Source organism: Caretta caretta, chromosome 10 (assembly GCF_965140235.1).
Source record: "Caretta caretta isolate rCarCar2 chromosome 10, rCarCar1.hap1, whole genome shotgun sequence".
Classification (NCBI taxonomy): Eukaryota; Metazoa; Chordata; order Testudines; family Cheloniidae; genus Caretta; species Caretta caretta.
In genome coordinates, this window is record NC_134215.1 from 1,947,273 (window position 1) to 2,228,935 (window position 281,663).

At 49.1% G+C, this 281,663-nt stretch overlaps 10 protein-coding genes across 32 annotated transcripts in view; 5 read left to right on the forward strand and 5 right to left on the reverse strand.

Moving 5' to 3' along the window:
- Positions 1-16,272: 16,272 nt before the first annotated feature.
- SCNN1B (sodium channel epithelial 1 subunit beta) lies at positions 16,273-75,895 on the forward strand. Of its 4 annotated transcripts, XM_048865847.2 has the most exons (14): positions 16,273-16,414; positions 33,380-33,451; positions 35,588-35,906; positions 37,021-37,342; positions 39,520-39,713; positions 45,887-45,990; positions 46,655-46,818; positions 48,075-48,182; positions 53,066-53,183; positions 53,984-54,059; positions 54,246-54,303; positions 57,008-57,069; positions 60,277-60,352; positions 60,928-61,849. In XM_048865847.2, the coding sequence occupies exons 3-14, from the start codon at positions 35,596-35,598 to the stop codon at positions 61,306-61,308; spliced, it is 1,974 nt and encodes a 657-aa protein (XP_048721804.2). In that variant the 5' UTR covers positions 16,273-16,414; positions 33,380-33,451; positions 35,588-35,595; the 3' UTR covers positions 61,309-61,849. The 4 variants fall into 4 exon arrangements, with proteins under 4 accessions (XP_048721804.2, XP_048721805.2, XP_074989448.1 ...); XM_048865848.2 differs by lacking the exon at positions 33,380-33,451; XM_075133347.1 differs by lacking the exons at positions 16,273-16,414; positions 33,380-33,451 and adding an exon at positions 75,631-75,895 and having other exon boundaries at positions 35,578-35,906; positions 60,928-61,700.
- On the reverse strand, positions 75,802-107,645 carry COG7 (component of oligomeric golgi complex 7). 3 transcript variants are annotated; one of them, XM_048865844.2, is made up of 18 exons: positions 107,489-107,645; positions 106,574-106,787; positions 102,103-102,251; positions 100,502-100,618; positions 100,143-100,311; positions 97,859-97,941; positions 96,965-97,087; positions 95,001-95,199; positions 93,006-93,133; positions 91,020-91,174; positions 89,822-89,938; positions 87,795-87,860; positions 85,992-86,178; positions 84,566-84,706; positions 84,014-84,097; positions 81,921-82,035; positions 77,984-78,127; positions 75,802-77,222 (listed from the first exon to the last, which is right to left on the reverse strand). In XM_048865844.2, the coding sequence occupies exons 2-18, from the start codon at positions 106,740-106,742 to the stop codon at positions 77,056-77,058; spliced, it is 2,313 nt and encodes a 770-aa protein (XP_048721801.2). In that variant the 5' UTR covers positions 106,743-106,787; positions 107,489-107,645; the 3' UTR covers positions 75,802-77,055. The 3 variants fall into 3 exon arrangements, with proteins under 3 accessions (XP_048721801.2, XP_048721802.2, XP_074989446.1); XM_048865845.2 differs by lacking the exons at positions 106,574-106,787; positions 107,489-107,645 and having other exon boundaries at positions 100,502-100,635; positions 102,103-102,226; XM_075133345.1 differs by lacking the exons at positions 75,802-77,222; positions 77,984-78,127; positions 81,921-82,035 and adding an exon at positions 82,422-83,110.
- A 1,229-nt stretch (positions 107,646-108,874) lies between these two features.
- Positions 108,875-154,956, forward strand: LOC142073516 (uncharacterized). 5 transcript variants are annotated; one of them, XR_012670409.1, is made up of 5 exons: positions 108,875-109,086; positions 121,263-121,535; positions 129,741-129,883; positions 131,609-133,196; positions 154,881-154,956. XR_012670409.1 is itself a non-coding variant. In XM_075133352.1 (4 exons), the coding sequence occupies exons 1-4, from the start codon at positions 109,064-109,066 to the stop codon at positions 131,839-131,841; spliced, it is 672 nt and encodes a 223-aa protein (XP_074989453.1). In that variant the 5' UTR covers positions 108,875-109,063; the 3' UTR covers positions 131,842-135,693. The 5 variants fall into 5 exon arrangements, 3 of the variants coding, with proteins under 3 accessions (XP_074989453.1, XP_074989454.1, XP_074989455.1); XR_012670410.1 differs by lacking the exon at positions 154,881-154,956 and adding an exon at positions 136,464-138,919; XM_075133352.1 differs by lacking the exon at positions 154,881-154,956 and having other exon boundaries at positions 131,609-135,693.
- On the reverse strand, positions 139,015-176,596 carry EARS2 (glutamyl-tRNA synthetase 2, mitochondrial). Of its 8 annotated transcripts, none has more exons than XM_075133349.1 (17): positions 162,674-162,773; positions 158,822-158,906; positions 157,492-157,567; positions 156,357-156,455; positions 154,273-154,396; positions 151,408-151,511; positions 150,729-150,809; positions 149,999-150,136; positions 149,034-149,115; positions 147,414-147,527; positions 145,721-145,885; positions 145,433-145,488; positions 144,579-144,736; positions 143,097-143,266; positions 142,072-142,241; positions 141,037-141,147; positions 139,015-140,333 (listed from the first exon to the last, which is right to left on the reverse strand). In XM_075133349.1, exons 1-17 carry the CDS (start codon positions 162,711-162,713, stop codon positions 140,223-140,225), a joined length of 1,884 nt encoding a protein of 627 aa, XP_074989450.1. In that variant the 5' UTR covers positions 162,714-162,773; the 3' UTR covers positions 139,015-140,222. The 8 variants fall into 8 exon arrangements, 5 of the variants coding, with proteins under 5 accessions (XP_074989450.1, XP_074989449.1, XP_074989452.1 ...); XM_075133348.1 differs by having other exon boundaries at positions 147,414-147,530; XM_075133351.1 differs by lacking the exons at positions 151,408-151,511; positions 154,273-154,396; positions 156,357-156,455; ... (1 more) ...; positions 158,822-158,906; positions 162,674-162,773 and adding an exon at positions 150,882-151,401 and having other exon boundaries at positions 147,414-147,530.
- Positions 176,597-177,037: 441 nt separating this feature from the next.
- Positions 177,038-189,920, forward strand: UBFD1 (ubiquitin family domain containing 1). Its single transcript, XM_048868126.2, has 7 exons — positions 177,038-177,121; positions 177,520-177,801; positions 177,912-178,120; positions 179,337-179,402; positions 179,603-179,708; positions 182,940-183,022; positions 184,454-189,920. The coding sequence occupies exons 1-7, from the start codon at positions 177,094-177,096 to the stop codon at positions 184,562-184,564; spliced, it is 885 nt and encodes a 294-aa protein (XP_048724083.1). The 5' UTR covers positions 177,038-177,093; the 3' UTR covers positions 184,565-189,920.
- A 3,277-nt stretch (positions 189,921-193,197) lies between these two features.
- On the forward strand, positions 193,198-215,219 carry ERN2 (endoplasmic reticulum to nucleus signaling 2). 2 transcript variants are annotated; one of them, XM_048866968.2, is made up of 22 exons: positions 193,198-193,315; positions 198,655-198,772; positions 199,179-199,212; positions 200,589-200,661; positions 200,993-201,065; positions 201,505-201,627; positions 202,071-202,172; positions 202,914-203,175; positions 203,549-203,627; positions 203,742-203,892; positions 204,710-204,831; positions 205,094-205,270; positions 205,861-206,071; positions 206,480-206,570; positions 207,337-207,526; positions 208,195-208,294; positions 208,633-208,832; positions 209,601-209,748; positions 210,591-210,718; positions 211,994-212,117; positions 212,486-212,553; positions 212,640-215,219. In XM_048866968.2, exons 1-22 carry the CDS (start codon positions 193,235-193,237, stop codon positions 212,859-212,861), a joined length of 2,877 nt encoding a protein of 958 aa, XP_048722925.2. In that variant the 5' UTR covers positions 193,198-193,234; the 3' UTR covers positions 212,862-215,219. The 2 variants fall into 2 exon arrangements, with proteins under 2 accessions (XP_048722925.2, XP_048722926.2); XM_048866969.2 differs by having other exon boundaries at positions 206,486-206,570.
- A 2,649-nt stretch (positions 215,220-217,868) lies between these two features.
- On the reverse strand, positions 217,869-228,836 carry PLK1 (polo like kinase 1). Its single transcript, XM_048867416.2, has 10 exons — positions 228,315-228,836; positions 227,207-227,375; positions 226,635-226,779; positions 225,413-225,506; positions 224,524-224,743; positions 221,284-221,442; positions 220,968-221,045; positions 219,815-219,969; positions 219,097-219,279; positions 217,869-218,576 (listed from the first exon to the last, which is right to left on the reverse strand). Exons 1-10 carry the CDS (start codon positions 228,708-228,710, stop codon positions 218,370-218,372), a joined length of 1,806 nt encoding a protein of 601 aa, XP_048723373.2. The 5' UTR covers positions 228,711-228,836; the 3' UTR covers positions 217,869-218,369.
- Positions 228,837-231,068: 2,232 nt separating this feature from the next.
- On the reverse strand, positions 231,069-233,133 carry LOC125644028 (ras-related protein Rap-2c-like). The gene has a single exon (XM_048867415.2). It carries the CDS (start codon positions 233,034-233,036, stop codon positions 232,416-232,418), a length of 621 nt encoding a protein of 206 aa, XP_048723372.1. The 5' UTR covers positions 233,037-233,133; the 3' UTR covers positions 231,069-232,415.
- Positions 233,134-260,697: 27,564 nt separating this feature from the next.
- DCTN5 (dynactin subunit 5) lies at positions 260,698-275,590 on the reverse strand. The gene is made up of 7 exons (XM_048867023.2): positions 275,502-275,590; positions 273,387-273,455; positions 271,864-271,982; positions 268,946-269,057; positions 266,181-266,283; positions 265,155-265,246; positions 260,698-261,123 (listed from the first exon to the last, which is right to left on the reverse strand). The coding sequence occupies exons 1-7, from the start codon at positions 275,547-275,549 to the stop codon at positions 261,103-261,105; spliced, it is 564 nt and encodes a 187-aa protein (XP_048722980.1). The 5' UTR covers positions 275,550-275,590; the 3' UTR covers positions 260,698-261,102.
- A 335-nt stretch (positions 275,591-275,925) lies between these two features.
- Positions 275,926-281,663, forward strand: part of PALB2 (partner and localizer of BRCA2) — a 17,241-nt gene continuing 11,503 nt past the window's right edge. For 3 of the 6 annotated variants that reach the window (XM_075133355.1, XM_075133356.1, XM_048866959.2), the window contains exons 1-4: positions 276,128-276,262; positions 279,680-279,739; positions 279,921-280,020; positions 280,840-281,663. The exon at positions 280,840-281,663 is cut by the window's right edge and continues 1,066 nt beyond it. In XM_075133355.1, the coding sequence (XP_074989456.1) occupies positions 276,212-276,262; positions 279,680-279,739; positions 279,921-280,020; positions 280,840-281,663 (1,035 nt within the window). In that variant the 5' untranslated portion in view covers positions 276,128-276,211. Of the gene's footprint in view, positions 276,263-279,679; positions 279,740-279,920; positions 280,021-280,839 lie in introns of those variants that run through there. The other 3 variants (XM_048866962.2, XM_048866961.2, XM_048866963.2) reach the window with 3 other exon arrangements.

The window sequence follows — 281,663 nt, forward strand, 5'->3', positions numbered from 1 at the left end:
ATTTTTGCAGTAAAACTACTTTTGAAGAAAAATTAATGAGCAAAACTATTTTCCAGTGAGGTCTGTTGGTTATGTAGTATTACTGTGAAAAGCTGTTGAAAAATCACACCAATAACAAATGATCTACCTGGTCTTCCGGCACTATGCTTATGGAATTTCTTTGCTGTGCAGTCTATTAGTTCTGCAGCACATCTACACATGCATCTACAGTGACACTAGTTAAGACAAAAGCTATAGTAGTCATTCATCTTCATGCTACAGCAAGGGACACTAGGCCCACCATATCTTCCCCATGCTTTGTAAATCACAGGACCATGCAGAGAAGCTTACATAGCAATGAAGAAGAACAGTGTCTCTCTGACAAGGACGAAAGCCATTTCTTCTTATTTTACTCTCCGTTGGTTGACGTAGTTAGTGCTGGCCAAATCTGCAAAGTTTTATTTCAGAAGTTTATCTTGTTATATTTGTGAAATACTTTCAACATTCCAAAGATACAGAGTTTTTCAAGATAAGAATTAAGATGGCAAAAAGTCTGTGTTCATTTGAAGGGCATGGCTGAGTTAGTGCTGTCTAGTTATTGTAAATCTTATCAGCAGTCCCCCTGGCTGTTGGTTGGTTGGTAGGGAGGGAGAAAGAGATCCATTGTAAATCTGAGTTGCCCCTTAATATCTCCAAAGGCCCTTTTCTTTGCAGAGCTGCCCGGGGGGAGGGGGGTGGGGGCAGAAGTGGGGCAATTTGCCCCAGGCCCCGGGGCAATATACTATACTATAGCATTGCAACTTTTTCTTATGGAAGGGGTCCCCGAAATTGCTTTGCCCCAGGGCCCCTGAATCCTCTGGGCGGCACTGTTTCTTTGCCAGTAGAAAAATAGGGCAACAGGAAAGTAGTCCATGACTCTTGGAGACGCTCATAAATGAGGTCACTCTTCAGCAAGATGGCTGCCATCAGCACAAGACTTGGAAAATATTAATTTGAATGCAGAATCATTGTCCTGTCCAGTTCCCCACTTGTCTGGCAGGAAAGGCTGCTCACCATGGGAACTTGCAGTAAACTGAATGCACACAGATGGGTGCCACTTTCTTTATATTCCTCGGTCATCTGTAAAACAGAAATTGTGCTCATTTTATTGATAGGCCGTAACTCTAATCAGGCAAACACAGGCTGGTAAAAGGTGTGTTATGTAGGACAAGCATTAACGATACTTGGCAGCAGGAGTGCTGAGAGCCATAGGCTCCAACTCCGTGGGTGCTCCAGGGCTGGAGCACCCACTGAAAAACATTAGTGGGTGTTTAGCACCCACCGGCAGCCTGCTCCCTCCCTTTCCCCCCAGTGCCTCCCATCCACCAGCAGCCCTGCTGATCAATTCCTCTTGCTCAGCATCTCCTACCCGCCACAATCAGCTGTTCCACAGCAAACAGGAGGTGCTGGGAGGGAGGTGAAAGAGCGGGGACGGGGCACACTCAGAGGAGGGGGCAGAAGTGGGTGGGAAGAGACAGGGCGGGGGCTTGGGGAAGGGGTGAGGGCAGGACCTGGGGAGGAGCAGCAGTGGGAAGAGGCAGGGCGGGGGTGGGAGTTTAGGGGGAGGAGGCAGGTGGGGCCGTGGGCGGAGCGGGGGGGCTGAGCACCCCTGGGACCCGGAAGAAGCTGGCACCTGTGCTGAGAGCCATTGAACCAAACTGTATATAATGGATATAATGAAATCCACTTCAAGCCAGGGGGTGCAGCAGCGCCCCCAGCACCCCTAGTTCTAGCACCTATGCTTGGCAGTCTGTCTAAATGCTCAGAGTCTTTGACTGGGATTTTATTGGTCACATCTCAAATTGCTGTATATATTATTTTGTTTAATCACAACATATGTCTGAAAATTAATCTTGATAAACCACACAATTAAAGTGGTAAAACAGGCTGGTTTAGTTCTATGGAAGAACAGGAGAAGCCTGATTTGTTTGGATAGCACACAGCGTTAGAAATTTGTCTGCTTTATTGACTGCAGCACTTCACCATAAATGCTAAGTGAGTAATATGACACAAGGCTAGCTGTTTCTTTCCTGTTACTGCTTAGCATCGGAGTTTCCTGTAGATGGAAGGGTGGCCCAGCCAAGAGGCCAACCAAGGAAATTATTTATTCCTAGCACACAGGCTTGCTGCCTCGGTTAGAGAGCAATCTAATTTGTTTAAATGTTTGAATGTTTGTGGTGTGTGCTTAAAGCTAGGGTGTTACAATATAGTATTGTTTGCAGTTCAAATAGGATGATGTTACTGAGGAAAGGCGTCTGTTGTGTAGAAAGGATAGCAGTCTTAAAATGCATCAACAGGAATCAGATAAACAATAACAATAATATACTATTCCCCTTTCATTCCAGGATCTCAAAGCACTTTACAAAGATTAATTAATTAAGCTTCATAAGCCTCCCATTGCATCAGCTTCATTAACCCCAGTTGGGGAACCCTAAATACAGGAAGGTGACATGACCGCAGGTCATACAAAGAGTCAACAACAGAGCCAGAAATAGAACCCTGAAAAATAGAACTCCCCATCCCCTGCTCTGCCCATTAGACCACACCTAGGACATAGGTAGGCTTGCACAATCACCCAGTTTCTCAGAGACCAGTGATTACACGGGTGTGATGACCGTGCTGTATGTGTACTGATGAGAGTGGAACTGGAAAGTCAGACACATAATTCTGGAAATGAGGATTATCAAGTGTCACAGCGGTGGGACTTCAAACCACACATGCTGAGGGGCAGAATTTGGCCTAAAGAAAAGAAAATACAGACTAAAAAACCAACAAAACAAGAGTCACGAGAAAACCTGGATTTGTGCTGGAAATGGCCCACCTGATGATCACTTTAGATAAGCTATTACCAGCAGGACAGTGGGGTGGGAGGAGGTATTGTTTCATATTCTCTGTGTATATATAAAGTCTGCTGCAGTTTCCACGGTATGCATCTGATGAAGTGAGCTGTAGCTCACGAAAGCTCATGCTCAAATAAATTGGTTAGTCTCTAAGGTGCCACAAGTACTCCTTTTCTTTTTGCGAATACAGACTAACACGGCTGTTACTCTGAAATTTGTCTTTGCAGAGGGCTAAAATCAGCTAATTTCACTGTGGTTTCTCTCCTTTGGATTTGTCCTTTGGTCTGTGTCAGGGAGGCTTCTTCCCCATTACACCTGTCCCTCAGCTGTCCTGCAGAGCTCTCTCCTTCTCCCCACAGAAATGCCTTTGATCTTTTACAGCCCCCTTAAGAAACCTGTTACTCAGAGAATCATGCTAGCATTATCTTGCATATTCAAGTTTAGCCTCTCTTTTCCTTCCTCTATTCAGCTACCCTATCTCAGCTGTGATGTTTTTTAACTCCTCACCAACAGCTGATATTCTCCCAGGTGACCAATTCCCATGCTAGTATGTGCCACATGGAAACCCGATGTCAGCCACAGTACCCCTTTGGATTGTGGGTGAGCTTAGGAGAGGAAAGCATATGTCACCTAGACACGCAGAAAAAGAGAAGGTGCCAGAAAGATAGCAGACATCCACACAGTCACATGCATATAGTCATGGCCTCTGTGAAAGTCAGTGAGGGTACAAGAAACACTGATCCGGGCTAACATTGCAATGTTTATGCTTCCAAGCGCAAGAACTATACTGATCTTTAGGCAAGAACCTCCTGACTCCTGGATTCTCATCTGCATTCTGGACAACCTGGAAAACGTTCACTTCCATCCCTCTTGCAGGCTTGCCAAGAATCATGAAGCAGTAATGCAGTTGAGAGTAAACATGACTACTCATTTGAGGAGTATGGAGTTTATCCAGTTCTGATGTGGGGAATATGGCATTTAGTTTGTTAGTTTACCCACTTTTTTCCCCACCATTACACCACTGTCATGAGGAAATGTGAACCTGCATCTCAGCATCCAGAGGATCCCAGAAGGAAGAGCAACCAAAGCTGGCAAAGTGGCTACATCATTGAGAGATCCTGAGCACAGCAAACCATCACCATTAAACCATCACCAAATGTGTGCTGAATATTCTGGATGGATGACAAATGGGTTCCTAGTAGAAAATCAGGAATACTAGTTAAAGGACATCATCATCATAAAAATCAGACATTGTAAATAAACAAAATGATTTACCAATGGTACTAATAAGACCTTAAATAAAAGTGAAATCATTTTGAAATCCAATCACTACTCCTTTTCCTTGTTTCCTTCTGGCATTTCTCATCTTGGACAATGACAATCAATTAAAATCCGTTTTAATTTGGTTTATAATCCACTTCACTTTCAGGTTCACTCAGTGCTGCAATGCTTGGGTTACAAACATTCTCCTGCTGTGTTTTTACAAAAACACTTTTGTTCACTGGATTTTTCAGAAAATATTGTGAAAACATGTCTATTGATCTTAGGGTTTGTAAAAGATTGTGCTTACAAAATGTAAATATTAGGTCAAACAAATTTTGTTTACATTAAAGGAAGAGTTTTATCAAGTGGGCATTTTCCTAATCATTACAGAAAAGTGTTCTCACCTATATAATGAGCCAGACAAATCCCCACGGACCCAAGCTGAGGAGCAGTTTGTGGTTTTGTTTGTGTTGAAAGGATTCAGCAAAGTTTTCACTGTCTAAAACATCATATCCCTAGAAATTGTGTGTGTTTTAAAACGGTTACTGTTCATGCACCCAGAGATTGTAGCAGGGGTATTGAATGGATGGATAAACAAAAAACCTAAATTCCAATAATATTTCTTCTTAGCACTGAATCTATCATTTGATTTGAACAATTTTTACTTCCAATCTAATCTAATACATGCACAATTTCATTAACCATTTTTCCTATTCTATTACTTCTTATTTCTCACTGTCATAAGTCTTAATATTTACACAGAAATCACCAGCATCATGCCTGGGACATGGCATGGCAAGGCAAAGACCTAGTCCTCATACTTCATAGTATCAACTTAAAATTACATTTATATGTTTTTTTTAAAACCTGCCATTGTTGTAAATAATTTTAGGATCTTCTTTATTTTTTCAGGTTTCAGAGTAACAGCTGTGTTAGTCTGTACTCGCAAAAAGAAAAGGAGTACTTGTGGCACCTTAGAGACTAACCAATTTATTTGAGCATAAGCTTTTGTGAGCTACAGCTCACTTCATCGGATGCATACTGTGGAAAATACAAAAGATGTTTGTTTTTATACACACAGACCATGAAAAAATGGGTGTTTATCACTACAAAAGGTTTTCTCTTCCCCCACCCCACTCTCCTGCTGGTAATAGCTTATCTAAAAAGAAAAGGAGTACTTGTGGCACCTTAGAGACTAACCAATTTATTTGAGCATGAGCTTTCGTGAGCCACAGCTCACTTCAGTGAGCTGTGGCTCACGAAAGCTCATGCTCAAATAAATTGGTTAGTCTCTAAGGTGCCACAAGTACTCCTTTTCTTTTTGCGAATACAGACTAACACGGCTGTTCCTCTGAAGCTTATCTAAAGTGATCACTCTCCTTACAATGTGTATGATAATCAAGTTGGGCCATTTCCAGCACAAATCCAGGTTTTCTCCCCCCCGCCACACAAACCCACTCTCCTGTTGGTAATAGCTGTATTACCAACAGGAGAGTGGGTTTGTTTGGGGGGGGGGGTAGGGCGGGGGGTGAAAACCTGGATTTGTGCTGGAAATGGCCCACCTTGATTATCATACACATTGTAAGGAGAGTGATCACTTTACATAAGCTATTACCAGGAGGAGAGTGGGGTGGGGGGAGAGAAAACCTTTTGTAGTGATAAACACCCATTTTTTCATGATTTGTGTGTATAAAAACAAACATCTTCTGTATTTTCCACTGAATGCATCCGATGAAGTGAGCTGTAGCTCACGAAAGCTCATGCTCAAATAAATTGGTTAGTCTCTAAGGTGCCACAAGTACTCCTTTTCTTTTTGAGGTCTAAAATCTGACTCTCAGCATCTTTTCCTATTGGTATCAGAGTACTGGGTATTGGTTTCTTTCATTTTATATGAACTTGAAAAATTACCATGAACATTTACTAGCCCAGACAGAAAATCTACTCACATATCTTCTACCATGATCATTTAATATAATGAACAAATTATATTTTATTTACCCACTTAAACAAATTATTTGCCCTGTATTTGTAGCAACTAGAAATTTACAAGGCGTATTCTATACCTATTGTTTCATAGTCAATAAAATCTCAGTTTAAAAAATGTTCTGGAATCATAAACCTCCCCTAGCAAGTAATGGGATTTCTTGATGAGCATGGTTAATTTTAAGGTTCTATCTACTCTGTAGAAACTACCATGCTGGTGGAATAGATTGCAATACAGTAGTTCCCCATCATGATTTAAGTAGACAGGACCAAGCCAGGCTGAACTTTACCAAGGCTGAAATACAGCTCAGGAATAGAGTTAAAACAGAAGTCATTCCCAACTACACTATAAAACCAAAGATTCTAACCCATGTTTGGTATTACCATGCTGCAATCTAGTGCTCCACTGCTGTCACTTTTGGTGGTGTAAATGTGATTAAAAGGCAAACAGAACCCGAAAATGGCAACTCCTTATACTTTCACTCCAAATAGTTGGAGTAAGCTATCTGTTCAAGCAAAACAGGCATTGTCTGGTTTCAAGGAAGATTTTTCTCTTCTGAAGCCTTGTCAGTACAAAAAGGAATGAAAATATAACAATGTTGTCTGCTTCTTTCAGACTGAGCGTCTTGTCTTATAGCCAACTAAAATGTCACTCAAATGGAACTAAAAAGTTCCTATCCTGCACCTACAAAAACAGCTGTTAAAAACCATGATCAATGTAAAACCTGTTTTATGTCCACCAGGTAAATGTAAGGACCATCTGATATTTTGGATACTCTATAGATTACAGAGATAAAATAGTCAATTTCAATGTTAATCTGTCCTGTGTATCTCATTTCTCAGCGGCATTTAACCACTGACTACAGTACACCATAGTAGCACAATGCATGCAGTTATGCGACTACTCTGCTGCGCATTACGGTATCTGCTTGTTGTGCTTGCAGGAGATTTACTGAGTATTCTTCAGCTGTATTTTTGATAGGAGGCTTTTGCTTATGGGATAAGCACCTTTTTGGTGAAGTAAGTGAAAGATACAACACAAAGGTAAAGTCAGATTCAAGGTCAATGTGTTTGGTTGGCTTCTCAACTGATTTTCCATACTAAATAAGTGTAACCTGTTCTGTTCAGATTATTAGAACTGCCAGGGTGTAGTTAATAGATATTTCAGAATAACAGCAAAGTTAGTCTGTATTCGCAAAAAGAAAAGGAGTACTTGTGGCACCTTAGAGACTAACCAGTTTATTTGAGCGTAGGCTTTCATGAGCTACAGCTCACTTCATCGGATGCAGTGAGCTGTAGCTCACGAAAGCTTATGCTCAAATAAATTGGTTAGTCTCTAAGGTGCCACAAGTACTCCTTTTCTTTCTTTAATAGATATTGTTCTCAAGGGGAGTTTATAGTAATCAGAAGGCAATTATTTTGACAGGATTTTGGTCAGAAACTGACCAAGTCCTGGTCTTCACCATCAAACCTGCTTATTCTAGCTTCATTTCAAAACATTGTTTATACACAATCCTGCATTCCTTTTCTGACACTGGGGCAGCGGGTGCATTTGTGCAATTTGAAATTAAAAAACGCCTTTGTTCCCAAACAAAATATAAGGACATCTGGGAAAGTCTGAGAAACTCTTGAATGAGAAAGGAACTTCTAGGCTTAGCTCTCACAGTGGGAAGCAAGATTTTATGCAGTGATTAGCTCTTGTGCAGGGCTTTGCATTTTCAACTTGCTTTACAAATGCTGTTAGGAGTAGTTAGGGGTGCTTAGCATTTCACAGAATCAGACTCAAAATGCTTCAAATTAATATGAGATGCTACAATTAGTTAACCTTTGTACAGCACTTCAGGGGTGCAATCCTGCAGGATGCTGACCACTCTGGCTCTAATCCAGCAAAACATTTAAGCACATGCTTGATTTTAGGCACGAGTAGTCCTAACAAAGCTAACAGGACTATGCAGGTGCCGGAATGCTTTGCTAGTTAAGGCCAGAATGCTCAGTACCCTGCAAGATCAAGCCCTAGAAATGAAAGACATGCAGAGGGGATAGGCACTATATAAAAATCTTGCCTTCCACCTGCAGTAGTAACCATAGAACGATTTTGTTCATTAAAGAGTTTTCCTCTGGCTTTCCCAGATGCCCTCATATTTTGCCGTTTGTGAATGAAAAGGTTTTGTTGCTGTTTACATTAATAGAAGCAGAGGTTATTTATCCCCTTATAAGATGAGTTCATCATCTTTCAGGCCCCATATGGCTGGCTTTAAGCCACTTGCACAGACCCCTGAGCCTTCCACTATTAAATGTCAAGATTTTCTGAAGTGTGCACTTACAAGATGTACAATATACAAAATGTTCACAGAGAAACCAAACCCAGCAGCAGTCTTGATAGTAAACACAGCTGCACAAGCAGAATTACCGATATAGCTTCAACAAAAAAAACAGACCTGTAAAACGTATTGCTGAAAACTGCCTTTAGCACAGCTCACCTGAAACTACTTCCTACGTGTTGAGACCCAATTTTAAAACACCATGTGGGTGTTGTTTGTTGAAAGATAAATCCAATTTGTCTTAAACTGGAGGGAGGGGACAGAGTTAGCAAACTAAGGGCCAATGTTCAAGCTAAATTGTTTAAATAATGAGAGGTCCCATCATTTGGAACATTTAAAATGTACGGGTGCATTTTCCAGTATGAATTACTATAGGGAGCAATGTAGAAAATGGATGGGGGTCTGTCTGTTGTGTTAATTTAGATGGAATACTGAGCCCAAGGAGTCAAAGGTGTTAACATGACCCTGAAACAGTCCAACATTAAACAGTTTTAAATAAGTTTTGGGGTTTTGTCAACAGAGACCTCAGCCTGCTTAGTACCCTGGCAAACACATTAGGAAATTCTTGCCAAAGGTTAGAAATGTATCGCCTGAAACACACACATGGAAAAGAATCAAAACGAGCCAGAGCATTGAAACTGAAATTGAGTAATTATGCAAAACAAACAATCAAAACCTATCAAAGTCCCCTTTTGGAGACAGTGAATATTAGTTTAAGTCTCTTATTCAGTCAAGCAAACCTTGTTGGTGGGGAAGAAAGGGTTAGTTCTGTTGTTCAATTCTGTGTCTGGAATGATAGTCACTTTGCGGCTTTAGATAAAACAGATAGACCCAGAAGGGAGAGAAGACATAGGATAGTAAAGATGGAGGTAATATGGCTTTAGTTGACATTCTCAGGACACAAGGCTGCTGCTCAGTCATGGATGGATGCTTTGGGCTGGCACGCAAGCCATGACAGCTGGCAGTCTGGACCCCGACTCACCTCCTGGTCAGGGACATCATCTGGTTTGTCTGGTCAGGGTCCTCTCTTTACTGGTCCTTCTCAGACTGAGCAGAGCTGAATGGGCTGTCTCAGCTCTCTGTGCTGGAGCCGTGAAGTACAGTTGATGTCAGGATCAAGTGAAAAGCCGGGAGAGAGAGGGGACAGGAGGAAGACAGTGGGGGAGAGAAAGGAGCACACAAGGGGAAGGCAGAGCAGGCTTTCACATGTATCAGCTGGGTCAACCCTGGTGCAGCAATGATGGTTAAGTGTTCCCTCTGGAGTATCAAGGTCTGGTGTTATGGCAACAATTCTTCTGCCACAGCTGTGGTGATGGTAAAAAGGTTGCCTTTCTTCCTCCTGCAGTGTCTCTTTTGAAGGGTCCCCCAAAAGGCAATGGGTGGAATGGCCCATCCTCTCATTATTTTGCCCACCAATTAGACCTAATTTCCATAGCACCGATTTTGGTCCAGTACTCTACTCCTTTTGTTCACCAGTTATAATCCTTGTGTGGTATCAGTAAACCCTTTCTGTTTACATTAATTCAGTCTTTCTGACTCCTCCTTACACCTTTTCTTAAACAATTGTATATAACAGATCATCGTGACAATTCACCAACTTTTACCTACTTTTCACCACTTAGGCTAACAATTAAAGTAGGCCTGCTAGGCCACAATTATTACAACATTATTATTGCTCCTGCTATTGAAGTAAATGATAAAACTCCCATTGACTTCAGTATGAGCAGCCTGAGTCCCTAAGATGTGACCTAAGGGTAACAGATTTTTTCCATTACCAAATACTATGATTCTGTCATTCTATTAAGAGTCTCCTTGCTTCTTCCAAAGGGGTGGCGGAGGGAAGACATGCAAGGAAGGTGTTTCATGATGGGGGCCACCTGAGCTCTAGAGGGAAGAGAACTGCAAAAACATATCTTAAAAATTCATAAATACCTGATAAGAAAAACCTTCCCCATACAATATTACAGTGGAAACAATACATTATTTTGTACAGTTTATTTCATACAAACTATTTCAAAATTCTTCACAGAATTACATAGTAGCAGCAGAGGGAGACAGATACTAAGAGGCATGAACACGAGAAACACAGATGTCTACATGGAATTTGAAATGAGATGGAGAAGAGTTAATGAAGCAGCAAAAGGCTGTTTCAGACAGCAGGAGTGACAGCGATGATGGCTCTTACACTGCTAATGGTGAGACTGTGGGAGAGGAAAGAGATGAAGCCAGGGCAAGATGGATGGAGGTGGCAGGAAGTAGAAAGAGATAAGATTTTGGAGCTCAACTAGGGCAGTTCCACGGAGGCCTGTCAGAAGAGCAATTTTAAACTGGATCCTGGAATGAACAAGAAGTCAGGAAAGGTGTTTGAGGCTGGGTATGATGTAGTGATGGTTCTTCATAAGGCAAGAACACAGCAGCATTCTGCACATGCTGGAGTCTGTTGATCTAGAGCTTGGGGGCATCAAAAAAGAGGCAACTTCTGTAGTCTAGGACAGAGGAAATGAAGCCAGAGATGGTAATTTCAGCAGAGGAGTCATCCAGGCTATGTCAGACAAAGCCAACATTATGGAGGATGAAGTAGGCAGAGTTACAGGGATTGGAGATGTGGGAGGACAAACATTTGGTTAAGAAAACATCACATCCTTGGGTATTCCATGGCTTCGGAAACATTTATTATGCTTATACATACTAGCTTCTCATCTAAAACCTTGCTCCCTTATAGTAAGACTGAACTTAACTTCTAATATGCTTCCATTATAATGAGGGTCCAGTTCAGAAACAAACCCCAATGTACAATTTTTGCAATTACAGCTGGCTGCAATACAGAATGTAGCAAATCTGTCCTTTCCTTACTGTGATACAATAACCTCCACCCTGCCCTTTTGAAAGCAGAACAGCACCTTACATCATAGATCTTAAGCAAGGTTTAAACTCAGTTTCTTTCCGTCTGAATAATCAGCCAACAGCTGATTATAAAGGGAACAGGAATGTATGGAGGAAGACCAGAACACCACACAAGCAGGCCTGATTCTGGCTAAATTGTGTTGCTTCACACACTCTGTATATTCCATTGCGCTCAGTGGAATTCCACTACGTGTGAATCAGAGCAAGAGTTGTCCTCAAACTCTAATGATATTCTACATGCCTGTTTCAGAGTAACAGCCGTGTTAGTCTGTATTCGCAAAAAGCTCATGCTCAAATAAATTGGTTAGTCTCTAAGGTGCCACAAGTCCTCCTTTTCTTTCTACATTCCTGAATTCCTCTTGCAGTTTCAAGTTAATACAGGTTTCCTCTTCATTTCCCATCTTAAACTGTTCAGTAGCGTTCCTTATTAATTAAATGTTGAGTGTAACTTGAAAGCTTGGGTTCTCCAAAACAGACTCCCTTGGTAAGAGGTTTTGGCTGCTGCTGCTGGTGATCAGGATGCACTATAGCCTCTCCTCACTTAAGATGTGGGTTTTCTTGAAGGAGGTATGGGCCAAGCCACCTCACTTTGAAAACAACTCTGGCTGCTGGACCATAAGATGGATGGCGAGGAAATCATTAATGTCTGATAGATTGGGAAGAGGGGGCTTAGAATTGGAATTAGGTGAGGATCTGAAATCTGTACATTCTCCACCTTAAAAAGAGACGCTGTCACAGTGCAATATAGAGACTGTGGCTGAGTTTTGACCCCCAGCTGTCAAGAATAATCTTGATTTGAACTCACATTATCAATCGCTCAATATCCACTCAATCATGTCCTTAAAAATCAGAAAGGTAAAATGTCCTTTGTTCATACATGGTAACCTATTCACCCAAATGTTCATAAAGGAAACAAATTGCAAATTTCAAGGCAAACAAAGCTTACCAACAAACTACTTAACTAGATTTCAGAGGAACAGCCGTGTTAGTCTGTATTCGCAAAAAGAAAAGGAGTACTTGTGGCACCTTAGAGACTAACCAATTTATTTGAGCATGAGCTTTCGTGAGCTACAGCTCACTTCATCGGATGCATACCGTGGAAACTGCAGCAGACTTTATATACACACAGAGAATATGAAACAATACCTCCTCCCACCCCACTGTCCTGCTAGTAGCAGCTTATCTAAAGTGATCATCATAAAGCCATTTCCTGCGCGGATCCAGGTTCTCTCACCCCCCTCCCAAAAACCACACACACGGACTCACTATCCTGCTGGTGGTGGCTCATCCAAAGTGACCACTCTCCCTACAACAAGTCCAGGTTCTCTCACCCCCCTCCCAAGGGCCACACACGCGGGCTCACTGTCCTGCTGGTGGTGGCTCATCCAAAGTGACCACTCTCCCTAGGAGAGTAGTCGCTTTGGATGGGCTATTGCCAGCGGGATGGTGAGTTTGTGTGTGTGGTTTTTGGGGGGGCGGTGAGAGAACCTGGATTTGTGCAGGAAATGGCCCAACTTGATTATCATGCACATTGTGTAGAGAGTTGTCACTTTGGATGGGCTATCACCAGCAGGAGAGTGAATTTGTGTGGGGGGGGTGGAGGGTGAGAAAACCTGGATTTGTGCTGGAAATGGCCCAACTTGATGATCACTTTAGATAAGCTGCTACCAGCAGGACAGTGGGGTGGGAGGAGGTATTGTTTCATATTCTCTGTGTGTATATAAAGTCTGCTGCAGTTTCCACGGTATGCATCCGATGAAGTGAGCTGTAGCTCACGAAAGCTCATGCTCAAATAAATTGGTTAGTCTCTAAGGTGCCACAAGTACTCCTTTTCTTTTTACTTAACTAGAGATGCTGCAATATGCAATGAAAAAAGTCTGAGTTATAATAGAGGCTCCTGTCAGAAAAAAAACACATTTGTCTGTTTCCAGCCAAAATCAATAACCATAAATATTTACGATCAAGAGAAATTATCAACAAAACAAACTGATTTACAATCAATACCATTAATAAGCCATTCTGCCCAGTTCTTAAAATATAAATTAGAACTTTTACACATTGGATGAAATATTTAAAATGTGATAAACACCATCTCCATAGAAAACACCTATCATTCCAGTGAAAACACCTGTCATTCCTTACCTTTCCACTGCAGTGCGGCATTGGCCTGAAGGAGTCTGCCTTGAACTGGTTATCCATCTGGGTGAGGAATATTAGTTGGGATGGGAGTCACTTTGCTGACAAACATTCGCAGCCAGTGCTGCTGGTACATCTCTCCACAGAGAAAGTTGTCATTCCACCAAACACAACTGTGGTTCCTTGTAATTCCATGAGATACGGGTCTGTCTTGCGATTAATCTGTTTTGTTTCTTTAAAAGTTTTGTAGGAGCCCATTTGTTTTCTTGTGACAGTCAAATGTGTGGGCATCCCAACAGCAGCTTAATTATCTCCCTCCCTTCAGTATAACCACCAGTGGGCATTCCTCACCTCCCACACTGTTACTACAGCTAGATATTTCCCATCTCCCATCATGTACCACTGGCAGTCTGCCTCCATCCCCCATTTCCACCTTCAGACATTGTCGTCAACGAGCACTACCAATAGATGGACCACTAATGTTAAATACTGGCAGAGAAAGATTCTTTTCTTAATACACAGCAGAGACAGCTCAGGGCCTAGACTCTGAGCATTGACTCCTGTCATAAATATAAAGGGAAGGGTAAACACCTTTAAATCCCTTCTGGCCAGAGGAAAAACCCTTTCACCTGCAAAGGGTTAAGAATCATAGAATCATAGAATATCAGGGTTGGAAGGGACCTCAGGAGGTCATCTAGTCCAACCCCCTGCTCAAAGCAGGACCAATCCCCAATTAAATCATCCCACCCAGGGCTTTGTCAAGCCTGACCTTAAAAACTTCTAAGGAAGGAGATTCCACCACCTCCCTAGGTAACGCATTCCAGCGCTTCACACCCTCCTAGTGAAAAAGTTTTTCCTAATATCCAACCTAAACCTCCCGCACTACAACTTGAGACCATTACTCTTTGTTCTGTCATCTGCTACCACTGAGAACAGACTAGAGCCATCCTCTTTGGAACCCCCTTTCAGGTAGTTGAAAGCAGCTATCAAATCCCCCCTCATTCTTCTCTTCCGCAGACTAAACAATCCCAGTTCCCTCAGCCTCTCCTCATAAGTCATGTGTTCCAGTCCCCTCATCATTTTTGTTGCCCTCCGCAGGACGTTTTCCAATTTTTCCACATCCTTCTTGTAGTGTGGGGCCCAAAACTGGACACAGTACTGCAGATGAGGCCTCACCAATGTCGAATAGAGGGGAACGATCACGTCCCTTGATCTGCTGGCAATGCCCCTACTTATACAGCCCAAAATGCCATTGGCCTTCTTGGCAACAAGGGCACACTGCTGACTCATATCCAGCTTCTCGTCCACTGTCACCCCTAGGTCCTTTTCCGCAGAACTGCTGCCGAGCCACTCGGTCCCTAGTCTGTAGCTGTGCATTGGGTTCTTCCGTCCTAAGTGCAGGACCCTGCACTTATCCTTATTGAACCTCATCAGATTTCTTTTGGCCCAATCCTCCAATTTGTCTAGGTCCCTCTGTATCCTATCCCTGCCCTCCAGCGTATCTACCTCTCCTCCCAGGTTAGTGTCATCTGCAAACAGAGCTAAGGTAACCTCGCTGGCACCTGACCAAAATGACCAATGAGGAGACAAGATACTTTCAAAGCTGGGGGGGGACAAAGGTTCTCTCGGTCTGTGTGATGCTTTTGCCAGGACCAGAGCAGGAACGCAAGTCAGAACTCCTGGAAAGAGTTAGTAAGCAATCTAGTTAGATATGCGTTAGATTCTGTTTTGTTTAAATGGCGGATAAAATAATTTGTGTTGAATGGAATGTATATTCCTGTTTTTGTGTCTTTTTGTAACTTAAGGTTTTGCCTAGAGGGATTCTCTATATTTTGAATCTGATTACCCAGTAAGGTATTTACCATCCTGATTTTACAGAGGTGATTCTTTTACTTTTTCTTCAATTAAAATTCTTCTTTTAAGAACCTGATTGCTTTTTCATTGTTCTTAAGATCCAAAGGTTTGGGTCTGTGTTCACCTATGCAAATTGGTGAGGATTTTTATCAAATTGGTGAGGACGGGGTGAGGGGGAGGAGGTTGGGGTCTCTGGTGGTACAGGCTTGGGAGGGCAAGGAAAGGAGGTTGGAGTCTCCGGGGGGGAGGGGGTGAAGGGAGGAGCTTGCGGTATTAGGGGGTGGGGTGAGAGGGGGAGGAGGTTGGGGGTCTCTGGGAGGAAGAGGGGAGGAGGTGGGGTGTGAGGGGGGTGACAGGGGGAGGAGGTTGGGGGGTGAGGGGGCGGGGTGTGAGGGGAGGAGGTTGGGGGTGAGGGGAGCGGTGAAGCAGGAAGAGGTTGGGGTGGGTGGGGGGAGGGGAGGAGTTGGGGGTGAGGGGAGGGGTGAGGCAGGAAGAGGTTGGGGTGAGAGTTGGGGGTGAGGGGCAGGAGGAGGAGGGAGGCAGGAAGAAGTTGGGGGAGGGGTGAGGGTCGGGGGAGGCGGGAAGAGGTTGGGGGGGTGGGAGGGGAGGAGTTGGGGGTGAGGGGCGGGGTGATACGGGAAGAGGTTGGGGTTGGGGGTGAGGTGGGAAGAGGTGAGGGGGAGGGGATGAGTTGGGGGTTGGGGCGGGGGGAGGCGGGAAGAGGTGGGGGGAGGGGAGGAGTTGGGGGTGAGGTGGGAAGAGGTTGGGGGGGTGGGAGGGGAGGAGTTGGGGGTGAGGGGCGGGGTGATACGGGAAGAGGTTGGGGTTGGGGGTGAGGTGGGAAGAGGTGGGGGGAGGGGAGGGGTTGGGGGGGAGGTGGGAAGAGGTTGGGGTGGGGGGAGGGGAGGAGTTGGGGGTGAGGGGCGGGGAGGCGGGAAGAGGTGGGGGGAGGGGAGGAGTTGGGGTGTGACGCGTGCGGGCGGCTCGCGCCCCGAATCCGCGTCCGGCGCGCGCTCCGGCTCGTGCCCGCGCCTGGCGGGAGCTGAGCCGCATCAGCCGCGAGAGCCGAGCCGCCCGCATCCTCCCCGCAGCCAGGTAAGCTCCGCCGGGCGGGGCGCTGGGGGCCGGGGCCGGGGCCGGGAGCGGGGCGACACTTGCCCGCGGGACCCCCCGAGCAGGGGCGCTCAGGGCGCCTGAGTTCTACGGCCGGCCCGCGGGACCTGGGGCAGTCGCTGCCGTGCCTCAGTTTCCTCGCCCTGCTCCAGCTCGCAGGGGCTGCGAGGGCGCCTCTGTCGGTGTCTGCGAAGCCGAGACCCTGCGGTGCTGGGGCCCACAGAGACCCACGGCCGGGGAACAAGCTCAGGGCCAGTCTTCAGCTCAAGATACCCCCATCCCAGCCCCATAGCCTGGGCAGGGGCCATGCTGCCCCCACCCTCCCGTGGGATCCTTCCAGCTGGGCATTTTCCGTAATGCCTCCTGGATAAAAAAAGTTGGATTAAAAGTAACCAAAAATGTTTGCAACCAGCCCTCCCCAGGCAGGGCCGTCTAGCCAGCCCGGCCTGGATTGCGAAGGTGGCAATGCCCTGCTCCCAACAATTTGCAGGCAAAAAGTGCTCGCTGAAGACATGGGTGAATAATCCCCCAAATGACAAATACATGCAAGAATTTTTTTTATCTGCTCTTGGAAAATTTGCAAAGATGAAATTTGCAGAATGAATGGTTGTTCTTTACAAGTCACTAGCTCAGCTGTAGCTGGGAGAGTGCGCACCTTCGGGAGAGCTCGGAGATAAGTCGGAAATTGAGCCGTGATTGACGTGAGCTGTCAGCACTTGAACCAGGGTTGGAGACAGTTTGCTACTGTAAACAGGACAAAACTCTTGTCAGCACTATTACAGAAAGCATGGCTTGGAGGGAATAGCCACCTTGCAGTTTGTATTCGATAAACACTGGAATTTTCTATTATTTTTCTGGCTAGGTCTGTCAGGCATGAATGATAGGGGATGGTCTCCCTATTGGGTTTTCTGGTAAAATGTGCAGCAAGCTGAACTCCTCAAACAGACTGACATAGCCCGGTGTTTCACCAGGCAATGTCTCTCTGACAGATGGTACCCTGGGTCTTCCGGGGGTGTTCTATTCCTGCATATATTGAGGCCTCTCGTGCAGAGCCTATGCAGGCGATACTGGCTCTGAAGTCTTTTCCCTAACTACTTTGTATTCAATAGGGTGAGGTCTATGACTTTGTGCCTGTACCGCACTGAGTGAATAAGAGATGCTACCCTGTCTCCAGCCCACATCTTCCAGCAGAATTCATACTCATCAAAATCCATTCTGCACAAAAATGTTACCCTGTGCATCTTACATGCTGAAGGGACAGAGAAGTGATCAGAACTTGTTTTCCTCTCTGTTTGCCTAGGGATTCATGACACTTCATCAAGACGGACCCAATCTTGTAGTCTTTACACGTTCAAAACATTTGTAGCTTCTCTCATCTCCTCCCTTTGTCTATTGTAAATTTTGGACATATGGAATAATGTTCTGTGACTCACATTAAAATGCATTCAACAGCATTTCTGAAAGAACGAAGAGGGGCTGGAATGTTTATGGGATTGTTAATGTTACTCTGAAACCTGTCATTAATGGGACAAGTTGATCCTGGGCAAAGAACCGTTCACCCTGGGCCAAGTTCAGGCAAATGGCTGCCCAGCCCACCATCACTTACACAAACAGTTACAGAACACCTTGCCTCAGATGGCCCCATGCTGTTCTGCCTGTAGAATAGAGCTGTCCTGCTTTCTCTCTAACAACAGTTTCAGCTCCCGTTAGTAGTGGCTATTGCCAACCCCAAGCATTCAAAAATCATGTCTCAGGCCCCCCAGGTCAATGAGACTGAGTTAAAAATCACAAGCTTTTTAAAAAGAAGAATGCATCTGTGGTTCTTTTTATTTACCTCCTGATGTTGGAATGTTCAGGGGTCACATTTTCAAGATTTTCTCCCCAGAAATGAGGGCTAGAAACTTACTAAAAAAAGTAGAGATTCCGAGCTGATAACTTAATTCCAGCAGCTGGGTCTTTAAGAAAAACACCAAATGTGATGAGAGTTGGCAACACGACGTTTGAGTCTCGGTCACGTTCCTAGTGGATACGTGCCCATATCACAAAACCTGCTATAGTAACAAGCTCTATTTGGGTCCCTTGCTGGCAGCCTTAGCAGAGGAATGAATGGGTCAAAGGGAGACATCAGCGAGGGGGGGAGGCTGTACCTGTTCTGGGGTGACAGAAGACAATTCAGTGTTCAGTGCTGTTAATCTGGCACCTTTCACGAGCACTAAAATTCACTTAATAAAAACAGCAACACCTTATTACCTGTATTGACACACAAGGCTGCATTAAAGGATAAGTGACAGTTATAAAATAGACTAACAGACGTATTGGAGCATAAGCTTTCGTGGGTGAATATCTTATTCACTTCGTCGGATATTCACGCACAAAGGCTCACGATCCAATACGCCTGTTAGTCTATAAGGTGCCACAGGACTCTTTGCTGCTTTTACAGTTCCAGATTAACATGGCTACTCCTCTGATACTTGAGTTATAAAATAGATATTTTCCATTATGGGTTGGAGTTTGTGCAGTGCCAGAGAAGCAGCCACCGAATTTCTATTAGTTTTAATGGGTTGCTTTGTGGTTAAAATTGTGCAGTATGCTTAAAATTCACATGGTAATATTGACTATCAATAGCCAAGAATGGATTTTACTTGTTATCCTAAAACACATACTGAGGAGGCCAATCAGAAAGCTTTGGGGATTTAAATGGTTGGTTTTAGATTGTAAGAATAGGAAATAGGTATTTCATTCTTTTAATTCATTTTTCATTTGGTGTGTTTGTGATGTCGCAGGAACCTGTCATTCCTTTCTTACAACACAGGAAATTAATTTGCACTTCAGTAAAGGCTTTAAGCTCCATGTTTTGCAAAATAGAGTATTCTGAGCAGATAGCTTTGTATAATGTGAGGCAGGAAGGAGGAGACCCTTATTGGAATGACAGGATGTATGAGATCTGTTCAGGAGCAAAGCAGGTGTGACCTCCCTAACACTGGGCAGCTGTCTAATGATTAAGCATGAGTGAGGATTTGTGTGTGTCTTGCTGAATTAAGATGAAAAACTTATTAGCTCCATGTGTAAATGAGGGCAGAGTAGGGACGTAGCATTCAGAGAGGAAACATCAAAATTCTAGGGCAAGGAACTAGTCCTAAAATTGATTGGTATTACTAGAAGAAACTCTCAGTATGGAAACTTGCCACAGGCCATGGTGAAAAACCTATATAAATAAGAGGAATACATTTTAAAAAGTCATACAAAAGGCATGAGATAGATATAATTAAATTGGCAATAGAAAACCCTCAATTTGTGCAAACATTCTGGAAATACTAATTCAAAATACAAGTTTTCAGTGCTCTACATAAGTCAATAAACCCTTAACTCAGGTGTTCACAACATCCTTAATATGTCCCTAATGGATTTTATTTTATTATAAGACAAATGAATTTCACAGGAGGAATCAAAGTTCAGGAAGCTCAGTGGACTAGTTTGAACAAATAAGATAAGTGTGTTTTGTTTCTGCCTCTGTCAGCAAATGATTTGCTTCACTAACATAACAAGGAAGAATCACTTATTTTACCTCCTTCTGTAATATGTATATGACATAAGTCAATGTTTTTGGAATGGAAACTTGTCACTCAAACATCACATAGGTTCAGTAAATGTTTTTCCTACCTGATAAGAGTATGTACACTACTGGTTCCATTTTTGTTACACTGCCTGGAACTGTGCTTTTTAGTGTTTGATCTGCTGATGGGGGCTAGAGGTCTTTCAGTTCTTTTACACTTTGGCAACACTTGTACAGGCAGTCAAGCCAGTAGAGTATACTGAATGTGTGTATAGTGCAGTCAGGTATAATGTTTCCTATTTAATTTGTATTAACTTCTCAGTTTTTTATATTTAAATCTCTGTGACTAAAGGAATGAAGTTAGAGTTTTGATTTTCCAAATATATCAGTGGCCATGTCCTTTGTTCCAGATGTCCCATGCATCCCCAAACAGCTGTCACTTGGATTTCTCATCAGAGAACTGTCCCTCTTGGGGATGTATGATGTGTTACCTGATCTATTCCTGATATAGTGTTATTGTAAAGCACTAAAAAATCCAAACTTATGAGGGAACTGCTGGTTAGAGCTCTTGCTGCACCAGTTACAAGGCTTCTCTTCTCACATGTACATTTCTGTTGATATGTATAATACATAAATGTAATTCTCAACATCATCATCCTCACTAAAAACCAACAAAGAACGTGGTTCCTTGGCTTGTTCTAAGTGACTGAAAGGCCACTGACTCTTACAGAAGAAACACAGGACTTGGAATCTATGTCAAGGAGAGGTTTCCAATATTTGAAGAAGAAAGGCCAGGGCGCTCCCCTGCCGTTTAAGGCAAGATAAGCAGGGGAATTCCTGTCTTGCCCTAGTTTGAATATTATGAGTTGGGACTTAGACAAGAGAGAGGCATCCATGTGCCGGCTTGAGGTAGCGCGTGCAGGCCCATAGGTAGAAACTTAGGTGCCTAGGGAACTTTTATGGCAAAAATGTAGGTCCTATGGCACCTACAGTGTCAGGTGGCAGCTGAGGAGGGGGTTCTGGATTGCAGTAGTGCTTAAATCTGGGCTTTAAGTGCCTAAGTCCTTGTGTGGTTCTGGCCTCAAAAGTACTGTAATTTTTCGTGTTGGAAATAGACTGTTATTTTTAAAAACGTAATCCTTTTAAAAAGTCTTCTAATGACATGTAACACACATACTCCATCCCACGCTAGCACTAAGTGTTGTGTCTAGGAGAGTAGACCCTACAGGGAGGTTGGATCTCATTCAGAATTAGCCAAGATATACACAATAATGGAAGCAAAACCTTTGCTGATTAAGTTAACATCACACAGGTTCAGTAAATGATTTTCTGACTTGATAAGAGTATGTACACTACTGGTTCCATTTTTGTTACACTGCCTGTTAGTCTGAAAACTGGTACTAAAATAAGAATATTTCTACCCCTAAATTGCAACAGTTAAATCAGAACAGAGTAAAATCCTTTCTGTAGGAAAACAAGGCGGCAGGTGATTTCTATGTACACTTTGCCCCAGTCTTTGGTTCAGGCTGTGGAAAAGGTGGCATGTGACCAAATGAAGATTGGAGAGGAATTATTGTTGTGCATTTCAGCAAGGAAACTAATAGCAGATATTATGGGCCTGTCCTAGTATCGGAAACATGTTAGCAACTGGTTATTAAACAGAGTCATGACCAACAAACTTTTTGTGTAACCTCCCTAATCAACGTGGACTGGGATTTTTTAAAAATGAGAACTATGCTCGCCAAACCCTATTACAGACTAATAGGTAGTCTATAGCATGATTTTATAACATGAAGTCTGATCCTATAGGCATCATCAGGCACAGGAGTGTCCCCTTGGATTTCAACAGGAGCAGGATTGGATTTATGGGTCTCAGGGTGTGATGGGAGTAGCCTCTCCACAATGCTGAGGCAAACCATGCTAGGACCATACACACATTTGTTGCTAGCATTATTTCAACCACTGTGTGGATAGGGCCTCCGTGAGTGTGAAGTGCATATGGCTCCTTTTGTGCTACAGAAGCCCTGCATCCAGAACTGATTTTCACGATCAGTTATTGAACATTATTTCAGATCACACAGTTATGGTAGCAGATGCCAGCAAGAGCCAAACTTTAACTGTGTCCAGACAATGGTGGAGGTATCATCTGGTGTAGACAACTGCTCCATTGTTGACTGGAGGTGTCCATTAAAGTTTGTAAAGTGCTTTGAGATCCTCAGATAACTATAAAAGGGCAGAGTATTACTACAGTATATTGTTGAAGAAAAATGCAACTAATTTCTTATTTACTTATTAGAGAAGAATCCTTACAACCCGAGTAGTGTGTAGGGGCAAAGTGAAGATCATCAGAAGAGGAAGAGACAGGTAGCTGGTAGATGCTTTACCCAGCAGTGCCCAAATCAGGGGAGGGGAAGGTAAAACAGTAAAATGAGAAGCTTCTGGAAGCAGCAATGGGGCATCATAAAGTTTCCCCCATGGCTGCAGTTATTGCTGCATGCTTCAATTTTGTAAACAGTGCGATCTAGGGGAAGCAACAAATACATACATTGCCCTGTGTTCATCTGCTACTGCAGTAGCCTGACTGTGCGGTGGAGTTCTGTCTGGCTCCTGCAACCTTCCAAGTTCTCAGCCAAGTTCTCCATTTGGATGTGGGGCAGGGGAGGGGAAGAGTGTTGTGCTGCTGTGTTCCCTGATTCAGGGTGGGATAGGGAGGGGTTAGCAATAGTGGTGGGTGGGTGGGCGGGTGAGTGCCAGTTTCTCACTTATCACCTGTGTGCTTTACACTACATGGTACATCCCAGCTAATGGAAGAGCCAGGCAGCCTGAAGGGTTCATAGAGAAGCTGTTGAAGTATCCCTTTAGAAAACATGGGCCACTTGAACTCCTCTGACATTAAGCTCAAGTGAGTACAAGGAGCTGTCTCAGGATTGCAGGTGTGGCTACAGAACCAAGCAAGAGCCAGCTGCAGGAATAAGGAAAGAGTAAGATTTCGTCTTAGAAAAAAAGATTGTAGAAATTAAGGTAAGGAAATGTTGGAAAGGTTAAAAACAAACGTAGGGTTACTTCCCTTCTGGAAAAATGACCATTTGTATGTGTGAAAGTGCAACTTTTTCTTTTCTGAACCAGCTTTGCCCTTTGAAAGCAACGCTTACTCCGGCCAGAGGGAGTGAGCTTGGCTCTTGGCCTCCTGCAACATTAGAAAATCCCTTTAAAATGGTGTTTGTTAACCAGTCTATTGTGCTACCAGCATTGGACAGAACATTGTTAAAATGTGTCAGGGTTTTTTTTAGAGACGAGGTGGGGGAGGTAATATCTTTTATTAGACCAACTTCTGGTGGTGAGAGAGACAAGCTTTCAGGCCACACTGAGCTCTTCTTCAGGGCTGGGAAAGGTAATTTTAAATCATTTTATGGTCAGTTTGCTAACCTGGCAGCCAGTTTAGTGCTCAGTCCTGTAAGATACTGACCACTTTAGCCCTGATCCAGCAAAGCTTTTAGATACACGTTTAACTTTAAATCTTTGAGCAGGGTCATTGAAATCAGTGTGCACAGGGTAAAAAGCCAGTTTGCCTCCTGTGGGATTTGGCTCTTAGAATATGAGTCCCCACTACTGTGTTATCTACTGTGTGTAAGCGATAAAGTGAAGGCAGGTTATGTTAAACTCATGCAGGTAAGGATTGACTCCCTCTGCACTGGGGATAAAACTTTTTATGAACAGTTTTAAGCACAGTTCAAAACCAGTTTGGGCTAATTGGATTTGTCTGGTCAACATGGGCAGGGGTTAACTATTTCACAATAACAGGTTTCAGAGTAACAGCCGTGTTAGTCTGTATTCGCAAAAAGAAAAGGAGTACTTGTGGCACCTTAGAGACTAACCAATTTATTTGAGCATGAGCTTTCGTGAGCTACAGCTCACTAGATGAAGTGAGCTGTAGCTCACGAAAGCTCATGCTCAAATAAATTGGTTAGTCTCTAAGGTGCCACAAGTACTCCTTTTCTTATTTCACAATAGTGTTTAAAAAGCTACTGTAGAACAGTGTTTAGGCCTAGTCATAAACCCATAAATACATAAACCACGTCCGCTTGAATGGGTGGTAAATTGTGATTCAGACTGATTTGACGATAGAAAGATCTGATGACTATATTCCTGTATAAAGTCTCTTGAAATAACAGCTGTTGTGATTATTTTGTTTTGGATATTTACATGACAAGGATTTAACCTCCTAAGTAAATAGTTTCTAAAAATTATTTGGATAAACAGTAATCTCCAGCAGCCTGGAGCCTCCACAGCATTTTTGGTGGGGTTAGAGAGGAGATTATGTCTACACTGAAACCGGAAGATGTACTTTCCTGCTCAAGTAGACATGCCAGCTTGATCAGCGTTGGTGCAGGCATGCTAAAAATAGCAGTGCAAGCGGCAGGATGATGATCTAGCTTCCCTATGATCCCATCTGAGATGGTAGCTGTGTACTTGGCCAGCTAGCCCTCCTCCAGCTGCACTTCTATTTATGGCTACTCAAGCTGGGAATTAGGACTTCCTGCTCAACAGGGCAGAGTCCTTTTACCAACATGCTATCTAAGTCAGCTCACAGCAGGTCTCGATGGTAGGAGGTTAAAATGCCTTTGGCTTGCCTCCAGTCGCTCTTCCACCATGTCTGTCACCAGTAGAGGTGTACCAGTGGTTCTGCAAAGATGGGTAGATTTTCTCAAAATTGTTATTGAAGTCACAGCAGATGTGGGCAGAGCCTAACTGCAGGCTGGAGCCAATTCAGGGCACTTCCCAGGTCCAGAACCAGGACACGTTTCCACAGATGGATTTAGAAATATCAATTGTGTTAAAATCTTTAAAGGGCCATGGTCAAGATTAGTCAGAATTAAAAATCCTCTATTAATAATGTCTCAAATTATGAATAAAGAATTCTCATTTCATTTTCACCTTTTATGCTGTTTGTTTTTTCTCTTCACGGATGATCCAACGCTGCAAAAGTTTACTCACATGAATAATTCCCTCTCAGGCAAGCACATCATTTGACATCAGTGGGACGTCTCGTGTGAATAGGAGTTGCAAGATAGCATCCTTAAGTTAAGCAATAACACAAAGCTGGTCAGATTAGCTGGTTTTGTTTATACTGGTAGTTATTTTTCCACTTCTTGTGGGGTTGTAACCAGTGTAGTATAATGGGAATGAATCCCAAAGAAAGTTTTAATTGAGTGTTTAGAAAATAATTGAAACATTAGGATAAGTAAATAAACAATTAGATGTTGTGTTTGAACTACTTGACACTGTTTTAAATTACAAGAAAACATTATAAAATAAGTAATCTGAATCTAGTTTATGATGGCTAATTCTGTGAAAACAACTAGTTGCAAGAGAATACAAAAGGGTGCTGAAAGTACTGGAAATATGAGCTACAAAGTAACTTTTAAAAGGGCCATTTGTTAGATGGATAAATGTAAATACATTAAAGATAGTGCATGTGGGTGTAATGACTGCTACAAAATTATGAACAAAGAAATATAAGTTTCATAGTGGTAGTCATGTTAGTCTGTATCAGCAAAAACAATGAGGAGTCCTTGTGGCACCTTAGAGACTAACAACTTTCTTTGGGCATAAGCTTTCGTGGGCTAAAACCCACTTCCTCAGATGCATGGAGTAAAAAATACAGTAGCAGGTATATATACACAGTACATGAAAAGAAATATAAGTAAACACTTCAGGGTTTTTAATTTTATATAGATAAAAAGATAAGGATACAATGGTGTACATATGCTGCATTATAACTGATTGTAATTGTGTAAATGAAAAGGTTTAAATATTCAGAAGACTATAGAAACGTTGTGGTTTATTCTAAAGAGAATACAATGTTTGTTATGGAAACTTCTGGGGAGCATTTGCTTGAAGAGAAACAAGAGGAAACCCTTCAATCCTGGGTAGAAGAGATATACAATTTACAGTATTGTAATATCAGAATTTATGCATGCTTTATGAATTATGAATGTTGGCTGTCTGGGCAGTAAAGTGAAAGGCTAATTAATGAATAGTGATTTTCTTGAGTCTATCTGCAATTTCAGATTACTCAGAACATTTTTGAAAAGCACCTGTAGCTCAGAAGTCTGTGCTGTGATCCTGGCTGACTAGGATAATTGGCAAAAAGGAACCAGCTGGTCACTCAGGTCACTGGTTCTTGATTGAGTCCTGTTCAGTAGCAACCAAAAATCGCGAGTGCCTTAGTGGAAGGAGGTGGGGTCTCTGACAGTTCCCAGTCAACAGATGTTGACCTAACTTTCAGAATAGAAAGAAAGTATGTGTGTGTCTGACAGACCAAGGACTCGCTGGACTTGGAGAGGGAACACCCCTCTTGCCACCAGAGGTTCTGTTTCTTGTAAAGGCTCATGGTAGATTGACATAGTAATTTGGAAGAACTTTCCACTGCTGCCATCCATCCCATCCCAGATCTTTGTCTGGAGGTCTTCCCAGAACTGCTGTTCTGGCACCTTCTCAGCACTGAATTCAGAGAGTGGAAGTGTAATGCTCATGTCGTGGCAGTTTGAGGAACCATTCAGTGGTCACCAGCTTGATTAGAAGGGAAAAACTAAGCAGTTTATCCAGTGGGAGTATTCATGACAACTTCCTGTTTTTTTTCCCCTACAGTATGTTTGACACTGTGCCCTGATGCCATAACTCCACTGTCAACACAGTCACATGTAGGAGAACATCTCCTTAACATTTACAAATCGTTTATGAAAGATGATATAATGGAAGGGAAATATAAGGAACTGAAATTCAAAGTTATCTATAGAAGCCAGTCATCCGGAGGGGATTGTTCAACTGTCAGCCTGTTACTTAGTATGGAGAAGAGCAGTTCTGGATTGCTGGTGATGATAGTAATGCTCATCATCTGGTTTTAATAATCACTGGAACCCTGTGGCAAAGGGAGTAGGAAACTGAGGGAGAGAGAATTTTGAAGTGTTATCTTTCAGAGGCTCAAAGAAATCCTCTTCTTTGAGATGCATTGGAATATATCTGAATGTCTTGGCATCACTTGACCACACCCTTTCCAAAGAAAGCTCCACAAAATCTGGTACCCAGTTTGCATCAGCTGCATGACAACTGCAAAAGCAGCACATCCCTCATAACCATGAGGGCTTAATGACTTATTAGTAGGGCCCTCCAAATTCACGGCCATGAAAAGCATTTCATGGAGCGTGAAATCTGGTCTCCTCCTGTGAAATCTGGTGCTTTTACACTATACAGATTTCACGGGGGAGACCAGTGTTTCTCAAACTGGGGGTCCTGAGCCAAAAGGGAGCTGCAGGAGGGGCGTCACAAGGTTATTTTAGGGGGTTGCAGTATTGCCTCTCTTACTTCTGTGCTGCCTGCAGAGCTGGGTGCCTGGAGAGCGGCAACTGTTGGTGTGGGCAGTGGGGGGAGGCGCTATCCTTGTCGTTTTCTGTGTGGTCGTATATATTTCCCTCTCTTAACTGGTCCCTTCAGCCTGCAGATAAACTCACTTCACACTCTATTGCCAGTAGCAAGGCAGATCTGGGTTATGTCTACACTATGCCACGATGCAGACTATGGGGGTGTGAACTGCAGAGCGCACCAAAGTTTTGCAGCCTCATTGCCCCATGTGGACGCTGCTGGCACAAACTAAAAGGTACCCAGTTCACGTTAACATAGTCCAGCATGGTGCATTCTGCGGTTCATGCCCCCGGAGTCCACACTGCAGCACAGTGCAGATGAGAGTGTTAGTCCTTCCTCTGCTGTATGTGATGAGCTAATTCAGGAAATGCTGTGATGGTGAAGGAGGCTGCAGAAAGTTCCCACTCCTGAATTGGTGGAAATCTTTGAAAGGTCACACAGCTTCTCTTCCAGATTACGGCTAGTATCTCTGTCAGGGATAGGTCCCACACAGTCAGAGCATTCTACCAGCTCCTGGGAAGCAAGTGTTGGCAACTACGGTCTATTGATTTAAAACTATGTAGGAGCCAGAAAGCACTGCCCAGTTACAATTCAGTCATATTTCAGAGGAACAGCCGTGTTAGTCTGTATTCGCAAAAAGAAAAGGAGTACTTGTGGCACCTTAGAGACTAACCAATTTATTTGAGCATGAGCTTTCGTGAGCTACAGCTCACTTCATCAGATGTATACCGTGGAAACTGCAGCAGACTTTATATACACACAGAGAATATGAAACAATACCTCCTCCCACCCCACTGTCCTGCTGGTAATAGCTTATCTAAAGTGATCAACAGGTGGGCCATTTCCAGCACAAATCCAGGTTCTCACCCTCCACCCCCCCCACACAAATTCACTCTCCTGCTGGTGCTAGCCCATCCAAAGTGACAACTCTTTACATAATCAAGTCGGGCTATTTCCTGCATAGATCCAGGTTTTCTCACATCCCCCCCACCCCCATACACACACAAACTCACTCTCCTGCTGGTAATAGCTCATCTAAACTGACCACTCTCCAAGTTTAAATCCAAGTTAAACCAGAACATCGGGGGGGGGGGGTAGGAAAAAACAAGAGGAAACAGGCTACCTTGCATAATGACTTAGCCACTCCCAGTCTCTATTTAAGCCTAAATTAATAGTATCCAATTTGCAAATGAATTCCAATTCAGCAGTTTCTCGCTGGAGTCTGGATTTGAAGTTTTTTTGTTTTAAGATAGCGACGTTCATGTCTGTGATTGCGTGACCAGAGAGATTGAAGTGTTCTCCGACTGGTTTATGAATGTTATAATTCTTGACATCTGATTTGTGTCCATTTATTCTTTTACGTAGAGACTGTCCAGTTTGACCAATGTACATGGCAGAGGGGCATTGCTGGCACATGATGGCATATATCACATTGGTGGATGTGCAGGTGAACGAGCCTCTGATAGTGTGGCTGATGGTATTGTTTCATATTCTCTGTGTGTATATAAAGTCTGCTGCAGTTTCCACGGTATACATCTGATGAAGTGAGCTGTAGCTCACGAAAGCTCATGCTCAAATAAATTGGTTAGTCTCTAAGGTGCCACAAGTACTCCTTTTTGCGAATTCAGTCATAGTTACACTCACAGTTTCAGTCAGAAAAGTACATGCTACAGCCAGAGTGAGTTGTACAAGGGAAATGGAATTGTTTTCAGAAACTGTAAACTATCCCCTCCAACCACTGCAACTGTGACGGTGGCTGGGAAACAGTGTGGCACACTGCAGTTTAACGTGATCATTAAGGCTGCCTCTGGTCTTAAATCTGTCGTAGTAAATACCTCTCTACAGACCCTCTTTCTTCAGCTGGAACAAAGCTCTAGATTGTACTTTCTGAGGGGAACATTAGCTTTCACAGACTATTTTAGTGAGTGCTTCTCCATCACTACCCATCAGCTCACCAATCTCATGTTGTTAATGGAAAGAACAAGGTGAGAACAAGTTCAAACACAAAGTGAACAACAAAACCTCCAAACCAAAGATGTGAGGGAGAATGAACAATTGAATATAGTTTGGTCAAGCCATGGGCATTTAGACCAAACTTTTAGCCACCTGATTGGGTAAATGACTCTGTGAAACCCTGAAACCGTTCCCACTTGTTGCTCAGAGCTTTCTGGTTTATATAAACTGTAATTTGCTTCCCTAATTTGAAACTTTTATTATTCCCATATCCTGCAGAGCTGTGAACACATTATCCATGTGATGGGCGATCATTGTGTGTCCAGCATGAATGGGGTAGCTCACGTTCTAGTCTAAGTGAGCTAACAAGGGGTTGAGTTGTAATTTGATCTGTTCTTAGAGACCTCTTTACCATTTATTTTCAGAGTTCAGAGCATTATTCCTTTCTAGATGGAACTGTCTGAATCATGGGTCTTAGTTTAGTGTGTCTGATTGCACCCTCCCAGGAAATACCCACAGGAGGCGTTTGGGGAGAAGAAAATCTATTGTGTGTCCTCCCAAGTTTTTCACTTGAGAAGTATGTGTTGGGGATGGGAAGATATTTGTCCCCACTTGGACCCAACACGGAAGCAGAAGGTTTAGCCCCATAGCCCCACAGAGCTGCTCTCTGGGGATACACTGGAGGCCAGAGCCATCTGCACAGAGACTCCTCCACACTAACTCCTCTTGTTCTCTCTGGTTGCATAGCTCTGCTGTAGTTGAGGTGACAGGACTCCAACCAGCTTCTTCCACGAAGACCTTAAAGAGGAAAGTTCCCTCGCACAAAAAGGACTTGCTAAAATGTTCAGCTCAGGCTGCAATAACTTTATAATAGCCTCACCGCTGGTTTGAGGGGCTATGGGGGAGGAGGGTTAGGTGAAGGGTCGTGGTACATTTTAATCAAGGCAGCAAAGGGAGTGAAAATATGTGGCCAGGAATGTACAAGTTACTTGGAACAGGGAGAATGCATTGAAAGGAATCCATGACACCTCCTACAGTAACGGCTATCTCAGTGAGCTATTCCAAATAGCATTGGTGGCCAGCAGAATGCATTTCCCATCTGTGCACGCACACGAGAAAGTAGCGGAGTTGCCATGTGGGTTTTTCTTTTTTAAAGCTTCTCAGGATAATTAGGAGCAAACTTGCAAAGCTTTGCCCTTTTTCAAAATGATTGCCAACTCCATTGTTCTTAATTAGGTGAAGCCACAAAACTGTCCTCAATTAAAATAGCCTGTGCAGGCAGCAATGAGGCTGCCCTTAGCAAAGATGGACACGACCTCCCGTTGTTTCCAATTGGACTAATGCTAGATTGGGCTTAATGAAAACGGCCCCTCCTTTGTGCTGTCAGGAGGCAGCGAGAGGGATGCTGTAAGGAGCTGGTGAACAGCAGTGGGACAAGGAGGGACAGTGGGGGAAGCAGGTCACCGGGGGGGGGGGGCAGGGAGGGTGCTGTAAAGGGCAAATGAAGGGGGCCAGCACAATCTAGAAGAGTAAGGAGGGCAGCTGTAGGAGAGAGGAATGGGGCACCAGGGAAGACTGAAGGTGGCAGAGGAACCCATGGGGGTACGATGCAATAAGGTGCAGCAAGGAATAGGGGGCAAAGAAGAATTTGAAGGGTGGGAAGTGAAGGGGGGCAGGTAGGAGACTCTGGTGGAGCACAGAGGAGAATGTGAGTTGGACAGAGATCAGGAGGGAGAAAGGACAGTGAATGTGGGGGTGGACGGAGGATAAGGGAAATCTCCCATCAAGAAGCCAGCAGGGAGGATGATTATGTGTATGCTCATTTCAGGGTAGTGTTTGAATCTCAAATTATCAAACACAATTGGAGTCGGCATCTTCCCCCTAAAGCCATAGATCACAGCTCAAAGCAAGAGGCTGGCTTGACAAGAATGAGATTTTTAAAAGCAATCCCCTGACTTAGGAGCCTGGGGCGTCATTCTGAATGCTGGGGGGGGAGGAGGGGCTACACTGAAGAGATTCTGATTGGTTGTGAATTTTGTTTTAAGAGCGTTAAAATTCAGACTTGGGAGATGTACTATTAAAATAAAGACAGGTTTCAGAGTAGCAGCCGTGTTAGTCTATATTCGCAAAAAGAAAAGGAGTACTTGTGGCACCTTAGAGACTAACCAATTTATTTGAGCATGAGCTTTCGTGAGTCTCTAAGGTGCCACAAGTACTCCTTTTTTTTATTAAAATAAGCCAACTCTTCCTTCAAGCCCTTCAAGTATATGAGCCATTGATACACATGTCTGCGTGAACTCAGGATCCCCTTCGGTGGGAGATTTTTAGAACTGAAACAAGACCAGACTTTGTACCTCTCAATTTCAAATTCTTATTTGGTCAGTGGGAAGAGTGAATAAGCAGCAGAGCGAACCCAGATCCCAGGGAATCCAGGTAGTCTGGTCTATCAAGTATGGATTGGATGAATGTACTATAAGGTGGACAGAAAGCTGGCTAGATCATCGGGCTCAGTGGGTAGTGATCAATGGCTCGATGTCTATAGTTGCCAGCCGGTATCGAGTGGAGTGCCCCAGTGATCTGTCCTGGGACTGGTTTTGTTCAACATCTTCATTAATGATCTGGATGATGGGATGGACCCTTGCACCCTCAGCAAGTTCGCGGATGACATTAAGCTGGGGGGAGAGGTAGGTATGCTGGAGGGTACAGATAGAGTCCAGAGTGACCTAGACAAATTGGAGGATAGGGCCAAAAGAAATCTGATGAGGTTCAACAAGGACAAGTGCAGAGTCCTGCACTTAGGACACAAGAATCCCATGCACCACTACAGACTAGGGACCGAATGGCTAAGCGGCAGTCCTGCAGAAAAAGACCTAGGGATTACAGTGGACGAGAAGCTGGATATGAGTCAGCAGTGTGCCCTTGTTGCCAAGAAGGCCAATGGCGTATTGGGCTGTATTAGTAGGAGCATTGCCAGCAGATGGAGGGAAGTGATTATTCCCCTCTATTCGGCACTGGTGAGGCCACACCTGGAGTATTGCATCCAGTTTTGGTTCCCCCACTACAGAAGGGATGTGGACAAATTGGAGAGAGTCCAGCGGAGGGCAATGAAAATAATTAGGGGGCTGGGGCACATGACTTATGAGGAGAGGCTGAGGGAACTGGGCTTATTTAGTCTGCATAAGAGAAGAGTGAGGGGCGATTTGATAGCACCCCTTTAATTACCAGAAGGGGGGTTCCAAAGAGGATGAAGCTCGGCTGTTCTCAGTGGTGGCAGATGACAGAACAAGAAGCAATGGTCTCAAGTTGCAGTAGGGGAAGTCTAGGATGGATATTAGGAAACACTATTTCACTAGCAGGGTGGTGAAGCACTGGAAAGCGTTACCTAGGGAGGTGGTTGAATCATCATAGAATACCAGGGTTGGAAGGGACCTCAGGAGGTCATCTACTCCAACCCCATGCTCAAAGCAGGACCAATCCCCAATTTTGCCCCAGATCCCTAAATGACCCCCTCAAGGATTGAACTCACAACCCTGGGTTTCGCAGGCCAATGCTCAAACCACTGAGCTATCTGCCCCGCGTGCCCATCCCCGTCCCCGTCCCCCGGTGATCCTTAGAGGTTTTTAAGGCCCAGTTTGACAAAGCCCTGTCTGCGATGATTTAGTTGGGGATTGGTCCTGTTTTGAGCAGGGAGTTGGACTAGATGACCTCCTGAGGTCTCTTCCAACCCTATTCTATGATCAAAGCTGGATGTTGCCCAGTGGAGTTTGGGTGTATTTTAATTTTAATCTAATCTAAATCTTTTAATGTTTTTTTTTAAAAAGAGGGAGAAATATTTACTAGTTTGCTTTTGCCAATCTCTCTGGCTTCCAGTGTATTTTGGTTATGCCAGTTTATGAAACAAGGGTTGTCCTTGAGGTTTCCTGATCTGGGATTTAGCAAGCAGATGTCTAACTGGTGACAGGACAGCTGAGGTGAAAAGACCACATGTAATAAACCTCCAGCCTTTCTTTATGCCGCAGGTTTGCTTATTCCTCTGGAATTGCCTACTCAGAGGGTATCTACTGCTTGGACCACTCCTGTCTTGCACGGTGGTGAGTTGGGATGCAGCGAAGAGCCATTGCTTCTGCAGTACCCCAGCCCCTGCAGAGAGCTTCTGCAGGGTCAGGCATCCATGACTGGAAAGTAGAAGAGATGGGCAGGAAAAGTGCATATTGCCTGCCCTCATCCCCACCACAGACCTGCACAAAAGCCAGTGGAAAGTTAATCGAACCTAAAGGCCCCCTTCATGCTGAAGAAACTCTTGCGAGCAGGGGGCTTGGAGAGTCCTTCCTTGGTATTGTGACTTCATTGGAGCAATGCTGTCAGGGAGGCGGAGGGCTGGGGGCCCCAGGTCCCCTTTGCAGGTTCCATGAAATCTGCTGGGTTTGGGGACAAAACTGCTTCCTGTTCCCAGGAGGAAGGAGTCTAAGCCCTGTCCCTGACACAACAATCCTAGGAAATCTCTGGAATGGGATAGTGCTAGGGGGCGGGGGAGTTCCTCCCCTCCAGAGCTCCTTACCATGGGTTTTGCTTAGGGAAGAGGTAATCTGGGTCTCATGACATTTGATCTTGGGTGATGAGGCTCTGTTGGGGCATGGCACAGGATCATAGGGCTGTGAGTAACTGGAGACAGATGGAGTTTGACTCCAGCTCAGCATGAAGTTGTGAGACACCACAAAGTCAGTGAATCGTTTTCAATCTTTATCAAACTCATTGCACTCGCAGTCTTGGCCAGATGTGGAAGGTGTCCTCACCCACTCCCCATAAACAGCTGAGCCTGTGTGAGTACTCAGTTACTATCCAGTTCCTCTGCTCGGATAGGTAAGGTTTCAAACTGATGCAGTCATCTCACCAAACAGGCCCAAGAGAAAAAGACCATCTAACGAAATGAAATCAGCCTACATTGTCTTCCAATTCTAGAGGAGTAAAGAGATCCTTCGAGTGTGCATGGCCTATACCCCAGCAACCTGTACAGCAACTTTCCTTTTATATTTTATCTACATGGGATTAAAGTTAGTGAGAGTAACATTGCATAAAAGCAGAATTTGTTCTTCTGAATATTGCTGATTATTGAAACGTTTCTAGTTCTACACTTTCAGTATTACTGCTCCCTCTGTGCTTAATACCATATTTAACATAGGTCCTCAATCCTGACATTCTACATTTTAAACCTCTGAAAGATTTTCAACTTAGCTAGATCTCTCTTTTGTTGTGAAATTCTGCTCCGGGATATAAAGATTTAGTAACACGCATTCTCAACTCACAATAGCAGCATAAAATGTACCATGTACTCACAATACCAATGCAAAATATGCAGCATCCCTCACATCAGCAGCACAAAATGTACTGATATTATCTCAAAACAAAGGAATCTGGAGAAAAAAAACAATCTATTGTCCTTTCTCTGGCAGGCACCCTCACCCCTTTGACATTTTTAGTCTTGAAAAAGGACACTTGTGCCCAAATCCCTCTTTCCTACTCCCCTTTCGGGAGGTGGATACATCTGATGCCCAAGGAGCTGGTAATACTTCTTCCCCAGTCATTTTAAGTCAAATCCCTTTAGGTCCCTTCTACACTGAGAGTTGAGCTGAGTTAGCCTAATTGCTGTTCTAAACCAGTTCAGAGTCATGCAGTTTAAACAGACCTAGAGCAGATAAAGATTTAAGACTAAGACTGGTCTACAGTAGTAGCATACATTAATGTTCATACAGTGCCATGAATGATGGTTCTTTGAGACAAAATAGTGGTCCCTTCTCCAAGGATCTTACACAGTTTAGGCTGTAATAGGCTCAGAATGGGTTTGCAAGTATGACTTGCCTTCCAATAACTGCATGTTTTCCGTTACCCACATCTAGGTGGGAAGGATTTTCAGTATTGCCGGAGGAAGCGCAGCTCTGGGGTGGTGGTACAGTGGGAGGTTGAGAGGTCTCCAGAACTCTTTCAACACGGGTAGTGAGACGCTGAGAATCTCATTCACATTTCCCTCGTGGCAACACAGACCACAACCATTAGGGCATAGGTGAGATCGCTACCCTGTGATCTGTGAAATCCACCTGTAGAGCTACCAGAGACAGGCTGAAGGCACCTGCTGGTTAGCCTCCCATCTGAAGGACTCCTAGAAGCAGAATATGGCAAGTAATTTAAATCCCGCTGCCTAAGACTAACCTGTTTCCCCCCCATGTTCACAGGCATTAAAATGAACTTTAAAAGGTATTTCATTAGAGTGCTGCACCGTCTCCAGAAGGGGCCGGGATACACATACAAAGAGCTGCTGGTCTGGTACTGCGATAACACCAACACGCATGGACCCAAGCGCATCATCCGAGAGGGGCCAAAGAAAAAAGTCATCTGGTTTTTCCTGACTCTGCTCTTCGCATCTCTCGTCTTCTGGCAATGGGGGATCCTCATTGGCACATACCTCTCCTACAGTGTCAGTTCATCTCTCTCTATAGGGTTTAAGACCATGAAGTTCCCAGCAGTCACAGTCTGTAATGCCAGCCCCTACAAGTGAGTTGCCTATCTGCACCAAGTGATACAGCATCAGCTGTGAAGCTGACTTTCTCAGTGACATTTCCAGAGCATAGCACTATAAATCTTTTCCATCTCAAATTGCAAAGATATGGGCTTTCTGAAAGTGGCCATTGTCATTCAGCAAGCCCTTTAAACCAGTGGTTCCCAAACTTGTTCCGCCACTTGTGCAGGGAAAGCCCCTGGCGGGCCGGGCCAGTATGTTTACCTGCCGCATCCGCAGGGTCGGCCGATCGCGGCTCCCAGTGGCCGCGGTTTGCTGCTCCAGGCCAATGGGGGCTGCGGGAAGCGGCGCGGGCTGAGGGACGTACTGGCTGCCGCTTCCAGCAGATCCCATTGGCCTGGAGCAGTGAACCGTGGCCACTGGGAGCCGCGATCGGCCGAACCTGCGGACACGGCAGGTAAACAAACCGGCCCAGCCCGCCAGGGGCTTTCCTTGCACAAGCGGCGGAACAAGTCTGGGAACCACTGCTGTAAACAAATGAAAACAAAAGAATGAATGAAAACACTTTCTGCAACCCAACCCCATTATCTGGGTGCCACAAAAGGCTAATATCTGCTCTCAGTTACTTCAATGTAAATTCAGAGTAACTCCTATGAAATCAGGCAGTCCAACAACTTCACTGGAGGTACTTTAAATTTACATCAATATGACAGAGCAGAGGTGTGGCCCAAAGTGTAAAGTACATCCCAGTCAGTAGTGTAAAGTACATCCCAAAACTTAGAGCAGATCCACAAGTAGGTTGATTTTTGTGTCTTCTCCTTCTAGAGTGGCTCCTGGGTATGTTAGCCCTCTGCTGACCCAGGAACATGAGTTATTTGAAAGATAATGACATTATTTGTGTAAACACAACAAGTCATCAGTAAAACACTGATGGTTTATTGCCTCGCTAATTTTATATCTGGTTCTTGCTCCAGGGTCTGGCCGCCAGGATACACATTCTAGCCTAGATCATACTTTGTACATGGACTGCATTCATTTTTCAGTAACTCTTTATGAAGCTACCTAAGGCCCGTGTTCCCTATAGACATTCAATCTACTGCAAGCCACTGCCACCTTCCCAGCACCTGCTAACTGCTCTTTGTCCTTCAGATACTCCAAGGTGAGGCATCTATTGAAAGAGTTGGATGCGCTCACCGAGGCAGCCCTGGAAAGGATCCTGCAGTCCAAGCATGGGGACGCAATCTCAGCTCCCCCACTAAACTCCAGTGAGACTGTTTCTCAGAGGTTAGACCTGAAGCTCTGGAACCAAATCCCCTTGGTTCTGATTGACGAGAGTGACCCAGACCATCCCGTCATTATCGATCTCTTTGAGACCGACCAAAGCGGCTCAGGAACCCGACCCAACAGTTCCTCTCCCGCCCTGTCCAACGTGACGTCAGAAGCACAGAAACACAAAGTGGCAGTGAAGCTGGTAAGTGTAGGTTTGTGGCTCCATGCAGACGTGCTCTGCACTTCGCTCGAGGACACAAATGGGAGTTACACAAACATTTGGGGAGGACAGTTAAGCCGTGGGAGTAAGGCAGATAGGGCTGTATCCATTGACACAGGATGACTATGGCCGTGAAAAAAGCTAATGCGGTCTTGGGATGCATCAGGCGATGTATTTCCAGTAGAGATAAGGAGGTGTTAGTACCGTTATACAAGGCACTGGTGAGACTTCACCTGGAATACTGTGTGCAGTTCTGGTCTCCCATGTTTAAGGATGAATTCAAACTTGAACAGGTACAGAGAAGAGGTACTAGGATGATCTGAGGAATGGAAAACCTGTCTTATGAAAGGAGACTCAAGGAGCTTGGCTTGTTTAGCCTAACCAAAAGAAGGTTGAGGGGAGATATGACTGCTCTCTATAAATATATCAGAGGGATAAATACCGGAGAGGGAGAGGAATTATTTAAGCTCAGTACCAATGTGGACACAAGAACAAATGGATATAAACTGGCCATCGGGAAATTTAGACTTGAAATTGGTCGAAGGTTTCTAACCATAAGAGGAGTGAAGTTCTGGAATAGCCTTCCAAGGGAAGCATTGGGGGCAAAAGACCTATCTGGCTTCAAGATTAAACTCAATAAGTTTATGGAGGAGATGGTATGATGGGATAACATGATTTTGGCAATTAATTTATCTGATTAATTCATGGTAAATAGGCCCAGTGGCCTGTGATGGGATGTTAGATGGGGTGGGATCTGAGTTACTACAGAGAATTCTTTCCTGGGTATTTGGCTGGTGAATCTTGCCCACATGCTCAGGGTTCAGCTGATCGCCATATTTGGGGTCTGGAAGGAATTTTCCTCCAGGGCAGATTGGAAGAGGCCCTGGGGGGTTTTTCACCTTCCTCTGTAGCATGGGGCATGGGTCACTTGCTGGAGGATTCTCTGCACCTTGAAGTCTTTAAACCATGATTTGAGGACTTCAATAGGTCAGACATAGGTGAGAGGTTTACTGCAGGAGTGGGTGGGTGAGATTCTGTGGCCTGCATTGTGAAGGAGGTCAGACTAGATGATCATAATGGTCCCTTCTGACCTTAATACCTATGAGTCTATGAGACATAGCCTCCGCTAGAACGTAAAGCACAAATGGGGCCTCTGGATTTTGTTTCTCCACCAGGTTTCTCTCTTGAAAAGCTGCATCATGTGGTCCATGCTGGCTCATAAAGGGGCCCTGGCACAGCTCTGTGCATCATTTCCAGTCATTTTCTCTCAGTTTAGAGCTGGTTGGAACTGAGCAAGGATCCCATATCAAATGATTTCCCGCAGAGTGACACACTGGGTGTATGGCTGGGGGATGCTCCATAGGCTGGTGCATCTCTGGAAGGTTGTTCCATAGGACTCGCTGGTAACACTGGCGTACTGGGGGGCTGCTAGGTTTGAGATTTTTCTAATCACACCAGCCTAGAACCAGTTTGTTTCACTTCTAATCTTTTGGGCCTGATCCTGCCCCCAGGTGACACACCCGAGACTCTGGCTGCAGTCATTCATTAGGGATTCTGAGGGCCCCCACCAGGATCAAACACTCAGGGCTTGTGTGGATGAAAAGTTAGTGCCCAGCAAGCTGGTGTGTAAATCTCTCTCATGCTAATGTACTGCACACTGACGGTCTGCATGGACTCTGCTCCCACACCTGGAAAGCTCCTTAGTACATTGCTATCCACTCCATGGGAGTAGCACACTAGGGATCTTCTAGTGCACAGTAGCAGGGTCGTCTGGTAACTGAGCTAGGTGCAACCGACAGCAGATGGGTTCCAAGGTGAAATTCACCTGTGGTATGAAGGCCCGTGTTAGATGCACCAGTCCACTGAAGCCCTGCCCGGGGGACCATGGGCAGAGCTGCACTTAGATGTCCTTGCTCTGCAGAAAGGGCATCCATGCCAGCCATGCAAATACCCATATGGGTAGTGGTGATGGAGTGGGCTGGGAGGTGGCCACAGGATTTACATTCCTGTATGCTGTGACCCCAATACCCTGTGAATGCTACAGAGGGCCACAGCCACTACTCCAGCCCGTAGGTTATCCCATCCCTCTGAACACAAGGCCAGCCGCCTGCTGGTTGTTTGTTAGTTACACATTAATATCTAACTCCATGTGTCTTCAGTGCCACCACAAGGACACCCCCCAGTGCATCTACAGGAACTTCACCAGCGCAGCCCAAGCAGTGACAGAATGGTACGTTCTACAGTCTACTAGCATCCTCTCGAAAGTCCCGCTGCAAGAGAGGATCAGGATGGGCTACCAGCCAGAGGACATGATCCTAGCATGTCTGTATGGGGCAGAGCCCTGCAGCTACAGGTATGTGGAACCCACTGAACTTCTACTTACTCTCAGTGTCACTTGAAACTATACTGGGCAAAATGAGTATGAAGCTCTTCGGAGCAGGGACCACTTTCTTCTGTGTCTGTAGAATGCTGAGCACAATGGGGTCCTGGTCCATGACAGAGGCTCCTAGATGCTTTGGAAATATGAATAATTACTACTACTATGAATTATTAAATCATGTACGAGCCAGGGCCTCACACTGATGTGTGATTCCTGCTCCTTTTATTGTCTTTCTAAATATTTTCATTGTACAGAATCAAGTCCATAAAAGGCAAAGAAAAATGTTTATCTAGAAGTCTGTATTAATTTGTAATAGAAACAGCACACAAGTCTCACTCCTTACAGCAATGAATTGCAATTTGGCTTTTATCCATCCAGTGTTGCTGGGTGCTCATTAGCCTGAATGGAGCAGGGATCTTATAACAGAATCTCAAATCAAATTATTAAATGGCCTAAACTTGAACTGGGTATTCCCATCACAGCTTCCCCATTTGGAGTGTTACTGGATGCTCGCTTCTGTTAAAGCCTCCAACCAAAATTTAAGGTAACTTCTTAAATAGTCAGTTATTTAAAAAAAGGGAAAAGACACCTCCGTTCATGCTGCAGCTCTGTCTCTGCGGTTCCAGCCAGTACAGAGCCTCCACTTGAGTCTATTTCACAGGGAGAGCGGAGTGCAGCAGGGGAAACAACCCACATAGTCAGGTTTATGGCAGAATATTTTTTAATTTTAAAAAGAAAACCTCAATTCAAAAACTTCAACCTCGAAGACCATGCGCCTGACCTGTAATTAGTGATGGACAAAGCTACTGCAATAGGCTTCAGCAGCTCCGGGGGTCGCTGCTTTTCTTAAGCTTACCTCAGTGAATCAAGAGATTTCCAATGCTCCCTAGTTAATACGAGAGCCACATATCCCACAGGATTTCTGGTTTTGATCATAGAATCATAGAATATCAGGGTTGGAAGGGACCTCAGGAGGTCATCTAGTCCAACCCCCTGCTCAAAGCAGGACCAATCCCCAATTAAATCATCCCAGCCAGGGCTTTGTCAAGCCTGACCTTAAAAACTTCTAAGGAAGGAGATTCTACCACCTCCCTAGGTAACGCATTCCAGTGTTTCACCACCCTCCTAGTGAAAAAGTTTTTCCTAATATCCAACCTAAACCTCCCCCACTGCAACTTGAGACCATTACTCCTTGTCCTGTCCTGTTCTACCACTGAGAATAGTCTAGAACTATCCTCTCTGGAACCACCTCTCAGGTAGTTGAAAGCAGCTATCAAATCCCCCCTCATTCTTCTCTTCTGCAGACTAAACAATCCCAGTTCCCTCAGCCTCTCCTCATAAGTCATGTGTTCCAGACCCCTAATCATTTTTGTTGCCCTTCGCTGGATTCTCTCCAATTTATCCACATCCTTCTTGTAGTGTGGGGCCCAAAACTGGACACAGTACTCCAGATGAGGCCTCACCAATGTCGAATAGAGAGAAACTATCACGTCCCTCGATCTGCTCGTATTGCCCCTACTTATACATCCCAAAATGCCATTGGCCTTCTTGGCAACAAGGGCACACTGCTGACTCATATCCTGCTTCTCGTCCACTGTCACCCCTAGGTCCTTTTCCGCAGAACTGCTGCCTAGCCATTTGGTCCCTAGTCTGTAGCTGTGCATTGGGTTCTTCCGTCCTAAGTGCAGGACCCTGCACTTATCCTTATTGAACCTCATCAGATTTCTTTTGGCCCAATCCTCCAATTTGTCTAGGTCCCTCTGTATCCTATCCCTGCCCTCCAGCGTATCTACCACTCCTCCCAGTTTAGTATCATCCGCAAATTTGCTGAGAGTGCAATCCACACCGTCCTCCAGATCATTTATGAAGATATTGAACAAAACTGGCCCCAGGACCGACCCTTGGGGCACTCCACTTGACACCGGCTGCCAACTAGACATGGAGCCATTGATCACTACCCGTTGAGCCCGACAATCTAGCCAACTTTCTACCCACCTTATAGTGCATTCATCCAGCCCATACTTCTTTAACTTGCTGACAAGAATACTGTGGGAGACCATGTCAAAAGCTTTGCTAAAGTCAAGAAACAATACATCCACTGCTTTCCCTTCATCCACAGAACCAGTAATCTCATCATAGAAGGCGATTAGATTAGTCAGGCATGACCTTCCCTTGGTGAATCCATGCTGACTGTTCCTGATCACTTTCCTCTCATGTAAGTGCTTCAGGATTGATTCTTTGAGGACCTGCTCCATGATTTTTCCAGGGACTGAGGTGAGGCTGACTGGCCTGTAGTTCCCAGGATCCTCCTTCTTCCCTTTTTTAAAGATTGGCACTACATTAGCCTTTTTCCAGTCATCCGGGACTTCCCCTGTTCGTCACGAGTTTTCAAAGATAATGGCCAATGGCTCTGCAATCACAGCCGCCAATTCCTTTAGCACTCTCGGATGCAACTCGTCCAGCCCCATGGACTTGTGCACATCCAGCTTTTCTAAATAGTCCCTAAGCACCTCTTTCTCCACAGAGGGCTGGCCACCTATTCCCCATGTTGTGATGCCCAGCACAGCAGTCTGGGAGCTGACCTTGTTAGTGAAGACAGAGGCAAAAAAAGCATTGAGTACATTAGCTTTTTCCACATCCTCTGTCACTAGGTTGCCTCCCTCATTCATTAAGGGGCCCACACTTTCCTTGGCTTTCTTCTTGTTGCCAACATACCTGAAGAAACCCTTCTTGTTACTCTTGACATCTCTCGCTAGCTGCAGCTCCAGGTGCGATTTGGCCCTCCTGATTTCATTCCTACATGCCCGAGCAATATTTTTATACTCTTCCCTGGTCATATGTCCAACCTTCCACTTCTTGTAAGCTTCTTTTTTGTGTTTAAGATCAGCAAGGATTTCACTGTTAAGCCAAGCTGGTCGCCTGCCATATTTACTATTCTTTCGACACATCGGGATGGTTTGTCCCTGTAACCTCAACAGGGATTCCTTGAAATACAGCCAGCTCTCCTGGACTCCTTTCCCCTTCATGTTAGTCCCCCAGGGCATCCTACCCATCCGTTCCCTGAGGGAGTCGAAGTCTGCTTTCCTGAAGTCCAGGGTCCATATCCTGCTGCTTACCTTTCTTCCCTGTGTCAGGATCCTGAACTCAACCAACTCATGGTCACTGCCTCCCAGATTTCCATCCACTTTTGCTTCCCCCACTAATTCTTCCCGGTTTGTGAGCAGCAGGTCAAGATCCCAGCTGCAGTTGACATGCAGGGGCAGAGTAAAATATTCTCAGGGTGGGGTTGGTTTGAGTTTTAGAAGCAGGTGCAGGTTGGTCTTTATTTGATCTGAGTTTGTTCACTTTCCCTGCTTATAGTATCTCATTCTTGTCCACAGGCTCCAACACACAACTTGAAAAACCCTACTGGTGAAATCTGAAAGTGTTCTTACTTTAATTACATGTACAGATTGGCATACTGAGAAGCCAACACTTAAGGCTTAGCTGGTAAAGTCTGGGTAACTGAGATCAATTTAATTCTGCATAGGAGCATTGCAAAGGAATTTGCTGGTGAATATTAATTATAATATTTACATTATGTATAATATTCATGTCAATCAATAGAAATGACCCTAAGGAGCAAAAGAGCAGACATGTCTGACATGTACATGGGCTGCAGGGTGATTATGGATTGGTTAATATCAACACTACTCCAAGCTCCCCTCCAAATCAGTGGGAATTATGTGCTCTTCACAGCTGCAGGATTAGACCCTTAATCTTTCTCATCTTCCTTCTTCCATTCGCACAGACTGAGTAATTGAAAATGCGCCTGCTGATTAACACCCTGCGGACACTGGTGGATGATTTGGAACTAACATAAGCACAGAGACTTAATTACTCTTCTATCACGGTCTTATTTGTACCAAGTGTCCCTACACAGAACAATGCCAGTGTGTCTGTGTACCAGGTGGAGAGTCTGTGCATGTTTTATTCCTGTCAGCAACAAAGCCAATTGCCCTGGGCATATTCCCAAGGTTGCTGATTACCATTTGGATATCAGTGGAGTTCCATGCATGGAGTGAGAGCCGTTACTCTGCAGGGCGCCTGGACACCCAATGTCCGCTCTGCAGTCTTCCAACACAAGTTGATGGGTTCGCTCGTTATTATGAAGGGCTGTACCCTCCACATGCTCTCAGAGTGGAACCTATATTGACAAGAGTGGGGGCTCTACCTGCTAACAGAGGAGAGACTGTGAGCCAATGCTCATAACAGATGTATTTGCCCATCTGTGTTTGAGAATGTACGAACTTCCCTTGGTGCCAGGAGACCTCAGAGAGGAGCTCTGCTCAGCTCAGCAACTGTTAATCGTCCAGTCATCCCTTCTCTCTGACCCGCTGCTGGTGGGTCTGGTGATGTGAGCACAGGACGGGGAATCAGAAGAGTCCCAATCCCAGCTCTGTCTCCGACTCCTCATGGCCACAGAAAAGGAACTAAGGCCAATCTTTAAACTTCACACCCTAAAGTCGAGTACATAAATAAGTGGCCTGATTTTCAGAGGGGACGAGCACCTTCAGAGCTCAAATGGCTCCTGTGAGAGTTTGTCTGAATAACTAACCCTAGAGCACAGCATTTGGCCCAGTGTACACTTCTTCCCTCAACATGCCTTGTGATTGACAAACCCTTTGTATCTGCAGTTCTGCAGAACTGAGCGTATGATTCCAACCTGGGCTGTAACGAGCCCTTCCCACAGTACTGCTCTGTACAGGATATTACAAGAATTATCAACAAACAAATAGTTGGGTAGTTATCTAAACTTGGCAAGTCAATTATTACAGCCCTAGGGCAAGTCAGTTATCACAGCCCTAAGCCAGGCACTTATTTGGGTGTGCCACACTTATGTCATAGAATATCAGGGTTGGAAGGGACCTCAGGAGGTCATCTAGTCCAACACCCTGCTCAAAGCAGGACCAATCCCCAATTTTTGCCCCAGATCCCTAAATGGCCCCCTCAAAGATTGAACTCACAACCCTGGGTTTAGCAGGCCAATGCTCAAACCTTGTCACACTGTAGCATTCAATAGAAAATCCCAGGCAGGCTCCTTTCTGTCACGGGACGGCACGTACCTCTGAGATGCTGGCTCTGTGGGCAAGACTGTGTCTATACCCTGCACAGGTGAGCAAGAGGGCCGAGGGGTAGGTGCTACAAGGAACCTTTTTCCCTCTCTCGGCGCAAGGTCAGGCCTGGTGCTCCCCTGAGCCAAGCAGTGCCAGTGACCTCCCCGAGGAGATGAGCCCTGGCTAGCCCCGTGCTGTGGGTATCACAATGGCTGTGCTTCTAGAGGTACTGGGCCTGCGTGAGGCATGAGGCTTTCCAGAGCAACTGTGGGGCAGGGAAGCTCTGCACCTCTCCGTTCTAGGATGCACCGTAGGCACAACTGAGGCTCAAGTCACAGAGTCTCCTGTGCACTTTGTTCCATTCCCAGAAGGAACACTTGCGTTTTAGTTCTGTGTTTAAATGTGTAACATCCCCTTCCCCCAGTCTGCCTCCACTGATACTGGAAAATACTTTATTTACAAGGTCCTTAAATACCATATTCTAAACTCTGTTTGGGTTTTTGGCTAAGTACAACGTATCGATGGCACAATTTAAGCCTCCTCCCAGTGCTTTAGGGTCCTGTAAGTGAGGAGCCCTGAAATAATTCACACCATTAAAGACACTTGTTAGCACTGCACCTGCACTGACCTGAGGCTCTGATCTAGCTCCTAGCGTATTGCTCCCCCTTTGCCAACCAGCACCATGCTTGTCTCAGAAGCAGGAAGGATTTCTATGGGACAATGAGCCCGCGACACTGTCAAATTCAATAGGAAAAAATGAAATCTTGCCACGGAAATTAATAAAAGAAAAACTTCAAACGAGTCTCTCTGAAGTCCCACAAAGAGCTGCTGCTGTTATTTTTCAGTAGAGCAATTTAGTTGAAACTACACCACTTAGGAACTGAGCATCGTCTACCAGAATAAACTGTTGTATTTGTGTGTGCAGCAAATAAACAAGCTACCTGTACATCCCAGGCACAACTACAAGATATCAAAACATAGGATCAATTAGTCCCTTTAGTTCTTTTACCACCTCAGAGGGTCACACCTTACTGTGCATGATTCTTACAGAAATTTCACCCAGATCTATCATCCTGACCATGGCAACTGCTACATCTTTAACTGGGGCATGGATGAGGAAGCCCTGATTTCTTCCAACCCAGGAGCAGAGTTTGGTAAGTACTAAACCCCCAAGGAACAAAGGAAACAGGACGGCTGGGAAATGTTTCATCTGTAGAAAGCAAGATGTTACATGTTTTGAAGAGGCCGATTTATGGTATCATATAGGGCTACGACAGGGGATAGATCATTTGACGATTGTCTATTCTGTTCATTCCCTCTGAAGCACCTGGCATTGGCCACTGTCAGCAGACAGAATACTGGACGAGATGGACCTTTTTGTCTGACCCTGTATGGCCGTTATGTTCTTTTGAATGAGTTCTTGGAGCTACAGGGAATGGATAGGGAAACGATAACTGTCTGCCAGGATTAGAAAGGGGCTAAATCCCAAAGAAGGACATGGATTATATATGGAATGGCAAAGGGTATAACACAGAATAATGGGATGACTTTAAGAAAAGTGCATCTCAGCTGAATACCTGGGAAAACACTGACAGAATCAGGTGTTACACTCAGCCAATGTGTGGGAAGGAAAGAGTCCTTTTCAAAGCATTAACAAGTGTAACAATGGTCAATCTAAGGATGAAGGGTCTGTTCTCCTCTCTTAGTGGGAGAGGGATTTCCCTGCATAGTAAGAGAGTTCCTCTAAACAGTCATGTTTATATATAAGTGCTGCACTTCATGTTGTGGGTTTTTGAATGTTGTGTTTGGTGCCCACAGGACTGAAGTTAATTCTGGACATCAGCCAACAAGACTACATTCCCTACCTCACATCTACTGCTGGGGCCAGGCTTATGCTGCATGAGCAGAAGAGTTTCCCGTTTCTTAAAGACCAGGGCATCTATGCCATGTCTGGGACAGAAACTTCTATTGGCATATTAGTGGTATGTGTGACATTTCATCAGAACAAATCATCGGAGAGTAAGACTCTCTGATGGGACAGCAGCCAAGTTTGTTTTCAATCTTAACTGAACTGGCTCAGTCCAAAACAGCCAAGTTATATTCGAGCTACGGCTTGGAACATTGTTTATGAAAGATTGAATGCAACTTATCTGGTAAACTGATTTATTGAAGCCAAAAGCCGCAGCCTAGGTAATTGTTGCCTCTTCACTCCATGTGTCAGGAGCCGCAGTGCTAAACATTTAACACTGTTACATTTAACACTGCAGCTAAAGTAACTGTTACATTTAACACTGCAGCTAAAGTAACTGGATGGAGTCTTTGGGGCAGGGCACCTCTTCCTTGCCCCCTGCTTCTCACTAAGGTGCAGTTACCTGAATGTTACACTCCCTGACTGACCTTGTCGTTAGTCTTCAGAGCATACTTGTAATTGTCATTAACATCATAATCTTCCTAGAATTCTACAGACAACAGGTGTCATGTTTCTTTCTGTACGTTCAGTGAATAAGGTACTGGGTGTTTTGCTTGGTTACTACTGGTCTTGCTGGCTGTGCCTCTGTCAGCCTTTACCATGCATTGAATGTGGCTAAGACAACCCCCTCATCATAGATCCCAGCTTCTCACTCAATCCTCCCCTTCCCTTCTATGGGCTATAATGCAGTTGTCACTGGAACGTATAACCTGGGGTTTGGGACAGGGTGGAACCCATGGATCTGCCATTAATCCTCCCCCAGAGACAATCAGATGGGGTCACAGAGCAGTGGGGTCTGAGGAGGTCCTTGCTGTGTAATCCAGGAAGCCCCATGCTCCTCCTGAGCACCAAAGAATTCCGGTTCAGCGCCATGCATTTCCCAAAGATGATGTTCCTTGAATATTGCAACCTGTGGATGTTATAGCCTCTCCAGGACTGTACATTTCAGGGAAACTGCAGGATCTGCGTGTCTGAAATGGTCTTGCACCAAACAAACGTGACAGAAAGAAAAGGAGTACTTGTGGCACCTTAGAGACTAACCAATTTATTTGAGCATGAGCTTTCATGAGCTACAGCTCACTGCATCCGATGAAGTGAGCTGTAGCTCACGAAAGCTTATGCTCAAATAAATTGGTTAGTCTCTAAGGTGCCACAAGTCCTCCTTTTCTTTTTGCGGATACAGACTAACACGGCTGCTACTCTGAAATGTGACAGAAAGGAACTATGAGTACAACATACAGATATTTGGTCGGTTTGGTTTTCTTTCAGGATGAACTTGAGCGGATGGGTTATCCCTACAGCGACTGCACTATGAATGGGTCAGATGTCCCCGTAAAAAATCTTTATAATGAATATAACACCTCCTACTCCATACAGGTAAAAAGCATTATTAATTAAAACAATTTAAAAATAAATCTTTTAAGCAATTTAAATTCTTAATTTATATGAACGATTCTAGAGAATAAGCTAAACGTAATAGATCAGAATCTCTAAAATAACCATTAAGCATGAAGCACAAGAAACAAACACAAATGAGAGCCCTAATCTTGCAAACGATTATGCATGTCCATAACTTCATACATATGAATGTTCCCATTGAGTTCAGTTGGAAAATTGGTGTGCATGTTTGCAGGATCAAAGCCTAACAATTTATCTATTCCAAGTTATATTAAGCCACTAGGAATTTTTAAATTGCTTAGACAGAGAATCCAGTTCAATGTAATTCTCTGTCTCTCAATCTTACTACACAGATTGCTGAGCAGAGTGAAGACATGGTGGAAAATAGTGCTTTTCACTCTGTCCAGTTGGAAGCTTTATTTTTTTGCTGTTCTGTAGCTTTCTGCAAAGCGGTAGCCTAGCAAGTTTCCCTTGCAACATTCCCTATGGTTGCACAGAATTCCAATAAGTGCAACTTACAAGCAAAACAGCTATTTGTAAACCGAAAAAGCAAAATGTTTTTGTTGTGCTTTTGGTCCCTGGAAGAGACTGTGGGAGCTCAGGTGACATGGATGATTATTATACACAAGTCAAAGCAGTCAGAATCTAGAATATCTGTGCATCCTCCAATATATTATACATTCTCATTGGATCCCTCCCAATTTTCCTCCCTTTTACTTACCTTCAGACAAGCATCCAAAGGCTTGCTTGTCTGTCTCTGCCAGATAAAAACTGTTAAGAAGATTGGAGAGAACAGAAAAGGAGTACAGAACGTAAATTGATTTCCAGTAGAGTGTATTTTAGAAGAACAGGCAAACTGTTGGGCGAACTTGAATGGATTAAAGGGTCAGACCATAAAGGGGAAATGACAAAAGTTCCCACATAAATTGCAGGGTGCAACAAAATGTGATGTACCAAAATAAGTGCATTAGCAGTAAAGTAATGGGAAAACTCAACAATGAATAAAGCAAAGGTGGAGCCTGCACATGGGGCCCAGAGAAATGCCAAGATGGACAAGGACACCCAGTGAGAACTTGTTGGCCAGAACAAAACCAAAATGAATGTGGTGAAAGTACCAGAGAGCTGTTTTGTTTGAAGGATGTCCTAGGGCTTTAGGAAGGCTGGGAGCCCTAAGGGACAAGTGTCCCTGCAAAACATCAGAGAACAAACTCAGGACAATAGTGCTGGTGGAGAGCAGGGTGATTTACCTCCTTGGTCCAGCTGGGCAGCACTTGTGAGCTTTGTCTGGTTTTGTTCATTGCCTCTACACTGCTGCCCAGTTTCTGTCTCGGGGCTGAGCGTCCCAGAATAGAGTTCCCTCTGAAGCCCCATGGCTGGAGGCCCCCATCCATCCTGAAATCAGAGCAAAGGCAGCAATAGGGTGACTCCAACCACAATGTTCAAAATGTCCCCTCCTGTTCCCGTCCTAAATGCTGTGTCTGCAATTCACCCATCTCTAAGGCCACTTGGGTTTCCACCGCCTGCGGCACTTAGCAGGACTCTAGCAGGGCATAACAAAAGCCGAGCAGAAATGGCCCAGAATCTCTGTAGCTATAAATTACCCCTGAAGCTACCATATGACCCTACCCAATTCACAGCTGTGAAAAACAGGTCACAGACTGTGAAATCAGACCTCTCCCATGAAATGGAGCTGTTGGCGGGGAGGAGAGGGGGAGGAATGGAGGCATCCTAGCCGGGGCTCCTACTGCCTATAGGAAAACTGATGATTCTTTCAAGGAACTGAAAGTCCTTGTGCCTTATCTACAGAGAGAGAGTGAAAGGGGCTTGTCGTCCAGTGATCCCAAAGTCAGACTTAATTAGGGGACACCCCTCCTGGCAGAGCAGTGCACAGGACAACAAACGGGTTTGCTAGAGGATGAGCTGCTGAATGACCATTCTGCCTCCTGTGTTGCAAACGTTGTCCTTGTCAGACAACAGAAAGGAGCCAACAGTAAAGACTCAGCGGGCAGGGAGCAGCTGAGGAGGATTGGGCCTGCACCTGCTTTAGCAGATTGTCTGGGGGCTATCCCTTTGGAGGCGGGGCACGGTGCGAATTGCCATGGGGTATGACTAGTGTGTTAAAGGTGACTCACAAAGGGGGAAAATGGGTGTGTGACCCTTTTTTGCTTCTTTATGAAGGATAAAGGGGGCTTGAAACACTTTTTAAAGAGAAATTATCCAGCTTGAGCACATCCCACATTCAGGTCTTCTCTGCTCTGTTCTTCTTACAAGACACTATTGACAAGCATTATGGCCCCACAGATACCCAGAAGGTATCTGCTTGAGGGGGTGAGAAGAGAATTTTTATTTGGACAGTTTGAAATTTCTACTTTTGTTGGATAACATCTGTTTCTTCCACAACTTAAGCAAGGGCTGAGAAGGCTCCCAGTCCACAGCTGGGGCCTCTCTAGAGTCCGCCAGCAGAAAAAGCGCTGACAAGCCTCTACATTCCTGATATTTCTCAGCTAAATCACCAACAGGACAATATATAGCTTGTTAATCTCACACTTTACTGACCCTTTGTCATCATAAAGCAGCAAAAGGCACAAACCAATTTTTGCCTTTGAAGGTCTCCTGTAAAGGAGCACTGTGATATTTACACAGTGTCAATAAGGAAAGAATTTCATTGTTGGTCGTGAGAGGATAATGTTTGATTTGTGTGTGTCTGATGATTGACTGCAATCCTTTTATTATAGAACAGTGAGTTAACTAGCCAATGGGCCTGGAGTTGTAATGTAATCGTTACACCTGTGCACTAGGGATGTGCTTTGGACTCAGAAGGGATTATTGAACAATCAGTGTATACTTCCCAGGCTACTTCGGTTAGAATATTGGAGGGTAAAATCAGTCTAGAATAACTACTACAGTCTTGGGTGGATTGCAACATAAACAGCTACCACAATTCTGGATAGGAAGCCATTCAAGATTATCTACTTTTCCTTCAGACTGTAATATTCAGTTATTTCGGGAAACAGCATGATTACTGCTGTTTCATAGGCATTGGGAGGTTAAAGGTATCTCTGGTCTACGTAGCTGTATAAATATTATCTTTTGACTTAGGTGTGCTACAACTTTAAACTAACAACTCTGCCTTCTGCAGAGACAGGCAGGCACAACGGCTGATGCCTGTGACAGGAACTAACCACACAAACGTGGCTCTCTCATGGAGACTTCACTTTTGTTCTTTCATTATCTTGTTTTCCTTAAAGAATTTATTTCACTTGAGACTGAAAACAGAAGTTTGGTTTTCACTAGATGGAAATGCAAATTCACCCCAGGCCTTTCTTCTTCTTCAGAATCAAAGACGGGAGAGAAACCAGATATGTTTGCTTAGCATTTATATTGCGCTTTTCATAGCGTTTGTTTCTAAACTCACAAGGCTGTAACTAGGCCTAATGGAATACAAGAGAACTGAGGGATATTTAAGCAGAACATATTTCCTAATCATGACAAATGTCAGACTGCTGTGGAACAGCAGAAGCCCTTTTGCTTGAGTCATTTACAGCTGGCTTGGAGATTAACACACCCCTCCCAAGCCTGGGGATGGGCTCTATGGAGTAGTAGGTATTTCACATATCTAACAATATACATGTTTTCATTAGACCCCTTTACATTAATTTAAAAATATTTAATGAAGCGGACCCTTGAAATGACAAAAAGAAAAGGAGTACTTGTGGCACCTTAGAGACTAGTACTTAATAAATAATACTTAGCTTAACGGTTTCTAAATTTTGCCTCAGTCCATATGTAATGCATATCTCCCAAGGGACATTTAAAGACTTGTCATCAAAATGGAACTTTTTCATTGCTCTATGACTAATTATAGTAAAATCCTTAGACATTTCCCTTCATTCAGCTGGAGGTGTTGGGTTTTTCTCTTTTCTTAGTCTCCAATTTCTTCTCTCACTCCTTCATCAAATATCCCAGTCCAATGTCTTAGGGGTATCATCCTGCTTCACAATGGCCCGAGACTGAAAGGCTAATCAAAACGTGCAGCCTCGATCATAGGGTAAGCTGCAGCCATGACTGTCTCATGGGAAGGATGTGGATGGGTGGAGAAGAAAATTCAGCTTTCGGAGAGCTGCTCTCTGTAATAAGAACTTTCCAATGTTTCACATTTTAATAGAAGTTAGAAGGATTTTGAAAAATGGAGTCCACCACCTAGTCAGGGATACTATCCATCAATGTTCATAAATCAAAGGAAAATAAAGAATATGCCATATAAGGCCAAGAAATAATGTCAAGGTCCATAGGTTTAGTTTAACTTACTTTTTATTTCAGTTTGGAAACCTCATATAACTCCCCAGCAACCCTAAATAATCAGTTTTGTGTGTGACTAGAGGTAAGCTGCTTAAGCTCTCTGAGACTCCATTATTCCATCTGTTAAATGGGGTTACTACCATTTACTCACCATGGTAAAGAGCTTTGAGATCACTAGATATCAAAGCAGTAAAAGTGCAAAGCAAAGCCAGCTGGAGTTCTAAAGCAAAGATTTAACAGCTGGGAATTGTAAACCAAACCATTCGCTACTACTGAGTTCCATAGTCTGCCAGTGCATTCTGATTTGTACATGCTTATCACTCCACCTGTAAGAACCATCAGCCTCAAGTCACACCATGCAGTTCAGCTTGTTAAACCAGCAAAACTGGCTCCCTGTGCAAAATTAGCTTTTCCTAACATAAGTCTCCAAAATCTTCCATTCATTGTGGGAGGAATAGGCCCTGGTAGGAAGGCATCTGGGAGCGGTCTCTGCACTCTTTGATGCACTGATCAGCGTGAGAGCATGTCCCAGTTCTAAATGGCTCCTTGTCCCCTTTTTGCAGGCTTGTCTGCGCTCCTGTTTCCAAGCTCAGATGTTCGAAAACTGTGGGTGTGGTCACTATCTGTTTCCTTTACCTGAAGGGGTAAATTATTGCAACAGTGAAGTTGATCCAGACTGGGGTAAGAACATGAAGTAACAAGGCCCCATAATGCATCAGGAAAGGGATCAGAAACATACAGGGCTCCGTCAGGAACATTTTAAGTAACTGAATTAAACACTTTCCTTGTATGAGTTCAGCAGTGGCGCTGTTTGCTAACCAGATGGATAGTGAGTAGCGTGGCAGAGTTCTTAGCTCTGGCATCAGATTAAGAAACCTCAAGTTCCATAGCAGTTTAGCTGAAGGCTGCTCACACAGAGATGACCAGCTAGTAACACCAACATGGTATGAGACAACAGGGATTTCTGCTATGAAGTGAACAGAAAGCACCGCACCGGCCTTGTTGCATTTCAGGTCTCTTAGCACAGAAAGGTCAGCACTTCTCCACAGGTTTGTACAGACCCCAGATGAATTTGCCCCTTCAATACAAGGTGACACAGAATAGATGTAATCCTCAGCACACAACTGTGTCTGCTCTGAATGTTTCCGAGTGCTGCAGTTCTCTTGTGACAGATATTCACAGAAAAGGGATTGTAGTAAAACAAGGTGCATTACTACATTCAATGAGTTTCTATTTCAAGTGACAGCCCATGATACCTCCTGGAGTGATGAAGATCTATCTTATGTAGTACAGTGCTGCATAATCAATCTGCTAAGCCCTTAATAATAGCTATCTGCAAAAAGTGTTACGTCGTCTAAGAGTTTAACTGTTTTTGCTTAAATGGTTTTCCAAAAAACCAGAAGGTTAAAGGGGATGCAAATTTGTGCAGCAGCAAAGTTCTCCTCTGAAAGGATTGTTTGCTTTTTGTTTTCACCAAACAGCATATTGCTATTCTTCACTGAGAGCAAGTATAGGACACAGGCAGTTTTGTATTGACTCTTGTAAGGAAACATGCAAGTAAGTAAATAAACTCTCTCTGGCAGTTCTCAAGGTGGAGGGAATCCTGCGTTTCATTCCTCACTGAACAGTGATGATCTTAAAATCTAAAATCCTTTTTGGGGTGTTTGAAATCAAACTAAAGTTCTGATAATTTAAGAAAAGTGAGAAATTCTGTGTATTAATGTTCTTGTGTCTTCTTTCCAGTGACACTCAGTACAAGATGACCATATCAATGGCAGACTGGCCGTCTGAGGCTTCCGAGGTAAAGCCAATTTCTAACTTTTAAAATGTAGATTGATAATGAGATGTTTTTACCCAAGTGACTCCCTCCATGTGTGAGGTTAACGTGTTCAGCGAGGCAACCTCCCTCTCTGCTAATTGACACTTTTGTCAGCATACAGCAGAGAACAGACTCTCCAGGCTGTGAAATACAAACAGGGAAGGAGAGCTTTATATTTAACAGAATTGGAGCCAGGAATATTGTATCTGGTTTTAAAAAGCAGATAAGGCCTCCGTTCTTTCACTTAGATGAAAATCAGGAATAGCTGATAGTTAGAACCATGTAAAATTGGTGTCAGTGAGAGCAGAATCCGGCCCTTAATTATTCATTATTTTAGATGTTCTTTAACTATAATGAGAACAATGGCCTCCTCTTTCAAATAAATACCGCACTCGCCTTTGTAACTCACTGCGCCACGGACAGCTGCCCATCCAAAGCTATACAATAGAAACATGGTACAGGACTCTCAGGCATAACAGAAGGCTACTGTGTTTGGGCTTGGCCATTTCACCATAAACTTCCTGTCTAGCTTACACACCTCACTATGATCTGCATATTTCACTTACCCAAGAACAGCTAGAGCCTGCTAGAGAAGCAACATGGAACCTGTTGGATTTCACCCTCTCTCAATAGCAGAGAACAACAAAAACCATCCACCTTTGTACTAGATGAAAGTGTTGTCTGAAGTAGAAAAGTGTGATAAGATCTCATAGAATAGCCAGTGTGAAAGTTCAACATTCCATAAATATATTCATTAAATGTTCAGGTTGCATACTTAAGCAGCCAAAGGTCAGGAAATGTCAAAATTAAGGTTGCACACAAAGCCTTAACTCTGCCTCTTTATGTATATATATAGATCTGCAAATCTGTGGACTATGTTTGCTGATCGCAGATCAGATGCGGATACAAATTTTGCATCCGTGCAGGGCTCTACATATACATGACAAGTCTTTAATTGTATGACCACATTCTATATGTTTAATACATCATCATACAATATTTTCAACAAGATTTTAGATGGGTGTCACATCCTCTAGTTTCAGAGTAGCAGCCGTGTTAGTCTGTATTCGCAAAAAGAAAAGGAGGACTTGTGGCACCTTAGAGACTAACCAATTTATCTGAGCATGAGCTTTCGTGAGCTACAGCTCACTTCATCGGACGCATTCAGTGGAAAATACAGTGGGGAGATTTATATACACAGAGAACATGAAACAATGGGTGTTATCATACACACTGTAAGGAGAGCGATCACTTAAGATGAGCTAATACCAGCAGGAGGGCGGGGCAAAAACTTTTGTAGAGATAATCAAGGTGGGCCATTTCCAGCAGTTGACAAGAACGTCTGAGGAACATGGGGGGGGGGAATAAACATGGGGAAATGTCACCTCCTCTGGTACAAACCCATGTTAACAGCTTCTGCTTATCTAAGAACAGGTTAGAACAATTATGCAAACCTGAGAGAACGACTCAGGGACTCATTCTATAGTTGGTGAATGCTTCTATAGAAGCGACACTTGTCTTGGTGTTATCACTGGTAAGAGCCACTAACTATGTCGGCTCACTCTGGATCGGCACAGTACAGAGCCGATGTTGCAACAATGAACAGTGCTCCGGGCAACCAGGGAATTACCTGGAGACTAAAAAAGCAGGAGCCAGACTGACAGCAGATCTACTAGAGCTGTGAAGATAATAGTTGTTGAATACATTATTCAACACTTTTCCCCATTTTTCTAGATAGAACATCTGGGTAATAAAAGTGATTATTCAGAACAGATACAGGTTCTATGACATCTTTCTAATCAGACATGGGAATAGTATTTATAATTACCCAGTTCTACTCTTCAGAACACCCCTGCCTCCTGTTCTCTAATTTTGCTGACTTCCAGCATACTTAAAGATTCTCCTGTTGTTTCTTCTTCCCTACTGTAGTTGGACTTTATTTTCTCTTTAAATGCTCTTCTCTAACACTGATGCAGATTATCCTCCATGTATTTTTAGAGCTCTAGTTTTATTTGCAGTTAACTTGTCACTCATCCCCACTGGGTATAAAGTTTTAGGTTGAGGGTTCTGTGAAGGGATATGCTTCCCCTGGGCTAAGTCCTCCACCTCTTCAAACTCTAGACAGGTCTCATCTACCACTCCACTTGCTAAGAAACACTGCCACTCCCTATCCCCTAATAGGCAACTCACTTCATCAAACTGGCCTTTTGGAAGGTTTCATTTACTTGAGTTCAGATCCCAAATCCTTCCAATGATGGAAATTTGACTCTGTTTCTGGTCTGATCCCATTTTCCCAAACTCTCCCAAAGTCACCTCACCACATTCTCTCATCATCAGTTGAGAACAATGAAGCTAAAATATCAGAGCCTGTAACATGGACTGATAGAAAATTGGAAGCTCTGTAAAATTACCCCTTTTACCATTTCAGCAGGAATTTTCCTGTTGATTTGCTTCTCTGGACCCTGGTTCTCTGGCCTGGAGGAAAGTCACCTGTCTGCAACTGCTATTGACTGAATCACAAATTCCTTTATGTAGTGTAATATCAATCGTTATTTAGCATAGGCAGGTGCCAGAGGTTCCAGCTTTCTTGTGGACCGTGTAGGTGGTATTTTACCTCCCCCAGAGCACACGTGGCTCAGAGAGAATATTTCCCTTTTCAGTTATGAATCAATTTTTCTTTTTCTAGGACTGGATTTTCCATATTTTGTCCTATGAAAGAGATCTGTCGACAAATGTGACTCTGGACAGGTGAGTAAAAACAGAGGTGCCTGTTGACATTAGGTTAGCTCAGACCTTGACGATCAACCCAAGCATGTGGGAGGAGAGCAAATTCTTGGACATGGTGCTTGTCTGTCCATGTAGGCAGACAATCACAGAAGAAGCACATGCAGATACCATGCTCTTCATAGCTCCAAACTAGGCAAATCAAAAACCTGCAACCAGAGTTTAAGCTAAAAAGCATATTGAACACAGCAGGTTCTTTTCAGCTCCAAATAAGTTTTAACAGAGACCAGGGCTAAAAACGCCACAGGTTTCCAAAGTTCAGCACCTGTATGTGCATGTGAGAGCACACACACACACACACACAAACACCCCCCACCCCCAACACTCGTGTGTGGGAGGCAGGGTTTCCCACCTGAAAACACTGGATTGGTGCCTGCCCCCAGAAGGAGCCAATCCAGTGCACCAGGTTGGATGGAGATGGCTGTTACTATTTGATAATCTGAACTGAGGCCTCGGACAAGTGGGAAATCTGAACTCTGCCTTTGTGGTGCAGAAATAATCTGACTCCAAACCCAAACTATAGCTTTGTTTTGAAAATTCCGGACTTTTTTGGATGCGTGCACACATGCAGCAAACAAGTCACGTGAAAGCGGAGGCTGGACATAAAGGCAGAACCCCGAATGCAGTGCTAGAGGTGGGCTTAAAAAAAATCAGATAGAAACAGGTCACATTGCAACCAAACTGTGTGAACATTAAGCTCCCTGAAATAGGACTGACACTGGTATTGTATCAGCCGTGTGTCTTGCATATCAAGCCCTAAAGCCAGGTGACACAGACCTCAATGCAACTAGTTCTACCCTCACAGGAAGGCACAAGGAAACTGGTTTTAAGTCTGTGCTCGGGAACAGTCACTTCTCCTCATGCAGAAAACCAATGCCTTGGATTTCATAGCCACACCCAGGCTACTCTGGCATCACCATTTTACCGGGGTGTAGAGCACGTGCGATGCTGACCCATGGATTTCCATGTGCCTGACACTTGTTGTCGTTGTTTCTAGTGCAGCGTTTCTCAAAGGCGGCCACCACGGCCGTATGCGGCAACCAGCAGCTTTTCTTGTGGCCACAGCCTCCTGAGTGTGATATGGGGGAGAGGGCAAAGTAGAGCCCCCTCTCCCTCCCTGTTGCTCCTGGATGCACCGCCCTGGTGTTGGTTGCTGGGGCTGCCAGCAGGGGGTTGGGCCCTGCCCCCCCTTAGAGTCACCTGGAGCACAACGCTGGTGGAGCAGGCAGCTGATGAGTTCCCCACCTTCCCAGGGCTGTGGGGCTCAGGCTCCGGCTGTGGAGCTTTGGGCTCCAGCCCTGGGCTCTGGCTGCACCGTGGCAGGCCCCAGGCTCTGGCCACACAGCTTCAGGCTTCGTCCTGGCTTCAGGCTCCAGCCCCCCACTGCCTCCCCCAACCCTCCATCTAGGGCTTAATTTGTCCCCAGGCTTGCCAGGGCTGATGAAGTCTATTGTGAAAAGTGATACTTGTATGTTTGTTAATACCACTTTTCACAACAGACTTGCTAGCTAGCAATAAATAAATTACAATAATTTGGCCGTGTCTACATGCATATTTATTTGGTTTTCCTACAGCTAATTAAGTATCTTAGGAAAAGTGTGAGAGTGGCCACCAGCAAGAGTCGTTTCAGAGTAGCAGCCGTGTTAGTCTGTATTACTCCTTTTCTTTCAGCAAGAGTTGGTGGCCGCACTCTGAGGCCACCAAAACATTTGTCCTGAGACCCTGTCCTAGGGGTAGCAGTTGCATTCCTTGTTTATACAGAATTCCAGCTCCAATTCCTAAGCAGCGTAAAGGATCCCAAACTAACAATGTTAAATAGAGAAACTGGTTCCATATTCCCATCCAGTCTGCATAATGCAGAGGATGCTGCTATGTCCAGATTACAGTGGACGTGAAATCATGTCATTGTGCAGAGTGAGACCATGTGATTAGATTCTGAGGGAGAAATTAACTAGAGGCAACCACCTGGAGCAGATCTGTGACCCTGACTCTTCCCCTGTGGAGTCAGAGTATTAGGTGCTGTTACCCTGGGGTTATTTGCAGACTTGGGTGTTTTAAACTGAGGCAGGACAGGGAGGTTTGCTGCAACTGAAGTCCATTTGCTCAAGGGATGAATACAGATAAAGTTGCAGGTCCTGTGCTGAATTAGAGAATGAATGCAAGGCTGGCCATAAAAGGTCTGGCAAAAATGGACAGAAGTAGCATAATAATAATGCTTGGCGGAACATGAAAGTAAAACCAGCTAGCTACCAGGAGGTTTGGTGATGTGCGAGAGACCAAGTTCTGTGGCAAAAAGCGGAGGAACATTAACAAGGCCTTCACTGGAGTTACCCTAATTCTATAATAATATTACAGTCATAAAATAGATTTAAGAGACTGAGGCAGAAGAAAACAGGAAGTGCCACCATGACAGAGAGTTGGCAGAAACGAGTAAGTAAAGATGGCGGCCAAAATTTTCATACTTCAATGTTAGGCACTTCTAGAAGTGGCGAGAGCCTCCATTGGCTTCAGTGGGAGAGAGGCTGCTTTGCCTCTCTGAAAAGTCAGCTCCTATTTTGGTGCTTGATTATGAATTTAGAAGCCTAACTTCACCACGTCTCTTTTTAAATGTGGTCAAATGGCTACAAAACTAAGCTCCAGCACTTTCCTCGTGAACAGCTCTAAAAACCATCAGAAAATGCTAACACAGGCAAAACCAAATGCCTCCCTAGCACACAGTTTATGCCCATCCCTTGGCTGCCTCCAGAACAGACCTCATGGGTTATTCAGATGAGTCAGTCAGATGAAAGGTTGCTAATCGGCTCCCAGAAATTTGCTCCTGGCAAGTTCCCCCAAGAGTCTCAAAGCACTTCCAATACAGTCACTAGGCTGCTCTGTGTTTTTAATGCACCTTTGACTCCTTAAGGGATTCAGTTTATAAGGTGCCTGAGAACAAGATCTCTCCCCCAGCAACCAGTCTTACCATTTCTACCTCCTCTACATCCCAGACTGTGTGGTTAACAGAAAGAATATTATAAATGTCACCCTTAGCCCTGCTTTGGGAAGCCTGATCCCAAATGCAAGCCCAGCCCCTCCCAGGGAGCAAAAGAGACGAGCAGGAACCATACCTGAGTAAATGCACAGGGTGTACAGGGCTAGAATTTAGTCTGAATTAATTCTTGTGTCCTACAGAAATGGGATCATCAAGCTAAATATTTACTTTCAAGAGTATAACTACAGAACCATCTCGGAATCTGCGGCTACAACCGTAAGTGCAGTATCAGGCTCCTGCTTCTAAACCCGTGCCAGAGCATATTTCCATAGCCTTTTCCAGAAGCCAAATACCTGCAGAGTTCCCACTGAAATGACTCTGCCAATCTCGGCCTCTGAGCAGCGTCCCTGCAGCTCCCCATAGAGATTAATCTGAAGTATTTAGAGGTGTCCCCATCCCCTGGACTGGGTGGTAAATGCACCTGCTGTTCTGCTCCGTGGGATTGAACTCCTATGGAGTTCAGACACTCCTGGTGGGTCAGAACCACTCTCTACAGGCTGGTTCACAATCCCGTCTACATTCCTGCCGCTGCCCCATTTCTTCCTTTATCCTTGGTTGGGGCGGGGGAAAGTGATGCTAAGGAGTGCTGAGAAATCTCCTTTGGGGTGAACCGCTGCCTTCACATGCCTCTGTGCCTGCGACATGAGGGACTCAGCAAAACGTTACAGGTGTGATCTAGGTGTGGATAGTCACCTAGTTAAACTTAACACACACACACCCCGAGTACACAGCTGCCCAATTGCTCCTGGGGCTGAGGGTAGGTGGGTTCTGACTTCATTTTCCTATTTCAGATTGTGTGGCTCCTGTCAAGCCTGGGAGGCCAGTTTGGGTTCTGGATGGGGGGCTCGGTGCTGTGCCTCATTGAATTTGGAGAAATCATCATTGACTTTCTGTGGATCACCATAATTAACATCATCAGCTGGGGCAAAGGCCTGAAGCAGAAACGAGCCTGGGCCCAGTACCCAGACGCACCTCCAACTGTGTCAGAGCTGGTGGAGGCTCACACCAATCTTGGGTTCCAACATGAAGACATCATCACCCACTCCCATGATGAAGTTCCTCCCCCTGGAGCACTCCCACCAGAGCCAGGCACCCCACCACCTAACTACGACTCACTGCGTGTAAACCCACTTGCTGTCATTGACTCGGACAGTGATGCAGAGGCCAGTTAAGCAGCACAGAATATCGCACTGCACTTGGCCTCTGAGGAGGGGCCTGCTCTGGCTTGACATGACCCTGTAATTCACTCTGCACCATGCTCTGCTCTTTAGGAAAGCTGCAGGGGATACTCTGCCATGTACATTGGTCAAACTGGACAGTCTCTACGTAAAAGAATAAATGGACACAAATCAGATGTCAAGAATTATAACATTCATAAACCAGTCGGAGAACACTTCAATCTCTCTGGTCACGCGATTACAGACATGAAAGTTGTGATATTACAACAGAAAAACTTCAAATCCAGACTCCAGCGAGAGACTGCTGAATTGGAATTCATTTGCAAATTGGATACAATTAACTTAGGCTTGAATAGAGACTGGGAGTGGCTAAGTCATTATGCAAGGTAACCTATTTCCCCTTGTTTTCCTAACCCCCGCCCCCTCTTCCTCAGACGTTCTTGTTAAACACTGGATTTGTGCTGGAAATGGCCCACCTTGATTATCATACACATTGTAAGGAGAGGTTTCAGAGTAACAGCCGTGTTAGTCTGTATTCGCAAAAAAGAAAAGGAGTACTAGTGGCACCTTAGAGACTAACCAATTTATTTGAGCATGAGCTTTCGTGAGCTACAGCTCACTTCATCGGATGCATTCTGTGGAAAGCACAGATGATCTTTTTATACACACAAACCATAAAAAAATGGGTGTTTATCACTACAAAAGGTTCTCTCTCCCCCCACCCCACTCTCCTGTGGGGGAGAGAAAACCTTTTGTAGTGGTAAACACCCATTTTTTCATGGTTTGTGTGTATAAAAACAAACATCTGCTGTATTTTCCACAGTATGCATCCGATGAAGTGAGCTGTAGCTCACAAAAGCTTATGCTCAAATAAATTGGTTAGTCTCTAAGGTGCCACAAGTACTCCTTTTCTTTTTGCGAATACAGACTAACACGGCTGTTACTCTGAAACCTGTCATTATATTTGCACACAGTTTCTGTGATCAGTAGCTTCTCACAGAATGATTGTGATAAACTAATCATACTACTAGGTATACAAGCATGATAGCAGAATAAAGGCTGTCACAATGACAACAGGAAATTTATTAAAATGGGAGAAAAGTCACAAAGGAAAGACTGAGGCTGGCTTGTGGTAGGGAGAGACTGGGATGTCCATGGCATGAGAATCTGATAGTGGCTTTGATAAGAAAAGGAGTACTAGTGGTACCTTAGAGACTAACCAATTTATTTGAGCATAAGCTTTTGTGAGCTACAGCTCAAGGTAGAGTTTTAGAAACTGAAAAAAAGAAACTAGAGCCTGTTCTACACACTTCTGTTCCTGTACAGCTAGCCGGCAAGTCACAGAATTGAAGTGACCCACCCTTTTTATCTTGTTCTAAGGTCTTCAACTCCCAATATTTCTGCCTCCAAATAACCAGGAGTATAAACAGTGACCTACTCCAGACAAGGTGTGTTGGCTGCTTGCTGGAGCCCTTATGCTTTTTGTTTGTGTTCCTATGCTCACTGCTCTGATTTTTGTAATTAGTTTCCTGCAGATGGGCACATTTGTTAATATATGTTAGAGGTAAACAGTTCAGATTCCAATAAAGATACAAGCACACCTACCATGGGTGGAGTGGCAGGTCACCTAACAGTATCATTCTTGGCAAAAAAAACACCAGCTATCATGGCTGAGTTTCCTGGTGGCAGAGCAGGTGAAGTTTAGTGCTTATAAAAAGAGACGCTGCTAGTCCAGGACAGGATTAGGTATGGTGCAGATTTGGGTCAAGCTTCCCTAGGCAGCCAGCTCTCCTATTGCAACAGCACTAGCCCTGCAATTCCATCTTGCAGGCTGCCTTGGGGAGCTGGGGTTGCTGTTATATAGTCAAATCTCCACCGGGCACTTGGCAAGGGAGCCTAGCACCTTGCTCTTATGGCCGACATGAACCATGTCTTTGTGAGGAGGGAGCAGCTCCGTGCCAAGGCTGCTGTCCCACTACCTCTCCACCACGCTGCAGATCTAGTTTATAGAAATAGTTTTCAGAACTTCAGGAAGAAACAAGATTGTGTGGTCAAGTCATGAGAGTGGGAACATGGAGTCCTGGGGCTTAGCCCCAGCTCAGCAGTTCCCAGCTGTGTGGCCATGGGTGAGTTATCATCTCCCAGCCCCCGACCTGTAGAATGGGGCTAATACATTCTCACACATCAAAGGGGTGGTGAGGCTCCATGCTAGTTTTTATAAATCCTCTTGAGATCCACAGCTGAAAACTGCTATCAAAGTGCAGTGCTATTAATTACACACACAATTCTCACAGCCCAGGCTGGCTGGAGTCTCTCCGTTCCTCCTTCACACAGCCACAGAAGTGATCAGCCTCACACATAGCAGCACAACTGATGTAACAAAATTCTAGCAAGACACACCCTGACAATCACACAATCACTTGCTAGCGCAGCAGGCCCTGGTGGCTGCAGTGCCCAGCACATTTGTGGGTCCCCATATTACGCCGCTGGCTCTGCAGTGGGATTTTATTGTAAGGCGGCCTTGGCTGGGAATTTTGGATACTTCCCGTGATGTTCAAAGTACCAACCCTTGCACGCTTTGACGATCGCGCTATACCACTCACACACACACAACGATAAGGAGCTGCATTCTGCACAGGCCTGTCTCCTCCCAGTCACAGGAACCCTTTTGGATAAAGTATTAGGCCATAAGCTCCACACCGTAAACCAGGACTGACAAGTCACAAAAACCACTGAATGCCTGCCATTCTGCCCCAGGCAGGGGAGCCCAGTACAGCTTTGTCATTAGCCGAGGGCACGGCTCCTGAGAGCATACACTGAATTGGTTTTCCTTTCAGTATGAAACAGGATTCAGTGTGAATTACTGTAAGTGGGATAAAGAAAAGGAGGACTTGTGGCACCTTAGAGACTAACCAATTTATCTGAGCATAAGCTTTCGTGAGCTACAGCTCACTGCATCGGATGCATACTGTGGAAAGCGTCTTCTACACTTTCCACAGTATGCATCCGATGCAGTGAGCTGTAGCTCACGAAAGCTTATGCTCAGATAAATTGGTTAGTCTCTAAGGTACCACAAGTCCTCCTTTTCTTTTTGCAAATACAGACTAACACGGTTGTTATTCTGAAACCTGTAAGTGGGATAAAGTTAGGGATAAGTGACTCATTCGCTAAAAACCCAAACCTGCCGTGAACTCCAGCTGGGCAGACCCCTGTCCCCACACGGAGCCCCAGGGGCTCAGTGCAAGCATCACGCCCTCAGAACTGATTACAGGATGGGATTCTAAGATAAAAGCGAATGGCTCTCTTTCCACAGCTGGGAAATAGGCAGCTGTGGGGTCTCTCCCCATTCGTGTTTCCTCGATGGAGCCACTTGCAGTCTACATTTTAAAAGTTTTATTTCCTGCACCTACAATGGGGAACATGGGTAAAAACCAACAACAGTTTTCAGAGAAGTAGAAACTTTCTGAGTGCGCTCACTGAGAGGGGAAGAATACAACAACATAGCCCAGAACATTGATAACACCTTTCCCTCATTAAGACATACCAGCCCTGATTTTGATTAATTCACATAATAATTTTGGGCAGATTTCTAGTTTCAAAACCACCTCCACCAAAAGCCTTTTACTGTATCCATAATCTCAATTTGTTAAATATTTGAGAATTCGCATTACGACCAAATCTCTATTACATCCCTCTATTAAACCATTACTAGAGAGCTGGATAGACAGAAATCTCTAATTTCACAGACTGCAGGGAGAAGTCTCCTAAAAATGAATGTGAGCTACACTTTATCATCCTTTCCTGGTCTTACCATTTACAGTGCCCTTTCCCTCCTTTTGTTAAAGAAAGTTATCTAAATTAGCCACACAATGTGTTTATTTAAGCAAATGCTCTAAAATATGCAGAGATTATCTATAGCAAACAAAGCAACATCATGAACTAGGTTCTTAAGAATTTGTATATCTTTTTCCCTACATAAATGAACATTTACTACAGTCCTATAGCTGCAGTTCCCAGCATCACAGAAGTGAAACCAAATTCCCTTATTTTATCAACCCATATTTTGATTTGTTCCATTTACTCCAAAGGAAGCTTTTATTTACAAGAACAACCCTTGTACCGCCCATTCATTAAATATACAGAACAAACCATCTCTGTTATCCTTCCCCATTACCACCCTTTCCTTCTATACTAGGAATACTTATGGTTTTGACATCTTCAAATAATTTTAATTATTGGTGAAAGACTGTTTCTTGGGCTACTGAGGAGGAGCGGGCTGGGGGAGTTGGGCAGATATTACTGGCAGTCCTTCGTATTGTGTTTTCATTTGTGAGCTAGGCTGATCCTATACTCTGGGCACTAGAGAGATTTCTACAAATACACGGAAACAAATAAATAACCAGTGCCACATATTACCAGCAGATCTGCAAACAATACAAAACCTGCGTGTTGCCACTAATGCCACCTAATCAATATTTTAATCTTGTTCAAAACACTGGAAGCTCACTCAGGGAGACAGCGTTCATTTTTCAGGTCTAGGAAAAAAGGGCAGGATCTAAGATGTATCCATTATAACCTTCTAACAGTTTTAAAACCGGAAGATAACTAGATTAAGTAGTAGACTCTAATTTTCCAAATACTGGTCTAGCATTCCTGTAACTTCTATTTGTGTCTCTCATCTAATCACTACATTTCAAAAGGAAGCTTCTTTAGGTCAGTAAATGGAGCCATTCTGTCAAACGTTTGCCTTGAAAACGTGGTATTTTCGCTTTCCATACACAAGGGGATGAGCACAGCTACCGACTACACTTTACTGAGGGCGTGGCTACACTTGGCAGATGTAGAGCGCTTTCAGTTAAACCCGCCTTCGGACAGCGCAGTAGGGAAAGCGCTGCAGTCTGTCCACACTGCAAGCTGCAAGCGCACTGGCATGTCCACATTTGCAGCTGCACTGGGAGCGGTGCATTGTGGGCAGCTATCCCACAGAGCACCTCTTTCCAATCTGGCGCTGTGGCTTGTGGAAAGTGGGGGGAGCACATGGGGAATTCCGGGTCCTGTCCCAATGCCCTGTGATGCATTGGTTCACATCCCAGCAATCCCTCTGCTTCTGTCCACAATTGGCACCATCTTTCAACAGTTTTTGTACTGCGCACTCTGTCTTCCCTTTCGGTCTGCAGGAATAGATCCCGAAGTGCTGAGGAATATGCAGACAATTCACGCCAGCACATTGTGTTTGGCAGTCAAGTTATTCCTTATGATCCAAAGTGACAGTGAGGACTCCGATGATGATAGATGCGAGTAACGCATACGACATGACATTGCTTGTGGCTTTCACGGACATGCTCACCACCGTGGAACGGCACTTTTGGGCTCGGGAAACAAGCACTGAGTGGTGGGATCACATCGTCATGCACGTCTGCGATGACGAGCAGTGGCTGCAGAACTTTGGGATGAGAAAAGCCACTTTCATGGGACTGTGTGAGGAGCTCGCCCCCCACCCTGCAGCACAAGATTGAGAGCTGCCCTGCTGTGGAGAAGTGGGTGGCTATTGCAATCTGGAAGCTGGCAACTCCAGACAGCTACCTATCGGTCACTAACCAGTTTGGAGAGGGGAAGTTAACCGTTGGAATCGTGTTGATGCAAGTTTGCAGAGCCATTAATCACATCCTGCTCAGAAGAACCGTGACTCTGGGTAACATGCATGACATTGTGGCTGGCTTTGCACAAATAGGTTTCCCTAACTGCAGAGGGGCGTTAGATGGCACGCACATTCCAATTCTGACACCAGCCTCCAAGTACGTTAATCGGAAGGGCTATTTCTCTATGGTTCTCCAGGCACTTGTGGATCACCGTGAGCGTTTCACTGACATTAACGCAGGCTGGCCCAGAAAGGTGCATGACATACGCATCTTTCGGAACACTGGCCTGTTCAGGAAGCTGCAAGCCAGGACTTTTTCCCTAGACCAGAAGATCACCATTGGGGAAGTCGAAATGCCCATTGTGATCCTTGGAGACCCCGCTTACCCTTTAATGCCATGGCTCATGAAACCCTACACAGGGAGCCTTGACAGTAGCAAGGAGCGGTTCAACAACAGGCTGAGCCAGTGCAGAATGACTGTGGAGTGTGCTTTTAGCCGTTTAAAGGGCCGTTGGCACTCTCTGTATGGGAAGCTGGACCTGGCTGATATCAGCATCCCCGCGGTTATATCCGCGTGCTGTACCCTCCATAACATTTGTGAAGGGAAGGATGAACGATTCACTCAGGCATGGAACTTGGAGGTTTAACACCTGGAGGCTGAATTTGAACAGCCAGAGAGCAGGGCTATTAGAGGGGCCCAGCACGGGGCTGCAAGGATTAGGGATGCCTTGAGAGAGCAACTTGAGGCTGAAAGCCACCAGTAATGTCTGGTGCCCTGCACGGGAGTGCAGTGGTTCCAATATTAGCAGGAATCTGTGTTTGCTACGTATGATATGCTGACTTGCGGTGCCTGTTGCTTTCCTGGGCTAAGGTATCTTTTACTTTATGCAATAATAAAGAATGTTTTCAAAGCAAAAATATCCATGTATTGAAAAGAAATAACTGCTTGGGAAACAGAAAGGGCAAGGGGGTGGGGTGGGGAACGGTACAATCACAGGTTTGTGTATGTCCTATTCTCATACGCAGCCTTTCTGTCTGGAGTGCTGTGCAATGAGTGCTGCACTTCAGGATGGCTATACTGCATGGTGATGGGGGTTGAGTGCGGTGTGTCAGAGTCGTAGTTTTCAGGGCTGGGTGGTGAAGCTACAGGTGTTGGAGGCAGCTGGTGGCGATAAGAACCCGGATGTTAGGGAAAGTGGGTTGGAGGTGACATGGGGGCACAAGGGAAAGAGTTTTGGGACAAGGGACAAGGGCGGGGGGGCGGGCGCAGTAGTGCTCCATCTCCATGGCTACGAGCGCCAAGCGGACTCGATCCAGGCGCTCCACAATGCTTAGCAGCAACTCTGTGCTTTGGTGCTGGTGATCCGCATTCTGCTGGCGGACCCTCCTTTCATTCTCCCACCGCTCCTGCACTTTTTGATTTTTATTAAGGGAGTGCTGCATGACTTCATTCAGCATGTCCTCTTTGCTTCTACATGGCCTCTTCCTGATTCTTTGCAGCCTCTTGGCTGGTGATAACATGGATGGCTGAGATCTCAAAGTTGCATCTGTAAAGGCAAAATGCAACACTTGACAGAGGCAGTATTGTTCACACCAGACAGAGCAATTATGTGGTTTTTATTAAGGGCAAGCATAGTCTACACAATAGCATAATTTGCCCATCCCAAAGCAAGTGCACATAACCCCCAGGAGCCCCAAAATGGTGAGTAAGCACAGGGTCAAGGGGGACTGATTCTTTCATGGCTGTACTGTCCTCTGGGTTTCTGTGCCTTGGGGAAAGCCAACAGCGGCAGGGGGCCCCTATACTGAACACTGCCCCTACATTTTCCACAGGAGTTCATCCTGAAAGATATTTCACTGTTGAGGGTGACCTGGGAAGCAACGGAGGGTCTTCTACTGCAATGTGGCTTCTGCCCTGGCCCATATGCAGCTTGCCTGTGTGCAGCAATGGTCCCCCTGCCCCTCACAGCACAGTGGCGGGGACATGTTAGCCTGACTGGGACAAGGACCACAGTGGCTCTCCCATGAAACTTGTGCGAGCGCATTGCCCAAGTGCTGGATGAGACCTTTGAAGAGATCACTGAGGCCGATTACCACGATGTGAGAGCACATCAACGCCCTATTCCACATTGAGGCATGCATGCGGCCCTAACCCTCCTCGCCCCAACAGCCTGCACCGAATAACTTCCTTCCCAAAATAAAAGCCGCTTACTGGGAACCTCCTCTGATGTTTATCCTTCCCCAAGCACCAGCCACCGTAACTGGCTACCTTCCTCCTGGCTTGAGAACAGCTCCTGGCTGCATGCATCTAGGGATGCCGGGGCATCTTCCTCCACCGGAGCACCCTTGCTCTTGCTTTGCTGCTCCTCCTCCCCCCCGCCTTGTTGCACTGGGCTCTGAAGTATCCAGGGTGGCCCCCGGAGTGGAGGTGGGGTTGCCCCCAAGTATTCTGTCCAGCTCTTTGTAGAAACGGCAGGTCGCGGGGGTAGCACCGGAGTGGCTGTTTGCCTCGCGGGCTTTGCGATAGGCATTCCGCAGCTCCTTCACTTTAACCCTGCACTGCAGTGCATCTCGGCCATGGCTCCTTTCCATCATGGCCCTTGATATCTGCCCGAAGATACTGTAATTCCTACGGCTGGAGCGCAGCTGGGACTGGTCAGTTTCCTCCCCCCTAACACTGATGAGGTCCAGCACTGCGCCATTGCTCCATACTGGGGATCGCCTGGCGCGTGGAGGCATGGTCATCTGCAAAGATTTGCTGAGAGCACTCCACGCCTGGCTGAGCAAACAGGAAGGGGATTTTCAGAATTCCCAGATGATTTAAAGGGCGGGTCTGACGGTTGGTCACCTGAGGGCAGGGCAGTAGAGTTCAAAGTGATGACCAGAGTGGCTAGCACAGGCATTGTGGGACACTTCTGGAGGCCGACCAGAGCGCTCTACGTGCCTGGCCAGCGTGGACACGTCGTGCGTTAGTGCACCCTGGGCTCCTTTACTGTGCTGTAACTCACAAGTGTAGCCAAGCCCTGAGTAAAGGAGTGAGACTACACCGCACTTCCAAGGATCAGATTCCTTATTGTGTGTTTCAGAGGAGCAGCCGTGTTAGTCTGTATCCGCAAAAAGGAGGACTTGTGGCACCTTAGAGACTAACAAATGTACTTGTGCATAAGCTGTGAGCTACAGCTCGCTGCATCTGATGAAGTGGGCTGTAGCTCACGAAAGCTTCTGCTCAAATACATTTGTTAGTCTCTAAGGTGCCACAAGTCCTCCTTTTCTTATTGTGTGTGAACACTTACTGCTGAGCCAACTCAACACCAGACAGGACCATACCCCAAAACTCTCACCATGCAGGGATGAGCTCACAGCAGTCAGTGAGGGAACACACCTACCCCAGCACTCAAGAGGGATTGAGGCACTTTAGGTCCCCAGTATCTGCAGCAGATGCTTTTAGGGTTAATAAAAGGGGAGTCTGCTGTCCTGTGCAATGAACAGACACACTTGTGAACCAGCTTCTCATTTAAGTTCTGTTGCTGTTTCCAGTTCACATGCTTCTTATTCACCAGGTTGTTTAGTGTTTGTAGAAGACAGAAGCTAACAGCAGATGGAGACCAGTCTATTCCAGACAGCCAATTATGTTATCTGCACAGATGGTGTTGTGAGGAAGAGATCGCCTGGCCCTGGGTGCATCAAAAGCAAAACCATGAACAAGTAAAAATAACCAGAATTGGTGACAGGGCAGATGAAATGCAGTTAGGAAACCTGCTCAGGACAGCAAGATCCAGTTCTTACAAGACCTATCCTAGCCCTTTACTGTTCAACTCTTCATTACCCTCCTACCCAATAAATGGGTAACTTCCTTCATAAAGCAGAGGATGACTCTATATTGCACCTGCCTTCACAAATAAAGAGAGTTTCCCTAGAGCAGGGGCGGGCAAACTTTTTGGGCTGAGGGCCACATTGGGTTTCCAAAATTGTATGGAGGGCCAGTTAGGGGAGGCTATGCCTCCCCAAACAGCCAGGCATGGCCCAGCCCCTGACAGCCCCCCCACGACTCCTGCCCCAACAGCCCCCCCAGGACTCCTGCCTCATCCACCACCCCCTGCTCCCTGTCCCCTAACTGCCCCTGGACCCTCCGCCCCTGACTGGCCCCCACCACCCCATCCAACCCCTCCTCTCATTCCTAACAGTCCCCCCCCAGGACTCCTGCCCCATCCAACCACCCCTTCTCCCTGTCCCCTGACCGCCCCCAGAACCCCTGCCCCTGACTGCCCCTTGCCGCCCCATCCAACCCCCCCTCCTTCCTGACTGCCCGCCCCAGGACCCCTGCCCCCATTCAACCCCCATTTCCCACTCTGACCACCCCGACCCCTATCCACACCCTGGCCCCAACCACCCCCTTGAACTCCCCTGCCCCCTGACTGTGCTGCCTGGAACACTGGTGGCACGGCTGCACCAGGACAGGCAGCCACGGCGCCCGGCTGGAGCCAGCCACGCACCACAGAGACCGGGTCAGCCAGGCTCTGTCGCTGCACTGCCCCAGAAGCTTGCAGCCCTCGCCCTGCCCAGAGCAAGGTGAGGCTGCGGGGCAGGGGGATCAGCGGGGGAGGGGCCAGGGGCGAGCCTCCCGGGCCAGGAGCTGAGGGGCCGGGCAGGAGGGTCCCGCGGGCTGTAGTTTGTCCACCTCTATCCTAGAGCCCTTCACTGTGCAGCCCATGTGGCCACTGCATGAGGACTGGGTAAAGGAACTAACCTCTGGTTTTGGGTCAGTGCATTCTAGCACACTGGTAGTAACACTCAGGAGCTTCTCAGCCACAGACCTCCGCAGCTGCATGCAGCAGTGGGCACGCATTGCTCTCCCCATTTCACAGAGGAGTTCGTCTAGCCACAGAGAAGCTATTTGCTCAAGGCACCGAGCAACACAACAGGGAGCTGAGAATAAATCCCGGTCTCCTGATTCCAAATCTGGTGTCCTAGCCCCTGGACAATGCCGTCTTAATCACTTGTAACATCTCCTATTTCATAAGAGCACAACAGCTGTTCCAGCCCAGAGCCAGGGCGGATTTAGAAGCATGTGTAGAAATCTCATTTGGCCTCACTATTGTCCCAAGCCCATGCTTTACACGGCAGCAAGCCAGAGTGCTTAACCCTCGGAGGCCAGCTGCAAAAAGAGGAGACAGAGTCTGTTCCCAATCCAGCCCTCACCAAAACTGTTGATGAATCGGTCCCCTCCAATATAGCATCCTCTAGCTCAACAAGGCCTGGCCCAGAAGGGGGGCCTCTGGGCACTACTACAACAGAAATAAAAGAAAATGCACCATTATGTCTAAGATCCTGCCGAGGAGTAAACATCTGCCATATTCTCAGACCTTTATTCCTAGCTGGGTACCTGCAAGGGTTATTCACTCTGTGAACTGCGACAGCAGCTACAGCCTGGAAACAAAAGGCATAAAGGAGACACCACACTCCTCAATTTTGAGTTACAAAGCAGAGAAAGGATAGGAGAGGCTCAAATCGTGAGAGTTTCAGCCCCTCACACAATCAATTGGAACAGCATGTTCTCTGGCAGCAGGTGGAAAATTTACTATTCTAGGCATTGCTGGTTTATAGAGGGTGTTTGACAAACTAATAAAATGAAAAATGTGCCTTAGGTACTTGAGTCAGGGTGTTTACTTACTTGGTTATTTCTCCCAAAGTGATCAATGAGAACGCCGAACACGTAGGTGTGACTGCCCCTTGCTAATGGGGTGCTCTGCTGGCTCAGTGAGCGGAAGAGTCTGGGCCCCATGGAAGGATATAAGCTGACAACAGACAGTCACATACTGCCAGCAGCTAGGAGGGGTGGAGGAACAAGCCTCTACCCTACCACAAAAAGCATATAGCGTGTGGAAACAAAGACATATTTACATTTTATAAAAGCAGCAGGACCTGCAGGAGATGGTGCTGGGGAGAAAGGCAGATGTGGGACTGCAGAGGAGGAGAGAGATCAGAGGGTGATTTGACAGTCACCAGCTTAGAGATAGAGACCAAAACACTGGAAACATGTACGGTCGCCAAGGAGTGCAGAGGGAAGAGAGAAAGTGGCAGAGGACAGAGCCCTGAGAGGGGAAGAAGAGGAGTCACAAAACGCAACAGTTCAGGGGCAGTAAGAAAGGAACATGAGGGAAGCCCAGGAGGCAGCGAAACCTGAGACGAGGATGGTCTGTGAGCTAAAGAGAATGGAACAATATGCTGACTTGCCTAGATATCCAGTTGTGACTAGAGAGGGCAGAAACCAGATGGAAGTGAGTTAACAATAGAACAGGAATAGAGAAGATGGAGGCAAGGGGGATGGACAACTGCCCCAAGGAGTCTGGAGGTCAAACCCTGATGTGCACATGCTACAGGTAGGAAAACCAACGTGATCCCCCAAAAGAGAATGAACCGACCAGGAGGTCATTACTAGCAGCTCAATGGCCTCAGAGAGTTTAGAACAAAAATTTGCACATCCCTGCTCTTGGGCAGGCTACGAAGAACAAACAAGTTCAAAGCTCCCCAGAGACTGGAGATTCTCCAGTGCGCTCCACAAACAGCTTCTTTCTTCCAGCTCAAAGGAGAGGCTGCACCATAAAACAAGTCCCATACACATGCCTGATGCCCAATTCCTACTGTGCAGGGAGAGCTGCTCAAGTCATCTTCACCCTTCTGCAGATGTTGCCAATCAGCAAGGCCTTCGGCCATTTACAACATACAGGCCCAGGAGCAACTATGCTTTGAGGCCTTACCCATTAGATGGGCCTTAAGTGAATAATGAAGGGCCGATCTGCCTGACGAGAACCTCAAAGTACGAGATAGGGTCAACCAAGGTTTGCAACACTAGAATTCCCTCCTCCCCCCATACACCAAAGCGCTTCAAGACTTGTTTCCCCTTGCACAGTTGTGGGAGCATGCTGAGGTTTTGTTTCTGCTCTGTGACACCCCTGAATGTGTTGCCTTATTACATAAACTAATGGGGTGTTTTTGTTGAGGTGCTCAGAGAAAGTCAGCGCCGGGTGTATAAATTACATTATTAGAGTCTCAGCAGCTGGGGGCTGCTGAAACCGAGCACTTCTGACCTAGAGCACCCTTCCCTGTGCAACTCACCTTGAGAACTGGCATCTCCTCTGGAAGGACACAGCACCCCCCCCCCCCCGAACTACAGTGACAGGAGCCACGTAGCAGCAAAAAGGAAGCAGTGTGAAATATTGTTTAGAGACCAATATCCTTGAAAGCCACTTGACTCCTTTATGTGTCTTCTGATTTCCCCCCATCTTGAGAGAGGTTTATAGGTCTGCTGCATACTCTTTACTGCTACTGAAAACTGCATGGGGAATGATTGGTGCAGAGGAACAGACACATGGCTGAAGATCAGGTCACTGCTGCATACACATAGTCCAATGGGGATTAAGCAAATGTCCTCATCTGCATGAAGGAGTTTGGCACAGAACCTCCAAAACTCAAGACAAGGAGATATCTGTGAAGATGATCCATGATCTACTACAGGACAGGCCTAACAAAGAAAATAACAGAACGCCACTAGCCGTCACCTTCAGCCCCCAACTAAAACCCCTCCAACGCATTATTAAGGATCTACAACCTATCCTAAAGGATGACCCAACACTCTCACAAGTCTTGGGAGACAGGCCAGTCCTTGCCTACAGACAGCCCCGCAACCTGAAGCAAATACTCACCAACAACCACATACCACACAACAGAACCACTAACCCAGGAACTTATCCTTGCAACAAAGCCCGTTGCCAATTGTGCCCACATATCTATTCAGGGGACACCATCACAGGGCCTAATAACATCAGCCACACTATCAGAGGCTCGTTCACCTGCACATCCACCAATGTGATATATGCCATTATGTGCCAGCAATGCCCCTCTGCCATGTACATTGGTCAAACTGGACAGTCTCTACGTAAAAGAATAAATGGACACAAATCAGATGTCAAGAATTATAACATTCATAAACCAGTCGGAGAACACTTCAATCTCTCTGGTCACGCAATCACAGACATGAAGGTCGCTATCTTAAAACAAAAAAACTTCAAATCCAGACTCCAGCGAGAAACTGCTGAATTGGAATTCATTTGCAAATTGGATACTATTAATTTAGGCTTAAATAGAGACTGGGAGTGGCTAAGTCATTATGCAAGGTAGCCTGTTTCCTCTTGTTTTTTCCTACCCCCCCCCCCCCAGATGTTCTGGTTTAACTTGGATTTAAACCTGGAGAATGGTCAGTTTAGATGAGCTATTACCAGCAGGAGAGTGAGTTTGTGTGTGTATGGGGGTGGGGGGGATGTGAGAAAACCTTGATCTATGCAGGAAATAGCCCGACTTGATTATGTAAAGAGTTGTCACTTTGGATGGGCTAGCACCAGCAGGAGAGTGAATTTGTGTGTGGGGGGGTGGAGGGTGAGAAAACCTGGATTTGTGCTGGAAATGGCCCACCTGTTGATCACTTTAGATAAGCTATTACCAGCAGGACAGTGGGGTGGGAGGAGGTATTGTTTCATGATTTCTGTGTGTATATAAAGTCTGCTGCAGTTTCCACGGTAAACATCTGATGAAGTGAGCTGTAGCTCACGAAAGCTCATGCTCAAATAAATTGGTTAGTCTCTAAGGTGCCACAAGTACTCCTTTTCTTTTTGCGAATACAGACTAACACGGCTGTTCCTCTGAAACCTGTCATGATGAATGGGTGCCTCTTTGGCAGAGCATGTCAGCAAATCCAGAGAGGATCGGCTGAGATCAGGAAAATGCCTCTGTTCTAGCTGGAAGAAGACGGAGAAAGGACAAAGTGCTGGAGCAAAAGAGAAGAAAATCAACTCTGCAGTAGAAAGGTTTTATTTTTATTTGGTTAAATGGGCTGTAACTGCACATTTCTTAAGTACACACCAGATAAAGAGTTCACTCTGCAATTCAGAGGAGGGCAGTTCACTGTCAAATAGACTATTCCATTCTGATAGGAGAGCAATAAAACCTCAGGGCTACTGCTGCCAGCAACCAAGAGAGTTGTAATCCCTTTCAGGTACAGCCTGTGCTTAGAATCAAGACACACCTGAATATTTGTGTTGGTTTGCATTCCAGATCAGGATTCCTCTCTTGCCAAAAAAACTGGTTACAGTAATGTTGCAGGTGAAGTGTCAAATTCTATAGGTAGCTTGGAAAAGCAGTTCAGACTGACACTACATGGAGCAGATGTTCCAGGGAAATTCTTCTAGTGCCCTCCCTACCCCCACCCCCAAAATCAGACATTTTAAAATTTCTAAGACTTGATTCACCCAAAAAAGGTTCCCATAAGCTGAGCCTTGCAGAATTTCCCCCAACTGCATTTGTATCAACCATGATTCCACACAGCCAAAATCCGAACAGTGGGATCAGTTTATACTTTCCCCAAGCCTATACCCTGGGAAGCGTTCCTAGATTAGAGAAGCCTTTTCGCAAAAACCCACACACCACTTCCATCCATTTCACAAGAAGACTACAACACTGCTACATCCAATTCCTTAGAAGCTTCCCAAGAGCTTCAGAAGGAAGAAAGTCTCCTGAGAGACAACCTGCTAAACTGGTTTTGTTGTCAGGGCTTCGTTTGGTCCTGCCTTTTCTGCAAATTGCTGAGACGCTACCTTCATGAGATTGTGGATAATGAACGACTTGAGCAATGGGCATTGCCTGCAGGTAGTAGAGTCCTCATTTCAGTTGATCCACGCTGCACATACCCTGTAATTTCAGTCAGCATTGGTTAGACTGCACTAAAAAAGCCAGTCATTTCATTGTCATGCGGCATGTACTCTCCAGCTAGCGTCACAGTTGTCACAAGACAGCTCTAACTCACCCAGATGGCCATAGGGAAATGTGGTCATTAAGATATTTTTCTTTTCCATTTCATAGTTCAAAACACCTGGAGAGCTCTCTCAACATTTCCAAATGAAGAAATGTATTAAATGAGTCACAAATAAATTGCTCTTTTCCCCAACGACATTCCCATCATCCTTGGAAAGTTTACTGGAGAAAAAATTCAATTTAGGAAATTTAGCCTTTAGCCAAGAGCTCCCCTGCTGGTGTTTCTCGAGGGCCTGGAGTTAATAGTCCACACTTCTCATGGTGGCGATGTTGCTTGCTAACCTGCGGGGCAAGCTTTTGGCTGTTTGCCTGTAGTCTTCTGGTTTGGTCTTCAACAATGTTACAATGTTTTGTAGTGTCTTTGAAGGCTGAAGTCCGAGGGCATCCATCACATTTATCAGATAATCTACAAGATTGAAGGACAAAATGTATTTAAACAGGCAATGGTTACTATGTCAAACACTCCCCAAAGTAGAGCCATGTAATAGAGAAGCCTCCATGGCAATTCTGCCCCCAAAGCACTACACCAGATGTCCTCTGTCCATCAGCACTAGTTCAGACTAACTCACAGCACCTGAAAAGCGGCTGGAATCTAGTTACGCTCCCATCTTACATTTTGGATCTTCGGTTACTGCTTTACGTGATCCGTAGTTTTGGTCAGAGGAATGGGGTACATTTCAATAACTGCACAAACTAACAGGAGAGGATTCAATCACTTCTTCTCTCCCTATCCCCTCAACACCTGTTGGAAAGGCCCAGCTTCTCCAAGTGTCCAGGAGACAAGTCTTGCCAAAAACAAAGCTGTCGGGTTTCAACTCTGACCACTTGGTTTATTTCTGCAGCTTTACTAGTTGACATGTCATTCAGAGAGTGACTTGGGCTGCAGTCTGGCACATGCCCTTAGTACCAACAGTGGGGAACAATGGGCTCTGAAATTGAACCACTAACCGGCCATCTCAGCTGTTAGTTGCAACATCATCAAAAGCCTTGAGATGCAAGATATCGAGCAGCTCCTTTAGGAGCTCTTATCCCCCAAGGAGCCCACTAGGAAATGACAGCAAACCGCACTGCTTGGGAGCTTACTGGCACACTGCAGGGTTGGGGTCTAGGAGAGTAAGGCCTGCTAGGGAGAAGCAGCTCACTAGACAATGTATGTTCTGCGCTCACCAATGTCTGTGGCTAGCTGCTTCGCTGAGTGAAGGGTGAGCTCTGGAATCTGCAGGATAACTTCACAGTAGGTTTGCATTGTAGCTCTGGCGACGGAACCTAGCCAGTAGTCAGCCATGTTGTCCAGCTCAGGTAACTCGTCACCTGAACAGAAAGTTCTCATTAGCCATCAGAACCCCTACTCGCCTGCGCTTACTCAGTCTGTAGCTGGGGGTGAATTCTGTGCTAGGTAAAAGAAAAAGTCAGCTTAATCTGAAAAACTTTAAGGTACTGGAACTTAGACAGAAAGCGGTTCTCAGACTGGTCTATGGAGAGTGGGGTGGTGACTGGTGCTAGCTCTTTTAGTTGTTATCAGCTGCTATCTCACATTAAAAGGTAGCTAAATACACTCTTTCTTCATGTTACTCATCCTCATTAAGTCATTTCCACAGAGATATGAGGCAACCATGCACAGCAGTGGGCTGGGTTCCGGCTAGCACTTCTTCTCTAATTCAGACATGGAGAAGCCCTCCAGTAAGCAACAAAGGTCCCTGCAGAACGGATACATGCAAGGCGTCCTCTGTTCACGGCGACGTGCGAGGTGTTTCGAAAGCTAATGAAACCCTTTTAAATATGAAAATACTTTAACGAAAGAAAATCATGCACATCACAAGCTAAACCACACATCGTATTTTTAGCAAGCTACAGGAGGAAAAAGGTAAAGAACAGAATTATCAGACAGAGATGAACATGATTTGTTGGGGAAGAGTCAACATTACTTTTGTAAAGGGACATCACGCCTCACCAATCTACTAGAATTCTTTGAGGAGGGTCAACAAACACGTGGACAAGGCGATCCAGTGGATATAGTGTAATTGGACTTTCAGGAAGACTTTAATAAGGTCCACCACCAAAGGCTCTTAAGCAAAGTGAGCAGTAATGGGATAAAGGGAAGGTCATCTCATGGATCAGTAACTAGTTAAAAAGACAGGCAATAAAGGGTAGGAATAAATGGTCACTTTTCACAGTGGAGAGAGATAAATAACTGTCCCCCAGAGATCTGTATGGGACCAGGGCTGTTCTTCGTGTACATAAATTATCGGGAAAAAGGGGTAAACAGTGAGGTGGCAAAGTTTGCAGATTATGCAAAATTACTCAAGATAGTTAAGTCTAAAGCAGATTGTGAAAAGTTACAAAGGGCTCTCACAAACTGGGTGACTGGGTAACAAAATGGCAGATGAAATTCAGTACTGATAAATGTAAAGTAATGCACATTGGAAAACATAATCCCAACTATACATACAAAATGATGGGGTCTAAATTGGTTGTTACCACTCAAGGAAGATCTTGGAGTCACAGTGGATAGTTCTCTGAAAACTCCCGCTCAATGTGCAGCGGCAGTCAAGAAAGCAAACAGAACGTTAGGAACCATTAGGAAAGGGAGAGATAACGCCACTATATAAATCCATGGTACACCAACACCCTGAATACTACATGCAGCTCTGGTTGCCCCATTTCAAAAAAGATCTATTAGAAATGGAAAAGGTCCAGAGATGGGCAACAAAACGAACAGGGGAATGGACCAGGTTCCACGTGAGGAGAGACTAAAAAGACTGGGGCTGTTCATCTTGGAAAAGAGGCGACTAAGGGGGATCTGACAGACTTTATAAAATCATGACTGTGGTGGAGACGGTGAACAGGGACGTGTCATTTACCCCTTCAGACAACCAGGGGTCACCCAATGAAATCAATAGGCAGCAGGTTTAAAACAAACAAAAGGAAGTACTTCTTCACATAATGCACAGACAAGCTGTGGAACTCATTGCCAAGACTATAACAGGGTTCAAAAAAGAATTAGATAAATCCATGAAGCATAAGTCCATCCATGGCTATTAGCCAGGATGGGCAGGGATGTAATCCCATGCGCTGGGTCCCTAAACCTCTGACTGCCAGAAACTAAGAGTGGACGACGGGAGATGGATCACTTGACGATTGCTCTGTTCTGTTCACTTCCTCTGGGGCACCTGGCATTGGCCACTGTCGGAAGACAGGATACTGGGCTAGACAGACCATGGGTCTGATCCAGTATGTCCGTTCTTATGAAGAACACAAAGCATCAAGCCATACACTGCTTCAACTGGCAGTGAAAACAAATGTCCATAAGAGATTAAACACCGCAGACCAAGCCACTTTACAATTTAACACTAAGGGGATGGAATGAGGAATTCAAGTTACAGGTGCTTTCCTTCAGCTCTCACGGAGGTCTGGGTGATCTGATCAGCAACAGCAGAAGGAAGAGCCCTTGATAATCCTTATTTACGCCAATCTGGGTAAAATGGCAGGTTGGAAACATGAACATTGTGTATAATTATTGTTCTTTATAGTATGTCTAGTAAACTGCTCAGGACCCAGCTCACCCCCACAATATTCCCTCCCCGCCACCCCGTGTATCACAGGTGGGAATGCACATATCTGCACAGGCATCCATGTCAGATGAGCAGCTATTCAGGCCAGCTTTCCATGCCATGTCAGGATACAAGCACAGAGGTAACAGAATTGAGGGACAGGTCAGTGGGGAGCATTGAAGCCAAAAGCCTCATTTGAGAGGTCTTTGAGAAACACGAAGGCGGGCCAAAATGTAGAGCTCACAGGAGCCTCACTCCTGCCAACTACAAGAGTTTGAAGAGGACTACTGATGCTGTAGTGACTGAAGTGTTTTCCTTGAAACCACCACCCACCTTCATCACACTCAGGGCAGTGCCCGTCTGCTTCAGCCAGTCACATACCAACAGCTTATGGCTGTGTGGATGCACAAAAGCCAGGGGAGCACAGGGAGTCTCAGGAACAGGAGAAGGGAGGACAGTAGGGAGAAGGGGAGCCTAGGATTTGACAGGATGCCACAAGCTTATTTAACAGTCAGCCCCAGAGCAGGGTTATGGGGCCAGAGGGCAAGAAACAGGGATGGTCTCTGCCAGGCTATGCATTGATGTTATTCAGAAGAGACTCCACCAAAGTGGTGAATTTGCTGAAGTGTGACCCTCCCTCATTTAATACTTTAATTAATCCTCAGGCTTGGCACTCGTGTAGTGCTGTTCACCCAGGCAGCTCAGAGCACTTCACAAAGCTGAGGAGGAAGTAGTGTTTTCCCCATTTTACAGATGCAGTGACTGAAACAGACAGACGTGAAGCGATTTGCCCAGGGGGTACAGTGGGTTAGCGGCTGAGCTAGGAAGGGAACACAGATCTCCCGCTTCCCCCAGCACTCTCTCTCCACTTCTGTGTCGCTTTGTGCTACCCAGGTATGGCTGGTTATAGTGCTCAGACCATGTGATCTTTTATTAGCTAGACAAATTATCCAAACAGCTTCTCTGTGGACAGTGTTTCTCTCAAACATCAGTGGTTTGGTGCCAGCCAAAGAGCAGTGCTCATGATGGACATTTCAACACTGACAGCTCAGAGGGGTTTCCAGGGCATTGTCACAAATAACGAAGATTTAGAGCTAGAAATAAGTGAACGCATCAAGTGCAGCTACAATTGTGATTCAACTCGACACCCAAAGGGAACCACACAGCATTTCCCAGGAACTCACACTGACCGTGAGACAGAGCCTAGAGAACCAAATAATGCCCTGGCGTTGGCACGTTAACCAACTCATCTCTTCACTCTCACACATAGCCCCCATGTGGGCTCATCCCCTCTTCAGGGCAACTTCCCTCAATACAGACATCAACACAGCTCGACCTAAAGCTTCTAGTTTCAGTGAAGGTGCTGAAGTTTTCCTCATTAACTAGGGTCTCATTGTGAGTATTAGGGAGGGATAACCGGAAGGCACTATATGGTTATACAGTAAGGTACCACATCAGCAGGGAAATCAACCTCATCCCCGCAACTCATATCTCTGCAATGCTAAAAATACACGCTTTCCTCCAGACACCTCAGTGAATCGGTCTTGTCCTACCTTGCTCTGGTGGATACGGCAGTTTACCAGCATGTAAAGCTAGTTCCAGAGCAGAATCTTCCTGAGTAACAAATGGCTCGAGATGAAGTGGGAGGGACATAATATATTGTCCAATCTAGGATTAAAAAAAATGAAAACCGTAAGCGTGACACTGAATTATTAAGGTTTGTGCATTAAGTGGGCACTTCACTGAATGAGACGCCAATGAGAGAGGACTCCCCACCTACAAGGTCTGAACACAGAGCGTGACAGCAGCTCACCAACCCACACTACGCCAGGAAGTGACGTCCATCTCTCGCTGACCATTAATTCCCTTTGTACAAACAAAAGTTTATTTTCAAGAGGTCAAGGCCCAGTTACAGGAGCAACCATGGCAAGAAAGACTGATACACAGATTCCCAGCTATAATTGCATTGTACTCTGGGCAGGGGCATAGCTCAGAGCACTCTGCCTTCACCCACTGGTGCTCTGGAGAGCAGATCGAGTCTCATTAACATCTCTTTTACTGAGCTCACGTTGCGCTCTCTCTTCTACATAGAAAGTCCAGTTTTGTGGATTTGAGTTTAAACGGCACTTGTAGCTTTTTGGCCATGCAGCAGCTTGGTTTTGGGGCCACCCAAGGAAAGTCTCACTTGGTCTCAATCCATAAATCACGCTCCCATCTCAATCACAGGTTAAAGAGTGGCTTGGGAAAGAAAGCAGACTTTCTACATCTGAACAAGTCCCAGAAGCCCCTCCTGGGCCCAGAAAGGCTCAAATTCCCTTTGAATCCTTACAGAACGAGACCCTAACTGATGCCATGACGTGCTTGGTTTAAAATTGCACTCAACTGCTGCCAAATGTATCCATCACTCTCACCAATCCCACCAGGGCCTCTCTCAGGCAGTCTGCATCAGCAGCTTAGTTACACGAATTTGGTGGCGGGGTGTCCCCTCTCTTTTCTTCCTGCGACACTGCCCACGAACCTTGTGTTGTAACAGAACCCTCCCAGGTGGCTGAAGTTAGAAATAAGTGGGGAAATTACCCCACAGCTCAGCAGGCGACCAACTCGTGGTATCTGCATGCGATGGGAAGAGGCAAGTTTCAGAATGCCAACACCAGAAATGAACTGACCGCATCCTACGGCCTCAGGTCCTCCCTTCAGCTGCTCAGCTGGGGCATACCCCTCAGGGTCTCTTCCTTGTGCATGTCTGAGAATGAGACATGCAGAATGAGAGCAGTGCTGCCCGGGGCACATCACAGTGAAGAGCAGACATCCTCCTGTTTGTCAAATTACACTGGGGGTGGAGTGAGCATCCAGCAGCCAGTAGGTCAGTACAATTCTCTTGAGTATCGGACTGATCTTTGCTCACTGGCACAGGCTTCAGAATTACTGCCCCTGGCCCATTTAGAGAGAGAGACGATAATGAGAAGCAGCAGGTGGAAGAAGTTCAGGAGCAGTCCTCAAGCCTCTGCTGGTGAGTAAGGATTAAACAGTATATAGCCAGCAAGACCAACCAGTGAGACTGATGGCCCCTGTTCACTCTTGGCATCCCAGCACCAGAAGATTATCGCTGCAGCAGAAAGGGAGATGGGAGAGGCTCCCATGTATTGAGGGGAAAAGAGATCAAGCTCTTTTCAAGCCAATAATGACACTAAGTCATCCCAGCAAACGGCAGGGACTCCAGCCCTATGTGCTCAGTGTGATTACTCTGCTGAGCTAGCCTCTCCAAGAGCTGCGTGACTGAAGAGATACTGAAAGACGCCACTTTTCCATAGTTACAACTAGGAAGCAGGGGGTGCCAAGGACTGCAGCAGAGTAACCCACCCCAGTACAAGTGTTAACACAACTCAATAGAGAAGTAATTTTCCACCACCTTTCCTGGGCTCTCCAGAAACCTTGGTGCTTTCCTGGCACCCTTTACAAGAGGTCCCTCTCCAACAACTGCCTAAAATCCTCAGAGAGTGGTGTTCAGAAATCCTAGGGGTAGGAACCTGGACCAACAAAACAGCAACACCTGCCCTTATACAATGAACAAAAATACTCTGACAGCCAAATTACAGAGTCCCCCGAGATTTGGCCATTTCTAGAAACTATCCCCATGTGCTCTTACGTTGCTGATGTACTCAAGAGGAGTCAGACTGAAGTTTGGCAGGTCATCTGTTAGTGTCTCCCCAATGCCACCTGAGCTCCAGCCCTAGGAAGGAGTAAAGCAGAGAACCAGTCAACATTCTCTTCAGCCAGCATGAGTAGCAGCCCCCAAGAAAGGGAGTGGGGTCATATGCTAACAAGGATCGGGATTGCCAGTGGACTCCTAAAGAAACCAAGGACTGTGGAAAAACCCCTCCTCTAAAACACTTCTCTAAAACCTTGTACATAGGTTGAAATTAATTATTTTCACAGAAATGTCAGAACGCTGGAGCCACAAATCCCAGCGGACGATGCAGTGGTGGGGGCCTGTGGGGCTCTCCTTTGAAGCAAGAGCACAGTTCCAAGAAGGGAGTTTACACCCGAGAAAACAGAAATCCTGGTAGGTGTGAGGGCATCCAATATGAGAGGCAATGAGGGTTTACTAGTCTCAAGCTCCCAAAAAGCATGGGGAGAGATCCATGCTAGGTTTTCCCACTAGCTATACTGGATCAGTGGAATCATCCAGGGAACTTACCTCCATCCTGGAAATCAGTAAGAGCTGCTGTTTGATGCGAAGAAAAACAGAGTCAAATGCCAGCTGGTGAGCTAGCTGGTTGAGGTGGGTAAGGGCAGATCGAGATGCAGACAACAGGTTGTGGTTACTCGTCCCTTTCTCCTAACACAGAAAGGAACAGTTACATACAGATGCCACTAAGCTGATCATAGGAGGCCTAGGTTAAAATATCAGAAAGCAAAGGTTTTGATTGGGCTCAGCACAAAGGATCCTCGTCCCGCAAGGGCCAGACACATTACCAATGGAGAGCACTACCTCTCCTTCCTACTCAAGGCCCCTAGGGAGCAAGGTCCCTGAAAGGAGGCAGGAAAGGGTGGCACCCTCCACCACCACATCCCCTCCACACCAGCCAGCAGACCTGGTCAGGCACAGAGGGGAGCACACCTGTAGCTGCTGAAAGGGTGGAAGTGGAAGAGATGCCACTGCAGTATGCACTCCCCACACAGCAGCACGCCCTCTCCACACCCCATCCAGTACAAACCAAGGCTTAACAGTCACAATCCAACCGAAAGATTTTCCCTGGTTCCGTATAACTCCTTTGGCCAGTTGCAGGAGGGGCTGGCAACAGCACAGAGATTTTATTGCACTCTGCCAAGCAATCACTAAAAGAAACCTTAGATAATATAATCCATTTGCTCACTAAAGCTATTATGAAGTTACAGAAATGAGGAGGAGGAATACAAACATGACCTTTAGATGACCATGGACAGAGGGCACAAGCAACTGACCTGCTGTGTGGAATCAAGGAATAGCTTTGCACAAAAAGTTGGTACAGAGAAGGCTGAATACAGAAATGTGACTATGTTATTTCTACACAAATCAAATGTGTAATATTGAGGGTACTGATGCATGAGTTATGTGTAATTTAAGTACCAAAAAATTCAGGACACCCTGGGAAAATAAGGAAGACAGAACAAATAACTTAGCTTTATTATTACAAACGATCTAAGGAAGACAAACAAACATAAATTAGATCAGTCCTGAAGATAACTAGAGTTGCTTTACCCTGTTCGCAGATGCACACATGAATGCACAGGCAGAATTACCCACAGTTCAGGATGGGTACACCAGCAGAGTATAACTTGCTGAGAAAATCTTGGAAAGACAATGACCAGACTTGGAGCTCAAGGTGGCCCTCAAATACAAACTATCCCTTGCCTCTTGCCTTGGGACATCTCATCTGAACTGCACACACCCAGAGCTCTGTACTTCAGAGAGAGGGAGTAAGCCCAGAGCCTCACAGCTCTGGACATTTCGTTCTTTTGGGACTGGGGTGTCTGGAGATTTTGGAATGCCCCTCCCAATCAACAGGCTGCTGTTATGGAGGCATGTGACCAGGGAGTGGCCCCAACTGCCAGATGTGTCCCAAGCAGCACAGCAGTCCTACCTTTAGGGTATGGAGTGTTTCCATGAGGCTGGCATACTCAGACGGAGTCTCCTTCAGGAGGGAATTGTATTCCTGCCAGGGGTTCTTAACTAAGCTCTTCTTCTCTGCAGAGCTGGCATCCTGAAAGCCAGACAGACTACAAGGGCTGTAGGAGTCCAACAGGTACTTCCCAGCAGTGGATAAAACCCTGAAACCAAGCAACACAACTAACAAAGTTACAAGCAAACTCCACTGAAGTTGGCACTGGGTTGCTCCAAGAGAATTCCTGAGTTTCTCCCACGGCCCCTGCCCCAGCCCTGCATGGAGTTTCCCCCATGGTCCTTCTGGGAGGCCCCATCTCAGCATCACCAGCTTTACTGACACACAAGGCTCCAGCTTGAGAAATAAAGCAAAGAACAGAGCTAATGTGCCCCTGCCCTCCACATGTTTTTTTAAACTTTGACAAACAAGTTAAGCAGCCTCTACCGGGCCCTGAGGTTAGTCCACTCTGCCCTATCATGTTTCACACCCTCCCTACCACAGTTGGCAGAAATGGTGCCATGTGTTGCTCTGTGGTGACCTCCACCTCACCCCAGCAGCCAATCTTGGCGCATAAGTCCCAGAGGGAGCCCTCCAGGGCCAAATGAACGTCTCTAAGGGTATGTCTTCACTACCCACCAAATTGGCGGGGATCGATTTATCGCATCTAGTCTAGACACGATAAATCGACCCCCGAGCGCTGTCCCCTCGACTCCTGTACTCCAGCGCTGCAAGTGGCGCAGGGAGAGTGGACTCACTGCGGTGGAGACATCACGGCAAGTCGATCTAAGTACGGCAACTTCAGCTACGTTATTCATGTAGCTGAAGTTGCGTAACTTAGATCGATCCCCCCCCGCATCCCCAGTGTAGACCAGGGCTAAGACATAAGGTAGCCATTCCACAGATCTATCGGCAGCAGAAACTTGCTCCCACGTGGCAATGTGAGAGCGGCACTGCAGCTTCAGATATCTGTAGGGACTCTAATAAGCTTGCAGCATGCCAGAATCTCACCCCCAAAATCAGGATGGGAGACTACCCAACCACAAAACCAGTCCTAGGTTGAAGGGGTTAAGAGTTGGGGCATCCTCTGTAAACTGTTCCCTTACCTGCTCTCCCAATCACCCCCAAAAGCCACTCTTTGTACACTGCAAATGAAGTTCCCATTAGCTGGTGATTTACAGAACCCTCAAGGGATAAGCAGAAGCCTCAGCAGCACAGGGCATGCTCCTTTTGTCTGGCCTGGTTATTTACCTAGCTCCTGAATCTCCTGGAAGTCACTAAGATGGCTCCTGATAAGAGAGATGCTGCACATGGGCTTTGTCAATAAGCTGCTCATCAGAGCTTCCCAACAGCAGCAGCAAGTGGAAACTTTACTGGCTGCATTTCCTGCCTTCCCAGGAACAGATGCGAGTACCTCAATTCCACACAGCAAAGCATCTAAACTGTTTCACTCTGCCAGTGCATGCTCTTCTCTCTATCTCTAACCATCCCTCATTAGAAAGCCCAGCTTCATTTTGTGACCCCATAATGTTTGAAGCTATTGCCTCCCTTATTCCTGCTCCCGCAATTTTATAGGCCATTGTTACACATTTGGGTCTTGACCAGGGAGACCTAGGTGGACTGGCGGTGTACACAAAGTCACTACTTTTCCACTGCCGTTAGCAAAGTTCATTGGCTCTTGCGTTCCTTCTGCAGCCTCCATACAGACGGAGCACCTTGGGGTTTGGTTCCTTTTAACTGGATAGACCCGTATATGGATTGCACGCTAACCCCAGCATTTCCTACCTGTTTGCTAGCTGCTGCTCAAAGTCCCCGCACTGCCGAAGGAGTTCACCACAGGTAGCTATTATCCTGGGAGGGAACAGAACAAAACACACCACGCTGTGAACCTGGGGGAGTCAGCACACAGGTTCCCAGACTCTCCCTCACGCCATCTAGCCTTAGTGTGCAAGTCTCTGGGAATAAAGTTCATCACTGGATGATTAGAGGGAGCTCTCCCCATGGTAGGAATCACTTTTTCAGCTTGGCAGTTAACATGATGCTCATATCCTCACTCTCTCCTGCTGATGTCACACCTTAGCCAGGTCTGCACTACACATCTCTGAAATACTTCCCACCATGGCTAACACCAGCTCAGCTCCAGTAGCTATTTTAAGTGATGTATCCTGCTCTGAGCAGAATCAGTAAACATACTGCTTAAAATGCCAACAGCCACCTAACGCTCAATCTCCACTAACACTTCCACTAATTTAGATGCCATGTAGACATAGCCCTATGTCAGGGGAGGGCAAACTTTTTGGCCTGAGGGCCACATCAGGTTTCCAAAATTGTATGGAGGGCCAGTTAGGGGAGGCTGTGCCTCCCCAAACAGCCAGATGTGGCCCGGCCCCCAACCGACCCCCCCCTGCTTCTTGCCCCCTGATCCCCCCCCGGGACTCCTATACCATCCAACCCCCCCGTTCCCTGTCCGCCCCCAGACCCCCTGCTCTGACTGCCCCCGCTGCCCCATCCAACTCCCCCCTCTCCTTCCTGAGTGCCCCCCCGGGACCCCTGCCCCATCCAACCACCCTTTCTCCCGGTCCCTTGACTGCCCCCCGCCGCCCCATCCAACCCCTCCTCTCCTTCCTGACTGCCCTCCCGGGACCCCTGCCCTCTGACCGCCCCAACCCCTATCCACACCTCCGACCCCTGACCCCCCTCCCGCCCCCCCGAACTTCTTTGCCCTCTATCCAGCCGCCCCTGCTCCCTGCCCCCTTACCACGCTGCCTGGAGTACTGGTGGCTGGCAGCACTACGGCTGGGCTGCGCAGCACAGGGCACCGAGTCAGCCGGACCGTGCGGCACAGGGCACCGGGTGGGGGGGCTCTGCCGCGGCGCTGCCCCAGGAGCCCGCAGCCCCCACCACGAGCAGTGTTCGGGGGTGCAGCACGCTGAGGCTGCAGGGGAGGGGAGACAGCGGGGGAGGGGCTGGGGGCAAGCCCCCTGGGCCAGGAGCTCAGGAGCCGGACAGGAGGGTTCTGCGGGCTGGATGTGGACCACGGGCCGTAGTTTGCCCACTTCTGCCCTATGTGAATCTGAACTAGCAGGGCCTCATCAGAGCCACATTTGTTTGATATCAAACCAACTTTAAAGTAGGTCATACTGGAGGCCTAGATTATGGAGTGTCCCTTTCTTGAGCATTCAGATGGTTATGGCCTGAGAGAGACAGGCTCCAGGGTTCCAACTGCCTTGGGGTTTGTTAGGGTTTTCAGAAATCATCGCTTCTCCATCCCACTAAGCAGATGTTTATAAAAATTACAAACAAAAATTCCTCTAGTTTTGCAGCCACTACCACCACAGAGTGTCCTGCCTTCCTCCTCTTCCCAAGCAGCCTGGCTCTGAAGCAGCAGTCAAATTAGAAACAGTTTCCCACAGTAGTGACCACACTACGACGCAGGCTTGTTCGCACGGTCAGAGAGCTTTTACTAAATTGTTGCCACAAAGAAATCCACTAGTTAATTTCACCTCTGCTCAAAACTGACAGAGTATGGGTGAGCAAAGAGACTCAGAATTAGCCAAAGGTACAAAAAGAACAAGTTCTAAAAATGGCAAATGGGAGTGGGGACTCTTCATACTTCCAGAAGGGAGTCTCAAGCAATAGAGAAAAAAGGAGCTAAAATACCCAGGCTGAAAAAAATAATAAAGACCTTTTCCCCCTTCCGTTCTCACGTAAAAACCAGCTTGACCTCAGGACCAAATACCATGTGCCATTTCTCAAGAGCCCTGTTTCCAGTGTTTGCTGCACCGGAAGCCCGGCTCATGCTATCAAGTTACCGGATAGAGTTTTGGAATGCAGTCCAGTCTTCCTGGAAGAGGGAATCCGAGGGGATATCATCCAGTTTGCACTTCTTTCTTATGGACTGCAAAGTAGTAGTGAAGTCAGACACATACCTGTGTAAAGAGACGGAGCAAAGACAGGCAACGGAATAAGACCTCAGACTACAGCAATGGCACTTGCTAGGAGCAGTTCGCTTCATCTCAGGCAAAGAGCCAGAAGCACCTGAACAAGAAGAGGAGCACAAAGGAAGTATTCCTGGCTCCAGCCCAAGCCCTGACATTTGCAGGCTAGAGGTGGTCAGCAGTGGCAGGTCCAGACCCACCCTGGAGGATGAGGGGTTTGGGTGGTGCCCAGAGCACCAGTCACAGTAGCCTGAAGGAGTATCTGAGTGACTGGAACCCACCGTAATCACGCAGGTAGGAGCAGAGCACTTCTGTTGTCACTAGCATCACTGCTCTCTCCTCGAGCAGACGAGCCAAAGTCAGAGGCTACTGCTCCTCTCACACCTCTTGTTCCCTCACCAAAGAGCAGTGCTCTGCTTCCACCTACTCACGGAACAGGCCTCTCCCCACAGAGCCAATAGTGCACTGATGCTAAGACTTCGTTTATGCAGGGTTAGCAGCTGCCTTGGCCCAGGGAAAAAAGGATAAGTAGGGGAAGTCAGTACTGGAATGCTGTCTTAAATGGGAGTATGTGATAGATTTAATAGGGGAAAAAATACATTGCCTCTGATTAGTGTCCCTCGTTATTCTACAGGGAAGCTATGCAGCAAATACTGTAAGGGGGAGGTCACTTGTGCACCGTACATGTTTCCCACTGAGGGTTACGTTCACCAGCCTACCATGCCTCTCTTCTATTAGGCCCTCTCAGAAGTGGTTCTTTCCCAGAAGTGCTTTTAGGCACTTTATCAATGAAAATTCAGGCATACTGTGACTATGAGGAGCTTTACCTCCAATCATGTTTAACTTCCACTTTTCATGAAAAGCCACAAGTTGAGGGATCTTTATTGATGAGCTGAGTGGCAGATCACAAGGGAAGGGATTATGCTAAACACTAGCTGTGTCTATAGAAACGTGACAATATCACAAACCACAATGTCCTCAGGTCTCCCCCCGCATTGCATTCAGAGCCACCTATTGGACACTTGCTCACTCGCCTGGGATAAGTGTATTAGAAAGACAGAAAATGCTTTACTTTTTGAACAGAGCTTTCAGTGCCTTGAGCAGCCCGCACACCCCCAGCCCATCGGTGAGTTTAACGCAGTTGTCAATGGCTCCAGCAGCCAGACTGAAGAGTTTGTTCACTGAGTGGTTCAGCTCCTGGACACAGTCAATTACTTCCCAATGCTCCTGGAGAACAAAAAATACACTGGTTGATCCCAACCCTCCTTCAGCAAGTGTCCCTGCAGTAACCACATTGTACCAGGTCTTTCTGTAGCTAACACTGTAGTTGCTGTAACACTCAGATGGGGAAGGAGGATGTTTAACCCAACAGGCATACCTTCCCGCCAACATCTAATTGTCTTGTGGAGTGCACTGAGGGCTAACAGTCTCCTTTGTTTTCATCCTCCTACACCAGGGGTGGGAAAACTTTTTGGCCCGAGGGCCACATCGGGGTTGCCAAACTGTATGAAGGGCCAGGTAGGGAAGACTGTGCCTCCCGAAACAGCCTGGCCCCCACCCCCATCCACCCCCTCCCACTTCCCGCACCCTGACTGCCCCCCTTAGAACCCTCAACCCATCCAACCCCCCCTGCTCCTTGTCCCCTAACCGCCCCCTCCTGGGCCCCCCACCCCTAACCACCCCTCCGAGACCCCACCCGCATCCAACCCCCCCTGCTCCCCATCCCCTGAGTGCCCCCGGACCCCTATCCACCCCCCCGCCCCCTGACAGGTCCCCCGAGACCCCATCCCCTATCCAACTCCCCTGCTCCCCATCCCCTGACAGGCCCCTCCAGAACCTCCGCCCCATCCAACCACCCCCTGCTCCCTGTCCCCTGACTGCCCTCCGGGACCCCCTGCCCCCTTACCATGCTGCTCAGAGCAGCCAGAGCCCGCAGCCCCGCCAGAGCCAGCCACGCCGCCCGCCCTGCCCGGCAGGAGCGACGGGCCAGAGTGCTGGCAGCGCAGTGGCGTCTCTGCTGGGAGAGGGGCCAGGGACTAGCCTCCCCAGCCGGGAGCTTAGGGGCCGGGCAGGATGGTCCCGTGGGCCGGATGTGGCCCACGTGCCGTAGTTTGCCCACCTCTGTCCTACACAGTGATAGCACATAAAATTCAGATTTCCCTCTCCTATCTCATCACTGCCTCTAGACAAGATACACTGACCTAACCTTCCTATAGGACAGTGTTCCTCGACCTTTTTTTTTTTTTGCTGGCGACCCCCTTTGGACTTAAAAAAAAAAAAAAAAAAAAACGCTGAGCCCCCTACTAAGCTGGAGTCCGAGCCCCACTACCCTGGGCTGAAGCACGTAACTTGGCTTTGCAGGGCCCTCTGTGGCATAGGGCTCCAGGCAACCGCCCTACTTGCCACCTCCTAACGCCGGCCCAGCACTTGCAACCCCCAGGTTGAGAAACACTGCTATAGGAGATTCTTCTACAGGAAATTCCCTCCCCCACCCACTCAGTCTATGGTAAGAAAACAACAGAGGAGGCAGGAACGCACATAGCTAGTCTATGTAACCATTTGTCATTGTTACGCCATCCTCCCTGCAGTGGTTTGGTATAGCCACTTGCAGCACAAGAATCTGGGGCAGGGACTGTCTTCTAGTCTGTACAGTGCCTAGCACAATACTCCACCTCCACTCATTCTGACTAAAGGACACATTTGCAAAAGGTTAAAAGACACAAGGCAAACTCAGAGGTTTTCTTCCTTGCTTCTAATAGTCTGCTTAAGCGTCCAAGAGGTTGTCTGCTTATCCCAAAGGTTTCCCCTACATTAGATGCATAAAGCACCAGTTACTGATTGCCCAGGAGCAGGCAAAGTTATAAAATTAATTCCAGCAACTTAAGTGAAAAAAGCAATATTTAATTAAAAAGAAAGAAATCAAAGGCAAATGGAAAATGCGAGCCAAAATCTAGGCTCCAACCACCCTGACAAAGATGCTTTAAACTACTCGTAAATACCAGCCTCCAATCACCTGCTGACTACTACTGTACAGATGGAGCAGAATACATTACATTACCAAGGGCACTGCACTGATCTGGATGAGGAGGTTTTCTTCTTCCAGGTCTCCATACCGCAGCTGGTAGGGCTTATATGGACCATACACTACTTCCACCAATTCCATCACTTTTACCAGGTTATGCTCATCTATAAGGAATCAGAATTGAGTGTACAAAGAAATAAATGAACTGCTAAAAGGTGGCCTTAAAGCAGCATGTTAGGCTCTTTCAAAGAGTTGTGCCTATTGACAGCCACTATCACGTGCGCATATACCTTGGGACTTTGCCTAGCACCTTTAAAGCTGAGCTGCAGACTTTTTAAACAAATGGGAACATCATCACTACTGGCTCCTTAATACCCAGGTATTCTATTTCAACAAGCACAGCAGGAAATTATTAAGAATATTCCTGGCTGCTCGAGAACAATCTGGGGCCACAAGTCTTCCAGCCAGCTATCTATCACCCATCCCCAGCCTGCACAATCAAAGACGAAGTAAGGAATCTGTCTGAACTGTGCCTGCCTAAAGAGAGTATAGTCTCATTTTATGTCCCATCAAAGATTCTAAAAGGAAATTACACAGTCTTCATCCATACCTAAAATAAATGATGCCAACTCATTTCATGTAGACTACTACACAGCCACAGTCACTCCCAACCTGGCCTGAAAGTGAACCAGTTGACCTAATGCCCCACTGACAATCTGCTTAGTCACCCAGCTCCCACATTCCTGGGATGCTTCTGCTTTTGCATGTTGCTTTTAGAGCACGCCACCTTGTTGCAGGGTAATATGCAAATAAAGAATGCAACTTTTATTCCCAACTGTTCAGTAACTGGTTTCCTATTCTCTCATCTTACAAACTTCGGCCTCTTCTCTCCAAGTTCCTTCTATACAGGGTCTATGGTATTTATTACCTACCCCAATTAAGCCAGACCAGTGTGTGGCAAGTGTTTGCTAAGAGTGCACGAGGACTTCCAATGAAAAGCAGAACACAAGCACAGGACAATAGCCATGCTTCCTAGAATGGCACAGTCATTAAATGTAATCTACTAAAACTGGGTTTAAATAACTGAGGGGTATGATGCAAAGCAAACACAGGCAGGAAATGCAGCGTTAAAGATAACCTATCAACCTTAACGTGTGATTTTCCTGAACGCTCTCTTACTTGAAGGGACACGGTGACAAATTAAGATAAACCTATAAAGGTTCATAAATTAAAACTGCTGAGCCTATATAATCAGATGGTCTCATTACTGTTAACTCACCTTCCTCCCTCCCTTACCTCCAACGGTTCACATCAACTGCTCATGGATTTCTGTCTAAAATTGAACTGCAAATGCTTTAGGGCAGGGAGAGGTCTTTACTTTGTTCTGAACAGCACACTTTAGGCACTAAACAAAAGCACACTTAAATAATAAAATTTGACCCACCAATTTAATTTGGTTAAAACATGGTTTTCATAAAACCTAAGACCAACAGAACGGTTTCCACAATTTTTTTTACATTCCAGTGAAAACCATTTTGGCAAACTTTCCCTTGCAATGTCTGAGAAAGCAAACTATCAGGAGAACTTGTTAAGAGAGGCGCGGTCTACATCAAGAACTCCTGAGCTTTTATTGCCATGCGATCTCAGACAAATCAAGTATCCTCTGACTCCATTTCCCCATTTATGAGACAGGAATAAAACTGATCCACCTTACAGGGATGTTGCAATTCACCCACCCAAATGTTGTAAAAGGAAAGTGCTAAGTATTCTCTACACAAGGTAGCATCAACATAGCTCTGCTTCAGTAAACACAGCCAGGACTGTGTCAATATATTTGGGATAAGTTAAACATACATTTTAGTACAAACATTATGTAAACAGCAAACACTGCGGATGAAATCCAGATCCCTTACATTGTTGTAGCAGTTTCCATGAAAAACAAAACGCAAACCACAGAACCCAAAGGCTGTACAGAGAGTTACACCAAAATACACCATAAAGTCTGGGAATATTTGAAACAACAGTCCCTACTTAAGTTAGACAGCATTGCTACTTCCAAGCCTCTTGCAAAGTGGGCTGTGGTGTCATGCAGCTCCAGCAACTTATTCAGTCTGGTTTCCTGGCTGGCCCTCTCCATTGCAGTGCTGAGGCAGACTGGGATTGAAGGCACCAAGGCACCGAGTGTTTGGATCAGCAGCACAGTCACAATTTCATGGGGGTTCTTAAAAACCTGCACGAACAAGGAAGCTGTTAGCAGGAGCATGTGAGCAGGAGCAGGCCACTGCTTCTGCGTAAACTGAGCCCCCCACTCCACCACTTTAGCAAGGGAATCAGCACAATGACCTAGTCAACAGAAGCCATATAGAAGCCCCCAGAAGCAATGCATAAAGAAGAAGAGACTAAACTGCCTCAAAGATGAAATTTAAATTATGTTCATTATGAGGCAATTGTATGCACATCGAGAACACTGTACTCGGGGAACTGCCAGATCGCTGGATCCTCTCTGGCCATGTGCAATCCCAAGTAACACGAACAGGAGCACAGCATTTGAAAACTCACAAATGTTACCAGACTAAAAGCAGGGCCAGGTAAGATTTCTGGAACCTTGCTGACTGAGCATGCAGGAAAGGCTGACTCAGGATATGAAAGCAGAGTTAATCATTGTCACTTTAAGAGCCCAGCCGAGGAGCGCACTTTATCTAAGGCAGCAGAGAATTTATGAGGTTGAGCAGAGGCTGGATCCGAAGGAGGACAGGCAAATAGTGGGCAACGGAGTAGAGTAACAAGGTAGCGAGCCTGCTGTGTCTTCAAACAGGTACCTTTGAAAGACACGAGGAAAGGGATAAAGAATCCCACGAATAAGCAGCTAGGTGATGGGGTCAGGATGGACTGAGGAGAGAGTTGGGAAGTACTACATTCTAGCGCCAACGAGAATATAACCAGCCGGCAAATGCTATCCTTAGATCAGCATCACACCAGCTTCACATTCATATCCATCACCCTCATCTTGGTTTGCAGTAGCTTTTACCATCACCACTTTTGACTGACTGGTCAGCTATTCTCTCTAGGTATTTATACAGCCCCCACCACTGCAGTACCAGAACATACACCCCCAGTATCCAACTCGCAGCAGTAAGACCATGAACAGCAAGTAGAACAGGGGGGAAAAAATGGTTTTCCTAACACAAGCAGTGCAGGAGGACTAGGGAGAAAAGCCCTGGATGACATGAGCTTTGGTCCACATGGCAAGGCCCCTCACAATAACCAGGTCCTAGAGCACATGTTAGTGAATAAGCCAGCATCTGAACTGTGATTCACAACTAATTGTTATGCAGGAAAAAAACCCAAAGCTATTATTTCAAGGTAAGGCTGGGTATCCTTGCAGAAAAGGACTCAGCCCTTGTTACAAGCTTCATACCCATGAGATAACAATCTCCCTTACCCTTCACGGGTGAAAACTCTGACAGGCTCAACAATGTCCAACACAATTTGTTAAGCTAAATGAAGAGAGGTTAACTCCTTTTGGGATCAGGTATAAGTATGGTAAGCTCTGCATTTACAAATTCAAATGCTTTTCTTGGTACTGCACAGTCCTGAGGGGTTCCAGCAGAAGTTCCCCAAGAATTCACACACAAATCAGTCAAGCAATCCCTCCAGGGCCTCCTCTAGGTCAGGCGGTAATGAAATTCAGGTATTTCAAATGTTTTACAACAGAACAAAATGCAACACTGACAAATTAGATTTCATGTATGATACAGATGAAAGAGAGAGCAGTTTGAACAGCAGCGATGCAGCGATACTGCCATTGGTCTTGAGTCAAACATTTAATCTTTCTGTGGCAGCAGATGAGCTAGATCCCTAAAGCAAGCTCCAAGACGTTAGTGAAGAGGCACAAAATGAGACCATGAGCTGATCAATTATTCTGAGCCTTATGGGAATTTGCAGTCTTTGTTCCCATGCATTGCACTGATGTTGTTAACTGACAGTAACAGTACCTGCATGACCCACTGGAGTTGCGAGTGCCATGTTCCAAGCAGAGTATCATACAGTTCAGTCAGCTGCCGATTTAAACTTAAGTCACTTTGACAAAGATCCTGCCAGACTGTCACCAGCTGCACCTGCAGGGGTAATAAAAGTCACTCATGCTACAGAATTGGGCCTTGTTAACTCAGAGACATGTCCTAGGGAAACTGCTTCTACACAAAGGCAGCACCCCTCAGATTTGAATGTACCGCCATGCAATCATTCAGCACCCAAGAGGACTCAGACTTTAAAACGTTAAGCTAAAGGCTTCTTGGCTTATACAAAGATTTAATTAACCTTGGTATTTTGCTCATAAATGAGACTGAAACCAATACCACCCCATAACAGTTGAAATATTTGGCAGGCCCCAGCTCTGAAGCTAATCCTCACAAGGCCCACTGCTAATAGGGCTTTGGAGGATCAGGTTAAGGTCAATGAACCATCCAGAATTCCAATCCCATCTGAAGAGAGTTTCCATAATTCAGCAGCAGCAAATTATAATAAAGTTTAACAACAACCAGAGATCATAAAGGAAGGAAAAAGCAACAACCGAACACCTTCTCAGGGCACAGAGGGAAACCCTTTGGGATGCACAACTACATTTTTCATTTGGCCTACTAGCTGCTGTAGGAAGGCACAGGAAGACTCCTGTGGAGAGTTATTCCCCAAACCCCCATGTGCGGAGTGATCACAGCCAGGAAAAGATTCAAGCGGATGAAATGTGGAAGAGAACAAGCGCCATCCTCAGTTTAAATTGGACAAGTGAGATGACCAGAGTGGCAGCCCCCCCCTACAGGCTAAACCAAGGAACTACTCCACATTTCTCTCCCCCAAATTAAAATGTGACCATGACAGAGACTAGATACCTTGTGACATTTGTAGTAATAAGCCAGGAGCTGGGGCATCCGATCAATTTCAGTGAAGACTTTCACAAACACTTTTGCCTGGTCTAAATACAACAACACAGAACATTAGTTAACAGGTCACCCTCCTAACTTGTGTGACAGAGGTACTGCCCTGAGCAAAACAAGTCTTCTGGACTAAGCAGGAAAATCCATCCTCTTCAGTTTGGAGAAGAGCCTGGATACAGTGTGTATGGGATGTAGAACCACAATATGTCAAGAAAGTGACAAGACCTCCCTGTGTTCCTTTCCCTTCACTTAGGAGGGCAGGTGCCTCTGAATCCATGGCCACAGAAATTCCAGAGTGGGTAGAGTAAAGTGATGATGGAAGAGTTTTTAAACTTCCCTTGGGAAAACATTTCTAACTCCAGACCCCCTGTAATAGTACTGAGTCCCCTAAAGACATGATGCTTTTTTCAGACAGAGCTAGTGCCCTCCAGACCAGAGAACGTGTCAGTAGATCCAAACTGCACTCCTCAGTTTTGTCTTCCTCACCCCCAGGTGCCAGGACCACAACCAGCTGTTTCTTCACCTTGACTAAATGACCCAGCTACCGCTTACTCACAACCTGAAAGTCTCCCTGCTCCCTTTGCATTACTGGAGCAGTGGGGAAGGCTTTGTCTACAAAACACACCTGGGTTCAGAGATGTTAGTAATGACGTATTTAGGAACTTGTTTCTGGTTTGCTGGCAGGGCACAAGTGGCTTCCTGTAAATCTGACACACAGCAAGTAACTAGGGTTGCTCTAGAGCAGTACAAGGGAGAGAACAGTGCCTCCCACCACCACCACCCCACCCCAGGGACACATTTGTTGTCCTAAAAAAAGAAAAGGAGGACTTGTGGCACCTTAGAGACTAACAAATTTATTTGAGCATAAACTTTCATGAGCTACAGCTCACTTCATCGGATGAAATGAAGGATGCATCCGATGAAGTGAGCTGTAGCTCACGAAAGCTTATGCTCAGATAAATTGGTTAGTCTCTAAGGTACCACAAGTCCTCCTTTTCTTTTTGCGAATACAGACTAACACGGCTGCTACTCTGAAGTTTGTTGTCCTGTGTTCCTATCTGCAGGGTCAGATCTAAGCAAGAACTCAGAAGAACATGTGACATACTATCAACAGAAAGAAAAAGTGTGTTTGCCAGCTGCTCCGGAGGAAATATTAAAAGGAGAATAGACTCAGGGCTGCATTTATCAAAAAGTGAGCCAGAACATCTTGAATAACTAAGCGAAGCAATGGACCCATGTCCAGTACAGAAGCGCCACCTGCTGTCAGTTTCCTACCACAGCTACATGGCATACCTAAAGAACTCATCACAGTATCCTGCAACTTCTATGAGGCTCTCTCCTGGTAGGTGGGAGAAAACATTCTCAAACATCACTGTGTCCTCTGCATCTGCCTGCAAAAGGGCCATACAGCCCAAGAGCAGCAACAAGATAGACACACATACTGAGACAGATGGTTGCAGAACCTAAGGAAGCAGAGTCAGTATGATAGACTGGAAGACCAGAAAGAGAGTGAAGGGAAATGAGAAGAGAAAAGCAAAGAGAGGAGTAAAGGAGGAAGAGTGTGAAAGAGAACACAAACATAAATCGTTCATATTAACCTTTTCCTTCCTCCCTCTGCTTGTCTCACTCACTGCATCTTGTCTTAAATTAGAAAATAAGCTCGTTGGGGCATGGACTGCCTCTAGGTGCTACTGAAATACTAATAAACTGTGTAATGGTAGGGAAAGGGAGCAAGGTCAGACCAAAAACCCAAAAATCCAGGGGTGGAAAGTAGGGTTGCAGGCTTTCGGAGCACCCAACACGTACTGGGCTGCAGGCTGCTGTCCCATCCATCTCTTTTTGTTTGGTTCTGCCAAGAAAGGGCACGTAACCCAGCCCCAGAGAGACCCAATGGATACACACCCAACCTCAGGCAGCATTTAGCTTTCTGGTGAGCAAACCCCAAAACACAAACAGAAACAGAGGGCAAAAGACAAGAAAGAAAAAAAGAACAGAGACAGAAATGAAGAAAGGACAAATTAAATAGGAGAGATGGTGGTAGGTGTACAAGGCTTGGCAGAATGGTGCTCCTGCTCCCTACCTTGCCCTACCTGCCAGTTCACTGCAAAGGCGGCTCCAACAACAGCTAGGAGGCTGAAAGCATGCTATTCAGAGCACCATGCCTCACTCTCCTGATGAAGGCAGCACCAACATATAAATACATCTACGCTGAAGACAAGGGAAACAGAGCCGTACTGACCTACGGACTGAGCATTGAAGGTGGCCACAATCTGGGGGCTGGCCATGGCCTCTAGCCGGTTCTTCAGAGCCTCTAGGTGCACACATTTCTCAGAGTAGTCCGGAGTGTCCACAAGCATCGCCAGGCTGTTCTGCATACCTGTTAACTTGGCAGAGATCACAGACACATCCTGCCACCAAAGGAAGTTAGGGGTTTGTTAACACAATATCAAAAATGCCAAGTCCTAAGCTCCACAGTGACATCTGGGAAGCACAGGCATATTTCCTTTTGAAAAGTGATCTGAAAGGACTCTTATTTAAATTTGGTTTCTTTATAATTGACAGTTTTCATGCCTTTGTCTTTTTCAAGCAGGTACCTACTTGTGTTTTAAAAGTTTCCTCAATATCTGCACTCAGTGTGGTCCACTTGTCTGCTTCCTGGAGGGACTCAGCAGCCAGCTGCATTCTGGATTTCACTCGATCAAGTTCCACCAGAACCTGAAAGAGAGATGAAACTGCTGCCCATCAGAATTGGGGACAAATGTGCAAGTTGCTTCACTTGGTGGGGAGTAAGGTGGGATGGGGAGGAGAGGGTTATTTCCGTTATATTTGCATTTAAGAAACTGGGTGATAACAATTTCAGGAGGAAGTTGGCTAAAATCAATTTTAGGGGTTTACACAGAAGTGGATAATCTCTCCAAAGAGCTGAAGAAATTTAAATCAATTTTAAAGTTGAACCAGCTGATGAGCATCATCAGTAGAAATTTGAGTACATAATGAGGAATGTTGCTTTTATTCAGGGTCAACACCCAACTCTAAACAATAATATGGCTATGTGATCCGAGGGGAAGGGGGCTGGGCTCTGATGACAGCCAAAGCTGCAGGAACAACTTGCAAAACAGTTCACCAAAGATCTGCAGTACTGTGGGTAAACCATCAACCCCTCTGCTTGAGCAGCTCACTCCTGAAATTTCACAAGAAAACAAACACACCTATAAACTGGTTTGGATTCGGGATTCAATATAATCAGCGTCTATTTTGTCTGGAAAATGCAAAGCAACTCTATAGCATGGTATTAACACAACACCACCACCAATAAGCTCACACAATCAAGGCTTTTGCATCTTGCTGCCTGTCATGAAAGCTGGATCACTCACATGAGGAGAGTTATCAGCTCTTGACAGGTCTGATCAGAGCTAGCTCTAGTCTGGGTTGTGAACATCTATGCCTTGGTGGTGAGGTGGGGGTACTGCACAAGCTTTTCACTTCTGAGCACACAATGCATGGCTGAGTTAACAAGGAAAATGCTTTTGGGGATGTCAACCTAGTCTCCCATCTGTCCACACACAAAACCACCATACAGCATCATTCTCTGCTTAAAAGAGGCTTTGGACTCTAATATCAGGGGTGCTGCAGCCCAGAACCAAGGTACAATCTGCAGGGAAGTTTGCATTGTGCCTGCTCATGCTACGTCCTGCTCTAGACACTTCTATTAGTTCTTCAATTCAATAAGTGCGATCATTCATTCACAATAAGGAAAGTCAGCATCTCCAGAACTTTTTACTTCCTCACAAAAGTACCAGAAATCTGAAGCAGCCCACAGGGTATCAAATTGCTGAACCCTAGTACAATCAGACTGTAGTTCAGAGAAGCTACCAGACTGTAGGAGTTTTCAGTGACTGTTCTGCTTGAAAAAAGCATAGAGATTCCTTGCATCTAGGATCTCATAGCCTCAGAACTTGCTGAAGTGTAACAGGATCACAGTAGCAATTTTAAAAGGACACAACATCAGAGCAGGAAATCAGGCTCCCTTACCTGTCAGCATCTACCAGAGCTTAAGCTGCTGCAGAGAGCTAACAGAGCCGCCCTGGAATTGCACAAACCGAAACAGACAATCTTCAAGTTCACTCAACATCAGTAACTTTGGCAGCTACAGCAAATCTGGAAATCAGAGTCAAATATTTAGTGATGAGAGAAGTTACCTGCATTGACTGAGCTGTGTCCTCTTCAAATTTCTTAATGTCCTCCTTAACAAGGACCATTTGTTCCTTCAGGAAAGTTGCCTCCTGTTTCAAGGCTTCCACATCCCGCAGGACTCTGGGCATGTTCTGGAGCGCCTGGTGGCTTGTTTCTGCAGAAACAAATAGCAATGGAACGACAAGGGACTCAACCCTCACACAGAAGAAGAAACTTGGCAAGGAGCATGGTGTCCAACAAGTCTTCATTGCTGCATTCAAGCTACAGCAGAACCTCAGAGTTACAAACACCTCGGGAATGGAGGCTCTTCGTAACTCTGAAATGTTCAGAACTCAGAACAAAGCGTTAGGGTTGTTCTTTCAAAAGTTTACAACTGAACATTGACTTAATACAGCTTTCAAACTTTCCTATGCAGAAGAAAAAAGCTGCTTTCCTTTTTTGTTTTTTACAAGTTTACATTTAACACAGCACTGTACTGGCTTTTGGTTGGGGGTTTTTTTGGGGGGAGATAGTGGGGGGGTGTCTCTGCTGCTGCCTGATTGCATACTTCTGGTTCCAAATGAAGTTTGTGGTGGACTGGTCAGTTCATAACTCTGAGGTTCTACTGTATATTTAATAAGATCTTCCAGATCTGAAATAGCAGGGCATGCTGCATATTAGGGACAATCCTCCAAGAGTTTGGCAAGTGCCTATCACCACATATAAATGTGAGAGAACTGGAGGTCCTGGTGATGTCAAGGAATTATGACACGATTGGAATAACAGAGACTTGGTGGGATAACTCACATGACTGGAGTACTGTCATGGATGGTTATAAACTGTTCAGGAAGGACAGGCAGGGCAGGAAAGGTGGGGGAGTAGCACTGTATGTAAGGGAGCAGTATGACTGCTTAGATCTCCAGTACGAAACTGCAGAAAAACCTGAGTGTCTCTGGATTAAGTTTAGAAGTGTGACCAACAAGAGTGATGTAGTGGTGGGAGTCTGCTATAGACCACCGGACCAGGGGGATGAGGTGGATGAGGCTTTCTTCCGGCAACTCGCAGAAGCTACTAGATCGCACGCCCTGGTTCTCATGGGTGACTTTAATTTTCCTGATATCTGCTGGGAGAGCAATACAGCAGTGCATAGACAATCCAGGAAGTTGTTGGAAAGCGTAGGGGACAATTTCCTGGTGCAAGTGCTAGAGGAGCCAACTAGGGGGGGAGCTTTTCTTGACCTGCTGCTCACAAACCAGGAAGAATTAGTGGGGGAAGCAAAAGTGGATGGGAATCTGGGAGGCAGTGACCATGAGTTGGTTGAGTTCAGGATCCTGACACAGGGAAGAAAGGTAAGCAGCAGGATACGGACCCTGCACTTCAGGAAAGCAGACTTCGACTCCCTCAGGGAACGGATGGGTAGGATCCCCTGGGGGACTAACATGAAGGGGAAAGGAGTCCAGGAGAGCTGGCTGTATTTCAAGGAATCCCTGTTGAGGTTACAGGGACAAACCATCCCGATGAGTCGAAAGAACAGTAAATATGGCAGGCGACCAGCTTGGCTTAACGGTGAAATCCTAGCGGATCTTAAACATAAAAAAGAAGCTTACAAGAAGTGGAAGGTTGGACATATGACCAGGGAAGAGTATAAAAATATTGCTCGGGCATGTAGGAATGAAATCAAGAGGGCCAAATCGCACCTGGAGCTGCAGCTAGCAAGAGATGTCAAGAGTAACAAGAAGGGTTTCTTCAGGTATGTTGGCAACAAGAAGAAAGCCAAGGAAAGTGTGGGCCCCTTAATGAATGAGGGAGGCAACCTAGTGACAGAGGATGTGGAAAAAGCTAATGTACTCAATGCTTTTTTTGCCTCTGTCTTCACTAACAAGGTCAGCTCCCAGACTGCTGTGCTGGGCATCACAACATGGGGAGTAGATGGCCAGCCCTCTGTGGAGAAAGAGGTGGTTAGGGACTATTTAGAAAAGCTGGACGTGCACAAGTCCATGGGGCTGGACGAGTTGCATCCGAGAGTGCTAAAGGAATTGGCGGCTGTGATTGCAGAGCCATTGGCCATTATCTTTGAAAACTCGTGGCGAACGGGGGAAGTCCCGGATGACTGGAAAAAGGCTAATGTCGTGCCAATCTTTAAAAAAGGGAAGAAGGAGGATCCTGGGAACTACAGCCCAGTCAGCCTGACTTCAGTCCCCGGAAAAATCATGGAGCAGGTCCTCAAAGAATCAATCCTGAAGCACTTACATGAGAGGAAAGTGATCAGGAACAGTCAGCATGGATTCACCAAGGGAAGGTCATGCCTGACTAATCTAATCGCCTTCTATGATGAGATTACTGGTTCTGTGGATGAAGGGAAAGCAGTGGACGTATTGTTTCTTGACTTTAGCAAAGCTTTTGACACGGTCTCCCACAGTATTCTTGTCAGCATGTTAAAGAAGTATGGGCTGGATGAATGCACTATAAGGTGGGTAGAAAGTTGGCTAGATTGTCGGGCTCAACGGGTAGTGATCAATGACTCCATGTCTAGTTGGCAGCCGGTGTCAAGTGGAGTGCCCCAGGGGTCAGTCCTGGGGCCGGTTTTGTTCAATATCTTCATAAATGATCTGGAGGATGGTGTGGATTGCACTCTCAGCAAATTTGCGGATGATACTAAACTAGGAGAAGTGGTAGATGCGCTGGAGGGCAGGGATAGGATACAGAGGGACCTAGACAAATTGGAGGATTGGGCCAAAAGAAATCTGATGAGGTTCAATAAGGATAAGTGCAGGGTCCTGCACTTAGGACGGAAGAACCCAATGCACAGCTACAGACTAGGGACCGAATGGCTAGGTAGCAGTTCTGCGGAAAAGGACCTTGGGGTGACAGTGGACGAGAAGCTGGATATGAGTCAGCAGTGTGCCCTTGTTGCCAAGAAGGCCAATGGCATTTTGGGATGTATAAGTAGGGGCATAACGAGCAGATCGAGGGACTTGATCGTTCCCCTCTATTCAACATTGGTGAGGCCTCATCTGGAGTACTGTGTCCAGTTTTGGGCCCCACACTACAAGAAGGATGTGGATAAATTGGAGAGAGTCCAGCGAAGGGCAACAAAAATGATTAGGGGTCTGGAACACATAACTTATGAGGAGAGGCTGAGGGAACTGGGATTGTTTAGTCTGCAGAAGAGAAGAATGAGGGGGGATTTGATAGCTGCTTTCAACTACCTGAGAGGTGGTTCCAGAGAGGATGGTTCTAGACTATTCTCAGTGGTAGAAGAGGACAGGACAAGGAGTAATGGTCTCAAGTTGTAGTGGGGGAGGTTTAGGTTGGATATTAGGAAAAACTTTTTCACTAGGAGGGTGGTGAAACACTGGAATGGGTTACCTAGGGAGGTGGTGGAATCTCCTTCCTTAGAAGTTTTTAAGGTCAGGCTTGACAAAGCCCTGGCTGGGATGATTTAATTGGGGATTGGTCCTGCTTTGAGCAGGGGGTTGGACTAGATGACCTCCTGAGGTCCCTTCCAACCCTGATATTCTATGATTCTATGAAATAATACTAAGGACAAAGCATGTAAAGCAATGCTGGTGGGGGGATTGGTAGGAGAGCAGAAGAGAGAAGAACAACTGGGCTGGAATACCAGAAGATGCTGCAGGTCAGGACAGAAATGAGTGGGAAAAAGTTCTCTCATTCTGCAAGAGTTTTCAAAACTTCAATTTTTTTTCCTTTTCCAAATCAAGCACAAAAAGTCAAAATCCTCAAACTAATAATCTAAAAAAAACCCAACACACACAAAAATGGGTCAGGTCAATCAAAACATTTCATTTCAATATTGACTTTTTTTTTTTAAGAAAAACTTCTTTTTAGTATAAATTAACATTTTAAAATGAAAAGTTGTTTCAAATTTAAAAACAAAACTTTTTGGTTTCAAAAATATCAAAATGGAATGTTTCAACAATTTCAAAAGATAATTTACAATTTTTCAAATTGGGAGATTTGTCAAAACCGACCCCGTCTCACAAGCAATTGTGGGTTCCATAAATCAATGTTTTTTGAGAGAGAAAAATGGTGGGAAAATTGCCAACCAGTTCGACTCAGCACTGGGTGCCTGCTGGCAGCGCTCCAGGAGGAAGCTTGCAAAGCAGGTGCCGGTGTACTGTATTAAACTGCTCCGCAGGAATGTGCTACTGGTAGCAGTTACTGATACGTGATGGATTGTAGGAAACTGCTGTTGTAGTAAGCTGCTACCTGATGTAGCAAATGCCTACGGGTAGCAGTTACTTGCACCACAGTATACGTGCAATTCCACGTGTAGCAATGTCAGCGCAGCGCAGAGCGGACATCCCAGCGTGATGTTCTGGTTTTTTGCACGCTCCGTACACTGCAAGTAGCACATTACCACGGAGAGCACTTTGCTGCACTACACCGGGACCAGCCCTGGCTGCAGCGAGCACCATCCCCTGCCCACACGGTCACAACATCCGCTCCCAAGCGCACGGAGACACAAGGCGGCACCTTCCACGGCATTGTTGACCTCCTGGATGAAGAGCTGTAACTTCATCACCAAGGTCGCTGCGTGGGCGTCCACTTTGCCAGGGGCATCCTGCTGCTGCACGGCCCGGAAGGCTCCGTTCACCCAGCGCTTCACCTCGAAGTCATCAGCCAGGAACTTGGAGAAATCCATCCCGGGCGCCGGGGCCGCTCCGCCACCAAGCTCAGAGCCGGGCTCCTAGCCGCGGGCGGGCGGGACGGGGGCAGCGCTCAGCGGGGTTGGTCGCAACCTCGGGGGCCCCCTCTTCTCGCCAGCCCCCGCTCCGTCCGGGGCCAGCGCCGCACAACACGCTGCCCCCCCCCCCCGCGGCCCCCTGGTCTCGCCACCCCCCACCCCTCCCCCAGCGGCCCCCCGCTCTCGCCGCCCCCCCGCTCTCACCGCCCCCCCTGCCCCGGCCCGAGCCCTGCGACCCCTGGTCTCACCGCCCCCCCTCCCCTCCCCCCGCGGCCCCCTGGTCTCGCCGCCCACCCCCCCGCCCCTCCCCCAGCGGCCCCCCGCTCTCGCCGTCCCCCCGCTCTCACCGCCCCCCCTGCCCCGGCCCGAGCCCTGCGACCCCTGGTCTCACCGCCCCCCCGCCCCTCCCCCAACGGCCCCCTGGTCTCACCGCCCCCCCGCCCCTCCCCCAGCGGCCCCCCGCTCTCGCCCCCGGCCCGAGCCCCGCGACCCCTGGTCTCGCCGGACCCCCTCCCCCAACGGCCCCCTGGTCTCGCCGCCCCCCTCCCGAGCCCCGCGCTGCCCCGCCTGGGCCGGCTAACTGGGAGGGGGCGCTGGAGTCACGGCGGCGCGGCGCGGCCCCACCCGGGACAGACGCCCCCGGCCCACGCAAGGCCCCGAGGGGCAGGAGGCCGGCTCTGGGGGAGGGGACGCCCCAGACTCACCGTCTCCCCAGGCGGCGGCGGCCATCTTGGTTGGGTCACGAACAACGCAGGGCGCAGAGGTTGCCGGGAAACGCCAGGTGCCGGTCCCCGCCGGCCACCGTACCCAGCGGCCCTGCGATCGGCCCCGCCCGGCCACCGTCGCGGCCCAGCGCCGGGGCCCGCCCCCGGCTCAGCAACCAGCGCGCGCGGCGCAGCGGGGCCGGGGCCGGGGCCGGGGGTGGCTCCAGCTCCGCCGCGCCCATTGGCCAGGGGCCAGGACCAATGGGAGCTGTAGGGGCGGAGCCAGCGGGCGCCGGGTGCGGCGCGAGGCACCTCCCTGGCGGGCCGGGCGCCGCGGGGCTGCAGGGACCTGGGGGCTGCTTCCTGGGAGCCATGGCAACCACCCCCCCACCCCCAAACTCCCCTCCCGGAGCCCCCGCCCCTGCCCCCAGCACCCCCTCCCCACCCAGAGTGCAACCCCCCCCACCCCCAAACTCCCCTCCCGGAGCCCCCGCCGTCCCCCCCACCCCCAAACTCCCCTCCTGGACCCCCGCCCCCAGCGCCCCACCCACCCCCAAACTCCCCTCCCGGAGCCCCCGCCCCTGCCCCCAGCACCCCCTCCCCACCCAGAGTGCCACCACCCCCCGCACCCCCAAACTCCCCTCCCGGAGCCCCCGCCGTCCCCCCCACCCCTAAACTCCCCTCCTGGACCCCCGCCCCCAGCGCCCCACCCACCCCCAAACTCCCCTCCCGGAGCCCCCGCCGTCCCCCCCACCCCTAAACTCCCCTCCTGGACCCCCGCCCCCAGTGCCCCACCCACCCCCAAACTCCCCTCCCGGAGCCCCCGCCCCCAGCACCCCCTCCCCACCCAGAGTGCAACCACCCCCCCCACCCCCAAACTCCCCTCCCGGATCCCCCGCCGTCCCCCCCACCCCTAAACTCCCCTCCTGGACCCCCGCCCCCAGCGCCCCACCCACCCCCAAACTCCCCTCCCGGAGCCCCCGCCCCTGCCCCCAGCACCCCCTCCCCACCCAGAGTGCCCCCGCACCCCCAAACTCCCCTCCCGGAGCCCCCGCCGTCCCCCCCACCCCCAAACTCCCCTCCTGGAGCCCCCGCCCCCAGCGCCCCACCCACCCCCAAACTCCCCTCCCGGAGCCCCCGCCCCTGCCCCCAGCACCCCCTCCCCACCCAGAGTGCAACCACCCCCCCCACCCCCAAACTCCCCTCCCGGAGCCCCCGCCGTCCCCCCCACCCCTAAACTCCCCTCCTGGACCCCAGCGCCCCACCCACCCCCAAACTCCCCTCCCGGAGCCCCCGCCCCCAGCACCCCCTCCCCACCCAGAGTGCCACCGCCCCCCGCACCCCCAAACTCCCCTCCCAGCGCCCCCTCCCCCTCCCCACCCCAGAGCCCCCTCCCCGCCCAGCCCGCCCAGCATGCCGGGGGCCTCGGGGGAGGGGCAGGAGCCGGGTGTCCGGTTCTGTGCGAGAAGGACGTTGGCCGCCCTGGTCCCAGCAAAGCGAGTCCCTCGCCCTCCTTGTCTCAGCGGGCTGCGCGCTTGGCCCGTGGTGGGCAAAGGCTTTGACTGAATCCGCCCAATGCTGGCTCGCAAAGACACCAGGTAATTCGCACTGCCAGAGACCACTGGCTGAGAAATGGGGGGGAAGCTGAATGTATTTGCTGGCACTTTGCCTCTCTGGGGGCTCATTTACCCGTGTGCCGACAAGCCAGGCTGGGGCCAGACACTTGCACTTTTACCCCGGGGGAATTCTGCACTGCTGCAGGCGCGCATAATCAATGAGCTGTGCCTATTATCACAAGTTTCTGCCAAAATGCTGCTGCAGTTCTGCCATTTTCCCACCAGACAGTGCTGTGGCACAAGACCAGCTGCGGCGCTGAGCAGAAACTAACTTCTGTAGTTCCGCCTTTTGCGCACCAGAGGGCAGCCTGGCGCTAGAACACAGCAGCAGCTCCTGGCCAGCAAGGGAAGAGAAAGAGCCTGTCAGGCCAGGTCAAGAGACACGTGCTATTGGGAGACAGACCACACGCAGTGCTGGGTGGGGTCAGACAGGGACTCATAAGGGCCAGTGGTGGAGGACGGGGCTAAATGAGAGTGGAGGCATAGGGCCACATAGTGATGGGGGAGGGGTGCAGAGCTACATAGGGACAGGGACTTGCTGGGTGAGGGCACAGAGACACATGGGGATGGGGGAGTGGGTGTCTGAGTGGGGGTGGAGGGACACATGGGGGTGCAGGAATACGTGGGAGGGGGCAGATGTGCCTGACTGAAGGGGAGTGGCTAGGAGCCAGGCTCTGCATGGGGGAAGCTCCCTAACAACCCCTCCCCAGCCCCCAAAAAACCCTGTTCCATACTTTTCCCACTCATACCCAACAATCTTCCAAGTTCACACCCGGGCTCCTTTCCAGCAATTCACTTCCCTCTCCCTCAGCTCCTCCGTTACCCCTGACTCCCCCAAACCTTTGCACTGCTTCTGAGGGGTGCAGGAAATGCAGTTCTGTATTAATATGCCTAGTAAGGAATCTATTTGTCAGAAAACATTTCCTGGTTCTTTTTTGTTGTCTGAATTGTTACATACTTGCTGACAGTTATTTTGAAATAAATGACCACAAATAATTGAAACCCGTGTGATTATATTGTGTTATTTTGACAAAATATACTGAATTTTGAAGAATTTTAAAATATTGTGCACAGAATTTTATATATTTTTGTTGCAGAATATTTAATTTTTTGGTGCAGAATTTCTCCAAGAGTTCACCTTGCAAGACTGGGCTTCTTCAGTGGGTTTATATTTTGGAGTTTTAAGAACAAAGTGTTGTTCAGAGTGAATCGCAGAGCCCCGGCAGACCAGGCTCTTCGTTGGGACAGTTAGATAAAGGTGATAAATTGCATTCAGTGTTGATCTGGCCCCCTCCATCGCTGTCTGATTCTGTGAAATCCAGGGGCTGAACGCGCAGTGAATCGTAGTGCGGGGGCGGAGTGCCGGGTTCTGGTGGGATTTCTTCATTGGGATAAGTTTCATTATTGGGATTGAAATGGGATTTTTCATGTTGGAACCCAAAATTGACATGAGCCTGTGACAGCTCTGACACTGTCGGAGGTGTATCTGGGTACTGGGCCAGGGCTCGCTTCTGCTTCAGGCCTTTGCACCAACTGATGATATTAATTATGGTGACCCACAGAAAGTCAATGATGATTTCTCCAAATTCAATGAGGCACAGCACTGAGCCGCCCATCCAGAATGAGAACAGGCCTTCCAATTCACTCACAAGCAGAAAGAGCTGTAACAGGAAATCAGGAAAGTGAGGGGAGTTCCGGGCAGGATCCTAGTCTGCAGTCAGCCCAAGATGCCATTGAGCAGCTGTTCACTGAGGATTTCTTAAAATATTTAAGCAGGTGACTATAAGTGGTCAGAGCCTAACACCGGCAACATTTAGCTCAGCCCCTCAATTTGCTGCCAAGGAGTGCAGTTAAGGTAGCGAGTGAGATGATCGCCCCCCACCCACACCTCTTTACACTACGAAGAAGTGCTGGAATGGCATAAAGGCCCATATCTGATTGGGGCAGGGTTAACCCATTGCAGGAACTGCAGAAGGCAGCTGTAAATTTGCCTCTAGAGTGCCCCCTCACAAGCCCTAGGGCTGGGGTTCTGAGGATCAAGTCAGGGATGGAGCCCAGGGATGCAGCACTGTGGAGGTTCCAGAAAATTCTGTGGGCCACATGGCAGCTGCCATAACTTAGGGCCCTCACGACTCTATGTTATAACAGGAGCCTAGTCTAGGCCCTGAAATAGCCCAGGCTGGGGAGGGTACAAACGTGGCATAATGCCTCCCCTGCCTGTGAGTTCCCGCTGCACCTCTTAGAGCTGCAGGATAGAATGTCACCCCCCCCAACCCCTGGAGTAAGGAGAGGTTGTGTGCTGCTCTTGAACAACCCAGGCACCCTCCTCCTTGAACAACCCAGCCACCCTCCCATTGAGCCACAAGCAGCAGTGGCAGGATTTGGAGGCTGGAAGGGAGAGGCAGCCAGTAAAGGCTGGTGCTGACAAGAAGTAGGAGTTCTGTCCCAGACTACATATACATTTAACATTCTCCGGGTGATGGGGGTAGGTCTAAATACTTCAGATTAACCTCTTGGGAGCAGCATGGACGCTGCTCAGAGACTGAGTGACAGAGTCTGCAGATATTTGGCTTCTGGAAAAGGCTATGGAAATATGCTCTGGCACGTGTGTTAGAAGCAGGAGCTTGATACTGCACTTACGGTTGTAGCCGCAGATTCCGAGGTGGTTCTGTAGTTATACTCTTCAAAGTAAATATTTAGCTTGACGATCCCATTTCTGTAGGACACAAGGATCAGTTAAAACTCATTTCTAGCCCTGTATACCCTGTGCATTTACTTAAGAAAGTGGTATCTGTATAAGCTGCTTTTGTGATCAACTAGCTTGATAGACAAGCACCCCGGCATCAGTAGATTTGTTCTGTCCCACAGGCACACGTTTGGGATGATGGTCAGGTTTTGTGCTAATCTAACATTAACAGGCCCCTTGGATCAGAGAGAAAATGGTCTATTCTTTTACTCACCTGTCCAGAGTCACATTTGTCGACAGATTTCTTTCATAGGACAAAATATGGAAAATCCAGTCCTAGTAAAAGAAAATTGATTCATAACTGAAATGGGAAATGTTCTCTCTGAGCCACGTATGCTATGGGGGAGGTAAAATACCACCTACAAGGTCCACAAACTGTACACAGAAAGCTGGAATCTCTGGCACCTGCCCATGCTAAATAACAGTTGATGTTGCACTACATAAAGGAATTTGTGATTCGGTCAATAGCACTTGCAGACAGGTGACTTTCCTCCAGGCCATAGAACCAGGGCCCAGAGAAGCAAATCAACAGGAAAATTCCTGCTGAAATGGTAAAAGGGGTAATTTTACAGAGCTTCCAATTTTCTATCAATCCATATTACAGACCCTGATGTTTTAGCTTCACTGTTCTCAACTGATGAGAGAATGTGGTGAGATGACTTAGGGAGAGTTTGGGAAAATGGAATCAGACCGGAAGCAGAGTTCATTCCAATGTGGAACAAAAATAAATGATGAAACCTCAAAAGTTGTCCCAAAAGTTGGCCTCCATCCAGCTCTGCTACCAGGCTTAAAAATGCTTTATTTGGTTAAAAATGCAGCAGCCTGCTTACTGAGCCACATAGACCACTACGAGCATACCACCTTCTCTGCTCTGTGCTCTTTACTTGGTTTTTAAAGAGAAGTTCAGTATTTCAGTTCTTCTCCTCAAAGGGCCCCTGTGGAATAGCCCATATCATGCAAGGGACCATGTCCCACTCCGAGTTTCTGACTCCTGTGAGAGTGACATTCCATAGAAACAGTGAGTCAGCTTTCAGAGTGAGAATTATGTGTACAGGAGACAGAACTTCCTCAATACTGTCCCATGACTGAGTATCTCAGACTGGAAGACACTGGAATCATCACCCAGCACTTTCAGATCAAAATTGAAACCCTGTTACTGTGGCTGTACAGGTCACAAAAAACCAACAGCCTGTACTGAATAGGGGCTGGAGAGAGAATGGCCATTTATAGTGTTTATTTTTAACATCTGTAAGGCACTTAAATGCCAGTGAGAAGCAGAAACAAGGTAATGTAATGGTAACAAGGTAATGTAATAGTAAGGTGAGGTAATATGTTATCAGACCAACTTCTGTTGGAAAATGTAAACTCAAAAGCTGCTCTCTCTCCCCAACAGAAGTTGGTCCAATAAAAGATATTACCTCACCACCACCCCTTGTCTCTCTAATATCTTGGGACAAACATGGCTACAACAAAAGTGCATACAATAGCGATAAGCAGGGAATCTTCCCTAGACAGACAGGAACTGATTTTACCTCTGACGCCTCAGATGGCCAGCCTGCCACAGAGATGGTCGTTTTGAACTGAGTGTTGCTGGAAAGAAGACACAAGAACATTAATTCATGGAGCTTTCCACTGCTCTTAAATCACCAAAACTTTAGCTCAATTTCAACCCCCCATAAAGGTCTGTTCAGATTTTAAGATCAGTGTTCAGTGAGGGATAAAACGCAGGATTCCCTCCACCTTGAGAGCTGCCAGAGAGAGTTTATTTACTTACTTGCATGTGTCCTTACAAGAGTCAATACAAGACTGCCTGTGTCCTATACTTGACCTCAGTGAAGAATAGCAATATGCTGTTTGGTGAAAACAAAAAGCAAACAATCCAGTCAGATAAGAACTTTACTGCTGCAGATTTGCTTCCCCCATAACCTTCTGAAACTTTGACAATCCATTGATAAAAACAATCAAACTCTTAGACGATGTAACACCTTTTGCAGGGCCTAGTGGACTGGCTTTCATCAACACTGACAGGTGTGGTGGGCTGTCGATGGTCCTACACCTCACTTACTGCAGTCCCTTCTGCAGGAAACATTCAGCTGGATGCTTGAGCAGTGCAGAATCTTGTCAGTGATGCACCCGCCGATGAATACAGGGTGACTTCTAAAACATTTGTTGCAAGAGAACTGCAGCACTCAGAAACGTTCAGAGCAGACATAAGTGTGCTGAGGATTGCATCAGGTCTGTGCCACCTTGTACTGAAGGGGGGGAATTTATCTGGGGATCTGTACAAACCTGTGGAGAAGTGCTGACCTTTCCGTGCTAGGACACCTGAAATGCTGAGACTGGTGGTTTCTGTTCACTCCATAACCCAAAGTAGAAAACCTTGTCATCCCATATGGTGTTGGTGTTACCAGCTGGCCATTCCTCTGTGAGAAGCCTTCATTCAGCTAAGCTGCTATGGCAGCTGATATTCCTTAGCCTTAGGCCAGAGCTGAGAGCTCTGCCTCCCTCCTCACTGTCCACCTTGTTAGCAAACAGAGCCCCTGCTGCAAAAACGTTTAACTCCCAGCTACTTAAAGTGCCCCTGACAAAGCCATTATGTTTCCAACCCCTTCCCGTACGTATTATGGGGCCTTGCTATTTCACACTCTGTTCGTGTTCTTACCCCAGTCTGGATCATCTTCACTGTTGCAATAATTTACCCCTTCAGGTAAAGGAAACAGATAGTGACCACACCCACAATTTTCGAACATCTGAGCTTGGAAACAGGAGCGCAGACAAGCCTGCAAAAAGGGGACAAGGAGCCATTTAGAACTGGGACATGCTCTCACGCTGATCAGTGCATCAAAGAGTGCAGAGACTGCTCCCAGATGCCTTCCTACCAGGCTCCCAAAGGGCCGACTCCTTCAACACTGGTTGCCGGTGTTTTACACTGTAACCTCACCCAGCTGAGAACAGGTGTTCATGTCACAATGGTAAAAATGCCACCAACAGCCAGTACTTTCTCTCCACTAGCATTCCCACCCGCTGCCCACAGCAGAGCTGCCCTGGGCTTAGCAACAACGGGAAAGATGTCAGACAAAAAGCCAAGCGTAGACCAGGCCGAAGGGGGATGCTCAGCTCTGAAGCAGAGAGAGGGTAATAGCATGCAGAGCAATAACCAAAACCAGACAAAGTTCACAAGTGCTGCCTGGATGGAGCTTTGGCCTCTGGATTTCTGCAGAATCACTTGTCCCTTGTGGTTCTCTGCTTTCCGAGGCCCTCCCTGTTTTTTCTCCAGCTCTCTGGTTCTTAAAACACATTTGTTTGGTTTTGTTCTGGCCAGTGAGTTCTTACCTGGGTGCATCTGCATGGTGCAGGATTAATGACATGATACTAAGTGCTCAGTCAGGGCCAGATTCTCCCCTGAAATCAATGTGGGGGTGGGGGCAAGGAGAACCAGGACTTAGCATCTCCCATCTACTTGCCCAGGGCTCCCCTCTCACTGTTTGATGGCCCAGGAACCTAGGGTGGTTCGTGGTGAAGAGCGGAAGACAGGCAACTTCACCTGGCTTGTTTGTAACAAGGTGCTGGGCTCTGGCCCACCAATTTGTTTTTATGGGGAAGAGAATCTGTCAGAGCCCAGCCTGCATCAGCTGACCCCCTTCCAACCTACAGACCTAGCAGCTGCGGAGCCCCCTCAAGGGGCTCTTCTAAGGTCAGGGAGGAGCATGCAGCACAGTCAGCTCTCCCCACTTCCACACCCTGCACTGGGATCCATCGTCCTCCGCTTTCAGGAACAGAGGGGTCACTTGGTTCCTTAGTCTGAGAAAAAAACGGTTACTTACCTCTCGTAACTGTTGTTCTTCGAGATGTGTTGCTCACGTCCATTCCAATAGGTGTGTGCGCGTGCCCTAGCGGAACCCGTCGGGTCGGCTGTGGAGACCCCTAGAGTGGCGCCTTCATGGCGGGGTATGTGTGTCCCTGCCGACCCGCCGCCTGCTCGGTTCCTTCTTGCTGGACACGCCGACAGTGGGGCGGCGGGCGGGATTTGGAATGGACGTGAGCAACACATCTCGAAGAACAAGTTACGAGGGGTAAGTAACCGTTTTTTCTTCTTCGAGTGGTTGCTCATGTGCACTCCAATAGGTGTATAGCAATGGAATAATAGCAATGTGACAGTACACATCCTTCAAGTCGAAGACAGTGTACCAGTCTCCCGGATCCAGGGCGGGAATGATGGCGGCCAGAGAGACCATGCGGAACTTCACCTTTTTTATGTATGTGTTGAGCTCTCATAGGTCCAGCATAGGCCGAAGCCCGCCCCTGGCCTTGGGGATGAGGAAATAGTGGGAGTAGAACCCCTTGCCCCTGAATTCCTGAGGAACCTCCTCTATTGCCCCTAGAGCTAGGAGTGATTGTACCTGTTGTACAAGGAGTTGCTCATGAGAGGGGTCCCTGAAGAGGGACGGGGAAGGGGCGTGGGAGGGCGGGAGGGAACAGAATTGGATTGAATATCCCGCCCCCACCGTGCTGAGGGCCCAGCGGTCTGATGCGATCTGAGACCAAGCACGGTAGAAGCAGAAGAGTCGATTCACAGAGTGGGGGAAGGATCCAAGAAGGCGACTGGTGTGCTGTCCTCGTGTGCATCTTCAAAAGTTGGGCTTGGGGCCGGGGGGCTGTTTGGTCGAACCCTGGCCTTGGCCCGAGGAGGATTGCGGTGGGTGCCTCCTGTTATTTCTGCCCCTCCTCCTAGGTGGATCCCACCTAGGGGCCCCCGAGTAGAAACGGGATGGGGGCTGAGGTCTAAAGGCCTTTCTCTGAGGCGCTGGGGTGTGTAGCCCCAGAGACTTCTGAGTCGCCCGCCAGTCCTTCAGGATATGCAGGCGTGTGTCCATATTTTGAGCAAACAGGCCCTCACAGTCAAAGGGGAGGTCCTGAATTGTATTTTGGACCTCAGGTGGGATCCCCGAAACCTGAAGCCATGCACTGCACCTCATAGTGATGGTGGTGGCCATGGTTCCAGCCGCAGAGTCCACTGCATCCAGGGCTGCTTGGAGGTCAGTCTTAGAGACCACTCTACGCTCCTCAAGGAGCGCACTGAACTCCCTGCAAGAATCAGCCGGAATTAACTCCTGGAACTTAGCCAACGAGCTCCAGGAATTGAAAGCGTATCGGCTAAGCACCGCCTGCTGATTCACTACCCGACTTTATGGCCAAAGAGATCCAGCTTCTTGGCGTCACGTGACTTAGGTGTGGGGCCGGGTTGACCCTGCCGCTCCTTGTGGTTTGCCTCGTCAACCACCAGAGTCCCCGGTTGGGGGTGTGTAAACAGGTGCTTATAGCCCTTTTGCGGCACAAAGTAGAGTCTCTCGACCCCTTTCGCCGTTGGTGGTTTGGAGGCCGGGGTTTGCCAGAGCACCTTCGTGGTGTTCTGAATTGTCCTTATGAGGGGCAAAGCTACTCTGGAAGGACCCTCGGGGGTGAGGACATCCACCATCGGATCTGAGTCCTCCATAACCTCCTCTGCCTGGAGGTTGAGGTTAACTGCTACCCTCCTAAGCAGGTCCTGGTGCCCTTTGGTATCCATTCGTGGTAGAGTGGTGGAGGTGCCCACCACTGCCTCATCCGGCAAAGAGGAGGAAGAGGTTCCTGGGACAGGGTCTTCCTGACCCTCGGGTTCTCTGGACGCTGGATCAGCTACCTCGGAGCACCCCGCGACTGGAGGTTCAGGTGCCACCGACGTCGGTGGCGGAGGGGCCGTGCTTGTCCGTGGCCGCTCAACAGCCCTGTCCCATAAGGGATCCTCAGGGGCCCTAGGGGTATAGCGTGCCATCGACATCGCTGATGGAGGGGCATGGGGGGCCGATACCACCGACACCAGCCTAGATCCCTGACCTTGAGCCTGGTGGTAGGCCCAGGGGGTCCAAAAAGGCCATTGCATTGGACCCTGCCACTGGGGTGGCCAAGTGGCGACTGGTGCTGATTGTTCCGCCGACCTTCAGTGCCGGGATCGGGGCCAGGACCGGGAGCAGTAGTGGATGCATTGGGACACAGACAATTCCGTGTCGGACTCTGACGAGTATTCTGTACCGGACCATGGGGGAGCGGAGCCCGATGGTGCTGGGGAGTGGTGCCGGGGAGACGGCGATTGGTGCCACAGCATCATGGGCCTTCCCCAATGATGAGTCAACGGCGGTGCTGCCATCAGTGCCGGTGCGGCCATCGGTGTCACGACTGGGGCTGTAATCACCCGCGGTGCCGGGCGTGACGCGGCAGTCGGTGCCGTCGCCGGTACTACTGGCCGTGCCTGAGTTTGCAAGGCCGGGTACTGCGCCGCCATATCAATGAGGTCTCGAGCCGCCTCGTGTGTCTGGAGTGGAGGGGAGATCAAGCTCTTCCTCCAAATCGTCGCGGGTAGGAGAGTCCGTTCTTGCCGGAGTCAACAGCGCCGGTTCTTGGGGGCCAGACCGAGGGTGTCCCACCAGAGGATGCAGCCCACTGGAAACCCCCTCAGCTTCCTGACAGGGGAACGACCCCTGTCTGGTTTCTTTTTCTCATGCGGCACTGGAGGCTGTGAACAGTGCCGCCGTGAGGCACTGGCCTTGAGGGCCAGGGAGAGGTACCGGTGCTCCCTGGTGGAGTCTTTCCTCGGTGCCGGGACATCCCACCCTGAGGCCGGTGTGCTGTGCACCGAGGGTGCCGGCATTGGCTCAGGCTGTGGCTGAAGGGCCGACTCCATCAAGAGGAGCTTCAGGAGATAGTCCCACTCCCTCTAAATCCTGGGTCTGAAGCTCCTGCAAATAGGGCACTTATCTGTCTGATGGCCCTCCCCAAGGCACTTGAGACAGGCGGCGTGCAGATCACTTGTTGGCATAGGTTTTGCACACCTCTCGCACGCGACCGAGGCATGCCCCGGTGCTGGGGAGAGTAGAACAGGGGAAACCCCCCCAAAGTACGCTAAACTAACCTGATCTACAACTATTAACAACTAACTAACAACTCTGTACACTAGAACCACTCGATAAGGCACTTGCAGAGCAAGAGACTAAGCTGTTCCAACAGGTAAGAAGGAACCGAGCAGGCGGCGGGTCGGCAGGGACATACATACGCCACCATGAAGGCGCCACTCTAGGGGTCTCCACAGCCGACCCGACGGGTACCGCTAGGGAAAAGCTTCCAGCGATCGTGCACGTGACATGTGCACACACCTATTGGAATGCACATGAGCAATCACTCGAAGAAGAAGTATTTATTGCATGATAATTAGTGCTAAGCCCCTGGTCTGTCACACACCAATATTCAGACTGTCCAGAAAGAGTGCAGAAAAAGAATCCAAATGGAGGATTTTTAAAAAAAAAAAATTCGATTTTTTAAATTACCTGTATGGAATAGGAAGTGTTGTACTTGTTATATAGATTTTTCACAGGGACATCAGAGCCATCTGTCGTGCAGTTGTTGTAAGGGTAACCCAGCTGCACCAATTCATCCTGAAAAATCCAACACTTGTATGTTGCAGTAAGAATCCACATGTATCTTGGCTTCTAGTTTATATGTAAATGGAATCCCTTCTCACTGCAGCTCTGGCACCTGGAGTGCAGAGGCAACACTTGCCCATGCAGAGGGAGTTATTTGGATTTAATAAAGCAATTTAACTTAAAATCAGAGTCGCTATGTGAATGCTTATGTTGCAAGTGCACAATTTGCTTTCTATTAATAGTCCCTAAGTGCCACATAAAGGTCTTAGTGTGTGCAAGCACTCCTGCCAAGATTGGCCAGTGTACATGCAGAAGGTGTACCCAAATGAGCACGCATGCATGCAGCCAACGCAAGTTCTGTTATTTTATTAAAGCAAATCTTGTGAAGAGTTAGCTCAGCTAAGACAGAAAGTGAACAGCAAACAGCGGAGAGGCTAACAGTGGGAGTTCGCCTGGGGACAACCCCCTGAGGCTTTCATCTTGCCGGCTTCTCTGAGTAATTACTACAGCTCCTGAAAAGAAAAGGAGTACTATTGGCACCTTAGAGACTAACCGATTTATTTGAGCATAAGCTTTCGTGAGCTACAGCTCACTTCATCGGATGCATTCAGCCACTAGCGGTCACCTTCAGCCCCCAACTAAAACCCCTCCAACGCATTATTAAGGATCTACAGCCTATCCTAAAGGATGACCCAATACTCTCACAAGTCTTGGGAGACAGGCCAGTCCTTGCCTACAGACAGCCCCGCAACCTAAAGCAAATACTCACCAACAACCACATACCACACAACAGAACCACTAACCCAGGAACTTATCCTTGCAACAAAGCCCGTTGCCAATTGTGCCCACAAATCTATTCAGGGGACACCATCACAGGGCCTAATAACATCAGCCACACTATCAGAGGCTCGTTCACCTGCACATCCACCAATGTGATATATGCCATCATGTGCCAGCAATGCCCCTCTGCCATGTACATTGGTCAAACTGGACAGTCTCTACGTAAAAGAATAAATGGACACAAATCAGATGTCAAGAATTATAACATTCATAAACCAGTCGGAGAACACTTCAATCTCTCTGGTCACGCAATCACAGACATGAACGTCGCTATCTTAAAACAAAAAAACTTCAAATCCAGACTCCAGCGAGAAACTGCTGAATTGGAATTCATTTGCAAATTGGATACTATTAATTTAGGCTTAAATAGAGACTGGGAGTGGCTAAGTCATTATGCAAGGTAGCCTGTTTCCTCTTGTTTTTTCCTACCCCCCCCCCCAGATATTCTGGTTTAACTTGGATTTAAACTTGGAGAGTGGTCAGTTTAGATGAGCTATTACCAGCAGGAGAGTGAGTTTGTGTGTGTATGGGGGTGGGGGGGAAGAGAGAAAACCTGGATCTATGCAGGAAATAGCCCGACTTGATTATGTAAAGAGTTGTCACTTTGGATGGGCTAGCACCAGCAGGAGAGTGAATTTGTGTGGGGGGGTGGAGGGTGAGAAAACCTGGATTTGTGCTGGAAATGGCCCACCTGCTGATCACTTTAGATAAGCTATTACCAGCAGGACAGTGGGGTGGGAGGAGGTATTGTTTCATATTCTCTGTGTGTATATAAAGTCTGCTGCAGTTTCCACGGTACACATCTGATGAAGTGAGCTGTGGCTCACGAAAGCTCATGCTCAAATAAATTGGTTAGTCTCTAAGGTGCCACAAGTACTCCTTTTCTTCATTCAGTGGAATGCATCCGATGAAGTGAGCTGTAGCTCACAAAAGCTTATGCTCAAATAAATCGGTTAGTCTCTAAGGTGCCAATAGTACTCCTTTTCTTTTTGCGAATACAGACTAACATGGCTGCTACTCTGAAACCTACAGCTCCTGAGGAAGCTCGTAGAAGGAAGGTGATATGGATGGGGGGTGTTCAGCTGTTGTTACCTGCACATGCTGTTTTTCTTCCACAGGACAAAAGCAACTTTGTCTGTACAAAGTGCAAGCTGGTCTCCACATTGGAAGAGAAGGTTCAAGGTCTGGAGAAACAGGTATCGACCCTGCATTGCACAAGAGAAACTGAAAATTTCCTGGACAGACGTCAGGATATGCTTCTACGGGCACAACGTTCTGAAGATTCAGAGCAGGCTGCGCAGCGGGGACAGGAGGATGGTGAAGAAATTTGGCAGCATGTGGCCTCCAGAAGAAGAAAGGGGAGCGTCCATGTACCAGCAATGCAGATACAGGTAAGCAACCATTTTCATGTTCTCTCCACAGGTACTAATGCGGAGAGTGGACTAGATGATACATCTGAGGGAAGGGAGCAGAAGGAGACTCCGCCGATTGGAAGGCATGAGATGCCCTGTCCTAGGGATGTGGTTCCACGACCACCGCTCCCAAGTGAAGGAGGCAGGTGGTGGTGGTCGGGGACTCCCTCCTCAAGAGGACTGAGTCATCTATCTGCCGCCCCAACCAGGAAAACCTAGAAGTCTGCTGCTTGCCAGGAGCTAGGATTCACGATGTGACGGAGAGACTGCCGAGACTCATCAAGCCCTCGGATCGCTACCCCTTCCTGCTTCTCCACGTGGGCACTAATGATACTGCCAAGAATGACCTTGAGTGGATCACTGCGGACTACGTGGCTCTGGGAAGAAGGATAAAGGAGTTTGAGGCGCAAGTGGCGTTCTCGTCCATCCTCCCCGTGGAAGGAAAAGGCCTGGGTAGGGACCGTCGAATGGTGGAAGTCAACGAATGGCTACACAGGTGGTGTCGGAGAGAAGGCTTTGGATTCTTTGACCATGGGATGGTGTTCCAAGAAGGAGGAGTGCTAGGCGGAGACGGGCTCCACCTAATGAAGAGAGGGAAGAGCATCTTCGCAAGCAGGCTGGCTAACCTAGTGAGGAGGGCTTTAAACTAGGTTCACAGGGGGAAGGAGACAAAAGCCCTGACGTAAGTCGGGAAGTGGGATACCAGGAGGAAGCACAAGCAGGAGAGCGCGAGAGGGGAGGGCTCCTGCCTCATACTGAGAAAGCAGGACGATCAGTGAGTTATCTTAAGTGCCTAGACACAACTGCAAGAAGCCTGGGAAACAAGCAGGGAGAACTGGAAGTCCTGGCACAGTCAAGGAATTATGATGTGATTGGAATAACAGAGACTTGGTGGGATAACTCACATGACTGGAGTACTGTCATGGGTGGATATAAATGGTTCAGGAAGGACAGGCAGGGCAGAAAAGGTGGGGGAGTTGCATTGTATGTAAGGGAGCAGTATGACTGCTCAGAGCTCAAGTATGAAACTGCAGAAAAACCTGAGTGTCTCTAGATTAAGTTTGGAAGTGTGAGCAACAAGGGTGATGTCGTGGTGGGAGTCTGCTATAGACCACCGGACTGGGGGGATGAGGTGGACGAGGCTTTCTTCCGGCAACTCACAGAAGTTACTAGATCGCAGGCCCTGGTTCTCATGGGAGACTTCAATCACCCTGATATCTGCTGGGAGAGCAATACAGCGGTGCACAGACAATCCAGGAAGTTTTTGGAAAATGTAGGGGACAATTTCCTGGTGCAAGTGCTGGAGGAACCAACTAGGGGCAGAGCTCTTCTTGACCTGCTGCTCACAAATGGGGAAGCAAAAGTGGATGGGAACCTGGGAGACAGTGACCATGAGATGGTCGAGTTCAGGATCCTGACACAAGGAAGAAAGGAGAGCAGCAGAATACGGACCCTGGACTTCAGAAAAGCAGACTTTGACTCCCTCAGGGAACCGATGGGCAGGATTCCCTGGGAGAACAACATGACGGGGAAAGGAGTCCAGGAGAGCTGGCTGTATTTTAAAAAATCCTTATTGAGATTACAGGGGCAAACCATTCCGATGTGTAAAAAGAATAGTAAATATGGCAAGCGACCAGCTTGGCTTAACAGTGAAATCCTTGCTGATCTTAAACACAAAAAAGAAGCTTACAAGAAGTGGAAGATTGGACAAATGACCAGGGAGGAGTATAAAAATATTGCTCAGGCATTCAGGAATTAAATCAGGAAGGCCAAATCACACCTGGAGTTGCAGCTAGCAAGAGATGGTAAGAGTAACCAGAAGGGTTTCTTCAGATATGTTATCAACAAGAAGAAAGTCAAGGAAAGTGTGGGCCCCTTACTGAATGAGGGAGGCAACCTAGTGACATCCGATGAAGTGAGCTGTAGCTCACGAAAGCTTATGCTCAAATAAATTGGTTAGTCTCTAAGGTGCCACTAGTACTCCTTTTCTTTTAACCTAGTGTCAGAGGATGTGGAAAAAGCTAATGTAGTCAATGTACTTTTTTCGCCTCTGTCTTCACGAACAAGGTCAGCTCCCAGACTGCGGCACTGGGCAGCACACCATGGGGAGGAGGTGACCAGCCCTCTGTGGAGAAAGAAGTGGTTCAGGACTATTTAGAAAAACTGGACGAGCACAAGTCCATGGGGCTGGATGCGCAGCATCCGAGAGTGCTAAAGGAGTTGGCGGAAGTTTTTGGAAAGCGTAGGGGACAATTTCCTGGTGCAAGTGCTAGAGGAGCCAACTGGGGGGGAGCTTTTCTTGACCTGCTGCTCACAAACCAGGAAGAATTAGTAGGGGAAGCAAAAGTGGATGGGAATCTGGGAGGCAGTGACCATGAGTTGGTTGAGTTCAGGATCCTGACACAGGGAAGAAAGGTAAGCAGCAGGATACGGACCCTGGACTTCAGGAAAGCAGACTTCGACTCCCTCAGGGAACGGATGGGTAGGATCCCCTGGGGGACTAACATGAAGGGGAAAGGAGTCCAGGAGAGCTGGCTGTATTTCAAGGAATTCCTGTTGAGGTTACAGGGACAAACCATCCCGATGAGTCGAAAGAATAGTAAATATGGCAGGCGACCAGCTTGGCTTAACAGTGAAATCCTAGCAGATCTTAAACATAAAAAAGAAGCTTACAAGAAGTGGAAGGTTGGACATATGACCAGGGAAGAGTATAAAAATATTGCTCGGGCATGTAGGAATGAAATCAGGAGGGCCAAATCGCACCTGGAGCTGCAGCTAGCAAGAGATGTCAAGAGTAACAAGAAGGGTTTCTTCAGGTATGTTGGCAACAAGAAGAAAGCCAAGGAAAGTGTGGGCCCCTTAATGAATGAGGGAGGCAACCTAGTGACAGAGGATGTGGAAAAAGCTAATGTACTCAATGCTTTTTTTGCCTCTGTCTTCACTAACAAGGTCAGCTCCCAGACTGCTGCGCTGGGCATCACAACATGGGGAATAAATGGCCAGCCCTCTGTGGAGAAAGAGGTGGTTAGGGACTATTTAGAAAAGCTGGACATGCACAAGTCCATGGGGCCGGACGAGTTGCATCCGAGAGTGCTAAAGGAATTGGCGGCTGTGATTGCAGAGCCATTGGCCGTTATCTTTGAAAACTCGTGGCGAACGGGGGAAGTCCTGGATGACTGGAAAAAGGCTAATGTAGTGCCCATCTTTAAAAAAGGGAAGAAGGAGGATCCTGGGAACTACTGGCCAGTCAGCCTCACCTCAGTCCCCGGAAAAATCATGGAGCAGGTCCTCAAAGAATCAATCCTGAAGCACTTACATGAGAGGAAAGTGATCAGGAACAGTCAGCATGGATTCACCAAGGGAAGGTCATGCCTGACTAATCTAATTGCCTTCTATGATGAGATTACTGGTTCTGTGGATGAAGGGAAAGCAGTGGATGTATTGTTTCTTGACTTTAGCAAAGCTTTTGACATGGTCTCCCACAGTATTCTTGTCAGCAAGTTAAAGAAGTACGGGCTGGATGAATGCACTATAAGATGGGTAGAAAGTTGGCTAGATTGTCGGGCTCAACGGGTAGTGATCAATGGCTCCATGTCTAATTGGCAGCCGGTGTCAAGTGGAGTGCCTCAGGGGTCGGTCCTGGGGCCGGTTTTGTTCAATATCTTCATAAATGATCTGGAGGATGGTGTGGATTGCACTCTCAGCAAATTTGCGGATGATACTAAACTGGGAGGAGTGGTAGATACGCTGGAGGGGAGGGATAGGATACAGAGGGCCCTAGACAAATTGGAGGATTGGGCCAAAAGAAATCTGATGAGGTTCAACAAGGACAAGTGCAGAGTCCTGCACTTAGGACAGAAGAATCCCATGCACCGCTACAGACTAGGGACCGAATGGCTTGGCAGCAGTTCTGCAGAAAAGGACCTAGGGGTTACAGTGGACGAGAAGCTGGATATGAGTCAACAGTGTGCCCTTGTTGCCAAGAAGGCCAATGGCATTTTGGGCTGTATAAATAGGGGCATTGCCAGCAGATCGAGGGACATGATCATTCCCCTCTATTCGACATTGGTGAGGCCTCAGCTGGAGTACTGTGTCCAGTTTTGGGCCCCACACTACAAGAAGGATGTGGACAAATTGGAGAGAGTCCAGCAGAGGGCAACAAAAATGAGGAGGGGACTGGAACATATGACTTATGAGGAGAGGCTGAGGGAACTGGGATTGTTTAGTCTGCAGAAGAGAAGAATGAGGGGTGATTTGGTAGCTGCTTTCAACTACCTGAAAGGGGGTTCCAAAGAGGATGGATCTAGACTGTTCTCAGTGGTAGCGGATGACAGAACAAGGAGTAATGGTCTCAAGTTGAAGTGGGGGAGGTTTAGGTTGGATATTAGGAAAAACTTTTTCACTAGGAGGGTGGTGAAGCACTGGAATGCGTTACCTAGGGAGGTGGTGGAATCTCCTTCCTTAGGGGTTTTTAAGGTCTGGCTTGACAAAGCCCTGGCTGGGCTGTTTTAGTTGGGGATTGGTCCTGCTTTGAGCAGGGGGTTGGACTAGATGACCTCCTGAGGTCCCTTCCAACCCTGATATTCTATGATTCTAGGATTCTATGAAGTGTGTAACTCAGTTCATTCAGATTGGCCAAGACAAACTTGGCTGCTGTCCCATCAGAGGGTCTTACTTTCCAATGATTTGTTCTGATGAGATGTCACACATACCACTAATACGCTGATAGAGGTTTCTGTCCCAGACATGGCATAGATGCCCTGGTCTTTAAGAAACGGGAAACTCTTCTGCTTATGCAGCATAAGCCTGGCCCCAGCAGTAGATGTGAGGTAGGGAATGTAGTCTTGTTGGCCAATGTCCAGAATTAACTGCAGCCCTGTGGGCACCAAACACAATATTCAAAAACCCACAACATGAAGTGCAGGGTTTATATATAAACGTGAGTGTTTAGAGGAACAACAGGGAGTCCGGTGGCACCTTAAAGACTAACAGATTTATTTGGGCATAAGTTTTAATGGGTAAAAAACCCACTTCTTCAGATGTAATGTTTAGATGAACTCTCTTACTCTGCAGGGAAATCCCTCTCCACTGAGAGAGGAGAACAGACCCTTCATCCTTAGATTGACCATTGTTACACCTGTTAATGCTTTGAAAAGGACTCTTACACTCAGCCAATGTGTGGAAAGGAAAAACCTGATTCTGTGGGTGTTTTCCCAGGTATTCAGATGAGATGCACTTTTCTTAAAGTCATCCCATTATTCTGTGTTATACCCTTTGCCATTGCATATGTAATCCATGTCCCTTTTGGGGGTTTACCCCCCCTTTCTAATCCTGCACCTCTAAGAACTCAATCATAGCCCTACAGAGGAACATAAATCAACAGTCTCTGTATGATGTGCAGTAGAACTTGCTGTCTGCAGGAGGAACATTTCCCAGCCTTCCCAGTTCCTTTGTTCTGTCTCTTTTAGGAGGGGTTTTAGTACTTACCAAACTTTGCTCGAGGCTTGGAAGAAATCAGGGCTTCCTCATCCATGCCCCAGTTAAAGATGTAGCAGTTGCCATGGTCAGGATGATAGATCTGGGTGAAATTTCTGAAAGAATCACGTACAAGCCGTGACCCTCCAGGGAGAGCTAAAGGGTGGTAGGCTAATTGATCATATGTTTTGCTATCCTGCAGTTAATACTTGGTCCTCCTGCTTCATGGTGTAAGCCAATCTCTGACTATTAGATAGCAGGATAAGTCCTAACATGGGGGCAGATTATTCCACATCTGCTAGTTGGGGGTTCTGACAGCTTCGTCTGAAGCATCTGGTGCCGTACACTGTCAGAGGCAGGATACTGGGCTAGATGGACCTCAGGTCTGAGCCAAATTGGCAATTCTTAGGTTCCCATTGGCTACACACTTACCTGCCTATTTTATTTAGTAAAAAACCCCAAAAAGTACATTCACATGACACTATTATAGATCCCTACAAATGCTTTTCTTTAGCAGTCAATTGGAAGGACAAAACTGGCAGGTGACAATGCAGGATCACAGCATGTCTCATACACAATAGCGTGGGGACCATGTGGCACTGCGAAGCCCTCTGTGCCAATATAGTTTCAAGTGACACTGAGAATAAGTAGAAGTTCAGTGGGTTCCACATATCTGTAGCTGCAGGGCTCTGCCCCATACAGACATGCTAGGATCATGTCCTCTGGCTGGTAGCCCATCCTGATCCTCTCTTGCAGCGGGACTTTCGAGAGGATGCTAGTGGACTGTAGAACGTACCATTCTGTCACTGCTTGGGCTGCGCTGGTGAAATTCCTGTAGATGCACAGGGGGGTGTCCTTGTGGCTGCACTGAAGACACATGGAGTTAGATATTAATGTGTAACTAACAGACAACCTGAGACTAGGCCATCCTGATGGTGAGGGTGTGGGGAGAATGATCTGTACCCTTCAGTGAACACACAGAGGGTCATCTTCTTTTCTCTTCTCCCTCTGATCCGATGCCAGCCCTCCCTGCTTATTCCTATAGAGGTGAACAGAGATAAAGCCAGGAGTGGCCTGTAGAAATGAATGATCTGGAAAAAGGGGTAAACAGTGAGGTGGCAAAATTTGCAGATGATACAAAACTACTCAAGATAGTTAAGTCCCAGGCTGACTGCGAAGAGCTACAAAAGGATCTCTCAAAACTACGTAACTGGGCAACAAAATGGCAGATGAAATTCAGTGTTGATAAATGCAAAGTAATGCACATTGGAAAACATAATCTCAACTATACAAGCAAAATGATGGGGTGTAAATTAGCTGTTAGCACTCAGGAAAGAGATCTTGGCATTATTGTGGATAGTTCTCTGAAAACATCCCCTCAATGTGCAGCAGCAGACAAAAAGGCTAACAGAATGTTGGGAATCAATAAGAAAGGGGTAGATAATGAGACAGAAAATATCATAATGCCTCTATATAAATCCATGGTACGCCCACATCTTGAATACTGCATGCAAATGTGATCGCCCCATTTCAAAAAAGATATTAGAATTGGAAAAGGTTCAGAAAAGGGTAACAAAAATGATTAGGGGTATAGAACAGCTTCTATATGAGGAGAGATTAATAAGACTGGGACTTTTCAGCTTGGAAAAGAGACGACTAAGGCAGGAGATGATAGAGGTCTATAAAATCATGACTGGTGTGGAGAAAGTAAACAAGGAAGTGTTATTTACTTCTCATAACACAAAAACTAGGGGTCAGCAAATGAAATTAACAGGTAGCAGGTTTAAAACAAACAAAGGAAGTATTTCTTCATGCAACGCACAGTCAACCTGTGGAACTCTTTGCCAGAGGATGTTGTGAAGGCCAAGACAATAACAGGGTTCAAAAAAGAACTAGGTAAATACATGGAGGATAGGTCCATCGATGGCTATTAGCTAGGATGAGCAGGAATGGTGTCTCTAGCCCCTGTTTCCCAGAAGCTGGGAATGGGTGACAGGGGATAGATCACTTGATGATTCCCTGTTCTGTTCATCCCCCGCGGGGCACTTGGCATTGGCCACTGTTGGAAGACAAGATACTGGGCTAGATTGACCTTTGGTCTGACCCAGTATGGCCGTTCTTATGTTCTCATGACTCTAAAATCCTAAAGAATTTAATAGAGAATGATCCCCTTTCTACTGGGATTTTGAAGCACCCTAATGACTTCTGTAACAAGGACAGAATTCTCTGTTCATCCTGTGGGATGGCACAAGATGCCTATGGAATGTTCATTCCCTATTCCTGTATGCCCCCACCCAGGATCCTGCCATGCCTCAGTCTGCCTGGACCAAGGCGACCTGGGGGGAATTTCTTCAAGGAGCAATTCACATCAGCCAGTAAAACCCCATCACCGGGCTGGTTGTGGGTGAAGTGTGGCTGGGTAGGGAAGGGAAACCTGTACTGCAGCACAGGGCCAAAGACTGCTCAGAAGCTCCACGACAGCTGCTCTGGCAGCCTAAGGGCTGGGTAGCTGCTGTATTCGGAAGGGACTGGGGCCACAAGATCAGGCAGAGATTTTTAACAGAGAGGGTAATTAACTACTGGAGCAATTTACCAAGGGTTGTGGTGGATTCTCTGTCATCGGCAATTTTTAAATCAAATGTGGGTGTTTTTCTAGAAGCTTTGCTGTAGGAATGATTGTGGGGCCGTTCTCTGGTCTGAATTATACAGGAGAGCAGATGAGATGACGACAGTGGGCCCTTCTGGCTTGGCATCTATGAACCTGAATCCTGTGGTCCGTCCTAGCCCACCCTCCTCACCACTGCCCACAACAGCCTGCACACAGAGACACTTTCTGCAGAGCAAGGATGCCTGTAAGTGCAGCTTCGCCCATGGCTCCCAGTACAGCCGCAGGACAGGGCTTCAGTGGAGTGGGGCATCTGACACTGGCCTCTGAGCACAGGTGAATGTCACCTGGAAACCCCCCTGCTGTACACGTCACCTCATTCAGTTACCGTGCATCCCTGCAGAGCACTCCGAGGGTCTCCCCCTGCCAGGAGCTGAACCGCCTCTCGCCGGAGTGCTCCCAATAGCCCTCGCTGGGGGAGCAGGCCCAGCACAGACGCATACAGGCCGCACTACCCCACACAAACACAGGACACTGTCCTGGGACTGCTGACACCAGGGGAAACGCTCCGTCTTCATTGCAGCTAGCTGGGTTCTGGAGGGAATAACTCAGCCTGGCTCCTATCCGGGAATTGCAATGTGGGCCTGATCCTGGTGTGGGCACTGAGAATCCCTCATGACTGCAGCCAGAGCCCCAGGTGTGTCACCCAGGGCAGGATCAGGCCAAAAGGATTGGAAGTGTTTCTGTGAAATGAACTTTCTGTGTTGGTGTGATTAGAAAATCTCAAACCCAGCAGCCCCCCACTACACCAGTGTTACCAGCAAGTCCTATGGAACAACCCTCCAGAGATGCACCAGCCTGATGGAGCAGCCCCCAGCCATACACCCAGTGTGTCACTGTGCGGGAAATCATTTGACATGGGATCCATGCTCAGTTCCAACCAGCTCTAAACTGAGAGAAAATGACTGGAAATGATGCACAGAGCTGTGCCAGGGCCCCTTTATGAGCCAGCATGGACCACACGATACAGCTTTTCAAGAGAGAAACCCGGTGGAGAAACAAAATCCAGAGGCCCCATTTGTGCTTTATGTTCTAGCAGAGGCTATGTCAATGGATACAGCCCTATCTGCCTTACTCCCACGGCTTAACTCTCCTCCCCAAATGTTTGTGTAACTCCCATTTGTGTCCTTGAACGAAGTGCAGAGCACGTCTGCATGGAGCCATAAACCTACACTTACCAGCTTCACTGCCACTTTGTGTTTCTTTGCTTCTGACGTCACGTTGGACAGGGCGGGAGAGGAACTGTTGGGTCGGGTTCCTGAGCCGCTTTGGTCGGTCTCAAAGAGATCGATAATGACGGGATGGACTGGGTCACTCTCGTCCATCAGAACCAAGGGGATTTGGTTCCAGAGCTTGAGGTCTAACCTCTGAGAAACAGTCTCACTGGAGCTTAGTGGGGGAGCTGAGATTGCGTCCCCATGCTTGGACTGCAGGATCCTTTCCAGGGCTGCCTCGGTGAGCGCATCCAACTCTTTCAATAGATGCCTCACCTTGGAGTATCTGAAGGACAAAGAGCAGTTAGCAGGTGCTGGGAAGGTGGCAGTGGCTTGCAGTAGATTGAATGTCTATAGGGAACACGGGCCTTAGGTAGCTTCATAAAGAGTTACTGAAAAATGAATGCAGTCCATGTACAAAGTGTGATCTAGGCTAGAATGTGTATCCTGGCGGCCAGACCCTGGAGCAAGAACCAGATATAAAATTAGCCAGGAGCCCTGTACCTGGGCAGTCATTTTCACCATTGCACAGTGGGCATAAAATGGTCCCACTCTGGTTTAATCAGCAGTTTACATGATCTTTGTGCTGGTGCAAATAACTTCACAAGGTGCCAGGATTCAGAGAATGAAGCCAGCTGTGTTCTACTGATGAATGTGCTTTCTACTGATGAATGTACCCGATGGCCACTGTCTTTCAGGTGATTTTCTGGGATCCTGCTCAATACATAGGAGCTGCTGTGGAAGGAAGAGATGCACCAAAATCGGTCAGCACCCCTGGTACTACCCCACTTCTTTCTCTGCCCTGATCCAGAGAACTTTCCTGGAGAAAGAGGGCGTGCCTAGTGGGCCATGGCAAGCCACAGGTGCCAGAACAGCCTGGGGGGAAACTGGCACCCAACATAGGTTTGAACAGCCAGCTTTGTCAGCGTAAGAAGGGCCCATCTCCCTCGTAACTTTACCTGCATTTATCAGCAGCAGCTGGCATGGCTGGCTCCTAACATGCCGTGCGTACCCAAACCCATGCTTAGGAACAGTGTTACTGCTGGCAGTGTTTCACCCCCGCCGGTGGCCTAAATGGGAGCCTATAGTTTTCTTCCTGTACATGATTCATACCCAGTTGTTTTGCGGCGTGAACAGGGCCCACTGAGCGTGCCCGTATAGCAGACTCCCGTCAAGCACGGCCCGCGGCTGCTCTGTGTGTGGGGCTGCTGGGCACTATGTTCCCTGCTGAGTTATTGGCAGGATAGAGCTGTGCAGATTTTCCCAAGATTTTCTCATACAAACAAAACTAGGCAGCCCCTTTGCGTCAACTTGGGTGACCCAACGAGGGGGCTGGAACACTTTGTACAGTGGGGGTGCAAACCCTGGATATGATGGAAACCACTTCACACCAGGGGGTGCGACTGCCCCCTCAGCACCCCGAGCTCCAGCACCTATGGATACACGGTTGCACTGTGACAAAATCTGCTGCATGGACAAAATGCAAACATATTTGTTATAACTGGGCCCGGTGGCAGAGTCCCAAAGGGGCAGCAGCCACTCCCCCGGACTTGTCGAGTGCAGAGGCCCTAAGGAGCTCACTTGAAGGGGCTGGCATTGCAGTCTGTGACCGCTGGGAATGCCATGGCTTTAAATCCCACCGAGAGTGATGGAGTGACACCATAGGAGAAATATCCCTGCACAACTGTCCCCCAGTGCAGAATAAGCAGCGACACTGAGAGCAGCACCAGGAAGAACCAGAACACTCTTTTCTTCGGCCCCTCTCGGATGATGCGCTTGGGTCCATGCGTGTTGGTGTTATCGCAGTACCAGACCAGCAGCTCTTTGTATGTGTATCCCGGCCCCTTCTGGAGACGATGCAGCACACCAATGAAATACTGCTTCAAGGGCATTGCACTGCCTGCTAAAGAGACAGGAAACAATTCAGAGCAGGAGCATCCCGGGCAGCCAGGATGGGATTTTCCAGACAGACAAAAGGAACAAGGTTCCCAACTCCCCCTGAAATTCAGAGGGAGCTGGGCACCTAACAGGTGCCTTTGAAACTTCTGGCCCTCCAGCTTCAGTTCCACTGGACAGATGAGCTACAGGACACATGGAACATTACTGACATTTTAGTGTAAACGTGATTTCACAACATCCCCAAGAGGACTCTTCCTCGAGAATGGAGCTCCCCTCCCTGAGCTTGGGTGGGTGAGTGGGACATACTGGTGGGACATTGGAACCTCCTTTGTTTGCTGGGATTTACACCGGTAGCACGCACAATGGGTGAGGCAGTTCCCAGACAAGGTGAGTGCGTGGACCTTGACCTGGGCAACTCACAAAGGTTTGGATCCCATAATGTCAGGCACCTCCTAAATGCATCCCAGCTCGGGAGAATCCTCTGGGGGCCTGCCAGCTGCAAAAGGACCTGCTTCCTGTGAAAATGGCTTGTTTATTGTGTGTCTAACTGGGGAGTGGGGAGTTGTGGATGGAGCTAGGAGACTAAACATGGGGAAGAACACAGAAAATAACTCAGGGCTCCACCAAACCTCTCACTGTCACTGTGATCCTAGAGCCCTGCCCCCCCCAAACCTCTCACTGTGATCCCAGAGCCTGCCCCCGCAAACCTCTCACTGTGATCCCAGAGCCCTGGCCCCCAAACCTCTCACTGTGATCCCAGAACCCTGCCCCCCAAAACCTCTCACTGTGATCCCAGAGCCCTGGCCCCCAAAACCTCTCACTGTGATCCCAGAGCCCTGGCCACCAAACCTCTCACTGTGATCCCAGAGCCCCGGTCATGCCTCCTTCCCCCGAACCTCTCACTCTGTCTCAGAGCCCCAGACACCCTCCCATACACCTCCACCCCACCCCTCTCACTGCATCCCAGGGCCCCAGCCCCAAACCGCACTGCATCACAGAGCCCTGGCCACCCCACACACCTGCCCCAAACCTCTCACTGTGTCACAGATCCCCAGCCACCCCCCACCCCTCTCACTGTATCCCAGGGCCCCAGCACCTCCCCCCCCCCCCCCCCGCAAGTCTCACTGCATCCCAGAGCTCCAGCTACCCCACCCACCTACCCCAAACCTGTCTGCATGTTCCTGGAGGTCAGATGCCAGCACTGCTCTTGGTGCCCATGAGCCTTGAGTACCTTCTAGCCATCCTCTCGAAAGCCTGAGCATTGCACCCTTCAGTGCCATGAGACACTGGTACTCACGTCAGGCCTCCCAGCTGGCATCAGGCCGCTGCTGACTTGGGGCAAGGGAAGGTGGGGGTTAGTCTCTCTCTCTCTCACTTTTGGATGAAAATCCCAGGATCCTCGTCCACCCCACTCTGGCTGCTGACTCTGTGCTTCAGTGTCCTGCACCTGGCTGCGCGGTACAAGCTGTTTGGGGCCAGGGTTTTATGGTCAATATAGTTCACCTGTTGTACAGCACAGGTAGGGCTGTGAGCTGTGTGCACGGCAGAGCGGCTGCAGGGCGGGAGTGGCCGCTCTGTTAAGCATTGCTGCTCCTTCAGGTAACATAAGAGCAGTAAACGCCTGGCTCCTAAACCCAGCACGCAGCAAGCTCAGCTTGGTGCTTCCGATATGCCGTCAGGCGATGAAATGGGGAGGATTCCATTCAGTTTAATTCAATTGAGTGTATTGGCCTGACAAGCTACCAGAGCAGGGTTGCTAAAATGAAAGAAAGAGGCAGGCCCGTGAGGTCTGGGGGCTGGTCCCCCCGACCCGTCCAGGCGAGGGCTGCAGCTTGTCTGGGGGTTGGTCCCCCCCGGCCCGTCCAGGCGAGGGCTGCAGCCTGTCTGGGGGTTGGTCCCCCCGGCCCGTCCAGGCGAGGGCTGCAGCTTGTCTGGGGGTTGGTCCCCCCCGGCCCGTCCAGGCGAGGGCTGCAGCCTGTCTGGGGGTTGGTCCCCCCCGGCCCGTCCAGGCGAGGGCTGCAGCCTGTCTGGGGGTTGGTCCCCCCGGCCCATTCCCAATCTGGTGGCTCCACAGCACCATGCCATCTCTTTCCTCTGGCCTGGGCAGGCCCTATTGTCCCTCGTAGCTTGTTTTCCTGAGCCCTGGTAACTGGAAGCCAATCTGGATTAATGCCAGGGCTTTAGGGGTGCAGGCCACGGTCTCGGGCTCTGGTGGCCCTGGTGCAACGGGGCTCAGGTAGGCTGTCTGCATGCGGTGGCCCCACGCCGCTCCCAGAAGGGGCCAGCTGCTGGCACGTCTCTGCAGCCTCTGGCAAGCAGGGTGGGGAGGGGGTTCTTGGTCTCCTGAATCCCAGCCTGGAGCCCCCTCCTGCACCCAAACTCCCTCCCAGAAAGAAACTAATATAACAGCTGTTCTCAAGTAAGTAGTAGGCTATTTTGAATTAACTTAACTATATTCTACATGTTTTAAAACTCAAATGTAACCACAGAATGGCTTTATGTTAAATAAGAGGCAAGTTTAGTATAGTGTTAATAGCCTCGATGCCATAATTGTGATCATTTTGTTTTAAATTAGGAAAAAGACTTGGATACAGGGGCCCCACAAAATCTAATAGCCCTAGGCCCGCAGAAGAGTTAATCTGGCCCTGAGTGGAGGAAATACCTTTCTCACACTTGTCTATTGGACAGTGGAGTAGGAAGGGTCTGTGCTGTACACTCACACTTAAAACGTAGCTGGATAAATGGTAAGAGTCTGGGGTCAGGCTAGATCATTACAATGGGCCCTTTGGGTCTTAAAATCAATGGAAGATTAATTTAGCCCGACAATTGTTACATTTTCTCCAACGGCCTTGGAGAACATGTTGGTAGAATTTGAAGAAAGCTACTCTAAGTGTTATTTGAGTTATGTTGTTAGAAAAAGACCCAATTTTAAATTGTGTGTGTGAGAGAGAGAGAGAGAGATGGACTTAGCCCTTCCTACCCAGTGGCCAGGCGCGGCCTCCTGGCCTCACTATACATTAACTTTATGATGGTTCCTAAGCCCACAGGCAGCAGCCCCACCCAGCTCTGAGCTGCTCTCCCTCATTCCTGGGCGCTGGAGAGGCAGAATTGCACATGAATTGCACAGCTGGGAACAGGCCCTTGGTTTCCTGAATCCCAGCCAGGGGCTCTATTTATGCCTTATTGAAATAACCTGCAGTGGATCCTATTTCAGGGGTCCCTGCAGCAGCTCAAGAGCTGAGGGCGGGGCAGTGGTGGGTGTTATCCCTTCCCACATTTTCAGCACCGTGGGAGTCCTTGGACTAGCTCCTGGGACTAGTCTGTGACAATAGCTCCTTTCAGGGCATTAGGTAGCACATTTCTCACTATGAAACTGTTTAATCTTGAGCTGCGGACCAGCCCAACATACCTTCTGACCAGCCTGCACAGGGCAACACCCATCCAGCTGGCAAAGCTCAATCTCCGTTTCTTCCAAGGGCTGTAATGATTTCTCTGCTACTCTTGGTTTAGTCCAGTTCTGTGTGAACCCAGTGATGACACTGATCAGCGATTGCCTTCTGTTTCGCTGGAGTTGGCCATGGAATGTATTGGTACAAAACTCGCATCGAGAGGATATTCACCGTGATGATTTCCATTCTCCTTTACCCTCTACAGAACCCCACCTTAAAACCTACCCGTGCTGTGATCCCCGCCATTCCCTCCTGCCTGCCAATGGCCAGCCAAGAGACTAGCCAGGAAGTCTGGTCTTCTCCTACCTCTGGTCATTTTATTCTTCCAAACCACCCCAATTTATTGTCTTTTTCATCCACCTGTTGCACCCTGATGCCCAAGACTATGAGGATGCTGAGGCAGGACTGCCTTAGCTGTTACTTCTCTGTGCAGCACCTGGCTCAGCAGGGCCCTGATCCTTGATTGGGATTCCCAGGTGCCACCGTAATATAAACAACTACAAACATATGGACAGGACATCCCCCCTTTTTTGCATCGTCTTCTATCTTCTGGAGCCACGTGCTGCCAAGGAGTGTAACTGATGCCAGTTCTAAAAGCCGTGTGTAAGACAGTTCCAGTCAGGGTGAACTTAGAAGCGGGCGTCAGGTTTTCATAAAGATGCCCGTTTACTGCTCTTCAACAGCGACAATGAGAGCAATTCCTGAACCCTGGCTGCCCAGCCGCACAGGAACAGACAGGAGGCACAGTTCTGCTCTGAATTCCAGTGACTCAGCTTCCCCTCCCCGCATCATGGCACCAAAAGAAAAAACGGCACCTGCAAGTCCATGTCCAGTAACTGGCACAAGCGCCAAGTTCTGGGACCTCTCTTCCTAGCTGGGCGCCTGCCCAGAGTTATTTGCTCTGTAAAGAGCAGTAACATCTACAGGCCGGAAACGAAAGGCAAAGAGCAGCCGCAAGAATCCCAACTGTTTAATTACAAAACAGAGAGGACGGGAGAGGCACAAACAGCGAGATTCACCCCCATGTATACTAAGGGAAATCAGAACAGCTGACAGCATGTTCTTTCGCCAGCGGTGGGAAGTTACCGCGGAGACAGGCGTTTGCTAAGCTGGAGATTGGAAAGTGTCACAGGCACTAGGCAGCTGCTCTCTAATGTGGTTAATAAAGGGTTGGGGGGGGGGGGTGTTGAGTTGTGAAGTGTTTGTGCCTTAAAGAATTTGGGGACAGAGGAAGAGTCAGGTGGAAAAACATGCTAGTAAGTCAGGGGAGGAGCATAGCGTTTCAGGCCAGAAGGAACCAGATCATCCAGTCAGACCTCCTGCATAGCCCAGGCCACCAGCAGCACCCACCACCTGCAACCCAACAACCAAAGTCACACCAAACTATGACAGCCCACAAGGAATGAGACTATGATGTGCCACAAGCAGAGAGCAGGAGGGGCCCATGTACCCCTGGGCACCGGGTCCCTGCAAATGGCAGGGAAGTGATTGAGATAGACCCAGATAATCCTGACAAGTGATCCACACCCCAACGCTGCGCAGGAAAGCAAAACCCCCCAAGGTCACCCCCAATTCCTTCCTGCCCCTACACATGGTGATCAGTTAGACCCTGAGCATGGGAGCAAGAACCAGCCAGCCCAGCATCTGAGAGAGAGCTTGCTCAGAGCCACCTCGGAGCCCTGGCCCTCCCTGTCCAACCTCCCATCTCCAGCTAGAGCCATCAGAGGAAGGTGATGATAAAACCCCACAACCAACCCAAAAGAGGGGGAGGAAACTCTTCTAGACCCCTACAGGTGGTGGCTGAAGCCTGAAGCTGTTGGCCAGGCCAGAGGTTGGCTGGGCAGGGCCTGACCCAGTGCTCTGGGACAACCGCACCTTCCACGGAGGTTTGATGGGCACTTCAGTGACAATATTGACACTGGTCTCAGAGGAGCAGCCGTGTTAGTCTGTATCCGCAAAAAGAACAGGAGGACTTGCGGCACCTTAGAGACTAACACATTTATTTAAGGTTTCAGAGGAACAGCCGTGTTAGTCTGTATTCGCAAAAAGAAAAGGAGTACTTGTGGCACCTTAGAGACTAACCAATTTATTTGAGCATGAGCTTTCGTGAGCTACAGCTCAGCTCATGCTCAAATAAATTGGTTAGTCTCTAAGGTGCCACAAGTACTCCTTTTCTTTTTACATTTATTTAAGCATAAGCTTTCATGAGCTACAGCTCGCTAACACTGACCTCTGAAAAGGGAGGGCTTTGCAAGGTGGGGCAGGGGAGTGGCACAGAGGGAGGAGCTTGGATACCCCAGGGATGGTCTGGGTGTGAGACCTGAGACAGATCCCAGGCTACTTTGGTGAAGAGCAAGGGTGTGAACGAGGCACAGGGCCATGAGGGAGATGGGAAGACAGAGGACAGGAGGGATATGCCACACAGAGCAGGGGAGAGTCTGTCCCTCTTCCAGCCCCTGGGGATGGCTAACAAGCTCCGTACCTGACAACCACCGCGCAGACACAGATCCTGTCATGAACCAGACATCTGCTGTCTGCTTCCAGCTCTCTCTCCTCCGCCCGTTCCTAGCTACGGCAGACGATCCTTGCAGCAGGAGCCTTGCCTTCACTTCTGGCTGTGAAGTGCCATTGAACAGGTTTGAATAAAATGCGGAAGCTAAAGCCCAAGTGCCCCTCATCCCCCTCACTCAGCCATTCTCCTGAGCAGCAGAGGGACCTTGCATGCACACCCAGGAACCACCAGCAAGCAGCCCCAGTCAAAGCAAACACTGTTTATTCGGGTTCTGCCTGGGAACCCAGTGCTCTGTACAGGAAAAAAAAGCTCAGACAGCGAGCGCCCTACGTGGCCAGACTCCACCGAGCTGGGGATGAATAACACTCTGGCATTTCAGGCACCAGCAGCAACAATGACAACCAGGAGTCAAAAATACTTTGATTTAAAAATGCGCAAGTCCAGCATCATATAAAACCTGACGCTCAGGACGCTGGGTTTGCTGGCTGGCTGGGCACGTTCCACCAATAACAGCGCAGGGGGTCCTTTCTCCTCTGCTTCCCAGCACAGGGGGAACAAGGGGAGAGCTGGCCTAAGCAGAGGTTTGTCTAGACATGGATGTACAAAGTGATTTCTCCAGACACGCTCTCCCCGTGGAGCAGCTCAGGTGCCTTAGGACTTGATCCACATTTCCACTTGTGCAGCAGTGAAATTCTTTATACATTTCCCCCCTTAAGTTTTGAGTGACCAGGAAGGAAACGTAAGCTTTGCATAGACACAAACCCACATGCTGCAGTGGGCCCTGCCCATGAGAGCTCCCCGCAGGATGCTCCCCAGCATGGAGGCTGCCTCAGGAATCACGGTGAGGCTGAGAAGACACCAAGGGTCCCAGGGAAGGAGCGAGGACACAGCGCCTTGCAGTGCTGAGGCTGTGGTAACACCCAAGAGGTTTGGCTTATGGATCCACCCCCTTTCAAGCCACAGTCGTTCCGTTCTATACCCAGTGGTTCACACCACGCCCATCACTGCGAGGTCAGAGCATTGATCCCCAGATACTGCGGACACCAGCATCAAGAGCTGCTCCGCCCTGGGAGCAAACCGGGCCTGAATCAGGGAATTGTTTTCAAAGAGGCCAGAGGGTGAAACGGCTCAACAAGCAGGAGAAAGCAGAAATGCTGGTAGGAAAGGAGCATCCAGCCACTGGAGGGATGAACGCTGCAGTAAGGCAAAGAGCAGGAGCAGCTGGTTTGCACTCCCTCCTACCAGGTGCCCACAAGGAAAACCCGAGCAGGAGTGGGAGACTGGGCCCCGAGGAGAGCAGCCAGCCTGGAGCCCACCCTGGCTTTCTGGGTGCTGGGCGCCTCCCCCAGCCACACACACAGGGCAGAGGCTCTCGCTGCCCTTCACAGGCGACTCCCCACAGAGCGGTGCTAAGGCGATGCGGCAATGTCCACGTTCCATCAAAGCAGCAGTTCAGCTCCGGCCCCACAGCTCGGCCTCCGGGAAGCCAGTCACCTCCCCCACTTCGCTGAAGGGCCGCTCGCCCTGCGTGAACATGAGCTTGTACCGTAATCGGATGGGGTCCTGGACAGGGGCGAGAGGAACGTTAGACAGGCAGGTTACGTGGCCTGCTCCCCTCCACCCCACCTCTGCTAATGCCGAGGGGCTGATGGGTCCTGCAAGGGGAGGGCAACACCCTGAAGCAATGGACACAGCAGTTGTAACGCTATGGGGGGGGGAAGCGGGGGAGCTGTCCCACAGGCCACCCAAGGGAGTTCCCAGACAGCTGTGCCTGGCCACATTCCCTCTCTGAGGAACCCACAGTCTACCCCATAACCATTAACCGCAGTCACCCTCCAGGGCCTGGCCAGCTTGAAGAACACATCTAGGGTGCCTCATGTTCCAGCAGGAATAGCCATCAGTGTTCCCATGCATGTCAGCACCAGAGAGCCCTCCAGGTCCCACCACTGCATACAGGCTGCGGCGGGGTAAGGCAGTGAAGGGGTTAAAGCTGCAGCCCGCAACGGCCACGCACACCTCAAGATCACCAAGCCCATCAGCTGGAGTCTCTCTCCTCTGGCTCATCCCCTGCCCCCCCCGAAAGCTCCACTCTTACTGCAGCTTCAGCTATCGCGGATTTCCCACAGGATTCAGAGCTCTGCCCTGCTAGGAGAGCTCCCCAATGCTGCTGCCTTGCTGGCAGAACCCAGATGGCCCTGCCTCTCCTAGCATCAGCTCCCCATACACACGTCAAAGGCGAGCGCTTAGCAGGGTCACTGCCACGTACTTTGTGTGGGTTGGCGAGCAGCAGAACCTGGGATATCACAGCTGGAGGGAGCAAAGGGCTGAAGGCAGGAAGCTCAGAACCAGTCGCCGGCTGCAACTTTACTCTCATAACCTGCCATGAGAGAGAGATCACAAGACACATGTTCTAATCACCACTGGAGATGGGCTGGGAGCACTCAGAGCCCCAGAGCCAGTCCTGGGTATATATATGCCAGCCACGCCTTGTCATCCACAAGACTAGTGCACCACGAGCGAAGAGTAAGTGCTGAGAGGAGCATGCAATGGATCCTTACAATGCAAACCACCTTCCGTGTCCGGAGGAAGGAAAGCTGCTACTATCGCCATAAAACCCAGGGGGCAGGGGAGTCCTGGTTCTGTGCCTGGGTGCCTGATGCTGCCACACAGGCTCAGGACAGAGGCTTGCTCATGGTCTCTGGAGGGCGTGGTCAGTGCAAGGGGCTGGCTGTACGTGTGAGCAAAAAGCTACAGGAGTTCAAGGACAGGGACATCCCGGTGATACTGGGAGGGCACCATGATGCAGAGAGCTCCAGGGGACAAAGGTAGTTGGGGGGTTTGGTACATGCATAAACCGGGTGTAACTGAGCACAGAGCCAGTGTGTCAAACCCCTGGATTCTCGGTTACACTGCTCTGTTCACACAGGTGTATAACATGCCTGGGCTTTCCCCAAAGCCTAGTCCAGTGAGGGGGGCATGCAGAGGCTCTAAGCAAATGCATGCCCCTTCAGTAGGATTTTAATGAAAGGCTTTTAATTGAGCACAGGTACAAAGACAGGACATGTGGCTTCCTCGTGAAGTTATTATCCTCCAGTTAAGTAATGCACCCAGGCTAGCCCTCAGGCCAGGTCTCCTGTGAAGCAGGGGGCAGGGCTGTATATTAAGCAGCCAGTGAATACATTACTAGAAACGAGCAGCTTGGTTACTTTGTTATTTCAAGTATTCGAGGAAACCCCTAAGCCAGAAACGGCAGTGCTTTCATTCAGGATAATTTTCCCAGGTCCCACTCCCACGTTCTCACCTTTGGGACCGCAGCCTGGAACACAATGTCCTTAATTGGCTGAGTGGATGTGCTCAGCATGGAGAGCACCATCACCAGTACATCTGGTCGCCCAGGGGCTAGGTCTCTGGAGAAATGGATCATGACCTTGAAACCATCTTGATCATACACTGTAACTGGAGGGATATGGCCTGTCAGAGACAAAACAGAGTCAGGAGAGGATGCAAAGGCCACCTGGGAACAGGAACCGCCCCTTCCTTCTGAGAGAGAACAGAAGAGAGACAGAATGAGGAACAAAGAAAGGGAAACGCTCTCACAAACTGTCGTCTTCCTCAGTAACATCAGAGGTCAGTGCAAAGCCCAAAGGTGTCTGTGTGCACCTGTCCTGCTCCTTTGTGACAGAGCACAGGGAACCTGAGCCTGCCTAAAGTTAGGGCCGGGAGAGCAGCTGCTCCAATTTTACCATCCAGCTGGGACAGCTCTGTCCAGGCCCTCCAAAGTCTGCTGAAGTCCCTCACGTAAAAGAGGGAAGGCAGACAAGGAGGTAATGAAGTCTTTGAGTCTATCTTTATAGCTCAAGGAGCAGTAACAGGCTGAGACTTTAACACGACATTGACATGCTTCAGCCGTACCTTGCTTTGCTGGGCCCAGTAACACAGGGAAAAGGCAGAGGGAAAGGAGCACAGTTCTGTTTAGGGAAGAGAGATAACCTGCTGATGACCAGTTAAGGCAGACTCTGGCATAGCTGGTGCCCAGGCCTGGCAGAGCTGCTCAGAGCTATGCGGGGGATGATACTACCTGTAGGTTTCGAAGCCCACTGTACAGTTCACATATCTGTATCATGAGAGTGGGAGGCAACCTGGCCATGGGTAGGGAGGGCTAAGTACATCTCCATGGCCGGGCTCCCGGAGTTCAGACATAGTAAGTACTAGGCAGAGTTACCCTAAAATCTGTCCAGCTTCCCCGCCCCATGAGCAATCCCAGCCTTCAATGCCATAAAGAAGCTGCACTGAGCAGAGCTGGGACACAGAGATCAGTGCACTTACTCGGTGTAATTGAAGTGAGTGGGACAAAAAGGTTTGCCAAAGCAGCATCGTGGGCAGCTGGCTGCGAAGGAGCAGCAGGTTTCAACTCATAGGCTGGGTCAGAGAACAAAGCGTCTGCAGCTAAGCTGCTTGGAAGGCCTGCCGGGGACAGTTGCACTGGTGGTAAGTTCCTGGAAGGAAAAACATTCAGATAACTGACATTAACTGAAGAGATCACATATGGGATCTCATCCCGTCCTCTCCAGCATCTGCCCTGCCCTCAGAATCATCCACCCCCTTTAGGGTACAAAGAACCTACTGTCCGAAGACTTAAGGGAGTTATCAAGTTTGGAGGCAGGCACTATGTTACACTGAAGATGCTGCTGCTTCTGTGTTCATTAGGCTGAACTTTTGTCTCTGTTGCAGTGAGTAGATTTTGTTACAAGGTGCTGGCAGTTGCTCTCCATGACAGCTGCAGCCAGGCTCTAATACAAACCCTGCTCTCAGTCTCCCTGTAATGCTGGAGCAAGATTAAAGTACGCTCCCGCTCAGCCACAAAGTAAGGAGTTGAGGCAGGAATCACTGTGTGAAATCCCTTGGCCAGGGGTCAGGCTAGATCATTACAATGGGCCCTTTGGGGCTTAAAATCGATGGAAGATTAATTTAGCCCAACAATTGTGATATTTTCTCCAAAGGCCTTGGAGAACATGTTGGCAAAATTTGAAGAAAACTGCTCCAAGTGTTATTTGAGTTACAGTGTTATAAAAAGACCCAATTTATAAATTGTGTGCGTGTGTGCATGCGTGTGTGGGACCGACCGAACAACCGCTGGTCCATCTAGTCCAGTATTCTGTCTTCCAACAGCAGACAGTGCCCAATGCTTCAAAGGGAATGAACAGAACAGGGCAATTTTGAGTGATCCATCCCCAGTCATCCAGTCCCAGCTTCTGGCAGCTGGAGGTTTAGGGACGCCCAGAGCACAAAGTTACATTCCTGACCATCTTGGCTACTCGCCACGGGTTGACGGTGAGCTGTGAGAAGAAGCACTTCCTTTTGTTTGTTCTAAACTTGCTGCCCATTGATTTCATTGGGTGACCCCTGGTTCCTGTGTTGTGTGAAGGGGTAAATGACACTTCCTGATTCATGCTCTCCGCACCCCTCATGATTTTACGGACTTCAATCATCTCCCCCGAGTTGTCTCTTTTCTAAGTTGAACCGTCCCCGTCTCTTTTTAATTGCTTGCTACCAACTCTTGGGATTGTCCTTCAAGTTAAGAACTCCTTGAAAACGTGGTGCTGGCTGTATCTGAAGACCCTGGCTTGCCATTCAGCAAAGCTAGAAATGACTGTTGTAACCAACTATAAGAAGTTACAGTGAGCCATCGAGCAGCTTGCCCTTTACTGGCAGGTTGCAGTTTAACAGATGATAAGGGGTTTTCCGTACTTCAGTGCCAGAGCAGAGGACTCCCCTTTTCCAAACCAGTGTGCTGTACAGTCTGCTTACATTGGAAATGGCCTGGTCACAGGAGGTGGAGACAGCTGCCCTGCCAAATCCTGAAGCGCACTCCTCTCTGGTGAGCCACCCTGCCAGCTATCCCCCAGCACCATGGTTTGATGGGTATCGGCATTTCCGGTTTGATTATATCCATTGTGCCCAGCACTCTGCCAAATAAAGAGGTTCTGATTCACCAAGCAGCTACAGAACACCCGCAGAAGCCACACACATCCTGCTGAAACAACCTGTTTTTAAACACAGGCTGAAATGGGACGATTATAGACAACCTAGTGGCAAGTCCCACCCCAACAACACTGCCACTCTCAGACTAGGGCTGGGACAAAAATGAGTGCTCCTGCCTCCCCAGCCTGCATCCTGGTGGCTCTGCATCCGCAGATACCTACAAACCCCAGGAGTGTCCCCTGACCTCCTGTGTTACAAGGCACAGGGACCACATGGCACAGCCTTCTGCTACAGAAACAGAGGCCTTTACTACCTAAGCTGAAGGAGAATCTCCCATAGCTGCCTACAGTATTAGGGCTCAGAGCATCTTCTAATCTCTCCAACCCTTGCAGGAAGATCAGAGCACTTGCAGATCTGATTCTTTCCAATAGGGGTCAGTGGTGCACGCACCAATCAACTCTCCCAGTGGATGGACTTCCACAAATATTGATCAACACATTATTGCCAACCTCTCATTGGGGGAATGGGGGGCAGCCATTAGTATTTGTAATTCTAAGCCCCCCAAATATGTGTATGTGGGGGAGCAATAGAACCTGCAGCTAATGCACGTTGGGGCAAGCTAGGTCAGCAGAAAACTGTAAATGGTATATGGAGGACTACGCTACCAGGGGACCACTCACCTGTACTGAGCTGAAATCAGGTGACGGCCTCTGTCCAACAGGGGATTCATTGAGACCTACGGTAGGGAACCAAAGTACAGACCAATCAGAGCAGGTAGGGCACTCCCATTTGCCAAGTACCTATGAGGTCTAATAGCAGAGCTGGACTGTGATTGGACTCCCTGAAAACTCCCAGCATTTGCCCTGGCTCAGAGGGCTCTGGTTAAAAAGAAAGCTACCGAACCTGCAATATACACAGTCATCCCTAAGGATCAAGGACAGCCCCATCCCTGAGCCCCAAGGACAGACCTAATGACATTAGTTCCTCGTCGAGCAGGCAGGCGGAGGTGCTGCTGTGCTGAGTGGCAGCTGTCGCGTTCACGCTCTGCTCCGAGAGAGACTCCAACGTGGAACCCAGCTCGGAGAAGTCGATCAGTGTGTAACTCTTCGTACTGCCCAGCGGGGACCGAGGTGCTTTGGGAGTGAGAGAGAGCGTTAAAGAGCTGCCGTCTCGTGTGCCACGCCCCAGCCGCTCTGACCCAGCCGCTAGCTCAGTGGTGTTTGGATTTTTTGGTTTAGTGACCCCTTTCACACAGCAAGCCTCTGAGTGTGATTCCCCCCTTATAAATCAAAAACAAAGGAGTTAATTTAATTTAATGGGGGCTTGGGGCTGTCAGTCCCATGGAGCTGACCACTCACGATCCTGAGGGATCACAACCCCCCGTTTGAGAACCCCTGTGAGCTGATCCACAGTGAGAGGGGAGGGCTTTCCTGAACATTTTTTTAAACACATTTATTGAAAATCCTACGGCTGGAAAAACCCTAGAAAATCTTAACTGGACCAGCATTTTCCTAGGAGCACCAGGCCTCTTTCAGCTCTTAGGCTCCATCAATACTGGGCTTTGAATCGTATCTGAAAGCAGGATTTGAACATGGTTAAAACATGGCTCAGGTTAGCATGCTTTCACAAGGGACTGGGCTGACCAGGGTCGATGGAGCAAACCTATTTCAAACTCTTCACAAGAGCCAGGCATGAGCCAGTGACACTCCTGAGTGCCGTTAACCAGCTGTCTTAACACCGCTCCAGCTACGTACAGCCCGCCTCATGGTCGAGAACGGACATAAGTGACCTGTGCAGCACCATAACAAGTCAGAGAGAATGGGGGGGCCACATGGTGCCACTTCTCTACAGTGTCAGGGGTCGTTTCCCAGGTCGGGCGTAGCTGTTTAAGGGCAGCGTCCTGCAAAAGATTTTGTAAGAATTGGGATTGGGCCCTTTTCTGCTTCTTTCTGGCGTAGAAAGAAACCTAAAAGGGTTTCCTGATTGTTTTATACCTTGGAAATATCGGGAATATCAAGTCAAGTTCCCCCTGGTTTTGCTGGAGGACGCAGAGCAGGTTACTTGTGTACTCTCACCTTAATAGAAGGATAGCTCTTTAACAAACACTTCCTTTCTCCTGGGTTAGTCTTTGACGTTAAAGAGATATTAGCAAACCAAACTCTGTTCGAGTCTAACTAGCGACCCTTTCCCCTCTCAAGGGCACAGTCTTCACTCTCTGGGCAATGGTGATGTCACCATCTGACTATGTCTCCAGCCACCACGGAGTCTGCCAGCCTGGAATTTCTACTGTAACACACATAACGCTTCAGGCCACTTGGATACAGCAGAAAGAAGCAGAAGGAGGCACAAACCCATTTTTGTTTTCCTTTTCAGGTCTCCTTGTAAATACACAAAGAGCTCGAGTAGCCACCTTCCCACATAACTGCTTAGCCTGAGGCAAGGGGGAGGCCTAATACAGCCACACTCCAGTACCCTCCCTGGCCCCCAGCGAACTCACTGAAAGGCCTGGCAGTGGGAATCTCGTGTGCTGTTCTGGGCATTTCAGGGCCTTCCCCACGTTTGGTCTCCAGGCCCCACCCCGCCTTCCTTCCAAGCCCCATTCAGACACCGTAAACCAGCAAGGAAGCAGGTTCCTTTGCGGCTGTGGGGGACCCTTTCTACCTGAGGCATCCGTGGAGATGGTCACCGAACTCCTCCTGCCCTGGTCACAGCCCACTCCAACCTGCCTGTACAAGTCGAGCGCCTGGGTGAGTTTGTCATTGGCCTGGAGAATCTCTGCTGGAGAAAGAGGAAGACAAACAAATTAATTATACTCCAACAGGAGGGCAATGGAGGGCCACACTCCGTGCTGGTCACGACAGAGCCAGTCTGTGTCTGGGAACCCGCCACACGCCGGTCCAAGCCCAGCTGGCCACTCGGCTTTTGTTGCAGGGGTTGAGGATAGGTCCATTGAATACCAGCTTCCTTCTCAGACTGACCCATGTGTATCTAGCTGAGATGCTGTGATGTCACACACACAGCTGAGATGCTGTGATGTCACACACATGCCCCGTGAGCCCTGCCTAGAGGCTGCAGCCTGGAGCTGGGATTCTCAGCTTTGCCACTGTTTAAAACAAACAAAAGGGACAACGCACAGTCAATCTGTGAAACTCCTTGCCAGAGGATGTTGTGAAGGCCAAGACTATAACAGGGTTCAAAAAAGAATGAGCTAAGTTCATGAAGGATAGGTCCATCAATGGCTATTAGCCAGGATGGGCAGGGGTGGTGTCCCTGGCCTCTGTTTGCCAGAAGCTGGGAATGGGTGACAGGGGATGGATCACTTGCTGATTACTGTTCTGTTCATTCCCTCTGGGGCACCTAGCATTGGCCACTGTCAGAACACAGGATACTGGTCTGGATGGACCTTTGGTCTGACCCAGTGTGGACATTCTTATGTTTAGGCCTGTCACTTGTAAAACAGGGATACCAATAGCAGCCTATCTCCCAGGAAGAGCATGAAGTGACATTCAGTCTGTTACCTCAGAGGGAAGTGCTAGAGAGATGCAAAGTAGTGTTATCTCAGGCCTAGGGACTGGGACAGCAAAGTGGACAATAAGAAAATGGCTTTGACTTATGTATCTGAATGGGGATTTAGTGGGCTCTAGACACTGTATTTTGTTGCATGTTCTCTTAAACTGCCACTTTCTTTGTTACTATCTGGTTCGCTTAGATCTGAGCCTGACTGAAGTGCTGGGTGCGTGGGACACAGGGATACAGTGCCTGTGTCTGAGACATGGGGGCAGGGAGTCAGATATCCTTAGGTGGGAAGGTAGAGTCCTGATGGACGGAGCAAAGGGCCTACTCTCCTCCCGACTCCAGCAGTGCCATCCCCACGACCCAAAACGAAGATGAGAGACATTAAATGGAACTCCTCAGGATAGAGATGGCTCTTGGTTAGATCCTGTCCTTAAAAGCCCAGGGAGTTTGGGGCTCTTGATCTAGTTGCTGGGGGGATTAGTTTACACTTCACCCAAATCGCAGCCTTTGATATGTTTGCTCCCAGGCTCAGGGGGCTGAACAGCAGGGGCTGGTGCGGCAGGTGAGGAAGGAGGTACATTTCCAAAGCTGGTGGGCTCTGAAGTGTAACAGCAGGGATGCTGCTGGTTAGGAACGGGTGGGCCACTCCAGTAACATCAGGAGAGTCCCACAGTCCCTGCTTGCACTAAAACCCAGAGTTCAGACAGTAGGACGGGGAGTGAGAGAGGTGAGGAAAGAGCAGCAACAGCATATTTTGTTAGATACCCAAAGCCTCGTCATCTTCAGTAGTCTCGCTGGCAAGGCGGAAGAGCAGTGGCCTGAGCTTCTCACAGCGTTCAAACAGGCTCTGGAGAAGAGAACAAGAGAGTCAAGCTATTTGCTTGTTAGATCACGGGTCCTCAGAACCCCGGCCCAGCCTCTGGGGCCACAAAACCCAGAGAGGAAAGGAAGTTAGCTATACAGGCAGCCCTGGTAAAATGCAGCCACGCTTTCTGCTCAGTTCCAGACGCTGGCTTTGTCAAAGCCAGAGAAGACAGTTCAGCGCGTTACTTCCCCTTTAAAATGTGCAATAAGTAAGGCCATGATTTAGTCACAAAAAGAAAAGGAGTACTTGTGGCACCTTAGAGACTAATCAATTTATTTGAGCATAAGCTTTCGTGAGCTACAGCTCACTTCATCGGAATATGCATCCGATGAAGTGAGCTGTAGCTCACGAAAGCTTATGCTCAAATAAATTGATTAGTCTCTAAGGTGCCACAAGTACTCCTTTTCTTTTTGCGAATACAGGCTAACACGGCTGTTACTCTGAAACCTGGATTTAGTCACAGGTATTTTTAGTAAAAGTCATGGACAGGTCACGGGCAATAACCAAAAAGCCACGGCCTGTGACCTGTCTGAGACATTTACTAAAAATATCCCTCACTAAATCTTAGGTGCTGGGGTGGGGCAGGCGCTCCCATGGATGCTGCTGCTCTGGGGGGGAGGGAGGGGTGTTTTCCAGGGGACGCTGCCTCTGCTGGAGGGGGGTGGCCTGGGGCCCCGCAGCTGCTGCCAGGTTGGGGGGGAGGGGAGATCCACCCCCTGAGCGGGGGGAATCCCCCCCCACCAGTCACAACACTCACATATACAGATTAATAGGCAGCTCTGCCCCCAGTTTTCACATCCCGTCACTGCTAGACGCCATCAGTGATACCAAATCAATGAGCCTCAAGGCAGGAGGTGTCATTCACCTGCAGAATCTGTAGGTCAGATTTGGGTAACTCCTGCCTCTTGTAGCTGGTCAGCATTTCACCCAGAAGCTTAACGCTGTTGTGAACCTCATCAATTGCATTCAGTCTTTTGGACACCTTGGCAGATTTTTCTTGTTCCTTTGAGACAAAATAAAACAAAGGGCGAAGGGGATGAAATCCCTGATTTAGCCAATAACCTCATCACACATTATGCTGATAGCTTGGACTTCTGCAATATCCCACTGCCTGGCCAGTAATTTCTACTTGTATTCCATAAAACAGAAAACAATGCTAGAAAGGACACACAATGCACCTCAGTGCTAGAAGCTGGGGTGAAATTCACCTCGTCGGAGTGCAGCACAAGGCTCGCGCCTCCCTGAAGTGCCAAGGACTGAGCCAGACTCCCCAGAACACATGGGCCTTGCGCTGGTCCCCTGCACGGGGCGAATTTCACCCCAGCTGCACCAGCTTGTGCTGCAGAGTCTCCAAACTCTCATCTCCGTTACAGCTAAACAAGTTGCAAACCCGTGAGCTGCCAACGGCAAGTCCAGCCAAGCTCTGCCTCGCTCTGAGCAGTGGCAGACATTATGCACTCCGTGCTTCAGAGGATCACTGTTGAAACCAAACTGTGAAACTGCCTCCCCTGCCCCACTCCCCTCCCGCCTCTCCCCCCAACTGCCAGCAGAAGCTTCTTTGACACTCAGAGCTGTGAGCTTCTCATGATGCCTACCTCTTTAATCATGCTCTTGATCAGCCTGTTGGCTGCCTGCAGGTCCTCAGGGTGGTTGCTCTTTAGAAGTCTTGCTAAGAGCTGTTGAGTGGAGACCATTAGAAGACAGACAGCATGAGCAACAGCCCCAGGCACCATAATGCAGCCACTCACCCAATAAATGCAGATGTGTCCAGGGCCCTACTGCCATAGCTGGGCTATAGCTCTATGGACATGTGGACTCACATCTCACAATCTGATCAGGGTCACACTGCTGCCACACAGGCTGCCAGCCTCACTGAGCTTGTAATGCTGCCTGCATATGTCAGCAAGAGGACAGAAGGAAACTGTAGTCAACAGTGCGGAAGGAAAATAGGTGACAAATACAAGCCAGATGTTAGAAAAATGAATCCTGGTTCTGAAACAGACTCTCTCTGTGGCATAGAGCAAGTTACATAATCCTCGGTGCCTCTGTTTCCCCATCTCCAAACAGAGATAATGATACTCACCTGTCTGACTAGGGGGCGATAGGGTTACTTATTAGCTAGCCTTTGTGCAGCATGGAATGTGATAAGTATTAGCATTATTCTAAGGAGATCTTCTCCCTGGAACCATAAAGGCCCAAAATACGACCACACACACTCTCCTGACAATACAACCTAATCAGAGGAGGACACAGATTTGAAAACATGAGATTTACCTTGGATTTCTCTTCATCAACATCAAAAATAGAATTCTTAGGTCTCGGAGAAGGAGGTGGTAAAATTTTGTCTTCTAGGAGTTTGGGGTCTTGTTTTATGACTCCTGAAATGAGTAACAGAGAGAGAGATTCTACCAGCCCCCATGCAGCTTTGCACAATGCTCAGCCGGGTACCGAACCCTGTTGACCTCTACCACGTCTGCTGGCAATTAAGTACCCCCAACACAATTTTAAGGAATGAGGGGAAGAAGGAACCAGTGGGCTTAGCATGTACCCCAAAAGCAGGTACATGCTAAGATGAGAAATACACGACTCAACTGGCTGTCTGAGATCAAGCAAAAGGGTGGGGGAGGTTTTCAGGACAGGAAGATGAGGAATAAAAGCCTGGCAGTTTCCCTACAGGGGAATCTGTGGCACCATCTCCCAGAAAGGACTCTGTTCTCCATTAGTTCATAGTTAGGCAGGTCAGAAATCCTTTCTGAGGCTGCTTAGCCCTGCAGGGTCATCTGCCAGTGCCCAGAGCCATAAAACACAGGCAGCTCACTAACATGAACACACAGCAGAGGCAGTCTCAGAGCTTCTGTGAAATTCTCCTTCGCTCCTTCCTAGACACACTGCCTCTGCATGCGTGACAGGCTGTCGTCTTCAGATGTCACCAGAGTGGTGGTCTGCTCTGTTCAATGTTGATAACACTCGGCTGCGTGCATATGTTTCCTCTGTGTACTGCCCTGGCTCTGCAGATCGCTGACACAGCAGACCCCGAGAGAACGCCCAATGACCACAGGCTCCGATAAGGTACGAAGGCACCTGGCCAGGTTTATTGTCAAATGAAGCACAGTAATAGTTTCCTGCAGACTCTACAGGACATACTACGAATATGTGCCCCTGACAATGGACCAGGTCAGTAAGTGGCAGGATTCTCCACTGCCCACAGGCCACACAAAGACAACCCCTCAGAGGTACACTTCTATACACAGGTACAAACAAGTTACACATCACTCCTGACGTACAGAGGTACAACCCCTCTACGTATTAGGGTGCCGCCTCTCACCTTGTACATGTTGGTTTGAACAAAACAACTCTACCCATCATATTACCCTCCTGCCCTGTCTTTAGGATGGGTCAGCCTGTTCCTTGTTATCTATGTGGAACGTGCTAGTACCGGAATGTTCTGGTACCATCCTGGCATGTGTTTATATTACCAGTGCTTAGTACCTGTTAGGTAGGTGTATTTTTGCAACATCAGCCTTCTTCTTGCCAGCTCCTGTGAGCAGGGCCTGCCTCTGGCTCACAGCTTAACTTTGCTTTACGTTAGCAAAATCTTGACCATTCCTTTAGTTCAGGCCTTAGGCCTCACACCGGGCCTCTGATACAAGCGCTTACGTTTCAGGGCCTCCTCTTACCACTGCTGCTTGCAGGAGACACTGCAGCCAGTCACACACAAGGCTGCTGACTGGTTTTGTGAAGATCTGTACTGTCCAGCCAACTGTCTGATTTACTGCCCACCTGACCTCTGCGGGGCACCCAGTCTGGTACCTCCAGGCCCTGCCCAGGGGGCTGGCTTCCTAACAAATCTAAACCTTCCCCATCAAACAAATCTAAACCTTCCCTGGCCTCCGAACAAGTCAGGATTCGACAAAGTGGTCCATGCCAGCTTGGTATAACCAGCCCGTCTGGGCAGCTGCCATATCCATCAGTGCTAGCCCTGCACTGGGACAGACAAACCCAAGCTCCTGGCTGCGCACGTCCCCATCTGAAAGAGGCTTTGGTTGCCACTGGCAGGTCTGGGTTATTCTTATTCTCAGGGCTGGGTACAGTTCCTCTGATCTCCCCACTGAAGCTCTGTGGACAGACACCTTGTCTGTCCTATGCTTCCCATCCATCCAATAAGGTAGCACTTTTTTTACCCCCACCTAGTCTTGCAGCACGTTCTATACTAACCTACTTCTCTCTACCCCTACCAAATAGCTAACAGTGGTGGGTTCTCCTATTCCAGCCATCCAATCCCTGGGCATTTCCACACCCTCCTCATCTCATTAATATACATGCTTTCCTCTGACAGCGTTGTAGTGTGCCGTTCACTGAAAGAGAGCAAGGGTATCTAGCACATGACAAAATCACACAAATGACTTCACAACAGGACAGCATTTTAATGTTCCTGTCAAGCATACAAAAGATGTTTGTTGCCAGAGCACAGGGCCAACCAGTAGCCAAATATTTACAACTAAAGCAGAAGCTTCTTGTAGCAGGAGTCAGGGCCAGATTTACAGACCTGTGTAGGCACAATGGTCTTTAGGAAGCTATTTATTTAGGATGGTATTCAGACACGGAGGAAGGATGGGCATGGATATGATACTAGGCTAATATTTGGGAGATGAGAACTTCACTTTGATTTCCTGCTCTGCCACAGACTTCCTGTGTGCCCTTGGGCAAGTCACTGAACCTCTCTGTGCCTCAGTTTCCCATCTGTACAATGGGCATAACAGCCCTGCACTGCCTCCCAGGGGTGTTGTGAAGATAAATACATTAAAAGACTTTGAGGTGCTTTAAGATCAACTGATGAAAAGTCACTATGTAAGAGCTACAGATTTATTAATTATTATTATTATAAGTTTGCAGGTAGGCATCTAATAGGATTTAACCTCCTGAGGTGCTTTTATTGATCCCACTTGTCGTTTATTGGCATCTTTAGGTGCCTACATCCCTCTGTAAATCTGACCTTTAAACCTTCATCTTGTACAAATAATCATTTTTGGAAAAGTCAAATCACATGGAATGAGCTTTAAAACAACTACTCAGCTATTCGTGGTTTGAATCCACATGACTTTGATGTGACAAAAGGAAACTGAAATAACAGAACTAAACCTTGTTTCTTCAGCATCTGATAAGCGTCCCGGATTTTAACTTCCTGAGGAAACCAAACGGTCCAACTGAACATTATTTCTATGACTCTCGATTTGACCTTTTCTGCAGACCAGGTTCCAAGATACTGGGGGAAAAAAAAGTGATTACAACCAGCAAGTTACTGTCAGTTAGGAGTCAGGGATTCTGCCCAGAACGTTCATGCTGAAAGACTGGGATGAAAATGGGTTCTCAATGCATTATTCAGAGTGCTGTCAACTGTACACCTTACAGAAGATACATATATAGCACTATAATTTATGTGGAATTGTAAGTGCTACATTATTAAATGTGTAGAATTTCATATAAATAATCTGTCACTACAAAAATAATGGCCCATTCAGTGCTGCTTTGGTCAGGTTTTACTAAATCCAGGATCAATATAAAGTATTCTTTCTAATTTGTTTTTAATTACACTGAAAATAGTTTCCTGCTTGGATTTAAACATCCCCCTTCTCCATTACAACCTAGCCAGAACCAGAGTGAAACAAACTGAAAACTGACCATATAGAAAAGTAAAACTACATAGTATGTTTTCAGTGCTCAAGTTTTATCTTTCTACACACTTGTAGGTCCCGATCACCACAGTATCTGAACATCTTGCTGAATAAAATGCAAAACCAACCAGGATGAATGGTGAAAGGTAAATGTGAGTTTTAAAATTCTTTTAGTTTCAATAATCTTGGACATTACTATGAACCCAGAGACAGACACCTGGTGTTTAAAATACGAGGCTTGATTCTTCATGACTTTACCCCAGCTGTGAACTGGGATAGCACCACTAAAGCCAGGCTTTCCTAAATCCAAACTCAACAAAAGCATTTGCTTTAACCTATTTCGTTTTTAACTACAATGAAAACAGCTTCATTAGATTTAAACATTCCCATGAAACCAATGGAGGTCATCCTCTGCCACAGAGTTGGGGTGATGCAGAGCAAACCAAGCCCATGATATTTAACCTGGCTGTGTCCCTGTAATTATTAAATAAATCATCAGGCTGAGAAAAAGGTCCCAGTTTTACTAGTTGATCCAAAGGACGGAGAGAAATGTGGCAATCATGCACAGTAAGTGATGTAAATTGCTCTCTATTTCCCACTATTGCACGAGGTATCAGTGCACTGGAGAGGTTATTCTCTCTGCATATTGAGCTTGTTTAGCATTTCAAGCTAAAATTCCTATTCCTATCGGTTACTTTTCCAAGGAGACGAACCCCAGGAAGCTGAGTGGGAGCAGGGTGTAGCGCACACCCCAAAAAGAGAGATGAGCAGCAGAGATAGCATACTGCAGAACTCAAATTAGGTCCCCCCAATCTCTCACTTGAAGCAAGTCAGGGCAGAGTCTCCAGCGCCACATTCTTCCCCAGGTTCCTCCTGAGAGTTCACAGTTCCCTATCTGGGCTCTTGGGATGTTCCCAGGGAGAGGTACCTGTGGGGCTCTCATGGGCTTGTGCTGTGTGTAGGCACTGAAGACAAGAGCCTAAGAAGAACAGTTCCAAAGGCTGGAATTTGAAGCGAGAGCAGGAAGGTGGGGGAAGGGCCTATGATACAAGGCCAAAATGTGGCCCATGAGCCACTCCTCCCTCTTACTGTGCGGGGCAAAGGGTCCAACCCAGCGAAGCGCAAGCTGGGGAATGACAAGAGCAGATTGGCTCTTCGAGGGTCACTGCCACATTGTGGTGGAGTTCAGAGCAGTAAAAAGGAGGAAAGGTCCCCCAGAAAGAGGCAACTAGGAATAAAACCTTCTGTATTTACCAACACAAGACCTGGGCCCTAGAACACCAAACACCTTCCTCACACTGGCCTTCTGGCGAAGTCTGCCAAGTTGTTCAATGCTTTCACCCCTACTCTGTACCCATCTCCCTTCCCCCTTTGAATTCTAAAGAGACGTTTCAATTATTATCCTTGTTGCTGGGAAATTCATAGCCTGTCCCCGCCATTCATTGTCCCAGGGAACCACAGCAAAACAGTCACACTCAGTTCCTATGTGGAATTGGTATGAAGTTTGCATTTTCTCATCTGCCTGCTAGATCGGGGTGGCTGGGCACTTACCTTCGGGGACAGCACTTTAATCAGTTCATTCAGAAATCTGAATTTTGCCACTTCATTGTGAAACCTTTCTCCACAGTTATTCACACATGTCTCCAGCACCTAGGACGAGGTGGGAAAGCATGAGACATAAAACAAACTTTCCAGGCAATTTTAAAACCTCTTCCATCAAGACAAAGATCTAAGAACCTGTTAGCGGCATGGACACAGATAACGGATAGTACCCTAGGTGAAACTGCTAATTAGGCAACACGTGTCATTTTTACCCACATCCATCATTCATTTTCACCCGTTTAAAACAAATGAGCAAGAGTGAACTGGCAGAGCTTCATAGGTATAAATACAGACATTGACAATGGCTAAGACATTCCCTGTCATAATCACCACACACAACATTCAGGCTGTAAGCTTCAGGGACTGAGTGGCAAAGGGAGCTGATGTGTGATGGCTTCTAACTTCCAGGAGCCAGGCTCCAAATCTGTGCTTGGCCACCGGTAGGAAAGGAGGGCAGAGCCTCAGTCTAGTCCCTGTCAAACATTTGTTCACATGAGGAAAAGCAAAAGACATTCTGGCAGAACCAGAAATCTCCGCTCAAGAGGGGCCTAGGACTGGAATAGCAAGGGGTGCTGTAAGTCAGGAATGAGGGGTGGGAGGAGCTGGGACAGATCAGATAGTAATTTGGGAAATTATATTAGATATGAAAAAAGAAAAGGAGGACTTGTGGCACCTTAGAGACTAACCAATTTATTTGAGCATAAGTTTTCATGAGCTGTAGCTCACGAAAGCTTATGCTCAAATAAATTGGTTAGTCTCTAAGGTGCCACAAGTACTCCTTTTCTTTTTGCAAATACAGACTAACAAGGCTGTTACTCTGAAACCTGTCATTAGATATGAAGGGGATTATCGAGGCATAGGGAATCACTGGGATGGGTGACGGGAACCTTACGGCTGTGAATGCACAAGGAATCCCGGTGACCAAGATGAGTGACAGGAACAGCATTACAAATTTGAACGCAGTGAAGGGTTAAAAGCGAGAAACACTAATTTTTTTAAAAAGCGGTAGACACAAAAATCTACCACAAGAGATACATTTCCAGCTTATCCCAGCCCATGTCTGTGTGCTGATGAAAGCACTCACTGTTAAGGCATGAAGAGCTTCCATCTCCTGAGGCGACTGTATCTTATGCGCTAGCAGTCTGGGTGCAATGGACGGGCTAGGGAGAAGAAGCAGCAAGTCAGACCAGGCAGGAAGTCTCAGGAAAAGCAAACACGGCGACTTTTCATGCAAAGAAAAGGGCAGTTACCATGTTCACAGACACACAAATCGGGGGTTGGACTAGGTGACCTCCTGAGGTCCCTTCCAACCCTGATATCCTAGGATTCTATGACCGCATCACAGCAACCCTCCCCTTGGCACAATGCTGGGATTATACACCCAAGAAGTAAGGAAGAGATTAATGCAGGCCAGGAAGCCAGAAGTGTCCCGCAAGTGCTGATTACTGCTGCTCTAGGAGCTGTCCCCTGCAATGGAAAAGGGGGGGAGGGAGAGAGGGAGCGGTGTATTCTTTGCAGAAGCATCACACCAACTGGGTCACTCAGCATTTAGCAGAAGTGCTCCACTTTGCTGTTCATCACGGCTGGCCCTTTGGCTCAAAGTCTCCCACAGCAGGAATGTTCATTAGACAACAAGTGCAAGTTCTACAGACAGAAATTGTGAGCATCTGCTCAACAGAAATGCTAGCTCAGGGACCTTTATCAGCCCTTTTACTCAGGGCTGTCCCTAGCTATTCTGGGGCCCTACACAGCCTCCGCCGGAGGGGGGCGGGGGGGAGAGCGGGAGGGCTGTGGGCCCAGCCCCACTGCAGAGCTCAGGGCAGTAGGGGCGGGGCAGAGCAGGGGCCCTGGTGAAGAGCCAGAGCAGGGGCTGGAGCAGCACGCAGCTGCATCCTTTTTATAGGTAAGGACGGCCCTGCTTTCACTTTATCAGTGCGTACGCTTTGCTGCATATTGGAGACAATCCCATGAGCTGCAGGGGTGGGGAAAGCCCGGGTGGAGACCTCACCTCCCAGAGAACAGCAGCTAACGCCACACCAATAGCTACGGACGCTCAGGTCTTCTCTGAAACACAGCCCAGAAGAAACCAGCATCCCACTCATGGCACAGGGATGGGATCTGACCACCTCTGAGACCGTGAGGGGGAGAAGGTGCAGGCTCATGCTAAACGAAAAGTCCTTTCCTCTAGATCTGCCATGTTACCACAATGTCGCAATAATCTGGCCACTCTTTATCTACCCACTTCTTGCACAGGCATCTCCAGGAGTCACAGAAATTAGCCACTCCCTGCCATTCCTCCTAAGGTTTTACAAAACTGCAATTTACAGATTATCCTTTCCCCTCTGAGATCAGAAAAGCTCAGAGCCAGATGCACAGTGCAGAGAGAATACAAAGAGTCTTTCTGTCCAGCTTACCCTTCCGGGTCTGCATTCACCTGGTCACAGAACCGCTGGATACATTCCCAGTTTTCTTCAGAGATGCTTGGGTCCGTGGCTTTATCTTACAGGGAAGAGAACAAAAGATCATCTCAGTGTGAGATGTATACAAGTGACTGACTGATGAGACAGTTCAAAATACATTCTTCCCCACTGCAATTCCTCCAGGCTCCATACTCACTCCCACTGGACCAGCTGCTCCAGAACTGTTATCAAACAGGCAGAACTGCTGGTTAATACAGGGCTGGACTCACAGCATCACTGGGACTAACACATACAAGTCTCAGACAATCATTAACTATGAGGCAGATGTTAAAGTCGTGATATTACCCTTTGCAGAAAGAGGTGGGGCTATTAAACTCCCAGAGGTGTTGGACAGGCTTCTGCCCCCTACCTAGGGCCCATCTATGGACAGTTACATTACATTCAGCTATGTGCCCTCAGGGCAGTCTAGGCACCTTCCAAGCTCATCCAGACTGTTCTCCTTTCTCTCGCTGCCTGATTTCTTTCTGGCGTGAGTGGGTGCCACCCAGAGATGTCAACCAGGTCGCACCTACTTAAACCAGTGATTAATTTGGCCCCCATCGTCTAGGGGAATGTGACAGCAGCTGGATTCCAGCAGTACCACATTTCTGGGAGATGAAGTTTGCTTTAATTAAAGTTCCAAAATCATAGAAGATCAGGTCCTCTAGTCCCACCCCCTGCTCAAAGCAGGGCCAATCCCCAATTTTTTCCCCAGATCCCTAAATGGCCCCCTCAAGGATTGACTTCACAACCCTGGGTTTAGCAGGCCAATGCTCAAACCACTAAGCTATCTCTCCCCTTCAGTGCAACAGATGTAAACCAAAGACAGAGGATAGATCCCTACGCTGAGGAACATTCCCTGGCTAATCATGATACCATCCTTTGCATTTGGCCCAGAAAAGCCGGACTGTACACTCAACTCAATGGCCCTTCTCTGTCTGTAATGCAGCAACTTTTGAAAACCACATCTGATGTATTAAAACATTTCAGAGAATACTCAAAGTATCAATGGTCAGAACCCTATAAATTCTGGTGAAAATCTGAAAGCCAGAAAAGCCTGATTTCCACTAATCAAACTGTTTTGATTTCGCCTGGATCCGGGCGCGAAGCAGTGACCTCAGGGTTAGATTTAGGGCTAGGGCACCAGACTCCTTGGCCTACAGCAAAACACAGGTATTCTATGAGCCTGATTCTAGTGGACAGCAGGCTGCTGAAAGCCTCTTGCATCCCTCCACCAGGCATATGGTGACCAGTCAGCAAGTGTGAAAAATCGGGACGGGGGTAGGGGTAATAGGAACCTATATAAGAAAAAGACCCCAAAATTGGGACTGTCCCTATAAAATCAGGACATCTGGTCACCCTAACCAGGCAGCCCCCTCCGGCGAGCCCTTTCCCCGCACTCCGGTCTGACCGCCCCCTGGGGCCAAAACAGGCATACAGCTCAGCCTACATAAACAACCAGGTGTGAGGCCTTTTCATTTGTTAATTCTCCTCACAATTGTTTCCAGTGCAGACTGTTCACAGCTACACTTTGCAGGGCTCATGGGTGACTCAGATTTACAATAACTGTGGGGTTGCCTCAGGTTTCCGGGGGATGTATGTGAAAACGAAACGGCTTAAGATGATCAAGCAAACACATGTTGCCCCTTCATTACAGCCCCAGTCCCAGGGAGCCGGGTATTTGCAGAATGGCCATTGTCGCTAAATGCCTTAGCACAAGGCTGCATTTTACAACCTGACACTTAGTGAGACAGGCAATATATGCCGAATACCACAGCCTTTGGATAACACCACTGTGACTACACTTTGATCAGGAATTGCTTGAACAAAACTTATACCCATAGGTCTCGCTCTAGCAGTAGTTTAAAATGCTGGCCTTGCACCTCCAAGGTCTGTGATAGGTGTTACAGGAAAACTTAGACAGCTTTGAAAACTAGCCCCACAAACAGCTAAATGGAATTTTAAAATCAAATAGTCAGGTAGCTGCTGTTTGACGGTCCGCTGTGTCGTGGGCTGTGCAGCAGTTTCCACCTCATTCTAAGCTATTCAAAAAGCCCAAAATTGATACATCATTAGCTCACTATTTCTCCCCCTTCTCTCCCCTGTCCTAGTATTTAATTCCTGGCCCGAGGGTGGAAAGTCTGAGAACTCCTTTCCCATTACTGAGCTGTTCCCCTGTCACCAAGATGAGGTGCTACTTCCTCATTCTGCTCTGGGCAGCCTGCTCAGATGGTCTTTGCCTGAGCAGTTACTTGTTTGGAAATGGTGACCCTTCCAGGGAGCACTGCACTCAGCGCCTAGCTGAGAGCTAGGCTACATGGCCGTGCTGCTCGGCGCAGCTGCACTGGTGTGAGATGACAGAGGTGGAAGCTATGTCAGCGGAGCGTGTCTCCCAGCAACATAGTGCCAATGTGGGCGGCACTTAGGTCGCTGTAACTTGTGTCGCTCAGGGGGTGTCTTTTTCCCACCCCTGCGCGACGTAAGTTACATCGACGGAAGCGGTAATGTAGACAAGCCCGAGACTGTGCCCGCTCTCCCAGACCTACACAAAAGAGAGAATGCTGCTTTTTGTCTCCTGCTAGGGGGCTGAGCAAAGGGGGTGCGAACTAGGCTAACTTTATCCCACCATAACTCCAGTGAAGCCAGAGGGGTTTGCCCAGGAGGGACCGTCAGGGCCTGCTCCTCAGGAGGTGGCTCTGCCCAGCCCCTTCTCGGTGAGACATACTTGGAGCTCTACCCACTGCAGGGCAGCGACTGTGAACCCCCTTTGCCAAGCCCGTTTTACCCAGGCCTCCCTGTCTCCTGCTCCAGGCCTGCAGCAAGGGACTTAGGGGGCAATGGAAAACCAGGCAAGCAACCAATTCCGTACGGAACCTGCAACCCTGGGACATCCATTGTCCATCTGTCCGACCTGCCCACTCCCCAGGGCACCCAGTCCGTCTGTCCGACCCCCCACCCGGGGCACCCAGTCCGTCTGTCAGACACCCCCCCCCGGGGCACCCAGGCCGTCTGTCCGACCCCCCCCCCCCGGGGCACCCAGGCCGTCTGTCCGACACCCCCCCCCCCGGGGCACCCAGGCCGTCTGTCCGACCCCCCCCCCCCGGGGTACCCAGGCCGTCTGTCAGACACCCCCCCCCCCGGGGCACCCAGGCCGTCTGTCCGACCCCCCCCCCCCCTTGGGGCACACAGGCCGTCTGTCCGACCCACCCCGCCCACTCCCAAGGGGGCACCCAGGCCGTCTGTCCGACCCCCCCCTCCCCGCGGGGCCCCCAGGCCGTCTGTCCGACCCCGCCCCCCCCGCGGGGCCCCCAGGCCGTCTGTCCGACCCACCCCGCCCACTGCCAAGGGGGCACCCAGGCCGTCTGTCCGACCCCCCCCCTCCCCGCGGGGCCCCCAGGCCGTCTGTCCGACCCCGCCCCCCCCCCCGCGGGGCCCCCAGGCCGTCTGTCCGACCCCGCCCCCCCCCGCGGGGCACCCAGGCCGTCTGTCCGACCCCGCCCCCCCCCGCGGGGCACCCAGGCCGTCTGTCCGACCCACCCCGCCCACTCCCAAGGGGGCACCCAGGCCGTCTGTCCGACCCCCCCCCGCGGGGCCCCCAGGCCGTCTGTCCGCCCTGCCCCGCCCCCACCCCGGGGCACCCAGGCCGTCTGTCCGACCCCCCCCCCTCCCCGCGGGGCCCCCAGGCCGTCTGACCGACCCCCCACCTCGGGGCCCCCAGGCCGTCTGACCGACCCCCCCCCCGGGGCCCCCAGGCCGTCTGTCCGACACCCCCCCTCCCCGCGGGGCCCGGCCCGCTCCGCTACTCACGGAGCCAGAGCTCCAGAGCCCCCAGCGCCGCCCCAGCCATGGAGACTCGCCCGGCCCCGGCCGCGGCCGCCGACGCAGCCGCCGCGCAGGGAGGCGGCGCCCGACGGGCCCGGCCCCCGGCCCCGCCCAGAGCCGCGGGGTCCGCGCCCCACCTGCAGCCGCCTCTGGGGCGGGGCACGCTGCGGGGGCAAGGACGCGGCCGGCGGGAGGTCCCAGGCCCTGCTGCGGGGCGGAGACCGGCACCTGCCCGCGGCAATGCGGGCGCCCCGCACGCCCAGCCCCGCAGAGCCCCTGCTAGCGACCCGCCAGCGGCCGCCGCGTACACACTGGAGGAGCCTCCGTCGCCCGCGGGCTTTGGCCGACAGGGGCAGTCCGTGAAGTACAGCCCCCCACGGCAGGGCTTGACCTCGGTCCTCGGGCCCGCTCCTGGCCGGCCTGGGCTGGGACCCGCGGGCTCCGTAAGGAAGGCTCCAGCCGCACCTCAGCTCAGGTCTGCGCTTCAGTCACCCCCGCATCACAGCAGGGAGGGCACAAGGAAATTTGCAACACCCCCCCCCTCCTCTAATGATTCGCAAACCACAACATCTGTCGGGCCGAGAGCCCCACACTTTGAACATGGAACATTCCCAACCCGCTCGACTCCATGAGCCCCCTTTCCTGGCGGACTAAAAGTGCACTTCTCCCAAGGCTTAACCCTGAACATACAGCTCAGATCTCAGCATATTTTTGGAACATGTTTGAGTGGCCATCCCTGCTCTAAGGAGCAAGTATTAAATCTGTGAGATACACTCAACTTAGTTCCAGGCTTTTCAGAGTAACTACATTCAATTTAAAAAGAAAAGGAGGACTTGTGGCACCTTAGAGACTGACAAATTTATTAGAGCCTAAGCTTTCGTGAGCTACAGCTCACGAAGTTGCATCCGATGAAGTGAGCTGTAGCTCACGAAAGCTTATGCTCTAATAAATTTGTTAGTCTCTAAGGTGCCACAAGTCCTCCTTTTCTTTTTACGGATACAGACTAACACGGCTGCTACTCTGAAACCTATATTCAATTTGTCGCACTTACACTTGTGTTGACTTCAGAACAAAATGGGGCCCATCATTATTTATCCACAAGGAGTAGACTCGCATATGTTTAAAATGCAACATTTGGCCATCGAGGGGGAGCACACAGTAACTTAATGTTCCCAATGTACAGTTCTTGAAAGACCTGGACACTTCCCCACCTTAGATGCACTGAAAGACACTGCTGAAAGAAGGCCACAGTAAAGCAGTTACAGATTTTTATGATAGGAAAGAGTTACACACTCACGTCACATTTAGACACAGCTGTACAAATGTACATGTTTTCTCTGCTGCGTTAATGGGGTGGGGGGTGGGAAGGCAGGTAGGATGACCTGCAAGGAAAGGATCCAGCATCCCCAATTTCATGTCAGGATGAAAGTGCTTTTATCCAAAAAAGGGGCTTTAAAAACCAAATTGCTAACTGGACATGACGATGTGCACTGTAATACTCTAGCACAGAAACTGCTGTTTGTTATCTTTTCCTGGGTCCAGTTCAAAAACAAAAATATCAGGGACTTTTTTAAAAAGTAGAATTAAGTATTCATGAAAAATGTGGGTTACAGTGCTGGAAAGAAAAGTCCTTGCATCACCCACAGAACAGAGACAGTGAAAAGTGTACACTTCTCTCACACAACAGTCCCCACCAACATGCATCAAGCCAGACCTGGAAGGGCACTTTGTATGGCTGAAGGGATCAAATCTACATTGCCCATTTACATGTGACCTCTCTGCTCAGATTGCCAACTGGGGGCTAATTAGCGTCAGTTGCGATGGTTTCTGGATCATGTGGACACAGCTTCAAAAAGAGATCACCATGCTGTGGCTTATGGGAAATCAAACAGCCATCAGAAGTAACCACTTTCAGTCACTGCCAAGCTAGGCTGGACTTGAACATACAGTTAAGATGAAGGACTCCATATCCCAATCTGAATGTCAGCCTGGTCCCACAAGACGAAGACAATGAAGCAGATCTGAATTCAGTTGCACCCCTTATATGAACTAGGTTATGCCTCATGAAGACACACAGATCTTCAAGTGTGCTGACAGCACTCTCACAAATTCAGCATGGTATAAGGCCCAGTTCCTGTGAAATACTGTGACCACAGAATTTAGGCTGCAGTACTGAAGAACACATAGGACTCGGAAGGGGAGTGCTGTCTGCTGGAGCCATTCCTTCTAGGAAGCTTCTTGCTAGTTGGAAAGCACCTTCTTTATCCGTTCACACACTTCTCTAGGTCCCAAGGAAACCATCATCTCAGCCACGCTTGGTCCGTGCTGAAAACACACACAAAAGACACTGCACACACTCTGTTGTTCTACTCACATTCCCACACGGCGCTCATCACAACACTATCAGAACTTGGAGTTTTTTATGTTTTTCCCTTGGTAACATCCAGTGGGTACAAGTCTGTATCACTCTGTACTGGAGATGACTGAATGATGAGTTGTTAGTCACCTGCGATTAAAATACGCTGAAATTTCTAATACAAGACTCTGGTTCTGTCATCTTGGAAGAAAAGTCCCCAACATCAGGCCAACTTCTCTGCTGGGGTAGCGCCATCAAACTCAAAGCAGTTATGCCATGAGAGAACTCGCCCTGCTTTTTAACCATCATTTTGGACCAAATGAGGAATTTATTCTTGGTTACATTATGAACCATGACACACCCAAAAGCTGACAATGCCCCTTATGAACAAGCCAGCTGCCTTTCCAACCACAGGTTTGCAGCTCTGGGGGGATGGCTTGGTACTTCTTGCCTCTCTTAGCATCCCTCTCTGCCAAGGAGCTTTTTCACATTAGCACATTCACTTATTACAGAAACTGAGGAAAACACACACAAGGTTTAGCACCCAAAAGCCTGTCTTGTGACCAGAGAGCAGGCTGTTATTACTGGATGGGAAGGTCTCAACTTCAAATGGCTTTTACCTGCTGTCCACTGAGGGCCAAGCGGAGGAGTTTCATCATGCTGCTGTATTTGGTCCCTCTTGTCTGCTCCTGTAGGCCTCTCAGGTCTTCATTCAACCCTTCTGTAGTCAGGGCAGCAGTCTGCCCTTCCATCAGCCTTTGGGAGAGAAGAAGCCCTCTCAGTCCAGTGACACGTGGAAGTGAGGAATTCCCGCTGACATTAGGAGCTGCCACAAATGACCCTTTTGCACACAAGCAAACTATTGCTTTTAGGAAGCTAAGCACTACCTCAGCAGCACCAGGAAAACAGTTAGCTCAGATAGGCAACGGATTACAAAATGATGCCAGAGATCTGGAAAACCACATGCCTGATCAGACATTTTTTACACGGACATGATCTCTAGAGGAGTCAGGGACAGGACCTGTTACTAATGTTACCCCAACTATAAGAGCAGGCCCAGTGTGCTCTGCATGTTAGCTGGATGTTTCTCCTGACATTTGCATTGCCATTGTTAAGGTTCAGTAACAGGCAGCTTGCACCTCTCAGAGGTCCTGTTTCCAGCTGTCTGTCAAGGGTCTGCAGACATCACTGCATCAGTTACGGTCAAAATCACTGCATCAGTTATGGTCCTGCTACTCTGAAACCGGTCAAAATTTAGCTTTCAGCACAACTGCTAGTCTCGGCTCAGAAGAGGCCCTTGGTCCAGAGTAGCAGGGTTTGCTGAAGGTTGGAACTGAGTTCTGGGGAATCTAGGATCCGAATTGCAGATGACTGTGCAGGTCCATATTATGATGGCTTAGCAGAGCTGGGAGAAGGAGATTTAGGAGTGGAAGAGAGGGAGGTACAGGTCAGGGCTGAAATGCACTGGCAGAGCTGTGTGAAGGCCAGAGGCATAAAGTAAAGGAGATAGTGCACAGCAGAAGCGGTATGGCCTGTCCTCCATCGCAGCACTGTTTCTGAACAGAGGACTGTGGCACACTAGGCGGAAATGCAGACATGGAAACAGCAGAGGTCCCCTCCAGGAACTCCAGAGGTGACAATTATTTAGATTAGCTGAGAATTCATGTAGAAGTTTACAGTTTATCACACTGGTCTCTTGGCATTCTGCAGGCCACAAGATCCCAGATTAATTCCAGACAAACACCCTGGTCATTTTGTTAATAATCAGAATTGTTTTGAACATCCTCCTGCACGTGAAAGTTTGAGCCAAACCTTCCTGGATTCTTGAAAGTTAGAGACTACAGTTGGTGAATTGCACCACAGGTAATTGCAACACGCTTTGATACACCCCACTGTGAAACTGGAGTAAATCAGAGTGCACTAGGGAACTTTTAGAGCGCAGAAGCAGGGTCCACATGGACAGCTAGTGTGCACAGGCTACTGTGAGGTAGACTTACACCCCAGCTTGCTGTGCGCTAACTGTTCATATACATAAACCCTCCATACAAGACAAGAGATGGACAGACAGACAGACTGCTGCAGGGGGACGAGTAAACAATGAGACCCTACCAGTCAGCATGAGAGGCAGTGATCTCTGAACACCAGCTGCCTAACAGGGTTTGTTGGCATCTCGGCAGAGGAGTTTTAAGGAGACTGGAAAGTGGCATGGAGGTAGTTTTGTGGATGTTTACAGAGAGTGCCCCCCATGCACCTGGGGCAGCGTGGGAGAAAGCACAAAGGTGCTTGTTTGAAAATGTAACAAGTGGGTGATAGAGGCTGGTTTCATGGGCTGACTGGAGGTGAGCATCAAGTGCGGCCGAGAGAGGATAGGGAGGGTGAGGACTGAATGTGAATGCGTTTAGCCTCTTGATGCACACTAACTACAGCATGTTTTCAAGAGTTTGTGTCTGATGCCAGCGCAGAATGAGCAGCAAGACCAGCTGGAGGGGGCAGGCGGGAGAGAAGAGAGCAGGGAAGAGACACTTACCCTATGACTAGCTTTCCTATCTCATCTACTTCTGCTGAAATGGTTTGCAGCTGCTCTCGGGACACTGAGGGCCTGACCCATAAGTAAGAATACTCAGGCGCCACCAAGTTCTTCAGGCGGCTTATGTGACCCTGCGGGATGGAAAGAAGGTCTGTCAAGATCGGGCAGCTCAGGGAGAGAAAAGATGAAGTCTATTTCCAGCTAGATGTCAGGGTGACAAAGGGGTCATTCACCACTGTTCTGCACTCTCACCAGTTCAGAGGGCGGAATGCTGACACTTGGCTTGTGTAGCATTTTACACCCACTTGCCACTGGCATAAATGACGATGCAAGTGCTGGGCAACAATGAGTCAGGGACAACGAGCCTCCGTAACAGGCCAGCGGTCGAGCAAGCAGGCTGAGTCAGAGCAGCACTCTGCAAATGACTCCCCCTGACATTAACTCGCTGATTCACTGAGGGCAGAAGCAGGAAGTCACATGAGTAATTTTATATTTGCTGCCATAGTGAAACCACATTTTCAAGAGCCACAGTATTTCCTGCCTTTATTAAAGCAAGAGTGTGCAGTGACCCCCAAACCTGCAGTGATCTCATGGGGCTGGAGTGTAGGAACCATGCGGCCTTGCTCATGTAGCAATAGGCAGGGCCATCCCTCTGCTCCCACCTCAAGCCTTGCTTTGCCACCTCCTTTTAGACCAGGGCTCTGGATCAAGGAACGCTCTTGATTTAACCACAAAGTCCCACACTGACATAGCTGGAGACGTGCTCTCTCCATTTAGCCCCAGAACAGGCAGAAGGTAGGCAAGCTTCCCCAACTGCCTAGCCAACGAGCCCTGAAGATAACCAATCTCCTGGGGCAAGAGAAGGCCCATTCAGTCCTGATGAATCAGTCACATCTGATGAAGTGAGCTGTGGCTCACGAAAGCTCATGCTCAAATAAATTGGTTAGTCTCTAAGGTGCCACAAGTACTCCTTTTCTTTTTGCGAATACAGACTAACACGGCTGTTCCTCTGAAACCATTCAGTCCTTGGTCTCTCTGCTGAGACCACCATCTGTGATGGGGGCTTGGTGATAGAAATGGCTGCTCACTACCCAGCAAGGTCATTTTGGATAGACACGCAGGTCTGCAAAGATAGTGGAGATGCTTGGAGTGTCATACCTGCAACTTGGACTGACTCCACAGCTCCATATTTTGGTATTAAGCAGGGATGCAGGTGCCTGGCAGGATGGGACCTCTCACTGTTTGTGAGGCCTTCGAGCTTTAGCTCTCAAGTTCTAGCATTGCCCAGAACCCAGCTGGGTCACCTGCAGAGCTTCTGCCCTCCCAACTCTCTACTCCCCTCCCAAAGGGCACCATAGCTTTAATGCTGGTCATACTTTTCTCAGTAGGAGGACTCGCTCCACATAATCCTTCTCTAAAACCTCTCTGTCCACAAGCCGATCACCATAGACCTGCTCCACCTTCATCTGCAGCTCCGTCACCAGCTTTCGTCGTACCCTCTCATCTCCAATCTGCTGGACCAGGTGAATCCTGCACAGAAGACAGAACCATCCGAATGGCTACAGACCTCTTTGGCTTAGACTCAGACTTATGAACGTCATTATACAGTGTTTACAAAATAAACCCATAGAATCATTTAGAAAAATCAACATTACAGTGAGTGTAAATATTCAACAATCCTTAACACATGGCTCTGGGAGAAGGTGGGGCACTTCAAAGAGGTACACCATTAACAATGATGATTTTTAAAAAGTAGTTTCTCACCCAGACTTAAGTCCTTGCATTCCTCTCACAACATGGCCCATCTAGCTAGGCCTTCCTACCATGACCACCACCATAGTATACAAGCTCCTGGCACATGAATGCTAGTGTTATTTAGGAGGTTGGCTCAATTCCCCCCATTTGGTATCTATTTGCAGAATGGCGGATTTCAGAGCCTTGCGCCATCAGGTTAAAGAGGAAGGGAGCCACTGCACTGAACCTTCCAGTGGGTGCAATGGGCAGGACGCTTATATGGAGCTGCTGAAAAACTATTTGCTTTACAGTAGATGGAGTGGGGCTCAAGGGAGAAAGGAACCCCAACAGTGGAGAATACAGAGAAGAGGTCATGACTGGAACAGCAGGCCAGGGGAGCAGGTGGACAGAGTCATTAGGTGAAGCTAAGTCCATGGAGGGCAATTTTTAGAGTTGGCTGGAAATGAATAAGGTGCTACACCCAATTGTCATACCTGTTGAATTCTAGGAGTTTGTCAAGATCCAGCAGGGCTGAGTGGGTGGTAATTCTGCCCACATCAAACTCCAAGATCAGCTCCTCCAGTGTCCTGCCCATCTGATTGCCTGCAAAATAACCCAACAATGGCATCATGCATTCACTCCCATGGACAGCTAGTATCACTGCTGCTCATCGTAACCAAGGAAACAGTGACACTGCAGGGTCTCGCTGCACCTGCTCAGTGCCAACACAGAGCAGGGAACTTTCTTAAGAGAAAGGCAGAGCCCTCACGGCAAGATTTTGCGCGATGCCCGTCTCGTCCTGAGAACAGACTCTGCCAACTTTTCTACCAAGTCCCAGCTACAGGCAGTGCCCAGGGAGTTCCTGCTGTTTTAAAGGGGTGACACTGAATGAAGTATTTCAGTAGACGTGCCGTTACCTGACTAATAATTTCCCCTGTATCTCTAACACCTGCCCATGCAGCAGTCGGCCTGGAAGTGCCAGTGCAGGGTACCCGGGCCATTTAACAGCAGCACTGAATTGTTACAAAGGTGGGGGGGAGGGTGCGGGGAACACTGATTCAGAGCATTACTGCGGAGCTTCATAGAACAATACTGCATCCCCCATGCATCAGACAGCCTGGAGAGGCCCTGTGAGTGGTTGGAACCAGGGACTTTTCCCTCTGGCTTTTTGCTGTTCTGATTCAGTTCTTAAAGAGAAATCATCCTCACGTTGCTCAACCCAGCAGCAAAAGTGTTCAGAGGCAGAAAGTTTCATCCCCTGGGAAGGGGTTAATTTGCAGTGGGGTTCCTAAGCCACACATAGGAAGTGCTGTCTTGCTGAGACATGAGACTGTTTGTGACTCCTGCAAAATGAGAATCTGAAAGGAAGTGACTGGCCCAGCTTCCCATGGACTTTCAGGTTAAACAGGCAGGGGAAAATCTTTAATGTAGTGTTTTAACTACTAATCAGAGAGCAGAAGTGTCCCCAACAGTCCCCAGAGCAGCTGCTGCTCTCCTGACACCCCACCTCCAACTCTTTTCATTTTACAATGAAGCTGGTGCTGAATGGACAGTCTTGGGGACTGAAATCCTCTAGTGTGGGGAGCAGAAGGGCAAGCTTTCCCCAATCCACCCCACCCATGCTTTGGAGGGACCACCTCCATAACCCATTCCCTCTCTGCTGAGACTGTCACCAGGTGGCCGTTAAGATCTGGACCTCTGCCCGCTAGGAACTGGACTGAATTTTAAACAGCTCCCCAGAGGTATCCTGACCCTCGTCACTCTTGGGGGAACTTTAGAGGAGCTGGCAGCATTTTGATTGTAGAGACCCCTTCTGAGACCTTCCTTTTTGACCCCCTCCAAAGAGAGCTCAGAGAGTGCTGAAACATTAATACACCAAACCTTTCCACAAGCAGCAAACGTGTCAAGTAACCAGACCTTGGGGCAGCTCCCAGTGAGTCACGCCTGTCCCCAAGTACCTGCAAATCCAGAGCCGCAGTTGGTGACAATGTCCAGTAGAGCTTCCGGCAAGCAGCCATCTTGAACAAAATGTTCTAGAAAAATGTCTCCCTGCCTTTTGGACAGTTTACTGCCATCTTTGTTCAAGAGCAACGGAAGGTGGCCAAACCGAGGAGGGTCCCAGCCAAAGGCTCTGTAGATAAGAAGGTGCTTGGATGTTGAAGTAAGCCACTCAGTTCCACGGAGAACGTGGCTAATTCCCATGTGATGGTCATCCACCACATTTGCCAGGTGGTATGTGGGGAAGCCATCCCCTTTTAAGATCACCGGGTCACCTTCCACAGTAGCCACTTCATGCTTGCTCCATCCATAGACCAGATCATGAAAGGGCTCCACACCTTCCTTCAAACGGAAGCGGACCACGTAGTCAGAGCGCTGCGACAACTTCTCAGCCACTCGCTCTGAGCTCAAGTGTCGGCACCTGTTGTCATACCTTTTGGGACAGCAGAGCAATGGTCTTGGTTCAGTACCACTGGCAAAAGGTCAGCTTTTTCTATTCTAGTCTGGATCCTGAGTTCTAATCTCAGCTCTGGCAACAATTCACTCAGGGCTGGGTCAAGTCTCACCTCTATGCCTCAGCCCCTCGTTCTGTAAGGTGGGGATAATGTTTATCTACTTACACGCCTCACTGGGAGGGTGGGGGATTGAGAAGTTTGATCAGTTAATGTGTGTAATGCTCTTTAGAGACAGTAGGTGATATATAAATGTTAAACATGGTCATTTAGGCTAGAGACTGGGACGTTCCCTTCAACAACAAGATACATTTGGAGCTAAAGCCAAAGTGACAAGTAAGAGCTCTGATTATTCTGAGCTGTTAATGCCTTCAGTGCCCCCGCAGCTGGGCAGCTGGTGTCTTGGATCCCAATGCCAGAGACTTCTTCACTGGTTCTGCATGCACACACTCCACAGGAAGCCCCCCTACCGTGGTGTCTGACGATTCCGTAGCGCATCCTTCTTCAGCAGTTCCAGGCGCTGAGGGGTGCAAAAGCAGCGGTAGGCAGCACCATTCTCCAGAAGAAACTTGCTGGCTTTCTTATACAGCTCAAGTCTGAGAGACTGCTGGTAGGGTCCGACCGGGCCTCCTTTGCGAGGGCTTTCATCAGGTGGGATACCTGGAATGCCAGATTTATGGGATTTAACAAACTCTCAGTCCAAGGTAAAGTCTGATGATAGAGCATTCAACAGGGATCAGAAGGCAGGAGTTTGTAGTGTGTCCACAGAGCACACTGCTCACTCGCAGCCTGGGACTCTACCTGGTGAACTCTAGAGGAATCTTCCAGAGCCATCAATAGTGTTAGCGTTTATAGCAGGGGTGGCCAAACTGTGGCTTGCAAGCCACATGCAGCTCTTTTACAGTTAAAATGCGGATCGCGGAGTCCCACCCCTTTCTCCACCTACCGGACTTGGGGTGGATGAGAGAGCTTGGGACCTCTGTCTTGCAGGAAGGTGGTGGAGTAGGGGCTTCTGCCCAGTGGGGAAGGGGGTCTCGGGAATTCAGTCCTGCGAAGCATGCCTTCTGGGGCTCAGGACTTCAGCAGGAGCGGGACTGAAGCCCTGAGCCCTGGCCGGTGCCTCCCGCAGGGCAGAAGCCCTGAGCCCCGGCAGACCCACCCTGGCTCTTGAACTTCTGAAGATTGTCAGACTCGGCTCAGAAGGTCAGTAAGTTTGGCCACCCGTGGTTTATAGTCTCTTTCAGGTTTCCAGCCTCTGGTAGGTCAGACCATGATAAACTGGCAAATACTTGAGCAGGTCCAATACATTTCAAGTAGCCCAGTGTGAAGTATGTAAGTGTGGCTGCCCGCACTCACCTTCCTCTGGTAAGTTACACTATCTTCACAGAAATGCAGCTGAGAGTTTAGGACCCATTATTTTCTCTACTGTAAAGTGATTCAATTACCAGAGTACTCGGAATTCTAAACATGCAAAATAGAATTAACAGTAACACCGTCTTCTCAAACATTCACCATCAATGCATCTTTAACACTCATCCAAGCACAAAAAGAGGCAAAGGATGCAGCCCGGAGACTGGTGTGTACACAGATGAACAACCATCTCTGAATCTTATAAGACATGTCACAGAACCCTTTTTTGCAAATGACATGCACGCACACAATTTATTAACTCATGCTGAGTTCTCTCAGTTCCAACTCCTGGTCTTTTTGCCAACCTCCCACACACCTGTTTGGTAGGGATGCATCTCTTTCCAGATAAACATCCATGGTCCTTCTGCACAGGATAACCAAAGGACACTCACCTAATCATTAGCTAAAGTCTTACTACAATAGGACCCTTCTGGCTCCTAGCCCTTTGTGATAACCACTCAATATATTGAATAGCAAGGAAGAGTGCTGATGGGATTTTGAATTTTAGAGAGGTTCTTTTTAATAGTAAAACTCTTCATGGTGTAGATTGTTTCAGTAGTTAAGAAGTGAAGTGTATAGACTTGGAAGTTACCTGCCCAATCCAGCATATCCTCTATTCCTTCCGCAGCCCCAGCCACAATGCGACTTTGATCCGTATCTTCCAGTCTCAAGATAAAAGTCCCTTGGTTTTTTCTAGCAAAAATGTAATTGTACAAAGCAGTGCGAAGGCCGCCCAAGTGCAGAAAGCCTGGGTTATAAGAGCAAAAGCAGAGTAAGTCAGGTCAAATTAGATACAATCGACAAAAGAAGTTTTTCAACAGGAGCTGTAAACTATTGTTTATGATGGCATTTCACACATTATTACACCTGAACAGCACAGAGAAACACCAAACGGCTATGCAGACCATTAAAGCTCTGTCTACACTAGAAAACTGAAGCACTGATGACTGGTTTTCAGAAATGGCTTCCTTGAGCTGGTGCTGAATACGATTTAAATGACAGTATCCACTGGAGAAAGCCATTCTCAAAACTCTTTCAGATGGCATGATTAGCTTCTGTCTTCCTCTCCAAAACACTGAAGAGTTTTGTGTGGTCTGCACTCTCACTTACACAGGTTTCAGTACTGGTTAGGGGATCTAATATTGAAAATTAGCAGCAGCTGTTCAATGTCCTACTAGACAAGTCTTTAAAGAGTAAATATGCAACCTGAGGGTCAACAGCAATGGCCTAGTAAAGGCAGGATGGACTGTGTGATCACAAGAGCCTGCACAGATTGCCAACTCGCCCCAAGCATTTGCCAGTTTGTAATGATCCTACCCTCTCGGAGCTGAGGCCATTAATCAGTGCTTCTCATTGCAGCAGAGGAAATTGCCCTTTATCTTATTTATCTGGGAGACCTGTATGGCTGGAGCAGAACACTGCAAGATCTGCTCCTGACTTGGCATACAACATACCCATATGCAGTTTAACTGATCACTAATGCAACTAATTTCAAAGTGTGACAAGACAGATCTATTAAGGGACAATGTCACAGTTTGGTGTAAAACGTACTTTTTTAAAAGAGGTATTTAAAATCTTTTGGGAGCCTTCACAGATGAAAGGATGTAAATGTCAGGTATCACCTATAACAGAAGTGTTTTTATGAATGTTCAGTTTCAGTTGAGAGGGTTTCCCCTGCAACCCACATTAAACAGACCCTTCTAGCAAGCTACAAAAGAGAACCTGAAAACAAAAAGGACTAAAAACAGACCAGTATATTTTCACTGGGAGAGAGTGCTAATTCTGAGCATACAGAACTAGCCATTTTAGGTTCCATTATTACAAACCACTCCGCATTGACACACTGAAGTCCATGGGGCTCTGTACAGGCTGAGGGGCCCAAATTTGTCAGATTGTGTCCATTATTTTTAAGGCACCTATTCCTGTGACACGGAAGTGCCAGCTGGTAGATGGAGTTCCATTCTCAGATCCGTCACAGGCACAGGCCTTGTTTAGATACAAAACTTGTATCAGTTTAATTTTTTAAAACATATCTATTTACTTAAACCACTGCAAACCTCTGTGTGGATACTCTTAAATCAATTTTCTGTTGCTTATATGTATTATAACTTAAATTGAGAAGGAATCAGCTTAAAACTATATTGACACAACCCAGGTGTAAACAGATTTAAAAGAGCCCATAGAGCCATTTGCATGAGTTTATCCAAATCGATTTAAGACATTTATTCTAGCTCAACTGACGCAACTTTAGTATGTATACAGAGCCTTTGCGTGTGACCCTGAGCCTTTAAACTCAGAAGAGTGATATAATACACATCGCTCTCACAGGGACATTGTGACATGCTTTGAAAACTTTTAAATGAAAGTTTCTCCAAAAGTGCAAATTATGAAAAAAATACAAAAACCGGGTGGGGAAGGGTTATTAAACAGCCACTTTTTTTTTTTTTTTTTATTATTTCTGGCCCTGTACTAGATGAGTGATTTTTATATTTTAAGTTGACGTTTAGATTCTAAAGGAGTTTCACCATTCTATTTACATCCCCACTCCTGAATCACAACAAATTAGGCTCATTTTTAACTCACACCAAGTTTATCCTCTCGGATATTAGCTACATTTCGGTAGGTTTTTTTGGTTTAGTTTTCAGGCACTTTTTTAAAGTCTCCATGGGCGTTTCAAGGACACATTTACAATTCTCATGCAAATTACCCCCCCCCCCACACGCACACCCCTCCGGTGTCCCTTCCAGTAGGGCAGAACCACCCCCCCCCGGCCAGTAGCGTGCCATCCCAGTATGGTTTCAGAGGAGCAGCCGTGTTAGTCTGTATCCGCAAAAAGAACAGGGGGACTTGGGGCACCTTCGAGACGAACCAGTTTATTTGAGCGTGAGCTTTCGTGGGCTACAGCAGATGCGTCCGATGCAGTGAGCTGTCGCTCAGGAAAGCCTACGCTCGGATAACCTGGCCCGTCTCTAAGGGGCCACAAGTCCCCCTGTTCTTTGCCCCAGCGTGGGTAACTTCAGGTGCGGCGAGGACAGGAACTCGAACCCCAGCTGCTACCGCGGCCCTGTGCTGCTGGGACTGGGGACCCTTTACCTGTGGGGCTGGGCGCGAACCGCACCCTCACCCCGGCTCCGCAGGGCACGCCCCCCGCCCGAGACGACACCCCGGCGCCCCGCCAGCGAGGCGCCCCGCGCAGAAGGGGCCCAGCCCCCCGCAGCGCAGGCGCCATCGAAGCGCCCGTTCCGGCACGGAGCTCCCCGCGCACGTGGGTGCGCCCAACTGCTTCCGGCTTTGCACAGCCAGCCAATCAACTTCGCCCCACACCACAGGGCGGGGCGTCCCTTAAAGGAGCCACGTCCCCTTTATCTTACGCCTCCGGTCCGGGCACCGTTGCCGGGCGCTTCGCTGTGTCTAAACGGGGGGGGGGGGGGGGGGGCGCGAGCTATAAGTCACTCCGCATTGGCCAAGCCTATCCCCACACCCCGAACAACAACAACTCCTCCTGGGTCCTCTCCGGGGCGGCCGGGGGTGGCACCTTCCCCGCAGCGCCAGCCACACCCGGGGGGTTCCCGGCAGGGGGTCCCCGCGCCACGGGCAGCTCCGCGCGGGGCCGGCGACCGGCGGGGCCCCGGGGCGGCGAGCTGGGATTGGCGCGGGGCCTGTCAGGCGCCCGGCTCGTCTCGGGGCGCCGCACCAGGCCGAGGGGAGCGGGCCCAGCCGGGCGAGGGGACGTGGCGGGACCGGGCTGGGGGCAGCGAGCGCCGCGGGAGGGCTCCAGCCTCGCCTCCTCTGGTGGGGGAGGCGGGCTACGGGGGCCAGTAGGGGCCAATCCGGGGCTGGCGGGGGCGGGGTACGGGGCGCGGTGGGGGCCAATCCCGGCGCGCGGCGTTTCCCAGCACCCCCCGCGGGCGGATTGTACACAATCATCATGGCCGCGGCCTCTGCCTCCCCTGACGGTGAGAGCGGGTGGCCGCCGGGGCAGGGACCGTGCGGGGACGGGGCCTGGCGCCGGGGTCGGAGGGCTGCCCCGGAGCTGCCCTGGGAGGACAGGGCCCCGGGCGGCAGGGCGCGGCCCGGGCAGCCGGGACCCGGGACCCGGGCTCGGGGCGAGCCCTAGCAGCTGCCCCGCGCCGTGGGGGGGGTGCCCGAGTCTCGCGGCAGCCGGCGGGTGGCGTGTCCCTCCCCCGGCAGCCGGGGCCCGGCTGCGGAGCGAAGCGGCTGGCCTGGTGCCGGGGCCTCCCGCCCGGAGGAGCACGGGGACGGGGGCGAGCGGAGCCGCCGGCGGGGGACCTCCGCAGCGTTAATCGCCCGACCTGCCTCTCCCGGGGCTTTCCGGGTCTGTTTGTTTCCTCAGACGCTGATGAGCCCGGCATGGACACAGAAGCTCAGAACCTGCAGCTTAGCTGTGGAGATGCTGGGGAAAGCCATGCCTCTGCTGCTGGAAAAGCCCTGGAAATGGACCCGCTGCAAGAGGATTCAGCCATTTCACAGGCCTCAGTCAGCAACGGCGGCGATTCCGAGACTGGGAAGGATCTAGTAGAATTAAAAATCATTTGGAACAAAAATAAATACGATGTGAAGTTCTTGCTTGACAGCACAGGGGCTGATCTGAAAGAGAAAATCCACTCACTCACAGGTAAAATGTTGAGCATGCAGAGGTAACTACTTGCCATATAAGCTTGTTTCTCTTCTGACCAAAAATATACTCATGGGGGTTTAAAATGCTCTTTAATTCTTGCCTGGTAGGCCTTCCACCCACTATGCAGAAAGTCATGTTTAAGGGACTTCTACCAGAGGAGAAAACGTTACGGGAAATCAAAGTAACAAATGGTGCAAAAATAATGGTGGTTGGTTCCACTATCAATGATGTGCTAGCAGTAAATACTCCCAAAGAGGCTGGTCAACAAGAGGTGAAAGCTGAAGAAAATAAAAAAGAGCCGCTTTGTAGACAAAAGGTAAGTGATGTCTCAATAACTGTTGGCATAGGACAAGGAAAGCGGGGCTAGTACAGTTCTTGTGTAACGTTGTGTTCTAACCCTTGGGTTCCATTCCACTATGAAGTAGACTATTTCTTACTTACAATCAGTATTACAAGAAGGGACCACCATAGATGAGTTCTAACCGGAAATATTGGTGCCTAGTCCAGTGGAAGCCATGGATTCGCAAGTTCAGTGCTGCACTGCTGGCTGATGGAGCTCAGCATCTCAGTAAGACAAATGTTAGCAGCAAGGATTCACGAGAGACAGGCTTCATATTCCATTTTTAGTCTCCTCTTTTAGGTCAGGTGAGCAAAAATTGGTGGCTGTTCAGTCACCAGTGTGAAACAACTTAATGATCTTAGTCCCATTTCTAGCAGTCTAGTTTCTATGTCTCCAAAACCATCTTCATAGTTGGTACCTAGTGGTCTCTTTTTTGGCAGCTTCATCAGCACAGAGAACACTGAACTCTCTCACATCTAAAAGTGTTCCCCCCCCCCCCCCCAAGAAAGTTCAGCTACAGTGTGAGAAAGCATGCTCTCATGGCTGTGCTGCATCTGTGGTAGGGCTAAATAAAGGGCTTTTAATTCTAGTTGTTTTCAGCCGCATATCTTTCATCAGCAACAAATTCCATTAAAAGTTAAGATCCCCTGTTGGTCTGCAATTCTTTTATGAAATATCCTTTTGTCTTTTTATAATCTATCATAGTTCGCATTTACTGTAAATTTCATCATTGTTCAAAGGTACTCAGCAAACTTGTCAGTTGCAAGCATGTTTTTCCTTATTAGTAGTGCTCTAATCTATTCTGGTTTTGTTGCTGTGTTACTTTATTAAATCTAGGGATTGTATTTCTGACAATCATTGAATATAACACCTGATTATTACAATTGTCTTACTAAGGGATAACTCCTCTGTGATATTAAACTGATCCCTGGCTTTTGCACACAATAGAAGACGTTTTCCTTTTTTGCATCTTCTTTGGGTTTTGATTCTCACAGTATTCTTTAGACAGTCATAAAAAAAATCCCTTTGGTTAACTTTTAAAACTAACCAGTTTCTGTATGATAAATGACTTTTACCATATTTAAAAAAAATGTTACATAGACCTATTGCACGGTATTTCAGGAAGTGGTCAGGAGTAAATTAAAAGCTTTGTGTCACGTTTCAGTAGTCTAACTTCTGGTTTTTGTTATAGCAACACAGAAAAGTATTGGATAAAGGAAAACCTGAAGACGTGATGCCTTCTGTTAAGGGTGTTCAGGTAAGTTAAATAACCACTTGGACCACTGTCCTGATCAGGAAATACACTACCAGCCCATTGTTCATGCTCCCTGAGACTTTTTCCAGATTTGTTTCCTCCTGCTATCTTAGTAGAATAACATAGATATCCCTTGTACTCTACAGCTTTTTCTTGTGCATTTTAAGTCTTGCATTTTCACTCTTCGTATTGTATATTTTTAGGAACGCCTGCCAACAGTGCCCTTATCCGGCATGTACAACAAAACAGGGGGGAAAGTGAGGCTGACTTTTAAACTGGAGCAAGATCAGCTGTGGATAGGCACTAAAGGTAAGTGACTAAGACTATTACACAGCTAGTCAATACCTGGAGTATGTACAGACTAGACTTGTAGTCCCTTCTGACCTTAAAGTCTATCATGATTATCTAGTCTGACCTCCTGCACATTGCTGGTCACAGAACCTCGCCCGTCCACTGCTGTAATAGACCCATTACTCCGGCTGAGTTACGAAAGTCCTCATATCATGATTTAAAGACTTCAAGTTATGGAGAAGCCACCATTTACACTTGTTCAAATCTGCAAGTGATCCGTCCCCCATGCTGCAGAGGAAGGAGAAAAAACCCCAGGGTCTCTGCCAATTTGACCTGGGGGAAAATTCCTTCCTGACCCCAAATATGGCGATTAGTTAGTCCCTGAGCATGTGCGCAAGGCCCACCAGCCAGACACCTGGGAAAGAATTCTCTGTTGTAACTCGGAGCCTTCCTCATCTAGCATCACATCTCCATCTGTTGGAGATATTTGCTGCTAGCAATCACAGATCAGGTACATGGCATTGTTGGCAGTCCCATCATAAAGATCAGTTTCAGTCCAGAATAAACTTTATTAAAGGAATAGCTCCAGCTCTTTGTATATTAATCATTCAAAATCAAATAGAAAAGGAGTACTTGTGGCACCTTAGAGACTAACCAATTTATTTGAGCATGAGCTTTCGTGAGCTACAGCGCACTTCATCGGATCCGATGAAGTGAGCTGTAGCTCACGAAAGCTCATGCTCAAATAAATTGGTTAGTCTCTAAGGTGCCACAAGTCCTCCTTTTCTTTTTGCGAATACAGACTAACACGGCTGTTACTCTGAAACCTGTCAAAATCAAATGTTCACTCTGTTTCTTTCCCAGATGGGCTTTCTTCAGGCAGCTGAATATTACAAAATATTTTACGTATTTGTACTTGAAAAGCTTGAATTTATTTGTGTTACTATGCCATAAATAAGGTTAAGATTTTGTCATGGTTATTTTTAGTAAAAGTTGCCGGGGGGGCAGCACCCACGGGGGCTCGGAGCTCCAGGGCCACCCGCAGCAGCTTGGCAGTCCAGGGCTGGCACCTGGGAGATCCACAACCTCTGTGACATAATCTTATTCTTAGCCATAACTCTCAATTGTGGATTATAATACTTAGCATTCATAACATTTCTTATTTTCAGAGCACTGCATAAGCAATTTAATCCCCACAGCACAGGGAGGCTAAGTGACTTGTCTAAAGCCACAGAGGGTCTCTCTTAGAGCTGGAATACTGCTAGGAACACTGGCACTGCTTTCATTATCTGTTCTAGGAACTGAAATGAGTTGGGTGACTTGTTTCAGGGCTGTGCAATTGCAATCTAGTTTAGAGATGACAGCATGTGCAGCTGCAGGGAATTCAATTTACAATCTTGAAGACAGGCTAGCAGGAGCTGAAAGTGCTGTGGAGATAGCACAGTGTGCGGAGGACATCACTCTCAAATAATCCCTTGCTTCCAGATAACTAAAGGAACCCATGCCTTGCTCTTTGGCCAGAACGGGATGATGCTGCAAAAATGGGGAGAGGAATGGGAGGGACTTGTTGTCTGAGTAATAGAGCTTAACTGTACTGTTATGTTAGCTTGGATAACAATTTCCTGTTGCAAAATAATAATAATAGACACTTATATTGAGCTTTGCAAACATTAACTCCCATACAGCATAGGTCTTCTTCCAAAGCCCAGCAGAAATCACTGGCTGGGTTCTGTGGGCCTGTGATGTCCAGGAGGTCAGACTAGATTACCATAATGGTCCCTTATGGACTTAAAATCTATGAATTTTTGGCGCCAATCCTGTGGCAACACCCAATACGGCGACTTCATTTGTGTTGGGGTAAATGACTGATGGAGAACTAGTCCTTTTACAGCATGGTGTTGAGTGTTGGTGCAGTCAAGTCAGAGTTGCTCTCCATTTCATTATTGATAGGTGTGTTCTATTGGCTAATTAGTGTTTGAATAATTGCTTACCTTTCCCTCTGCTACAGATTTTGAGGATTAATATTTCTAAAGCACCTTTTGATCCTAGGGCAAGCAACTTCCCCTGGCTGTGCCTCACTTTCCTTATCTGTAAAGTAACGCTGACCTGTCCATTTCAGAGATGTTTTGAGAAGTAATCAGTTAATGTTTGGAGGATGCAGAATAAGTGCCAAGTAATTTGCTCAGTAAATGATCATCCTTCCATCAATTTGATTGGAATTGATCTGTGACAGCTATAGGGTCAGGGTAATTATTGCATTAAAATGGAGAATATTGGTTTACATTTTTACATTTTTGTCTTCTCTATGGTGTAACAACAAAGTGCCTCTGTGCAGCTGCATTTCCTTATGTGTCTTTTCCGAGCAGTTGCTGCTTTCTGCATTGCGCTTCAAAGGGTGCTCCTCATTTAAGGTGTGCATTGCTTGGCTTATCTTCTATAATTAGAGCTTGTTTTTGTCTGTCTCTTGTTCTCAAGAAGATGAACTTAGAGTGTCAGACTGACGTGGGTGATGGAAGTAGGAGTTAAAAGGAAAGATTTTAGTTAAAAGTCTAAAGGAAGAAGTGACAACATAAGTCATAGATAAGAAATGAAAGACATCCATCGTGAGTCCTATGCGTTAGTAATTCCTCTTGGTCACAGCTGACTACCAAATCCATTATTTTGTAATGTTGTTATAGTCATTTTTTCAATATCTCTTGTATTTTCTCTCCCTTCTATACTCTTATTAATATTTGCCTTCCTATTTTTTTAATACCTTTATAATAACCACTAAATGCAGTCTTGTGCTGGAGACAGGACTAGATCTTGATAGAGAGTTGTACACTTTTTTCATAGCTCAATTCTGCAGAAATTGGAAGGATGAAAAGAGTTAATTGTTTTACACACTTAAACCCTGATCCCACATACATATATGTAAGTGCTTCACTTTACAGTTGTGAGTCCTATCAATTTTAATGGGACTGATCACAGTAGTAAAGCTAAGCACATGCATAAGTGTTTGCAGGATCAGGATCCTATATTGGTTGGTGAAGAAGATTAGGTTTTCTGGTATTTAGAGGGGCTACCTCGCACAGTGAGTCATCAGAGTTTAGGTAGCAGGGACTGGGATTACTTGGAATTGTTTGCATGCTGCTATCCCCTGTCCCTCCCCCAGCAGGAGTGTGAGAGATGGTGTTTGAAGTCAATATGAAGCACTGTAGCAAAGCACTGCTGACATATCCAATGTTATTTTTATCCATTTCAATGTAGAGAGAACAGAAAAAATACCCATGGGGTCCATTAAAAATGTGGTGAGTGAACCTATTGAAGGACATGAGGATTATCACATGATGGTAAGTAATAATGGACTAATAACTTGACGCTAATACATTGAACAAGAAGTTTAAGTTAGAATAAGGCCAAGGCTGACAGCCTTGTTTTAAATGCTTCTAAAAGGTTGACCCTTCGGTATTGTCTGCTATTACAGAGTAAATATTCTGAGCAATATGAGCTGAATGGTTGCCATGACTTTGGGATACTGAACTGTTTCTACCCAAGCTTTAAAGCCATTTAAAATCCTATGGCTTGAAATGACGGCACAGCCACTGTCAGATGTTTAAATTTGGAGTATTTCCTAAAATGGTGTATCATTTTACTTAGGGACAGACTTTCAGAAGAGCTCAACTTTTCGGGTGCAGATTGGGTGCTGAACTCTTCTGAAAACCTGGCCATAATCCTATCTGATTTTATGCATATTTAACATTTGTCTTTTCAGTTTCTTCCTTTGTAACACTTATGTCCCTAACATTGGGGCCAATATGAATTCCACATCTTCAGCATTACTTTCCACTAAAGAACTCTGCCAGAACAATCTTTAGCTCAGTAAAAACTTAACTGACAGTTACAGTAGGAGAAAGTTAGTCGTCCTAGAGTGAACTTCCATCTGATCATTTTCTCAAAATAAACACTTTGTGGTGGTGATCCTTTGTCAGAAAAGAGGTTAGCTCTTGGTAGGTTACTGTTGGTGTTACTTCCCCATATCTGGTTCTGCATTAATTCCTATTCCATTCATCTTCTCTACCTGCCTCAGTGGAGGTAAAGAATTTTCCCACCCTCCATTTTAATGTATTGAATCTCTGAAAGGTTGGTATTGTGTTTAGGAAAGTGATACATATCAGGCAAGGGTAATGTTGATTCTGCTATGGGACTTTTTAAAGTCCAAGAGTTGCTTTTTTTTCCAGTCAGGCCTGTCTTTTAAAGAATATCACTGTAACTAAACTTCGTAATGTTGAGATAAGTTTCTTAGACAGAAATTCCACTTCTTTCTTTGTGGGAGGAAAGGGGGAAATGCCTTGAGAAAAAATTATCTGCAAGAGGAAGCTGTTCCATGCCTTTTCCAAACGTTCCATTTGTAATCACTCAGATGGAAGAGCAGCCTCTTCAGATTAGGGCATAAACTATTGCTCAAACCACAAGGATAGAGACTGTTGCCACTTCGTAGTTCTCCCTCCTGTTTACATCAGTCAAAATAAATAGACAATGGTGTTTACCATTTAAATACAGAATACTTGCTGAAACTTCAACTGCTACAATACAGCCATCTGCCTCAGCCCTTGGTTGGCGTCTCAGCCCTGTGCACTGAATTAACTGGTTTAGATTTTTTTCTAGGCGTTGTGCTGCAGATTCTGCTCTGAGTATCAATTGACCATCCAGATTGTCTGACACCACCTGTTCTGTTTGTTTCCAATCTGTAAATGCTACCTGTTGTCCTTTTAATTTTGCAGGCATTTCAACTGGGCCCTACAGAAGCATCTTACTACTGGGTCTACTGGGTACCTACTCAATATGTTGATGCAATCAAAGACACAGTACTGGGCAAATGGCAGTATTTTTGAAAGCACACTCACCTCTGGCACAGGAGGCTGACACAAAACAAAGGACACTGCTGGGAGAGGCCTCTGACATCCCTGGATGTGACAGTCCTGGAACTTTATTAATAAAATATGATATAACGAGGCATTGACGGAAGCCAGAGGTGATGTTCTTTCACCATTAGTTTACTTTTAACTTAAAAATTTCAGCATCCCTTTTTCTGCAGTCAGCTTCAATCATATTTAAAGTAAATACAATGGAAATCAATAAATCTTAATTCATAAACCATTGTGTGTAATACACTTAAATCTTCTGAGAGTAGATCTTCCAATTTAGTTTTCAGAAGAAAATATTACAATGTACTGAGGATTTTTTACTTGATTTGAACAAAAGACAAATATTTTCATAATTCTTCAGTTACAAACAGACTTAATTTAGTTATTTGGTTGTGACTGAGAGTTTGAAAACAGTTTTTTAAAAATTTTTGAACAGTATGCAAAATTGGGGTTTAGTAAGCCATATTACGCTGGCCCTTTTATTTCAGGTTTGACTTCTTTTAGTAGCAACATTTTAGCTTTTTTTTTTTTTTTTTTTGTTTAAACCCAAAGATGCCCAGTTTCTCTGTTTTTTGTACCAGCAGCTCTGGGATGATGCTTGCAATGTTGCATATTGGGAGCAGGAAGATACCACTGTAGACTTTCTGTAGCCAAGATGGCTTGGTGCTGCTTATATCCCATTTCATGCAATTTCAGTCATTCTTTGTTGCTTGCATAGCTCTGCCCCTTTGTCTCTTTCAGGGGAATTCTGTTTTTATCAGCATCTTCTTTACCTTTTATGTTGGGGTCCAAAATCATATTGCAGCGAAGTCCTAACGCTGACCTAGTTGGCTGAGTTAGTATTGATTTTTGCACTCTGCAAAGGACTCCTGGAGTCAGTGCACTGCAATTGTAACAAAGATGATGCTAAAGGAAGTGAACCAAAGAGACCTTCCTATTAATTGTTGGGATAAGCTGGCCAAGATGCCACTTTATTTGGATACTGCATAGATAGGGTAGAATAGTCAGTCCTATGTGATCTGGGTTTGAAAAGTCCTAGTAATAAGGTCAGTGAGTCTTACAAAGTTTTGTACATGCACCCAACCACTGACCTTTATCTTTAAAGGGTAAAGATGGTAAGGCTACATTTCAGCTTTTCTTTCCTCAAGTTTCCAACAAATTATTCTAGTTCTTTACCCTAGTTCTTTCTGATGTTCCTCATCTGTGGCTCATGACATTTTGCCTGTCCATTTAGCAGTTAAGTTAAAGTGCCATTTATCTCAGGTTTTCTGAGTGGACCCTTTCAGTCCCGGAAAAGTTCACACCCTTAAAGGATTGTATTGCACAGCCAGGCTGAATCAGTCCTGCTATCGGTTTAACCTGCATATAACAGATCACTGTTCTGATTTTTATCTCCTGTGTTTTTTTTTAAAAAACACTGTACACTTCTTAGTATTGTTTGATACGTGTAGCTCAAAATTTTGTGAAATTGGTAGGGAAACATCCCTCTTTAGCAAAGGCTAAATTTAACATATTCCTTGTCTATATTTTATTTTATTTGAAATAACCATGTTGAAACTCAGCAGATACAAATTCCTGAATAAGTATTTTTATAAAGATAGATGGGGAGGAGGTCAGTTATGGTGTGGGCTTTTTTTTTTTTTTCCCCAAATATGGTGGTTGCAAGTCAATTTGGATTAAGGTTCTCTATCTGCCTGTAGACTATTGGTGGCAAAATAATTTTGGTTCTGGTTTGTCTTTGAACATCCCTGTAATATAAATCGGTGTTAAAGGTGTTCTTCTCCCCTTGTTTATAAATTGTTCACATACTTGTTACATTTGTAGCTTTAGATACTTCCTTTTCATATGAAAACCGGTACTATTGTGTCTTGCCATATAATATATACATTGTAACAGGGATAGTTTTGAAGTAGTACAGTGTCAGTTTCCTAGGACAACCTCTGAAAGCTCTTAGCAAGTGCATTCATTCTGGTAATAGAGTTGCTGTCAGTTCCATTACCTTTGAGCGATATGTAAAACTTAAATGCAGATATCATGCTTTTTATTTTCTAATGTCCAATTTTAGTATTAAGACTAAAACTGCAGTATATGAAGGAAAGTGTATGTACTGTACCTACACCAGACACTACCGCACTCTACGTCAGTGCATAGCGAGAGGCAGTGACGCACGAAGCATTTTCTGTTCCTCATACTCATTCACCTACACCTTCACCCAACCTTGCTGATTCAGCGACTATCAGCTTCCACTCATTGCCTCACTTACCCCTGAACTTGTCCGTAAATCCACTTGTGTTCCCTCTCCTGTGCTTTCATTGGCTTCTCATTTGAAAGGCCCCACTGCATTCTGTTTTGCAACCCCTTCTAAACTCTCCAGTGAATTCAGGGTTCACACTCAATAATGTGGCTGAGCACACTCTACCACCAGTGCTTGTAGTTCTGTGGTAGTGGTGTACATGTGACCTCACCACTTCCAAGAGAGCAAGGGCACCTAGGACACGGAATCCAGTGTCACCTTTAATGTTCCTGTTTGCTCCTTCCCTGAGGATTTTCTTGATTCTACATCCTGTGCCTGGTAAAATAGATCACTGGTATTTAAAAGGACACTGTCAGTCAAAAAATTCTAGATCTTTACTTGTGTTACAAACATCTTATATTATTACAAATGAAGAAAAATATTAAATTCAAATGTACTTGTCCCTGTTTACGTACCTTGTTTCCTTTTTACCTTCATTTGATTTAGAACATGAAATCCGTTTAATTTTTGTTCACCCAATTTCACTTTCAGATTCTAAGGGCAGTTGTCTGGGTTACAACACAGCAAGGGGAGATGTGTCTAACCCGTTTTCATTGTTGGCTTTGGGGTTTTTGGTTATGTTTATTGGTTTAGGGTTTCATGAAAGTTTATTCTTAAATTCAACCTGAACTATTTAATTTTAAAGTTGACAGTGCCCCTTTAAGTTATCTCAGCTCTATTTGGAGTGACATGAAGCTTTGTGTCTTCTGGTATTACCTAAAAAAGTAACTTAGGCTATGTCTACACTGGCGCTTTTGTATGTAAAACTTTTGTCGGTCAGGAGCCTGAAAAAACACGCCCCTGGCGGACATAAGTTACATCGACAGACGTGCTCGTGTGCACAGCGCTATTTCAGCGGGAGACGCTCTCCTGCTGGCATAGCTACAGCTGCTCGTTGGGGGTGGTTTAATTATGCCGACAGGAGAGTTCTCTCTGGTTGGCATAAAGCAGCTACACGGGAGTCCTTACAGCGGTGCAGGTACATCAGTGCCGCTCTAAGTTCTTCAGTGTAGAAATAGCCTTAATTCACTTTGTTCATAAAAAGCTAGGAATACACGGTAACTTCAGCATATGTTCTAGAGTCTGCTGAGTCCGAGTGCCATTTGCTACTCTGTGTCATGACACTGAATTCTCCTTATGTAACCATGGGAAATTCCTTGTTGGATCCAGGGTATCCATTGGTCCTAAGAGCCCAAGGAGCACATGGGCAGTGATGGAGTAAAGAGTACATTGGTATCTCCTTAAGTAATAGAATCATTTATTACAAAATAAGTGTTAGAAGTAAAGTACTAATAAAATAAATATTTCTAAATTGGCTGAATAAGATTAAAGATCATTCATATAATCCTTCCATGGGGAGTTCTTAATTATGCTTATAAACAATACAGAAGTTGAGTACCTTCAGTTATTTTCACATTAAACCCTTTAATGGGGGGTTTTGTTCCCTATTCTAAAAGAATGTAATTCCCAATTAAATGGGATGTAGCACCCCATAATTAAGTAGTAGTGAAGGTGCTTTGCCCCACTTCTATGGTTACTGGCAAGCAAAGAAAGTATTTGGAATGCAAGTGAGGATATTTTTGGTGGGAATGAGGAAAGTATTTCCATGCACACAGATCCTAGATGCTTTTCGTATGTTGTCTGGCCAAAGTATCCATTTTAGCTATTCTAGGCGTCAGTTCTTCTTCTCTGAAGTACAGTAGTACCAACCCATGTAAGTGAGGAGCCTCACTGAAGTCGAACATCTCACAGTGCTGGAGCCGGTGCTACTGCTACCGATGTAGTAGCAAGCCTTTCGCTGTATTACTTTTGATCTTTGCTTGCCTGGATTTCTCATTTATCTCTGCTTGTTTTGAATGTAGTATTCACTCCATAACACTCTGCATCCCAAGCGTAAACACCTTCCTGATCATATTTGCAAATCAGTACAATAAATGTTTTTAAATTTTTGCTGGGCACAAACATCAACTGCACCAACTCTTCTGCTCAGTCATTTTTGTATGAAGAATTTTTAATACCTGTAAGTTTCCCATAGTTCAACCTTAAAATAAATCATGCGGTTTTCTTAGCACCAGTAAGTACATCTCAAGGATAATGTATTCCTAGCTTGGATAAGGATGCTCTTGGGGTGGTTAGTTGGGCAAAGTGACAAGAGAAAAAGAAAAAGTGGTTCAGGGGAAGAATTAGTTAAGAAACCGGTAACATGCAATTCTCTAACTTGCCGCACGTGCACACAGCCTGATAAATTATATAGATGTTTCCACACATTGTATCCACCATTTCATACGATAAGGGCCAAAGATAAACAGTTCATTTGCAATGCCATTTATATCAAAGGTGCCATATTTTGGTGGGGTTTTCTTCCTTTTTCTCTTTTACCAGACTCCAGCTTTCCCTCAGAATAATTGCTGATGGAGCTATCAGGGCACTGGCATGTTCTCCTCAGAGCACAGGCTCTGTACTCTGTGATCCCATTGGTTGGTGTGCCAACTCCGTGGTACAAGTTTACTGTTTACTCCTCTCTCTCTCTCTGTCAGTATGCTTTCCCAAGGCACCTGTTTCATTTGGAGATTCATACTCTAGACTTTCACTGCCTGATAAGAGTTGATTCTTTATTATGTTTATTGTCAGGGTCACTTTTATTATACTTGAGGGAGGGCAGGATCGCTGTAGCAAGTCATATGTAGAACACATGGTCATTTTACCTTCCAGCAAAAGATTTCCTTTGTGTGGCTCAATGAAGTTTACTATGTCTTACCCATATTCTAGGCAATTCATTCTTTGGTTCTATATGTTTAAAAAAAAAAAGACCATGTTTAAGTTTTCACTGCAGAATTATTATAAAATGGAATATGTAAGTACCATATTTATGGTATTTTAAAATCTATTACCTATTTTGGAGGAGGGGGAGATGACAAATATTTAGTCTTAGATTTGCACTGCTGGATTTTTTTAAGCATAACCTTGACTGGTTATCCTATTGTTTTATTCTGTAAAATTAGTCTTATCTATTAAAGTTTGATAATTAAGCATTCTGTGTTTGAGTGATTTACATTCTACACACCCTATTTCCTATAGAAAACAGAATTCAAAAATCATCCCTGTTAGAGAATGACTTCATATGTACTAAGGACAGAAGGGGGCCACAGTTATCATCTAGTCCAACCTCCTGTATAACACAGGCTATAGAACTCCACCTTCCTTGTAGTTTGGGGTGTGGGTGCTTTTTCTTTTTCCCCCTCTCTCGCTTACTGCGCTCTCCTTTTAAGTGTTTTCCCTGTTCAGGTTTTTGTGCTTGCATTCTGTTTTTCATTTTTTCTCTTATCCTATCCTCACCCTTTTAATTTAATTAAAATGAAACAATAAAACTGTATTCTAACCAATCACTGATAAATTCATAACCCGTCCGAGTTGATCAAAGAAGGAGAAATTATCCTGGTACCAAAAATCAAGGTGTAGGTAATTTATAGATGCCAAAGGCATGCCTGTGGTCCACAGCATACTGGTCATTTCACAGTTTCGTTTCTGCTCCAGTGCTCCCATGTTCCTTTATCTAATGCCCAGGAAGTCAGGATTCCAGTGTTACCTGTTGGCATTTCTATAGACTAGAGTGTCTGTGTTGGATGCTGACTTCCAAATGTGGATGAATTAGCTATGTAGTTTGTTCCTTGTATTATTTAAAAAAAAAAAAAAAAAAAGCTGTGAATTATGAGACACGAATATCTACACTGATGCTTAAAAATCAGGTTAGGTTTTGTTTTAAATGCTGGAATCTGCCTGTTGAGTGCGCACATCCTAAAAATGTAAACACATACAAGTATAATCTAAAGTACAGTCAAAAGTCCCACTTTAACTTCCCAATCCATAGGAAGTGAGACCCTGAGGAAAAGTTTGACTTAATAGACAGGACTTGCACAGTCTGGGTTTGTACAGTCTCTAACACTCTGGGGTCCTAGTGTGCCACCTGCTAGTCACATAACTTTTCTACAGTTCAGTTTTCCCCATTTGCAAAATGGAGACGATTATGGCCTCTGAGATCTGTGGTTGAAAAGTGCTGTCTGTGTGCAGTAAGTAAAAACTTTGTTAGATTGCACCTTAACTCAGTGGGTCAGTGCACTCTACCTCCACCCAGCAAATTAAGCGTTCATTTCCAGACTTTCTAATAGCGGCAGGCTTTTTTTTTTTTTTTAAGTATAATTGTTGGGGAAAAAAAGTTTAATTGTTTGGGTGTGAGCTAGACCTCATTAAAATCGCTTTGAACTTGGTTGCTTTTTACCAGATATGTTTATGGATATCCATGCGGGGTTATTTTTAGGAGGCTAAAGTTTATTTAAATAGGGTTGATGCAGGAAGGGATCTCTACTTTCTGAAGATGTTAAAGTCTATAGGAAGGTAGTGTGCTGGAAATTTATACGTGTCTGGACTGTAGGGCCGTGGAGGTGGATGGACGCATGGTACTCCTGAGGGCATTCTGCACCAAAAAATTTAAAATTCTGTGCACAATATTTTAAATTTCTGCAAATTTTATTTGTCAAATAAATGTGGAGGCTCCAGCATGGCATTGGGGAGCACAGGCCCCTAGGCTGCACAGAGGTGGGAGATCACTGTGCAGCTCCCCCCCCCCCCAGGACACAGACTCAGCAATGAGGCTGCACCCAATCCTGACACAGCGCAAGGACCTGGCCTGCCCCAGAAACACCTTATGACCCTGCCCCTCTGTGTGGGCTGGCAGGCTCTGAGTGTGGAAGGGCTTAATGTGGGGGGGATCCAAGTGTGGGTTGTGTGGGGCAATCTGGGTGTGGGTGGCTCCATGGGGAGATCCCAGATGAGGGGGAATCTGGATGCACAGGGGCTTGTTAGAGGGTTGTGGGTGCAACGATAACGGGACTCTGCTGGGGGTCCAGGTGAAGGTGGTTGGGGCTCAGTGGCAGGGGGGGTTGAGTGTGTGGGGGATCGAGCTTGGCAGGAGGGTCTGTGTGTGGGGAGTTCAGTGGGGGGTTCAGATGCTGGGGGGGTGGGGATTCAGGGGTAGCTGGTTGGGGCTCAGTGGGGTGGGGATCTGGGTTCATGTGGCTCATCAGGGTGGTCCAGGTGCAGTGAGGCACATTGGGGGGGAGGTTCTGAGGGTGGGGGAGTAAGGCTCCGTGGGAGGGTCTGGGTATGAGGGGGTCTGGATGCACGGGGGTTGGGCAGATGGGGGAGCAGCTCCCTTTTCAGGAGTCCTTCCCCCTGCAGCTGAGGAGCAATGGGTGCAGGAAGTGGGGCAGGGGAGTTTGCAGAGCTTCCTGCAGCTGAGAGAGAAACCTGGGGGTATTGTTTCATATTCTCTGTGTGTATATAAAGTCTGCTGCAGTTTCCACGGTACACATCTGATGAAGTGAGCTGTAGCTCACGAAAGCTCATGCTCAAATAAATTGGTTAGTCTCTAAGGTGCCACAAGTCCTCCTTTTCTTTTTGCAAACCTGGGGGTGTGTCTGACCTGGGCCTGGATGCTGTGCAGGGGAAGACAAAGTCCTGTCCTTCCCAGCCCAGCAGGGTAGGAGCCAGCTGCCCTGGGTACTTGAACCACGCTGCTGGGCAGGCGCCCATGCTCGCTCTTGTGGCTTCCCCGTCACCGTCATTTTTCTGCGGGGAAGCAAAGAAGGCTGCGGGGGACAGGCACGCTGCAGGGCGGCGCGGCATTCCCCCAGGAGTCGCCTGGGGGGCCGCCCGTGCCCCCTCCCCCGTCGGCAGGAGCCGGGGCGAAGAGAGCTGAGGGGTCCCTGCCCCCATCTCCCGGCCGGCCCGGGGGCGCTGAGCGCCATTGATCCGAACTGCGAACGCCGGATCCCATGGAAACGGCTTGAAGCCAGGGGCCGCGGCAGCCCCCTCCCCAGCACCCACGGGGCGGCCCCCGCCCGGCCCCGCGGCGGGGAGCTCCTGGGCTGGGCCGGGCCGCTCCTGCCCTGCGGGGCCGGCGGGGGCTGACGTGGTGGCGGGGCAGGAAACCCGCATCCTGGTTCCGCCCGGCCCGCGGTGAATCATTAACCGGCCGGGGCGCGGGGCGCGGGGCCAGCGGCCGGAGCCTCGGGCGAGCAGCCGGGCGGCCCGAGCACCGCGCCCGCGGCTCCGCCACGCGACTCCGGCGGCTGGGGCTGGCGCAGGCCGCTGCCCGCCGGGGCGGCCGCGGGGAGGCGCCGCTCGGCGGCCGGGCCCGGGCCCAGACCCGCCCCGCGGACGGCGCCCGCCGGAGCCCGCGCAGCGCCGGGGCGGGATGCGGGGCGGCCGGCGGCGCTAGCGGCCCCGGGGCATGGGGCGGGCGAGCGGCATGTCCGCCCCTGCCCCCGCCGAGCTCGGGCAGCGCGATGGGCGGCGGGGGAGCGCGGCCGGCCCGGCCCGGGCGGCTCCTGCTGGGCCTCTGGGCACTGGCGGCTCACCTGGCGCAGGTAAAGGCCGGCCCCGTCGGGGCCCCGTCGGCGGGCGCGGGGCGGGCTCTGGGGTCACCCCCCCCCGGCAGGCGAGGGGTCCCTGTCAACGTTGGGGGTCTGGGAGAGCTCTGGGGTCACCCCCAGCAGGAGGGGGCTGTCAATGAGGGGTCAGAGAGGGGGGAAGCTTCCGGGTAAAGGTACCTGTAATCGCTGTGTCTGTTTCAGAGGAGCAGCCGTTAGTCTGTGTTCCCAAAAAGAACAGGAGGACTTGTGGCACCTTAGAGACGAACCGATTTATTTGAGCATGAGCTTTCCTGAGCTACAGCAGATGCATCCGATGAAGTGGGCTGTAGCTCACGAAAGCTCATGCTCAAATAAATTGGTTCGTCTCTAAGGTGCCACAAGTCCTCCTGTTCTTTTTTTCGTTGCATCTGTGAGGAGACTACTGAGCCTGCTAGGGGGCCGAGCCCCTCATTAGGGCCCCATACTGAGGGAGGGTGAAGCTGTGGGTTTCCCCACACTGCACACACATTGTTACCAAGCTTCTTGGTTGATGTTCTTGAGCAGCCTGGTTTGCTGTCTAGTGTTTCACCCCCAGGAGGGAGGGCAGGTGGGCGATGCTGATCCCCAGTGAACGATAGGAGAATCTGCACCAGCCTGGATATTCCACCTTAGAATCCCACCATCTTGGTGGATGGAAGGGGGGCGGGTGGCAAAGTGCCCTGGAGTGCTGTCTGCTGGGGGATAGCCTGTAGTCAAAATGGGATTATTTGCCTTTTGCCAAGCTCAGGTGTTAGATCCAGTCCTGGGTGGGCAGGAACAGCTACTCTGCACTCAGGGGCAGCTCACCCAGCTTCCAGTGGTAAAGCTGACTGGGGGGGCACAATGGCCAGGATACAAGTTGTCCCCAGTTAGTTTTGACAAACACCGTTTGTTCATGACCCTTTACTGCCAGGGGCAGGCTGAAGAGAGCTTGGCCCCTGTGGGTGGAATCTGTAACACTGTCGTCCTTTCTCCACCGAGTCCTGCTCAGCAATGACTCTGGGCCCATGCCCTGGGACAGGATTAGAACCCACAACCTGCTGCCTCTTTCTGTCCGATTGGATTGGGCGACTGGATCAAGGTATTGCCAGCGTACTCAGGCTCGCAGCTTGTCACCACCACTAGTGATATGGCCACGTCCACAGACTCCAGGGCTGCGTGCCATGATGGCTTTTTGAATGGATCATTGATTGGCTGTCTGCCAAGAAGAGGAAACCAGCCTGTGGTACCTGTCGGGCTGATGCCATAGGTCTGTTAGGGTATGTCTACACTGCAGTGAAACACCAGGGGCTGGCCTGGGTCACCTGCCTCGGGCTCATGGAACTTGGGCTGTGGGGCTATAAAATTGCTTGTGTAGATGTGGGGACTCATTCCCTGCAAGATGGGAGGGTCCTGCGAGCCGCAGTCAGCTGACATGGGCCAGTGGCAAGTGTTTTATTGCAGTGTAGATGTACCCTTAGAGCAGGGGTGGCCAACCTGGGCCTGAGAAGGAGCCAGAATTTACCAATTACGTTGCCAAAGAGCCACAGTAATACGTCAGCAGCCTCTCCCCCCCAGCGCCTCCCACCCACCACTGATCAGCACCTCCCCCTCTCCCTTCCCCTCCCCTTCCGCCCCCGCACCTCCCAGTCAGCTCTTTCTTGGCATGCAGGAGGCTCTGGGTGGGAGGGAGAGGAGCAAGGGCATGGCAGGCTCAGGGGAGGGGGTGGGAAGGGGTGGAGTGGGGGCAGAGCCAGGGGTTGAGCAGTGAGCATCCCCTGGCACATTGGAAAGTTGGTGCCTGTAGCCCCAGCCCCGGTCTCCTAGACAAGGAGCCGCATATTAACTTCTGAAGAGCAGCGTGGGGCCCCGGAGCGCCAGGTTGGCCACCCCGGCCTTAGAGTCTGGAGAGACGTGTCCTGGTGCAGCCTTCGCTCCTCCCATTCCCTGAGAAGCTGTGGTTCAGCTGTAGTAGTGGCTGTAAGGTAAAGTCTATTACAAATAGATCTCCAGGGCTTTGGTAGAAACCTCCAATCCTTTTATACCCGAGGGTAAATAGGAGCCTGAATAAAATCTGGTTCAGAAACTGGTGGGCAGTCTAGCCTTTCAGTGCCTGGTATAAGATTGGCCAGAACATCTCCCAGTCATGTATGGCAGCCTGAGAATTGCTGAATGTAAAGAGAGAACCACTCTATTTAACAATGAAATTAAAGGGCTTAGCAGCTACCTGACAGGCGAGTTGGATGATTCTGCAGGTGTATGAGCCTGTCTCTAAGTCTTGTGCAGGAGCTTTGGGCTGTGTGCTGGGGTTGGGCAGCTCCTTAGTTTGGGCATCCTTCACAGAAGAAAAGAGAAGGGCTTTGGAGGAGACATCACAAACTCCAGAGAGCCTAGGGAGGAAAGAAAGGGGCAGAGAATGTGACTGATGCCTGCTCAGGGGCCTTTGTGAAATGAGTTTGGTGACTCAGCCCAGTTTCCATCAGACAGGTGGCTTCACCACAAAAGCCACCATCTCTATTAGCCCTTTTTGTGCTCTCATCTGCAGTCTCAGCGGAGAGCAAGGACTGAACAGGCCATGAAGACTGACCACTGCCCCCTGGCACCCATAGCATAGTGTGTGGGGCGGTGGAGGCCTATTGTTGAGGTGCAGTGAGGGGGAGCTTGCCCTGCTTCTGCCTGCTGGTATGCCTGCTTCTGTCCTGTTGATAAAGTGAGAGCTGCCGAGCCAGCACTAAATATACTTAAGGTTAAACAAGAAGGAATGATAAAAGTGGGAGAGAGAGAGAGAGATGGCTGGCAGGGGAGTGAGCAGGTGAGCATCTCTGCTAGGTGGGTTGGATGAGAGTAATCAATGGGGACAGGAGGGGGAGAACCAGTGGGGTGACCGAATTACTTTTGAGGTGTGCTGGGTGATGATGGCTTTTATTTATGTAGTTACAGCTGGATGAGTTTCAGCAAACAATGGCTGCAGGGAAGAATGTGTGTCTTTGCGTTCCTTCCCCCCCCCCCCAAGTCCCTCTCTGGTTTGGTTCCCTGACTGATAGCCTGCACAGCCGTCCCCACAGAGGACTCGTTCCTGCTCTTCTTCTCTTCACCCTGCCCAGAGTTGGAGTTTCTTTTCAGTCTGGGTTTCTCTGCCCTGTCTGGGCTATACCCTTGCATCTAGTTGTATTTAGCAGACCCTAGGGAGTGAGAGGTGAGAGCTGGGCCACCAAGTGACAGCATCCAGAATCCAAGGCAAATACATGGCCCATTGAGCCCTCTGGGCTGGTGAGCCACTAGGTAAAAGGCTGCCTACTTTATCATCACCAGTGTAAACTCCTGGCAGTGCCCAGGAGCCAAGCAGGGGTCACGTCTAGATCCCAGGCCACTGTCACCCTTTTTCCTCTAATGTGGTGCTGAGTACAGATGTTGTTCCTGCCTTAGTCAATGGAGGCAGAGAGGACTGCCAAATGGCTTATTAACTGAAGCCTGTATGGGAACTGGAAGCTGTGTGGGTCTGGTGCTCTGAGCAGGTGGGCTCATTGGCAGCAATTCAAATCCTAATTCAGATTCCTGAGCAGGTGGTTCCCTTCCCTCCTCAGCCTAGAGTGCCTTCTGCCCCGCCCCACCATGCCCTGGGGCTGTTTGCTCAGCCTTGGTCCTGTTTGCCGATGGGTGTGGCTGGCTTGTGTTGGGAAGGTGCAGTGTGGGCTGGCAGTGGCCCTGCGAGTAATGCACACAGAGCATTGTTTCTGTGGGGGATTTGAAGATACCGTCTCAACATCAGGGTCACTACAATCCATGGCATTAAAGTCCTGAGCCAGCAACACTGGCATTTCTGGCAGGAAAAGCAGCCTAGCCAGTTTGCTTCTGGGAGAGGCTAGTGGCTGGGTCAGCTCGTGTCACCCTTTAGCAAAGCATCCAGGAAATCTGATTTAGGAAACAGCCACTCTGTTCTATAGCTCATCTCCAGCAGGAGGAGGAGCCTGCTGGTGTCGATTGCCCCTTGGCCCCATGTTAAATTATGTTCTGTTCGGAAGGGCAGAAAATAGGGGGCTCTTGGTTCAGACTACTGTGTGTTTTTATTAGTACTATTTGTAGGCTGAGTAAATAGAAAGCATTTTACAAATTCAGCAGGCAGTCTGCAGGAAACGCTTCACCCACTGCGGAAACGCAGCCACCTCTGGGGTAGCTATTGCCAGAGCGCCACAACGCTACACAACGGTTGAGGAAAGGAAATTGAGAGGAATCCCATATCCAAATGCAACGGCATGGGGAATTTTGGAATTGAAATGTAAATATCCAAACTGGAATTTGGCTAAAAAAATCCGGGTCTACATCCTGACTCTTGGGGAAACGAAAAGATTTCCAATAAATTCAGATTAAGGAATTAAGGGAGAGGGCAGTTTGTGTTTGATTCTTGTGCTGTATAAATATGTAAACACACCGAGCTCTATTGATAGGTATTTTCAACAAATCTAAAGAAGTAGTGGACTGAGAGTCAGGACCCCTAGGTTCAGTTCCCAGCTCTGGAATGGGAGGGTAGGCTGGCTGTCAGAGCAGGGGACTGGGAGACAGGAGCTTTGGCTTCTGCTGCTGGCCTCCCTGTTAAATAGTCCATACCTCCAGCCGCACAGTGCCTTGTCACACTGGGATGGGGCTACTGGGGACGTGTAGTCTGCTGCTGGCCTGCCTTCCCTGCACAGGAAGGACTAATGCTACGCCTAGAGTCTGTTCAGACCTTGTCTTCAGGGCACAGTTTATTTGTCAAACGTGACACTCACAAAGTAACACAAACCTATTCCCCTGACCAAAGGAGGCTGCAGGGGGCCCATGCATCTCTCCCCCTGCTGTCGGGCTTGCCATAGGAGCCAACCTGCTTCCTGCAGCTCCGTTTTTAAATGAGCTCTTTCAGCCCTGACCCCTTTCAGCTGGGTCTGATCATCCCCTCTGTTCTTCAAATGGCTCTGTTTCCAAACAGAGCTGGCTGGCCCCAAGCCCCTGGCTGGTAAAGCAGCAGACACCCTATCATAAGGCAGCACAGACTCAGTAGGGAGAACACCCTCTATAGCACCAATTCCTGTATTTAGGGTTTCTTTCCATGTCTCCCTCCCAAGGGGTGATCCATCCTGACGCTGCTTCACTTATGAGACTTGATGGGATTACAGTACAAGGTGGTATCAATTTAGGGGGGAACCCTCCCTCCCCCCATTTCTTGACCCATTGGGCACTTCCTCAGTGACCCAGTGGAGTGGTTAGCTGGTGTACTGGGGGATGCAGTTGGCAGGCCCATTAAATGGATCTGGTTGTCCTGGTCAGGCGCTGTATTATCTTTGCCATGTTTCTGCCCTCAGTGTCTTGCTGGCAGCACAGTGACTGTCCCAGAAACACTGCTGTTTGTGTCCACCCTCGATGGGAACCTTCACGCTGTGAGTAAGAAGACAGGCGACATCAAGTGGACCCTGAAGGATGGTGAGCAATGACTCTGGAGGGTATTTATTTGGGGGTCAGGTCCCCAGGGATTGCCATTGCCTGTGGTCAGGCTCTCCTCCTGCCTGAGAAGGGCTGGAGGCATTGCCTCCCGTTCAGATCCTGCCTGTGCTGCTCTGAGCAGGGGACACTGGAGAATGACACCTTGTGCATGGTCCAGTCCCAGGGGTCTTGCTGTTTTAAGGGGAGTACATGCACCATTGGGCAGCTTCATACAAGCAGCTGTGACTGCTCGGGGCTCCCGGCTGGGTCTGAAATGCAAATAGGTAAATGATCTGAGCTTGTAACCATGTGATTGCAAATCCTGCTGTGAATGCTGCCACGTGGCCCCCTGTGGCAGGGACATTAGAGGAGACAACTGATGTGTTTCTTTCACTCTCTCTTTCAGATCCCATTCTTCAGGTGCCTGTTTATGTGGCAGAGTAAGTGTCCCCTCCCCTCCCCTTCCCTCCCCAGGGTGTCCTTTGCAAGAAAGGTTTCAGAGTAACAGCCGTGTTAGTCTGTATTCGCAAAAAGAAAAGGAGTACTTGTGGCACCTTAGAGACTAACCAATTTATTTGAGCATAAGCATATGCATCTGATGAAGTGAGCTGTAGCTCACGAAAGCTTATGCTCAAATAAATTGGTTAGTCTCTAAGGTGCCACAAGTCCTCCTTTTCTCTTTGCAAGAAAGCTTACCACTTCTCATCCTGCCAGGCCTTTGCAGACACTGAGTGGGGAGCTGCTCCCCAGGGAGGTGCAGAATGAGGAAATGGAGGCTCAGAGAGGTTGAGCACCCTGCCCAATGCCACAGCTTTTTCTTAAAATCTTTCCCCTTTTACTAGCACTGGTGCCACTTGGCCACTGCAAGCTTTATCGCAGACAAGGCCCGGCCGCTGTGTCATCTAACCTTGCTCACAACCACGCTAAACAACATGCTGGCAGCCCCTGAGCCCTGTCTAAACTTGTGCTTCTACCAGTGGGAGCAACAGTCGTAAACTTACTGAGATACCCTAATGCAGCCAAAGCCTGTGTGAGTGCAAAGGCAGGCATTTGCTGGGCAGATTCTCTGCAGGGTCTCCAGAAGCTTGCTATCGAAGCCAGAGCTCACCTCCTCTGGGAGGGGATGTTTATCTGAGGGGCCTGTTGTTAATGGATCACTCACTGGCTCTCTAGTACTGGTCTGGGCTGCTTGTGTCTCCTGAGGAAATTGGTTAGTCTCTAAGGTGCCACAAGTCCTCCTTTTCTTTTTGCGAATACAGACTAACACGGCTGCTACTCTGAAATCTCCCAAGCTGATATTCAGGGCTTCATTCATTCTCAGTTATGATTCCTGTTTGACTTTCCTCCCCAAGGAGCCCTGAACTGCTACAAATACCAGCAATGTAGGACTCTCTTCCCCCACTGCTGAATGTGCAGCCACCTCTAGGGTGGACACGACAGCTGTCTAACAGCGCACAGTAACACACCACACACGTTTAGGATGAGAAATGAGGAAAAATTCTGCATCCATTTGAAACTGCAGGGGGAATTCATGGAGGCAAATGGAATGACTCCAGCTGGGATATGCCAGGACATCAGAATGGGGTAGATGTGGAGTGGCTGTGTAGGAATCGCCATATTGGACAGACCAGTAGTTCAACTGGTTTGGTATCCCATGCCAGGAGATTCACCGGAAGGCATACCCGCCCCCCCCCCCCCCCCCATAGCAAAATCATGGAATAACCTACAGAGGGGGATTCTTCCCCTAACCCCTGTGAGTAGCTGGCTTGTGCCCTGTAGCAGGACATGGCTGGCATTTCATTCTCCTTCCTTTCAGGCCGGCATTTCTCCCGGACCCCAATGATGGCAGCCTGTACATCCTGGGAGGCAAGAACAAAGAAGGCCTGATGGTCAGTACCTGGGGCGGAGGGGTGGCTCAAAGAGTGCTGTCCTCCATCCTTCCTGGCGGTGGTGCATGCAAAGAGGGCATGAGATGGCAGCTCTGCTGGAAGGTGCAAGGGCCTCATGCTCTTCGCGCTAACCCCTGCCACCTTAGGAATGGCCTCTGGGAGAGACAGCAAAGCCATGTGGGTCTCCTCCCTGACTACTCCTGTGGCTGGCCTGTGTGTCTGCATCACCCGAGGAGGACCCCCTTCTTGAGGGACGGGCCATGGTGCATGTGGCTGTCTCCTCTGGCTCTTTGTCACTCACAGGCTGCTTCACTGTCTCTGTTCACTACAGAAACTCCCATTCACCATCCCAGAGCTGGTCCAGTCCTCACCGTGTCGCAGTTCAGATGGTGTCCTCTACACGGGTATGAGCAACCCCCTCCTGTGGGAGAGAGAAGGGGCTTTCTCTGTGCATAAGGCAGCCACTCCCGCTCCCTCCTCCAGACTGCCATGGAGATGACATTGGGACAGCCTGGCACTGCAGGGGTTTAAATTAGTCGGGTGCAGATCTGTGTGCAGGACCCATAGCCAGCTCCCTGTTGGAGCCATGCCAGACTTATGGAAGATCTGAATTTGAGTATGAACGTGCCAATCCTCTGGTACAGAGGAGCTTGATGGAAGGGGGTAGGGGTGATCCTGTGTGGGAGCAAGTCTGGGGGCAGGTGGGAGTGACTGGAGATTGGCCTGAGGGGAAGACGGGTTGGTGTTGCATGGGAGAGGACCTAAGGAACCTGGAGAAGCGGTGGCTTCTGAAAGAGGGGTACCAGGCACATGGGAGATTGAGAGGCATTACTGACTTTCCAGGGAAGAAACAGGACACATGGTTCGTCGTGGACCCCAAGTCGGGAGAGAAGCAGACGACGCTGTCGACAGAGGCCTGGGATGGCCTGTGTCCTTCAACTCCTCTCCTCTACATCGGCCGCACCCGTAAGCCAAGTCCCCTTTCTGCTGGTTGCAGGCGCAGAGCCATAAGGCTGAGGGGTTGTTCCCTGTGTCTAGTCAGGCTGCCATCCATTCTTACTGTTGGAGGAGGTTCCCAGTTCTGGTGTGCTGGAGCAAAAGGCCCTGCTTTCCCATTACAAATGGGGAGTGGAGACCTTTGGTTATCCAATGAAAAGGGACAATCCCTATAGCTCTTCTGATGCTCCTTGACCTCCTCGCAGGGCTTCTCCTGAGGGAGGCTCTCCTGACTATGTCATTAGTTCAGTGTTGCCTAGCAGCATTGTGGTGTTGTTCTCTTCTGAAGTAGTTAACAGAATGATCAGCATCCTGTTCCTCTGGCCTGTCCCGTTGGAAAGCCCCTCGTTCTGGGTAGAGTAGCCACCTGAGTTCCAGCACAGTGGTCGTAGCTGTTCCTCTCTGATCCCCAGAATATGTCATCACCATGTACGACACCAAGTCCCGGGAGCTGCGTTGGAATGCCACCTACCATGACTACTCAGCAGAGCTCTACGACGAGGCGTACGATTACAGTGAGTCCCTGGGCACTGCAGCGTGTGTGTGGAGGCGGGTCCTGCTCTCAACTGCAATGAGGCAGTCCCAGCTTCCCAAGGGGAGAATGGTCCCCCTCACCTCCATGGTTATTAGCTCCTGTCCAGCTTTGCTTGCACATGGAGCCTTGAAGCAATGCTGTCCGTGCATGGGAGGCTCTCCGTTTCCAGAAGGACTGATCTGAAATCAGTGCCGCATTGGAGAGTTGTTTTCCCGCACAGCAGCGGGGGAGGGGGAGAGCAGCGGGGGTGTGGGCAGCCTTCAGGACTACAACTTGCCTGACTGGAGAGAGCCGGATGCTGTGACCGGGCAGGTGGCACATGTCTGTCACAAGCGCTGTGCCAGCTGATCAGTGCTCCAGCTGTGTGCAGCCCTCCTGGGCTGGGGGAGAGTCACTGACGCTTCTGAAGGGCAGACTAAAGGGCACACGTGTCTTGGAAGACATCCCTCACCCCCCAGCCCCTGTGGATCCAGGGGAGCTGGGGCAATAGGATCCTCTAGGCTGCCTTTGGTTTGGATTGAGGAATCACGTGGGACGAGGACTGGGGAGGTTTGCTCCTTGCAGTGACCCAGCAAATGGTGCATGCCCCAGTAGCATCAGTGGGCAGCATCCCCAACCTGTCTGTAACTGGGGAGACTAAATAGTCTGTGAGAGGGGGTCGGGGGGAGACAACCTTCCCCAGGAAATGCTATGGCATTAGCTGCCTTGTGTCTGTGGCTAGAGATGGCTCACTTTGCGTCGAGTGGGGACGGCCTGCTGGTGACTGTGGACAAGGAGAGTGGCAATGTCCTGTGGATGCAGAACTATGGCTCCCCTGTGGTGGGGCTGTATGCGTGGCACCAAGACAGTCTGCGCCGGGTCCCCCACCTCAACGTGGCCATGGAGACGTTGCGCTACCTGACCTTCCACTCACAGGACATCCGCCTCATCAAGTGGAACTACCAGTCCATGAAGGACTTCTCCACCACCAAGACCCAGCTGCTGTAGGTGTTTCAGGGGCCTTCCAGGTCGGGGCAGGAGGGCAGAAGCATGCTGGGGGGTGAACCTTGGTACCTACGGGGTGGGGATGAGGGTGGCAACGCACTGAGGAGCGCTCTGGAGATGGAGTTGATGCTCTCTTGGGTGAGAGGACAGTGGCTCCCCAGGAACATGCTAGGGTTGGAATTTAAGCTAAGGTAAATGAAATGCTTTTCCTGCCCCTCTCCACCTTGGAAGGAGCTGGCTGTGTCTCAGAACCGGGGGTGTGGCTGGGGGTCCCCCAAGCCTGTTTCTCTGGGAGGTCTCACTGCATTCATGTTGCTCTGTTTGTCCCATGCGGTGGCACAGGCTGGGACTGACTCTGTCTCTACACCACAGGCCGACACTCTACGTGGGGAAGCATGCAGCCAGCTTCTACGCCCTGACCTCCTTGGTCCACGAGAGCATGGCACTTGTGGTAAGTGTCCCATATCTCCTCCTGCCCCCTACATGCCCTTGACTGGCAAGGCAAGTCGGTGTGAGTGCCACGTCTGCCCTGCCTGATACTTACTGATCTGTCTGACTCCTCCAGCCCCAGGGGATCACGCTGGCCAGGATCGATGGCCCCACCACAGATGATGTGACAGTGAGAGCGTCCGGCGAGTGTGAGATCACACCAAGCACAGATGTCAAGTATCCGCAGGGCAGCATGAGCTCCCTGCACAACGAGTGGCTCCTCATAGGTGAGGGCTCCAGGGCTGGACAGGGCATTCCCTGTCCCGTTGCTCCTGGAGACTGTCCCAGTGAGGGGGAGCCGGGCATGGGGATGTTCTTTACTGTGGCAGAGTAACCTGCTTTGCCTGGTACTTTAAATGAAACCTGTGCTGTGATCTGCACCCACAAGACGCTGCAATGACTGAGGGCTGGGATTTACTTTCCCGGGAGCTAGTTTCACTGCATCCCTGGCTCCTTGCCAGGGACAGCTTCCTGTGCAGGCATGGGGGGCAGAAAATCTGCAAAGCAAGGCTCACAAACCTACATGCAAGTGAATAGATCGTTGCACCCAATGTGTGCGCACAGATATCGTGCCTGGGGAATAGCAGCTGCAAACAGGAGGTGCGTGTACTCACCCCAATACTGTGAGCACAGTCGTGATGTCAAGTGAACAGGTCTGCATCGGCATGTTTGAAAATTTGGCCCATGTTGTAAAACTGCAGCAGGGTAACTGCAAGCGGTCACACCGGGCGAGTGGGGTCAGGTCTTGGGCTGAGGAGTTTCTAAAGAGGTCACTGCCTAAGCTGTCACTAAAGGAGATCTGGTGTGGGACACGCCTCCTCCAGGATCTGAGGCCATGGCCTTCCAGGGATCCTTGCCCACGCCCAGGGATTGAGCCAGTAGGATGTTGCTCTGATTCTCTTAATGCGTGAGGCCCAGATGTTTCCCATCCTGGCAGACCCCCCCCCATGCTGTGTGTCTGGCTGGGGCCCCTGCTGGGCTCAGTTTGGAGCTGTGAGCAGACTGAGGTGTGACTGTGTGGTGAGCGCTTTCTCTGTCCCACAGGGCACCATGAGCTGCCTCCTGTGGTCCATACCACGATGCTAAGAGCCTTTCCAGAGACCCTGCGGAAGACTACCGAAACCATCATCCCCAAGAGCTCCCCTCCCAGGACTCTGTTTGATGATGTGAGTGGTGTGACTGTCTGGGGGGCTGCCCAAAGGTCTGTGGCACATGGGGGGCACCCAGAGGGACAAGGAGAGATGTCTTGTGTGCAAAGCAAGCTGGTGTGTCCTGGCATGTGGGGTCTGGCAGGGAGAGCGAGGAATTGGAGGCATGCTCCATGTGCATTCCTGCATGTGGGGGGAAGCTGTGGGGGATGGAGTCTACAGCAAGGGATGCCTGGGGGGCCCCGTTGGTGTAACCCATTACCCTGGCTCTGTGTTGCAGTTTCTGACCCCAAACGGCTTGGAGGATCAGGCCAGCACGGGCGGCGATGGGCGGTTCCGTTGGGACTCCACCCAGGCAGAGCAAACGGAAATCTACCCAGAGTCAGGCAGCTGGGATCTTGTGGTCACTGCAGTGCTACTGGGCGGAGGCATTCTGCTCCTGAGTTTCAGTCTCAGGGTGAGTCTTTCTTCTCTCTGTGGTGCCCCTTGCTGGCAGCTGCAGGAACTGATTGCCGCAGCAGTCCCCCTGGTATGTGGGCTAAAAGTTTCCTCTGATCCCTGCTTGCCCTATTCCTTGGTACACACGGCGTCCTGGTTAGCATGGCCATACAGGGTGCTGTGATGTTCCTGTCACCAGGCCCTCCCCTCGTTGCCCCAGAGGAATCGGCAGCCATCAATTAACCCTGCAGGCCTCTCCAGGGTCATATTAAGTACCTCTAAGAACCTTCTGTGTCACAGCTCTGCCAGTGTCCTGAGTCATGGCCTCCAGCACTCCCTGCTGCCTTAGCCCTGACTCTTCCTGCCCCACCCAACTCTGCTGGTTCAAGGGCCCAGGAGAGGCGAGCTCAGTTGCCCCATTACTACACAGAGCCCACCCCCACTGGAGCTGTTCGACCCCAGGAGGGGGTTTGCTGGTTTCCTTCACTGTAATGGGGGAGGGATAATTGTCACGTTGCTGCCCTCAGGGTGGTAATGCCACCTCGGTAGGTTCATCTGCATCACCTGCTTTTCCAAGAAACTGAGACATCCACGCTGTTTGTGCCCCAGAAACTGCTGGAGCAGCGACTGCCGCAGCAGGGACTGCTTTCCCCAGGCCGGATCTCTGGGGAGATTCTCCTGCCAAGCTCTGAGGAATCGCTGAGTGGGAGCCAGCGAACATCTTCGCAGCCATCACGGAGCTCAGGCTCATCCTCCTCACAGAAGGACCTGCCTAATGGAACGGCCGACCAGGATCTGGCTGTGTCTGGAGCTGCTGAAGGTCTGTGCTGGTGGGGAATGGGGAGGTACCTTCTGTCCTGTGGTCCAGCTTGTGGGAGGCAGGTTGCCCATGTCCCCTTCCTCAGAGAGCAGAGGGGGACGTGTTAGGAGGGAAAAGCCAAGGCTCGGAGGCAGCACTAAGTTCTAGAGCTCAGGTCAGGATGACGTCTTCCCCAGGGCTTTCCAGAGCGGGGCATTCAGGAGAGATGGTGCCATCCGCAGTAGGATCAGGAGGCACAGAGATGCAGAGGGAAAGGCTCTAACATCAGTGGGGAGACAGAGGAAGCTGGTGCTGGACAAGCATAGGAAATAGGAAGGAAAGGAAAGTAGAGATGGGGCCTGAGAGAGGCAGGTGGGCAGTGAGTGAGGGGATGGCTAGTGATGTTAATCCGATCTGCACTCTCTGCAGCTGCAGAGCCTGATGTGACTGTAGTTGGGAAGATTTCCTTTAACCCCAAGGAAGTGCTGGGCCATGGAGCCAGGGGAACCTTTGTATTCAGGTGAGTAGTCGTCCCATCCCCCCACCGAATGCCCTGCTTTTTGCTAATGCGAGGTCTGGTTTGGAGAAGCCACGACTTCTTTCCTCCTCAGAGCTGGGAGCCGTGGGGGCTTGGCCTGGCAGTAACTTGGAAGGCCCTTGCAGGGTGGATCTGGCTGGGGCCATCTGGTAATGGGGTATCGAGCTTTCCTGTCTCACCCACCTAAATCAAGTCAGATGATTCCTGTTGGACTGGAATTCAGTGGCCTCTGTAGAAAACAAGGCGGGAAGTTACCAGTCCTGCCCCCCTTGCACTTGGCACAGCAGGCCCCCCAGCTGGCAAGCACAGCCAAGGACTGAACTCCCCTCTTGGCTGGCATCTAGACACACTGGGGAAGCCTGCGCTGCCCTGCCCTGCCCGGGCTGCATCTGCTCCGGTGCACAGAAGGGTTCTGTTGGTTGGTCTGCCTGACGCTGAGCGGAATCCCTCAGGCTGTGGCTACAGCACCTTTCCCCAGGACCGAACTCACTCTGAAGGCCGAGGGGACTTTATTTCTCTGAGAAAAGGCTCCACCAAACCTGACCTTTCCCAGTGGCTGCAGAGATTTCAGCCTAGGCCCAGTTGCCCTCGTGTTTGGGGTGCGTCTCCTGATGTCACACTGGGGAGCCCTTGGGGACTAGTTCTTGGGCTAGGCCAGAACCTGGGTGGATCTCTTTGAGAGTCTCCTGTGTGTCTGGGCTGGCTGGCCTGTGGGCAGGGTGTGATGGTGGCTCTCTCCTGATCCCAGGGGTCAGTTTGATGGCCGGAATGTGGCTGTTAAGCGCCTTCTGCCCGAGTGCTTTCACCTCATCGACCGGGAGGTCCAGCTGCTTCGGGAGTCAGATGAGCACCCCAATGTTGTGCGCTGCTTCTGTACGGAGAAGGACAAGCAGTTCCGTTACATTGCCATTGAGCTCTGCTCTGCCACACTGCAGGAGGTGAGCCACTGGGCTGCTGCTGCAAGGTGGCTGTTAGCTCTGTCGCTCCTGCTGGGTGTTCGCTATGCAGTCCACGTCCAGGGGCCCTCGTGGAACTATTTCATCGCTTGTTTGTCATCAGCTACCAATGGCCTGGTCTGCCATACTCTCACGGGAGGTAGTAGGTTCCAAACGTGTGAGTGTGGGGATGGGACCTAGGAATTCCTAACTTCCTGTGTGGCGTAGGGCAGGTTGTTCCATCTCTTTACACCTGTTCCCCCACCTGCAGAACGAGAGAGAACTGATGATGGGATAATGCTAGCGTCGCTCACAGGCGTGTGGCAAGGCACCCGTCCTCATTCACTTGCTTATTCGATCCCCTCTGCACTAGGTGCAGCTAGTGCTTCATCGTGCTTCCTGCGCTCCCGGGGCAGCTAATCTGGCACGCGCCTGTTCCCTTCTGTAAGGCCTGCAGTGAAGTGTGGTGCTGCCGTATGAACGGAGAGGTTCTGCCTGGGGAATGCAGACCTCAGACTCTAGCTTGGTTCTTTTCTTCTATTTCCCAGGATTTAAGCTGGGAAAAGACGTGGTTTCTTGTCGCAGAAGGAAAAGTCCTTATAAATCTCTGACTCTGGTAAATGCAGACCTGGGTGAACTTCCTCTTTGGTTTTTCTCTCATCTGTTGTTAGTATGTGGAAAGCCCCAGCTTTGATCGTCGGAACCTGGATCCAGTGTCCCTGCTGTATCAGACCACATCCGGCCTGGCACACCTGCACTCCTTGAACATAGGTGAGGGAGCGCTTTGCCCCCAGTTTTGGTTGGGATGCCTGTTGCCTTAAAGCAATAGGTTCAGTTCTAGTGAATTGTCTGTGGAAGGGAAATTCTCTAGCCCAAAATCCTGGTGCAGAACTTGAATCCGCAGCCTGCAGAGGCAGGACTGCTGCTCGCTGACCCGCGCTGTGTGGCAGCATTGGTGGCATGCAGGTTACCCCGTGGTGATGCTCTAGCCTGGCACACCTGCACTCCTTGAACATAGGTGAGGGAGCGCTTTGCCCCCAGCTTTGCCTCCGGCTGCACGGCCTCTTCTGCAGGTAACTCCAGCTCACTTCGGAGGATATTTCTTTCAGTTCATCGTGACCTGAAACCCTGCAACATCCTCATCTCTGTCCCAAACAGCCACGGGCAGATCCGGGCTGTCATCTCGGACTTCGGCCTGTGCAAGAAGCTGCAGGGGGGACGGCACAGCTTCAGCCTCCGCTCTGGAATCCCAGGCACTGAGGGCTGGATCGCACCGGAGGTGCTGCGGGAGAACCCAAAGGAGAACCCTGTGAGTGTGCTGTTGTCATGTCCCCTCAGCCCTGCTTGCTGTGCACATTTTCTGTCCTTGCAGCTTCCTCTCTTGCACCTGCAGAGGATTATTCGTTCTGCCCACGTCGAAGGCTCTAATTCTCTGCTTTGCCGGAAGGCAGTGACCATGCTGGGCATCCTGGAGGGAGGCAGCTGCCCTCAGAGCTGGTGCCTCAGTCACTGCTAGAGAATCAGATAGTTTGGCAATAGGGATTGGGAAGTGCTTGTGTTGGCCCCCGTGCTACTGGTCCATGCGGGTGTCTCTCATTCCACAGGTGCCTCTGCGGGCTGGAAGCATGGTTCATAAAACCCTGCAACTGCTGCTGTTACGTAAAAAGCCCCACAAAAGTCAGCTAGGGGCCCAGCTCCCATCTGAGCCTTTGAAAATCTCCTCTCAGTATTTCTACTACAGTGTCAGCCAAAGGCTGCAGTCAGGACCAGGTTCCCATTGCGCTAGGGGCTGCACAGACCGTAGAAAGAGACAGTCCCTGCTCCAAAGAGCTTCCAGAGAAAACTATTTGCATACATCCAGGAGTTCTGCTAAACTCCCTTCTGCAGAGAAGAGTCTGGTCCCAGCAAGCAGCTCACGCCTATCAGAAGAGAGACCACTAGGTGGTCATTCTTGGAGCTCAAACTAAGGGGTTGCCTGGCTAAACCTTTAGCCAATCAAGTGTTCGTGTTCAGAAAGAGAGACAAAGGCCCTCCCACCAATGCTGAGCACTCCCATGGCCCCGGTTGTGTTTTGCAGACGTGTGCAGTGGACATCTTCTCAGCTGGCTGCGTGTTTTACTACGTGGTGTCAGGCGGGGAACACCCCTTCGGGGACAGCTTACGGCGACAGGCTCATATATTGTTGGGCACTTACCAGCTGGCATGTCTCTTGGAAGACACTCATGGTAAGGACCCTTCTCTGAGGCTGTCTGAATGTTTACAGAGCTCCCAGCCCTGTACAATCTGGATGCTGCAGTGCTGCTCTGGCCCGGCTCCTCTGCAGCACCTTCCATCTGAGGATCTCAAATCACTTGGCAGATGTTGCTTTATTCTAGCCTCGCTAGCCCCTGTGAGGCAGGCAGGTCAGTACTGCTAACCCTGTTTTACAGCTAGGGAACCTGAGGCACAGAGAGACGAAATGACCAGCCCGAGGTCACCCAGGAAGTCATGACAGAGCCCGTTTTCCTGATTCGCTGTCCCATGCTGCAGCCACAGGACCAGCATTTTAGGTGCCCAGAGGATAGAGACTGCACGTCCCCAGCAGCAGATCTGGAACCCTAGAACAATGGGAGAGGCCTCTTAGGTCATGACTAGTCCATTCCAATGGCCAGCGGCGGATTATCCCCAGCAGTGCTGTAGCTAGTTGAGTTGTAAATGTCTCGAGCAGTGGGGTTCCTCCTTGGCAGATGACTCCACAGCCTACTAGACCTCGCTAGTATTTCCAGCTACTTGTCTGAAATGTTCCTTTGCCCCATAGCTTGCCTATGGGGAGATATTGGTGAGTCTGGTGCATAGAAGGAGCCAGACATATTTTGTTGTATTTCATGGTCTTCCGATGATCTGGGGTTCAGTCCTGCACATGCACGTTCCCTTTCTGGGAATCCTACTGGGAGTATGCAGGACTAAGAGAGTCAGTAATATGATTGGAGCTGTGATTTGTAGCGAAAGCTCTGGGCTCGAGGTGTGGACAGCTCCCTTCAACCCCAAGGGTGTTAGTAACCTGCTCTCTTTCATGCTCACATCCAAGACAACATTGTTGCAAGGGAATTGATTTCGGTGATGATCAGCAACGAGCCCCAGGAACGCCCATCGGCCCCGCAGGTCCTCATGCATCCCTTCTTCTGGAGTCGTGAGAAGCAGCTGCAGTTCTTCCAGGTGAGAACCCTTTGGTTGAGCAGGGTGGATCCCAGTCCTTCTGTCCCCATTTCCAAATTCAGCAATGAAAGCTCTATTCTGTGACATCAGAAAACAAGCTGGTGTTTTTCCTGAAGCCTGGGATTCTCAGCTGGCCTCAACTGGTTTGGTGCTCTGTGGTTATAGAATCCACCCCCTGCAATGAATCTGCCTTTTTGTGAGCAGGGCTTCTTCTGTTCCGGGATTCTTTGGCTGTGGGATCCGCTCCATGCTGCAGATTCTGAGTTTTCATTTAAAACAAGCAACCAACATGATTGCTAGCCCTTTTGCTTACAAACATCTTAAAAAGATGATCTGAGCATAACCTAACAGTGCTGTTTTCCTGAGTCTGCAGCGAGCCTGAAACAAAAACTCTGAGAGGTGTGAACTTCCCCCTTCAGCTCAGTGAAGTATTGGCTCTGAAACCTAAAGATGACAGTTTATTTCGCTGCTGATCAATTTTTCAGAAACATCCAGCTAATATAGTGATCCCACAGTCCCAAGGTGCTCCCTGTGCAATTCAAGGTGCCAAAAGCCCCAGCTGTCTCCTAGCCAGTTGTCAAATCTCCAGCATCCCACCAATACCTTCATTGTCAGTGCAGAACTCAACAGCGCTCTGAAAACTGACAATGTGGAGAGGATCAAATAGATGGAATTGAATGCAAAAATAAACACAGACTGCGGTGCTGATTGGATCATGCACGTGTGTGTTTATATCAATAAAACACACACACACACACACACCCTTTTAAGTTAAAAGAATTCAGGGTCCTTGCCATAGAATGTAGGTCCAGCTGTCTGCAGAGTGCAGGGCTCTCTGAGTTAATTGTGAGCCATTGACTTTCATGCAAGGAGAGTGAAAAGCTTTCTCTTGGGTTTGGGGGCAGTGACCCTGCGGAGGGAAGTACCTTGGCATGGAGCCATCTCTCCACTAGAAGAAACAGTTTCAAATACCTCATCTCACCGTGATGGAGGCTGGGGTCTGTCAGGGGGTCAGGTTTCTGCTAGACCTCATTGCAGCCAACTGTGGGTTCCTTTCCCAGAATGCTCCAGGTCCCAGCCCATAGGCCGTACCTTCGGTCACAGACTCTCTTGTAGGTGGACCGTGCTGCTCAGTTCCGTTGGCACCCAGTGTTGAGCAGAAGTAGCCCTACGTCACCTTGGTGTCCATAAGCCTTTGGAAAATGTCAGCACTGGGACTCCCCCAGTACAAAGTGAAGTTTCCATTGACTCCCCCCACCCCTCTCTGGATTTCAGGACGTAAGCGACCGTATTGAGAAGGAGCCTGCCGAGGGACCCATTCTTACTGCCTTGGAGTCTGGGGGGTGCTCGGTCGTGAGATTGAATTGGAGAGCTCACATCTCTGTCCCGCTGCAGACAGGTGAAGCTCAGGTGCCAGGCTTACTGCTTGGCAGTAACCTCACGGAGCCGTTTCATGCTGAGCCATGTGGAGCGTTTGCATGGAGCTCACCAGTGCTAGTGTCATGTTCTCATGCAGTCACTTCCTGGCAGCTGGAAGTCAAAGGGACTGAAACCCATGGACCCAGAATGGATGACTAATCCAGCTAGCCCTTCCCCTCGACAGGGCTTTGTTCTGCCCAGTCTTAAATGCCCCAAGCAGATCTCCCTCGGAAGATTGTCCCACTGCATCCCCCATGGGGAAATGTTCCCAGCCCTGATGCCCTGTTAGCACATTACTGCAGAGGCCCAACATTGCTGATGCTTATTTGGGTCTCTTGCTGTTTCCAGACTTGAGGAAGTTCCGAACGTACAAGGGCAGTTCAGTACGTGACCTTCTGCGGGCCATGAGGAACAAGGTACTGTTACCCCCCCCAGCAGCGTGGGGTCCAGTTTGCCCTGTGCAGTGACCCCGGTAATCGTGTTTAATCTGTTTCCCATGTAGAAGCATCACTACCATGAGCTGCCAACAGACGTCCAGGAGACTCTCGGGGCTGTTCCTGATGAGTTCGTTCAGTACTTTACTTCTCGCTTCCCCGGGTTGCTGCTTCACACACACACAGCCATGCAGATCTGTGCCACAGAGAGGCTCTTCCACCCCTATTATCAGCAGCAGGCAGGAGACCTTGGAAACAAGTGGAGAAGCCACACCTGGGAGAGAACTTAGGGTGGGGGCTGCTCTCTGGTGCTGCCAAGGTGAATCCTGCTGGAACAGGGATCCCAGCAGGTGAGGCTCAGCCGACGTGTGCCTCAATTTTATCTTTTTTTAATGCAGAGATTTCTGAAGGATTTTATCTCCCCGGCAAAGCTACCAGGACCTAGCACAGCTTCACAATGCCACCTGCCACCCTAAACTGGTTCTGGAGCCCTGGAGAGCAACAGGATGGCATCTCTGGACGCTCCCTGGCACTCGCAGTCCAGGGATGTCACTGCCTACCTTTCCAGGGAGAGGCCTGTGGTGGGAACCCAAGAGAGTTTTCTTGGTGGTTCCTCGGTGGCTTGTCTCTTTGGGGCTGCTCCTTCAACCATGGCATGTGCCTGGCCCTGACTGAGGCCTGGTCACTAAATGTAAAGCTTTAAATCCAACCTGGGCTGCTGTGCAAAGCCACCCCTGGAGAGGTAGGTAAGTGCATGCACATGCATGCCTGTAGACACAGTCTCTCTTTTTTCTTGGGACTATCTGAATGGATTTTATCCAAACATAAATGTTCGGTTTATGCTCCATCAAGAGACATTTCAGCTCAGAAGATAATTGGAGCGGGGGCATTAGAATGGAAGAGACTTCTCCTGTAGGGCTGTAGTGTGGCAACCATCTCACCAACAGCTGCAGCGAGTTGCTTTACCATTTTTAATTGAAAATGTTTTAGGCTATTTATATTTTGCTTCCAAGACCCTATCTTTCCAGTGCCAGCCCTTAAGCATCAGACTGGGAAACAGCAAGGTCCTCTGTTGCCTGTATGCCTCTGCTAGAGCAGAGGCTGATGCAGCAAACTTCTCTCTCATTGATTCCTTTCTGTGCTGAGCTGTTGGAAGCTGGGGTGTTTGTCTATTTAAAACTTGAATGTGAACTGCAGGACTGATGTGGTCTTGACACTGGATATGGTCTTATGCCCTGGCTGGACAACATACCTGCCTGACATTTGGGCTGGGTTTTTTGTCCACTATCTACAGAAGATGTAGGCCACCAGCAGTGCTAAAATGAGAGGTCTCTGTCTCTCACCATGGCCCTTCCCCACTGTTTTGTGGCCAGGTAGAAGTCACTGGGGCTGGATCAAGTGGATTTGCAGAAGCTCAGTTTACAGGATGCAAGCTCAGGGCCTGGGTGCAGGAGCACCTCCTGTGGCCTCTTTTCTGCCCCACCTGGCCCATTGAAGGAGTGGGATTGCCCAGCTCTGGAGGCAGGTAGGGAAGGCTGCTCTAGGGAACATCCCAACAGAATCCCCGTATCTCGGTTTGGCTGAGTAAAAAGCTTTCTCCGTCTGTAGCCGCTCATCTTCATTCCAGCTCGCAGGCTTGAAGATCTCGGGCAGATGCCTGATGCCACATCTGCATGAGGCACGAGACTACGGAACCCCAAGGGATTGTTTCCCCTATTTTGTGGAGGATGCTGCTGTTCATGAGGAGCCCTCTGTATAGAGGGGGCTTCCTCATCCATGCAGAGAGCCTGTCTCTTGGAGCGTACGGTGTACCGGGCCTCCCCCACTCCCAGGGCCTCCAAGAATCTAGAGAAATGGCCACCGCTTCCAAATTCCTTGGTTGTGAGGATCCTTTTGTGTCTGCTGGCAGTGTCTGATCTGGAATCTCTTCACCATGGAGGCAGAATCCTACCCTTGCCCAAGAGAACATTGCCACGGAGGTGGTGGTAGCATTTCCTGTTTTTCCTCCTCCTGGGACCCAGTCAGTGGAAGCAGAATTCTCTGCAGGACAGGGGGTCTCAAGTGATGAATTACAAACTAGATGTTTTTAACTCCTTCTCAAGGGCCTGAGTTGAGAAATAGGGGAGGGGAGACTGCTGGAGCCTTCCCACTAACAAGGAATGCTCCAGCCCACCAAGGACAGAAAAATCCTCCTTCAGCAGAGGTGGGATGTGGGTGTCCCTGAGGTCTGACCTTCTATCCCCAGAGCCGGGGAGCAGGTTTTCACTCTGCTGGGACGTGGCCCTGGCCAGACTTCAACTCACATACAGTTTCCACTGATCCCAGCTGGAGCCCCTGTGGGAGGAAGAATTGATAATGGGTCTCTAAGCCCCTTCTGCATTCAGCAGCCTATAGATAACTCATGCCACTGTTGCTGCTGGGTCTGGAGGCCCCATGCCTGAATGTCTCCTGCTATCTCTTCTCCTCTGGGCAGTGCTTTCCTCTCTAGGGGTGTGGGTTTTGTATGTTTTGATTTAGCTTTGTACGTGGGTGTTGGGGGTCTGTTCCTTTGGTCATAATCAGTTTGTACCTGGTGTATATTCAGAACATTTTATAGGGCAGAGAATGTTTTATACAAAATGTTGTAAATAAAAATTGTTTTGAAAGTTTGGACTTGTTAACATTGGAAAGAAACTCAGCAATTCATGCTGGCTGAAAGCCCTGCTTAGGAGCTGCATCTTCAAACTAAAGGGCCAGGGAGGGATAGTGAGGCCCCAAAATGTACATGTTCAGGCCTGCCAGAGTTGAGTCCTTTTGGATCCTCAGGGACACCCACAACACTGCTCAGGCCTAAATTATAGGACTGCCTTGTAAGGGTATTTGAGACCAGGGTCTGAACCAAGTAGCTATTGTCCTCTTGAGTGATTGACCAGATGATCAAAAGTGGGGGGGGGGGGGGGGAAGGGGGAGTCTGCTCTGGAAATTGTGATCATTTTGGCAGCAAGTTTGAATATTGAACAATTTTGGGCAAAAGCTGCAGCCTTGGAAGCATCACTATGGTGCATTATGTTCCTATTCGCCTTTGGAGATGTCTGCCTGGTTGGACTGCATCTCTCAAAATCCACCATGGTCTCTGTTCTGGGAGGGGGAGGCAGTGCATCATGGGTGATGTAGTCAGGCCAGGGAGCCCAGCCCATACAGAGGAACAAGGCACCATTTCCAATTTGAAATGTCCTTTTTCAGATCTGTCTCTTTTCTGAGAAATCCAAAACTTCCCAGAGAAAACAGCCACTTGTCACCACTATCTTGGCATTGAATTGAATGCTCTGTTTGCCATCAAAACCTGTTGTGACAGGACATCCTTTGACCAGCTCTAGGTGTTGATAGTAAGGAAGCAGTAGCACTGGTGGTAAGAGGTTTGGGACTAGATAAGGGGGCTTCTGCTCAGCCCCTCAAAACATTCTCACTGGGACAAGGCAGCCTGACTGCTCCTGTTTTCAGGGCAAGCTCAGATTCCCTCTGGGCAGAACTCCCCCCACCTCTTCTGCGGAGATAGCAGAGGGGGCACCTCCTAGTGAGGACACTGTCCTACACAGGATCTTCAGGGCTGAGCCTTCATCCTAAAGCAGGGTACAGACCTCACCCCTGAACAGCAGAGTTAGGTAAGAAAGAGACAAAACCTGTCACTCTCTTCCCCTCTCCCCCCATATGCAGGGGAACTATTACTCAGGTTGGCCCCAAATGGGCAGAGGGGCTCCCTGCTGAGGTGCAGCCCTTTCCCCCACAGAGCCCAATACTGCATCTTAATGGGGGAAGATCAAAACGCTCCCTGCAGTGGCTACTGACTCAGAGCACCCAGCTGGGCAGTGTTTCTGGGGGACCTGTGACCGGCAGGGAATGGTTAGTTCTTTGAGAGGTATCAGGGCCTAGTCCTACAGCTGAGTTGTGGAGCTTCTGGAAGCTTTGCTGTGCCTGTAGCCCATAGCATGAGTCCAAGCCAAGGGGATGCAAGGCTGGGAGAGCCCCATCACCTCAGTTCTTTCCCTGAAACCCACCGAGGGAGGAGGGGACAGATCATAGTCTCTTACACTGGGACACTCACCCTGCAAAGCAGCCACAAGAGGTGAGGTGGCCTTTTCCTGCTCTTCCTGGGGACACCAGCAACACAATGGCCACCATGGTGGCTATAGAGGGTGAGAACTACCTCACTTATAGGCCTGCTCACAAACTAACTGTGCAGCCTGGTCATAGAATATCAGGGTTGGAAGGGACCTCAGGAGGTCACCTAGTCCAACCCCCTGCTCAAACTAGGACCAATCCCCAACTAAATCATCCCAGCCAGGGCTTTGTCAAGCCTGACCTTAAAAACCCCTAAGAAAGGAGATTCCACCACTTCCCTAGGTAACGCATTCCAGTGTTTCACCACCTCCTAGTGAAAAAGTTTTTCCTAATATCTAACCTAAACCTAAACCTCCCCCACTGTAACTTGAGACCATTACTCCTTGTTCTGTCATCTGCTACCACTGAGAACAGTCTAGATCCATCCTCTTTGGAACCCCCTTTCAGGTAGTTGAAAGCAGCTATCAAATCCCCCCTCATTCTTCTCTTCTATAGACTAAACATCCCCAGTTCCCTCAGCCTCTCCTCATAACTCATGTGTTCTAGTCCCCTAATCATTTTTGTTGCCCTCCGCTGGACTTTCAAATTTTTCCACATCCTTCTTGTAGTGTGGGGCCCAAAACGGGACACAGTACTCCAGCTGAGGCCTCACCAATGTAGAATAGAGGGGAATGATCACATCCCTCCATCTGCTGGCAATGCCCCTACTTATACAGCCCAAAAGGCCATTGGCCTTCTTGGTCCTACTTTCACACACTGCAGGGTGCTTGTATTAACCCCCCAGAACTGCTGCAGCATGCAGGGGTAGTCCCCCTGAAGGGGGAAGGAAGGCAGACAGCCCTTTAATAGCTTTGCTCTGAGCAGGCAGGTGTGCGTGCAGGCTGGCTGGGCACTGCAGGCTAGAAGGCTCCAGGAGCTGTAGGAAGAGCACATCACAGAATTATACAGCAGCCAGCTGGAAGAACAGGGGATTCCTTAGGGGCAGCATGAACAGACCATGTGCAGGCGAGTCCGCCCTACCTCTCATGTTAGAGAGGGAACACAGCAGAGTGGGAAGACTTCCTTCTGCCTCGTACTTAATAGGGTCTCCACCATGGGCCAGGCAAAGCCCTTCACCCAGAGTGGGGCCCCTGCAGACTAGGCAGGACCCAGAGAGATGCCGGGAGGGAGGGGATTGCAGAGACCAATCTTTAATCAAGTTATGTAATATACAAGAGTTTAATTTGGTGCAGATTAGTTTCAATATTAAAAGGCTGATTGCTCAGACTCAGCATGTGAGCACATTAAATATATTACAGGCACTACAGGAGGAGGAAGGGAGCCCCAGAGCATCACAAACATACAAATAACTTACAGAACGCTGCCCCGCCCATGCTCTGATCTCCACAAGAGGCTGTGTCAAGGCTGTGGAAACAACTCAGGGGCTGGGGGGGGGGGGATTTGACAGTTAGAAAAACTAGATATTCAATAAAATCAACTTCCTAAAGGGTGCTGAGGGGCCAGTCTGGCCATGGCATAAAGATGCACCAGTTCCTCAGCAGTGGCCCTTTCTGTGGCCCCCATGCAGCTGACAGCACGTGGCAGCAGAGAGGTGGCCCAGCTGGTGGGAGGTAATAGTTTGACAGGAGGGTGTTGCAGAGGCCCCTCCGTCCGAGGCGGTAACAGTTTGGCACAGACACGGAGTCCATTACAGCCGGGTTCTAAGCAGAGGGCTTCACACGGGCAGAGCCAGACTTGGAGCTGAGCAGCTTCTCCACCATGGTGCGGGCGTAGCGTAGCCGGCTGGCCAACTCCTTGCAGCAGCCATGCTCCTCTATCAGGCTCAGCTTGTACGTGCGGAAGTCCCGTTTCTCATCGATGTACGTGACTGCCGCCATCAAGGGGCATAGGATGATTTTAGTGTGGTCCTGCAGAGAGAATGCATAGAGCTTGAGAGGTCCCTTGGCAGGCTGAGCCCACTGGTTCACAGCTAGCCACAAGGGTCCTCAGACTATCCTAGGTGAGCATCCCATGTGCACCCCAGTTGGAATCACCTCGCCTGTCTCTGCTGCCGTGGAGAAGCAGGACCAGGAAAGCACCGACTGCATTTCGTTCTTTTAAAAGGATTTCAGCAAGTGACAACAAAGGTAGCCAGCACCACATGGCCAGCCAGATCTGCACAGGCTACCGGGCAAACAGCAGCACTAAGGATTAATAAGGCACAATAGCCTTGATTAGTGAGCAATGCCAGGGAGTCTGGGTGGCTCAGGTACTGGGAAAATGGACTAAGAGGCCTTCCTGTCCTGGGTCAGCTGCTCTGAAATCTGGCCTAAGTTGTGACCATCTGATAGCACCATCTTTCTGCGTGTTACAATGGCCCCCAAAGTGGTTGGTGAGCTGCTGACACTGGAGGTTTTGCTCCTGCTACCACGCGAGCAGCTGTCTCACCTGGAAGAAGTTGATCTGCACAGTGCCGTTGCTCAGGTGCAGGATGATGGCACTGCGAGTCCGGAACCAGGTGCGGAGGTAGGGGAGGCGTGCCAGCTCATCCCCCTCCCGGGGCGTGATGTTGGCTCCAGCCTTTAGCAGGTGCTCACTCATGTAATTCCGGAAGTATTTCAGTAGTGTTATCTACAGAGACAGCTACATGGGTTAGCAGGATGAGCTGGGCTGTGTGGGGAAGATCATACTTCCAAGGCAGTGTCTGCTTCCATAGCTGCATGGCCCAACTGGTTATTGTAAGATTGCCAGGTTATTGTAAGATGTGAACAAACCAGAACAGTGTACTTGGACAAGGAACCTAGATTGGTTGTTCTACCTGGCCTCACTTCATGGGTTTATTTTTTAGTCCAGGTTGTTCTCGGCATTGCAGAGAACTATTGTTAATATTTCGGTGAAACTGCATTCGCACTGGGTTTTTTACAAAGTGGAAACTGAACCTGAACTGCTGCCAGTGCTCTTTTTTGGGGGGGAAGCAAAGACTTAGTCTCTTTAGCCAGACCCTAGATATGTGGATTGTGCTTGGTCTGCTTAGCTAGCCCTTCACAGCCCAGGTAGGTTTCCAGTTCAGACCCAGTTTGGCCGGGGAACAGGGAAAGGAGGAGGACACAGTTAATAGACAGTAGCTCCTAGCTGCTGTTAAATTTGCATCTCCAGAGTGACTGACCTTCTTAGTCAACGTAGAGGGGTAGGATCTCACAGTGAAGTAGGACTCTGTGCTGTTTTGCTCAATGTACTGTAGGCTGTCCCCATCGTTGTACATAATGAGACGGGTGGAGTCATTGAAGAGAACCCCAACGCTGTTATCGCACAGCTGGTAGCCTGGTTAGAGAAGGGAATGCATTAGATCTCTGAACACTGAAGGTCTCCAGGCTTGGGATACTATAAGCTGCAAGAGCGCCTTAGCAGAAGGCTCCCACTCTGGCTGACCGTGGTGCCACTAAGTGTCTTGAGCAGTGCCTCTCAACCTTTCCAGACTGCACCCCTTTCAGGAGTCTCATTGGTCTTGTGTACCCCAAGTTTCATCTCACTTTAAAACTACTTGCTTACAAAAATCAGACATAAGAATAGGAAAGTGTCTCAGCACCGTGTTACGGAAACCTTGTGGACTCAGTTTTACCATACAATTATCAATCAATTGGAATATCAATATTGTAACTTGCGTGTCTGTGTCTAGCATATAGAACAGTAGAAACAAGGCCGTATGACATTAGTTTGTCCTGACTTTGCTAGTGCTTTTTATTTGCCTAGTTTTACAACAGGCTACATATTTAGAGGAGTTGATGTACCCCTTGGAAAACCTTTGCGTACCCCTGATTGAGAACCACTGGTCCAGAGCTCCTGTTTTCAAAGGACTATGTGGGGAAACGTCCCCTGCAGAGTTAGTCGTGTAACAAATGAATGCACAGTGAGCTTCCCTCTCCATTGTACTGCCCACCTCAGAATGCCAGTGCTGTCTCAGCTGGCCTCACTGGTCAGCACCTTCACACCAGGCCCCGCACCCCACCCCGCCATGTGTTCGCTGGGGCATACAGTGTTCAGTGCCTGCCTGGATGCGGATCTGAAATCCTATGCTCTTTAGGCTGTAAGGGGTTGGCGCAGGATGTTAATGATTCCTTTGATCAGCTGAGTATTTTGTGCTGCTCTCACGGACGGTGACATCTGAGGCACTGCACATACACCCTGTTAGTCAGTTAAAGAACCAGCTACATCAGATGGACGATTTGCAGCCTGGGCCCTTGGATCTCACCCTCCCCTGGGAAGCTGGGGGAAGCGGCTGAAGTGAACTCGGCAGCTGACATTGACAAGATGCTCCCTACCTAATCCGTACTTGTCCGAGTAGTCCACCCATTTGCTAACCCAGAAGATGGGTATGCAGGCAGGATCTTCAGCCTCCTCTGCAACAGAAATGGGGTTTGTTAAATAGCATTTGTAAAGCAACATGTGAAACCCTCAGCTGACTTGCTGGGTGTAAGGGGGAGCCAGGGGCAGGGCGAGGAGCTCCTCCGCCAACCCTCTGCTTTGAAGTTTTTAATCCAAGCACCTCGTAGCACATGGAGGCTCGGAGGTCAAAAAGCAGCACGTCCGATCCTGTGCAGGGATCCTGGTGTGTGGCAGCCCATCCCCGTGGCTCACCTTGTCTCACGACTGCCCTCTCAGAGGGTTTTGCTGCGTTGGCCACGCTCAGCTGCTGTAACATGTCCGCTAGGTGGCAGTCGACAGGCTCTCCCAGCTCCCGCAGTGCTGCTTCGTCTTCCTTTTCATGGGTTTTATCCAAGGCAGGGCTGTCCAGGTCTGAGCCGGAGGAGAAGAGCAGGGCGACAGCTGTATTAGTAGCATGAAGGCTAAAGCTGGCAGAGTTTCAGGAGAAGTTAGATTTACCTTCACACCAAGCTGCAGCAGTTTGCATGACTCGGCCCATAGGGCTGGAAGCAGAGACACCCATCTCTGCAATGAGCAGAAGTTCTGCCAGCCTCATCCTGTTGATGAGCCGCCTGCTCCATTAGAGCAGGATTACTGCAATTAACGCTGACGACCTTGTCAGCGTCCATGCCTCATGGGAGATGGTCTTACCCTGCTTGGGATACTAGTCACTCCCTCTAATGGGCAGGGGCAGGAAGGAAGAGAATGGAGTTAAGTGCTGCCAGGGGACACCATCTTCCCTTAGGCCATGAGCCTCCTGTGTGGTAGCAGGACACCTGGCAAATTAAACTGGCCTAAGGCCTGAGCTTGGATCGGGCATTCCCCAAGTTATTGCCAAATGGGAGGAAGAGGATCCAGTTCTGCAGTGGCTGCCCCAGTGAGGCTAGAAGAGCAGTGAGCTGCCATCCTCACTCAAGCATGGCCCTGCCCAGAGCCAGAGCACTACAGAGAAGCAGGGAGGGCAAGGAACATGAGGCCTGACGTGTCCTGGGACCAGGATGCTCCATTTGCAGTATGTTTAAGATAACCCTCTCTCCATGCTGTGGGGGGATCTGTCAGAAAAGCAGTGACTGCTCCTGCAAGGGGCAGTGCTGGATTTCCAGGACAAACATCCCCACATGAGCTCACTAGACATAACCGTATGTCACCAAGGGTAAGCAGCAGGATACGGACCCTGGACTTCAGGAAAGCAGACTTCGACTCCCTCAGGGAACGGACGGGTAGGATCCCCTGGGGGACTAACATGAAGGGGAAAGGAGTCCAGGAGAGCTGGCTGTATTTCAAGGAATCCCTGTTGAGGTTACAGGGACAAACCATCCCGATGAGTCTAAAGAATAGTAAATATGGCAGGCGACCAGCTTGGCTTAACGGTGAAATCCTAGCAGATCTTAAACATAAAAAAGCAGCTCACAAGAAGTGGAAGGTTGGACATATGACCAGGGAAGAGTATAAAAATATTGCTCGGGCATGTAGGAATGAAATCAGGAGGGCCAAATCGCACCTGGAGCTGCAGCTAGCAAGAGATGTCAAGAGTAACAAGAAGGGTTGGCAACAAGAAGAAAGCCAAGGAAAGTGTGGGCCCCTTACTGAATGAGGGAGGCAACCTAGTGACAGAGGATGTGGAAAAAGCTAATGTACTCAATGCTTTTTTTGCCTCTGTCTTCACTAACAAGGTCAGCTCCCAGACTGCTGCGCTGGACATCACAACATGGGGAGTAGATGGCCAGCCCTCTGTGGAGAAAGAGGTGCTTAGGGACTATTTAGAAAAGTTGGACGTGCACAAGTCCATGGGGCCGGACAAGTTGCATCCGAAAGTGCTAAAGGAATTGGCGGCTGTGATTGCAGAGCCATTGGCCGTTATCTTTGAAAACTCGTGGCGAACAGGGGAAGTCCCGGATGACTGGAAAAAGGCTAATGTCGTGCCAATCTTTAAAAAAGGGAAGGAGGAGGATCCTGGGAACTACAGGCCAGTCAGCCTCACCTCAGTCCCCGGAAAAATCATGGAGCAGGTCCTCAAAGAATCAATCCTGAAGCACTTACATGAGAGGAAAGTAATCAGGAACAGTCAGCATGGATTCACCAAGGGAAGGTCATGCCTGACTAATCTAATTGCCTTCTATGATGAGATTACTGGTTCTGTGGATGAAGGGAAAGCAGTGGATGTATTGTTTCTTGACTTTAGCAAAGCTTTTGACACGGTCTCCCACAGTATTCTTGTCAGCAAGTTAAAGAAGTATGGGCTGGATGAATGCACTATAAGGTGGGTAGAAAGTTGGCTAGATTGTCAGGCTCAACGGGTAGTGATCAATGGCTCCATGTCTAGTTGGCAGCCGGTGTCAAGTGGAGTGCCCCAGGGGTCGGTCCTGGGGCCGGTTTTGTTCAATATCTTCATAAATGATCTGGAGGATGGTGTGGATTGCACTCTCAGCAAATTTGCGGATGATACTAAACTGGGAGGAGTGGTAAATACGCTGGAGGGCAGGGATAGGATACAGAGGGACCTAGACAAATTGGAAGATTGGGCCAAAAGAAATCTGATGAGGTTCAATAAGGATAAGTGCAGGGTCCTGCACTTAGGACGGAAGAACCCAATGCACAGCTACAGACTAGGGACCGAATGGCTAGGCAGCAGTTCTGCGGAAAAGGACCTAGGGGTGACAGTGGACAAGAAGCTGGATATGAGTCAGCAGTGTGCCCTTGTTGCCAAGAAGGCCAGTGGCATTTTGGGATGTATAAGTAGGGGCACAGCGAGCAGATCGAGGGACGTGATCTTTCCCCTCTATTCGACATTGGTGAGGCCTCATCTGGAGTACTTTGTCCAGTTTTGGGCCCCACACTACAAAAAGGATGTGGATAAATTGGAGAGAGTCCAGTGAAGGGCAACAAAAATGATTAGGGGTCTGGAACACATGACTTATGAGGAGAGGCTGAGGGAACTGGAATTGTTTAGTCTGCAGAAGAGAAGAATGAGGGGGGATTTGATAGCTGCTTTCAACTACCTGAGAGGTGGTTCCAGAGAGGATGGTTCTAGACTATTCTCAGTGGCAGACGAGGACAGGACAAGGAGTAATGGTCTCAAGTTGCAGTGAGGGAGGTTTAGGTTGGATATTAGGAAAAACTTTTTCACTAGGAGGGTGGTGAAACACTGGAATGCGTTACCTAGGGAGGTGGTAGAATCTCCTTCCTTAGAAGTTGTTAAGGTCAGGCTTGACAAAGCCATGGCTGGGATGATTTAATTGGGGATTGGTCCTGCTTTGAACAGGGGGTTGGACTAGATGACCTCCTGAGGTCCCTTCCAACCCTGATATTCTATGATTCAAGGGCCAAGCAGGGTTTTCATCTGTAATTTACTCTCAACAGCAGTCTTCTCCCCCTCCCCACTATAACCCAGGGCTCTCTTGTAATTGCCAGACACTGTTAAAACCTACATCCCGCCCCCTCCCCACATCTTACCTTTGTTGAGAGCGGTAAGAGGTTTCCGTCCACTCGGGTCAAATCCACTGGGGGCAATTGAAAACCTAGGCGGGATGGTTAGACAGGTGGTGGGCAACCGGGTGGGGATGTAACCTGATGTGAAGAACTCATCATTCAACAGTTCGTCAATAGTAGGGCGGGTGGCAGGGTCAGATCTCAGCATCTTCTGGATGAGATTAGCAGCTACGGGGTTGATGTGCTGAAAGAGGGGATAGGCAGGGTTCATGAGTGAAGGCCAGGAGATAAGCACGACCTAGCACTGGTGTGCACAATGGATAGGTCAGCCCCACAACTAGTGAGGCTTTCCTGCTCCAAGCAGAGGTCATGCCTGGTTGGGAGATCAGGACTTAAGTCTGGAGGAGCTGCGGAGGATTAGAGTTCTAGAGGGCTATTTCAGGGTGAAAGCTTACAGTGCAAGTGCAATTGGTGATTGCGGAAGGTTCTGACAGGCAGCAGCAGGGATAGGTTTGATACCCAGACCAGTTCAAATTCTGAGTCCAGCCACAAAGGAGAAGGAGTCCAATGGTAGGAAGGGAGTTGGAATCCCTTATGTGCCCATGATATCACCCAACAGAATATTGTAATGCATCTCTGTGCCAGTTTGGGGGGCTAGCTCCCCCCTCCCTTCCCCTGGGAGTTGGCCTTTCAAGTTAACACTCCCTGCATTAAGCCTAGAAAGGCTTAACACAAATGTAGATCTTTGTTTGGTGTCTCCTCATCTGTACTCAGGATGCTGGAAGCCATTTCCATGGTTATGAGCAGGCACCAGAGAAGCAATTTGGCTTCTGCACGGGATATCAGCTCTTTTACAAAGGTGACAAAGATCGACCAGGAGGACGAACCCTCCCCTCTGCAGCAGGCTCCGTACCTTGGGGATGTTATACTCATTCTTCTTAATTCGGATGTATGTTTCTTTTAGACAAGAGGTTTCAAAGGGTGGCTTCCCTACCAGGAGAGTGTACCTGCATATTTAAGATATATAAAAGCCCGTCACAAGGAGGAGACTGCAAGATTTCCCCCATGAGGTGTCTTTCGCAGTGGGGGAGAATCACCACACACCCAGGAGATGAAGGGCAGCAGATAATTGTAACTGAAATGCCAGTTCAGTTTCCAGTTCCCTGCTCCCTAAGGGAGGAGATTGGAACTTGGCACCCTCTGGAGGGAGTTCCAGCTAGTAGGTGGCACTTGGGACTTTAAAGAGAGAAGCTTCAAAATAACCTGCCCTATAACAGGAAGTTAGCCTGCAAATGCCAGTGGGTGCACATAGGGCCGGGTGCGCACACAACAGCTGGCAGGTCAAGGTAAGCAGAAAAATCGCAGTGATAGTCTGATCTGAGGAATTTTCTGGAGGGAGTCAAGCCCCCGTCACAAAGCAAACGAGCCATGAAGGAAGCGGAGAATCATTACCATCTCCACCCCTTGATTACTGCCTTTATGGAAGTAGTCCTACTAGGGCAGCCTAATTTTCAAACCATTAATTTTAAACTGTAACATTTAAGACCCAGTCCAGACAGAGATTTGAACCGTGTTAGCAGCATTATAGCTAGAGAACAGCACACAGCTGGGTCTCAGGCCAGTTAGCGCCTCAGGCCCGGTCTACGGGTAAAAATCTGATCAACCTAGCTACATCGCTCAGGGCTGTGAAAAATGTCATGCCCCAGTGCTGTGGTTTAGACACAGTTAGGTCAATGGAAGACTTCTTCCACAGATGTAGCTAATTCACCTCTCCTCCGAGAGGTGGATTAACTCCATTGACGGAAAAACCCTTCAGTCAATGTAGAAAGCATCTGCCCTGTAACACCACAGTGGCTCAGCTGCAATGCCATAGCAGGGCCATTGGTGCATTGACAGGCCCTTAGTCTGCACTTAAGCAGGTCCTGGCTTGGAATTGGTCATCTTTGTTTCATAGCGTCTCCTTTAAGAAAAAGGCTCCTTACAATCTAAGAGTAACTTGAAACCAGGAACCGATCACGGTCTAGTTGACTGAGCTGGCTCATCTCAGCAGCCTTAAGCCCATTACATGCTGAAGGCCCAAGTTTAAGGGCACACAAACAAAAACTGAAGATGCGTCATAAAAAAAAAAAACTTACATAATGCAGCCGATGGACCAAATGTCCACTTCAAAGCTGTGTCCCTTCTTGCCCAGCACTTCAGGAGCTATATAGTTTGGCGTCCCACACAGGGTCTTCTTACGCTCACCATCATATTCTACTTTGGTTGCCAAGCCAAAGTCACCTTGAAAGAACGTTGGTGTCAGTCGGGGTTACGCACCAGGAAGACCAGCAGTTCTCAGGTGGTATCTTGGGGACATTCAGTGATCACAGACCTTGCTGCTGAGCCACAAGTGGCAGAATTATAGGCAACATCCTCCAAATATTGAGTCTTAAACAGCCTGAGAGGCTGGTTTCAGGGTAGCCCGCTCAGAAAGGGGGAAGAATTCTGACAGGGGGGTTAAGAAGCTATCCTGTGGTTTTGTGGCAGCAGAAGCTACTGCTCTCTCCGCTGTCCTTTCTACAAGCGAGCCAGCCCTCAAGGGAGAACGTCCCAAGGGCTCTCTGCAGCAAGAGAGGAAGAGAAAGGCTCCCTGGGCTGACAGATTCCTGGACATGCTTCTCCCCTGCGCAGACAAGTGGATAGGGAAGTGCCCTGCAGGTGTCCATACCTATTTTCACCTCCATGTCATCGTTGAGGAAGAGGTTGCCCAGCTTGAGGTCCCTGTGGATGACCCGGTTGCCGTGCAGATACTGGCAGCCCAGGATTGTTTGCCGCAGATAGTACCGAGCTTCGGGCTCTGTCAATGCTTTCCTCCGCTTATGCAGCTCCAACAGGGACTGGGGGCCAGGAGAGAGGCAGGATCATGAGCACCCCCCAGCTGAGAGCCAGTTCCCCCCCCCCCCCACAAATTCCATCCCATTTGTGTCCCAGGTGAGAGATCCCAACCCACCCTCCTGAAAACCAGGTATCCTCCCAGCCGCTTATCCAGCCCCCGGGGCAGGCCCAACCCATCCTGCCTCCCTCACCCTTCTACCCCGGTGCCTGGGCTGGGGACTCTCCCCCCGCGGGCATCACCCCGCCCTAGCGCCACTGAGGGGAGAGGTACCCTGGGAAGGTTTAGGAGGGTCCCCGCGCCTTGCTGCTCAGGGCTCCTGGCCCTTTAAGGGCTTGGAACACTCAGACAGGGTGGAACGCGGAGACAGGTTCAGAGTTCCGGCCGGGCGCCGCCCGCATCCCGCGTGGAACCCGGCCCCGGCCCCGGCCCCTCGGCCCGGCCGCCCGCCCCCTTCCCCGGCCCCGGCCCCGGCCCCTCGGCCCGGCCGCCCGCCCCCTTCCCCGGCCCCGGCCCCTCGGCCCGGCCGCCCGCCCCCTTCCCCGGCCCCGGCCCCGGCCCCTCGGCCCGGCCGCCCGCCCCCTTCCCCGGCCCCGGCCCCGGCCCCTCGGCCCGGCCGCCCGCCCCCTTCCCCGCCCCCTTCCCCAGCCCCGGCCCCGGCCCCTCGGCCCGGCCGCCCGCCCCCTTCCCCAGCCCCGGCCCCGCCGCCCGCCCCCTTCCCCAGCCCCGGCCCCGGCCCCTCGGCCCGGCCGCCCGCCCCCTTCCCCAGCCCCGGCCATGGGAACAGCGGGCATCCGGGCCAGCCGCGGCCGGGCCCCAGGGACCTGCAGCGGCCCCGAGAGCCGACGTCTCTCTCCGCCCCGGGCGCGGGCCGGACCCGGCGGCGCGCTGGCGGAGTCGGGGCTCGCCCCCCCCCCGAGCGCGCCCCCCGCCGCCCCCTCACCCTCCGGCGGCAGAGCTCCAGCACCACGAAGACGAAGTCGCTGTCCTCGAAGAAGCCCTGGAAGCCGACCACGTGGCGGTGCGCCAGGCTGCGGTGGATGGAGATCTCCATGGACATCTTCTCCTTCTGGTGCGGCTTCACCAGCAGCGACTTGGGCACGATCTTGCCCGCGAACACCTCCTGGCTCTGCAGCTCCGCGATCTCGTAGCACTTGGCGAAGCCGCCCTTGCCCAGGAAGCGGCCGCGCATGTAGCTCCGGCGGGTGCGGGGATCCACCAGCACCTTGGGGATCTCCTTGGCCGCCGCCCCGGCCCCGGCCCCGGCCCCGGCCCCGGCCGCCTTCCCGGGCTCCGCCGCGCCCGGCGGCTTCGCCCCCTTCCCGGCCACCGCGCTCATGATCCTGCCCCTGCCCGCGGCTCCCGAACCCTGCCCGGCTCCCCGCGCGGCTGCTGCCCGGCCCTGCGCCGACCTCGCTCCGCTCCGCGCCCCGCCGGCTCCGGGCCCCGCTCTCGCCGCCGCCGCCCCGACACTGTAACAATTTCAAACCTCCAGCCGGAGCGTTACCAGCCCCCAGCGCGCTCCCCATTGGCTGCTAGGATTTAAAATCCAAGCCGCCCGCCGCTAGGCACCATGGGAACGCCCCCTCCCGCCCGGTTTAAAGGGACAGGCGCGCCCGGGCGCCGCGAGCCGACAGCCGCGAGCCGCTTCCAGGACACAGGGTCTCGCCCCGCAGCGTCGCCCCCGCGGGAAGCAGCTCTCCTGCCCCCAGCCGTGCTCCAGCCACCGTCCCCCAGCCGTGCAGCTCTAGGCCCAGCCGCTCTCCCCCGACATGTGATCCAGCCACCCCGCCACCCCCCCATGTGCAGCTCTAGCCCCAGACACCCCCTCCCACATGTGCTCCAGCCACCCCCCCACCCCCCCGATGTGCAGCTCTAGCCCCAGACACCCCCTCCCACATGTGCTCCAGCCACCCCCCCACCCCCCCGATGTGCAGCTCTAGCCCCAGACACCCCCTCCCACATGTGCTCCAGCCACCCCCCCCCACCCCCCCGATGTGCAGCTCTAGCCCCAGACACCCCCCCCACATGTGCTCCAGCCACCCCCCCCCACATGTGATCCAGCCACCCCCCCACACACCCCCCATGTGCAGCTCTAGCCCCAGCCGCTCTCGCCCCACATGCAAAGCTATGAGATCAGCCTTCCCTTCCCCCCTTGAACTTTCTCAGCTTCCTTCTGGTGGGTTACAGGAGCCTAGTCACAGGCTGTGGGCTCACTGCGGATGTGCTTCCTGCAGAGTAGGAGCTAGTGTAGCCCCTGCCCTCTCCGTGAGCCACTCCTGCGGCACACACCTCACTAGGAGGACTTTGGTTTCTCTTTTTTGTCACAGGCTCCTCGAGCATTTCAGGCCTTACCGGGGAACAGACATCTCTCAGCAAATAGTTTTCTTAACTTTTTATTATTGCCCTTTGCCTGCTGAGCTTATCAATACCTTGCTACTTAGGGACCCTCGAAAAGCCCCCTGCACGGGAGGAAATTCTAAGAGTGAGGACAATTCAAATGGAGATTCTAACTGTGGATAAAAAACAAACAAACACCCCCTAATGAAATGCTACCTTGGTAAATAGCCATTTAACTAGCGTGGCCTAGGGCCTGCTGGAAATTGACTGTTCCACAGCTCAGCCCTGGCTTCAAGTAGATTGAGGTTGGGTACTTTTGTTGATCATCATCATCTATTTACCACCGCCCCACAGCCTATGGTAAGGCTTTGAAACAAACACAGGAGGAGTCTTGCCGGGTGAGCAACCGCTTCTCTAGGCGCCTCAAGCTGCAGCCGGGTGTTTAGCTGTCCCCACAGCCACAGCTGCAGCCTGGGCAGGGAAGGGATTTTGAGCTGGCCCCTGTGAAACTGGCCTTATTGCAGAGTCTTAGTAGATGTGACTTCAACAAATTATTCACAAAGGAACTTGGCCTGCAGAGTCCCCCAACCCCCCTTCTTTAAAGTATGAGGTATTGGCTGCTGTTGAAGGCATCTGAAGGATGAAATAGTCTGACATGACAGGTTTCAGAGTAACAGCCGTGTTAGTCTGTATTCGCAAAAAGAAAAGGAGGACTTGTGGCACCTTAGAGACTAACCAATTTATTTGAGCATGAGCTTTCGTGAGCTACAGCTCACTTCATCGGATGCATACCGTGGAAACTGCAGCAGACATTATATACACACAGAGATCATGAAACAATACCTCCTCCCACCCCACTGTCCTGCTGGTAATAGCTTATCTACAGTGATCAACAGGTGGGCCATTTCCAGCACAAATCCAGGTTTTCTCACCCTCCACCCCCCCACACAAATTCACTCTCCTGCTGGTGCTAGCCAGCTAGCTAGTCTGACATGGTGCAGCAACATCTATTAATTTCCTGTTTGTTATTTGACAAGTTAGCGTCAAAGACCCAAATGTTATTCAAATGGATTGAATTCACATTTAAATAACTCCAGTAAATTCATTAAAAGGGGCAAGTCTAAGTCTTCAGCTGTGCAAGTTAAAGCCCGCAAACAGTCTTTGCAGTAAGATTGATGTGACCGTAAATTCGCTTGCTCAGGCTCCATATTCCAAGGGGAGGGAGCACCGGCTACAGCGCACGAAGAGGCCGGGAAGCAGGGAGCTAGAGAACCGCGCTCCGCGGCCCGTGCGGACAGGGATCTGCCCACGGCAGCCGGGGACACAGCGGTCAGGGCCAAGGCACCTAGACACAGGGACTTGTCCACACAGTGATTTATTACAGGAAGCTAGAGTGGTCGCGGAACGCAAAGAAACAAGTAACTTAACACATGTCTGGGTCCCCTTACAGCGTCATTCCTGGAGCCGTGTTTTGGCGGGGGCCGCGCTCTGCAATACACCCCCTGCCCCCCTTCTCCTTTTCACACCCCCCCCCACAGCTGGCTCCATTTCTAGGCGGCTCTGGCTGCTCCCCTGGAGTAAGAGGTGCCAGAGGCCGCGGGGGCTTCGTTCCGTCCATTGCGCCCGGGGAGCTGCGGCGCAGGATCACACATCGCCTGGGGTCCTTTGGCCTCGCAGCCGGAGCAGCGTCCCGCCCAGGGCCGCCCGCTGCAGCGCTTAGTTTGTGCCAGGCTTGAGCCCCGGCCGGCCGCTCCGGGCTTGCAGCACCAGGTGTGAGTGTAAACAAATCGCAGGAGCCCCAGCAGCTCCTTCACTACACGGGAAGCCCTGCCCCTCCCTAGCTGGTAGCACAGGGCTGCTGAGCAGGCCCCTCCAAGGAAGGGGGGGGGGACGCGGTGCCTTTGTCCCTATGCAGGGAGGCGGGTGGTGGGACTCACTGCAGGACAAGAGTGGGAGCAGCTGGGCAGCTTTATTCGGATATTAGAAACTCAGCTGCCCTCAGCAAACCCCATGGAACAAGGTCAGGCCCCTGGCAGCTGCAGCCGGGGCAGGGAAGGGATTTTGAGCCCGCCCGTTTACAGCTCTGGCTTTAGGAGCCCTGTAACCTCAGTGACCGAGAAGGTTATGGAGAAAGGCAGGCTTTGGCAGAGGAGGCGTGAGCGCTCATCCTACCGCTGCCGAGATTGGGAGACCCACAGCGGCATCCCCAGAAGTCCGGGACAAGCTAACAGGAGGCAGGGAGCTGCCTTGGAGGCTTCCCCTGCCCTCCGAACCCAGCAAAAGGGAGAGAGAAAGCCACAGCCCCCCCACTGTCGCCGGGCTCGTTGCTCGGCTCCGACACCTTGCTCCCGAAACTCTCCGGCTCGGCCAGGCTGGGGTTCCCCCTGCCCGGAGCGCACAGCCCTGGAGAGCCGCCCGTGGGCGCACGCGGGGCGCAGGAACACCCCGAGCCTGCTGCTGCCGGCAGGGACCCCCCCCTTCTAGCCGGCGCCTGGAGGCGGGGTACATGGGGAGCAGAGCCCGCTCCTCCCCCCGCTGGCAGGCGGGGAACAATCCCGAACGGGTCACTCTCAGCGGGCGGAGCGGGAGCGCCCTGCAGGCAGCTCCGGTCCGCTCCCTCCAGCTGCCGGGGGACCCTCTCCCGCCCGGCTCTGGGGCCCGCTGGCCGCGGCACCCCGGGGTCCGCTCTCAGCCCCGCCGGGCCCTAGCAGACCGCGCAGCTGTGGCTCTTGCCGCTCCGGCGGGGCGGCTCCTTGGAGAAGGTCTGGGGCCGGCGGCGCTGCAGGGCCGGGCTGAGCCGCCCGGGCAGGTTGACCTGGCTCAGCAGCTCCTGGAAGAGGCCGACCACGTTGCGCCCCTGCTTGGCCGACGCCTCCAGGCAGGGACAGCCCCAGTCCCGCTGCGCGGCGGCGATGCGTGGGTCGGGCTCGCCCGGCGCCAGGTCGCTCTTGTTCCCCACCACCACGAAGGGCACCGCGCCCCGCTTGGCCTCCAGGATCTCGTCCCGCAGCCGCTGCACCTCGGCGAAGGAGTCGGGCTCCTGCAGCGAGTAGACCAGGGCGAAGGCGTCGGCGCGGCTGATGCAGAGGCGCCGCATGGCCGGGAAGCTGTAGCTGCCGCTCGTGTCCAGGATCTCCAGGCGGAGGCGCAGCCCGGAGCCCGCCTCCAGCTCCAGCTCCAGCTGGTGCAGCTCCTCCACCGTGCGCCGGTGCCGCGCCTCGAACGTGTCCTGCAGGAAGCGGCGGATCAGCGCCGTCTTGCCCACGCCCGCCGCCCCGAAGAGCACCAGGCGCACCCGGGCCTCGGGCGCCGGGCACAGGGCCATGCGGGGCGTCCGGGCAGCGTCCGACTCCTCCCGGGGGCAGCGCGCTGGGACCCTCTCGCCGCCAGACCCCGCTTGGCACCTGCGGGGAGCCGCCCGCGCCCGCCCTTTATAGCCGCCCGCCCGGGGCTCCCGCCGGCAGCCAATCCGCCCGCAGGGGAGGCGCTCGGGCCGGACTCGGCCGGGGACAGTCACCTGCGGGCCCCGCCCGAGGGCGAATGTCAGCGGCTGCCGGGCGGCGGGAGGGACGGGGGGCGGAGGGCACGGGACGGGGGGCGGGAGTGACGGGGGACGGGGGGCACGGGACGGGGGGCGCAGGTGCTTCCCCAAGCCTCTGGAGCGGGGCTCCGCCGTGCACCCCGCGGAGTTTGCGGGAGTTTCCTTTCAGCCCCCGAGCAGCACCAAGTTCCCTCGGGCTGCGTCCCCTCAGAGCCGCTAGGGGGCGCTCCCGGGCCGGGCTGCAGGGCCCCGGGGCCCCTTGCACCGGGCAGGCTCGGGCCGGGCCGGGCGCTGCGCCTCCGCCGGGCCTGGGCATCTTTGCAAACACGGGGCTGCCCCTTCCCGTAGCGCCGGCCTGAGCCCAGAGCCAAGCCGCGTCCAGCCCCGTTGTAACGGAGCCGGGCCCAGCATGGGGAGCTGGGCTGGACGTTTCCTGGGGGACACTGGGTGGGGTCCTTCGGTCAATGTCCCGGGGAAGGGGGCTGGGGGGGCTGCCGCACCCCCTGGCTTGAAGCGGTTTCCATCATATACAGTTTGATTCATTGGATCCCAAGGCCTGGAGCGTCGCTGCCTGCGGGGGGCGCGGGGGTGTCCCACCGGCCAGGCCCCCACCTGCCTGCCCACCATCACACATGCCCCCTGGGCTGGCGCTAAGGGAAACTGCACTGGAGAGAACTGCGGCCCTCAGCCAACGGGGAGCAGGGCTGCTGGGAGGGTCGCTGGGGCAATGCCTTGGGGAGCGATGTGTAGCAGGTTCACGAGCCACAGGACCGAGCCCGGGTGCTCTTCTGCCAGACAGCTGGCTGCGAGAAGCCCCCAGGGGCTACTTGTGGGACCCCCATGCTGGGTAGGGAAGTCCGCAGCCTGGGTGGGTGGGTACAGGGAGGGGAGCTGCCCTTTGCTGTCCGTTCTCCAGGAGAGCTAGGCCATAGCTGGGTGTCAAAGCACCCCAACGCTCCACGCCTGTGGGGAGGTGATGCTAGGGGAGTCTGAGCCTAAGGGGAAGAGAGAGAAATGGGGGTCCCATGCCACAGGGCAGAACAGGCCTCTTATCCACTATGTCAGATGCTGGGGGGGGGTAGGCAGCAGGTCTCAACAGCTGGCCCTAAAGACACCGAGGTTGTGGTGCCTCTGAGTCTCCCAGTCTCCCCAGAAGGCAACAGCAGGTAGGGGAAGCGGGGTGTGTTGGGGGCTGGGATGGTTTTGTGTGTCTGGGGGTGGTTAGCGGGAACCTCCATAAGCTCAAATAGCCTCAAGGCTGTGGGAAGCGTCTCTGCCCTGACCCAAGCTGGGACTCTCCCGTCAGTGCTTTGGGCATATGCTGGAGGGCTCTCTGCACGTTGTGGCGAGGGTAGGTTGCAGTATTGATGTTGGTTTTGCACATGTGTTTTTGCAACACGACCTTATTGTGACAATCTAAATATCATCCCCCGTAACGATGCAACATCACGATGTAATATATGGGACAGAACATGGAGGATTTAGGGGACTACTTGTCTGATACCCTCTGTGCCTTCTAGGAGAGCAGATCTTTTAGAACAGAGGCCCTGATAATTTATGTTAATATAACAAACACCCTAATGGTCTCGAGTGTGCACAACCCCGTGTGTACCAGGGCACCATTCGAGCCCCCTGGTGTATTCAGGGAATTTCCAGTGAAAAGGTTTTCCATGAAGTTATCAGCTACCTCCAGTGCTGTGTTACGGTTTAACACGCCCACCTCCCACATCATGGTGGGCATGAACAAGGGGCAGAGGAATGAATCCAGTTGGTCTTTCCCCTTTCCACCTGGGAAACACCTACAGGGAGCTGGGGAAACAGGGGTGGCCTTGGTGCTCCATTAGGGAATAGGGATGAGCTTTGGAAGGAAGAGTGAGGGGCTTAGGAGAAGAGAGGATGATGGGAAAGAAAAGAGCAGAACAGAAGGGCGGGGGAGAAAATTGCTGAGGGGCAGAGTAAACAAGGGGAGGCTGAAGCAAACCTGACCTTGAAGAAAAGTAACTGCTCTGATTGTGGACAGCCAGCGTGACCAGCTGTTGGGCACAGTGCCCCGTGAGAACATGTTCAGGGGGAAGGTGCTGCCCCCAGACTCCGGATGGGTCCCCACCATCGCCGGCAGAGCACCACTGCTCGGGAGTGTGGCCCTGCCTGGTCCTACAGCATGGCCCAGCTGACACCACAAATGAGCAGCTTTTAGCTGAGCCCCTCGTGTGGGTCACATACAGATCTGTAAATGCACACAGGCTGTCAGCCATTCTGATACCACATTGCTTTCCTTCCCCAGAACTTTGAGGCTGAGAGAAGTGTGCAACTTGCAGGTGGCTTGGGCTATTTTATCTCACACTTACCGGGAATATTATTCATCTTCCCAAGAAAAGACACTACTGAATGGATTGTGTGTTCCTCCCTTTGTCTATTGTTCATCGTATACTGTATATTGTTCTCCCTGAGAGTGAAACATGATGTCCTACTGCAGTGAATTTGCCAGATAATGTATCTGAGGGCATGGCCAGTGGCTTGGCTGAGGTGTGTATTGACTGGCCTTGCTGGGTGTGGTCCTCTTGGGATAGTTTTTTGCTTTGCATAAAGTGTTGTGCGTGTAAAGCAATCAGACGTTAACACCCTGATGGCTCTTATTGCTTCCATGGAAGATGACATGCCAGCCGGTCACATCCTTCCCGCAGATTAGTTGGAGTTGACTGGCCATGGAGCGTGGGTGTTGCTATCGTGTACAGGGGGCAGTGATCTTCATCTAGGTCAGAGCTGGTGACCTAGAGGTGAAGAACTCTGTCTTGGCTTTCCAGTCCCCTGAGCCAGACGGGTTGGGACAGGTGACCTAGACAGGAGAGACTCTGTAGCCCATTTCCAGTCCTTTGAGCTCATCTCGCCTCCTTCATTTGAAATGAGTTTTTTTAAAATATTTCATTTCTCATTTAGTTTGACATTAAGAGAAAAGCTCTCTCAGCCACGACTTAGAGAATGGGGATGCTTTAAAGGTGACTTGCAAAGGAAATTAACTTAAGGATTAGGTGTTTGCCCTTTTTAGTTGTTTGTGGGGGGTTTTTTTAATGGGGTGAAAGCTGGAAAAGACCCCTTCCTCCAGGTATTTTTCTGCTCATTTTTTAGTTGGGATGTCCAGAATGTCAAGTCTGGCCTCCCTGGGTTCTGGTGAAGGACTTGGTGGAAGTCTAACATGTGTATTGGGAGCTCTCCCATGCCTGTAAAGAGTTAACACCTCATCCCTTCGATTAAAGACACCCTTTCTCCCAAGAGTGTACTAGGCATTGCAGGTAAAGATGTGTAAACAAAAATATGTCTGGCTGAAACGCTCTCTCCTTCTCGGTAGTTTGGCTTCCAGGCTTTGAGCTTCCAAGGCAGAGGGACTTGGATTTCTCACGTAAAAACCAAACAGAATGATTATTTATTTTTTTACAAACTCCTTCTGGGCCTTGCCTAGTTGCCCATAAATTAAGAGCTCTGAGGTCCACTGAAAGATATTCCTCATCCACTTTGTCTCTCTAATGTCTTGGGACCAAGACAGCTACAACACCACCGTTTATTTTCTAACCTACCCCTCATGTTTATGCTTGTCCTGTAGAGAGTGGGATGTTTCGTTTTGGTCCCCTTGGGCGTCGCCATTGCACTGGGGTTCTGAGTTTGATAGTTTCCCTCGCAGGTATTTCTTGTTCTAAAGCCCCATCTAGCTCTGTTTGGAGAGTCCCTGTTGCTCGTTCCCCTGTGGACCTGCTGAGTCCCCTGCTCTCGGGATGATTCTGCTGGCAGGGGTTCCTTTAGATGCCCCACACTCTCTCACAGCTGCTGTTTGCTGTGAGGTTTTCACTGGAAGGAAACTCACTCTGCAGGCTCCCAGCACTCTCTGTTCCTGCTCAAATATTTACCTGCAGAATTAATGAGAAACAGTTTTCGTTAGTCAGCGAGTGGAGGTGAATGCCAGGGCTGCCCACACAGCAGGAGATTAACTGATTAATGGCAGGAGGGAAGGAGGTGTCAAACTGTGGGTCAAGTTGTGTATCCATCCATCAGCCTCAGCAGATGGAGCCCAATGAACCCCAACTGGATCCTGCCACTGCTCCAGGGAGACTTCAGATGATGCCCTCTGTGCCAAGGCTCACATTGAGCCATCTCTGGAGGCGCACGGCCCCAGCCCAACTCCAGTGGGTCCATCAGCTTCCTCAGAATCTAAATGTCACAGCGATGGTTTCTATTTTAGCCTCCCTGGTTGGGAAGATCCATCCCAAATGTGATCTGGATCCAGGCTGCAAGCCTTCTTCTCTCTCTCTCTCGTGCTGGTTCACACAGGTGCGAGTGAGAGGAGAACTGGGGCCTGAGCCTACAGATGGACCTATCGGGATGGAAGGTGTTAAGAGCACAGGGAGGTTGCTGCACTGGGGGACAGTGATGGAGGGGGGACTGTACGTGAAGGAGTTTGGTGATGGGGGCAGGGCCCTGTAATGGCCAGTGTTCAGACCTGCCGCTTTGTGGGTCTCCAGGCCTAACTCCTGGCAAAGGAGGCGGACGGGGCTCTGAGCTTGTGACGCCCACTGGCTGCAGCAGTGGCCATGGAAAGCAACGCAAGCTGTCCTGTACTCAGGTATCACATTTGAGGGAAGGATTGCTTTTCCATCACAATTTCCTAAGCCAGTTGCTAAGGCTACACACTAGCAGTTCAGCATTTGGAGCTGAGGTGATGTGAACTGCCATGGCCATCTCAGTGAATTGTTAACTCTGGGCCCTAAAGATGACCATTCAGGGGAAGATTTTTCCCAAGACACAAATGGCTGTCAGGCACCTAGCTGCCCTGGAATTTGATTGGGAGGTAGAGGTGCCTGTCTGCCGTCAGGGCCTTTGAAAATCTTATACTCTGAAATGTTGACATTGTTGATTATTTCCCTGCTGATCTTTAGCAGAAACACCCAGCTGCTCTGGGGTTGTGAGCAGAGCTTGAGGAGGGTGCCACTACTTCCCCTCCCACAGGTTGACCCTTGATTTGCTGGGGTCTCTGTGCACGCTCCCTGCCAGGCCTGTGTCCTTTACATGCTTGCAGAGGGGGGTTTCTACGGAAGGCAGTTTGACTGGGAGACTCGAGACGCGTGCTGCTTGCCAGGAGCTAGAATTCAGGATGTGACGGAGCATCTGCCGAGACTGATCCAGCCCTCGGACCGCTACCCCTTCCTTCTTCCCCACGTGGGCACCAATGATACTGCCAAGAATGACCTTGAGCAGGTCACTGCGGACTACGTGGCTCTGGGAAGAAGGATACAGGAGTTTGGGGCACAAGTCAAACAAGTCGTGTTCTCGCCCATCCTCCCTGTGGAAGGAAAAGGCCCAGGTGTGTGGGTGTCAGGTATCATAGGCACGGGAAGGCTTTGCCTTCCCAAACAGCCTGACGGCCCCCTGCCCATGCTCCACCCCCAGGGCCCACCCTGCTGTTCCCTTAGTGCCAGAGGCTGGGGCAGGCAGGCAGGCTGAGGGCTGCGGCATGCCCCGGGGCCGTGCCACGCCACCTGTCCTCCGAGCTCTGGGGCTGCGCTGCCCGCCCAGTGCTCTGGCTGCGCTGCCTGCCCAGCGCTGGGGCTGGGTTCGCTCCAGCCGCGCCGCCTGCCACCCGCCCAGCGCTGCGGCTGGCAGCTTGACTAGGGAGTGCCTTCAGAGGTGGGGGGTCGGGCCAGGTGGTGCAGCCCAGGCCGTGCTGCCTGGCGCTCCAGGGTCGGGGGCACTAGCCTGGGGCAGAGGCCAGCGGCCACAGTGGGCAGGGGGGAGGCCTGGGGGCACTGGGCAGGGGCCAGCGGCCACAGTGGGGGCTGGGCTCCAGTGGGTGCAGAAGGGGTGGGGCCTCAGGCAGAAGGGGCGGGGCTGGGGGGACTAGCCTCCCCAAGCCAGGGGTTCACCCATGTCAGGCCCGTGTCAGGGTAGGACCATCAAACTGTGGAGGTAAATGCATGGTTGCGGAGGTGGTGTTGGAGAGAGGGCTTTGGATTCTTCAACCCTGGGATGTTGTTCTGGGAAGAAGGAGTGCTAGGAAGAGATGGGATCCACCTAACGAAGAGAGGGAAGAGCATCTTCACAGGCAGGCTGCTAACCTAGTGAGGAGGGCTTTAAACTAGGTTCGCCTAGGGATGGAGACCTAAGCCCAGAGGTAGGTGGGGAAGTAGGATACCAGGAGGAAACACAAGGAGGAGGGTGTTACAGGGGAGGCCTCCTGCTTCATACTGAGAAAGCAGGACAATCGGCTAGTTATCTTAGGTTCATGTACACGAACGCAAGAAGCCTGGGAAACAAGCAGGAAGAATTGGAAGTCCTGGTACAAGTCAAGGAACTATGATGTGATTGGAATAACAGAGACTTTGTGGGGTAACTCACATGACTGGAGTACTGTCATGGATGGGTATAAACTGTTCAGGAAGGACAGGCTGGGGAGGAAAGGTAGGGGAGTTGCACTGTATGTAAGGGAGCAGTATGACTGCTCAGAGCTCCGGTATGAAACTGGAGAAAAGCCTGTTGAGTGTCTTTGGATTAAGTTTAAAGGCAAGAGCAACAAGGGTGATGTCGTGGTGGGCATGTGCTATAGACCACCAGACCAGGAGGATGAGGTAGACAAGGCTTTCTTCAGACAACTAGCAGAAGTTTCCAGATCACAGGCCCTGGTTCTCATGGGGGACTTCAATCACCCTGACATCTGCTGGGACAGCAATACAGCAATGCACAGACAATCCAGGAAGTTTTTGGAGAGTTTTGGGGACAACTTCCTGGCACAAGTGCTGGAGGAACCAACCAGGGGCCATTCTCCTCTTGGCCTACTGCTCACAAACAAGGAAGAATTGGCAGGGGAAGTAGAAGTGGGTGGCAACCTGGCCAGCAGTGACCATGAGATTGTCGAGATGGGGGAGGTCCTGGGTGACTGGAAAAAGGCTAATGTAGTGCCCATCTTTAAAAAAGGGAAGAAGGATGATCCGGGGAACTACAGCCCAGTCAGCCTCACCTCAGTCTCTGGAAAAATCATGGAGCAGGTCCTCAAGGAATCCATTTTGAAGCACTTAGAGGAGAAGAAAGTGATCAGGAACAGTCAGCATGGATTCACCAAGGGCAAGTCATGCCTGACCAACCTGATTGCCTTTCATGATGAGATAACTGGCTCTGTGGATGAGGGGAAAGCAGTGGACGTGATATACCTTGACTTTAGCAAAGCTTTTGACACGGTCACCCACAGTATTCTTGCCGGCAAGTTAAAGAAGTATGGATGAATGAATGGACTATAAGGCAGACCGATAGCTGGCTAGATTGTCGGGCTCAACAGGTAGTGATCAATGGCTTGATGTCTAGTTGGCAGCCAGTATCAAGCAGAGTGCCCCAGGGACCGGTTTTGTTCAACATCTTCATTAATGATGTGGAGGATGGTGTGGATTGCACCCTCAGCAAGTTTGCAGATCACACTAAGCTGGGGGGAGAGGTAGCTACACTGCAGAATAGGGATAGGATCCAGAGTGACCTAGACAAATTGGAGGATTGGGCCAAAAGAAATCTGATGAGGTTCAACAAGGACAAGTGCAGAGTCCTGCACTTAGGACGGAAGAATCCCATACACCGCTACAGACTAGGGACTGACTGGCTAAGCAGCAGTTCTGCAGAAAAGAACCTGGGGGTTACAGTGGATGAGAAGCTGGATGAGTCAACAGTGTGCCCTTGTTGCCAAGACGGCTAATGGCTGCATTAGTAAGAGCGTTGCCAGCAGATCAAGGGAAGTGATTATTCCCCTCTATTTGGCACTGGTTGGTGAGGCCACACCTGGAGTATTGCATCCAGTTTTGGTTCCCCCACTACAGAAGGGATGTGGACAAATTGGAGAGAGTCCAGCAGAGGGCAACGAAAATGATTAGGGGGCTGGGGCACATGACTTATGAGGAGAGGCTGAGGGAACTGGGATTGTTTAGTCTGCGGAAGAGAAGGGTGAGGGGGGATTTGCGAGCAGCCTTCAACTACCTGAAAGGGGGTTCCAAAGAGGGCTGGAGCTTGGCTGTTCTCAGTGGTGGCAGATGACAGAACAAGGAGCAATGGTCTCAGATTGCAGTGGGGGGAGGTCTAGGTTGGATATTAGGAAAAACTATTTCACTAGGAAGGTGGTGAAGCACTGGAATGGGTTCCCTAGTGAGGTGGTGGAATCCCCATCCTTAGAGGTTTTTAAGGTCAGGCTTGACAAAGCCCTGGCTGGGATGATTTAGTTGGGGATTGGTCCTGCTTTGAGCAAGGGGTTGGACTAGATGACCTCCTAAGGTCCCTTCTAACCCTGATATTCTAGGATTCTATGAATGGATTGGCTTTTGCTGCTGCATCTGGGTCTCCCTCCCAGCCAGGGGCCTCTGTGGAGGTGGAAATGGTTGGGTTGCCTCCAGCTGAGCCCTAGGGCTTCCCAGGATCCGGTGGGACAAGGGGAGCTACAGGGAACGAGCCCGTGCACCCAGATGCTGCGTCACTGACCTCAGGCTGTTGCATCAGGATGTTATTGCACCGTTCCCCATTCTGGCCCAACAGCATCACTTTTCACTGTAGCATTACAAGTGGGGATACTTTATTGGTCCTGCATGCTGTCCTGAGACCTGGTCCCGCTGCAGAACACAAGGTCACTCCAGCAAAGTCCGGACATTCCCACAAATGAGAGCAAGTGGGGAAGCTCTGGTTTATATTCCACTGTCCTTGATAGATTGGTGAATGTGCAGGGAGTGTTCTGATCACAGTAGGGGAGGGCTGGGTTTATGTATAGAGCTGATCCATATAACAGCTACCTACTGTCCCAGGATATTGAAAGGTGAGTGCCTTACCTCAGGCTTGGGGCTCAGCTGCTCAGCCATATCCTTCCCTGTCAGGATCCCCGCAGCAAACAGCAAATGAGACATTTCAGCCCTTCCAAACCCTCTTCTGGCTGGCCTGTGGCAGTGGGAGCAGCCCCAGAAGGCCCAGCCCCCCCGCAGCGCACTCTTGCTCGACAATAATATTTGTGCAGAGCCGGTTCTACAGCTCAGCACTTTCCAGAGCTCGTTCTGTACATGGGTATGTCAAAAACACAGTGGCAGGGATAACCCCAAGCAAGGCAGGATAGCCCCAAGCCAAAGCCCTGGCTGGAGAGCTCAGCTCAGCTACATGCTCCAGGCTCTGTGATCTCCCTGGCAAGCTAGACCTGTTTGCAGTAATACCTGAGAAGGTGTAGAAACCCCATGTCATGGGTAGCCAAGACCCCTGCAGCCTAGACCACCTTCTCCCTCCCTGCCTTCACTAGTCAGAGCTCCCTTTAGCTTGCAAGCTGCTTGGGGCAGGAGTATGTGTCTCAGGCAGAATGTCTGCAAAGCACTTAGAAGATCTGGAGCACAGTGCGTACATTACAGAGAAACCCCTACAGTGAGCTGGGCACCAGCCAGACCCATGGCACTTAAGCATGACTCAGGCCTGTGGCGGGCTGCCACGGGTCCGGCTCAGCCCTGCGGCGGCCGCACAGCGAGGGGAGTGTTACTGCCTGTGATCGGGGGTGCTATCAAAATGCTTGTGGCTAATCCCCAGTGATCAGCACAGGGGAGAGGTTCACTCACACAGGAGGCAGAACAGCCCTGGGGTTCAGGCACTGGATTGGGATCCACAGACTTCATGTGTGGGCCGGTCACTGCCTTGCTGGCGATCAGTCCATGAATGCCTGCGAGCTGCCGACACTGCTGTGATGGGGCCAGAGAAGGACAAGAGCGGCCCAGGGATGCTGAGCGACACTGTTAGAACAAGTCTCCTGGAGGCGGGGGGGAAAGGGAGTCCAGGGCTGGCGCCCTCGATCCAAGGCACGTTGAGCACTACCATAATCTTACCAATACACCACAGTGGAAGGGGCCGGATTGGTAGCCCTGGGGCCTGACATCTTATGATACACAAAACAACAGCAGCATGGACAGTGACCTCGCAAGTGACACCCACGCACCAGGGTGCCTCAGCGCTGACTTAGAGGTGCCCCCAGGTTCCTTGGCCTCTCGGCAGAGATCGCCAGGCAGAGTGGCAGCTGACGGCGCTGTTTGTTTCCAGGGTTTGGGCATCCAAGCCCTAAGCAGCCTGATCCCTGGGTCCCCCTGAGCCAGTCATGTTGTTTTCCAGGTCCCTGGCTGTTTTCAAGTCTCAGTAAATCATTATCTCTGCCCATGGGGAGAGGAGAGAAAAGACCTGAGGCTTTATTTCCTCCTCAGCTCAGCTTTATTGTCCCTTTTATGACCCCTGGCAGGGCCTGACTGCTGGGCCCCAACCCCCAGCCTGGCTGGTGTTTAGAGAGCAAGAGCAAGAGTCCGGCTGTTGTGAGCAGGGGTTTGTTGGTTTTTCAATTTCCCCCGCCCTGTAGTTACCTTTGGGTGTTGACAGTCGGGGGAGCAGCATCTGGGCCTGCTTTAATTACTGGAGAATGAAACAGTAACAAACAGGCTGGACTTTGCCAGGGCAAATCAGGGCTGTGGGTTGGGCAAAACATTGTGACAGGAGAGTCTGGGGTTGTTTTTAATTAGAGGATAATTAAAAAGTTCTCCTGGGGCCTTTAGGGCCCATTTCATGCTGTCTTCATTGCAGGGAGTCTTCTCCCAAGCAGCAGTACCCCCCCGCATTCACGCGCGCATCAGTTTGCCTTCTCCCAGTTGCACTGTGCCATGCTACCTACCTAGGTCAGATCCCTGATTTCTGCCAGGTCTGGCAGAAGGGGGCCATAGAGTCTTGCTCCCTCTATGGAGGACGGAGGGGACTCAGTCTCTTCGAATGCCTGGCATGCACACTGGCATCTCCGTAGGTTTTCCAGTTGCTCCTTTTACGAGAGATGCCTGCTCAGTCTGGCTCTATCCCCAGCCCTGTTCCCATCTCACGGGGGAAGAAGGAAAATGATCCAACTCTTTTTGTAGCCATTATACCCCTTTCCCACGGAGGGGAATCTGCCAGACATCCCTGCCTGAACTCTCTGCTGCTGTCCTCTCGGGCGCTGCCGGAGACAGAGGCCAGGACCTGCAGAGCTAAAGGCTGTACAGCCCTAGGCTAGTTAACACACCGAGTCCCTGGGCGGGGAGAGTCCCAGAGTCGTGTCCTGTGTGGCTGGGGCACAGGGTGGGAGCTATCACATACACTGCGGTGTGTGTTCGGAGTAGAGAAGAGCCGAACTCTTGCCTAGCGCTCCCCATCCAGCTCAAAGCATCTAAAGGGGTCAAGTGTCACTATCCACTGTGTACAGATGGGAAACCGAGGCATGGGGTGAGTCAGGCTCCCAGCCCTGTAACGCACCCTAGGCCACTAGGGTGTCTGAGCCTAGGGCCTGTGGAACGTGCAGAGGGCTGTTCTGGCGGATCCTGCAGGTACAGATAATCCCCTGTACGTGGGGTTGCTGGCGGCATCTATCCATATTGATTCCCCTCGGCCTGGAACAAGGGCTCAGGTTTCGCCTCTCACGGCGGGTCCCTTCTCCCTCCGTGGAGTTGGAGAGACGGTTGTAGAGCCCGAGGCTTGGGAGGTGGTGACTGTGATGGTGCAGCCTTTGCTACATGCAGCATGCAGGGCCTATTGTGCCCTTGCCCCCCCTTCCCCAGCCCCTCCATAGGCACCCACTTGCCTTCACCTCCTGTACCCAGATTGTCACAGCCCCTGTTCCCTGCAGCCCCAACCGCCTGGTTTTCAGAAGTTCTGAGCACTTGCAGCTGCCATTCATTCAGCCGCGGCTGTGAACACCAAGCACCGCAAAGCTTGGGGCCTGTAATGGGGCCAGCCATCTCCTGAGTGCCCCCTCCTGGGGAGAGCTCACTCTGCAGCACCTTGCTCCTGTGCGCTCCAAGGAGAGGGCCCAGACTTTGGCTTGGGTTTAAAAGACATGGGAGAGCTGCCAGTTAAAAATCAGATTTTAGGGAGGACCATTCTAAGGCCCAGGTGGGTACTAGGCACCTGCTCCCATCTCCGCTCCATGGGAAATGGGTGCCTGAATGCCCTATGCACCTGGAAAAATTCCCTCTTTACTTAGCCAAAGCCCCCTGACTGCAGCCCCGGGGGGAGGGTGCTGGGACCCACGGGCTCAAACCGCCTGCCTGGCTGAGTTGCTCTGGGCTGCTGGCTGGCACGTTTGCATGTTGCTTCCAGCGCTTGTGGGTGGATGCTGGTAAAGGCTACAGATGCATGTTAATATCTCTCCTCCGCTCATTTGTTGTGGCAGGGAGGTCTCATCTGCTCTGGAACAGCCTGCCTGCCCTGAGGAGACCTCTTGGCTTTGGCTTTCCGGGCAGCGTTTAACAGCGTGCTACTGGGAAGCGAGCTGCTCCCCGGCAGTGTGAAACCAGGGAGCGAGGACCCATCTGACCTCTCCTGCAGGAGAGGAGAGCATGGCAGTGCAGGGAGACCACACCTGGGCCACATGCCCTTTCCTTAAGGAAGGACTTTGAGGTCCCCTGGTGACAGAGACTCACTGTGCAAAGATTTAACTCTTTCAGAGCCCTGGGTGGTGTGTAACCTGCCACCATGTCTTTATCTCTCTAAGCATTTATACCAGGGCCTGTGAATGCCAGGGCACGCCTGAGCTGTGTGTATGTGTGTGTGTTGGGGGGATTGCCCTTGGAGAGCTTCCAGCTTTGCACAAAGAGGTGGAGCTGCCTTCTTGTGACTCTGCTCACTAGGACCTTTCATTGAGCCTCTCCCTGGGGCTGGGCAGCTGCCCAGCACTAGCCACAACTCCTATCATCACAGTCCTGGTCCAGAACTGGGAGAGGATCTTCCCAGGGCATTTCACAGACTGGGGGAAGTTCAAGGCAGCCAGGAGGAAATGGAGCAAACCTCTGCCAACCCAGGCTGGGACATACCGGCTAGTAAATACTAACTGCCCAGCAAATGTCGTCTTAGCGGAACCCAGAGTGGGCAGAATACCCCAGCGGACAGGAAACCGAGCAGATTGCCCATCCCCAGGAGGTTAAACTGCACCAAATGCTGCATTTCAATAGTGGTATAATGTCGGGGGGAGATGCTGTGGGGGGGGTGTCAGTGGGGTGTGAACACAGTGCTTTCAGCACTAAAACCACAAACCACTACAGATGAGCTAAATTAATTCCCCTCACTGGTAGCAGTAGTAGATTGTCCTCCCAAATGGCTGTGCTCCATATGTGGACTGCAGGAAGGCATAATGTTCCCAGGCCCAGAAATCTAACCTGTTCTGATTGGAAACACAACTTGATTTTGCTGCAAACAATCTCCCTTTCTGCCTTTTCACAAAAAAATCCATAAAAGAGTGAGTAAAGCAAATACACGAGTCAGACAGGCTTTTATTTAAGCATTTACTATCTAGCCAGTGTTGACACACTGAATAATTGGGGCAGAGGTTATTGTGCTGGGTATTTTTAGGTATCTTATCAAGCCTTTTATGGAAGTTAGAAATAAATGGTTCTCTCCAAGCAGGTACAAGCTCTGCAGGCAGCACAGTCATTACTGGATCACACAGAAACTCCATATTCTGGCAGCGGAAACTGACCCCAAGAGCTGGGCATCTTACTTAAGCGAGTTTCCAGTGACCATTGGGGTTGTGCTAAGTGAGGCTAATGCTGCTTGCCAGCAGCCACTACACTGTCCTTGCAGCCCGATGGCTTGGGCTGACTCGGGGAGAGGAGGCACCATCTGTCCAGAGAGGATGAGCAGGGCAGAGAAACCCCTTGAAAGAACGTCAATTTGGAAAGCGAGCCCAGGGGAGTGCTTCTGTCTCCTGTGGGAGGGCCGGGCTAATAACAGGCCAAGGAATCCTCCCATCAGCCTTGCAGACTAGAGCAGAAGGCATCCCCTTGTGCCGATGGGGAAAGTGATGCAGGCTGGTGGAAGGACTTGCCCCTGGCCACACACTTGGTTCGTGGCAGACGTCTTGGAAATGCCTGGCTCCCAGGCCCATGGTTGTTCCACTACCCCACATGCTGCTCAGGTCACAGAGCGCTGGTGCTGCAAGGGAGGGTGTGTGAATGCTGATACTGCGAGCCCAGTGACCCCAGTTAGGGGTGTTTGTCTGTGCAGGCTCAGAGGATGGGGGGTTTGCAGGTGAAGCAGGGAGCCATGGATTGGAGATCACACAGGGTTTTGTGAACTGGAAAAACAGTTTAGAGGTAGTGTGATGTAAAGATGGGTACCCCAGAGCACTAGTTCCAATCCAGCCACAAATTCTGGGGACCGGACAGCTCCGGGATTGGGAATAGGGTGTGTAATCTTTCATGTTGAGTTCAAAAGGTCGAGTCCTGCCCAGAGCCAGACACTGGATGCCCCAGGTGACTGAGTTATGAGTTCTTTAACCTCAAAGTCACTGGACTAGACATGGTCAAGGTCAGAAGTGACCCACATATCTCTGTCTTCCTACCTCTGGCTCCCCCTTTGAAAGGGCATGTATGATAAGTGGTATCCTGGATCAAAAGCATCAGCAGTGCCAATTAAATCTGTTTGTAATTGGCCACCCAAGTCAATTCATGGGAAAGGCCTGAAGTGGCGGGTTCCCATTGATTACTAATTAGACTTGTCTCCTGGGTTTGTGCCTTTGGCAGGGATGCACACAGAGCCATTTTTTAAAAGGTTGATATTTGCCAGTTGTTGTTAAAGAGCTTATTCCTTCACTCTCCCACTTCCCTGGTCCTTCTCGCATGAACAGAGAGCAACAATACCCGAAGTCCAAAGGTGCAAACAATTAGTTGTTTATGGGGGAGAACTTCCAGCAAGCTTAAATCCAAGTTCCTTTTTCCTTATTTTTGAATCCCAACTTACTTCCTGTTTGCCCCTAATTTATATAGTAATATTCTTAGCTATACCTTAACGAATCATTCTACTGAAATTTACCTAACCAATCCTAACATATTGTAACATGATTAGCTAACCAATTATATCCCACCACCTTAATTAGTTTACACCCAGCAAAATTAATTATACAGCAGACAGAAACAATCACAGAACCAGACAGAGACCATGCAAATAAACAATAGCAAAGTGGGAACTATAATGATAGAACAATACAGAAGTGAGGATTTCACAACTACCTCTATAAAGACATAAGGGTTTCCCAGCTGTGTCTATAGATAAGTGAATTCTTACCAGACAGAAAACTATCAACCTAAATTTCCTTTTACATCTTCTAGGCTCTTCCCTTTCTCTGGAGGTGAGAGATCGGATCACCTTCCTAACAGTCCCAGATTGACTAGTTTGGGATGTGAGGAGGTGACCGGTCGCTTCCCAGTTTATGGCTGCCTCTGCTGCTTAGCCAAAGGCCTTGGCCTAAGAACAGGGCCCCAGACTGTCACGGTGAGAGAAGGCCCTTACACAGATTCTTTCTTGTATACCTCTATTACTAGCTAAATGATAAACATATACCTACATTCTTAAAGTATAGGCCTTTCAGGCAGGCCTGAATATCTATATCCTAACAGTTGTAAGTAAATTAAACCCTCCAGTCAGGTCTCTGGCATGGGCAGAGGGCAGCCCCCGAGGAGGCGCTGGCTAGTCAGTGTGTTACTGCTAAGCCAGCAGCCATCTAGGAATGAAGGGGACGTTGGCAAACAAAGGGCAGGCTCCCACTGAATAGATACAACTGACTACGCCCTTCCCATCCCTAGGGGTGGACCTTGGGAGCAGGGTGAGCCTGTGACTTCAAAGGGGCTCCAATTACAAACCTCCTCCTGGGGAGGGGGGAGGAGAAGGAGGTCTGGGGTGCCCCTGCCAACCACATCCAATATCTGGGTTTCACTTCTTAGGCACAGCTCCAGGGTAACTCCCGGTTTCTCTGCAACTGCTGCTTACAAGAGGTCATCTTCCCTCCAGGGACGTTACCTCAACCCTGGCTGAGGCCCTGGTGGCCCGAGAAAAAACAGGCCTGGTCGGGCTAGGGAGAGAAATGGATCTGATCTGCCACAGAGCTGGGCAGGTCCCTTGTGCACGACCAGGAAGGGAACAGCCTTACTGCTAGAGAGCACTTTCCCCTTCCCCCTCGTGCCCACGCCACCTGTCAGACACCTCCCCGTTGGGCTCCCCGTTACCTGGCTCAGACCTGCCAGGCTGTTATGATTCCTCTGGGTGTGCCTGGATACTGCCCCCTGCCCCACAACGGGGGCATCCCTGGAGCCTGTCTCTGAGTCCATTCTGGAGTCTGTTCAGTGCAGGGGTAGCCAGTTTCTCTCTAGTTACCTCTTCCACCTGTGCGTCTTGGCCCCTGCCCCTCCAAGGCTGTCTCTACCTTCTGTGCTGCCCCCAAGGGATCTAGGTTCATTGTCTAGGTTGGAGGGACCGCCCCACCAGCTCACCCCCTTCTCAAGATGCAGGGCTGTTAGCAGCTGTGATTTGCTGTTATGGTGAAATCAAGTACGAATCCTGGGCTGTCACAGCGACTTGCGCTTCCCTAGGGGAGGGGCCTGGTGCCACCCCCCTCGCTGTTCACCCTGCATGGCAGTGCCAGGGTTACTTTCTGCTAAGAGGATGCTGACCCCAGGGGAGGCTGGGTTGTGGCAGAGTCTGAAATCTGCATTTCACACCTCTGCTTCTCCTGCCTTTCCAGTGACAGTGCCCAGGAAATGGCAGTGCCCTGGGAGCAGGCTGCCCGCCGTCTGGCCTGCTTCGCTTTAGTGCCCTGTGGATGGAATGACCAGGGAGGCGCTGGTTCTGTTTGCTGTGTGATCTCTGCTCAGTCTTTTCAAGTGGGAGAAAAGAAAACAGTTAGTTGACGTCACCCATGTTGGAGGTGAGATATCGGTTTGCCCTGGTTGCACTGTGACTGGCAGGTGCCTTATCATCCTGAGCTGAGTGACCGATACAGGCCACGTTCCCCTCTTGTGGGGCCTTGGGGCAGGAAGCAGCTGACGGTTCCCTAGTCAGATCCCTGAATCATGCCTGAATCTTGCGCCCTGCACTCACAGAACAGGCCTGGCCTTTGACCCTGTCAGCAGCAGTAGTGTGCACAGTGGGGACACAGGGTCGTTTTTACTGCACCGGCCCCCTTCCCTTGGCTTCAGAGGAACAGCCGTGTTAGTCTGTATTCGCAAAAAGAAAAGGAGTACTTGTGGCACCTTAGAGACTAACCAATTTATTTGAGCATGAGCTTTCGTGAGCTACAGCTCACTTCATCAGATACATACCGTGGAAACTGCAGCAGACTTTATATATACACAGAGAATATGAAACAATACCTCCTCCCACCCCACTGTCCTGCTGGTAATAGCTTATCTAAAGTGAAATGGCCCACCTGTTGATCACTTTAGATAAGCTATTACCAGCAGGACAGTGGGGTGGGAGGAGGTATTGTTTCATATTCTCTGTGTATATATAAAGTCTGCTGCAGTTTCCACGGTATGCATCTGATGAAGTGAGCTGTAGCTCACGAAAGCTCATGCTCAAATAAATTGGTTAGTCTCTAAGGTGCCACAAGTACTCCTTTTCTTCCCTTGGCTGTGTGTTTGGGAAGTGCATGGAGTTCCTTCGGTGGAAGATGAGAGGCAGCCAAGCGTTGCCAGCCTCCCTGCTCCCCAAGCACGGTACCGCAGGAGAGTAGAGGTGTGAGGACTCCTCGGTTGGACAGTGGACTCTGCATCCCTGCATCTTGAGCAGGAGCCTCTTGTCCCATTGGACTGGCAGCTCTTTGGGGCAGTCCTGTCTCTCGCCCTGGGCCCCTGCAGCACCCAGCTCAGTGGGGCCCAGTCTCCACTGGGGTTCCCGGTGCTGCTGTAACACCAGTAATAATGAACACTGGTTCACTACAGCGTCGGTGTATTACTCTGCAGGCATGAGCGGACCCATCAGCCTTCTACGTGGTCTAGCCCCTGGAGGAGGTAGGCCCATTTGGGTTAACGTGGGTCATGCAGGTTTCTGAGATGGGTCTCAGAAATTCAAAAGTCATTCATGAATGCCATGCAGCACCGGCTAAGAGCCAGGTGTTGTCGTTATTAGCTGCTGAGGGATTTCCTGGTGTCACCGTGTGACAATGTGATAGTCCAAGGGGGAGAACCTGACAGGCTAGTCCCGGACTCCTGGCCCTGAAAGCCAAAGCCCTTCTGGAGCATTTCCCTGCCCCTGCTCCAGGCTCTTCTCTTGGGCCCAGGCAGCTGCTGTGGTTCAGGGGGAGGTGCTGGGCCCACTGACAGCAGCTGAGATGTAATGGAAAGCTTTCTGCACCAGGGAGCCCATGTACATAGCGATAAGGCAGCCAGCCGGCTCCAGTGCAGGGCACAGCAGGCGCTGGAGTGTCTCTGGGGCAGACTGACCTGTGCATCTGGCAAAAGCATTGTTCTCAGCAGAAATGTCTCCCATTCAGTCAGTTATTTCTGCTCTTCCAGGAAGAGCGATCTGGGCTCCCTGCCTCCAGAGCTGACTGCAACCTCGCCTGCCTCCTCCCTCTGTGGCCAAGGAAACGGAGGGTTGTGTTAGACGAGTGTCAGGTAGGAACTGGCCGCCTGGCATCCTTGTGCGTTGTGACTCAGTTTCCAGGGGTGGCAGAGTAGAAATGCTGCCGGGCCCAGGGGGACAGCAGAGGGGAGGGACGGGGCCCTGCTGCAGGCCAGAACCTGGGTGTCTCAGGACAGGCTCCAGCAGTGACCCCCAGCCCTGCTGAGCTCGTCAGTTGCAATGTGTCACTGGGAACATTCGCAGCCCACTCAGTTGTGATCCAGGTGAGGGCTGCTTCGCTTTAATGTTCCTCCTGCGTGTGGGCGTCACGAGTTTGTCGTTCTGGGGGGCTCAGACCTGGCCCGCTCCCAGCTGTGTTCAGCCCTTTGTACAGGGACCCTGTCACACTGAGATATTTTGTCCCACCTCACCCCCCTCCCCGGTACTAGCCCTCATCACCAGAGCTCACTGGCCCTTGATGTGACGTCTGTAATGCTGCATCTGTGACGGGTCGGACCAGGACAGGAAGGGGTTCATGGTCTGTGCTGGAGATGGGCTGAGGCTGGCCCCGTTCCCCAGCACCTGCCGGCCGTGTTAAGCCTGGAGGGAGTAAGGAAGGAGAAACAGACATGGGTCTGGGGCAGAGCAGGGAACTGTGGGAGCAGCCCTGCCTGGGTGGGCCGGGCTCAGGCTGGCCTGTTGTCATGTTGTTCATGTGTTTAACAAAGTCCAGCCCAAGAGGGGCGAGTTTTGGGCCCCTGCTGGACGTGAGGCCTGTCCGGGGGTGGGGTGGGAAAGGCACCTGCTCCCACCATCAGAGACCACTCTGCGTTTCCAAGGTGACAGGCTCACAGGAGGCTCATGACTTTAGCGCAGGTCAGAGGAAGGAAGCCAGAAATGGGGGGAAGAAGCTGGGGGGGGGTGAGCGAAAGAGAGAGGTGGTGGAAAGAGGGCTCTTGTTTCGAGGTAAATGGCCACAAAACCTCTAGGAAACGGGCACAACGCCAGCATTCTCCTGTCCAGTCCCCACTCCCCGCCCCCGTGGCACAGTCCCTCGTAACGGGGTGTATGGTGCAACAGGCCCAGCCAGTCACAAAGCCACGGAGCCCTGAGCTTCTCCGCAGCATCCTTCGTCCTGTGCCTCAGGCCGGCGTGACCAGCTGGTCGTACGAACTGTGCCATCGCGGAGCCCTGGGGCCATCCTGCATGGAGCTCGTTGGAGACATGCCTGGGGACCTGGCTTCCCTTCCTGCTCTGCCGTGACTCCTCCAGCCTCTGGCTTCCTGGGGGATGGAGGGCAAGGCCTGGCCTCTGGCCCCGGGGGGCCGAGCTCTCTGCAGTCAGATGCGCCGGGTGCCTCTCCGTGGTGAGCACGTGGCACTGGCTGTCACAGGGACAGGAGGGGACTAGGCTGGCGGGCCATGGCCAGTTCTGGTTCGGCTGCTCCCTTGCTCTTGTGGAATGTGTTTCCCTGTGACCGTGGCAGCATTTCCCCGCTGGGCACTGGGTGCTCATAGTGAGCAGGAGGGACCATTTGGCAGCCTGCTCCAGATACCTCAGCCTTAACCAGGAGGGCAGCAAGGGGCTTCCTAATGGCCGGACCTGGTGGCTCATGTTCTTATTTATTTGTTCTGTGGTAGCTCCTGGAGGCCCCCCGGCAGGCGTGAGTGCCCGGTTATGCTGGTGCTGCACAAACACGCAGCAGAGACCCCCGCCCAGACCCTGGCGGGCTGACCGTCCGGCAGGCGACGGCTCTGCTGGTGAAACTGGGCTGGGATGCTGCACTTCAGGGGAGATGGCAGCAGGGCTGGGCCAGGTCAGTGAGGGACTTGCAGCAACCTCGGAGCGTCTCTCCTCCTGGTGTCTAGGGCCTGCCATCTCTCAGGCTAGCAGTGAGGCAGATGGGTTGCCATGAGCTAGGTTTGAGTAGGGCAGGGATTCAAACCCGCAGCTCATAGTGCAAGCAGAGATGCTGATCAGCCCTGGCAGCCAGGAGCCAAGCATAGGGGACTGCTGCAGCCCCATGGGCCACATGGGGCGTGGTGGAGGGACAGGGCAGTGCAAGCCTAGGTCTGTCCCAGGCAAATGTAACCCGGTACATTCTCAGCTCCAAAGGGCCCTGTGCGACTGGCAGCAGCAGGAGTCCTCCCAAAGGGCACAGGCAGGTTAAAACCAGGCACTTTGATTTCTGCCTCCCTCCCTTTGTTGCTGAGAACCCCTGAGAATGGGCAAGTTCTGATTTGGGCTTTGCCGTTTACTCTGTTTTACTCTCAGCGTTTCCCCCAGGTTGGGCCATGCTGGTTCTCACTGCTTTCCCCCTCAGGTGGTTGTGCTTTAGCAAAGGGTTCCCAGGGCTGCAGGGCGCATTAACCCCGACAGGGAAATCCGGCCCCAACCTCGTCTCGCTAAAATGTAAATCAGGCTCTTCTGGTCACATCAGGGATAGTGAAAGTAAGGTACAAAACCAAGCCCTCGACTCTGGGAGCCCTGTCACCTGAAATACAGAGCGTGGCAGCATCAAGGAGAAAATACCAAAGGCCAAGTCCTGGGGTCTGGGCTCAGGCAGATTTCCCTGACTTCACTGCAGCGTTGACTGTGAGGACGGCAGGTCTTGACCCCTGGGAAGCTGTGCTGTGCCCATCTGCTGCTGCTCCCATCAGGGTGTGAGCCCTGGGGAGCTGGGATCACACCTCCCTGTGAAAAGCTGTGAGGCTTTTGCGTGCAGGGCTGCTGCAGCTCAGATTACAGGACACTGTGTTCTTGGGGAAGGAAGAACAGACCCTGTTTTGTGCCTAGAATAATGTTGCAGGGGCCTGGGAGAAGCTCTGTGGAGGCAACTTGACAAGGACAACACCCTCCCGGGATGTCTTGCAAAAAAGCCAAATACTCCTGGCCACATGAGCCCTTTGCTTGGTCTCTACGTTAATTTGCCTGGCAGGCTGTTTCCTGGTACTCCTGCCAGCCTCAGGGGGCTAGGAGGCTGGAGATTGACGTGTACCAGAATACTGGAGGGGTTTTTACATTTAACTGCAAGACTATCGGCAGCATTTGCTGTCAGGCTGAGTGCTCAATTCTGCCTGCCGCTGAGCTCCACTCGAGAGGGGGCCACTTACAGCTCGCTGATTCTGCACTAGCCCAGTTCTGGGGTGAGTCACAGCAGCCATGGGGGTGCTCTAACTTACTGTACTAGTGCATGGCCCCTAAGGGAGCCCCCTTCCCTGGCATGCCTGCTCACTAGGGGGGCTGCTGGTGCAGGAGCGAGATCAACTGGCTTTATGCCAGGAGTGTTCTGTGCTAGAAAATTACAGCCTTTGCACTGCCAGAGTGTGACCCCCGGATCAGGCCCGGTGAAAGGGGGTGTTTATGATGTGAGGGTATGGCTCCCAAAGCATCCAGGGGGCTGGAGGCAGAGGGCTGGACCCAGGTTCCTGACATTAACGCTGATCCCTGCCTTTGTTTCAGCCAGGGTCCCGTGTCCTGTGTAGCATGTTTGAGCCCAGGCCCTGGGGACACTGACCCTCCCCACCGCCATAGCTGACAGGGAGGCGGGGGACAGTTTAGCTGGGCAGGTGGGGCCCTTGTGATTCAAACCAATTTCTCTATGTATGAAGCACAGAGGGCTGCTCAGGTTAGGTAGCCATTGTTTGGTTTGATCTGTACTGAGTCAGGGCTCCCCTGGCATGCAGAAGCAGAGGGGATTGGGAGCCCAGGAGCCTGGGGAGAGGAAAGAGAAAGGTCCTGCCACAGTAATTCCTAGTCGGGGGTTAGGGGAGCCTTTGCCTTAGGCCGCATCAGAGCAACGTGCCCGAGTGTCTGTCTGAGGAGCATCTGTCACCTGGCACGGCCCAGTTTGAAATCCCTGCCATCCCCATGGCAGACATAGGAGAAACAGAAGAGAAAAAGCCAGGGGGAAAGAGATTCCACTTCATAAGGAGGGGTCAGACCAAAGGTCCATCTAGCCCAGTGTCCTGTCTTCTGACAGTGGCCAATGCCAGGTGCTTCACAGAGAATGAACAGAACAGGTAATCATCAAGAGATCCATCTCCTGTCACCCGAAGCATACAGTTGCATCCCTGGCCATCCTGGCTAATAGCCACCGATAGATGTTTTCTCTGTGAACTTACCTAAAACTTATCACCTCTTTCACTTTGCTGTTTAGCCGTGGTGGCATTTTATTGGTCCTCTTGCTGTTTTCTTTAATTTGTGGTATACATTTAGTTTGCGCCTCTATTATGATGTTTTTAAATAGTTTCCGTGCAGCTTGCAAGCATTTCACTCATGACTGTTCCTTTTAATTTCCATTTAAATTAGACACCTCATTTTTGTGTAGTTCCCTTTTTTGAAGTTAAATGCTACTGTGGTGGGTTTCTTTGATATTCCCCCCCCCCCCCACAAGGATAGTTAAGTTTAATTACATTATGGTCACTATTACCATTGAGCTATATTCACCTCTTGGACCAGATCCTGTGCACCACTTAGGACTAAATCAAGAATTGCTTCTTCCCTTGTGGGTTCCAGGACTGGCAGCTCCAAGAAACAGCCATTAATGGTGTCTAGAATCCCGGCCTGAGGTGACATGTCCCAGTGTAGCGGGGTGGTTACCCCGCTCCTGAAATAAGAGGAGTGAGAATAGCTGGGGGAAGCTGAGTGAGTAGCTGACCACAGGTGTGGCCAGCTCAGTCAGGGTGCAGCTGGCTCTGGTAAGGGGGCTGGAGGCCAGGAGCTACAGACTAGCTCTCTAGCTGTGGACAGAGAAGGACCTGACTGCCTGGGAGCTCAGGGTACCGGGACCAGAGCAGGCTGGGGAAAGGCAAGAGGCGCTGGGGAGCTCCAGCCTGGTAAGTCCCCAGGCTGCAGGCCTTGCTAAAGGCCAAAGCAGGTACTGGGGTTGCAGAGGTGCAGCCCAGGGTTAGGCAGAGGCAGCTGGTCCAGCCTCCCCTTGCCAATGATGAGTGGCCATTACCCTGCAGTCTGCCCCGGGGAAAGGGGGCTAGATGATGACTGGCAGTAGCCACTGAGGTGAGGTGGGTTTACAGGGTTGGGGGTTCCCCTGGGAGGGGAGACCCAGAGTGTGGGGGTACTGTGGGGCAGAACCCCAAGGTAAAGGGTACCCGGGTCTGGGAGGGACACAAGGGCCTAAGGCGGGTGAGACATGGGCCTAAGGCGGGTGAGACATGAGCCAGAAGGAGGTGATCTGGAGCTGGACAAGAGCTAATTCCCAGGACAACCAGCAGGAGGCGCTGCGGTGGTGAGTCTTTGATCTGCTACACTCAATCAATATGGGGATAGTTGAATTCCCCTGTTATTATTGGCAAAGAACAAAACGACTCTGGCCCAGTGTGGAGCTCCCAGCCCTTCTCAGGACACAGCAATCGACTTGGGGCCTTGGGGGACGTCTCTTAGGAGCTCTCTTCCTCCTTGAACTTGAATCCATATAGAAACATGCAGCTTCCGCTGCTCTGAGCTTTGATCCTATTGCTTCTCCTTCCCCCTATGCTCGCGTTGGGCTCCCTCCCTCCCCGGTATCACAGAAACGTCAGCTGTGACCCCAGAGCTCAGGCTGCTGAGATTCGCCCTGGGATCCCTCTCTTGGTTGGTCATGAGCTGGAAAAGTGGCTGGGTATTAGGGTGGGTAGAAGCCAAGGCAAGGGAATTGTGGCTTAGCTGTCAATTTCCTGGGTTTTCAGTGACTGCAGCGGTAGGAAATGCATGTGAGGAGCCTTGCGTGCAAGTTCACCAAGACGTTTGTGTGGGATAGAGACAGATCCCTGCACTGAAGGGCCAACAGTTCAACTCGGCCCAGTGCAATATGATGGACGAGGCTCAGAAAGCTGCAGCACACTTGTAGCTACTGAGATGGGCGAAGGAGCCCTTGGCTCACCCTGGGCCTGGAGATAACCACTGGCTGGAACTCCTGCCCGCCTGCCAGCTGGTCTGGTCTCATTTAGCTGCCAGGCTACTCAGGGCGGAAGGGTGTGTTATCAGGGTGCAAAGCGCTATTGTCTTTGCGGCACCCTATCTGTGTTCTAGAATAAAGCGACACCAATATTAATAAATCTGCACCAGCCGCAGCAGCAGCGCTTGGGCACCGACTGGCTGCTGCAGGACAAAAAACAAAGGGAAGGTTGCTTAAAACCAAAGGAAAGAAGGATCCCAGTACAGGGCTCCAAGGCATTATTATCGGAGCCCTGCTGATTCATCTGGGCCAGCAGTCCCGCCCACAGACAGTGCCCTGGATGTCTAATTCCTCTCCCTGCAGTGCTGGGGGGTGCAGATCCAAGACTATGGAAGTGCTTGGAGTGGAGCCCTGTGACATTTCCACAGAGAACAGTGGTCTAAAGGGATCACTTGTCTGTCCCTTCTGCTCTCGCCCCTCTCCCCAGGACTCAAAATGCTCCTGTTTTCAGGTGGAGAACCCAGTTCTCTGCATGCAGAAACCTCCAGACGAGACCAGAATTGCTTGGTTTGCCAACTTGCAGTAGAGTGGGAACTTCTTTATACCACTGCTATCCCTTCTCTGGGTTTTGGCCCCTTCTTTTCACTTATGCCCCTCCCATCTTCCTTGTTTCTGAACCTAACCTTGGCTCAGAGGGCTTGGCTGTATTTCTTCTGAGTCCTGGTCTTCTCTTTCCCTCACTCCCCCCGCCCTCCAGGGATTCCTGTTTTACAAGGCCAGATCCTCAATGTAATTACCAGCCTTTTCTTATCTTAATCACCCTGCCTCTGTTTGTAAACAAAAACTGACTCCCTGCCCCAGGGGCACAAGCTGGGAGAAGCACCTCTCTGCAGAACTCACATTCCACACTAATACTGGTTTCAGAGTAACAGCCCTGTTAGTCTGTATTCGCAAAAAGAAAAGGAGGACTTGTGGCACCTTAGAGACTAACCAATTTATTTGAGCATAAGCTTTCATGAGCTACATCCGATGAAGTGAGCTGTAGCCCACGAAAGCTTATGCTCAAATAAATTGGTTAGTCTCTAAGGTGCCACAAGTCCTCCTGTTCTTTTCACACTAATACTGTGCAGATAAGAGCTCTGCCTGTGAGCCCACCTTGGCGCCCTTGATCACTGTTACCAACACTGCTCCTTGCAGATCCCAGCTACTGACCAGGCCTCGCCTAGTGAGACATGATCACTGCACAAGGTGCTGTGGCTGGCTTCCTTTTTATGAAGTTATTTGGTTATTTTTGCTGGTGTCTCATTCTCTGATGCGGCAGATGGCAAAATCAGTGTAATAAAGACAAGTCTCTTCTCCCTCATGGCACGTGTCTGGGATGCCCATTTGCCTTAAGGGAAGTTGTGCTAGGACAAATAGGGCCATGGCCTTTCATATCTAGTACGGTCCATTGCTTCCAGACTATCCACTGGAGAGGAGAGCCATGCAGTGGTCAGAGTGGAGGGGAAATTTGGAGATTATGGTGGAAGAGTCATTGACACCGTCAGCCCAGGGCACAGCTGCACTGAAACTGTCAAACAGCACTGCTAGTTGTATTAGCAAAAAGACTGAATACAGAGCGAGTGAGAGACCCTATCTGGCATACTGGGGGAAGAACTGTTCAAGGGCAGGGTTCTTTGGAGAGAACCCTCAGCACCGACTCGGTGCATTGTGCTAGGGGCCAGTATGCTGCTGGAAGTTCTGTTTTCCCGCTCCCTCCGAGGTACCTACTCCATTCATGATGGTTGAAGATGCATGGCGCTTTGTGCAAGGGGGGAGGGGCAGTTAACTCCTATCCTGGCTAAATTCAAAACTGGGCAGTTCCATTCTGCTGTCCCAACTGTCCCCTGCAGTTATGAAGGTGACGCTCTTCACACCTGACCTATGGTGCTGGGGATGGATGCTGGGCTCTGCTCCAACAGCAGTGGTGGGAGAAGTGATTCCTCCTCCCCCAGCTATGTGCATCCAGCCGAGACTCTAGTCATTGTTATCAACAGCCTGCTGCTTGCCCCTCTGGTGAGCAATCCGTGCCTCTCTCATGGATGCCCATGCAGGAAGGAACGCCTCTGGCCCCCAGTGAGCTGTTTTGCTCAGTGGCAGGCAGGCACGCACGCACCCCCTCTCCCTTTCCCCCAGCAAATGCAAGCCAGCTTGCCTCTGTTTCAGGGCAGAGCACACGCTAGCTAGAGACTTGCACAATGACATTGTTAGCCCACATCAGCTGGTACCTGCCCGAAGGCCTGTTTCTTGCAGCACCCGGGCATTGCCACTGGACACCTAAGCTCCATGTTCCAGTGAAATAGGTGCCTGCTCCCTTTATACCATAACAGGGAAAAAGGCCCATGTGCCAGGTGTGCCTGGCTCTGCCCTGCGAGCTGGCTGGGCCTAGGGCCCCCATGAATTTGCTAGGAGCTCTGCTCACTGCTAACAGCTTGCATGAACTGCAAACAGGGGTGAGGTCAGTGTTTTATGTTAATTTACAAATATCCCTGCCCTGGTTTCCCCTCCCCATTAACCAAACCAGCTTCATGTAACCCCAGGAGTGTGAGGATGACTCAAAATACAGCCCCAGCTGATACACGGCACCTTTGTAAGCAGTGAGCTGGCCCCTCCCAGGAGACTCTGCTGCTAAGTTTAAATAAATACTGGCTAACTGGTACCTCAAGCTAGAGGCATTAAGATCTTTTCTAGAAAGGACTTGAGAGTTCATGGCTCTTCCGAAGCTGGAGTGCTAGATACAGGTTAGGAGCCAACACTAGGCCCTGCAAGTCACTAATATTGCAGCCAATTGGTCAACTAGTTCCAAGAAATCTCTGGCCTGGCCTGGGGGCTCTGGTCTTTGTAGAGCAGGTCTGACCCCCACCAATGCTCCTGGGGCCCATTCCTCTTGTGGCAGGGCCCTATGATAGCCAGCAGTTACACAATGCTCACAAGGCTTGGAGCGATAGTGAAATCTCCTTTGTGGCTGACCCCAGCTATCGTGGAAGCACAAGCTGGGAGAAGGCAGCTTCCTAAAGCTCTGATTTTTGTTAAGTTTCTGAGCCCTGTTTATACTTCAAACAAAGCATTTGAGCATGGCGTAATGCTGCCAACAGCCCTGGCCCTTCAAGGGCAGGGCATTTATGGCCCACAAAGCAGTATGGTGGCAGAATGCAGGGTTGGTTTATTGTTTAAGCAAGTGAGAATGTTTTTAAAAGGTTCCTGAACAGAGGAATCCAGTAGCGGAGTCTCCATTGCCCCCAAAGCCAACTAGCTCCATTTGCTCCAGAGCTGTGCAGCAAAGCCTCCTCTTGGAAGTTGTGGTTCATTCTACTGTATCAGGCTAATTGTAGACACCAGGAAACTACAACTCCCAGGAGGCAATGGTGACAGGCACCAACCTAGGAACACTTCATCATTCGAGTTAGTGCAGCCAGCCGGCAGGTAGAGGTTCAGAGACGAGCCCGGACAGAGCGATGCTCCAGAGGATGCAGGTTAAAGGGGCCAGATCTAGGGGATTTTAACAGGGCTGCGTTTGTGAGGTCTTCGCTGGTGACTTGGTCTTTAGGCCCTGGCAGAGGCCACCTTAACAAAGACAACAAAACAGATGGTCATTGAGGCAGCAGCGTGGCAGCTCAGTATGATAAAAGGGGATTCCACACGGACATGTGCCTGGGCAGCCCTGCACCTGCAGGCCCCGGCTGGACAGCTGGACTAACACCCCACAGCACCAGATAGCGCTATCCTGGTGCGTGGAGAGCCATGGCACGTCCCCTCACTCATCCAAATGGCTTTTGACTACACCCCCTTAATTCTACCATCCAAAAGTAGCTCCCATCTTCCAGAGGGGTTTTCCCCTTTTACTAACTTCACGATGCCCAGGTGTGGTCACCAATCAAGAAATCCTTGTGAAAGGCCCTGTGTGGTGCTGAGACTCTGAAGACATGGACATCATGGTAACATGCATAGAGCTGGACCCTTCTGCTGGCCCTCTCTTGCCAAGCATAGAGCTGCCTTGGTCAGTCAGCAAAGAGATGGTTGGTAGCATCGGTGCCACTCTGCAACGTGACTTAACATGTTATTGCAGCTACTCCATGTCTAACTTCCATGTGATAATGCAAGAAGCTCAGCAGTTTGTGTGTCTGGGCATGTGATCTTCCAGGCGTCAATCTATGTGCACGTGCCTGACAGCTGCAGAGTACATAACTCTTGCTTTTCTATGGAGAGGCCATGAGGGGAATAGACAGGAGGGTCAAATCCTTTCAGCAGTTAAGCTCACTTAGCAACAGGACACAATGTCCTCCCATGCCAAGAACATCTGACTTAATACTTGCTCTGCTTAGGTGAAAAGGCAGCAGGCCCTGGCCCATCGTCACCTTTTCATCACACTAAACTCAGGCAAGGTCACCCAAAGAGAAATGTACAGTAAAGCTCTTTAAGCCTCCAGCAACATCTGGCTCCAGGCCCAGTTTCACAGGGTTTCTTAAACTTTACTTAAATACAATTGCACCCACTAAATGGATCTGGTTAGCCAATGCAGGACCAAAGTGTTAAGAGACCTCTGGAAGTGGGTTTAAACCAAAAACTGAATTTCACCTGCCATTTTGTTGCTCAGTAACCCAATTTTGAGAGATCCCTTTGTAACTCTTCACAGCTTTGGATTTAATTATTTTGAGTAACTTTGTATCATCTGCAAATTTTGCCACTTCACTGTATACCCCTTCTGCCAGATCATTTATGAATATGTTGAATAACAGTGGTCCCAGTACAGATCCTTGGGGGACCCTGCTATTTACCTCTTTCCACTTTGAAAACTGTCCATTTATTTTGTTTCCTATTTTGTAACCTGTTACGGATCCATGAGAGGACTTCCCCTCTTATGCCATGACTGCTCACTTTGACAAGGTCCCGTACCAAAAGCTGTTAAGCAAAGGCTTTCTGAAAGTTCAAGTACACTATATCCACTGGATCACTCTTATTCACATGCTTGTTGACAACCTCAAAGAATTCTAATAGATTGGTGAGGCACGATGTCCCTTTACAAAAGCCTTGTTGACTTTTCCCCAACACATCATGTCCATCCGTGTATTTGGTAATTCTGTTCTTCACTAGAGTTCCAACCAATTTGCCTGGTACTCAAGTTAGGTTTACCAGCCTGTAATTGCCAGGATTATCTCTGAAGCCTTTTTAAAAAAATCAGTCACATTAGCTCTCCTCCAGTCACCTGGTACAGAGGCTGATTGAAGCAATGGGTTACATGCCACGGTCAGTAGTTTTGCAATTTCACATGAGTTCCTTCATAACTCATAGGTGAAAGCCATCTGATACTGGTGACTTATTACTGTTTAACTTAGCAATTTGTTCCAAAAACTCAGTTATTGACACCTCAATCAGGGAAAATGTCTGATTTGTCACCTAAAAAGGAATGGCTCAGGTGTGGGAATCTCCATCACATCCTCTGCAGTGAAGACTGATGGAAAGAATTCATTTAGCTTCTCTGCACTGGCCTTGTCTTCCCTGAGTGCTCATTTAGCACTTCAGTCTTTCAGTGGCCCCACTGCTTGTTTGAGAGGCCTCCTGCTTCTGATATAGTTAAAAAAATTGCTGTTAGTTAGGTTGTGTCTTTTGCTAGATGCTTTTCAAATTCTTTTTTGACCTGCCTAATTATATTTGATTTGCCAGAGTTCATGATTCTTTCTATTTTCCTCACTCGGGTTGGAATTCCAGTTTTTAAAGGATGCCTTTACCACTGCCTCTTTTAATTGCTACTTGGCAAAATTGGAGGGTTCTTACCTTCATCAACTGTTTATACCCACCTTCCGTTCTCTGCCTGGCTGGAGTTAGTAGTCTTTTTTTGGCTGGGGCCTGTTATCACATTAAAGCTGAGTGAATAGTTTTGTGCAAGGTCAGTGTTTGTCAGAGTTTTTCAGGACAGTTTCCTGTCAGTGGCCCTAGAATTTCATTTTTCTGTTTCTAGGTATACAGGTGAAACGGACAGCAACAGCACAAGTTATTCTGTTTCTGGTGATGCAAAAGGCTCTTTAATGCACTCAAACTAAATGCCTGATAATAAATCGTTCAGGTGCCTCTCTCTGAACAACAGAATGTGGAATGAGTCCATCAACACAGCAGGAACTCAGTGCCCTTGGCAGAAAGCTTACTTTGCTTTCAGAGCAATTGGACTTGGAAAGTTACAACTTTCAAGTCACTTGACCCATATAAGAGGCTTTTAATTTATGTACAGTAAAAAATACAAACAAACCAGACAGTGGTGTTACATTTGATTAACCGTAGTTACAACACACTTAGTATTTATATAGCTGCTAGTTAATGTGTGTCAGAGCCCTACGTGAGACAAAACAGCTAAAGGCCCGTCGCTACTATTCTCACCACTGCATGCCTACAACACTACTGCCATGCACCCTGGCTCCCCGGTCCATGTAAGATACCCTACAGAGGCCCCCACGTTCAGCAGGGAAGGGGAAATGTTAAGTTTGAATACAATCTAACATGAGGAGACTCTGTTTATCCTTGGCAGGGCCCACCCTACAGGAGTCAAGTGTGTGGAGTTTGTAGCCTTATGTGAATTAGGCACACAGGCTACCTCCATAAGAATTATGTTTAGAGTGGCATTTTGGCATTTGTTCAGACGCTACTTTTTCTAGGGATTTGATTTTTTCATGTGAGTTTTACATTGCAAGTAAGAGCTGCCAATAGGCTGTGCCCCCCTGCAGCACTGCAACCCTGGACAAATGCCACATGCTCCCACTTCTGGTTCCAGATAATTCAATGCAGCAGGGGGCACCCTCTTTCCGTAATCCCATCTGACTCTGAGCTGCATGATGCTCAGAAGGAAAATGGGCATCAGCTGTGAAAACTAACCCTGCAAGGCGTCTGGGATTAGTGGAGGTAAATGTCCCTACTGCTGGAAGTAACCAGATGATGAGACGTGTCCCTTCACACAGGGCAGAGAAAGCCAAGACTCGGCCCATAGGCCTGTGGGGTAGGAGTCAGGGAAGCTAAGCTTGCTTCAAGCTTTTCAGTAGCCAAGGGAGGCAGAGGATGTTCTATTCTTAGTGTGGGAGAGAATGTCGGTCCACGGGCTAGAGGGGAGATGAAGGAAAATCCTGGCTCTTACTTGGACAGAGTAAGTATTTACAGTAGTCACCCTTAATGAAGACGTTGGCCACACAGCCGCTCTGTTCAAGAATGAAGGTTATTTCTAAGAGTCAGACACAATGGCTTTGAAGCTGAATAGAACAGATGTGTGCAATTCACTTTGGCTAGGAAGTATTTACAGTACGATCCTGCCTCATTGCTCAGTTGCAGCAGGATGCATTAATCTAGTGGGAATTGTAACTGCACTCCAACCCCAAAATGTCGAATGGCACACCTCCCAAACAACATGGAATGAAATACATTTGAGCAAATATACGAAGTTTAAACATGACATAGGAACTTTTCACAAGGTTCTGCTTGCTGGAGCTGTAGTGTTAACAGCACAGAGCGGGGACATGCCACTCCAAACAGCAGAGCTCATTAAACATCCCTCCCATCCCCCAAAGCTCCCTGTAGTGCCTTCACTTCTCTGAAACACAGTAAATTGGCTACTAGACCTGAGTAAGTGGCAAGAACTTCTGGTAATAGCTCTTTGTAACATCAATCATCAGCTCTTGGGTGCATTCTGGGAGTTCTCCAGAGAAGAGCCCTGAAAAACCAAGAAGAGCATGAATGCAAGTGTTCTCTTGGGAAGCAGTGAGCCTGAAGAGTTTTATTCAGCTTCTCCACTAGTATTTATGCTGTTTAACCTGCAGTATATAGAGCAACCCATGGGCTTGTGTAGGGACACTGCTCTCATGTAGATCAATACAAAAGTGTGGCTTCCCCTATCATCCCCTAAGAGATGCAGTAAGGCAGTCTGTCTCCAGCTAGATCTCTTAAGAGCTTACACCCATCCTAGATAAACAAGGGTCATGAAAGCTCTTTCCTAAAGGAAGGCTAGTAACAAAGGTTACATTGACCTTTCCACCACTGCTGTTTCCAAATGACTGGAACATTGACACCTCCAGTATGGTCAGCAGTGCTGTTGGGGTGGGCTCTGTACCAGCACAGAGGGGTAGTCTAACAGGAGCCTCTCCCCATATATGTAGCACATGCACAGTGGTCTAACAGAATTCTCTCCAGCTGTGTTTATGGAGGCACCCGCAAATCCAGAGCATATGGCAGAGAAGAGAAGGAGACTCTTGATGCCAAAGAAGAACTGCTTGTGGAATGCTGGATGCTTGATTGGTCATGTTGCTGATTCTGAGCTCTGATAGGAAGCAATTCTGTAACTAAGAATGGTCCGAGCTGGCAATCAGACTGACAAGCCCTAGCCGTATTAACCTAGCTATTGAATGCGCAGATGCTATGCTTACTCCTACTAAGCTCCTGTCCCAATAATATCCTCAGACAGTGAGGTCCATTGGTTAGAATTGTTACTTTTCAGTTCACTGAGCACTTCCCCCCAACTCTATTACTATAAGACAGTGCAACCAAGGAGCCTACCTGGCCTTCTCCACATCAGGGTGTTGTATTTCTTTTAAATATCAGGATACAAGTTAGCTGAATTTATACTGGAAGTAAAATTAAATGGACTTTACCTGGGCAGCCTGAAAAGACTGTAAAAGGTGGGACCACAGTTTCAGGGGGTAGAACTGTGTTGGCTAGAATTTTGCAGCAGTCTTTCAAAACACACCTACGACCCTAAAACAAAGACCGGATTCTGTTTGATTGTATAACACCACCACCACACTTTGTCTTACTCCTACTCGTGTCTCTAATATTCAAAAGTGAGTCTGACTGCTCTTTATTAGTCAAAGTCAACACGAGGGCTGTCTGTAAGAAGCAAGATGTCTGCCTGCAACCCAGGGTTCTTCTCTCAGCTCTGATTGCTGATTTCACTATTAGGCCTCGTCTATACTAGAAGTTATACCAGCATAATGTTGGTTAGGGGTGTGATTTTTTTAAAAAAACAAACAAAACCAATAGTTGTACTTGTATAAGCCCTGATATAGATGCAGTTATACTGGATAAAGCTACCTTATATTGGTATAGCTTATTTCTGATTTGGGAAGCAAAATCAGCTGTACTGATATGTTGCCCTTATACTCCATCCACACACAACAGCAAATGCCCCTTAAATTATATTAGCACAATTAAAGCAGCAAAAATGTTCTAGTTTCGATAAGCCCTTACTGCCATGCTGGCAGTCTAGAAATCACTAGTGCATTCAGTAACAGTTACTAGTTTTTTCTATTTGCTTTCATACACTTTGAGTAGGTATAAAAATGTTTTATGTAGCTTTGGCCAACAATAACTTCTTGTGCGTTAACATACATCGCAAACTTTAATGTTTTACAGATCAACACGTACTAGTAGAGATTGTCTTGTGCGGAAAAACTGTGTGTTCCTCATAAATGCATAGTAGGGATTTGCATATTAAAACAAGCCACTTCAGGTAAGTAGATATTCAAGTTGGAATTGGTAGTCCTACCCATGCAGTAATTGGGCAACATATTCCCCATTGCAGTACTCAATAACCTTGACTGTATGGCACTATCTATATCAGAGCTGAGCTGAGCCCCACTCTCTCCTCTGGATACCCTGACATCAGCAATTGCTAATGCGTGCTGATAACCCAACTGCTCTTATTTGGCTTAAAGAGGCAGACAAAGCCCAGAAACAAATAGCAATTAATAGGGACGTCCACTTGTCTAGCCTTGTGTAAACACAATGTTTGAAAAGAACAAGCATGTCTTTGAAACAGGCAACAGCGATTAGACTGAAATTGCTGCAATATTTAATGAAACTCAGGACATTAACCTTTTTGAAAGAGTCACTCTGTTCAAAGACACTTGGGAGCCTGTCTGAAAAGATTAGCAATTAATGCTCCATACATTCATTTATTCAAATGATGATACAGCAAACTGCACATTAATCTTGATGATAAACTGCCAACTGATACAGAAAGCCATTTCTAATGGGAGTCATTATTTGGCCATTCATTACAGGCAGATAGGAGCTATAGAGGCCTCACAATGCCATGATATCTCAGTTCCTTCATGAGACTTTTCTAAAGTCTTCCAGCCTGGTTTGACTTGTGAGAGGGAGAGAGATACCCCTGGGACATTGGCTCTGAAAAAGGAGCCCTTGGGGCCTCTCCTGCCTGCACGAGTTACTCTTGGAGAGAAGAAACTGAAGGTGCCATGTGCTGCAAGGAAGGGGAATAAACCAGACAGTGGAGAAGTAGCCATCATTTTCCTTGAGGAACTGAAACCTAAGTGTGTGTCCCTGCATATTAGGGATTCTGTGTCTCAGGTAATAAGGTCACAGCTCTCAGAAAGGCCTTTTTACCACATTTAATTACACCCACCCTCATTTTTCCTGCCTGTCAGCATTAAGCCATTTAAAGACATTATTGCATTCTTCCCTCTTCATACCACTGGCTCATTCCTGCCTTCCCATCTAGCTTTGATCATTTCCAGGCAGTACATGCTGGCACCTCCCCAACTCCAGGTTTCTGTGGAGCAGAAGGCAATGTGGCTTTGCAGTGTTTGATGTCTGATAAAGACCTAGTGTTATGGGCACATGTTTGGCGTAAGGTGTATCGGTTAATCTGAACTACAGCTGGCTGCCTTTTTCCCTCTGAAGCAGCTGAGTAGGCTGCAGGATCTAGCATTATCAGTGGGTATAAATGTAGAATCCAGAGGTTGTTCTCAACAAAAATAAGGCAGTGTCACTAACGGCATAATCAATTACACAAGTGACCCCCTTGGGCGTGGTCAGGCAAACTCCACACTTGCCTTAGGCCTATTATTCAAGACTTTTTAGACCTCAGTTACTGTGCCAGTTCCAGAACACTGCTAGCACCTGCTGTTTCCCAGTCAGCTGTATGTGCTGCCCTTCCCCAAAGCCCAATCTCAAGCTCTGTTGTAGAGCAGAGCGCATACACACCTGACTGGAAGGCGTGCAACAGAGGTGCACTCAGGTCCAGCACAGACTCCTCACACTAAGCTCCAGGAGCCTGAGGGACCAGTTACGGTTTTGGTAGCTCCTTTGCTTCAGAAGCATTCTCAATACAAAAGAGCACAGTCTCTGCCCCCAAAGAGTTTTCAAGCTCCAAGCTGAGGGAGGGGGTATTATATGAGGAGAGTCATCAAAGTGGGGACCATCCATAGCAATACAAATCACCCCTGGCTAGCATCTGTTCCAGTGTATGGAAACCTCTGGTCCAATCCAAAGTTAGTCCATCTCTCTTAACCCAAGGATGGGAATTTCCCTGATGCCCTGAACCAGCAAAAGGAAGTACAAGTTCTTAACTGTATTTGAGGGGTTTAAAGAAAGAAGACTGACCACACATACTTACAATGACACAATTCTTGCCTATGTGAACGTAGGAGCCGATCTGGGCTGCATTGACAACACAGTCTTCTTCTATAAACACATGATCACCGATGTGGAGAGGGAAGAAAGCAACTCTGGAGAAGGAGAAGGGGTTATTTGCTCAGGCTCTGCAGCACCGATGAATCCACAATACCATTAAACCCAAAATCATGTAAGTGTCCGTACCCTCACCAGCTTGCCAAAGGCAGGGCCTGGAGCCAAGACAGATCTGGTCAGAGATGGTGCATTTCATATTAATTCCTCATGATGATCAAGCAACTTTTCAAACCAAGCCAACTGATAACCATTAACCTTTTGTAATAGGCGTTAGTGCAGGGAGAGAGGGGGAAGGGCACACAAGGAGAAGCCAAACCAGCCTGCAGGGATACAAGTAGGTCCTGCCAGCCAAGACTTCATGGACATTCTGTCTGAGGTGCTTATCTGACCCTCGTCGCCACAGTATCTGTGCACCTCACAATCTTTTAATGTATTTATCCTCTCAACATCCCCATGAGCAGGGCAGTGCAGTTCTCCCCATTGGACAGATGGGGAAACTGAGGCACAGAGCGCCTGTGTGGCTTGCCAAAGGTCACATAGGAAGCTAATGGTACATCAGGGAATTGAACCTGGGTTTCAAGTCCTAGGCTAGTGCCCTAATCACTGGACCATCCTTCCAGCTCGACTGTTACAAACTTGAAGCATTGCTGCCTTCTAACTCCAGCAGCTCTTTAATGGGTCTGTGTTACTAGTGCACCAGACACTTCGATTCTAGGGCACTGCCTGAGAAGTTGAGTATTGGAGGACATTCAAGCAGGACATCCCTAGGGGCACAGCCAAGGACTGTGCTCATTCATTTGCTCATGAATTAAACTGTGTCCTGCAACTGTTTGCAAACCAGGCACCTTGTAACAGTCACAGTAGAAGATTCTGTGGTCATATGAAAATATCACCAAGATGGTGTTTTTAAAAACAATTTAAGGTCTGAATCCCTGGGTCTGTCTAAGCTCTACTTAGAGGAAGGAAGGTGGAAAAAAGTGGCTCTAAACCCCCTTTCTGCTCCTGGGACTGGATGGGGCCTAAAACCGCAGCTCAAGAGTTGCTCTAAATTATGCTGTCTGAGCTGCTGGCCAGAGATTGTCAGCACATGATGCACTCCAGTTTTGTTCCCTGCATGTCACTTGTGCCTGAGGAACAGGGATTGAGGTTGAGAGCTGGCTATGGCTGAATAAAGCATTAACACTAACTGGTTTGTGATACTGCCCCAACGGACCATAAGCTTTTCAGGGCAGAGGTACCTCTCTGGCTGTCACAAATGGGCTCAAATAATGAAGCAACTATCTGTATTTGAAACTCCACAGGAGAAAAAAACCATTAAATCTGTTCTCTTTTGAATACTGAATTTTAACTATTAAATTCCAAGAAGGCAGCTAGGACACTGAACACACAAAGTCTGACATTTTCTGGGCTTAATGTGCTGTTTAGGAGCTTTAGGTCAGCTGCCTGTTAAAGCATTTTGAATTAAGAGCCGGAGTGGGAAGCGGGAATGAGAAGAATAAATCAATGAAATCTAAAAGTTCAGAATGATTAAGTGATTTTAATCCTTATGCGGCCATCTACTGATAAACATTGAGAAGGCCATAATAGCCCATGACTGGGTACGAAGGTTAATTCAAAATATCTATAGGTGATACATGGTCCCAAAGGACAGCTCTATGTTCGGATTAGATGTAAATAAAGGCCAGTGGGTTGAGTGTGCATTTAGACATGGGAATCTTTAGGGATTTCTTTTGCCAATGCTTCAGTCAAGGTATTAGATACAAGTGGGTCATAAGAGACCCACTGCAAAGGGGGAAAAAAATGGTTGTGTCTATTTTGCTTCTTTTGATGAAGAAAGTCAGTCCGACAGGGCATTTTAAAGTTAAATTAATTTCAAGCATGCAGTTTATATTAGAAATTCCTCAACTCTGGGAGACTATTGCTGGAATATGGTATCTAAAGCCCTGGACCCTGCAATGTGTATACATGAGCAATCACTGCATTCAGATGGAGCTTCATGTGAGTGCAGGGATCCCTGGTCCACCTCTCATTGCAGGATTGGGCCACACATGACAACTAACATACAAACACACACACATTTTTAGATACACATCTTTTTCTGTTACAAATAAACAACCACTTGGTATGCTCAACTGCTCTACAATCTAGTTATCATTAACTGGCTGATTTCCTATAGGCATCCAGGGCAGAGGCTGGTCTTGAAAGAAGGAAGTATAGTAGCCTGATGGATCAGTTTGGAGATGTTTTTCCATGCATGTTAAATAGCCACAGACGCCAAAGGACAAATAAACAGAACCCTACAAATAATATTCCAGCCTAGTTATCTCCAGTACCAGAGATCTGAGATGTATATTGTACAATGCAAGACTCTTCCTTTGTAGATATTATTAAAATATGGTATTAATATAGTTAGATCTGGCTGAGGTGCATTGGAAGAGTATGTGCTAGTCCCAGGCTGCATTCAGGCCTTAGAAAATGAGTAAGTATTTTTAAAAGGTGAACTGAAAAGTTTAAACAGAATTGTTTAAGAATCCAAACCACTAGCAAAATATATTTAGACTTAAAGATGGCAAATATATACATTTTAAATAAATACGTCAGCCTCTCCTTCACCTACATGTCCGAGTTCAGTCTAGTGATTTCCATGCTGCAATTTAACAGGATTACTGACTCACAAAGCAGAGCAGGGAATAGGAGAAAATGCTGACTTAGGAGGATTTATGCAAAACCGTAGCAAGAGAAACAGTCCCCTGAGTTCAGCTCTTAGCAAATCCAAAGCTTCTAAGTTCACCTTTCAGTTTAACAAGCCTCACAGCATAGCACAGAAGAAATATAAACTCCTACCCCTTGCTGAATTTCTTGAAAGGCGGCCTGATGACACTGCGGCTTTTCACAACACAGTGGCGTCCAACTCTTACGTTTGCCAGATCACCACGAATGATACAATCATTCATAACTATCGTCTAGGAAACAAGAGAAACAGAGCCAAACGAGTTCAAGTTCTGCCAATGTTTTCAGTAGCTTTATTATAATATATGGGGCCACACTGAGCACTAGTGTAATTTCAATGAAATTATATCTTACAGCAGGACTCAGTTGGGCCCAAGGAACACCAACTTGTATCACTAGCACATATTAGTGTATGAATTGTGGCCCTATAGAGCAAACCACATGAATAAGAATAGAAAATGCAGATTCACTGTTAAAGTCCCTTTCATGAGAGCATCCCAAGACAAATTAATGAAGCCTCAAGACACCATACAAAGGGTTCAGTTCTTATTTCCACTCCACTAATAGTCAGGTTGAGGCACAGAAAGGTTAAGCAGCTTGCCCAAAGGCTACACAGCGAGTGCAGAGATTTTGGAACCCAGTACTGCAATTGATCCAACAGCTAGAAGTTGAAGCTAGATAAATTCAGACTGTAAATAAGGGTGTAAATTTTTTAACTGTGAGAACCACTGGAACAATTTACCCAGGATTGTGGAGGATTCTCCATCACCCACATTTTTAAAATCATGATTGAATATTATTGTAAAATCTCTGCTCTAGGAATTACTTTGGGGAAGTTCTGTGGCCTGTGCTATGCAGGAGGTCAGACTAGATGATCACAGTGGTCCCTACTGGTCTTGGAATCTATCTATTATCCACGCGCATATATATATATGTATGCATTAAGCACTAATAGTAAGCCCAAATATTGCAACAGTAATATAATCTAAACTGGCCTATACCATAACCCTGTACAATTATGCTCTGTATCCCATAACTACTACTTGCATTTGCTGAAGTAAGCATTTGGTATAAGTAGTTAAGAAACATCAAAAATCAAGATACATTTGTTGTATGTCTTAGTACAAGTTAGCGAAGTACCCTCACGGACCAGTACCTTGAATGCTAGTATCCAAAGCAAAGATAAGGAAGGAACAGGACAAGAAACTAGGGAACTGGGACAAAAAAGAAATAGATAAGTTCATGGAGTATAGGTCTATCAATGGCTATTAGCCAAGATGGGCAGGGATGGAACTGACGGGTTAGATTTTAGTGACATGTAAAGAGATATACAACTTGTAAACTCATCATGTAAATAATACCAGCTAAAATGTGTAACTTGGGGAGCACACCATTCGCATAAGGTGAATGTAACATCACTGCATGGCTTGGCTTCTTGGAGACTGTACTGTGTAGAACCTTTTCCCTGTACCATATTAATAAATCTGACACTGGGTATTTGGCCTTGACTATATTTAATAACAAATCAAAGTGTGGTCAAACAGTTGATTATACAATTTATCACATGAGAGTTTGACTGTAAACCACAGAAATGCTTGATTTTACAAGAAGTACACCGGTGACTTGGTATTACCCACCTTTCCATTCAGAACTATGTTCTGGCTTCCGCAGAGCACTGACTGTCTGCTGACTTTGTTGCCAGATGCCTGAGGGAAACCAAGAGACAGAGAGACGATCAGTGACAGAAATACAGCCTTGTGATACAAACGTCTTATTATATCTGTGGATTGTGTGGGGTCCTTTATAATAATGAACCTTCATTACAGAATTTTATAACACACAGTTTGCAAACAGAATGCTTTCACGTTGCCTCCAGGACTCCTGGATGTTAATCCTTAGGCAAGATCCAATGTAGTGTCAGCTGAATAGTCAACTGTCCTCCATTGAATCTCTTCTTCGGACTCTCTTCTGGCAGTCAATCTTCCATTGGGACTCTGCTCCAAGACGGTAATATTGTAATTTAAAGAATACAAGGAAGAAGTGACAGATGTGCTAGGCCATAACCCTTGTCATACTCCTCTCTCCTAACGCCCCCGATTTGGTGGCCTGCAAGTAGGAAAAACAAAAACTCTACTAAGACGAAAAAGAGACTTTTAAAATCTCAGATAACGCCTTCCTTTGGGCCTCCCAGTGCAGCCTGCTCTTCTGGAGTGGGAGCTCCCACAGGCAAGGGTTGCCCAGATGCCCTGTATACCAAAACCTGCATGCACCTAGAACAGATGCAGAGACCAGGACCTGCATCCTCCTGTCCGCTCTGCAATCCTTCCATACCGATCTGTCAAGACCAGCCTTGGACTGGATGCTCTTTAGGGCAGGAGCCATGTCTCCTGTGGGAGTTCTGGGAAATAAAGCAAACTAAGCATTCACGGAATAAGAGGGAAGGTTCTCTCATGGATGACTAACTGGTTAAATGATAGGAAAAAGGGGCAGGAATAAATGATCAGTTTTCACAATGGAGATAGGCAAATAGCAGGGGCCGCCCAAGAAGCTATACTGAGACTTGTGCTGTCAACATATTCATAAATAATGGGAAAAAGGGGATGAACAGTGAGGTGGCAAAATTTGGAAATGATATTAAGTTACTCAAGATAGTTAAGTGCAAAGCTGACTGCAAAGAGTTACAAAGGGATCTCAAAAAACTGAGTGACTTGGCAACCAAATGGCAGATGAAATTCCTGTTGATAAATGCAAAGTAATGCACACTGGAAACAATAATGGATTCTAAATTAGGTGTTACCACTCATGAAAGAGATCTTGGGAGTTGTCATGGATAGTTCTCTGTAAACATTTGCTCAACGTGCAGCAGCAGTCAAAAAAGCGAACAGAATGTTAGGAATCATTAGAAAAGGGACAACTAATAAAACAGAAAATATCATAATGCCCCTACATAAACCCATGGTGTGCTCACACCTTGACTACTGCCTGCAGGTCTGGTCTCCCCTATCTCAGAAAGGGGGAGAAAGAAAGAGTGTGTGTATCTGTAGGAATTGGAAAAGGTACAGACAAGGACAACAGAAATTCAGGGAGGCATAGAACAGCTTCCATACAAGGAGAGATTAAAATGAGTGGGGCTGTTCAGCTTCAAAAGAGACAACTAGGGAGGAGACGCTAGAGAGGTGGAGAAAGTGAACAGGCAAGTGTTATTTACCCCTTCACATAATACAAGAATGAGGGGTCACCCGCTGAAATGAAAAGGCAGGATTAAAAACAAACAAAAAAGACTTCTTCACACAACGCACAGTCAACCTGTGGACTTGTTAACAGGGTTGTTGCAGAGGCCAAAGGTATAACTAGGTTAAAAACAGGTCAGTTCACAGAGAATAGGTCCATCAACGGCTATTAGCCACTGGACACAACCCTGTGCTCGGGGCGTCCCTAAACCTCCAACTGCCAGAAGCTGGGGCTGTAGGGCAGGGGATGGACCACTTGATAATCGCCCTGCTCCTTCCCTCGGGCCAGGGGCAGAGGCTTCACTGTCGGAGTCGGGCTCCGGGGCCCGGTCGGGGCCCGGTCTGACCCCCCCCCACGGCTGCTCACGGAGCGCCGCCCCTGGGCGCTGTAACAAGCGGCTGGGGCGCAGGGGAAAGATCCGCTCCTCGCCGGCCGGCTCCAGGGCCGCGCCCGGGGGCCCAGCTCGGGCCCGGCGCTGCCCCGGCTCCGCCCACTGCTCGTCCGCCCGCGGGGCGCCGCACCGTCTCGATGTACTCGGACTTGTTATACAGCATCTCGCTCAGCTCCATGGCGCCGCCGCTTCCGGCCTCCCCGCTTCCGCTTCCGCTTCCGCCTCCTCCCCGCCATGACCCCCCCCAGCCAATCCCCGCTCGGCCTCCGTACCGCCGCTTCCGGCCTCCCCGCGAGCACAGCCCATCTTCGCCAGGCTTGCCGGTGGCGTCACATCCGCCCAAACCGGACTGGCCAATCCCTTCTCAGAATCTGCGCCGCCCCTTCCACGCCGACCAACCCGAGCTCGGCTGCCTGCTGTCGTCACTCCCCGCTGGCGCGCGCTCAGCTCCCCCTAGCATGCTGCCTTGCGGCCGGGGCTGAGGCGCTTCGGGAGCGAGCGAAGACGGGCCCGGCCCGGCCCGGCCGGGGGAGGGGCGGCCTCGGGGGCCCGGCCCGGGGAGGGGGGGTCCGTGCTCCGAGGCCCGTTTGCTCCCCGCAGTCGGGGCCTGGCGGGACGCGCCTGGGCTCTGCGGGGGGCCCGGCCCGGGCTGAGGGGGCCCGGGCTGAGGGGGCCCCGCTGGCCGCGCTCGTTCCTAGGAGCCCTTCGCTCCCGCCCGCGTCGCGAGGACCGGCCTGGGCAGGTCCCTGGGCAGCCCCGGCTCCCGCCCAGAAGGGCGCGCCCGGCCTGGGGCGCTCGGGCCCCCCTGCCGCGGGCTGCGAGGGGCCGGCGGTGCGCGCCATGGAGGGCCCCGCCGTGGGAAAGGCGCTGGGCTGGCAGGAGAAGGAGAAGGTGCGGGCGCTGCTCTGGCTGCGGTGGTTTCTGTGGCGGGGCCTGTGAGCAGGAGCGCGCCGCCCAGGCTGTGTGATTAGGTTGTGGGCACCCCGAGGGGCCGTGCAGACGGACGGGAGGACGCTGTCCCCCACCACCGGGAGAACTAGATAAAAAAGAGCTAGCTAAGTTCATGGAGGCTTGGTCCATCCATGGCTATCGGCCGGGAAGGTGTCCCTAGCCTCTGTTTGCCAGAGGCTGGGAATGGGCGACGGGAGGGGTCACTGGATGACTCCCTGTTCTGTTCATTCCCTCTGGGGCACCTGGTCCTGGCCACTGTCGGCAGACAGGATACTGGGCTGGATGGACCTTTGGTCTGACCCAGTCTGGCCGTTCTTATGACCTTATGGTGTATGGACCAATCCCACTTGCCTCACTCACCTGGGCAGACCCATTGACTTAAAGGGGAGCATCGTTTGGCCCAAAGTCACAGACAGCATGGTACAAATATGGATGGTGCCCAGACTGTTAAACCTGTAATTCCTGTAAATAGATATTAGATTCTCAGGCAAATATAAAAATTTCTTTAAGCTGAAGTTGTTGTTAATAACGATCAGTAATTATGTAAGAGAGTCTTGCTAATTTTTCAGAAAACACATATACAAGGGAGACTGATGATTTCAGGATATTTACATTTAAAGAGGAATAAAATATCCAATTATTAGAAAGCATGAAACTGCATTTAAGGGCCTACAGAAATCTCTGTGGTTCTGTCCGAAGAACATCTGAAAAGAGACCATTTGGTGCTCCAAAAAGTGCACAGACAATTATCCAGGAAACACTGTATCATTCTAAAACTATTTGACATGGTTGAAACTGGGGGCAGTTGTCCCACACTGTTCCTCAAAGGTACACAAGCCTATAACTCTAAGAATACTGACTACTGTACCATATTTACAGATGTTTACTGCTTAAGTGCGCAGTTAACAGATGAGGGTAATGAGGTAAAGGATCATTCAGCTTTAGAGAAACGTATAAATAAAACTAATACACTTTAAAAAACATTTCCTGTGTCCCTAGTACTAACTGTACATGTTACTTGTAAGAGAGACATTTTGATGAGCTCTTTAGTAAATCTTAAGCATGCTCTATGTATATTTTCCTGTGGAGTCAAGGAACTAGAGTGCGTGGCTTCAGATTTGTACATATATGGCAGATAGATATATATGATTCCATGCCATCTTACTTCCCTGTAAGCTACCTAACTTTGGTTCCAAACCTTGAGGTCCATAGCCCCAGATATGTTAGGTTGGTGTCTGTGATAAGTCTCATAATATGACAACACTTATGTTTGGCTCCCACTATATTGTTGGAGTCCAATTAGCCCATCAACACAAATAGGCTAATTTAGTCAGATCACTTCTCAGTTTTTAGAGTCAATGTAGATGTGTGTTATTGGAGAAGAGGATTGCCTTTTGGTTTTACTGTGGGCTGCATTAAGGTTATTTATTTGACCTAATTTGTGCATTTTTGTATATTCTAATGATTGATCAAGTGTAACTCTGGTCTGCTGCAGTTTCCACGGTATGCATCCGATGAAGTGAGCTGTAGCTCACGTAAGCTCATGCTCAAATAAATTGGTTAGTCTCTAAGGTGCCACAAGTACTCCTTTTCTTTTTTCTGATTCCCCAGACTTTCTCCCACTTGTGGTGGTGTGAGAAAACTACACTATTAAGGGTTTTTTCCCCTCACAAGTGATTCATAATCACTATTTCCTACTTTAAATCCTGGTTACAATTTTTTTCTGTATGTCTTTCCTTAATATTAAATTGATTCTGTAAAAATGCCAGAGATGCTTTCATAGAGAGACAAGGTGAGGAAGGTAATATCTTTTATTGGACCAACTTCTGTTGGTGAAAGAGAGAAGCTTACACAGAGCTCACCCTCCTTGTGTCTCGTATGCTGGGACCGACAAGGCTACAACACTGCATGTAACCATGAGATGCTTTGTTGTCCATTACAGGTTTCTAAAGGGTATGTGGATTATTCTGGACATCTGTGAACTACTAATGTGGTAGTTTTCATTGAATGGAGCAAAGCACAACAGAATTATCATAGAATTGTAGGACTGGAAGGGACCTTGAAAGGTCTTCTAGTCCAGCTCCGGGCACTCATGGCAGGACTAAATATTATCTAGACCATTCCTGGCAGGTGTTTGTCTAACCTGCTCTTAAAAATCTCCAGTGATGGAGATTCCATAACTTCCCTGGGCAGTTTATTCCAGTGCTTAACCACCCTGACAGGAAGTTTTTCCTAATGTCCAAACTAAACCGCCTTTGCTGCAATTTAAGCCCATTATGGCTTAACATGGGAAAATATTTATGTGCAATTTGCTTGCAGCCTGGGTTAAGGACATCCTAAGGTGCACATGATGTGGCAGTTCTAATATGAGCCTTAGGATGCTTGCAAGTACAAGTGACAGTTTCAGAGGCTGCCATTCTGGCTGGTTCAGAGATTGAAAACTCTGGAGCCCAAGCTTTTGTATTGTGTTGGCATTGGGACTAAGCAGGTCCCCCCCCTTTAATAATGAAGAAACCTTCCGTCCTTCACAAAGAGGCCAGCTCAACAAATCAAACGTGGCACTTCTAGCTCACGCTGGTTTTGAGCTGTGAAGGGGCAAAACAGTGTTAGGAAATATTTCAGAAAGTTGACCCACCTCATTATTGGATCTCCTTTATCTTGTGAAAACCTCAGTCAGCCCTCCTGAAGCTTCCCAGGAAACTTCTACCTTTCCATTGGATCTTGCAGGGCAGTTTTCAGATGGATTTGTTAATTCTGGTAAAGTTGAACAACTGGACATGTAAGAAAAAGCCTTATAATGGAACAGTTCAGATCTCCTTTGTGAGTTACTACGGTTTCTCTACAGTACACAATAGCTTATTGCTGAAATACCTCACAGAAGCTGTTGCTTGTAAAGGGGTATTTTAATAGAGAAGGATGCCCTTTGGCACTCAGAGTGGGAGAGAGTTCCAAGTCAAAGGTGTGGATGGAGAAAGACCTGAAGGCAAGAAGAGGCAAAGGTTTCAGATGGGATGGGGTGTTGAGGAAGAAGGTGTACAGGCAGAAATGGCATTCTACAGGGCCTTGTAGTTGAGGATAAAAAGATAGGGCTTGGTAGGGGAGTCAAGAGGAGGCTAGTAGAGGGATTTGAAGATGGTCTGACATGGTCAGAGTAGTGAATAAGAAGATTGGGACAGAGGCCTGAGAACTAAGCACTGGTCTTGAGCAATGAAGCCTTAATATTTCTCAGGAAGCTTGAGTGTATGGGTATCAATATTCTAGGTTTAAAATGTCACTACACAATTCTAGGCCTTGGTTTGGTTTTTACTTACTGTTGGCATCGTGTAATGTCTGTGATGTGTCATCTTTGTTTTCTAGCTGAAAGAAAAGTTAGCCTTCCTGAAAAGAGAATACAGCAAAACATTCAACAGGTTACAGGTAGGTGAGCACCATTGTTTTAACCCTGAATTATTAGGTTTGCCTGGCTCTTGTGTTTCTGAATGATAAATTTGGTGAAAGGTGCTGAGACTTTGGGAGATGAAGTTTATTCTTTAAAAAAAAAAAAAAAAACATGCAGACAATGAAATGCTGAGTCATTGATTTGTTGTTGTTTTAACAGCGTGCACAAAGAGCTGAGAGGGTTAAAAATTATGTTAAGAAAACGGTTGCAGAACAAAATCAATTGCTTAGGCAAGAGGAAACTGAGAATAATACCACAGGTAACAGTTCAAAATATAACTTCTTGAGACATTATTTCTTTCTTTAACCTCTAGGCCTTATGGATAGAGCTGTGTGATCCCACACTACAGTTCAGTATAGTATAGAAGTAGTATAATATAGTATCGTATGTGCTACATGTCAAGACTGAGGTGCCAACTCTGATTTACCACCTACTTCTGCCTATGCACCACAGTCCTGACCTATGGCACAAGCTGATATTACTGTCCTAGGGTGCTTCCGAGCTCTGCTAACACTCGTGAAAATTCTGACTTGAATTGTCCCTTTTATTCAATTGTTGCCTTACCCCTGGGCATATGTATATGTCGCCATGACAATACTCCTAAATCATGACCCACACTATCATCCCTTGTTACAGTCCTACCCCCATTTGCCAGTGCTTCTTGAGCCTGGTGTTACCACCTCAGTTCTAGTGTTGGCCAGAGTCTTCCATTTGTGCTGGTAAGTTTGTGCTTGCCTGATAGTGATAAGGATGAAACTATTCATCTCAGTTCCTTTTCAAGCACAAGAAAGGTCTTCAGAGATGAAAGATCAGTAGGTTAACACAGTGTACCACCTAGTTTCTGGAAGCATGATTTCTTATTAAGCATGTATCCATTTGGCGTATGCTTAGTAAACTGAGCATCATATGGTGTGTCATGTTATACTTCAGCCAAGAAAATAAAACAGTGGAATAATTTTTGCAGAACCCTTAGTTTGCCATTTTTGTTAAAATTGTCTCTGGTTCTGCTTTGTTGCCTCCTGTCTTAGTGGGACTCTTCTGCGGGAATGCTCTTCACAAATTGCATTTGTCTCCACAGAACTGATGGATAAACAGTCTCCCAATGATGATGATAAATCTGGAATATGTATGTTACAGACCAATACCTGTTCTGACTCAGGCACTGAGAAAAAAATGTCTGTCACATTTAAACTTGAGCCTGAATTCTTCAACAATGAAATTAACTTGCAGGAAAGTTCATTGGCAGAAAGCCCAAATAGTGACCAAGAAAATATCCTCTCTGGCCTCATGAGATCTGTTACTGAGGAGAACCAAAGCCAACTGTCAAGGAGTAGAATGACTTTGGTCTCAGAGGGGAGAGAATCAGCTTGTGAAGTGCCACCAATCAGTGCTGGTGAAACGTTGGAAAATCAAATGGGAAGTACAGAGGAGCCTGGGTCACCAGTATTCAAGGGAAGGAACACCATCTCAAACACCAAGAATAAAATCCAAAAGGCCCCCAGGCTGGTCATTGTGAGGGAAGAAAAAGATTTAACTCCTCAAGATCCACAGGTAGGAGATTTTCAGGAAATGCCTGAAGAAAATGTATTTCTGAGTGTCCCCAAACCACTTTCATGCATGTTGATGGGTGGCAATAACATTCAGCAGCCTGTGTCTCCATGTGCTGAGGACATCTGTGATAGCTATGCGCCATTGCCCCAGTGTTTAGTGGGTGATATGCCTGTTTCACTTCAAAACATCGAGAATACAGGAAAAGAACTTGCCTGTATAGAAAACCAAATGGATCGGGAAGAGTTGAGTAGGGCCTTCAATTTAACTGCAGATAATCAACCATCCCTGGCAGGCAGAAGCAACCCTAGCACTAGTGAAAGCAGACCCCATAAAGAAAGAAACCACAGTGAG

What these genes read in the sequence shown, in the direction of transcription:
- LOC125644028 (XM_048867415.2), bottom strand. Translation starts at nt 233,036, where the DNA reads ATGGCCCTGTGCCCGGCGCCCGAGGCCCGGGTGCGCCTGGTGCTCTTC.
- COG7 (XM_048865844.2), bottom strand. Translation starts at nt 106,742, where the DNA reads ATGGATTTCTCCAAGTTCCTGGCTGATGACTTCGAGGTGAAGCGCTGG. An exon ending in CTTCAATGCTCAGTCCGTAG is followed by an intron (nt 97,942 to 100,142) that starts GTCAGTACGGCT and finishes TGTTGTATTTAG; the next exon opens with ACCAGGCAAAAGTGTTTGTG. An exon ending in TACTGATTTCCAGGATGGAG is followed by an intron (nt 84,098 to 84,565) that starts GTAAGTTCCCTG and finishes ACTCCTTCCTAG; the next exon opens with GGCTGGAGCTCAGGTGGCAT.
- LOC142073516 (XM_075133352.1), top strand. Translation starts at nt 109,064, where the DNA reads ATGCTGGCTCGCAAAGACACCAG. An exon ending in CTGGCTCGCAAAGACACCAG is followed by an intron (nt 109,087 to 121,262) that starts GTAATTCGCACT and finishes TTTCTTCCACAG; the next exon opens with GACAAAAGCAACTTTGTCTG. An exon ending in TACCAGCAATGCAGATACAG is followed by an intron (nt 121,536 to 129,740) that starts GTAAGCAACCAT and finishes TGAATTATACAG; the next exon opens with GAGAGCAGATGAGATGACGA.
- ERN2 (XM_048866968.2), top strand. Translation starts at nt 193,235, where the DNA reads ATGGGCGGCGGGGGAGCGCGGCCGGCCCGGCCCGGGCGGCTCCTGCTG. An exon ending in GTGCCTGTTTATGTGGCAGA is followed by an intron (nt 199,213 to 200,588) that starts GTAAGTGTCCCC and finishes CCTTCCTTTCAG; the next exon opens with GCCGGCATTTCTCCCGGACC. An exon ending in TGTGTCTGGAGCTGCTGAAG is followed by an intron (nt 206,072 to 206,479) that starts GTCTGTGCTGGT and finishes CACTCTCTGCAG; the next exon opens with CTGCAGAGCCTGATGTGACT.
- UBFD1 (XM_048868126.2), top strand. Translation starts at nt 177,094, where the DNA reads ATGGCCGCGGCCTCTGCCTCCCCTGACG. An exon ending in AGCCGCTTTGTAGACAAAAG is followed by an intron (nt 178,121 to 179,336) that starts GTAAGTGATGTC and finishes TTTTTGTTATAG; the next exon opens with CAACACAGAAAAGTATTGGA. An exon ending in CTTCTGTTAAGGGTGTTCAG is followed by an intron (nt 179,403 to 179,602) that starts GTAAGTTAAATA and finishes GTATATTTTTAG; the next exon opens with GAACGCCTGCCAACAGTGCC.
- DCTN5 (XM_048867023.2), bottom strand. Translation starts at nt 275,549, where the DNA reads ATGGAGCTGAGCGAGATGCTGTATAACAAGTCCGAGTACATCGAGACG. An exon ending in AGTCCGAGTACATCGAGACG is followed by an intron (nt 273,456 to 275,501) that starts GTGCGGCGCCCC and finishes GGTTTCCCTCAG; the next exon opens with GCATCTGGCAACAAAGTCAG. An exon ending in TAGGCAAGAATTGTGTCATT is followed by an intron (nt 266,284 to 268,945) that starts GTAAGTATGTGT and finishes TCTTTGTTTTAG; the next exon opens with GGTCGTAGGTGTGTTTTGAA.
- SCNN1B (XM_075133347.1), top strand. Translation starts at nt 35,578, where the DNA reads ATGTTCACAGGCATTAAAATGAACTTTAAAAGGTATTTCATTAGAGTG. An exon ending in CTTCTATTGGCATATTAGTG is followed by an intron (nt 46,819 to 48,074) that starts GTATGTGTGACA and finishes GTTTTCTTTCAG; the next exon opens with GATGAACTTGAGCGGATGGG. An exon ending in TGAAGTTGATCCAGACTGGG is followed by an intron (nt 53,184 to 53,983) that starts GTAAGAACATGA and finishes TTCACCAAACAG; the next exon opens with CATATTGCTATTCTTCACTG.
- EARS2 (XM_075133348.1), bottom strand. Translation starts at nt 162,713, where the DNA reads ATGGCTGGGGCGGCGCTGGGGGCTCTGGAGCTCTGGCTCC. An exon ending in TTAAAGTGCTGTCCCCGAAG is followed by an intron (nt 154,397 to 156,356) that starts GTAAGTGCCCAG and finishes TTTTTCCCCCAG; the next exon opens with TATCTTGGAACCTGGTCTGC. An exon ending in TCCAGGCTGCGGTCCCAAAG is followed by an intron (nt 141,148 to 142,071) that starts GTGAGAACGTGG and finishes CTCTCATGGCAG; the next exon opens with GTTATGAGAGTAAAGTTGCA.
- PLK1 (XM_048867416.2), bottom strand. Translation starts at nt 228,710, where the DNA reads ATGAGCGCGGTGGCCGGGAAGGGGGCGAAGCCGCCGGGCGCGGCGGAG. An exon ending in TGACATGGAGGTGAAAATAG is followed by an intron (nt 226,780 to 227,206) that starts GTATGGACACCT and finishes CGTTCTTTCAAG; the next exon opens with GTGACTTTGGCTTGGCAACC. An exon ending in GAGGGCAGTCGTGAGACAAG is followed by an intron (nt 221,046 to 221,283) that starts GTGAGCCACGGG and finishes TTTCTGTTGCAG; the next exon opens with AGGAGGCTGAAGATCCTGCC.